The 231,261-nt window shown below is 38.6% G+C and overlaps 13 protein-coding genes across 19 annotated transcripts; 8 read left to right on the top strand and 5 right to left on the bottom strand.

Moving 5' to 3' along the window:
• Positions 1-357: 357 nt before the first annotated feature.
• On the top strand, positions 358-2,565 carry LOC111608784 (cerebellin-4-like). Its single transcript, XM_023334870.1, has 3 exons — positions 358-949; positions 1,051-1,173; positions 2,010-2,565. Exons 1-3 carry the CDS (start codon positions 706-708, stop codon positions 2,288-2,290), a joined length of 648 nt encoding a protein of 215 aa, XP_023190638.1. The 5' UTR covers positions 358-705; the 3' UTR covers positions 2,291-2,565.
• Positions 2,566-3,749: 1,184 nt separating this feature from the next.
• Positions 3,750-5,449, bottom strand: LOC102235375 (cerebellin-4-like). Its single transcript, XM_023334869.1, has 3 exons — positions 5,169-5,449; positions 4,940-5,071; positions 3,750-4,316 (listed from the first exon to the last, which is right to left on the bottom strand). The coding sequence occupies exons 1-3, from the start codon at positions 5,413-5,415 to the stop codon at positions 4,036-4,038; spliced, it is 660 nt and encodes a 219-aa protein (XP_023190637.1). The 5' UTR covers positions 5,416-5,449; the 3' UTR covers positions 3,750-4,035.
• A 7,486-nt stretch (positions 5,450-12,935) lies between these two features.
• Positions 12,936-14,525, bottom strand: LOC102235115 (complement C1q-like protein 2). The gene is made up of 3 exons (XM_005796065.2): positions 14,254-14,525; positions 14,034-14,156; positions 12,936-13,432 (listed from the first exon to the last, which is right to left on the bottom strand). Exons 1-3 carry the CDS (start codon positions 14,489-14,491, stop codon positions 13,149-13,151), a joined length of 645 nt encoding a protein of 214 aa, XP_005796122.1. The 5' UTR covers positions 14,492-14,525; the 3' UTR covers positions 12,936-13,148.
• A 1,030-nt stretch (positions 14,526-15,555) lies between these two features.
• LOC111608821 lies at positions 15,556-20,154 on the bottom strand. The gene is made up of 2 exons (XM_023335043.1): positions 16,708-20,154; positions 15,556-16,545 (listed from the first exon to the last, which is right to left on the bottom strand). The coding sequence occupies exons 1-2, from the start codon at positions 20,138-20,140 to the stop codon at positions 15,758-15,760; spliced, it is 4,221 nt and encodes a 1,406-aa protein (XP_023190811.1). The 5' UTR covers positions 20,141-20,154; the 3' UTR covers positions 15,556-15,757.
• Positions 20,155-28,076: 7,922 nt separating this feature from the next.
• LOC102231296 (voltage-gated potassium channel subunit beta-1-like) lies at positions 28,077-65,049 on the top strand. Of its 3 annotated transcripts, none has more exons than XM_023335813.1 (15): positions 28,077-28,213; positions 34,850-35,412; positions 45,770-45,813; positions 48,894-48,931; positions 49,614-49,693; positions 50,366-50,410; positions 52,149-52,193; positions 54,700-54,743; positions 57,040-57,126; positions 61,139-61,224; positions 61,651-61,771; positions 61,852-61,946; positions 63,379-63,499; positions 63,601-63,689; positions 63,790-65,049. In XM_023335813.1, the coding sequence occupies exons 2-15, from the start codon at positions 35,198-35,200 to the stop codon at positions 63,877-63,879; spliced, it is 1,200 nt and encodes a 399-aa protein (XP_023191581.1). In that variant the 5' UTR covers positions 28,077-28,213; positions 34,850-35,197; the 3' UTR covers positions 63,880-65,049. The 3 variants fall into 3 exon arrangements, with proteins under 3 accessions (XP_023191581.1, XP_023191582.1, XP_005796016.1); XM_023335814.1 differs by lacking the exon at positions 28,077-28,213 and adding an exon at positions 33,680-33,919; XM_005795959.2 differs by lacking the exon at positions 28,077-28,213 and adding an exon at positions 34,004-34,248.
• A 653-nt stretch (positions 65,050-65,702) lies between these two features.
• On the top strand, positions 65,703-76,592 carry pask (PAS domain containing serine/threonine kinase). Of its 2 annotated transcripts, none has more exons than XM_023334889.1 (20): positions 65,703-66,291; positions 66,414-66,628; positions 66,722-66,892; positions 67,295-67,429; positions 67,851-67,985; positions 68,134-68,356; positions 69,262-69,398; positions 69,474-69,603; positions 69,729-69,900; positions 71,255-71,487; positions 71,618-71,735; positions 71,846-72,387; positions 72,484-72,626; positions 73,028-73,195; positions 73,301-73,426; positions 73,536-73,670; positions 73,758-73,957; positions 75,536-75,669; positions 75,752-75,901; positions 75,982-76,592. In XM_023334889.1, the coding sequence occupies exons 1-20, from the start codon at positions 66,099-66,101 to the stop codon at positions 76,137-76,139; spliced, it is 3,618 nt and encodes a 1,205-aa protein (XP_023190657.1). In that variant the 5' UTR covers positions 65,703-66,098; the 3' UTR covers positions 76,140-76,592. The 2 variants fall into 2 exon arrangements, with proteins under 2 accessions (XP_023190657.1, XP_023190656.1); XM_023334888.1 differs by having other exon boundaries at positions 69,217-69,398.
• Positions 76,593-77,491: 899 nt separating this feature from the next.
• On the top strand, positions 77,492-81,420 carry LOC102234590 (transcription termination factor 4, mitochondrial-like). Its single transcript, XM_005796063.2, has 4 exons — positions 77,492-77,543; positions 77,730-78,150; positions 78,833-79,017; positions 80,927-81,420. The coding sequence occupies exons 1-4, from the start codon at positions 77,517-77,519 to the stop codon at positions 81,314-81,316; spliced, it is 1,023 nt and encodes a 340-aa protein (XP_005796120.1). The 5' UTR covers positions 77,492-77,516; the 3' UTR covers positions 81,317-81,420.
• A 92-nt stretch (positions 81,421-81,512) lies between these two features.
• Positions 81,513-86,230, top strand: gpr148 (G protein-coupled receptor 148). The gene is made up of 2 exons (XM_005796062.3): positions 81,513-81,936; positions 84,068-86,230. Exon 2 carries the CDS (start codon positions 84,138-84,140, stop codon positions 85,092-85,094), a length of 957 nt encoding a protein of 318 aa, XP_005796119.2. The 5' UTR covers positions 81,513-81,936; positions 84,068-84,137; the 3' UTR covers positions 85,095-86,230.
• A 2,468-nt stretch (positions 86,231-88,698) lies between these two features.
• Positions 88,699-106,672, top strand: klhl24 (kelch like family member 24). Its single transcript, XM_005796061.2, has 8 exons — positions 88,699-88,956; positions 90,260-90,378; positions 90,462-91,297; positions 92,740-92,924; positions 98,291-98,409; positions 102,183-102,371; positions 103,785-103,973; positions 104,077-106,672. Exons 2-8 carry the CDS (start codon positions 90,304-90,306, stop codon positions 104,272-104,274), a joined length of 1,791 nt encoding a protein of 596 aa, XP_005796118.1. The 5' UTR covers positions 88,699-88,956; positions 90,260-90,303; the 3' UTR covers positions 104,275-106,672.
• Positions 106,673-110,162: 3,490 nt separating this feature from the next.
• On the top strand, positions 110,163-132,734 carry yeats2 (YEATS domain containing 2). 3 transcript variants are annotated; one of them, XM_023335139.1, is made up of 30 exons: positions 110,163-110,307; positions 110,722-110,827; positions 110,921-111,018; positions 111,132-111,224; positions 111,718-111,951; positions 112,041-112,159; positions 113,418-113,579; positions 114,737-114,848; positions 115,205-115,249; positions 115,781-115,955; positions 116,188-116,430; positions 117,591-117,758; positions 118,610-118,695; positions 119,334-119,519; positions 119,682-119,862; positions 120,395-120,562; positions 120,832-120,959; positions 121,826-121,972; positions 122,322-122,507; positions 124,317-124,680; positions 124,770-124,904; positions 125,155-125,292; positions 125,912-126,062; positions 127,232-127,308; positions 127,444-127,523; positions 128,774-128,978; positions 129,441-129,676; positions 129,763-129,837; positions 130,732-130,805; positions 131,185-132,734. In XM_023335139.1, exons 2-30 carry the CDS (start codon positions 110,728-110,730, stop codon positions 131,291-131,293), a joined length of 4,275 nt encoding a protein of 1,424 aa, XP_023190907.1. In that variant the 5' UTR covers positions 110,163-110,307; positions 110,722-110,727; the 3' UTR covers positions 131,294-132,734. The 3 variants fall into 3 exon arrangements, with proteins under 3 accessions (XP_023190907.1, XP_023190906.1, XP_023190905.1); XM_023335138.1 differs by having other exon boundaries at positions 119,634-119,862; positions 120,395-120,553; XM_023335137.1 differs by having other exon boundaries at positions 119,634-119,862.
• LOC102233562 (microtubule-associated protein 6 homolog) lies at positions 117,745-141,528 on the bottom strand. 2 transcript variants are annotated; one of them, XM_023335140.1, is made up of 3 exons: positions 141,008-141,528; positions 139,870-140,197; positions 117,745-117,804 (listed from the first exon to the last, which is right to left on the bottom strand). In XM_023335140.1, the coding sequence occupies exons 1-3, from the start codon at positions 141,511-141,513 to the stop codon at positions 117,793-117,795; spliced, it is 846 nt and encodes a 281-aa protein (XP_023190908.1). In that variant the 5' UTR covers positions 141,514-141,528; the 3' UTR covers positions 117,745-117,792. The 2 variants fall into 2 exon arrangements, with proteins under 2 accessions (XP_023190908.1, XP_005796116.1); XM_005796059.2 differs by lacking the exon at positions 117,745-117,804 and adding an exon at positions 133,993-136,135.
• Positions 141,529-146,139: 4,611 nt separating this feature from the next.
• LOC102233305 (endothelin-converting enzyme 2) lies at positions 146,140-220,597 on the top strand. Its single transcript, XM_005796058.2, has 4 exons — positions 146,140-146,408; positions 146,979-147,143; positions 182,480-182,763; positions 217,352-220,597. The coding sequence occupies exons 2-4, from the start codon at positions 146,984-146,986 to the stop codon at positions 217,640-217,642; spliced, it is 735 nt and encodes a 244-aa protein (XP_005796115.1). The 5' UTR covers positions 146,140-146,408; positions 146,979-146,983; the 3' UTR covers positions 217,643-220,597.
• A 7,393-nt stretch (positions 220,598-227,990) lies between these two features.
• camk2n2 (calcium/calmodulin dependent protein kinase II inhibitor 2) lies at positions 227,991-230,932 on the bottom strand. Its single transcript, XM_005795958.2, has 2 exons — positions 230,371-230,932; positions 227,991-229,968 (listed from the first exon to the last, which is right to left on the bottom strand). The coding sequence occupies exons 1-2, from the start codon at positions 230,537-230,539 to the stop codon at positions 229,898-229,900; spliced, it is 240 nt and encodes a 79-aa protein (XP_005796015.1). The 5' UTR covers positions 230,540-230,932; the 3' UTR covers positions 227,991-229,897.
• Positions 230,933-231,261: the final 329 nt, after the last annotated feature.

Raw genomic sequence — 231,261 nt, 5'->3', positions numbered from 1 at the left:
AAATAATAGACAGCGAAAAAATATATCTCTCCTGCTTGAAATGCAACAATCTTCCTACATTTATCAAGGAACTCTGAACAACTCAAACAAAAATAGTTTCTTCTTGTAGTCATTTCATCTATCTATCTATCTATCTATCTATCTATCTATCTATCTATCTATCTATCTATCTATCTATCTATCTATCTATCTATCTATCTATCTATCTATCTATCTATCTATCTATCTATCTATCTATCTATCTATCTATCTATCTATCTATCTATCTATCTATCTATCTATCTATCTATCTATCTATCTATCTATCTATCTATCTATCTATCTATCTATCTATCTGTCTGTCTGTCTGTCTGTCCGTCCGTCCGTCCGTCCGTCCGTCCGTCCGTCCGTCCGTCTATCTATCTATGTGCAACTTTCCAGGACAGTTTGTGAAATACTGTATGTTTTCTTTGTGTGCAACTTGCTTTATTGGTTTGCAACATTTTGGCAGGAAAATAACTTAACTTGTCAAAAAACTAGGCCACTATTATATAAAACTAGTGGCCTAGTTGTAGAAACTAGGCCACTAGTATATAAAACTAGTGGCCTATTTTATATAAACTAGGAAGTGACCCAGTTTATAAAAACTAGACCACTTCCTTGTATGCATTGTATATATAGTGAGGAGAACTGGTGTGGCAGACATACATACAAGAACAGCTGAAGATGAAGATTTCTGTGGCCGCATTAACTTTCTTTTTCTTGTCTTTGCATGCGGCTGAAACCACAGCTCAGCCAGGAGAGGTCAGTGACAGAGATGATGGCATTGTTCAGTCACCTGGAGGCCAAGACTGTTGCGTAGCCGAAAGCCAGAAAAACTGCTGTCAACTTTTTGTCAGCTTAAGAGAACTAGAAACCAAACTTAGAGACACGCAGCGAGAGATGGAGGTCCTGAAGTCACAAGTTCAAGGTAAGAACTGCAAATTTGGAGTTTCAACTTTTGTAAATTTTATCACAATGGAGATTAAATAAACTTTATAATGAACACTTATTTTCATATTTCTTCTTAAGGCAACAAGGTAGCATTTGGCGCATCCATAAGTACAGGTGGCAATATAGGACCTTTTAATACCGGCACCATACTGGTCTACAAAAAGGTCTACTTCAACACAGGATCATTCAACCGGGGAACAGGTAAACTTATCATAGCAATATGTTTTACTGTGCTTATGAATTAAATTAATGTGTACAAATACTGTTGAGTGTTGACATAAAGTTTTGAACTTGAAGAGGTTAACATATTATTGTGTGTCACGTAGAATAGTATGATTATGTTAAGGAGGACCTAAATGTAGATCAGGCTTAAGATACAACGTTTACAGAAGGCAAAATACATTTGAGTAGAAGAAAACCTTGTAAGAAAAAAGAAATCTTTAAAAACTGGAAAAAGAGCAAAAAAAGTGTACCAGAAAAAAGATCAACGATTACTATGCTACTTTAAAAGAGGAAACAAAGAAATCTGAAAATTCTATAGAGAAAAACAATTTCTGACAGAGACCTCTGTTATTTCTTCAATCTTTTTAAAAACTGCAAAGAGATAAAAAAAAAAGTGTACCAGACAAAAGATCAACAATTTCTATGCTACATTAAAGCTGATCACAATTACAACACAAGGGTTGTTTTTTAATCAAATTAAAAGTAATCATTTTGAGGCATTTTTTACTTCAAACTTTTAGAATAATATATGATATTATGTCATCATTAAGTCACAAAATGTAAATGTGTCTTTCACTGCATATATGTTGACATAAATGACATACACCTCCAATTGAAAAATGCATTAACGAGGTCTCTCTAGATGGGTAACGGTTTGATAAAAGAGTAAAAAAAGAAAGCTTTTCAGTTTCAATTAGATCATTTCATGATTTCCACTTAAATACTTACAGTTTTTTTTTTTTTTATGGGGTTCAAAGTTTTTAAGTCCAAAGATCACAAAAGATCACCATAAACATCACCTTGATCATCCACAGGCATTTTTACAGCTCCTGTCAGAGGAGTCTATTACTTCAGCTTCTCTGGACATAATTTATCATCTAAAGCAATGGGCCTACAACTGATGAAGAATGGAGAGCAGATGGTCACTGTCTACAACCATGTTGCTGGAAACCGTTATGAGACAGCAACCAATGGGATGACTCTGCAGCTTGAAGTTGGAGACCACGTTTACATGAGACTGCGTGAAAACACCTGGATTTTTGACAATTCAAATGATCATAGTACCTTTATTGGTCATTTATTATTTCCTCTGTAAGGGTTGTGAACAATTAACATCTTTTATTAAAAGTAAAAGGACAAAAGTGAATTAGAGTTTGTTTTCAGTAATGCTTAGTAAAAATACTTCTTGTTAGAGGCATATTTTTGAGCAAAATTAGAATCGGTTTATGTTGTGTCTTAAATGTGAGACACTATGATTTATGCATTTTCAGCAAATTCAAAATCATATTTGACCTATTAAATTATTGGTAATATTTTTTTCATTTAAAAAAAATCTGATTTAAAGAATGTTTTTTAAAAAAATCCTTTTGTTGTAAGCTCCTCTTGTGCTTTTATTCCATTTTTTATTATGAGCAGGTGAAAATCGTGTTTTCTGTTTTCAAGAAATAAAAAAAAAATCAATAAAGCCTTAACCTGCAAAATGATTCAACAGGTTGTCAAAATATGTCAATCATATTTCTATACACTTCCACTTGACTTTTTTTCTATATCTCTCCTGTACTGATAAATTTCTCCCATGTGAATCCTAAGTTTCTCCAGTGTAAGTTAATGCGTGAGACATTAGCTCGACCAACAATCAACAAGTAGCTCAAAGGTACATCTCATGAACCATCATCTGGCAATTATATAGTGTATGTATCCAGAGCACAACACAATGTTGCATTTTGGACAATGGAAGGACAAGGATGTGGATGTGGACTTATGACAAAATGATTATTTTTACTCCAAATGATCAAAGAAATCAATAGCAGTATCGTATGATGGTAGTTCAAATGACTTGTGCAGCTAAGAGTCAACAAGGGCTTGTAGAGATGAGACAAATTTTGATTCTAAATTTTTTTAATTCTTTCTTTATTCTTAATTCTTTTTTTTCTTGATAAACTGTAGTACATGACCCTAAAATTGACAACTGAAGCAATTTCAATTTCTTACTCGTGTCCAGCTTAAACAAGCTGAATATTATTTTTCTTTTTCGTCCAGTGTTTGTTAACATTATCATTCAAAAAATGTAATATATATCAAGCAATTTGTAATACATTCTGTGAAATAAGTTAAGACCTATAAACTCTGAAATTACAAAGTGATAAAACTGATTCCTTTTATGATAAAGGGGGGAAAAACAGATACTGAAGTACAGATTAAAACGAGTATTATTGGGGTTTTCCAAACGGAAGACAAACCAATTCTGTCATCTTATGGTTGTGAGAAATTACCAGGAGTAAAATCAGGTGTGTTATTTATTCTCCTTATTATTTCCCTTTTTTTCTTTAATTGTGTTATTCACTTAATAAATTAATCAAATTTTATTTGTATAGCCTAATATACTAATAATAATTCAAATAAAACATTCATATTGGTAAAACTGACAGAGGCATTTTGTGTTTCAGAATCATTTGTCACCCATGCTGTGCAAATATTTTTTATTGAGTTTTTCATGTTTTGAAGACTTTTTTAACATCTTTTGAGGCAATTGAGAAAATGATGTTTTCACATCCTTGTTTAAAACTGAATAAAAGTTTAGAGGAGCGTCACCACAAATTGATTTTCAAAGAATGAAACAGGTTTTTGCAATGAAAACAATTTGTGTTTTATTAGATTTTTATTGGTCAAATATAAATATGATTGTAAAAAAAAAGTATTACATACATCAGATCACCTCACATTTAAGACATAGCACACACAGCATCTATTTTTATCCTGATGTAAGTGTTACCACTAAATATTATCAGTGAAATAAAATTTATGTCATGTGTATGTTAGCTTTATTCTTTTGCAGGAACTTTACAGAGGGAATAATAAATAACCAATAAAGGTACTATGATCATTTGAATTGTCAAAAATCCAGGTGTTTTCATACAGTCTCATGTAAACGTGGTCTCCAACTTCAAGCTGCAGAGTCATCCCATTGGTTGCTGTCTCATGACGGTTTCCAGCAACATGGTTGACGACAGTGACCATCTGCTGTCCATTCTTCATCAGTTGTAGGCCCATTGCTTTAGATGATAAATTATGTCCAGAGAAGCTGAAGTAATAGGCTCCTTTGACAGGAGCTGTAAAAATACCTGTGGACGATAAAAGTGATGTTTATGGTGATCTTTTGTGATCTCTTGAACACATATGCAGTAAGACGTTTGAGCAACCTAAAAAAAACTACTTTTTAGTTAACTTCATAATTTAATGATGATGTAATATTGGATACTATTTTAAAAGATTTAGCTAAAAATGCCTTTAAATGACTTGCTGGAATTCGTTCTTTGTTCATTTGTTTTATAATCTTTTTGTATTGTAAATGCAATCATAATCCTTAAGGATTATGAAAGTACATGTAATTTACCACATACCACACACAGATTCTATTTTGTCAGTGTGTTATACTAACATTTTAGTATGCATTGCTAAAATTGTTAATAATTTTAGTATAGCATACTTTCTTAACCTCTTCATACTAGTTTTTCCCTGACCTTTTGTTTTCTAATTTCTTTTTTTCCCTACTACTTTTTTCCCCCCTAAATCTCAAATGTATTTTATAGTTTTTATTTTAGGTCCTCCCTAACATGATCACACTAATTTACATGAAAAGCAATAATTTATTTTACCTCTGTAAGTACAGCAAAATACTCTCAGTATTTGTAAACACTAATTTAAACAATAAGCGTAATCAAATATATCACTGTGATAGGATTACCTGTTCCCCGGTTGAATGATCCTGTGTTGAAGTAGACCTTTTTGTAGATCACAGTGGTGTGGGTATTAAAAGGTCCAATATTTTCCCTATTTTCACCTGCACTTATGGATGCACCAAATGCTACCTTGTTGCCTTAGGAAACATGAAAATAAGTGTTCATTATAATGTTTATTTAATGTCTATCTAGTAAAAATTCTGAAAGAGGAAACTCCAAATCTGCTGCTCTTACCTTGAACTTGTGACTTCAGGACCTCCATCTCAGTCTGAGTGTCTCTAAGTTTGGTTTCTAGCTCTCTTAAAATGACATAAAGTTGCTCATTGGTTTTCTGGCCTTCGGCTGCGCCACAGTCTTGGCCACCAGGTTTCTGAATGATGCCGTCATCTGTGTCACCGACCTCTCCTGTTGGCTGAGCTGTGGTCTCAGACACACATGCATAGAAGAAAAAGCAAGTTAATACAACCACAGAAATCTTCATCTTGAACTGTTCCTGCTTGTAGTTGTCTCTGCTGTATATTCTCCTGACTATATATACAGTTCAAACAAGGATCTTAGTTAAACTTTTCTAACTCTTGAGAACTTCACAGAATTTCTGTTTTTATTGATTTACTGTGGTGTAAAAAAATTGCTTGACCCCTTCCTGATTTTTTCTTCTTTTTTTTGCCATGCTTGCCACACTTCAGTGTTTCAGCTGTCCAAAAGCACTTTAAATATTAGTCAAAGACAACACAAGCAATATGGAGATAATTTTCTACGGAAAAATTGCATTTTGGATTATTTTATAGTAAAGAACAGTTTGAGAGGTATATTTTGTGTGTACAAAACACACACAAAACATATGGAAAATTTGTGAAATACGTTTTACTTTATGCTTTACCTTTATTGGATTTGCAATGTTCTTGCAGGAAATTAACTCCATCTTACTTGTGCTGTCTTTGGCTAATATTAAATTGGTTTGGTTTTCTGAAACACTGAAGTGTAACAAACATACAAACATACAAAAACAAAATCAGGAAGGGAGCTAACAATTTTTAACACCACTGCAAATCATTAAATACAAAACTTTTCTGAAGTTTCCAAGAAGAGTTGCACAGTTTAACTAACAAACCTTTGATCTGGTAATTATAAAAACCTGGTAACTAATTTGTTCTGTACATGAGACAAACTATGCAGGAGAGACGGGCATGACAGTCTACCGGTGAATTTCTCCGTTAGTGGGCTGGTGGCCTGTGGAGAAGCTGTCGTTTGCTGCAAAATAAAGACTCCTTTGTTTTGCAGCACCATGGTACCTCACACTACTACACCATATCAAATATACAGAAACCCATTTTGAGCACTCTGATGAATAAAAAACCCATGAGACTTACCTTATGAGATAGTATCTCTTAAGTCTCTTAAGTATCTCTTAAGTCATAACAGATACAAGTTTTTTAGTTTGTTTTTTTTATCAGTGGCAGAAACAAAACAAGTGCATTTTTATTCGCATTAAGGAACAGTGTTGTAATGAACGTTTTTATAATCACTTCTTAAAAAGTCAAAGACACCTTCCCTTTTTCTTTAACGTACATTATATTACATCACAACTCATCTTGGACATAAGTTGTTCTTACCACCAAGCATTCAATCACATCATTTTAACAATCAAATAATCATAAACCCTACATACCTTTTAAGGCAATACTACTACTCCTTATACTATACTACAAAGGTGCTGCACTAGTTATGGTTGCTGACTCATTATGACTTCCAATAAAAACAGTTGTAAACACTTATTATTTTCACTCCACTTATTAGTTGTAGGGACAATTATTTCCACTATCTAAGCTGCAAATGAGTTTGCTGTTCAGTAATCCACACAGAAACCTTCTTGTGGATTACAAAGGTTTCTGACCCCTTTGACTTGGGAACTGCTTAGACAGCAACTTCAACTAAATTTTTTTTGCTGAAACAGTCAAACTCATGAATGTTCTGATGGGAAAAGATAGACTATGAAAATTTGGAGACGTGTCAGAGGGAAAAAGAAACATAGCCTTCAATATTTCATGCTTTTGATTTGTGGATGCTCTGAAGCAAAAAGTTGACAGCCATGTAAGATAATGTGTGTAATACAATATAATAGATATTTCCATTTTGTGAGAAACTCAGACTGACAGTCTACACTGAAGGGTTTTTTTTTCCTTGCATTTCTGCCTGCAGACAAGTGTGGATGAATCACTCTGGTCTTGGAGGGAGCAGTGAAGAAAAGACCTCACATTTCAGGGACCAGAATAGAACGAACGCTCTGCCTCCGCACTGATCGCTGAGTAGGAGGACACAGACAGACACTGAGGTGTTCTCAGCTCCCCCTACATTCATCAACACCTCGTCTACATTTTCAGTCTCTGGACTTGTACACCTAGACCTGTCAATGACTGATGGCTACAGCTGAAAAGGTTTTCATCTCAGAGCTTATATGAATAAACCAACAGTTATCATTTGTGGAGAAGGTATAAGAGCCTTGAAGACTTTAGCCTTTTCTTTTCATTTTGGACTTTAGCTCTCTTCTTTGTCCACAAGAGGGCAGACTTGTGCAGCTAAGAGTCAACAAAGGTTTGTAGAGATGAGAAAAATTTTGATTCTTGACCTATTTTGTTCATAAACTGTAATACATGACCCTAAAATTGACAACTGAAGCAATTTCAATTTCTTACTCGTGTCCAGTTTAAACAAACTGAATATTATTTTTTATTTTTCGTCCTGTGTTTGTTAACATTATCATTCAAAAAATTCAATATATATCAAGCAATTTGTAATACATTCTGTGAAATATGTCAAGACCTATAAACTCTGAACTTACAAAGTGATAAAACTGATTCCTTTTATGATAAAGGGAAAAAAACCCTGTAGATAAATGAGTATTATTGGGGTTTCCCAATCGGAAGACAAACCAATTCTGTCATCTTATGGATGTGAGAAATTACCCAGAGTAAAACCAGTTGAGTTGCACACCTTAATTAATCGAACACACAAAGTTTTTTAACTTGACAATTACAAAACACACCACTAGCTACACCTTAAAACTAACACAGTCAATCCTACATCAGCATTACCAGGAATAAGATGGATAGAGTTTCTGGTTTAGCTACACATTTTTGGTAAACTGCATGATTGCTGACACTTTCATGTGCAGGACTCATAAAGAAATGATTGTTTGCTCTGTAAGTTTAAAAACCAATGTATCCACAACTACTTGAACGGGTGGTTCATTTATTTATTTATTTTTCACTTTTGCCAGAAGAGGCTGTCTTTTATCCATGATGGTAAGAATAAACAGACATTAGACTCTCCAGAACGGAGACGCTTAATAATAACGCCAAATAAGCAGCAAAAAAAAAATAATAATAATGCCACATAATGTAATCCTACAATAAACGCTAAAAGAACTAGCTGTGTACATAGTTGAGAAGATTCAACAGTGACCCATGTAAAGATGGTGTTAACATCTGCAAGCCAAAGCCTTGTTGCAGTAGTAGAGTGTGAAGAGGAAATAAAGTCTCAAACTATGGGAACAACATACTGACCTGGATTCTATCGTTGCTTCTTGAGCTGAAAACAAAACACCACCTAATATCACGGGAAGAAACCTGTGATAAAAATGGGTTATGTAGAGATGAAGTTGAAAAGTTGGCCTGTCCTGTTATTCCTGTCTGTGATCACAACAGATAAATGGAAAAAGTGTTAAAATGTTGTCACCTTGTGACATTAATTCTGTGAAGTGCAGAGGGTATAACCCATAACCCTAATCCTACCCCTAAAAGATTTTATCATGGAGAGCACCGATCAGAGACGCAGCCAAGAGGCCCATGGTGACTCTGGAGAGACTCTGCAGAGATCCACAGCTCAGGTGGGGGAGTCTGTCCACAGGAAAACTATTGGTTGTGCACTGCACAAATGTAGTCTTCATAGAAACTTGGCAAGAGGAAAGCTTTTCCACCAAAATGCAAAGTGCTATGTATGGTGGAGAACTAACACTGCACACCACCATTCCCTGTCCCAAATATGGTGGTGGCAGCATCATGCTCTGAGGGTGCTTCTCTTCAGAACGGACAGGGAAGATGGTCAGAGTTGATGGGAAGGGGAATGGGCCAAATACAGGAAAATCTTGGAAGAAAACCTGCTGGACTCTGAAAGAGACTTGAGACTGTGGCAGAGGTTCACCTTCCAGCAGGACAATGACCCAAAACATAAAGCCAGGGCTACACTGCAATGGTTTAAAACAAAACATATTCATGGGTTTGAAAGTTCAGACCTGAACTCAATCAAAAATCTGTGGAAAGATCTGAAATCTGCTCTTCACAAATACTCTCCATTTAATCTGACTGAGCTTGAGCTGGTTGGCAAAGAGGAATGTTGTGAGGATTTGATTTTTCTGTGTGTTTATTTAGGTTTCTGTGTTCAGTTCAGTGTCTTTGTCATCCCTTTCTACCTCATGATTTCCCCCAGCTGTGTCTCGTTTCCCCTGATTATCCTCTGTGTATTTGAGTCCACCTGTGTCTCTTGTCGGGTTCTCATTGTTACTGTTGTGAAACATCGTTGTTTCTATTTCTATATGTTTCTGTTTCTATTTTCCAGTTGCTACCAGTTCTGAGCTTGTAGCCTTCTGCTCACCTGTGCTGTCTGGATTTTGTGCATTATTTGTCATTAAACCATCATTTCCTGTATTGGCTGGGTCCACTGCGTCCACAGTCCACATTCCACAACTGCAAATCATGACAAATGGACAAAAGATTCAGTAGATGAGCAAAGATGGTAGAGATGCACTCTAAAAGACATACAGCTGGAATTGCAGCAAACCGTTGGTTTCACAAAGTATTCACTCCAGGGGTCTAAATAGTTTGCACACTGCACTTTTCAGTGTTTTATTTGTAAAAAAAAAAACAGTCATGTATAATATTTTTTCCACTTCGTTAGTGTTTACCATTTTGTCCTGGTGTTTCACATTAAATTCCAGCTTATGTGTGTGGTTGTAATGTGACAAAATATGGAAAAGTTCAAGAGGAAGACATATTTTTGTATCTAATTTAAGAAGATATTTGAATTAAAACAATATTTTGTGTAAATCTAAGAGAAGAACTAGTGTACAGAGATAAGTTGAGAAGGTTCAAAAATAACAGGATGGTGTTACGGAACAGATGGAAGCCAGAGTCTTGTTGCATTAGAAGAATGTGAAGATGAAATAAAGTCTCAAGTTATGGAAATAACCCGCCTAACTGATTGCCATAACTGACATTTGAGCACCATGTAGACATATCCCTACCTGAACTTTAAGAGATGAAATATGCTGCAGCAGGTTTGCTAGACCAAGATTATTGACAGGACAGCAGGTCTTGTCCAAAGCAGCTGAAGAAATAGACATACTGTATGTGTTTTTGTGTTTTCTTTTAGATTTTAATTGGTCAAATATGAATATTATTGTAAAAAAAAATGTTTTATTACATACATCAGATCACCTCACATTTAAGACATAGCACACACAGCGTCTATTTTTATCCTGATATCTGTCCCCATCAATAAGGGCTACCACTAAATATTATCACTGAAATAAAATCTATTTCATGTGTATGTTAGCTTTATTCTTTTGCAGGAACTTTACAGAGGGAATAATAAATGGCCAATAAAGGTACTATGATCATTTGAATTGTCAATAATCCAGGTGTTTTCAAGCAGTCTCATGTAAACCTGGTTTCCAACTTCTAACTGCAGAGTCATCCCATTGGTTGCTGTCTCATTATGATTTCCAGCAGCATGGTTGTAAACAGAGACTATCTGCTCTCCATTCTTCATTACCATGCCCTGTCCCAAATATGGTGGTGGCAGCATCATGCTCTGAGGGTGCTTCTCTTCAGAAGGGATAGGGAAGATGGTCAGAGTTGATGGGAAGCGGAATGGGCCAAATAAAGAAAAATCTTGGAAGAAAACCTGCTGGACTCTGAAAGAGACTTGAGACTGTGGCAGAGGTTCACCTTCCAGCAGGACAATGACCCAAAACATAAAGCCAGGGCTACACTGCAATGGTTTAAAACAAAACATATTCATGGGTTTGAAAGTTCAGACCTCAACCCAATCAAAAATCTGTGGAAAGATCTTAAATCTACTCTTCACAAATACTCTCCATTTAATCTGACTGAGCTTCAGCTGTTTGGCAAAGAAGAATGTTGTGAGGATTTGGTTTTTCTGTGTGTTCATTTTAGGTTTCTGTGTTCAGTTCAGTGTCTGTCATCCCTTTCTACCCCCTAATATCCCCAAGCTGTGTCTCATTTCCCCTGATTATCCTCTGTTTATTTGAATCCACCTGTGTCTCTTGTCGGGTTCTCGTCATTACTGTTGTGAAACATCATTGTTTCTAGCTCTATATGTTTCTGTTTCTATTTTCCAGTTGCTACCAGTTCTGAGCTCGTAGGCTTCTGCTCACCTGTGCTGTCTGGATTTTGTGCATTATTTGTCATTAAATTATCATTTCCTGTATTGGCTGGGTCCACTGCGTCCACAGTCCACATTCCACAACTGCAAATCATGACAAATGGACAAAAGATTCAGTAGATATGCAAAGATGGTAGAGATGCACTCTAAAAGACACACAGCTGGAATTGCAGCAAACCGTTGGTTTCACAAAGTATTCACTCCAGGGGTCTAAATAGTTTTGCACACTGCACTTTTCAGTGTTTTATTTGTAAAATAATAATAATAAAAAAAATTTCCAGTCCTGTATAATATTCTTTCCACTTCGTTAGTGTTTACCATTTTATGTTGGTCTTTCACATTAAATTCCAATTACCTATGTTTATGTGTGTGGTTGTAATGTGACACAATATGGAAAAGTTCAAGAGGAAGACATATTTTTGTAATCCACTGTATCTAATTTAAAAGGAGAGATATTTGAATTAAAACAATATTTTGTGTAAATCTAAGAGAAGAACTAGTGTACAGAGATAAGTTGAGAAGGTTCAAAAATAACAGGATGGTGTTACGGAACAGATGGAAGCCAGAGTCTTGTTGCATTAGAAGAATGTGAAGATGAAATAAAGTCTCAAGTTATGGAAATAACCCACTGAACTGGTTGCCATAACTGATATTTGAGCACCATGTAGACATATCCCTACCTGAACTTGAAGAGATGAAATATGCTGCAGCAGGTTTGCTAGACCAAGATTATTGACAGGACAGCAGGTCTTGTCCAAAGCAGCTGAAGTAATAGACATACTGTATGTGTTTTTGTGTTTTCTTTTAGATTTGCATTTGCTTTATGATTATGTCTTTCTTTCATGATTTATTCTGCATGTTGGCTGTTTTCTGAACCTACTTTCAAAAAGTTAAACGTTTTCTAACAACTGACCTGGTAATGAATCTATTCCTGACTGTAATGATTAGTATTTAGCAACAAAAATGCTTTAACAAATCATCAAACATGAACCTGCAGATGATCCATTCTTCCCTGTCTTTCAAAGCTTCTGGTGATTGAATCTTTAAATTAATACATCAATTTGTCCGTTACTCTGTTACACTGTCAGAACTATCAGCTTCAGTATTGCTTAGCTAAAGTAACATTATGAGAATGGCTGGCCTCAGTAAGAGTGAGCATTTCTGATTAATTTACATTTCTTTATATTCTTATTTATCAGTTCATATTATTTATGTGCTTCCTTATTTTATTCCTTTTTTCTTTAATTATGTTAATAAATCAATCAATCAATTAATTTTTTTTTTTATAATTCAAATAAAACATTCATATTGGTAAAACTGACAGAGGTGTTTTGTGTTTCAGAATCATTTGTCACCCATGCTGTGCAAATATTTTTTATTGAGTTTTTCATGTTTTGAAGACTTTTTTAACATCTTTTGTGGCAATTGAGAAAATGATGTTTTCACATCCTTGTTTAAAACTGAATAAAAGTTTAGAGGAGCGTCACCACAAATGGATTTTCAAAGAATGAAACAGGTTTTTGCAATGAAAACAATTTGTGTTTTATTAGATTTTTATTGGTCAAATATGAATATGATTGTAAAAAAATGTTTTATTACACACATCAGATCACCTCACATTTAAGACATAGCACACACAACATCTATTTTTATCCTGATATCTGTCCCCATCAGTAAGTGTTACCACTAAATATTATCAGTGAAATAAAATGTATGTCATGTGTATGTTAGCTTTATCCTTTTGCGGGAACTTTACAGAGGGAATAATAAATGACCAATAAAGGTACTTTGACTATTGTCATTGTCATGAATCCATGTGCCTGCCATCAGTATCACGTAAACCTGGTCTCCAACTTCAAGCTGCAGAGTCATCCCATTGGTTGCTGTCTCATACCGATCTATAGCATCAACATGGTTGAAGCCAGTGATCATCCGCTCTCCATTCTTCATCAGTTGCAGGCCCATTTGTTTAGTTGATTGATTATGTCCAGAGAAGCTGAAGTAATAGGCTCCTTTGACAGGAGTCGTAAAAATACCTGTGGACAATAAACGTAATGTTTATGGTGATCTTTGGTGATCTTTTGAACACACATGCAGTAAGACATTTGAGCAACCTCAAAAACAAAAACAAAAAATTTAATTTAACTTCATAATGTAATGATGATGTAATATTGGATACTATTTTAAAAGATTTAGCTAAAATGCCTTAAAATGACTTGCTGGAATTTGTTCTTTGTTCATTTGTACATTTGTTTTATTATCTTTTTGTATTGTAAATACAATCGTAATCCTTAATCTGTTTAAGGATTATGAAAGTACATGTTATTTACCACATACCACACACAGATTCTATTTTGTCAGTGTGCTATACTAACATTTTAGTATGCATTGCTAAAATTGTTAATAATTTTAGTATAGCATACTTTCTTAACCTCTTCATAGTGTTCCCTGACCTTTTGTCCCCCCCCCTACTCAAATGTATTTTATAGTTTTTATTTTAGGTCCTCCCTAACATGATCACACTAATTTACATGAAAAGCAATAATTTATTTTACCTCTGTAAGTACAGCAAAATACTCTCAGTATTTGTAAACACTAATTTAAACAATAAGCGTAATCAAATATATATAGGTTTACCTGTTGTTGGGTTGTATGACCCTGTGTTGAAGAAGGCCTTTTTGTAGATCAGTATGGTGTGGGTATTAAAAGGTCCAATATTTCCACCTGTACTTATAGATGCTCCAAATGCTACCTTGTTGACTTAGGAAATATGAAAATAAGTGTTCATTATAATGTTTATTTAATGTCTATCTAATAAAATTTCTGAAAGAGGAAACTCCAAATCTGCTGCTCTTACCTTGAACTTGTGACTTCAGGACCTCGATCTCTGTCTGAGTGTCGCTAAGTTTGGCTTCTACCGCTCTTAAAATGATATAAAGTTGCTCAGTGGTTTTCTGGGCTTCAGCTGCGCCACAGTCTGCGTCACCAGATGACTGAATGGTGCCACCATCTTTATCTCCTGTCGGCTGAGCTGAGATTTCAGCCACACATGCATAGAAGAAAAAGAAAGTTAAGGCAGCCACAGAAATCTTCATCTTGAACTGTTCCTGCTTGCAGGTGTCTCTGCTGCATGTATTTATACAATTCAAACAAGGGAGTGACCCATGTCTTTTTTTATTTTTTTTTTTTACATTCTTAACAAAATCTTTATTCACAACAAGAAACAATCTAAAAAACAAAAAAACCCACCAATATGTAGACCAACACAGAGAAACAGCCATGTCTCCTAATGACTACAATAACTTCTACATAAAATATCAAATAAAAAAAATTGTGCAAGGAAGGTTTAAGCAGATGGAGTTCCTGTTTAAAAATAAACTATAATGGCTTAGATTTGCCATTGCCTTAGAAAATGTAAAAATAATATTAATATTATACTCAACTGTTTTACTCTCAGATACATACCCATTGTCGCAGCCTTCGGTTCCAAAAAAGCAAAAATAAACTCCAATAAAGGCTGTGGGTGGTAACGGGTGGTTTGGGCTTTGTACGCACTTTTACTCATTCATTTATTGTTAAAGTTGAAATAAAAAGTCTTGTAACTTAGTTGAAATAAAAAAATAGTCTCGATTTAATGTTCAACTGTTCCAGTGTTCAAGTGTTCAAGTGTTCAAGTGGTCAAAAAATCATTCTACCAAAGCCTCCCGTCCACACCAGACATTCACCAAACAATCCACCAAACAATCCACCAAACAATCCACCCCGCACCCGGTGTGTTCTTAATCGCTCAAATTGGTGGGCGGGTCTAACAATTAACAATGTAATCTAAATAATTCCAAATATAAAAATGAATTGCAAATTTTGAATCTAAATTAACTTAAATATATTTCCACTACACAAAGAACAAAACAAAATTGGTAAAAATTATAATCTACAAAACTTTTACATAAATGGCCACGACATCCCGGCCCCTAATTCATGTACAAGAATTACATCTAACATCTGCATAAGTGGCCATTAATAAATGCAAAATTAATATCATTAGCAGACTTAGCTCTTCAACAATATTTTCTATTAACAAATACTTCATTTTAAACATTAACTTATGCAGTATACAATTTTTTTTTTTTTTTTTTTTAAGTTCATATGTCTTCTTAGTGAAAAAATTAAAAAAGGTAAAAACAGTCAATGTTCCATGACTTCCACGTTCTTCTATTGTCCATGTGCATGGTCTGTGTGTGTATAAAAGTGTAGGTAGTAGAATGAGATGTTCAGCATGTCAGTAAATGAGTATCAGTGTAAATGTAGAGCCAGAGGTTCCAGAACTTAGCTCAGTTGGAGACAAACATTTGCTGTCGTCTCTACACAGCCTCCAGCAGGAGACATATCTTGTTGATCGGCTTCTCCAGCTCATTTGTTCTCGTCTTGACTCGCACATGTCGAACCAATCCACTTGCATCTGCCATGGTTTCTGTGATGCGTCCAATAGGCCAAGAATTTCTTGGTGCAGCCTCGTCAACAACAAGCACCACATCATCAATGGCAAAGTTCCTGCGAGTCTTGTTCCATTTCCGTCGCTCTTGCAACATAGGGAGATATTCTTTCACCCACCGTTTCCAGAACAGGTCCACAATGTATTGGGCTTGCCTCCAACGTCTCCGCGTGTACAGGTCCTCCTTTTTGAACAAACCTGGTGGTAGCACAGGCTTACCTTTTAACTGGAGCAAATGATTTGGAGTAAGAGCCTCTAAATCATTGGGATCTTCAGAAGAAGGTGTAATCGGGCGATCATTTAATATAGCCTCCACTTCACATAAAACTGTGTGCAAGCCTTCATCATCTAGTACTTGCTGGTTTGTGATGGAGCACAGTATTTTCTTTATTTCCTGCACCAGGCGCTCCCATACACCACCATGATGGGCTCCATAAGGAGGGTTAAAAGTCCACTTTATGCCATCTTGTGCTAAGCATTTTTGGATTTTACTTTGCTTTAGCTCTAACATGGCTTGCTTCAACTCACGATTTGAGCTGACAAAGTTGGTTCCGTTGTCCGACCGGATTTCCTTGACTTGTCCTCTGCGGCAGATTAATCTCCTGATGGCGTTTATGCAGGAATCTGTATCAAGAGAATGTGCCACCTCAAGGTGAACTGCACGACAGGTTAGGCATGTGAAGAGAACTCCATATCTTTTTACAATAGTTCTCCCTCTCTTCACTTCTATTGGTCCAAAGTAATCAGTACCAACATAAGTAAATGGTGGAAGATCAGTTGAGATTCTGTCAATAGGAAGATCTGACATTTTTTGCTCACCTGGCTTTTGTCGTTGCCTTTGACACACCATACAGTCTCTGATGATCTTTCTGGCTGCTGAATTAGCATGAGGGATCCAGTACTGTCGTCGAAGGGTAGAAAGCATGTGATTTCTTCCTCTGTGTCCAACCTTTTCATGGATATGTTGAAGAATGAGCTTTGAAACATGACTTCCTTTAGGCAATATTGCAGGATGTTTTGTTTCTTCAGGTAAGGCTGCTTTGCTCAGTCTGCCTCCCACTCTCAACACACCATCATTAACAACAGGATCAAGCTTGTACAGATGACTTGACTTTTTCACTGCACCAGAGCTCAGAGCAGCCATTTCATTGCCATAATGTTTTCTCTGCACAACTCTCACTATGGCTTCCTCTGCCTTGGACAGATCATCAGTAGTGAGCTGAACATCTGTTTTATTGTCCTGTTTATCACACATTTGATTTCCACAGTGTGCAGTTAGCAACTTCTTTGTTTGTAGCATTTCTTTTAGTTTCAGGAGCCATGCTACACATCTTTTTAGCTTTGTCCAACTGGAAAAGTACATTAGCAGCTTGGTGGTGGGACACACTTCTTCCAGCACAGCTGCACATGTCAGGACTTGATCTTTAACCTCTGGATCAGCTTCCAAATGGACAGGTAATTCTTTAATCACTGCTGGCCATTGGATCTCAGGTTTTGTGAGGAATTCTGGCCCACTGATCCAGGTGGAAGACTTTAAAAAAGAGCCAACCTTCATGCCTCGAGAGGCTGCATCAGCTGGATTCAACTTTGAGCTGATGTATCTCCACTGAGTAACCTTTGTAAGATCACGAATGGTGGAAACTCTATTAGCTACATAAGTTTTGAACCGTGTTGTTGTGTTTGCAATGTACTGCAGGACGGTTGTGCTATCAGACCAAAAGACTGATTCACTCAGATTGAGTCCAAGTTGAACTAACAGCATTTTGTCCAGACATACAGCTAAAACTGCAGCAGCAAGTTCAAGTCGTGGTATAGTGATTTGTTTTAATGGTACTACCCTTGCTTTACCAATAACAAAGGTAACGCACACTTCCTGTTTGCTATTAGTTAGCCTAAGATAAGACACGGCACCAAACCCAGTTTCACTGGCATCACAAAAGTGATGCAGTTGTGCACTTCTTATTTCCCCAAATCTTTTGGGTGTGATGCATCGTCTGACACTAAAGTTGTCAAGAAGAACTAAATCTTTGATCCATTTTTTCCAAACTTGTGCCATTTCTGGTGGAATTGTCTCATCCCAGCCAAACTTCAGTTTACATAAATGTTGAAGAATCTGTTTAGCAGGGAGAATAACTGGAGCTAAGAAACCCAAAGGGTCATAAATAGAGCTGACAATGGACAAAATACCACGTCTTGTTAGTGGTTTGTGCTTGTTTACAATGCTAAAGGTGAAAACATCTTGGTCAACATCCCATTGTACCCCCAGGGCTCTTTCAGTGGGAAGCTGGTCCCGGCTAAGATCTAGCATCCTTACACCTGTTGCTCTGTTTTCCTCAGGGATCTGCGAGAGGACAGAGCGCTCACTACACACCCATTTATTGAGCCTAAATCCCCCCTTGGCACACACCTCAGTGAGCTGTTGATAAAGAGAAATGGCCTGCTCAACTGTCTGTACAGACCTGAGACAGTCATCTACATAGAAGCTGTGTCTGATTGTATTAATAACCTCTTCTGGGTACAGATGTTGGTTGTCATCAGCAGTCTTTAAAAGTGCATATGTGGCACAACTAGGGGAAGAGACTGCACCAAAAATATGGACCAACATTCTATGTTCAACAAGCTCTTTTGTGATGTCACCGTGGGGCCACCAGAGAAAACGTAAGTAATTTACATGTTCCTGAGCAACTTTGACTTGGTGGAACATCCCTTTAATGTCCGTCATGAGGGCTATTGGACCTTGCCGAAAACGAATGAGTACACCTAATAAGGTGCTAGTCAAATCTGGTCCCTGTAACAGCTCTTTGTTCAGTGATGTTCCAGCAAACATTGCAGCACAATCATAAACAACCCGCAGTGTTTTCTTACGGGGGTGGTAGACCCCATGATGAGGTACGTACCACACCTTTCCTTCCTCATGTTCCATTTGATCTTGTGGTACGATTTCTGAATGTCCTTCCACACTAACATTATGCATAAATTCTTTGTACTCTTCAAAGAATAACTTATCCTTCTGAAATCGTTTTAACAGACATTGCGCCCTCTGCTGGGCCACCTGTTTGTTGTTGGGCATTTTTACTTCAGCATTACGAAAGGGTAACTTCAGGTGATAATGACCATCTTTAAGCACCGCTGACTCTGACATGATATCCATGAACTGTTTGTCTTCTACAGACATTTCAGTTCGCTCATTGCACTTGTGCTCTATAAAATCCTGATTATACTGACTGACCAGCATTTCTTCCAAACTGCTTATTGAGATACGGTTCACCTGAATAGAATTAGCAACATGTCGATTTCCTTCACTACCCTGATTGAGTGGACCATTAACAACCCAACCAAGGCGTGTTAGCACAGCATAAGGCCCACTACCTTCACTGTTAACTACTTTCCAAGGTTCCAATGCTTTGGGAGAATTTACACCAATGAGCAGCCCAATGCCAGCATCTATTGGTGTCAACTCAACAACTTTCAAATAAGACCATTTTCTTAAGTCTTCTTCTTTAGGGATGTTTTCTTTAGTGACAGGAATGGACTGTTGAGTATAAACATCAGGCAACTTCAAGTACTCATTTTCTTTTAAAGCAGCTACTTCCAAACCAGATAATCTATAGCTACTTGCAGGTTTTTCCTGACCCATGGTTTTTAGCATGATTTCCACTTTCTTTCCAGATGCATTTAACTGCATCATCAAAGCCTCTGTACAAAATGTTGCAGAGCTGCCTGGATCTAGAAAGGCATAAGTCTCCACAATCTTTGTCCCCTTTTCCAACTTTACTTTTACTGGGACGACTGACAGAACACACTCATTAGACCCGGCCCCAGTGTAGCTACCAACATTCAAAGATACAAGAGCATTTGAGATTGGTGACTCTTTACTCTCAGCCTTAAATGCTTGGTACTGCTGCTCTGTTGGTTTAATATGCAGAACAGTAGGGTGACTTTTATTACAGGTGAGGCATGTTAGACGTTGTGGACAGGTCTTACTCATATGTCCCTTCTGTAAGCAACCAAAGCATAAACCTTTACTTTTAAGGAATGTCACCTTTTCTTTGTTGGCTTTCTGCTTAAATGAGTCGCATTTTTCCATGCAATGGTTTCCATCACAAAATAAGCATCGAGCTCGAACCAGCTTTGTAACCTCATGGTTAAACTGGACCTGTTTGTCACTGGTCTGTTTAGAAACCACAGCAACAGAAGTGGCAAAACTGCTGCTTTTAGTTTTAAAAGGAACCTTTGATGGTTTTAAAGCCATCTTTTCTTTTGCAGTTTGACCTTCTCCATAAACAGGATCCAATGCAGCTTTTGTTTGTTTTTCCAGAAAATCAAGAAGATCTTTAAACTTTGCTCTACGATCATACTTTTCTGCTATGTCAACCACAATTAATCGCCATGTATCACGAAGTCTAAAAGGCAACTTTGAAACAAGAATTCTCATATTGGTTGAGTTTTCAAGCTCTTCAATAAACCCAGCTTCATCCATTGTGTTGAAACAACTTCTTAAAAAGAATGTATAAGCTCTTAAAGCTGCAGCATCATCAGACTTTAAGACTGACCAATTCAGAGCTTTGTCTATAAATGCAGATGTTATTTTTGATCTGTTACCAAAGTTCCACTCAAGCTGTCTTTTTGCTTCCAAGTAAGCAGTTTGTGGACTCATGTGCATACAACTTCTCACTAAAGCTCTAGGCTGACCTGTGGTAAACTGTTCTAAGTAATAAAGCTTGTCCTGCATGTTATCTGTCTTAGTTTCTATTCCTTGCTCAAATGCCTTAAGAAAGGACCTAAAATGCAAAGGATCTCCACTAAAAACAGGGATTTCTACAGATGGCAGGAGTGACAGTCTTTGTTGTTTTACAAGCATCTCAGTGATTTCATTCTGCTTCATCATAATCTCTGTTAATGCACTACTATGAACATCAACCTGAGAAGATATTCGTCTTGGGCTTTCCCCTTCTGGTTTCACTTTTAATGTTTCATTAATAGGTGTATCTTGGGGCATTGGCAAAGGTACAAGAGTAGACAATTGTTTCTGTGTTCTTGGAGCCTTTTGAGCTGTAGCAGCGGGTATGAACTCAGTAGATATCGCAGAAACTGATGTATCCTGATTTATGACACCAGAGCTGGAAACATGACTTTTCTGATCTTGCGTAGAGTTGTAGATTTTCATCTTTGCATCCGCCTTCACCAGCTTGGTTCTCAAAACCAATGCTTCTTTTCTTGTTTTTAACTGAAGTTCTTCCAGCTCAAGCGCATGCTTTTCTTGCAGCGCATCCACCTCCGCCTTCAGAGCGGCTCTTTCCACCTCGGCTTCCATCAGCGCCATTGAAGCCGCACGGGAACTTTTACTCCGCGAACTAGAAGCCTTACTCACTATACTGGGCGCTGTGCTGACTGGTTTAGCTGCGGACCCAGATAGCCTTTCAGAGTCTTTGCCGACCGTTTGTTGCGCAGTCTGTGAGACGCTGTCATCCGGCTCAACGTTACGGTGATGAGATGCCGCCTTTGATTCAACGTTCAATGCTGAACATACTTCGCTCTTCTGTGCATCTCGATCGCCATCCATCCAATTTTCGATGTCATCCAAGAACTCTTTAAAACTTATCAGCTTTGGTTCGTACCAATCGCCGTGATCAGTTTCTTTTTCTTCATCGCTAAGCAGTCTTTGAACTGAAGATTGCAAGTCCATAAACTCCGTTAAATAATTATTAAAAGTTTTCATATGCTCCTCTATGGAGGTTTTTGATTCTCCCGCATCAATTAAAGCATGAATGTCATTTCTTTTTCTTGTCAGCACGCTGAGTTTGGCTCTGCGCCTTTTAATTAAATTAAAGAGTTCTTTTTCTTTTTGAAATCCTTCATCTTGTTCATCCATTTTCAACACAAATTTCGTTTCTCCAAATCCAAAGGAAAATTGTCCAAAACAAACTTTTCACTTTGCAGTTCAGGCTCTGCTCTTTCCAACAAAGCACCGCATTTACTCACGAACTTTGCGTCTTCTCCAAGTCCATTACGTGAAGATTCAGTCCTCCAAGTTCGATCATCCAAACGTTCCAAGCCAGTCCAAGAAAAATAAAAATATAATGATTTTTTGACTTAAATGTCGCAGCCTTCGGTTCCAAAAAAGCAAAAATAAACTCCAATAAAGGCTGTGGGTGGTAACGGGTGGTTTGGGCTTTGTACGCACTTTTACTCATTCATTTATTGTTAAAGTTGAAATAAAAAGTCTTGTAACTTAGTTGAAATAAAAAAATAGTCTCGATTTAATGTTCAACTGTTCCAGTGTTCAAGTGTTCAAGTGTTCAAGTGGTCAAAAAATCATTCTACCAAAGCCTCCCGTCCACACCAGACATTCACCAAACAATCCACCAAACAATCCACCAAACAATCCACCCCGCACCCGGTGTGTTCTTAATCGCTCAAATTGGTGGGCGGGTCTAACAATTAACAATGTAATCTAAATAATTCCAAATATAAAAATGAATTGCAAATTTTGAATCTAAATTAACTTAAATATATTTCCACTACACAAAGAACAAAACAAAATTGGTAAAAATTATAATCTACAAAACTTTTACATAAATGGCCACGACACCCATATTAAACAATTTGAAGAGAGAGTTTTTGTTCATGGACTTTATGGTTAGGAATGTATGAAGAGATTCCCATAAGATGTTTACAGATTGACAAAAATAGATGTTTGTTGTTGTAGGTTCATATAGCAATCAACACAATCAGTTTTAAATCTGTGTCTTATAAACTCATTTGAATAAAAGATATAATGTAGTGGTGTGAAATTCATTTCTTTATATTTTGGAGGGAGAGAAAATCCCAGATATTTTTTCATTTTATTTGATTTTTCTTTTCATAAATCTCCATAAATTTCCTTCCTGACCAAACCAGATTGTTTTAGCTAAATCTTTAAAAAGTTATTGCTACAATTTTTGTGTAGTAAATCTAATCCATTAGTAGTCTGTAATTTAGCTCTTGATTTAGTTTTATAAATGTTATTTTCAAGATGAACAAATGCACTTGCTGTCCTTTTTTGTTATCTTGTTACTGTCACGTTTTGCACAATTTAGATTATATTTCTTAACAAAAATGTATTCATATTCATACAAATTGCCATTATCATCCAGTAAATGCGTGACAGTCAGGAAGGTGAGAGCAAACCAAACCTCATGATTACTTTCAAGAATAGATTGGAGACATATAATTTTAAAAACCTCATTATTTTATAATCTATTGCTTTTATTAACAGTTTTTTTTTCTGTTTTGATATAGAGATGTTAATTTCTAGAGATAAAGTTAAACTTTATTGAGTTCCTCAAAAACTGTTGGAGGTATTGATAAGAATGCGGTAAACAAGCTTTGACAAGTTCCCCACAGAGGAGAGAGTGGAGTAAAACCACTGGATTTAAAAACATGGACTGCATTCATTCTGTATAGACAAAAGGTTATAATAATAAATATTTCTCACAGACTACTACATAATCCACGGCATTGAAAAGTGTTGCTATTTTCGTCTGTAGTCCATCCATCCATTAATTTTCTAACACCCTTGTCCCTAATGGGGTCAGGAGGGCTGCTGCTGCCAATCTCCAGCGAACGTTTCGGGCGAAAGGCAGGGAACACCCTGGACAGGTTGCCGGTCTGTCGTCTGTAGTAATTGGGTCAAGCGCCAGCGCAGTCTTGTGATGTCATGAGGGTAAGTCAAAATGTAAATGCAGTGTTGGAGGAAGAAGCTATGGAGTGATGAAGAAGAAGACGGTGGTTCTGATGAAGGACTGCAACCCCATTTTTTGAGCCATGCAGTTCAGAAAGCAATAATGAATTCAACTTCTCTGGGGAGGAAGGGTCGGACAATGAAGTGTTGGAGCTGGATAATCATCACCTCCAAATGAATGAATGGAGGTGTGGTTGTTATAGCATAAACAGATCTATGTTCAAATAAGCACAGGTCTGAGCCTAAAACTGTTTTTATCTATGAGATGTTTTACAGAACTTAAATAAACAAGATATTGTTTAAGTCAAAGGGTTACACTTCCAAAGTCAAAAAAATCTTAGAGATGTTTCTGTTTCAGAGAAAGTCAGCTATCAAGTGTAATTATACTCAACATTGAAGGATATATTTTTTTTTTTTCTTGCATTTCTGCCTGCAGACAAGTGTGGATGAATCACTCTGGTCTTGGAGGGAGCAGTGAAGAAAAGACCTCCCATTTCAGGGAGCAGAATAGAATAAACGCTCTGCCTCCGCACTGATCGCTGAGTAGGAGGACACAGACAGTATCTGAGGTTCTCTCAAATTCCCCTAAATTCATCAATGCTTCATCTCCATTTCCACAGCCTGAACTTCAATATGTAGACCTGTGAATGACTGACAGTTGCAGCAAGGCTTTATCACTGAACTTTAATATTTATAATTGTTTGTGAGGATGTATTTGTATTTGAGCGTTTCATTTATGATTGTTTGGTTTAGAATAATTCAGATTGCCCACACGAGGGCAGGCATGTGCATCCGAGGCTCAGTAAAGATTAAAGTTCTCGTCTGCATATCTGTTCCAGGAGCTTTTTCCTGGAGCCAGCATCACCCCGCTGCCTTTCCACTGCATTTACAGGAGCAAAACAAAATAACCGGGGTACAATGGCCCAATTTGGGAAGTAGTGCGATTCCATTATCAGGAACTTTTGGATGGAGATTTAATGAGGGAGAGGTATAATTTCAACATTTGAATTCAGTCATTCACAAGAAGAAACGGTAGGATAAATGAAGGTTTAAGAGGGGGGGCGGGGGGAGATTTCTGGTATCAGAAATGCCCCTTTTGCTTGTTAACTGTCTCAGACTTTGGCTTTATCTGTTTATGTATTTCCTCATGTTTTCTCACTAATGAAAAACATCATTTAAATGCATTTCATTTAAACTGAGCATTTACTAAAATTGAGGAAAAACTCACCAGGCAACAATAGAGGGTAAAAAAATATTTTGGGCAATGTTTTTTTGGTGTTTTTTTTCTTCAAAGCAGAAATGGAGGTACTCTGAATAGCCTGTTGTGCTGTTATTTTTGAAAATCTGGTTTTAAGGTGTACCACAACACATTTAAAATGTTTTTTAAGAATTCATGCAGAAAATGAGAGGAGAGGCTCACACACAGGTCCTGTAAGTGTAAATTATACAATGACCGTTAAAAAGCAGCATTTTTTTTTTTTATTGAAATATTGTAATTCTCATACCGTTACCATCATAGTTTAAGAAATGATTCCTTTGATGGTTTTTCTGACTACATTTGAGAATAAAAGAATCAGACAAATCTGTACATTACCAGAAAACACAAAATGTTAATCCATTTGTTCTGTTATTATGTTTTTGCTAGAAAGTGAAGCTCTTTGCATCCATTATTGTGTGCGTTTGATTTTCAGCCAGCTTGACTTTCTTCCTGCAGAAGTCACCCTGTGTGGGTGAATCCCTCTAGTCTTAGAGGGAAGGGGGAGAGAAAAGACCTCTCATATCCAGGCACTGAAATAGACCAGAAGCTCTGATTCAGTCTCTCACACAGCACAATGAGTGGGAGGGAACAGTGGATACAGCGGTGCTCGATGCTCCCACAGATTTTCCAGCATCTTATTTTCCTTAGCACGTGTGTTCAAATGCTCAGACCTGAACGACATGTACCAGTTTGACTGGCTTGTGTATATGTGTGCAATTCTGGAAAGCTTGAGATTTATTTCTTTGATTATAATTTGTAATATAATGCTTATAACATTTTGTGTCTTTTATATGTAGCTGTGGAACCGATTGTTTTCCAATAAATGGCATATTCTCTGTCTGCCCACAAGAGGGCAGCCAGATACAACAAATAAATAGTTGGTATCCTGTTCTACAGTGTTGGGGAAAAAAAGATAATTCACCTTTTTTAACTGGAGTATTAATGTGAAATAACATGTTATTTTCCTTACCAAGTTCTAAAGGTATGTCTCACCTTTTTTTTTTTTTTTTTTTGCTTTTGTCTGCTTTTTCGGTAAATAACGACTCTGGAATCTACTGTGATTTTTTTGTACACGAAATAATAGAAAAAAATTGAATCTATAAAATATTTTGCTATGTCCAAATTACATAAGACATGTAATCTTTTCTCATGACTGGAGTTTTACTGGAGAGTATGCATGAATTGTTTAATCTTTTATATTATTTAAATTTATCATTTCTGCACCTATGAATGCATTGCATTGAATAATGGATCATAAAGGATGTGGACAAAGGTAGAGTAGAAATGACAAGACAGAAGGTCAGGCAAAGGAACCCCACTGGGCCCTGAGTTGGAAACACAAAGACCCAGACACTGACTTTCTGTGCTGGCTGGCAGTGACTAGAGAGGCCTGGCTGCTATGAGGAGGCAAACCTGGGTAGCAGAACAGATTTTAGGTCGTGGAAGAGAAACTGAATGGCAGATTCTGCATGTGGGAGTCAATAAAGACTGGCGGAGAGATTACTTTGGAGCTACCAGCCCAGGACTGAACACTGAGGCTGGAAGAATGTCAGCAGACTAGACTTGGCTAAGCACAAGGACAGAAAACTGTTACAAAATCACCCACTGTATCAGAGAAGACCTTTAAAATATCTGATGAAATCCAACTGAACTATTGCGTTTGGCCATTTAAATATGCTACAGTGACATTTGCCTGCCCATTTTGATACAAAATACAAGCACCCTAACTATGCAGTCTCAGTCAATGAAGTGGATATTGTTGAAAAGTTCGTTCACTAAGTGAAATATATTTTATAGACAAATTACACACAGACTGATGTTTTCAAGTCTATATTTTTGTTATTTATGATTATATTTTTTCACTTGTAGCTGGTGAAAACGCAGCATTTAGAGCAGATGAGTGGAGTCAGCGCCTCTAAGTTTGAAGCCATGATACTCAGCTAGAATAAGGTTGGGGGTAAGTCATTGTCTCAAGCAGATCAGTTCAAGAATCTCTGTGCCTTGATTCATCAGTGAAAGCAGGATAAAACAAAAGAAATAGATTCTTGACACAAATGGCTAAAATGAGTTTTCTATGTAATGTTGCTAAATTCAGCTTTAGATTTAGGGTTAGGAGCTCCATCACCACATATGAGTTCATATCTCGTCTCATCTTAAAGTCGGGGAGGTTTGGATATTGGTGCAGGTTCATTGCTGCTTCACTTTCTCTGCAGGTCCGGTTGGGAGGAGCCCCCAGCACAAGAACAAACAAGAAGAACTATAAATCTCTTCTGCCCTGGGAACTCCTTGGGAAAGGCTGTCGCTTGGGAGAGGGATATCTATATTTCCCTCATGGACCTGTTGCCCTCACATCCTGATCTTGGATAAGCAGACAAAAGCAGACACATAAAAGTTTAAATCGATCAATCACTCTTCTTGAATGGTCTTAAATCCTCTAAAAAAAAAGTTCTTAAATGTGTGTATTTACAGCCGACCTGAATACCTTTAACTGAGTTTCTGTCATCACTTAATGAATCACTCAGGGGAGAGCGTGTGGTTGTATCAAGTTTTGACCTATTATAACACCTGTATTATAAAGATATATCTAACAAGTAAACATAAATCTCCGTTTTGCTTTGATCACCTTCCATTGCAAATGTGCAACGTTGTCAAGCTGGACCTGGAATAAGATCAAACAAAAGTCTTTGTCTTATAAATGGTCATCTAAAAATAAAGTCGGCGTTACAGGTATGGCATGCAGAGCCGTCCCTGGCCTCCTCTCTGTTATATCCTTTCATAATGTTTGTGGGTCAAGTTTATTTGTGTGCTTATGGTGTGTGTGTGTGCGTGTTTGGCTTGCTTTGCTCGGAGAACATGTGAATGATGTGGTGATGCGTGCAAAATGTGTCAGGATAATACTCTAAATCGCTTCATTAGTCCTTGTGTATTATAGGAACACTGCAACATAACAAAGCCTGTGCTGTCTTACATGGCCGGCACTGGTTTGTACTCGCACACAGACGTATGAAGGGCAACATATATAGAAAGGGATTTGTTATCTAAAGGTATGGCCCCATCAGTCTATCCGAAAAATGTATCTCAAGGCAGCGTGTGGTGAGACCTCAATGCAGAGGCTGAGAGAGAGGGGCCAGGACAGGATCGCTGCCCTAGTTCCATCCTGGAGAGGCAGGGGGCGGGAGCCAGGTCGCACACCTCAAACCCCACCAGCTGGTTTTCAGAAAGTGTTGGAGCGCACACACACCTCAGGGGCAGCTGAAGCAGGAGCAGAGTGTTGACGACCATCCTCGGGACCAAACCAGTTTGCTTCCAGGAGCTACTCTTCCTCATGACTGCACGGTCTACAGGTAGGGTTCCCTGTTGGAGAACTATGAACAGATGCTTCATGCCCCTTGTGAACAGTGTGATTTTACACTAACTCCCCAAATTATCATAATATGAATGAGGAGTTTCAAGGTGTACTGAACAAGATTCGATTAAATCCCATCAACATGAGTTTTCTTCCTGTGATTAGAATAACTCAAAGCCTGTTTGAATATTCTCTCTGTTTGTTTGTGTTATTTATGAGTCACTGGTTGTTGAAATTAAACTTTGATTCTGCTCAGCATCCTGTTAAATGCCTAATGCTTTCATCGCTTCTTGACAAGATTCTGTCTAGCTCAGTGAAATCCCCTAGTTCTCCTGGATAATAAACCTGCTGTTTAATGCATGCATTTAACGCTTTCCCCTAACTTCAGCAGGTTTCCATAGCATTAAAGAAATGAAAGTGAGTATAAGCCCTTTAGAACATCGTTTTAAAAGAGCTGATTATTAAAGCAAATAGGAAATTTTCATAATCCGCTACACTATTTGGTAAAATATGCTGATTCCAAACAGTTGCATTGCTTTGAAAAAGCTTAGATTTTGGATTTTTAGTGTAAAATCTTCATGCTGAATAAAAGGGTAAGCCATAAATCTTGATCTTAACCTCAAAAAGGCTGAAACATCACCCAATATAAGATATTTAATCCTTTTTCTACAAAGAAATACAAACCAATCAGATGCAACATAATGACCACCCATCTCATAACGTGTTGGTTGAACTGTGCTGTGGTGTCTGGGACCCAATATGTTAGCAGCAGGTGCTCCAGGTTATAAAGGTGAGGCCTTATGTCTGTCATTTGTTTGTCCGATGCCCCTCAAAGATTCTTTACTATCTAGGTTGGAAGTCAAGTCAAGACCTCAAACCCATTGTTCTCCAAAAATCCCTGAACTATTTCTGCTTATAGCAACGTTATCCGACTAAAAGTGGTCAGATAACTGTGCACTTAACAGCACACACCTTACTGACAAAATTAAAAACCAAGATCGTTGGGATTGGAAACTTTGAGATTCTAAACATTTTTCAGATATAGCAGCCTTTTATTGTTGTCACTGGGCAGGTTAGGTCAGACCAAGCCAGGGAATCGCTGTGTCCTGAGTATTATACCTTGCCATGACTATCATCACTTCAAACGTCAGGTTGGGCACTGAGCAGGTAAGACATGGGAAAATACAGATACATCTGTCCAACAATCCTGCACAGGCACAGAAAACCTGTAAGGATTGGTTAACCAAACATGCTTGTTTTGATCACTGGGAGAAAATCAAAAATGAACACAGACTTACTGTGTTTTTCATTAGTTATCAAGTTACAATGAGTGAGTGCAACAAGTGGTTTAAACCTACACTGCTACAATGTCATAAAAATATTTGACATTTTCAACTTTTTTGTATAGGAAAGGCCAAAGGAACTGTGTTTCACTCACAACAACATATTGTCCTGTTATTCCTGAATCACAACCAAACCAAAATGCAGAACAAATGTGGAAAAATAAATAGATTTAGAGGCAGAAATTACATTAAGTGAAAAAGCCTGATTTAAGCATTTTGACGTGCAGAGAGCTAATCTCGAGAATTCAGTTATTTTAGCATATTGTTAAGGCTTAAGGACAAAAACGATCATCTTAGAGATGCAGTTGGTACTTAAAAGAAATGTGAGTTTGACAGAATCTCATGTTGACATTTTTTATAGTGGAATAAATTAGAAATCCTGCTGCATGTCTCCAGAAATTCTCCACTTGTGCAGAGTATTTTCAAAGCTTTAAGAAACTATTCATCTCCCTGCTGTTACTTAATGTCCCACCAAGAAGCCGCTTGCAAGCAGGAGATGCACGTGACTTACACATGGCAGGATACATCTGTAGGGATCGACACTGAGAAGATGTCGACTTTTGTCAGTGTCATCACAGTGGAATCCGAGAGACAGACGCCGTTGACAGAAGCGACGGTTGTGACGCTGCGGTTGACAGATGGTTGCCCTTGCCTCTTCTGTCAAACGCTCATAAAGCATTCTGCCAGCATATCTGACTCTGAGTCAACATTCTGCACCAGCGCTTCACGGAGCGAGATCCATAGAGCTCCATAAATCTGGTAATTATGCCTTCACGCAGTTACTTTTGGGACAGATGAAACCACCGAGGCTCCCTCCTTTGTGCTCTGTATGCAAAATGCATCCCAATGATTCGCATTCATGGCTTGATGTGAAGTTTTAATAAAAGAGATGATGGACTTGTGCTGTGGGGATGAGTAGATGGGGAAAAAAGAATGCAATGTGAAAAAAAAAAATATGAGAAAAAGTTGAACAGACAAAAGAATATTGAAAATGATCTTGTGTAGATGTGACGCAGGGATGACTTTGTGGAGTTCTTGGAAGGATTTTTCCTTTTTATACGATTCCGGCGTGACTAGAAATCTCTAATTCTGCTCTGGGAAGCATTTATGTGGCATTGACCAAAGAAAATCACTGCAATCATAAACAAAATCATTACCAGGACGAACCACAGGCGGTGCGACGCGGACAGATGCTGTACCTGTTGGAAATCCTCAGTTAATTTCCGCACAGAAATCCATCAGTCTCTTTTTGTGCAGCATCATGACAGCTCATTTCAACTTCTGCACACTCACCTCATGGCTGTTTCTAGCAGAGCTCCAGGAGGTTCTCTGAGAAACCGTTAAGGCAAAGCGCATCGCCTTGAGGTAGCAGTGTTTACTGAGGCTTCAGGATTCAAGCCAGAATGTACGAGCTTTCGACTGGCACACTTTCAAACTGGATCAGCAGAAGAAAATAGAAACCCTGGAGGTGCTCGTGACATTAGAAGTACGTTTGCAGCTTTGTCTATGCCACAGTTACGCCTCCAGAGCGCTGAGGAATTACACCATCAGGCCAAAGCAGGCATTGCTGAAGGCAAAAATAGCTATTTGAAGATGAAGCAGCAGCAAGGTAAAGCTGATGCAACTTCTCTCCATTTATTCTCAGAGGGTTGTAGGATTTTAAAGGAGGCATACGCATTGCAATTTTACACATCACATTGAGTTTACACATCCCTGGGATGCAAACAGTTGTGAGAGCAGTTTGCTCAGAGCCCTGGAGGGAGTTCTCCACAGTCTGCAAACTTCCCCTTGATGCCTTTGGAGTTATTTGTGCTCTGGCTTTGAGACCTAATATCTTCATGATGATTTTGACTACATGAAATGGCCGTGCAAATAACCTACAGCAAACTGGAAGAAACAGAACCATCAAGTTTGATTTGGGTTCGAACTGTCAGAGTCAGTGTGACGGAGTTCTCCTCGAAGAGAACTAAGACCATGACATTTCTGACACTTTTGTTTTGGCTCTTTCTGAGGTAAGGATGTAATACAGAATCACTACCAGGAATGATTATGTGTGTTCAATCTGTGTTACTTTGAACAGTCACAGCAGCAAAAGTGAAATCTAGAGCATTCACATGAACAGAACATTATGAAGAACGTTCACTAGAGACACTTTAGGGTTTATTTCAGGACATCCAGTAGTTCATAAACATGTATTCATCTGATTATTTGTTTCAAAGGGGCGTGAACATTATAATTTCATTTCTGAGGCGCAAACGTGACTATTACCTCACACATACGGAGACAAGAGTCAAACTAGGATAGAGCAGTGGTTCACAACCCTGGTCCTCTAGAACAGTGGTTCTCAAACTTTTTTCAGTGATGTACCCCCTTAAAAATATAATTTTAGTCAAGTACCCCCTGACACGGGCAAAACATTTTTGGAATAAAAAAGAGGTACAGTGCTGTAAATACCCTGTAAATACTGAATATAAAATTCAGTGTATGAACACACATTTATATTTTATCGAACTTTTTACAAAATAATTTTTCCCAAGACTTATTATGAGGAGCCTACTGATTTTTTAAAGATATTTTGAAAAGCTTCACGTACCCCCTGCAGTACCTCCACGTACCCCCAGGGGTACGCGTACCCCCATTTGAGAACCACTGCTCTAGAACATGAGACAGAGAGAAACAGTGGCATGGAGCAAACATAATGAATGAGCAGTGAGTAATGAGTCTGTAAGGTAGATATAAAGAGGAAAGAGTGAAGGAACTAAGCAGGGAAACTGACTGCAGCTGGGAACGGAGCGAGGGAGGCTTGATGCGGTAAATGACTGGCAGCAGAAATAAATGGCAAAGTGACTTACGGCAAAAACAAGGATGAAACTAGAAGGGAGAGAACATAAACAACAACAGAGATAAATCCAACACTTAAAAAAGAGAAACTAAACTAGAAGAAGGAATAAATCATACTGGAGGAAATAATGAAAATAAGAAAATAAACAACTTAATATGGACTATATGACTATATGCTTAAATATTATGTTATCAATCAAATCAATTCCGTTTTTATCTGTTTACTGGCAAATTATATCAATCAGCCCGTAAAGTTTCTTGAGAGATATTGTGGAAATTCACGCAAAATCAACAAATCCCCTCACTTTTTTATACTAATGGGATTTTATTGCAGATATTTATAAAAAATTATCAGAAACTTTCTTACTTGCACTAAACAGCTGCCTCAGCCTTAACTGATGTCAGATTATAGTCCATGATCTATACAGCGAGTAATAAAAAGTCACACTTACCGACACTTAATATACCGTAAATAAATTACCGTATATTTACGGTAATTTGGCAATACCATAAATATTGCCAAATTAGTACCACAAACATTAGGTTTTTATTGCAAAAAAATCACAGGAAGTATCACAAAATCCTGGAGGGACTGAAAAGATGTTCAATTCATTGAGATTATAACAGTTCGTGAGCAAGTTTTATCAATACATGCTGGCACAACGGGCCCTTTAAGAGCATTCATGATCTTGGCCCAAAACAAAAATGTGTTTGACACCCCTGATCTATAACTAAAACATGTTGCTGCGACAACGACATAACTGACACAGCACAAATCCACAGTGTTCATTTTACATTTATCTCAGATTATGAGACTTTGGTTTACTTTAGAAAGCGGGGAATGTCTTGGATCCAATAAAGCATGGAATTTATTTTTAAAAACCTGCAAATGTAATTCAGCACAACGTATAGTTTTTACAAGTGTTGACTCCATCTGACAGTGATCTAAATAAAGCTGCGTCAGCCTCGAGGTGTGTGGATGTTCAATGAACCAGGAAATCTGGCATTGTCACATTATTGCTACATGGGGGAAAGTAAGGCGCCGCTCTGCTCGGTGGTTTTTGTACTTTACTGCACTATACCACTCTAACTTTAATGAGTTTTTAAGAAGGTTGCATTTTGAAGGTCAAAGACTGGACCTGCATATTTGTTTTATGATTGAAGCTGCATTGTGTTGGTTGGGGGGCGTTAAATGTGCAGCATACAGAATCATGCAAGAGGTAATTAAGCAGTTTAATCTACCTTGACACTATGTCTAAGGTGGATATCTTAAAGCAACAGAGTGCCCGCACACACACGCATACACACATCTTTCCCATTCACATGTAGCTCTCTCTCTCTCTTTCTCTCTATGTGTGGCGCCATAGTGTAAAACGCTGCAGCTCTTCCAGGCGAACAGTCAGAGGCAGTTGCCTATAACACACACTCACACAGACCCGTCCTCATTCAGCGACCGGCTCACTTTCTCACCACACGCTGCTCCTCGCCTCCTCACAGCATCTGCCTCCTTCTGGAGCGAGGTACCATGCATCCTCCTCTCCGTGCCTCCTCCGTTGCGCTTGTCCTTTGCATTTCCAGAGTCCCTCCACCACGCAGGGCTCTCATGCTGCAAAACCAGGGAGCATGAAAAACGCAGCTCTGTGACTTCCTGCAGGAATTTGGAGGCAGATCAACGCTTCTTTTCGTTGTTGTTGCTTGTGAGGGAAATGCTGCATGTGTTTGGATACATGTCTGCACTGGACTCCTGCACACTGTGAACACAGACTGATCCCTCTCAAAAGTTGTGAGCGAGTCGGAAGACATCCAGACATCCGTGCATCTTTCTATTTGACCGCCGGCAACTCGCTGTGTAAGAACACCAGCATCAGTTAAGATTTGTTTTCGCGCCTGCCGCTGTTTACCAGGAGACATTTTTGCATGCACGGTTTTAAATCGGCAAACCTCCGCCGCTCTCTGAAAGCATGGGTTTATTCTTAAGATGTGTGTCGGGGTGTGAGTATCCATAATTACCTCGCATGCTCGTCAACAGTGTCAGTACGTCCTGTCTGGTGGTGCAGTGTTACTCTCTTCACTTCAAGAGCTGGACTAAAGGTTTAGCTGCAGCTTAAGGGTAAAAAGAGACTGACACATTTCTGCATCTCAGACGAGCACAAAGGAAGTAGTTGAAGAAGAAACTAAATTTGGTTTGAAAAGTTGTGAAAATGGTAAAAAAAAATAATAATAAAATAAAATAAAAGATGTGCGGAATGTGGCAGCACAAAGACAAAAAACTGGTCAATTTCAACTTCTTTTACATTTGAAAAAAAAACATTATGGCAGAAGAAGGCAAATAGACGAAACATTTTTTTTTTTAAAAGTTCCTCCTATAACTATAAGTTCATGTTCTAAATGACCGCCTTGTAATCACCCCGTCCTTCTCTTTTCATCTTCACCCTTTCTTCAATTTCCAGGTGCAGAGAGACTGGCCCCGGGAATCCCCGTTGCAGCTTCTCCACACTCTGACGCTGACGTTTAGCGTCCTTGTCAAGACTGCATCCCTGACATGTCCAGCTGTGAGAATCTGCACGAGACGGCGATTCTTCCCTTAAAACAAACTGAACAACCTCATCGTTGCCTCTTGCCATTTCCATATGAGATTCGGCAGAATTAGGCAGGACTGGCCCGGACCACTCACTTTCAACTTCACATAGTCTGAATTCCGGGCTTCCGCAGACAGACTAGAAGACTCTCAAGGACGTTAAGGACACGAACAGGGTCTCATTCGTCTTGGAGCAGCTTGTGGCTTTTTGCCAGCAGCCATGCAGGTGTCCTTTGCGTGTACGGACCACGGGCTGAAGGCCCCTCGCAACGGCGAGCACAGCAAGCAGAACGCCACCAGCCCCAACACGACCAGCCATGCCCGAGCCCGCTTCCGCACCGTGGCCCTGATCGCCCGGAGCCTGGGCTCCTTCACCCACCGCTACCACCACAACCTGAAGGAGTCCACTGCCAAGTTGACCGGCATGAAATACCGGTATGTAAAATGGTGACGGCGGAGACGTTGTTGTTTGCGTGAAAAAAAAAAAAAAAAAACTTACACAGAAGCAGCAGGTGGTGAAAAGAAAAGCGCACAATGAGGAGGTAATGGTAAGAAGGGAAGGAAGACGAAGATGAGTTGAGCGACAGGTGATGAGTGGGATGATTGATTGTGACATTTTTCCAAGCTGCGTATTTATCTTTTCAGACTGAAGCGTGTACATTAAAAAGGTTTGGTCTTTGAGGAGAAACTCGAGAGCGTTCCAGTACAGCCACAAAGTTTAGTACATTAATTTTTGGTATTTTATGAGCGTTACCGGGAAGCGGAAGACAAATGTCACATTATTTTTCTGAATGTGTTAGAACAAATCAGAAAGATTTCCCTTGCATCTCTTGGGATTATTCAGATGGGATGGTGACTGAACAGCAATTTTCAAGTCTTGTCACAGATCCTTGGTTGGATTTAAACTGCTGACTGGAGCATTTTAACACATAAATAAGCTGTCATTTCTTCTACTGTAGCTCTGGCTGCACGTTTAGCATCCTTGTCATGCAAAAGCAGCCTGTAACAAATTTTCTCTCCGGATTGCCATGTTTTTATCTCCTGTCCCTGCTTATGAAAAGCATTCCCGCAGCATGATCTCACCACCACCATGCTTTCTGTGGAAGTAGTGTTGTTTGATGTCTATGTCTTAAGAGCTAAATTAGGTGAACTCTTGATTTTATTTTACAGATGTAAGAGTCGGAGTACAAATGCATGACATTATGTGAATATTTTAAGAAATAGTAGGAAGACATCTTTTCCTCCCACTCCATGGAGAATTTACTGACAAACATTGACCCAAATACAGAAGTTACAATAAAAAAGCAAAAAAAAACAACCCCAAAACAAATCATTCGCTTAAAATTGAAAAGCACACAGACTTTTAAAACAACAACACAGTATGCCAGAGAGGAACATAGTTTGGAAGCACAAACTATGTGCTTCCAAACTATGGAAGCACATAGTTTGTGCTTCCATGTCGACGTTGGGTTTGCTCTTTCAGGTCTTAGTTTAATACTCTGACTGTGCTTCATGCAGCTCCATTAATGACTTGCCACCATCGCACAGCACATTCTGGAAAGTGTGACAGTAAAGCTGCGTGGTGCGGGTGGTGGAGCTCGCCGTGTGTGCGTTTGTGTGGGAGTTGCAACAAAGCTGGGCCAAGTAAACAATGCTCTCTTATCTCCACAAGTGGGCTCTTAACCCAGACCGTGGGAGCAAAGCGGGAGTTTTCACCTCACCAGGGAGAGTGACATCACCGTTTACTGAGGCCAGATCGAGAGAGAGGAGAAAGGATGAAGGTAGAAACTAGGAATGGAACAGAATGAAAGAGTTCACACAAAAGATGCAGATTTGATGCACAGTGGCTAAACTGTGATAAGTGCCTGTCACACGTTCTTATCTCATCTCCATGACAACCATAAAATGGCCAATTTCTTGGGTTCTCGACAAAAGTCTGTTGATTTTTGTTGTTCTAAGCAGTTCAGCATCTGTTTTTGAATAGTTTTTGTCCAAGAAGTTAACTCTGGACTTGGATCATTGCCGTAGCTTCCTACAAAACAGACAGCAGCTTTACCTACTTTCACCTCAAAGAATCAAACAGTGTACTGTACGTCCCCCTCCTCCTTTCTCTCCAAACACATGAATCAAAGCGCTTACAGCAGATATTTTTGTTCTTTTGGATCTTACCTGACAGGGAATCTCGTTCTTTTTTTCTCCCCTAGAAGTGAAGCCAAGTTCAGTACCGAACCTGTGTTGTACAAATTCTTTGAAGTTCTCTCGTGGTTTTAACAAATCTCACAGAAATTTCTTTCTCCCGAAGACGAGAGTTGTGGGCGTATACCCTTCCTGGCACATTAGGTTCAAGCACATCAGTGCATGGATGTGCGTTTGATGCGTGTGGCATTGAGCTTTCACACTGGGAACATCTGAAGGCGTAGCAAGTCGAAGCAGAAAAGTGGAGTGCACAGCAAGCAGGCCTAAACTAATAATACCACCACCCCCGGCATTCTCGCTGTCATGGTGATCCAAATATAGGATCCTTCTAATTGCAGTGTTCCCTCGTTGCAACTTTTCAAGATTTTTTATGTTTTTAACTTTGTCTCCAATAAAGAAAACATAAAAGCATGTTTACAGCCTAACATATATAATTAGCACAGGTACAGTACCCTGTCATGCTGCTGCCATAAACCTAAATTCTGGCTGCATCTAGGTCTTGGTTTATGGGGTGCATGCTCTACCAATGCAACATTTTTGTATCATTATGTTATTAAACGGTAGACTCATTGCTAGCCTGCCAGTTGGTGTCTTCACCACAACACAATCTGACACCCATTCCCAGTACAAGTTTTTTGTGATCTCTAACATTTTCTCTTCTCCATCCACCTTCCCATAAGCTCTGACCAGCTTCTCTGACTTGCTCAGCAAAAACTTCCTCACAGCTTGATGCTGCCATCACCATGTTTTCCCGTCCCTCTTCCATAGGTAGCAGACTGATTGAGTGCGTGACAAATAGTCACCTGAGCTCCTCCAGAATTACCTTGAGCCTCTTTGTAGCTTTTCTGAGTAATGATGTCCATTAGTTTAGGAGGAACCCATGTCTTGGTAGATTTGGAGATGTTTTGTGGACTTTCCATTTTCATAAGGGGAATTCAATACTGGTATATGAAATTATAGCATCTTGGGATATTGTTTTATAACCTAGCATTAAACTTGTCCAGAACATTCTCCTGACTTAACTGCTGTATTCGCTGATCGTTTTTTAATGCTCTCTAATAAACTTCTGAGACTTTCACAGAAAGCCGCACAGAGATTAAACTACCCACAGTTCAACTCTGTTAAATAATTAGGTGACTTCTGAATTTTTCTATCAAGTTGTATGAGCACAAAGATTCTGAATTCATAGCATGCTAGTTTTCAGATTTATTTCTAAAAAGAATCAGAACCATGGCTCATTTTTTCTTTTCCTTTTAGGTATTTCTTCGTGTTAGTCAGTTGCATAAGATCATAACAAAGTGCGTTCAAATTTGTGGTTGTGATACAGAGAAATAGAAAGTTTTAAGAGCTGTTAGTACCTTTGCAAGGCACTGGGGAAAAAATGTTTTGTTAATAGTAGAGAGGTCCTGGTTGCCTCGATTAAGCCTTTTGACAGTGTTGCGAGCTTGAGGATGAAGCTGCTTGGATGGTTTAAAGTTGCACAGCAGAATGACGCAGAAATCCTTTCTGTTGAGGCTTATCGGCAACCAGCAGAGAGTGAGTTTGCACGTATACATCTGTGTAAGCAGAGTTTTTTTATTTTTCTCTGCGCTAGTCAGAAAATGGGTTTGGTGCTGTACATTCAAAGGTTTTGGCAACAAAAGCCCACAAGTAAGTCGAATGAAACTTTTAAACTGAACTCTAGTGATTGCTGTCCTGCTTGTTAGACAGAATCAGCCTGAGAGCGAAAATCACTCTTGCATTCACGGAATGCGTCTCGTGCGCTTATCGTTTTAATTAGTTTCAATATTTTCCTCCTCGGAGTCCCCTCTATTTAATAAAGCAATGAACTACCACAGGCCTCACAGGGAAATTATTAGTGAAACTGGATTCTGCTAAACAGTCTAATTTCTCCCTAGTCCCAAGTTTTTAAGTGGGATCTCATCAGAGTGGAACTGAAAATAACCAGCGATTTGCATTTTTCTGCTATTGTACAGACAGTTTTATAGGGGAGGTTTGTCAAGGACATTTCCAGCACATTCTACCATAGATTATTTTTACATTTTAAGCAGCGAGTCAGCAAGAAATCTGCTGTGTTCTTTGGATGGCAGCTCATTTATTTAAATCATGTGAACCCCTGGGATTGCACAGCATGCATATTGTACCAGCATTTCTGACCACAAAAAAAACCTCCCAGACATTCTTCTCTTCTTTGCTGGCCGCTTTTGCGTATTCTCCTTGTGTTTTCGTTATGAAGCAAAGCTGGAGAGATTATTGGTGTGTATACATGCGCGCAAATGTGCACGACTTCATGCATGTGTGCCCTCATGTAACCAATCGTGATGCTTTCAGGGCCAGATTGTTTTTAGCGGTGTTTCCCCCTTCGTCTCCGTCAACCCTTAATACAATAAATGAATTTTATTTTTCAGCACCATTAACTTCTGCGCTTCTCTCAGCTGTTATGTGAATTACTAATAATATGAGCGAGGCTGTTGCGCAACCGGAGCCCTCCAGCATGGAGTTGCCTCTCTGCCTAAAGACCAAAGAGGCCCCCAAGGATAAGCAGTGAGCAGTCCTCCTACTTAAAACTCCAGGAAGTTGCATGAGCCAACCACATTTTAATTAAAGGTCATAAGCAAAATTGCTTTCTGCAGGCATGATGTTTGTTCTAAGCTCATGCAGAAGGCTTTCTCTTTTTTCCACCTTTTTCTTCTTAATCGGGCTCCAAACAGACTGTAAACACAGAGATAATTGGGGGGCGATAAAACAGAAAGAAAGCCTTTCTGCATGCGTGTAATCCTTGCTGAATGCCGTGTCTGTAAAAAAAGGACCACAATGCACGCCGGCTGACTTGAACAGATTGACTGTTCTGATAGAGTGAGACTCTGGAATAAATCGAAGTCTTTGTCTAAGTTCTTAGCAGAAAAAAAGGAAAAAGGTCACAGAAAGACAAGGTGGGTCTGATTAAAAAAAAAAAATGCATAAATTTTTCCTAGTCTATCCTGGCTTTCAAAATTATTCTGACAAAGCTACTTCAGACAAGGTAATAAGAAAAAACAAGGTTCATTTAAGCAGGTGATTCCAATTATGTGTTTCCTCCTGGCAAAGTCACAGAAAGCTCCACAAGTCAGTTGACCTTGTTTGGTGCATTTCGTTACCATGTGGAGATTTTTCTTACCTTCTCATCATCCTCAATTTCTCCAAACTATCAAGATTAAATTTGGGACCTCATTCAGTCTTCTTCAGTCAATTTCTGTGATAAATGAGATTTTTTTTTGTTGCTCTCAATTTTAAGGAGCATGTTTTGTCAAGTAATTCATACTTAACTAGCTGGAATGGTTCTTATCTTTCCCATTTTGAAGAGTAGCTTGAAGAAATAGATGCTTTGTTGTTGTTTTATTTTCAGTATGAAACTATGCCACTGCAATAGAATTAGATTTTTTAAAGGTCCATTACATCAAATCCAGATCACTTTAAGGACAGTTCTAAACTGTGAAATAATGAACAAAGAGAAACATATAAAAATAACACACAAAATATAACATTTTATGAAAAGCATAAAAGCAACATTAAACAATGAAAATACAGTAGATAAAACAATTAAAATACTCTAATGCTGGGTCAAAGGTCAATGAAAGTCTGAGCTTCCTTCACGTGTTCAATACATCCAGGATTAGTTGGTCAGGTGGAGGGTGTAGCAGGATTATTCAAAGATTTAAAAACCAAAGAATATTTAAATCAACTCGTAAACAGGCAGCCAATGCAGCGATGCTAAAATAGAAGTGATTAGAAGTATTTTTCTTGCTTTAGTTAAAAGATGAGCAGCTGTGTTTTTTCAAGAATAATCTACCACAGACAACCACGGGGATCCTAAATCTTCGAGGATGCCCCTAAAAGACATATTTTATTTTAATCTTTGCATTTTGTGCTTGTGGTAAATTTGGGTTATACAAACATGTAGCCGTTGTGTTAGATCGACTCTTGCATGTTTATTTTTTCCCTTATAGTTTTCCCCTTTACAATTTTTGTCTGTCCGCAGACATAAGAAGTCCAGAACACTCAAAGGATAAACATTAAAGAGTTGTTTAGGGTGAGACTCGCCTCAACTTCTATCAGTTCACAATTATTTCATAGAAACTGTTGGGGTCGCCATTAAATGAATAAAGACTTTCGACCTTCATCTTTCAGTCATTTTGTGAATATAATTGATGACTGGATTGTTTCTTGTCCCTTTGTTATGCCAAATGACCAAAATCAAAGAAGTGAAATGAAAATTCAATATGCAATGTTTCTTTGGGATTAAATTACAGAAAAGACCAGAAGTCTGTTTAAAATAGCAGTGTGCAAACATAAATCTGCTTGAGTAAGACCATCCCTGCTGCATTAAATTTGAAACGACAATGTTGACTTTGACCCTGTGGAGAAACTAAACAAAAACCCATGTCCAAGCTCTTCATTACAAACACTCTCAGACTCACACACAAACCCAGTATACAGACATTTTCATTGTGCAGCGCGCTGTGGGGAACTTGCTGTCATTTCCTATCTCTTATTCTGTGTGAGAGAGAATTCTTTATCTTTAGAGGGTGTCTGCAGGGTCTTGAGTCTTGGACCTAGAATTGTGCAACCTTTTCAAATGACTTTGTTTCTGTATTCCTCCCATCATCATTCATTCTGCTTTATTTCCCTCAGCTACGTCTTTCATGCTTCTCATTAAAACCATATATGCTTAGGATTATCATAAAAATCAAGACATTTCCCTTAATGTGCTTTATTTAGAATGCACACAAACCATCCAACCACGCATCCTTTCGATTTTATTACACTCACAGCATATCTCGCCTATCTCTCTACACTGAACTCTTTTGATAACATTATGGTTGCCACCAAGAGAGCCGTGGGAACTGAGGAGGTAGGTGTTGTCTAATCCCTTCGCCTAACAAGGTTGGTTTGTGTGGGTTTGCTTAGTCTACGTTAATCCCCTGCGAGGAAGAAGTTTCATCCATTTATTCAAGACCTCGGCAGGAATGTTTGCCAACAATATTGGTTTAAAATCCAATTAGAAGAAATCATCCAGTGCAACTTGTGAGCAATAAAAGTACTTTCTAGGAAACAAAACACATTCTTCCACACCAAGAGGCCCTTCCTCTGATAGCTTAGCCTCAATATTAAGCATAATGTATCAGATCCACTAAGAATAGAAGTGCATCCAGCGCAGCAGCTCGCAGGATGCTCATAAGTGGTGACACGTTTGTGTGAGTGGGCGTCATCAAATGACTCATTTGTCATTTTACTTTAAGGCGTCTTTCTGGCCACCATCCAAGCGTGAGAGGCCAAGCAACCTTGAGTGGCTTGCAAAACTGTTGATGTGTGTGATTGTGCAAACAAAATCTCAGGTTCTTGGTGTGTTTACGTTCCAAGATCATGCCTGAGGCACAGCAGCACTTCTTTTTCTCCCATCTCCAACATGCAGAAGCTTTTCTTTATGTACTTCTCCTTCCTGTGCTGAAAATGATTTTTCGTTACTGATTTTATCTTCCAATGCCTTCAGCCATTAGCTTTTTTTAACTGTGTGCCAGTATTGTAAGAACTATTGAACTTTCTGGTTGACAAACAAATGTGGATGCTGCTGCTTCCTGTTTCCCCAGAAAACACACTGGAACACAAAAATATTAACATTTGAAACGCTTGTCTGGTTTTGAAACTGACCACAAAGATGGCTTATTTAGCTTATAGGAATAGTTTGGGATTTTCGAAGTGAGATTTATTTGAAAAGAGCACTGGTAATATCTACCATTTACCATTTAAAGTATCTACTATATCAAAACTGTCCTAGTATTTAATCTAGGTTGTGATTCAATATCTAAATTTAAAATCTGCTGACTGATATTTTTCTTACTTACTTATACACTCAACATTGCTTTAGTCTTTGTGGTATAAGATGAAAAAAAATTACCTGGCTTTGTTACAGTTGGACAACATAAGAGTGATTTTAAAAAGGCTGCTGCTGCTAACTCTTGCTTTATCAGAGTGTGGATGTTAGCTTATAAAAAAACAAACCAAGATTTTCTGATAATTAACTAGTCACTAGTGAGGGCATTACTCTCTTTGAAACAAAGACTGTGAAAATGACAACTCAATGAAATATTACTTTTAAGATTTTAGACAAATGAAGCCAAGAATTGTGACAATTTTTCAACCTTTCCTAACAACTTTCATCAACGATTATTAGATTAAATCTTGAACTATTCCTTTAACCAACAAAGTCTAAACACAAAGCTGCTATACAGCACAGCTTTCCAGACAAAGTCAGCCTTGTTAAAAAAGAAGAAAAAAAAACTACGTCTTTAATTTGTGGGAAGGAGTGCTTCCAGTAATTCTGCAAACATAAAAACGGAATCAATGCAGACCCAAGACGAATGTGTAAACAGTCTGCATCTGTCTCTACAATTAAACAGATGCGTTACCATGGGCCATTTGCATTAAATGCTGCAATGAACATTCCTCGACAAAAGTCAGCCTGATCCTTAGCGAACTCCAACCATACCCATGCAGACTGGATGAAACACATCAGTCCCACCCTTCCCCCTACTCTTTCATGGATTAGAGCTCTCATTCTATAATACATCAGAGAGGATGAGGCTACAATTTCCAGACTTCTCTGCCGATTTACAGACAAGAGCACATCCGTGCTGTGAGATCTGTCTCCTAGTGCCCTAATTACACATTTGGTGTTTGCATGTAAATCCTCTCATTTTTATAGTTTTGCCTCTCCTACCTTTCAGAGCTCATTCGAACTTAGCTTTCTGCATCTTAACTTTGAGCAGCTAATTGAACTGGCTGAGGGCAGTGTGTGTAAGACAGCAGAGGCTTTGAATCACTCCCCCTTCAATTCGACAGGCACAGTTTTCGGGCACAAGAAAATGACTGCTGTCGGTGTTTTACAGCCTTTGTTGTAATGAGTTAGTGCCTGCAAAGCAGAGCAGACGACAGAGTGCCGACGCTATAATTGGAAGCTTTATTCACTTAATTTAGTTTTTTTCAAAACCAAATGTCTTGCCGATGATAGATCTGAGTGTGGTCGTCTGCCCTTGGAATGTAATAGTTTCCACAGATGGATGACAGAGGCTGCCCCTGTAGCGTTGTGGAGCCCCCTGTTGCAGTTTCCTTCGTCTAGAGTCCCCATCCATCACACTGCGGGAAGACACCTGTGGTGGCCACAGGGAGAACAATTGGCTCCTGCAGTCGTTTTCTGTGTTTCGCAATTAAAAGCTTGCACCACATTAGCTCCTCTCTCAGTTGGACTTAATGGGCCGCAGATTTTAAAACCAGAAATTAAACGTGAAACTGAATAAAAGGCAGCACGGAAAGGAGTCTGGTGCCTCAGCTGGCAATGGGATGTAATGGGACGAGTCAGCTGGAGCTAAATTAACTGTAATCAGGCAGGCAGATGTTTGATGTTTGTTCATGGGTTTACAGATGCGAAGGAAGAACGAAGCCGGGGAAGAAAAGAAACTGACATGATGCAACATGAATGCTCAGGAATGAACGTCTGCACCTTATTGGTAAACACAATAACAGCAAAGAGCCTCAGGACCGGTGTGCTTCCTGTTGCGGGAAGATGTCAGATACTCAGAGGATAAGACGCAATCATGTGAGGAAGGTCGGAGCAGAAGAAAAGGGCAACATCTGTCAAAAAGCGGCACACCGAAAACCTTGCTGCCATAAAGCAAGTGGTATCACTGTCTCCGGCTGTGCGCGGTTCCTTCAGAAAGTATTCCTACCTCTTTTCACAACCACAAGTGGAAGCTGAAGTAAATGTTAGGTGCTTTTCCATTATTGTCAGCAAAAAACTGAAAGCTCTGCTTTTCATTTGTATTCAACCATCATGAGTGAACACTTTACAGAACCACCTTGCTGCTGCAAATACTTCTAAATTCTTTTGAGGCATAGCTGTACCTGCTTTGCATGTTTATAGAGTGACATTTCATCTAGTCCCTGTTTACAAAATAGATCAAGCTTGGTCAGATTGGGAAGAACAAATATGCGAATATCAGTTTTTAATTCCTTCCACTTAATCACAATTCTATGTAGGTCTTGACTTTGACTAGGCCAATCTCCCACAATAGGAAGCTTTGATCTGAACCGTTCCATTATTCCCGTGGCTGCATGTTTTGGGTTGCCATGCTGTTTGAAGGTGAACATTCGCTCTTGTCTAAAGACGTTTTTATGTTGTGAATGGTTCCATGTTGTAGACAGCCTATTGGGAAAGGTTGAGGTTTACCTTCATACGTGGTTGAAACAAAGAAAAGGGGGTCTTGATACATATGTCACACTTTTCCCATTTTTTTAGTAATATTTATAATGTTGCTTTGAGTTGGTCTAACACATTAAAACTTTTACTAAGGGACTACCTGAGAAAATATCAAAGTGTGAGTGTTTCTCTTTATCTCAAAGAGGCATAGCTGTATTACCAGCTGCGTCTTTCAAACAAAGTGTTAAAAAAAATCATAGTATATTAAGGGGCAGCCTAGTAATTACAGTCACAATTTAATGATGGCATATAGAGATTGTAGCTTGTAGTTTTGTCTAAATGAAGGTCTGATTTATTTCACAGGAACCTGGGGAAATCTGGTTTACGTGTCTCCTGTCTGGGTCTTGGTGAGTACATTTAATTAAAATTAGCAAATATCTAATGACTTCAAAAACAACCAGGTGTTACCCAGTTTTAATTATGTGTCTGAGTGATTGATTAGGAGGCCAGCAGGTCGGAATCAGACCACCTTTAAATCAATCATATTATCTCACCCCATTCTAAACCTCATTCATTTTTAATTTTTATGGAAAGCCATGAGAGACAAAAGAGCCATTTAGAGAACATTAACTGTTTCCTTGTTAATATTTAATCAACGGAGGGGTTTTCAGTAAACAAAGTTCTCTATCACACATATCCGATCCAGACCTTCAGGAAAAGTCTCTCTTTCGTCCTCATTCATTCAGTAGAACGCTTGTGGGATATTGTGTTTCACTGCTGTGGGCGTGTGCGTGCGTGTGTTTGTGTCACTGTTCTTCAAGGGGTTGTAGCCTTCAAGTAAAAATATTTTTACAAGGCACAGAAATGATAGAATGTTGCCCTGGCTCACCAACCAAAGAGGAAACATTTTAAATGAAACAGTTAATCATTCCTATCGACTTTTTTTTCTTAAAGATTTATCCCAGCACACTGAGCAACAGCTGAATATTGAGAAAAGACCTCCAGCAGCAAAAAGAAAACAGATTGCTTTCTATCATGCTGCAGAGCCCTTGAGCAAAACATTTTATTTTACCAGCCTTCTGAAAAAGACCATTAAGAAAAGCAGTTGAGCATAAGGTTCTAAAAATATATCTATTTAAAACATACATGTAAATTCTTTTATTTGACATTTTATCTGTTTTTAAATTGTTTTTATTGTTTTATACTTGTGCATATGTATTAATTGTTTTTATCTTGTAACCAGGTTGCTATGTATTGCAAATTTTTTGCTCAGGTCCCTCTTGAAAATGAGATCTAGATCTCAACGGGGTTTACCTGATTAAATAAAGGAATATGAATATGAAATCTGTTCAGTTCATTTTAAGCAAATCTTAGAAGCGGTAATTTTCCTGAGCATTCGCTCAGTTGGTGGTCTAAGTTGGCGCCAAATTAGATTAGTGAAAAAAAACTACAAACAGAGGAGATAATTAGAATAATATGAAGAACATTTCTTGGTGTGGGTCTCCTGCTGGCCTTTTAACTTTGCATGATTTGCAATAAGCAGAGTCAGTCGAATAAAGTGTGACTTTGCATGAGAGAAAGTTATGCGTCTGTTGGTCTATCGGTCTATCAGTCTGTCTGTCTCTACTGCATCTTTTGCAAGGATGACATCAACGTCAGACATAAAAGCAAAATGAAAAACATAAAAAAGGTCCAAATACAACTAATAAGTGTGTAAATAAATAAATCCAGCATTAAATATTAGAGTGTTTCAATTAAACAGTTTTTTGTAGTCGTTTTGGCTCATTTCTGACACCGGCACAACTCCTTGTGCATTTTTAAAAACAATTAGTGCAAACTGCAAAACCTGGTGAAAAGGCTGCAAAAGTGAGTCACTACCTCAGAATGGTTCATTTCTCAAAAGTCAGTATTTATGTCGATGAAAGTATCATTAGGGTAATCAAAATGAAAGTCCTGACTCCATGATAGTCAAAGTTCTTTGTTTTGTTTCCGTGATTACAGTTGACTCTGGAAGTGTTTTCCAATCCAATACAATCTACAGTTACATTTTTTCTCAGTTGCATTGTTCATAAGCAAAGTTCAAAGTATTTGCCATATTTATTTTAGATGTTTGTGTGCAATGAATAAATGTGAATTGATCAAGCAATAAAATCAGGACCTTCAGTATTATAGGAAATGACTACTCAGCTTTCATAAGTTTAGTTCATTTTCATTGACACAACGAGAGCAAATGATAATGTTCTAAGAGAATAGTATTGATACAAGTGATGTATCCAAAAGGAACGAGAAACTGCTACTATGATGTGTACAAATCCCCTGAGTCCCAGTCTTTACAGTAAGATGAATGTTAAATGAAATTTCCACTATTACCATTTGAAAACCCTGTTTCAGTTGGTCAGTCTTGTAAATTAAGCAGATTATGTTTTTTCCATTGCCAGCTGGGAGAACTCAGACTGCGCCTACACCAATCTGCTGCATTGCTGCACAGTTGGTTAATGATTTAACACCAAATTTTCCATTATTTTTTATTAGTGAGACATGGTTATGGGCTTTGTCTCATGTGTTCAGGCAGCAAAACATTGAAAAGAGAAGATGAATTCGCCAAAAGCCCTCATTTTGTTACATTAATGTGCAAATACCCTGAAAACAGTTTTTCATTTTGGTCATATGGCTCTCCCCACAGGGAGTCCTTTTATTGGGGACGATATGAGAAAAAGAAAAACACCAATTGCACATTGTACAAATTGTTGCTGCCTTTTTGCAAGTGACAGATTAATGACACTGATGAAGGCATCTGGTTTACAGCTACCAACTCAATGCTAATTAAATTGTTTGTTTTTTGGGGGAGGGGTTATACTGTTTTGGACTCTTGGTTACACTTAATTTTTATGTTGAATCCTTGGACTGTGTAGTTTAACGCTATGCAAAGACTTTTTAAAAAACTATTTGAGATTCATAAAACTGTTTTTTTATCCTTTATTTCTTTGCAAAAACAAAAAAGAAGCCTTTTGGAACGGTTAGACTGGGAGGGGCAAAAAAATTGTACTTATTATTATTAATTAGCTATTTTTGGATGCGGTTTGAATATATGCACATTTATTTTATTTAATCAGACTTTAATTTTTTATTGATGTTTTCTTCTGCTCCTAAAGGTATTTGTGTCTGTTGGACGCTGATGGGACTGACAAGCAAATACGTACTTATAATGTGTCAAGTCATTCTGCACATCATATTGCTGCTGCTGAATCCCTGTAATTTTTTTATGCGAGATGAAATAAATAAACAAATATTCATTTCAATGTCCAAAAACACATGTTTCTCTTTAATGAACGTTTAGCTGACATTTGGCAGTAATGGCGTTAGGACAGTAGGCATTTTGTCATGAGACTGTGCCAAAAATGTTAAAATTATAAACAACTGATCATAAATAGAGAGTCCTGCATATGTGTTTTGTTTTAGATTTGACTTTTGGTATTTCCTTCAACAGGAACATGGGTAACATTTGGAGGTCAGATCTCTGATGAGGTAAGGCTTCATGTCACTTCCATTACCGCTGCAGCTCAAGAGCAAATGCCGGTTTTCATTCTTTTAAACCCAACTGGGTCAAGTAAATGGTGTGCGGTTCACAACCTGTGGTAGCAATTTGTTGCAGCTGCATATAAAACAGTGTGGGTGTGTGTAGACCGCTGTTATTGTCTTGCTATCAGTTCAATAATATCACAGCGAACGGTGAGGTGTCCAGCAAGGCCAACTGGGCATGCTTTATTTTTCACTGTCAGAAGAAAACTTTTAATGGTCTGACCCGACCTTGCAGTAAAAGGGATAAAAAGGCTACTGAATTGAGGACAACTCATCACTGATGGATGACCATTGGGAGGAAGTAATTAATTGCAAATACAAAAATTGGGGAAAGCATATTAAAATCAGTTTTCCTGTCTGATCCTGTTCTTTCCTACTGGTAAAATGAAGGCACAAGAATTAGGTCAGAACTGTCTGAGGAAGCATCCTGTGTTGTAAACAACTTTAACCCACAAACAGCCAGTGGTGGTTTGTGTCTCAGAAGTGAACAGATTTGCACTTCCTCTGTTTCTTTTGGGAATTCCCTTCCCTTTTTGAGATGAAATGTGAGTCACTATTTTGCTTGAGTTCAGGTCACCATTGTGAGTGTCATTAAAAAAAACCCCAATGCCTGTCACCTGCCTCTCAGGTAGCAGAGCAGCTGATGACCATTGCCTATGAGAGTGGGGTCAACCTGTTCGATACGGCCGAAGTCTACTCTGGGGGAAAGTGAGTTTTGTCTCCCGTTTGCAATCGTCCCAACACTTTCCTTGTTTTTTCTGTTGTTATTCTTCACAAGGCATTGATTAAAAAAGTAATCCTAATTTATTTAATTAATTATAACAATTTTGATTAAATTTTTTTATTCATTCGGGTGCTCAGAACTCCATTTTGTTTGATTTTTGCTAAATCTAATCATTCTTATTTGCTTTTCTGCTTACGTTTTTTTCAGCTATTTTTTTCCTTAAGACAATTAGATAAATCAGATATTGGTCACATATATCTATGTTCTCTCTCTCTTTTCTCCTATGTCCATTATTTCCATGTGTGAGGATTAATCTGGGAGCAGCTATAGCTTATTCATACCCACCACCTCGATTTTATGTCCCCAGCTCAATCTTACCTCCTATCTAGACATCATCTTGTTGAATGATGAGGGACAAGTAGCCGATAAAAATTAATTTCAAGGTTGCTGCTGGAATTCATGCATATTGTCCAAGAGTCATTTATCTGTTCTCTTGTTCTACCTGTGATTTTTAATCGGGTTGTAGATGAGCAACCGATAACTTTCATGTTCATGCAGGGGCGATGTGTGCAATCTAATCTAATCTTATCAGTCCTTGGTTGTGTTGCTTTTGGTTTTGTATCTTATCATGTTTTTAATTCCATCTTTTCCCACAGAGCAGAGATTATCTTGGGAAATATCATCAAGAAGAAGTGCTGGAGGTAAAGTAGTGACACCAGGCAAACGGCAACAACTCTAACCATATGAAAATATCTCTTATTTTCTCTTCAGAATAAAATATCCCGGTTTAGTGCAATACTGTGCAAAGCTGCTGAAACAATGACATTATAAAGCATGTCCACTTTGTCAGGATGCTTAGGGAGAAAAATTAGTCTCTCGTTAAAATGCAATGATCTTAATGGCCTACATTAATAAAAGTTGTACTTACCAGTCCCTGATGAACATGCAAAAAAATCCCTCAACACCATTAAAACCGCACAGAAACAGCTTAAGAAAGAGTAAGGCCGAGGCAATGAGACGTCCTCTAGACTCCCCACATCCCAGGCACATTTACCATCACCAGGATGTGCCTGAACAAGCGCAACACGTCTGCAAACCCACACAACCCAAAGGATTTGCTGCTGACCTCACAGAGTCAGTGGGCTTTCGTGACCAAAGACGAAGGGTTAGGCATTGATCTTGCTCCCAACACAGACAGACATCTATTAAGTCACACAGGCTTTGGACATCAAGGCAATGGACACATTTCAGCCAAGTTTTACAACACACAGTGTTAATGCTACAAAGAGGCATAGTTTAAGACTAATTAAAATTTATATCTGAACAAGTTTTGGTTTAAAAAAAACTGGCCGTGTTGTTGTCCAAGCTTAACCAGTGAGTGTATGGGAGTATAAACTGATGACAACAGTGGCTGTCAGAGGACTTGATGAGACCTCACTGCTTACAAATGGAGGTCAAAGACTCTGACACCATCTGTGCTGCAATTCAGCACCGTCTCCTCTCCCTACCCGCTATTGTTGACTTTGTGGATGGTTCATCACAACCTAATTTCTCTTGGTGTAAAAATAAAACAATCTTAAATTTATTAATACTAGACTCATGATGTAGTGTAGTTAAAATGGATAACATTTATAAAAAGGAAATGTAATAATTATTTAAATTTTCTATGGCATAACTTTTTATTTTGAGGTGGGAATAATAGTTCCCCCAATCTTTGGAAGCTTGGTCGTCCCTGATTACATATCAGTCATAAAATCAGACCCCTCATCCTCACAGAACCAGATTATATTTTGAGGTAGAATATCTGGAAAAATGTGTATATGTATAAGATATATAATCTCTTAAAAAATGGTCAACATCACTTAATCTATTTCTGCTTTTGCTTTCAAGTATCTAAATGGTGTGGTGAAATAATGGAAGGTGCATATTTCATGATAATAGTATGTCACCTAATTTATTGTATGTAGGTAATAGGCACTTAATCAAGAGTCTCATTTTCACAGCATTTGCATGTTAAATTTAGCAGGCTCTGCATAGCAATGTGTTCACTAATTACTAAAAACTTGAGGTTTTGTAGCATTACACACTTGTACATGGTTTACCAATATTATAGCCTGTATTTCACCCAGACTCTGAATGTGTATAAATTATTGATCAATTCAAGCATGGAAGGTATGTGGGAGTTTGATTGTTAGCATTCAGAGACTTCCCAATGCGTCGCCTCGAAATTGATGTGAAAGAGGCGCACAGTCTGCCACTTCTCTCAGCAGGGTGTAAGATCACTGAACAACACTCCTGTCATTCATAAATTTGATTGCTTCACTTGCTTGGGTGTACACACAGTAGCATAATACCAGACTCACCTTAATGCTAAAACAAAACCGTCTCTTTAATATTTTAAACAGCCTTTTTCCCCTTTGATGTGTCTGCTTCCCTTAGGAGATCCAGCCTTGTGATCACCACAAAGCTCTACTGGGGAGGAAAGTAAGTGCATTTGTGTGGGCATGCAAATTGTTTTTACATATATCTATATGTGTATGTCAATTTTCCAGCTCAGATGCTCAGACTATATGACTAATGGCCGGCTAGACGTGAAACTTTTGCCTCCAGCTCTAGGCCTCATGGCGTTGAATCAGACATTCAGGGGAAACCCACAGGTGCACACACAGGGCATTACGCTGGAAAAAAATGACAGCAAGCCCCCATCTTGCTTCTGTTTCCATGTTGTATTTAACATCTATATCCCTCAGGGCACACGTCATATTTGCTCCTGCTGTCATGCTGAAATATTGTGAGTTCAGTCCACATTAGTCACATTCCCCCTCCCTCCAAAAAGCTTTCAGGTTTTCACCAAGGCAATCGGGTATCCACCAGTGCTTTCACATTCTTCTTTTGGTTTTCTTTAAATATAGTTTAAGTCACTACAGAGGGTAAAAAGATTGTGAAATTTTTATATAAAATCACTCTCTCAGGCAAGTGTCAATGTATTTGAAATCTCTTTCCATCCTAGATGTATTCAGAGAACAACTATTTAACTCACTAGAGTCTTGGCGAGCATCTCTGCTTCACATTATATTTGCATATGTGATGCATGCCTCCCACATGTTTGCACAAATGTAAGATTACTTGACAATATGGTGTAAAGAAAGAAATTTCAAAGTTTGCACTTTAACCAAGCTAGAAGCAAGAGGCCAATGCAGAAATGTTGAAATAATTGAAATTGAGCAAAGTGTAAGATCAGTTTAGCACCATTTTGTAACAAATGTGATCTTGAGGCACTTATTAAGACAAACATGCCAATTTCAGTTCAGTAAAAGCTCCATCAATGGCTCTATCTTGGGTAGAAACACAGCATGAGCCAGGAGTACTTTCTACTAGCAAAAAAATCATAGATAATGGGAGCAATAGCTCTTTCAGCAATGCTATCAGGGAATAGCATTGCTGTCCCCTGATAGGGAATGGCATGCCTTCTACAAGTACAGTCATGATTAACACATCAGTATAAATGAGTAAACAAAAGTTGAATGACTGACAATCTTTTGCAACAAATATTTCCATACAAACTACTCTTGCAATACTGCCTCAAGAAATACAGAGCTATATGTCAGATAAGATTTAGCAGCCACACAGTCAGGTATCCCCCGTGGGAGTGTGTGAGAAATACAGCCGAAGGTAAAGTGGAAATCAGACCTGTCACAAAGCGAGACACAAGAGGGAAGTTAGACGTGATAACTTATTTGTTCTGAGTTTCTTCACTTTCCTCAAATAACTAACTTTTCTGTATCACACAGAATGTAAAAGTTACAAGGCTGAAAGGTCACATTGAAGGGGATTATTCTGTCCAAAAGAAGTCACTGCTCCCAGATTTTCTGTTTTTCAAAATTAAACACCTTCCTATGCCTTTGGATCTGCTGAATGTAGGTAAAAGAAAAGCATCTGACATGATTTGTTTGTTGGTTGATTGGGGGTTATAATACTAAACAGCAGAGGTATGGAGTAGATGATGAAAAAAATGTATGAAATATATTTAATAAAAACAGTGAATGAAAACTTACAAAATCCACAAAGAACCTGGGCAGAACGCAAACCATAAATCCAAGGAACCACCAACCTGACAATATTAGGAAATATGAGGATCCAGCGAGGAGTGACTGAGAATTAGGTGTTTAAGTCTTGGGAGGTTGAATGCTGAACAAAAGACCTGGGCTGATGAGCTAACATGTTGTAGATGTGAGGGGAGAGCGCAGAAGGCAGGCTGAGGAAAGAGAGGAGAAGAGGAAGTGACACAAGGGGTTGAGGTGCCAGTGTGCCTACACTGAGGACTAGGAAAAGAATCTAACAAAATAATTAGACATGAGAAACATAATAAAACTAGAGCAACTAAGGACTAGTCAAAGAAACAAACATAACTGCAACCACTAAGAAGGAACTGAAGTAAAAACTAAAAACAAGGTAGAACTAACACAAATAATAAAACCCAAAACAAATTCAAACAACCCAAGATCCTGACAGCATCCTCCCTGGCTTAAGTGGATTTTATTTTTATTATTTTGTTTTCAGATATGTCTTCAGCAAGTAAAAGATTTAGCAGATGGTGGTAAAACAATTGTTTAACAGACATCAACAGAAATAACGTTAAAAATAGATAGATGCCGTAGAATTAAAAGATATCAGTATATCTACATTGCTTACAGCAAAATTTAAAAGCGACTTGCTTTCTCTCAACAATGGCAGCTCCTCCAGGATGGCTTTGAGCCTCCTAGTGGTTCCTTTAATTATTGCTCTCTTTCCAGTTTAGGTTGTTGGCCATGTCTGGGTAGGTTTCCTCTTTTAGGTGATCGGTAGTGCTTCAGATGTTGAAGATTTTAGTGGCTGGAAGGGGACATATAATGAAGAATCTTGTCTGGCATGATTAATTGTCTGCTTATGCTTTTCTAGCTGAGGTGTTCATGTCTGTTTCTCAGCTTGTAATTTTTTCATCTTGTTTCAGAGCTGAGACAGAGAGAGGCCTCAACCGAAAACACATCATTGAAGGTAATCTGCCAAAATCCTCCTCTCTGTTTTGTCCTTTACGTTGCACCATCCCTCCCACTCCTAGGTCACTCTTGCAGAACCTCCTTCTTTAATCTTGCTTTTTCCTCCCTCCTTGTTCCCGTCTGTGTCTCTTCTCATGTCTTCAGTGTTGACGCAGCAGAATTTGGAAGCAGAATTGGCCAGCGGTGCATCAGACTTTGTCGGATGTTTTGTCTCGCATTACTCTAACAGGTTTCTTTCTTATACATTCACGTTCGGAGTGCTGGAGCCAACTGCAGTGCCCGCTCTTCTATTCTCCTCTGACAGGCTCTTTTTCCAAATTGTTACTTTACTTGAGTTTATGGCGCAAAACTTCCTCAGCCCCCACTTCTGAAACAACTGGCCTCTCCAAAGCGCAATGCACCTCTTACAGTGACTCAGCCCTCTCCCACATTATTAGCATTCACTGCAGCCGCTGCAGCGATTCCCACCAAACAAAAGGCGAATGCACCCAGGAAAGGCGGAATGAGAGGGGACAAGGTTTCAGAAGCAGAAGGTTGAGGAGAGCAAGAGATTCAAGGGAAGCAAAGTGAAGGTATCATCATCAATTAGTTAAGCCCAGTTTTATTGTACGGTAAATGACAGATTTGTGAGAGTAACTGGTGTGACACGTGTCATCACAGACTAATGTACCGGCTGAGTGCAGCATCTGTTGATACTCTCTTCTGCAGAAAAAAAAAAGCCCTTCAAGGTCACTTGTTCAGGTGCTGTAGTTCACTAATCCAAAACAATAGGTTCTCCTGGTTTGACCTTGAGGTGAACAAACCTCTAACAGGCTGAAAATGTGTTGAACATTTTCATAAATTCCCTGACAGCTTGAGCAGCGACTGAACAACTTTTATTGAGCTTCCATTTTAAATGCATCATTTGCTGCAGTTGCCGGCAGAGTTGCTTTGTTGTTCACCGTGTTTTCTCTGCTTCCAAAAATAGATTCCCTTCACGGCCCTTTAAACTCCAGCTAATCCAGCTGACAGCACCGCGCGATGACGGTGCAAACCCAGATTAAAATCCATGTTAAAAAAGTGGTTCTCAGATTGTGTGGGAGCAGATGACAGGGAAAGGTATAAGGAGTTCTATCAGCACTGGGAAGTGGTGTATCTCTCAGCTGGGATTAGTGGGTGATGAAGAAGCCTAAGGCACTAATCTGCCACACACACACTCTCTTACTTTTCCATGTCTCTATTACGCTGCCGTCCTCCTTTGTTGCAGTCTCCTGTGTACGCTTTTCATTTCTCATCTGGTTTTAAGTTGAGCAGGCGCTGAGAGTGACCTTTCTTGTGTTTCCATGTCTTCTTTGAGCTTGATATGTTTGGGTCACCCCCCCTCCCCACACACACACACATCTAACATTGTTTATGTAAGAGGAGTGAGGATTTTACAGGTACAAGTTTTTTTTTTCATTTCTTCTTGTCAGAATGCGAGCTCAGTTTCAGAGGGATTATCTTTAAGACTTGTGGTGTGTTTAAAGAATGCTTACTTTCAATCAAAGATTGCTTTTGAATGCTTAAATAGGATTTTAAATTTTTTTTTTTTATGCATCAACCTGTTCTGGGTCTTTTACTGCTAGTTTAGAAAATTCACCATAATAAAGCAAAAATGTTACTGTCTTAACTTTCAATCACATATTTAACATATTTGGAAAACAATTAGCCACTAACTATTAACTTCTTAGATGATATCTTGAAATTCTGCTTTAATACTTTCACAAAATGATGTTTTCTCAGGATATCATTCATTTTGTAACATGTACCAATCCCTCTGTGAAATATATATTTTGTTTTCCTTGTTTCTCTCGCTTTGTCATCAACAATCCGGCCCCGTTTTGTTGCGTTTGGCAAGCAGAACAAACTTTTTAGGTATCCAAGAATTAAATTTGCTTGCAAATGAACTGGGATCAAAAGATATGGCAGAGCTGAAATATTTTAAATTAGCTGGCATTTTCTGACATCAAGTTTCCCGGGATAATGAGGACTCGATGTTAATGTTTTTTCACCAAGCTAGTGCTTTTTGAAATGTCTCTTTGTTGTTGTTACTTTAATGAGGACATTATCATGGATTGAGCTTGCATAAAGCTGCAGAAAGCTCACAATTTTGGTACAATTGTACAAGAAACGCTTGGAAAATTGGATTGGGTCCTGTTTCGATTGACGAACATGAATATGCAAAAAGCGAGCTGTTGCTGAATGCTTTGTACTTCACTTTGCTCTGTCCAACCCATAAATCATTCTAACATGTTTAATCATTTTTCTCACCTCAGGTTTAAAGGGTTCCCTCCAGAGGATGCAGCTCGAATATGTGGATGTGGTCTTTGCCAACCGGACGGACAGCAACACTCCTATGGAGGGTAAGTGATTTTTGATCAGACCTCTGGAGGCTGTTGGAGGGTTGGGAGCATAGCATGAGGCATTCTGTTATATGAGAAGGTGAGAAATACTATTGAGGCCACTGCCTTTGCTGAACTGATGGCTTATATCTGTTTAGTCAAGTAGAAGTGAATTCCTCTGACCCGCGCTGACATAAGTTAATATGATAATCTTGCCTCATTTCTTGTCCTCTTGTCCTCTATTTTCGTCTCTCAGTCTCCCTCTATTTCTCTTGCGTCTCTGTGGGACTGCTATCTTCCACAGGGTCCCTGAGCTACTCCCGCTCCCAGCCCTCCCTGCTCGTCAGAAGCAGGATTATCTGCCTCCTTCGGGAGCGGCTGGTATATTTTTGGGTTGGTCTCTCTTTCTACCAGCCCCGCTGTGCACTTGTACTTGATTTCTACTTTTCAAAGCTCCAGTGATGTCTTTCCTTTGCATCCACCATATGTTATTATTAATTTCTTATAGTCGTTTCCAGAGTTTTCCTCAATTACTTCTCTTCTGAAGATACTTGAGATTCTTTTTTGTCTCTTCACACAAAACCTTCTCCAGAGGTGGTATCTGCCTAAAGGCATGGTGTCTTTTTGATCTCCTAAAAATATGTTGCTCCTCATTTCCTTCCCCTTTGTCGCCTCCCTTGACAACCAGCTGACTGTGGGAGGCCAGTCTGTCATACTCATTGTTCCAGAGGCCTGGCTGTCATTATTAGCTGTGATAACTGGCAGGTAAACCCCACAGTCTCCCCCGTCAAATCAGATTTGGCCCTTCAAATAGTTTCACTCCTTTGATGTAATAAAATTTCATTGTCAATCTGACTGATTTATTGATCAATGATCATATTTTAGTGAACATAACTTGAGCTCCCTAACTCCTGACTACTGTTTCAAAAAGTTCTTAATAGTAATAAAAAGCATTTACTTTATTTCAACCAAAGTGTTTATGCTTTTACTTTTGATTTTATTAGCTTTTTTTAATATTTATTTTTAAATCAAGTAATAAAAAAAAACAAGCAGCAATGGTTAAAAATAAGGTATTGTGAAATATTCATGTTGTTTCTTATGTTCAGATGTATGCCTTTTGGGAATTAGGACACTTTTAAGTTTGTTATGGTCTTTACAAGAAATAAGATTTGTCACAGTTTCTGATTACTGTTGTATAATTACAGTAATAAAGAAATAGAACATCTAAAATAAAGTCCTGCAAACATTCACATAAATTATTGAATAGAAAATCATTTTGACTTGATTTTGGCTTGTAGCCACTGTAAGATTAATGCCATGCATCAGTTCTGTAATGTGCCCCAAATACTTTCCACTGATTGTTGTTTCCTCTTGGGACCTCTGCAGCATGGTGAACTTGTTATTCACATCTTGTTTTACACGCAGGAATCAATATAAACTAACTTAACAACATCAATTATTGAAGGAGGCATGGTAGCATTTTAAAGGGACATCCAGTGGTAACTAACAGGTGCTTATGCATGCATGCATGTGTTTGTTTGTTTTGCTTTGTTTTTTTTACCCTAACTACATACGACCTTGTGTGAGACAACTTGTGTCCCCTTGGGGACGAAAAGTGATGTCATGGCAGCAGAGTCTGTCTTTATTATCATCACTGCGTCCCTTATCCCATGGCCTTATTCTTCTTTGACTCTTACCAGTCCTCTGATATTCCTGACTGTTTTTTTCTTTCTTTACTTAACACCATTTCTCACAAGACTCTTGTTTATTTTCTTCTACTTTTTGTTGCGCCTGTCAGTTGGAAAGTTGGCACTGCAAAGATGGTTTCCCCCAATGTGAAATTTCATCTGACATGTCAAAAATTGTGTCATTTATAAGAATTGTCAAACAGCACACACACTGAGATTTCTGCCTACTGGAGCAGAACGCATGTCAATTATTGTACTATCAGGCTACACCAAGGCCTGATAACCAAACAGCTCAAGGCTCTGAATTGTATTGCAAACCAGTCATCCTGCATCTGATTTTAAATAAAGAACATCACAAAAGCTGCTGAAAGGCATACAAGTTTCATTAATGAAATCATTTTATGACGATCCCAGCATCTTGACACCCTTCTCAGTAGAATAGCTTCAACACCTGCCTTCATTGTCATCAAATCCTTCCCTCCCAGAGCCGTAAACCTTGAATGCGGTTTTCCAAGGCGTTGAAAATCTCCCCTGATGCGATATATTGATGAGCAGCACGCTCTCTGTGTGCATGCAGGAAGAATATAAATAAAGCTTCAAAAAGCAGAAACGTCTCCAGAACAAATCTGACAGAAACACACTGACATCCACGGAGACACCTGTCCAGACATGTACAGTTATTAGTGTGTGTTGAGGGTTTTCTCACACTTATTGCTTCACGGTTCAGAAGGGGCACTGTCATACCTGCTGGCTGGAGCTCACCAAATGTTCCAGACTTTGTGGCTCACTGCTGCTGGGAAAGAGCTCAAGGACATGCAGAAACGGGCTAACAGCCAAGCAACTTTCTATTACCAATGCATACCAATAAAGGAGATTTGGATGAGCAAGCAGAAGGAGTTTATTGCCTTAAAGAAGAGTTTTTTTTTCTGTCATGTTGCAAGCGTTTCTTTATTAATCCAAATAACCTTTATTTTTTCATTTTTTTACTCAGCTTAGGAAAACTCTGGCAAGATGTGCTGGAAATCTCAACTAAACTTTAAATTTTAAAAACAAACATGTTAACATTGTATGTCTTTGCTCTCTGAAGTCGGATTTTCGTGTTCCAAAAACTAAGAGCACCTAATTTTTAAGAGTAAAAACCATCACTGGTATGATGGATTTCCTTCTCGATAAATTTAACACATGGTATTGTCAGCTAACACATTAGCTGACAATACCATTACCCACATAATTTAAAGACCATATTTGTGATGTTATTCACAGCTCTACAAGAGCAAAGTTAAAAGTGGCCACATTAAGCTGTGACTTTACTCCCCTGGCTCTGATATACCTGCAAACCGTCAGTCCATTGCAGACCACACAGTAACACATTACCAACAGAATTGAGGTGCAGTTTAGTTCCAGTTTTCGGTTGATATTGGTATGTGAGGAGCAAGACAAGGATAATAAGTAACAGGTCCCCTTTCAGATAGAATCTTTATAAACCACATATGCCAGTTTCTTGCTTCACGTTCTTTTCTTTCTGTCCTCGCATCCCTCAACATCCTGTCTTCCATCCCTCCACTTTGGAGCAGATCCTCTACCCTCCCACCTGCTTCGCCCACGCACATAGACTTGCTCTCTGTCTCTCACTGAGGCACAATTTGGTTTAAAGAAAGTTCCGGTAATTAAAGAAAATCATTAGTTGTCTTTTATCACTCTTCTGTGGATTTAAATCTCTTCCTAATTCTCACCCTATCAACTTCACACTCTTGCAGCAGCATTTTCATTGTGCAAATGGAATAGAGGTTTCATTAACTGACATGCAAATGCAATATTAGGCAAACTGAATTTAGTAATAAATAATTTGTGTATAGTGAGACATTCATATGATCTACCACCAGAGGATTTCCTGATTTAAGAGCTATTTTGGAAGTTCTTTACAAATGGATTCGTGAATAAAGCTCTTTTCCTTAGCATGTAAATAACCAAACAGAGCATTTTTGCTGCTTTTCGTGTCATAATCACAGACACACACACACACCTGAAGGCTACAGCTGACTTCTCTCCCAGTTTCACCTCGCTTATATATTTGCACAGCACAAGACGCGTTTTGTCAAGGCAGCTTTTTCACTACCAGCCCCACAGCATTTGCACACATGTGTGCAAATGATCTAATGTGACCCCAGCAAGTCACATGTGTGTACAAACAAGTTTTAATTAAAGTAAACCCTGGAGCTGCCAGCTTCAGCAAAAAAAACAAACTGTGTCTTATTAAAGGTCTTCCAACTTTCAGTGGTTGCACCAACTAATATTCAAATGTCAACAATGCACTTATTTAGTGTTCCATATTTGTGTTTTTATAGAAATTGTGAGAGCTATGACTCATGTGATCAACCAAGGGATGTCCATGTACTGGGGAACATCTCGCTGGTCTGCCATGGAGATCATGGTAAGTTATTGCAAAAGATATTACACGACATGGGAGGTTAGATGAATTAATCGATATTAATTCATTTTTATCAGTCCATGTTGTTACTATTATATCGTCATCTGGGAAAATACCTCTGCCTCATTCTCTTATTCAGAACTGAAGAAATATGTTAAATAATGTAATTTGTTCAGCATAGTTTTCTATTGAATGTGATTTCCAACTCATAAAAAAACATTAAAAAATTTATATATGTTTCACATTGCTTAAAATTTGACTTTGTTTTAAAAATGTAGTAAGTAATAATGAAGCTAATAAAATCAGAAGGCTAACATGCTAAAAGATGATACTATATGCAGCTCTGGGAATAGATAAAAGTCGTGAAACATAAAGGTCAGTGTTGCATGTTTTCTTTACCTCTTCGATTTCTATTTCACCTTTAATTAGGAAGCCTATTCTGTGGCCAGACAGTTTAATCTTATTCCACCGGTGTGCGAGCAGGCTGAGTATCATTTCTTCCAGCGGGAGAAGGTGGAAACTCAGCTTCCTGAGCTCTACCATAAAATAGGTAAGTGTAGCAAGTTTCCATTTATTTTCAGCGAGTCTTGTCCTGGATAGTCAACATCATATGTTTATGTTCTTCTATAGGTGTGGGTGTGGTCTCTTGGTCTCCTCTGGCATGTGGGATTATCACTGGAAAGTATGATAATGGCATCCCAGAATCCTCAAGAGCTGCAATGAAGGTAGAAATGTTATTTTCATGTGTCAGTCCTCAAAAAATTATACTGCATTGCAGTATAAAGTACATAAAGTACAAAAGTGTTAATAATTTTTAGCCACTTCACAATTGTCCTTGTTGCACAAACTTTGAAACATTTCAGTGGGATTCTATGTGAACACATATTTTTAAATAACTGGGAAGTAAAACAATATGTGCTCATAAAATGTATTGGAAATAAAATTCTAAAGCTAATACACCATTCTCCAATCTATCATCCAAAAATGGAGAGCACTACACAAATGCAATGCTATACAGTTATGGTTGTCCGCCTACATTGACAGGGCAAGGAAAGCTTTAATCAGAGAAGTAATGAAGAGGTCAATAGCTCTCAATGAGCTGGAGAGTTTCACATTTTGAAAGGAAAAATATTTTTCTAACATAACTATGGTGTCAAAAGGTTGTTGTTCTTTCATATAAATCTAGTGTTAGATCGACAAAAAGAAATTAGTCCTTGAAAGAAATTAGGCAATGTAGGGGAGTCAGCAGACATGCAAAAGAAACTGCTTGTGTCAGACAAGACCTAAATTGAACCTGCTAAATGGTGCTGAATGATGGCTCAATTAGCTATTACATTAGCAGGCCTTGTTGTACCTATTAATACAACAAAATGACATGCATTCTCTTCCAGAAGGTCTGATACCTCATTGTGTATGCTGTTTGACAATTCTTACAAATGACACAATTTGATGGTATGTTAGATGAAATTCCACCTTGGGGGAAACCATCTATGCAGCCCCAGCTTTGTAACTGACAGCTGCAAAAATAAAAAGAAGGAATGAAACAGGAGTCACAGTCTTGCGGGACAGGGAAATTAATCACTGTTGACGGGGAGATTAATGGAGCTAAATACTAGCAATCCTAGAAGAAAAGCTGTTAGCCTTGAAAGATCTGAGACTGGGATCATTTATTTTACAGCAAATAAACAACACTGCCGGACCTACAATTTATTGGTTTAAATCAAGGAAGATTAATGGGTTAGTATGGCCCAGTTAAAGCCTGTAGAAGTCTGAGGAATGACTTGTTCACCAGTGCTCTCTGTTCAATTTGATTGAGCTTGAATTATTCTGCAAAGAACTGGCAAAAATATAGGCATCCAAATGGGCAACATTTTTAGTCAATTAGAGTTGTTATTTTAACAAACAGTGGCTCTAAAAAGAAAGGCTAAATATGAATGCATGCCTCATGTTTTAAAACCACAAATTATAGTTTTCCTCCAATTCACAATAATGCACTACTTTGTGTAGAGGCCCGTGAAATTCTAATAATACTCATTATGGTTTGGTTTGTGGTTGTAAAGTAACAAAAGAGGTTCAGTCACTTTTGCAACAATATGTAGTTTAAGTTGTTTTTTATGTTTAAGGTTTAATGCTGTGTATGCATCTTTATTTTTCTAGCCATATCAGTGGTTGAGGGAGAAGATAACGAGTGAGGATGGAAGAAAACAGCAATCCAAACTAAAAGAACTGACTCATATTGGAGAAAAACTAGGATGCACCTTGCCACAGTTAGCCATAGGTAAATATCAAAGTTATTTTTGTTGTGTCCACTGTTAAATATATTTTCATTAGAATTACCATGACCCTGTTAGACCAATATTCTGCTATCCTGATCTTAAGCCTGGTGCTTGAGGAATGAGGGAGTCAGCTCAGTGCTCCTGGGGGCCTCCAATCCCACCCAGCTAACAGAAAACCTGGGAGCCATTCAGGTACACATTCAAGCCCTTTCCAACATTTGCTTCTTTGTGCTGGTGCCCAGCATTGTCAGTGTTTGATGATGCACTGTTGTTTTTCTTCTGCACATTTTAGGTAATTCCAAAGATTACAGCAGGTATTGCTTCAGAAATGGACCATATTCTGGGCAACCGTCCACACAGTAAAAGGGACTACCACCACTAGGATGGACACTTTCTACTAAAGCGCTCATAAGGCTTTTCAAAGCTCACTTTTCACAGCCATGGCACCATAAGTGTGTGCCCACGACTGCGTGTATCTGTGGAGGACTGTGTGATTATACTTGGCTCTTTCAACTCATAACTGTGAAGTGGGCTACATGACGACAAAGCGTGCATGCAAAACCAGCCAGTTATCAGACTGAACACGATTTCTAGGATCCATCAAGACAATTCCCTGCATTGAAAAGAAAAAACCTCACCAACAGTGAACTTTGCAGAAGGTGCTGACCCATATAGTGCTGGAAAAAAAATAGAATTAATTGTTTAAATATTCTGTTAAAATGGCTGTCAGTGCATGTGGAGAAAACTTCTGAGGAACTAATTACCTCTAAGCATCCAATTAAGCATAGCAGAGCACTATGATAATAGATTATTTGCATCAAAATGGACCTAATGCTAGAGAAATCTATTTTACTGTATAATGTATGTATTGTAAAAAGAATTACAAATGGTGATTATAATGAGCCATATTTCAGCAGAATGGATGAACATTCCCCAATGCAGCTGGAGCTTGCTTGTCCATGTGATTCCTGCAGAACTGGAAGAGCTAAATGTCAGCTAAACATTGTCTTTACTATTGCCATAAAAAAAAGTTTAATTAGTTTAAATGAAATATATATGTCTCAAAACATATGTAATGACTGTTACATAAGTATGTATTTCTTTAATGAGCAGTTATGTTGTTCTGTTCTCTTTTTCACTTATGCAACAGCACCGCAGAGTGTATTTTCCTACTGTGCCCTTTCAACCTATTTTAGTTTGTACGCTGGCAGTTTCTGTCAGTGGGAATTGTTTCTGATTCATTTCATTTCAGTTGGTACTGTGGATAGAAAAGTGTCTCATTGAAGTCGGGGTGATGATCCTCCTGCAGGGGAGCTTGTGGATAACAAATAAAGCCATGTGGCTAATGGAGAAACATAGTGGTGAAAAAATTAAAAAGAACACCATATGGACCCTTGCAGTAATTGCACCTGGAACAAACAGAGTTTTTTCCCAGTTTCTCCCAGATGGTTGTTTTATGTAATGGGATCATCTTTGCTATGTTCTGTTTGTCCAGATATGTATTATGGTGTTGTTCATCAAATTTGTACATGAAAATTAAAGAAACGCTTAGAATCGTATGCCTCCTATTTTGACTCAGAAAATTAAAAATGTCAAACTAACGGTAAAATGCAGAAACAAAAGACTCTTTAAGCATCTTCATATTACGAACGTTGTCATATACAAATAGTGTAATTTATTATTGTATGTGTTTGAGTTATAAATAGTGGTAATACTTTATGGGGGAGATGGCATTCTCCCCAGGGCTGTAGAAGGAATGAACCTATATTGCAGAAAATAAGTTTGAAGTTGGAGGAAACTAAATGTTTGACCCAACTCATAGAGTATAAAAGGCAATTTTACCAAAACTTGAGATGTTGAAAAATGTGTAACTCATTCTGGAAATCGAAACAATATTGGTTTTCCTAACAATAAGAAATATTTGCAGCAGTTGTAGCAATGGTACAAGTAATAATTATTGCATAATTTAATCCAGACTGCTGGTAGATATTGTGGAATTCCTTGCTGCTTTTATTTTATTTTATTTTGCTTTATTTTATTTTTGCTTGGCTTTGTCAGAACGATTCCGTGAAGGCGGGCTTTCCGGTTAAAGTATCCAATAGAATTTCTGCAATAGCCACAACGAGCTCCGATTGGCTAGAAGAAAGGTATCCGTCTTTTCCCTGAAACCCGCGGTTTCCAAAAATAACACTCGGGGGAGTACAGACTTGTAGCAGGCCTACTATTGTCAGTAACAATAACTAGGCCTGTTTTTTTTTTTTAAACTAAGAGTAGCCGTCTGGGAGGTCGTGACGCTTTACCAGTACTCCGCTAACCTGGTCTAAGAATGCGGCTTTTCAGGTGAAGCGAGTAACCAAAGCAAAAGCCGAGCTCAGTGGGTCTGTATGTAGTAGCATTAGCATAGGAGTTAGCAGCCAGAAATCTCAGCGCAGACTCCGTTACCTTGTCAACTAACACCAACTGAAACTGCCTCCTAACAACGAGGAAACACAAGCCGCCATACTCGAGTTGCTGTGGGTGTAAAGGCCACTTCACCAGCTGCTCGGGTGTCCATTAAAACCTCCTCAGTTTGTTGACTTGAACCTCAGATGATGAAAAGCAATGTCGACTGATATTAGATCATACATAAGCTTGGGAGACAAAGGACATACCATTTGTGTGTTACCCGACATCTCCTGCGACCAGCTGAAGGATGATTTAGACCTGAATAAGTCCTTCCCAGGTACTCAGACACCGAGCAACAGCAAAGGTTTTGTTGCTTTGCGACGTCGCGATTATCCTGATTTCATTACAGGTAAGATTTATTTGTACATCTGTCAGCTTGACAAGTCTGGATGTTTGAAATCCACTTAAGCCAAAAGCGGAAGCACAGCTAATTAGCGCTCTTATTGGAAAGTGGATAATTGTGTGTTACAGGTGAGCCTTTGGATGTTTGCACTGCAATGGCAACAAAAAAACATTGTTTACTTCCTGGCCCCCAAGTTTCTGTTGACTCCTTTCCAAATTCTTCCACTGAATCTGAGGAAAGTTTCATCAATCTGGTTATTTCTGGAGACTTTGCTCTGTCAGAACATCCATCTGCCATCAACCCTAACAAAATTGTTCTTGTCGTCTCCCACAAAACAACTGAGGTACTGTACATGCATTCAAACATTTACTGAGTAGCTCTTCATATCTGGAAACTAACTACTTAATTAGGTCCTTTTTACACTTTTTCTTAACAGATTTTATCAGCGAATGACCAGGCGCCCAAACTGTTTGAATGTTCCACTGAGAATCTGGTTGGAAAGAAGTTGTCTTCTGTCTTGAAGAAAACGTCTCAAGTTTTGGAAGAATCACTGGAAGAAGATTATCAGCTTCCAGATGGAACTGTTGCTGTTGTGTCTGGAAGAGTGGTATGAAGTCCATGAAACTGAAATTGTTTTCTGAGTTTTATAGCTCATCATGTAGTTAACTGGGCTGCATAATATGACAAAAACACAATGTTAGAATAATGTTTTGTCTTTACAATGTCCCCATGAGATTTAGCATCTCCATCACTTAAACTTGAATCACACACATAAATCAACTGGCAAAATCTATTATTGGCAAGCTGAGTTTGAATGCAAGCTCCTTGAGAAACTGCCAATATTGCATCCAGGTAGTCCTTTGTCGTGGTAATATGGAACACATGAATATTGTGTGACAATTGTGATTCAATGTATTGTACCAATATAGTGCCCCACTAACTACAATTGTCTACTCTCCTGGTGAAATATGTGTGTACCTTTTTAAACGTTTGTGATTTTATTTTCAAGGTGGATGCTGTGACATTATCTGGAGAGGTACCAGTATCAGTGTGTACCCACAGGCAATCAGAAAATGAAGACCACTGGCTTATTATGATGGAATGTGTGGAGAGGATATCCTCCTTTGTGTCCTTTTCCCAAGATGTGAGTACACCAATATTTATCCTGGAAAAATTACCTTCATATGATGCATACTTCTACTGCACAGACAGATACGGAACTTTATTTTTGTATTTTTGTCTGTCATGAAATCAGACTAAGCCTGCCAGTTTTTAATTCAGTCAGATGTTGTGAATCAACATATCAGAATCTCACAAAGTCATGACATCATCATCTGGGCTTTCCCAGATTGTTTGAATGTGTATCCAAACCTCTGAATTTAAAGAAAGTAAATATTATAATTCTGGCATTTAATACATATAAATCATATTTGGTAAACATACCTGACCTCAGCATAAAAAATATCTTTGATTTAATGTCAGACAGTGCAGAAAAAGGGATTATGTGTCATTTCATGGTCTATATAAATATCTGATGTCTGCTGCATATTTGATGTAATTTTAAGGGCTCTATCCTAAGCTGTGACTTGGCGTTTGCTTGTCTCCATGAATATCATAACCCCGAGGAGCTGAAAGGAGTGTCTGTAAAGGAGTTAATCCCATCTTTACAAATCCCCGTCTACAGTCATGCGTTGCCGAAAGTAAGCGTACGATGCAATTTACCTCATGACATCTCCCTTTTTTGAAATTTTTTGAAAAATTCCAGAACTTAGTTGGTGTCCATCAGATTTTTTTAGCTCTAGCATCTCATTATTCTGATTATGACTGCATTTTCTTCCTTCCTTTCAGATGCTGAGGGTTCAGAAGGTGTGTGGGAGAAGCACAGGAGGTGCATCTGTCCCGCTCTATGTGAAACTTCAGGGGGCAGCGCTGTGTGGGAAACCCCAGTACCACCACAACGATGGCGGCACCTTGTCAAGACACGGCTCCCATCTCATTTCTCCTGTGAACAACATGAGACTTTCAGATCATAGGGACTTCGAAGAAGCTCTAACTAAAGAGGAATCTTCAGGTTGGTTATTTGTAATGTGTTTATAAATATTGCAGCATTAATCACCAGATTTTTTTCATCATGATAGAAATGAAATGGAAAAATTAAAGAAATGGATGTTAAATCACACATCAAGTCAAAAAGTTTTAATGAGCTGAAACAATTCAGTACACTCCCAGAGAAAAAAAATAGTAGTTGCAAGATGCATTTATTTTATTTTTTCATTGTAATGATAGTTGCAAATCCTCAGTGAGTGTTTAGGACCTTTGCCACTCTGTACATTTGTAGCTTTGGTTGTTTTTGGTTGATGGACCCTGCCGTGTGTAATCTTATGTGCTCGCTTTGACAACCAGCAATCTAATGTCCTATAATCTATTAGTCTGCTGAAGGGAAATGTGTTTTTATGACTACAATAGATAATTCCTACCAGCACAAGTATGCTCAGAGGTAATTTGGTTTGATTAGATGTGTTCTGTTATATTCCATAAGAGTCAAATGGCCCAAATAGGTAGGTGAATCAAAATAAATGGAAATTGGCTGTCATAAAAAGTTTCCACAAAAATTACAATTAAACTAAGTTATAAATGACAGTTTGATTATTTATATCCATTACTTATGAACACTAAAGTGTTACAAAATGTCTTAAGTCAGTGATATCCAATTTTTTATTTTCTATGCCATCCAGAAGCACCAGTTTAAAAAGATTGTGAGCTACCAATAGTTTTATATATTTATTCTTATTAAAACCACATAAACTGTCTTGTTTATTTTATTCTTATATGCACATAAATAGGTCTTTATTTTAGTGAGACAAACTATATGTGATTCTTTAAACCACCAACTTGATAAAACCTGATTTTAGTCTTTTGGATCTTTGACAGAAGACAGATTTGACCACACTGTCTCCTCTCCCACACCAACGCCAGGATACTCTGCAACTGTCTGGGCATTCGCTCCTTTGAGCGGCCTTCTGCTCCTGTGGCCAGATGGCTCAATCTTCAGCATTCACAACCATCTGGCCCTCAGATTGTTTGGGTACAGCAAGGACGAGCTTCTAGGAAAGGTTAGTCAGATTTACCAGTCCAGTCCAGCTCAGCTGCTCAGACCAGTTCTAATTTGTGTCCCTTTTTGTCAACAGAGTGCTGCTTTTCTGATGCCCGGTTTCTATGAATGGATGACTGGCCCAGACAAAAAGGCTGACACTGTTTCTGGCACTCACATAGAACTGGATAAAAGTCCAGCCATGTCCAAAATATCAGAAAATTATGGTGAGCCTTTCTGTTTTTCTGAACATTTCTGGATTGATCTCTGCCTTTTCCGCAAGGATTATTTCTACATGCAGTATATTTTGCACTGGGGATCATTATGTGATTCAGGTGTTTTTTCATCTCAGATCCTTCGTCCTTGGTGGCTGGAGACATGGGAATGGTGCAGCAGGCTATCCTGAAAAGAAGTTCAACAGGAAGAGGCAGGATCTTTACTGGAACCAGCTCCAGGCTGGAGAATCAAGGCAGTGCCATGTCGACATTCTCTCTTCCTGCAGTTACCTCCACACATTTGGTCATGTAAGTTATCATATACTATATACCTGTTTCCTCGTGAATGTTGTTTTTTGTTGGGGGTTTTTTCTCAATTGCATAACTTATTGGTTGTGGGTATTTTACAGGGTCACATGCATATTTATTATAATTGTGTAATACTGACAAGTTGTTTTAAAGAAGTTAGATTCACTACTTTTAATATTTTTGTCAGGCTTCTCCTAAACACTGGAAGGGTGAACGATGCAGAAGCAAGCATGCATTTAACAGCACTTAAATGCATGAATATTTAATGTGCTTTGCAGGGAATCTGGACACATAGCCCCTCTATTGTCGAACCTGATATCTACCATCTCTGGCCAGAAATCACATTTAAACACTGTTTACATCTCTCTCCTTAGTACATGTTTTGTCTAAACTGGAGACTGAATTATAGATGTAAGAAAATGTATAACACAATTATGCAGCGTGGTCTAAATACTGTATATACTTGTAATTCACAAAGCCATAGTTTTGTAGTATCTATTGGACAAATAACGTCACTGCTATATTTTCAACGGTAGTCTGTTTTTGAGTCTAAATGAATGTCATGTCTGTCAGTATTACTGTGAAATGATTGCAAGTTGTAAGTTCTTCATGTTACTCTGCAAGTATTACAATCACACTTTGATTTTTATCATTTAAGCTTTATTGAGGTAATCTAATAGTACCTTAAGATTGACCACATTTTTGTTTAAATATGTAAGATCTTTCACAGACATGGCAGCAAAAAATTTACCAACTGCATTTATATAGGTTCCCAAAACAATAGAGGAAGTAAATCTTTTTATAAATCATAACTTTGCAGATTGTTGTAAAATTATACTTTCAAAGGGATTTCTATCTATTTTACACAGACTGTCTACTAACATCAAGTGGTATCAACATGAATGAACAGAGTATATTGACAAACTCAGATTACAGCTACAAAATGTAATTCATTTTGTTTGGATTTTACGTAACATACAATCATAAAGAAGTTCATAAATGTAAAGTGGAAGAAAAGCTATTAATTGCTTTAAACTTTCAGTTTGTTACAAATACAATTCTGAAAAAATTGTGTTTATTTCTATTAAGACTTCCTTTGTTAAACTACAGTATATCCACATAAAGTCTCAATAACAGATCCAAGTTTTGCTTTTGAATTTTTCTCCATACTTCTAAATCTAGACTTAAATGTTTGCCTACATTGCTTAGCAGTTATATCCTGACAAATATGGAAAAGCTCAAAAATGATCAATATTTGTAAGGCACTGTATTCAAATTTTTTTGTTAGATTTGAACTTAAGTATTCTTTTTCTTTCTCAACTTAATAAACGGAGTGAATAAAATGTGTGTCCAGGGCCAATGATACCGCAGAGCTGATTGAGGAAGCAGCCCGGGCGACTCCCGGCAGTAAGCCGCTGGATAGTGCAGATACCACCCAAGCTCTCCTTAAGACATTCGCCTGGGTGGAAACTCCAGATGAAGACACCTGCTGCTTGATTTCCACTGAGTCGTCCAACCAGAACAGAGATAAGCAGCTGCTCAATGTGATTCAACAAAATATTGCACCTGCGATCAAGATTACACCAGGTGCTATTTGAGTTCACCTTTGCTTTCTTTAAATTAGCTTGTATTTTTTAACTTGACCATGTTTTGTCAGCCTTTGTCAAAGTTCAGGAAAACAAATGAAAACTTAATGACATGGTGAAATATTTTCCAGATACACCTATAGAGGATGAGAGAGCAGGCGGCAGCTGTAATGAGGCGAGAAAAGATCAACGCTCATGTGCAGCGGTCCTCCAAGAGTCGAGCTTTGAGATCATTTCATTGGACAGCAGGTCATTAGAATTTGGCAATGATGCATTTACAAAGACCTAAAGATGCGCTCTTTGCATAAGAGAACAGAAGAAAATAAAATACAACTTTGCTTTTGAATTTAATTTCTCAGATCATCATCTGGTTTCTCTGACAAGTTTGCTGGCCGTCTTAGTCATGATGCTGCCCTGGTGAATGAGTCTAATTCAGCTCATCTGTTGGACTCAGCCAGCTGCTTTGTGAACATCAACTGCAACGGAGATGCTGTGACCTGCGCTCTAGCAGAGCTGGATCTGAGCGATGACTTGGAGGTTCTCAGCATCCGAGACTACGTCGGTGATTACCTTCGCTCTGTGGCACCCTGTGATACAGCCGAGCTTCTACGGACGCCCTCTCCAGGTGTGGCAGAATCGGACCAGAAAGTGGAGACCGCTGGTGCTGCGGTGAAGGCCGAGCTTGGTTTGAGCGAAGAGCAGGATCAGTGGGGAGCGCTCTCTTTGATTCATAAAGGAAAGAGCCAAGAGTGTGCAGTACAAACAAATAGTTTGACCGACATGCCTGCCACATCAACACCAAAAAAACAGACAATGAATGGACAAGTCGTGACCTCAAATACACAGATACTAGAGGGGCAATTTGTAGGAAGTGGATACCATAGAGACGGCACAAGAGTAGGTTGGTAATGAAGTTTCACTCCATGTCAGTTTTCCTTATTATAATTGTTAACATGACAGCAGGACTAACGTTTACTGTCCCTCTCCTTTCCACTAGATGTGCAGTGTGACGTTTGCAGGACTAACCTCTCTGATGGAAGCTTCATGTTCTGCGTGTGGATAAAAAGATCAAACCAGCAGGGGGCACTGTTGCAAACTGAGGCTTCACTTCACAACCATTCAGGAGCTAGCCCAGGAAACGTGAGAGTTTTATTTTAGTTACTAAGATACTTAATTGTCTAATGTATATCTACATCAAATGGAAATTTTACCTTGCCAGAAAAAAAACAAAGTAAATCTAAAATGCATAAAACACAAAATAAACATAGAATGTATGTCCACGCACATACAGAGCAATTCAAACATCAAAGCAAGACCTAGAAATGAATAATTTTCGATAAAAGTGCTGAAACTGAACAATTAATTCAGTATTTCCTTGTTTAAAAAATATACATTCAACAGATTTCCTATAGAAACTTTTCATACTTGTGGAACTTTAAGTCTTCTGTCAGAAAACAGTGAGTAACGAGGAAAAGAGGAGTCATTGTAGATCTTGGTAGCTTTCTTATACATGGTTTATTTTATTGTGTTCTGTCCATCAGAGGTCTGGCGAGGCCAGCCAAGGAGAACCGCTGCGCTCCACTCTGGATCTGGAGCATTCTCGAGCTTGTGACGGGCAGTTTGAAGAAGAATACCAGCCAATCAAATCTGTGGGGAAGGGAGCATTTGGGTTTGTCTGGAAGGCAATAAGACGCTGCGATGGACAAGAAGTATGAAACTTTTGTTTTACGTAGAACTGTGGTAAATACGACTTAATCCTACGTAATCGTAAATCTATATGTAGATTTTTTTTTTCCAATATGAAAAATTTACAGGTAATTGTGAAGTTTATTAGCAAAGCAAGAATAATGAGCGACTGCTGGGTAGATGACCCCATGTTGGGAAGAGTGAGCCAGGAGATTGCCATATTAACTAGAGTTCAACACCATAACATTGTCAAGGTAACATTTATGTCAGAACACCTTTATACATTCCTTTATACATAAGGAAAAACCTCGCTGATCCCTCTTATGAGTGTATGTGTTTGTACTTGTGTGTGTCTGCCTACAGGTAGCAGAGGTGTTTGAGAATGGAAGCTATTTCCAGATGGTGATGGAGAAACATGGAGATGGTTTGGATCTTTTTGAATTCATAGACATGCAACCAAGACTGGATGAGCCGCTAGCCAGCTACATCTTTAGACAGGTATAAGAATGACCAGCGATGGTGATGGTTGAAAGTGAAATGAAGTGTTTTATTGATCCAAACTACTTTCTTCTTTTTTCCCCTCAGATTGTGGCAGCTGTTTTCTACTTGAGGGCAAAGAACATCATTCACAGAGACATAAAAGATGAAAACATCATAATTGATAAGTGCTTTCACATCCGATTGATAGATTTTGGCTCTGCGGCCATTCTGTCTCCTGGGAAGCTATTCTATAATTTTTGTGGAACGTTGGAGTACTGCTCCCCAGAGGTGCTTCAGGGAAATGCGTGAGTGTTTCACCCTTGTGAATAATAAATCATGTGTGCTTCTTAAATATGTTCGAGTTTTTCCAAAAGTTTAAAATATTTGAATACCTTTGCAAGGAGAAGTAGTATGAAATGAAAATTTGTAAAACTTATTCACATTTAACACATTGCAGCCACAAACATAGGTTTATTCAATGCAATGTAGCAGAAATATGAAGACAAAAGATAAGGATGTGGTGGGTGGGTGTGTGTATATATACACACACACTCTCTTTAAATATATATATATACAATATACATACATATACAGTATATACACTTTTTTATTATTATTATTTATTTTTTGAAAAGCAATTTACAACTCTTGCTACATGTTTTGTGTTAGATTTATGTCTGGATTGCGACTGGACCATTTTAACACAGTCTGGTTATTTTTGCTATTTAATCAAAAATAAATAATAGTAGATTTAACAGTAGATTTTTTTCTATTGTTAAATAAGACAATCAATGAATATAAAAAATAATTATATTACCTAATGTATCTGCTGTACAGACGGAGCTTATTTGGTCATTTTTAGATGGCATTTTTTTTTTTATAGTAGTGACAAATTTATAGACGATAGGAAGGATTGATTCAAAAAGATATTTGTCACTATTATGATTGTTGCAATAAATGCCACAACATTTCATCACATTTTCAGTCCATATTGCCCAACCCTAATTTAAACTCCAGATATTGTTTTTCTTCCACCTCACAATTATTTGCTGCATTTTACTGGTCTCTCACATAAATCTCAGTGAAATGCATTACACTCTGTGACAAAAAGTGAAAAATGCAAACTTTTGAAAGGTAAGAGTATTTTTTGAAGGCACCATAAGTATTTTTATTGTAGTTCTGCTATCAGCCTCTGTTGCATATAGTTTCTACAATATTTGTAAGTGGCAGCCCAAGAGCAAAGCAGTGATAAACAAAATAAGATCCAGAAAAGCTATTTTAATGGTATTCCACTTGGTACAAAGAACCCTTTGGAATTGCAACAGGTTTTATTTTACTCCTCACTTAACCCTCAGCACCACTGAAAAGTTTAGCTGTGTAGCACTTTGTGTAATATAAGAGCTAACATACTGTTTTATCAGGAAAATAATAATTAAATCACATTAGGACCTGTCAAGTACCACAAAAATTATATAATGTACAGCACAGTGTGTATTAAATGGTATACAAAGGTGCTTCCTGCTTAAGAAATGTTTGTTTAAATATTAAATACAACTTCTGGCTAAACTACAACTCTTAAAAACTATTTCTTTGCATAATTAAAATTGATCAGATAAGTTCATGAATTAATTACTGAACTACATTAGAGGTATTTGGTTAAAGGGTGTGTTCTCCTGATCATCTCTCTTTAAACAGTTTCTAGAGAAACATTTTGCATTTTCCACGCAAAATGTAGGTCAGCATGCGGTTAAATAAAACCCTTCATGACCCATTAAACTTTATAATGTTTATGAAAACCATGCAATGTTTAGAAAACGCCCCTTGTTCAGCTAAAAGCCCTGAAGCTAAACACTGTTAATCTGATGATTGTGCTCCTCTCCCAGGTATGAGGGACCAGAGCTGGAGATGTGGTCTCTGGGGGTTTTGCTCTACACTCTGCTGTTCAGTGAGAACCCGTTCTGTAATGTGGGTGAAATCCTCGATGCCAAACTTCAGCCTCCATTCCCCCTGTCTTCAGGTATAATGATGTTCTGTGCCACAGTTTATTAGCTCTGTCTTTTTACGATTCAGTTATGCAAATTTTCTGTTTGCTGCCCCAGAGCTGCACGGTGTTTTGCAAGGCCTGCTGCACTCTAATCCTGCAAAGAGGATGACTTTAGACCAGCTCCTGTTGCAGTCGTGGATCAGCCTGCACATTTCCCTTGCCGAATACAGCTGGACTGAGGTGGTTCCTGCATCTCAGAGCTTCTGTAAGCATTCTTCGGCATCAAGCGTAGACTTACAATGATCTGCCGTCCTTTAATGTACAGTCATTCTCTTCTTCTACCAGGTTCGCCACAGAATCAGGAGCCAAGTCCCACTGCATACACTGGACAGAGCTTGTTCCCAGATTATGGCGATGAGACTCTGTCGGAGGAAGATGAGGATGAGAATCAGTCAATGGCAGCCCTGGAAACTGAGCTCCAAAAATACCTTTTTGAAGATTGAAGACTAAATTTGAAGCAGCAGAAATCTTACCAGTCTGTCTGACATTTTGTAACATGAAGATCTTAGTTACAAAACAAGAAAAGATAAGCTTTTGGAAGTGAAATCTGGTTTGTACAGTAGACCAAATGAAAAAATTTTTTAGAGGTTTTTTTAGTAAACAAATTTTTTTAATCATTGGCTCATCGCAATTTTCCTCCAGTGATATTTTATGATCCATTATGGGGAAGAAGATATAAACAAAAAAAGTCAAACCTCATTTGACTTATCATTTGATTTCATAGTCCAAAATTGATTTAGATATATATTTTTTTGCTGTAGCATTGTGTGGATAGATTTGCAGTTCTCTATTTTTTCATTAATTTATTTTTTGAATTGCAACGTTTTAATCAGAATTTTAATCTTGATGTTTAGATATTTTAATTGCATGTAAAACATATAAACACTTTTTATATTTATTGCTGAGCATCAATAAATGTTTTTTCATAAAACACATTTCTTCTCATTTTTGAGAAATTGCCTAAGGTGTGCCTTAGACTCCTTATAATTCTTAAGAAATCCATCATGTTTATTTCAATAACTAACAGAATTTTGTAAAAATACCAAACAATATTAAATGTAATTGAAGTCGTAAAGAGAATCAGAACTGACTAAGAAGGGTAGGACACGGAACAATCATAAACAGCTGTTTCATAATCAGAAACTGAGTTTTACCTGGGTGTAGTGATGAAATATAATTTGCAAACCTGTAAATTCTACGCTATATTACCATAGGTTTTTTCTCACCCATGCAAAACGCTGCATTTACTGTAGTTATTTAATTTACTACCATGGTCATGGATATCAAACACCTAGGCATGCAGACTACTTCTACAAAGAAATTACCGTATGTCACTTTCAATAGTCATCAATTGTCTATACCCCTTTATCCTTACAGGGTTGCAAGAGTCTGGTACCTTTCTCCAGCAGTCAGTGGACAATAGACAGGGTGCACCATGGACAGGTTGACAGTCCTTCATAGATTTATACCTCCCGTTGCCTGCAAAAGACACAAAACATTCTCAATTCATCCTATTATGCCCATCATCCATTTGTCCCCTGAAAAACCCTCCATCACAACAAGCACTGCAAGATTGATGATTATTTTTTCCCCAAATCCAGTAAAAACTGAACTTTGAACTTAAAACACACACCAAACACAACACCTTTTTAAGAGGATTTGGTCTTCATTATCCACGGATTCCCTATTAATTCTGTATTGTAATTTTAGATGAACCCCGGTTCTTGAGCGCAAGTTGTGCACTAAGGAATCGAATAACTCACCGGAACGTTGCCTTGGCACTAGATTTTCAGTCGGACGACTGAGAACAACGTACCACCATGGGGACCCGTGTTGTTGTACTGCAGGTGAGTTGAAATGCCTTTTGACATTATGTACTTTATTATAATTTAATCTGAATATAGTTGGATTTTGGAGTGTGTGATTTATTGATCCAATTAGCTCAGAAGTATTGTTAAAAAGTCCTTAAAGTTCGACATGCTGCAGCTAATGAAACTGGTACAACCTTCGGACGTTTTATTTTTCCTCCACAGGTTCTTCGACAAAAACTAAACTATGTTCCCAATTTCACTTCCATCCCAGTCCAGTTTAAGACGTGTAAAGCATCTAATCTCCCTTCGAGCCTCAGCTGCAGACTACTTTGCTCCGTTTCAAATCAGACCCCTTCTCTATTACAACACAACAAGAGAAACTCTGCTGAGCTGTCTCTGAGGTCTTTGCTCGACATGGGATTCACAGAGTACCAGGCAGAACAATTGTATGACAGTGTGTCCAGGATGAAAGGAGGGAATGCTGCCAAACACGTCTTATCAACGCTGTCAGTGCTGTTTGTCCTGGGGCTTAACCCCACCACTGTGCATAAACTGCTGGACAAATGTCCAGAGCTCTACACGGTTAAAGACGTGCAGCTTCAGCAGCGGATAACCCAGCTACGGCATCTGGGTTTGGTTGAAGGTGAGATTATTTTTCAAAGCAAAGTACTTTTGCAACGCACTGTACAGTACTTTGCAAAAGTATTCATGAACTTTCCACGTTTTGTCACGTTGATTTGATAAGCCAACACATCATGGTGCATGATTGTGAAGGGCTCAAGGATATTTGGATTATTATTTTTTAAATAAAAGTCAGAAAAATCTAGTATTCATGCGATCTGCTCTTGATGAAAGAAAGCCATGGTTCTATCCGCAGTTTGCTTCATACCCTGTATGAATCACAACAAACCCGTTGAAGAATGTTCTCAGGTCAGATGAGGCTAAATTTAAGCACTTTATTCTACATGCAAAATTATATTTGTGGTGGAGGACTAAGACTAGATTTTAATGCTAACACCATGCCCAACACATGATGGTGGATGGGTTTATTCAGCAGTGCTATGAATGCTGGTAAAAAACGTTTTAGAAAATGGATACAGCTAAATATAGGTAAAAATTCAAATGTGTAACTGTAAAATAAAAAAAATAAATACATACTACTTGCACTATGTTGTGATGGTATAGCACATCAAATTTTAAAAAAATAATAATTGAAGTTTGTGATTAGAATATGGTACAAATGTGAAGAAATTCAAGAGATTTATATATATTTACAAGGTTTGGTACTTATATCAAACCGAAATGTCTCTTCATCTCTCCTGTAGGGAGTCTTCAGAGAACCGTGTCCCACTACCCAAAGATCCTAACCGTGCCGATGAAGTCTGTCAAATCTGTGGTGCAGTTCCTCAGAGAGAAGTGTCTGTTTACCACCCAGCAAGTGGCAGAAATCCTCAGAGATAGTCCTGCAGTGGTGTTGGAGGACCTGGACCAGCTAGAGTACAAGTTTCAGGTCAGTACGTAAAGAAGTGAAACAAATGGGGTTAATATTGTAAAGATCTCTAAGAAGAACTTACTTAAGCAGCCCACTTCATTTTAAGACCACACCCACCTACTACCAACCCTAACCCCAATTCCTTTTACAGATTGTCCAAGTTTGATTATTAGTGTATTTATCAGCCCGCTTTCATACACAATAGACAAAATTGTTGGTAACTCGTTAATGGTCTCTATTATTGAACACAAAGGCCATGGTCGCTGAAAAAAATTGAAACTAACAAAAATAATACATGAAAATGTTCATTTTAGGTGTGGTAAACACCATGTCACCAAACGGCACAGATGCTACTTGTCATCCTTTAAATAGGCAGACTGACCGATTAGAGGACATAGCTTAGTTTAACATGTAATAAGAAATAATTTTCAATTTCTTATTACAAGTACAATCATTTTTGTCTAGGCCTGTTTTATTTGTTTATTTTTTCCATTATTCTGTTAAACTACAATTCAAAAATAACATCTGATTTTCGTTGGTTAATACCATACCATAGTACCATGTCTGTGCATAACAATAAAGAGGTTCTCTTTATTGTACATAATAAAGAGATGGTACTGTGTGTTTTCCAGACACATGGTGCCATTTTGTAGCATAATCAAGTAAATATGTTACCTTTAGTTGTTAAAAAATATTGTATATATCAACCATAACCATAAGAATTTGATATCACAATTTGAGCCCTTGAAATTGGCCTCTGTGTCTTTAAGAAGCTCCTGCTCTTTCTGTTATGCCATTTAAAATAGGAGTCCTGAACTGAGACGTGGCTTGTGTGATAAGATCAGCAGATGCACAGTTTCACCAGGTGTTTGCTAATTGCTACAGCTGCTTGTCTGGAGGAGCTTAGTGGGAACCGCAGGGAGTGGAGGCAACAGGAGGAGCTTTGTGGAAATAGGCAGCGCTTTGTGAAGGCAAACATTTAGGCACGAGTGAATGGATGCCACAAGAGATTAAAGGTTTTCGTAAACATGCAAGAAAGAATCAAAGCAACACTCAAGCTCAAAAGACGATCTTACAACCTGTCCCCCCCCTGTTAACTTTCAGTAAAATGCTTTTGTTAGTTTCAGATAATTTCAGTGGTCATTGAGGGTTTTTTGGCCAATAACAGAGGGGTACCAAACATTTTGACCAGGTCTGTATGTTGCACTTTGTCTTAACCCACATCTTTGATGTCACTGTTTGTGTGACACTGACATACAGCAGTGTAGCTCCCCCTGGTGGCTGAAATGTTGTTTTTGGATTGCTGTGAAGTGACTTCTCTACATGGCAATATTGCATGGTTAATAACAGCCTTTTACTATATAATGAAATAAGCAAGCTACTAATAAGAGTTGTACCACACTCATCGAATTACTTTATATTACTACTATATGCAATACAGACCAAAAGTTTGGACACACCTTCTAATTCAATGGGTTTTCTTTATTTTCATGACTTTTTATAAGGCAAGAAATCCCACTTATTAACCTGACAGGGCACACCTATGAAGTGAAAACCATTTCAGGTGACTACCTCTTGAAGCTCATCAAGAAAATGCAGAGTGTGTGCAAAGCAGTAATCACAGCAAAAGGTTGCTACTTTGAAGAAACTAGAATATAAGGGGTATTTTCAGTTGTTTTACACTTTTTTGTTTAGTGCATATTTCCACATGTGTTATTATAGTTTTGATGCCTTCAGTGTGAATCTACAATGTCAATAGTCATGAAAATAAAGGAAACTTGTTGAATTAAAAGGTGTGTCCAAACTTTTGGTCTGCACTGTATATATATATATATTCTGTTTATATATTTTATGCATTCTCTGATTATTATTGTTTTATTTGTTTCTTGTTCTTCCTAACTGCATACATCAAATACTCTCTCCACAGTACGTTTACTTCAGAATGGGTGTCAAACAGGCCGAGATGGTGAAGTGCAGGCTGTTTCGTTTCAGTCTAGACAACGTGCGCTGTCGGCACACTTTCCTGGAGCGGCGAGGCTTGTATCAAACCCCAGACAAGAAAGGACAGACTACTATAATTAACCCCAAACTGGACGGAATCCTTAATGTGGACGAGGCGACGTTCATCGCAGATGTTGCCCAGGCATCACCTGAGGAGTATGATGTGTTTCAGAAACTCTTGGCAAGAGAGTGGAAGGAGGAAGAGTTCGAGCATGGCAGCATTGAATCTTATAGTGAGGAGGATGAGGAGGAGGATGATGAAGAGGAGGAGGAAACCAGAGGAAAAAGTGGATACAATAAGAAGAAGAAAAAATAATGAATAAAAGGCAAGCGTGAGAAGAAAGCATATCACAAAGAATAAATGGCAGTAATCACTAAATTTATGCATCTAATTTAATAAATGAAATCCTTTTATTTTTATTGCTTCTTCTGTCTCTTCATACCTGTTCACTAGCATCAAAGAGTATTATAACCAAACATGGCCCTGTTGTGTCTGTTGTTTCTCAGTCTGCTGATGAGGAATTAATTTTTGTATTTGTTTAGGTGGCGTCATTAGGCTGAAGTGTGATGACGTTAGGGTGACCTTAACTCACACAGCATCAGATGTGGATGGTGCAATTTGGTTTTTTGATTTTTAATTCAACTAAATTTGATCTTTGCTATTCTGCAATGAAATATTGTAATAAAAAAAAAGATCCAAATCAGATTAATAGCTTAAAGATGAGAAGAAGAAAAAAACAACAGTATAAGCAATGCTAAAAGCCTAAAAAGCTCCACCCTGTTACTATGTCACCAACAAGTGGCCGCAGCTTTTTGCTTCTCTTATCACTGAGTCAACAAAGAATCTATAGAGATAGAAGCAGCGTGTGAGAGACGTTGTACAATGGACTATCATTGATTTGTGCAGCACAAGCAGCATTTTCTCTTAGAAATAAGGTAAGATACCTTCATTCAATCAATAAAATATCATGGTTTGTTTTTGCCAAGACTGAATTTTATCCAGTTCAGTTTGTGTCAGATCTATCTGTACTGTGGTGGTATTTATACTGTTTGAACCTTTAAAATGTATTTATCATAAGCATTGCCCTATTAAATCGATTACTTAAGCAGGTTGAAATCAACTTAATCATGTCATTCTTTAATATGTAAGAACCATTTTTTTTTATTTGTTTTTTTTATATTTTTAAAAGTAGAGTCTCTAATAATCAACCTTTATTTGTATGCTGGCGAGAAGTATGGATTGCTCATTTCCATATTCATCTGTGCTAACATGGTGAAGTATTTAAAGTTATGTGACCTATTTCCACCATTAAGCTTCCACTGCTGCAAAATTGAATTAACATCATTCAATGAACAGATTATGAGTGAGCTACAAGAATTTTATGGATCCCACCTGGTGAGATTCAACTGCAACATCACAAGATAGTTACATTTTCTGAAGTATGGGTGTAAACAACACACATTTTAACCTAAAATAGAGTAAGTGTTCAGGTTTTATCAGCTGTGTATTGTTTCCATTTTATATGTTAGTTTTTATAAAAGAAAATTTACCAGATCAGTATGCATCAGTCAGAACTTCATGCTCATATAGCAGCTGCACAATTGTGAGTTGCTTGTATTACAGAGATGATGCAGAATATCTCAGTTGATATACTAGTGATTGCAGAAATATGTCTGATACTAAAATGTAAAATAAAATGTCCCAAGCTTGTACATTAGTTGGGTTTCCAAATATATAGCTAGACAGATCGTAACTATCCCTTTGCTCCCATACAACACTCTTAGATATACATCCAATACTCAAAAAACATAAAATTAAAAAAAATAAAACAAGACTAACATTAACTCCCCAATCATATAATATGATATAGCTAAATTTGTGATGTTAGTCATTTATAGAATTTTAGTTTGAAATCCGATGCTCGTCTTTTTTGCTGGTTTACGTAGACCAGGAGTGTCAAACTCATTTTGATTTTTTGCCATATTCATATCATGAGTGTTCTCAAAGGCCGTGTTATGGCAGAATGCATTGATAAAACAACCCATTAACAAATTGTTAAAACGTGAATAAATATCTTTCTCTGCATTCAATGAGTTAAAGTTAAATAATATTGAACATCTTTTCACATTGATGTAATTTGGCAGAATGCAGATAAAAACTGCACACTGCAAAAATACAGTTGTAGATATGACAAGATAGTTGAATGAAGTATGGGTGTAAACAACATTATCTTGAATTTTCTATTTATATTTTCCTCTAGTGGGCAACATAAAAGGTTATGGTAGCCCAGACTTTGCTCCCAACCTGGGCCTTGAGTGTATATGTGACATAGACCTTGCCTGAATGTCTACAAACCATTTAGGCCGATTTTCATCTTTAAAACATACCTGTTGAAACTGGAATTCACCACTGTATCAGAATATATGCCAACAAATCCATAGGTTTGTTGTCTGGATGGAAGGAAGGACTTTAGTAACTCTCAGCTCCTAATCTGCCCAGGTAAATTTAGATATGTTGCTAAGGAGATTAAAAAAAAAAAAAATCAGAAGCTATAAATAGTGCAACCAGTTATCCAGGTAACATCAGTTGGTAAAAAGCAGTGATAAAATTAGCAAGTTCAACCACTGTAAACATGCATGCAGCAATTCTCCATTTAGGAATAATGGACAGGATCTACTGCCTAAAATGTAAAAGTATTACAAACTCATAAAAGTGATGTAACAACATTTTTTTGAATTTATTTTGTAGAATTATTTTTCAGAGAGATTTATTTTGCAAACCAGCTTGTTTTACAAATCACACAAAAACAGTAATTGCTCAAATGAAAAAATTAAACATTCATTTGCCAACATGGGTCGTTCTAACTGGCATGCTACATAAAGATTTACATATATTCATTTGTAAATCATGTTGATTTTCTTTTTTCTAATAGTTTAATTTAACCACTATATATTTTATGATTAAAAATGTTGCTTGTGCAATGGACCTGGTTTGTTACATGCTCATATTTTAAAGAGGGTGCTCTCTGTTTACAGTAGTTTATGGTATTTTTTTTTTCTTTTGCAGGACATTGCCGGACAAAGTACAGAGCCACATAAATCATTCATCAGTGCTTCCTCTTCGACGCAAAATCACAATGACATCATCTCGTCCGCTCATTTCTAACCTCACAATGGACTGGATTGAAAGCATGGAGCGCTGGCATCTTCATCTGTTTTGCATCCCCACTGCCGTCATCTCTTTCGCCACATTTATAGCCAGCCCAGTTCTGCTGGTCTGCATTTTCCTGTCCCGTGCTTTGCGTAGGGAGACCCGCTACCTGCTGGTGGCCAACACCCTGATCGCAGACATGCTCTTCCTCATCCTCAACCTGGTCACATTGATTGGTAATGCTGTGAGAGCAGAGATACCCTGGTTTGTTTGTGAACTATTCACAACTCTCCTTGTCACGGCCTACAGCTGTGCCATCATCACCGTGACACTCATGGTGGTCGACACCTTTGCCGCCGTCCGCTGGCCTCTCCAGTACCATAACCTTCTCTCGCCTGCCCAGACCAACTGCATACTAGGGGTGGTTTGGTTGCTGTGCGCCATTTATCCGTTCACCTTAATGATGATGATGAAGGCAGAGCTTTCTAACGACAATGTAACCGTGTGTTTGGCTCTCATCTCCCTTGGTTTCTTTAAGGTCAAGAACATAGGGGGGATCGACATGTACTTTCTTGTAGCAGCACTGACCTGCACTTTTTTAATTTTTTACTGCTACATCCGGCTTTATATGGTAACAAGGATGCAGGGAATTTGGCACAGCCGCTTCTCTAGGGCTCGGGTCACAGTGCTGGTCCATGGGGTTCTGCTGCTGCTCTACTTTGCCCCTGGCTTTGTTTTTGCCCTAGAGATCTACATCTTTCAGAAGAAAAATGTAAGTCAGGATCTTCGCGTGTGGATCAGCACGGTCAATGCTAATTTTCTCATGCTGCTTCCCAGAGCATTTGCTCCTTACCTGTATGGGCTGAGGTACCGAGAGATTTCTGAAAGTCTCACACTTCTGCTACACCGTCACAGAAGAAACAGAGAAAACACATTATCATAAAGACTCTTAGGATCTGCCCACAATTAAGACCTATTACCACTAGGTTTGTATTGGGGGCTATCTATTTTGTTTGATATATTCATTGACTGTACATACATAATGCCATCAGGGCTAGATTTTTGTAATTGGTTGCATAAAGGTCTGTATTTTACTAAAAAAAATAAGTCTAACTTTTGTTTGTAAATATCAAAAGACACTTTTTGCAACATTAAAGGTGCAGTATGTAACTTTTATATATAAAGTGTTTTTCACATATCTTTTCAACCTCACTGTGTCCTGCCAGGATAACATGAGACAGATAATCTGTGAAAAAAATAAAAAAAATAATATTTTGCCTCCTCCCTGTGGTCCTACTGCCATATGAAGAAATACACTGCTCCCATTCAGAAACAACCAATCAGAGCAATGAGGAGAGTAGATGGCAGAAGTATGGTAATATGACGTTGACTGTACCAGGGGTCAGAGGAGCTTGATTTTTTCACAGAGAGTCTCCCTCTTATTATACTGTCAGAACATTGTAATAATTGTAAAAACTTTTTATATATATTTATATGTAAAAACTTATTTCTCAAATATAGAGTCACGAGTTGCAGTGCACCTACTGCAGCTTTGAATGCTAACAGGATCAGATAAACTAAATCTGAAAAATTTTACTTGTGTTCTGAAAATCAGGGTTGGGATCTTGATTGCTGCCCTGATTTCCTTATCGGTAAAAGTCCTGCACTGTACACACTTTTGTTTGAAATTGTTTTTCTTTAGGATTAATATGTTTTCAGTCCGTGCTGAAATTTTAAATCCAAATGGAAATTTTGTCAATCTCAGGAAATGTGTGGATGTGAAATGATCAAATGTTTTCACTGTCGAAAAAGCAGCTGACTTCTTATTTCTCAATTTTTTAGATTACGGTTCATGAATCAATAATATAGTTAAACACACAAAAACCAACTAGATATTTTTTAAACACATAATGCCATGACTAATGTACCCTTTCTTTTTAGTTATAAGAAAAAACATTCAAAATAGTTGTCAGTTTGACATTTTCCTTAGTTACTGACTTCCAGAAACAGCAAGCAGTGAAAAGCTGTTATCTTGCTAGTTTTTAACTGGTCAAATTCAATTCAAAGATACTTTCTAAATCCCAGCAGAAATTAAATACAATAATAATAATAATAATAATAATAATAATAATAATAATAATAATAATAATAATAATAATAATAATTATTATTATTATTATTATTATTATTATTATTATTATTATTATTATTATTATTATTATGTTGCATTCTTACTGCTATTAGAACACTTACTCCATCTTACTTTGGATTAACTTGAAGTCCTATTTACTAAATGTGCCATTTTCTTACAATCTCACCACTTAGAAGTACATCATTTTGTTATGAGGTTTTTCCTGGTTAAGTCTTCAAACTATGGCTGGTGAATTCTCTTTTATGGTGACCATGTTGCAAGTGTTGCACATCTGGATAGCTTGCAGTTTATTTTGTGTGACGAGAGTATTTTTAATCACATCGTGCATAGTTAATTTGCCTTATTTTGTATAATTTCAAATGAAAGTGTTCTTCTCGGGACTGCACTGTGAAACAGTTGTTAGCACTGTTGCTTTGCAGCAAGAACATCCTGGGTTTGATTACTAGTTGCGATATTTCTCCCTGAACATGCATGGTTTCTCTCAAGGTCTTTCAGCTTTCTCCCGCAGATCAAAGGCATACATGTAATTTTAGCTGACCACTCCAAAACTGAGGCCTGAGTGTGTGAGTATATGGAAGTTTGATATGTATTTCCGTTGACCTGTGATGCAAATGTCAAGGCTATATGCTGCCCCTTGTCCACTCACCATTTATTTGGAGACCTAACTAACCCTGCAAAGATAAAGACAGGACAGAGAACAAACAGAAAGGTGTTTAATTTTCAATGCTCTTTTCAGCGGCACTACATTTAAATGTCTTGTGATCTGTAACCTTTTATCGACAGTTAATTCTTTATTTTGTCATACTGTTGAAAACGTTATAAATGATTATGACTCTTCTGTCAAATTTTTCTGACACTCCTAAAGTAAAGGACAATCCATTTAATTTAAGAAACCTCTTAATTAACAATTGAAAAGTCAATGTGTTATATGCTGGCTGATATATAATTTCCAACGAGGATGCAACATCGCTGCAGCCTGTAGTTATTTGTTATATGGTGTATTTTGTTATTTAAAGAACTCAGTTTGATTAATAAGTATTTCCTATTTTGTGCCTGAGAGGTCTGAAATTGCTATAAATGTTACACAAGCACTGCTAAGCTTGTTAAATTTGTATGTTTATGTTTGGAGATTTAACAATTTTGCTATGTAAAATGTACTGCCTGATGTTGTATAAAAAGTCTTGTGGAACATGTTGATGGACTACAGTTTATGACCATACTAAAAAAAAAGCACTTCGCTATGTTTGCTTTCAAAGCCTTGTTTGTCTAAAACTGGGTGTGTAAATAGATCACTGACATAATTTATGGACCATGAAGGGAAATGAATGGCGGTAATGAGTCAGACACCGTTTGATGGAGGACCTATAGTCTATTTGTGTGCTACAGCAGCTCAACAGCAGAGGGACACATTTGTCTGTCTAACAAGTACAGCAGAAGCGCCTGAGTACCTAAACTTCATAGCACATTTGGCATGTCGTGAAATTTGCCGGTATTTACAGTTCTGTAATAACAACTTTCTATTTATTGAACAGTAAAGTTTCATTTGTATTTGCCTCATTTGCAAAACAGTTGTGTCCACGGAAAAAAAACAACTTAGGTCTTCTCCTATTAAGTGGCTTGGTTTTGGTCAACTTGACCACCAGGTGTTTTAGTACACCGCATAAACCACAATGCTTTGTCCTCCACTAATTTCCCCCGTGTCTTGATTTTGGTAACTAATCTGGTAATACTGGCTTTAAGCATATTTTCAAAAAGTAGCAATATTGTGGAATTTGACCATCACCTGTGGTTTATGTTAAGCTTAAAGATTAGGTTTTTCCATATGCATTGTTGTTTACTTCGTTGGAAGTGTAAGGTGATCCAGTTTAAACCTCTTGAAAAGTATTTTGCAACATTGGCAGGAAGTTATGACGTCCTTTGTTCCAGCTAAGTTCCTCCTTCCTTCTCACCTGCAGGGGAAATGTGGGGGAAGGGTAGTGACCATCATTTTGTTTTGATCGGTCGATAGATATAAAATTAGACGACGATAACCATTTTTATGCACTATTTGTCCATATGTAAACATTAAAATCTTTTTGTAAGCAATTTAACTCTGCAAAACACTAAACATCACACACAGGTTTTTATAACAATGGTTTAAAAGGCAACGCTATCGGTTATTTTCGTATTTTTTGATCCTGCAGCCACTTCTTGTTATGGATTTTTCTTCTGATGAAACTTGCGTTTGTTTGCAAACAAAGGGAAGCCACGTGGAGAACTGGAGCCTCTTGGGGAGTGTAGTTTTCTTGCCGGACAAGTCTACATCCCTGGAAGGAAAAGAGACTCGGTTTCCCAGGATGCATCAGTAAAATCTGCGTAGGCCCAGTGGAACGTATTTTTTTCCCCCTGACAAGTAGATGTATATAAAGGGTTCTGTTTACAACAGGGTCAGGTAGTTTAGAGTCTTTGTTTTTGCCTTCGGAGCACGTCAAAATGTCCTGACTGTGTTGCAGCCAAGTTATTTTTTCACAACAGTTCGATGGAAGATATGATAAGTTAGTGGCGAGCGTTTTTAAGATAGAGTTTTATTTTTTTTTTCCTAATACTTTCCCCCCCCCTTTGTTTTTCCTTTACTTGTGACAGAAGACAGAGGCCGCATCTGGACATTTTCACGGTAACGCTTTTGTCTTGTAAAACTGTTATTATTCGCGGACATTTGTTGGGCTTGTTTCTCGCTCTGTTGTAATTATTTATTTGTTTTTTCTAGAATCTAACCAACTTTATCAGTTTGCCAAACCAGTAACGGTCGGGCGCGAGCCAGCTCTGCTTTGTTTAACCGATCTCGCCACGCAGCTGCACGCTCTTTAATTAATTAACAGTAATAACATATTACAACATTTTAATTAAAAAAAAGGGGGCTATATCCAGCTTAATATGAAAATAAAAACACAAATAGATACATAAGTTCAGATGGTTTTATTATTAGATCTCTGTTTGCTTTAGCCCAGTGTTTCTATATATATACCATGTTTTCTTTGTTTCCTAAGCAGTATAGCTCATTCACACAGGAAATGTCAGACGCCTCCTGGCTAAACTTGTATTGTAATCTGCCTGGCTGCAGTGACCCGCTGCAGCGCTGCTGGCAAATAAGACACGTGAATGGGTTGAGTCCAAGTTAAAAATAACAAGGGATAAATGACCTCAGTAGGCCTGTGTTGTTGTTAGGTTTTGAAGCAGGCAGTATAGCCCAAGGCATAATTTTTTTTCTCTAAAGCTAAAGAAGGTTTTTTTTCCAGAGGAGAAGAAAACACTTTGTCTTGGTTAAGAAATTTGGTTGGTCTATGCATTTGTACTTTTTTGTATTATAAAAAGTGACAATAGCAAAAGATAAAAGTTTTTTTTTTTTTTTAAATGATGCAAAAAAGTTACTCAAGGTTATCTGTTGGCAGTCCGGACTCACTTACTCAAGCGCTCATGACATTTTCTCTTATAGCATCCCTCATTACCAGTTTCTTTCAAAACAAACCTGAATGGCATGTAGGTTGGCCTCTCCAACCGTTTCTTTCCCGCCTCTTCCTCTTTGTCATCCTCAGTCTCATGCAAGCAATTGTGCTCCAGGGCACAACTGTTTGCAGAGGTGATGAGCACGCTAGAGGAAGTAGGGTGTATTTATTTGTCACCTGTATTTACCCAATTGAAAACATCTATCTTTTTCCACAAGATTGATTATTTTCTTTTCGCTTATGCACAGTTAACTTAGATTTTAATTAAATTCAACTTATTTATATAGTGCCACTTTACTTTGAATGTCATTTCATGGCACTTTATAAGACAAGCTTTAGTTTTATGTTGTACCTACTGATCCAATTAGGGTAATATTTCTGCTTCTCTTGCCCCTTCCTTGTTCTCCACTCTTTGTCCAAATGGACAACCACATGATGAATAATGCTGTGGTATCTTTCATTTCATCTTTTTAGATTACCCAAAAGTTTAAGGAGCATTTCTGTTAACGGTAGCAGCCATGGTGTTGGTTCTGGGCAGGAGAATAAACAGCAGTATCTCAGACACCAAAGAATCACCACTTGTCAAACGCAAGGTACTGAGTCTTCTGATTTTAAGCATATTTTATGTTAGCCACAATTTTTTAAACATATTTATGAATGTAATTTTTTCCTTAAGGTTTTGCCAGTTGAATGCAAAGTAGGCGATGTCTTTGACTTCTGCTCTGGTGCGTCACATTCAGAGGGAATCCTTCAGGTGTTCAATGAGTTCCGCGACTGCCGCCTTTTCACTGATGTGGTTATCAGCGTGGAGGGCCGCGAGTTTCCCTGCCACCGCGCTGTTCTCTGTGCCTGCTCTTCCTACTTCAAAGCCATGTTCTGCAATGATCACCGTGAGAGCAGGGAGATGCTGGTTGAAATCAACGGCATTGTGGCCGAGGCGATGGAGACCTTCCTCAACTATGTTTACACTGGCCGTGCCAAGATCACCACCGAGAATGTCCAGTTTCTCTTTGAAACCGCCAACCTCTTCCAGATCACCACACTGCGGGATGCTTGTGCAAAGTTCCTAGAGGACCAGCTTGACCCATGCAACTGTATTGGCATTCAGCGCTTTGCAGATACTCACTCTCTCAAGCAGCTTGCTAGTCGCTGCAAAAGTTACGCCCTGGCAAACTTCTCAGAGGTGTCACACCACGAAGAGTTCCTTGACCTACGGGTTGAAGAGCTGAAAGACTATATTGGCAAAGAAGATTTGTCCGTCAGTAAGGAGGAGATAGTGTTTGAGGCAGTGATGAAATGGGTGTACCACAACGTGGACCAAAGGCGAAGCATGCTAAAGAGTTTGCTGCAGCACGTTCGGTTGCCCCTGCTTCATCCCAATTACTTCGTCCAGACAGTGGAGGGAGACGAGCTCATCCAGAACGCTCCAGAGTGCTACCAGCTCCTCCATGAGGCCAGGCGCTACCACGTGCTAGGAAACGAAATGATGTCACCCAGAACTCGTCCACGCAGGTAAAGAAAATGTTAGCATTCTTTGGTATGAGGAAGGTTTCAGGCAACTTAAATATGAAAGTCTGTGGAAGTAGTGTGACTTCAAATGACTAATTTCCTCAGAAAGATATCTTTTTTTATATACGTCTGCCATTCCTGTTTTTGTTTTCTTTTGATGGCAAGTTGCTAATGCACTCTGTGCTCCTGGCTGCTGTGGTTGTGGTGTTGTTGTTGTACATGCTTGTGAGCGAGACACAGACAGGGAGTGTTATTGTGCTGAAGAGACAAGTTTGGCGCTCACTGGGCTTTGTTTTGTAGCACTGTCTTGAAATGTAAATGATAGAGGGGAGCCAGGCATGTTCAAACATAGACAGCTTTTAAAAAAAGAAAAAAGATATGATGCAAGAAATAGCAGTCAATTGAAAATGTCGAGTTTTGTGATCATACCACAGGTGAAGCTCACATCACATGTTTTTTCTTTCCTGTGTTCCTGTTTGTTTACAGAAATTTACTGGATTTTCATTTATTTTTGGTGGTTTGTTCTTTTGTTGCTGTAGGGGTGTCCAGTTGAACTCATTAACAAAGGACAAAGGCTTGAGCTGACTGATACTTTCTAAACATGATACTAAAAATGAGCATATGGTGGGCTGTCCCCTAGCAAACGGCAAGGCAGCTGTGTTTGAAATTTGAAACGCTGCAATGGTTAAAATGGGGCCAGTTCCAGTTGTCAGTTATTAAGGCTGTGCAACATGTATTTCAGGTGCATTGTCATCATACAGGCGGAGCTGTTCAAATCAGCAAACCAGTTGAGCAGTTCATCCCTTCCTTTATTGTGTTCTCCATTTGCCTAGAGGGCCAAAATGGTGGTCAAAACAGATCCTCTATTTTCTGGCTTGGTTTGTACACCAGTGCCTCTGCTTTCTTCAGAGGTGCCAGGAATATAATTGATCTGTTGTACACACACTCCAACAGATGTAGCTTAACCGCTTGTGTGCAACAATGTCTTTTAGTGGGGTGCGTGTGTGTGTGTGTGTGTGTCTGTCTGTATGTAGACAGCTAAGCACACAGCTGAAGCCCCTCAACACCTGCCAGTGTTGGGTCTGCTTTCTCCCACATGCTAAGGAAAAGCTGTAGCTTTGTGTATTCATCAGTCTAAGAACAAACCTTTGTGATCATGGAGATTCTGCTCAAGTCTTCTTTCTAACCAAGTCTTATGCTGCTGTATGTCTTAAATGATCTGAACTTTGTCTTGGAGTTAATTATAAATCGTGCCTTTGACAAATGTGGGTTTGTATGCAAAGTTCCTTCATAAGGTGACAGACGAGACCATATTTAGACTACCGTAGTTTGTCTGTTGTTTTTTTAAACTGATTGGAAAATGTTAATTTTGGGTTTTTTTATTTGTTGTTGCTATGATATCTCACATTTTTATTTCTGACATCTACTCACTCTTCTCCGCACAGGTCGACTGGTTACTCAGAGGTGATTGTAGTGGTTGGAGGTTGTGAGCGAGTGGGGGGCTTCAACCTGCCCTACAATGATTGCTATGATCCAGTCACAGGGGAATGGAAATCCCTGGCAAAGCTGCCTGAGTTCACCAAGTCAGAGTATGCTGTCTGCACCTTGCGTAATGACATCTTGGTGTCTGGTAAGATCATGTTGTATTTGTTACATTCTGTGTATTAGTAACAATTTTTGGAGTCTTAAAATCAAGCAAACTAAATTAGTCAAACCAAAATGGAAGGTCAACAGTTCTGATGTCAGTCTGGTGGGTTGGTCAATAGGATCTCTGTATTTACTTACCTAACCTTAACCTTTTACCTATGCCATTGATCTGGAAGTGTCATAATGTGCGGGTGGTGAGAGTGGTGAGGCAGACGCTGTAGACCCAGGTGGGATGAAAATGATGATTTTAATGGTGAATAAGTCCAGGAACAAGCAGCAGGCACAAGGAAACACTGACAACGAATAGACTAGACGTAGACGAGGACCCGACGAGGAACAAAGAACACAGGTGGAGTTAAATACACGGGAGGGTAATCACAGAGACGAGACACACCTGGGAACAATCAAGGGGAGGACAGGACAACGAAGAGACTAAAGGACACAGAAAACTCTAAATAAACACAGAAAAACACAGATCCTGACAGTACCCCCCCCTCAAGGGCGGCTACCAGACGCCCACAAAACAAAAACACAACAAGGGTGGGCGGAGGGGCGCTGGACGGGGGGCCAGAGTCCAGAAAAACAAAAAACAACCCACCATCGTGGGCGGAAACACAGGGAGGGCCAAGAGTCCAAAAACAACAAAAAACTACCCACAGGGTGGGCGGAGGCAAAGGAGGCGGGAACCACAGAGGCGGTCCGGCGGCCGTCCGCGGCGCTGGAGGCGGGAACCACGGAGGCGGTCCGGCGGTCGACCGCGGCGGCGGGAACCACGGAGGCGGTCCGGCGGCCGTCCGCGGCGCTGGAGGCGGGAACCACGGAGGCGGTCCGGAGGCCGTCCGCGGCGCTGGAGGCGGGAACCACAGAGGCGGTCCGGCGGCCGTCCGCGGCGCTGGAGGCGGGAACCACGGAGGCGGTCCGGCGGTCGACCGCGGCGCTGGAGGCGGGAACCACAGAGGCGGTCCGGCGGCCGACCGCGACGCTGGAGGCGGGAACCACGGAGGCGGTCCGGCGGCCGTCCGTGGCGCTGGAGGCGGGAACCATGGAGGCGGGAACCACGGAGGCGGTCCGGCGGCCGTCCGCGGCGCTGGAGGCGGGAACCACGGAGGCGGTCCGGCGGCCGTCCGCGGCGCTGGAGGTGGCGATGAGTCCCGGGGACCGCCCACAGACGGCGACGACGAGCCCCCCGAGGCAGGGTCTCTGGTGGAGCACAGGGGGTCTCGGTCGGAACGCTGGGGGTCTCGGGTGGAACACTGGGAGTCTCGGTCTCGGGTGGAACGCAGGGAGTCTCGGTCTCGGGTGGAACGCAGGGAGTCTCGGGTGGAACGCAGGGAGTCTCGGGTGGAACGCAGGGAGTCTCGGGTGGAACGCAGGGAGTCTCGGGTGGAACGCAGGGAGTCTCGGGTGGAACGCAGGGAGTCTCGGGTGGAACGCAGGGAGTCTCGGGTGGAACGCAGGGAGTCTCGGTCTCGGGTGGAACGCTGGAGGTCAGGGTCTCAGGAGGAACGCTGGAGGTCAGGGTCTCAGGAGGAACGCTGGAGGTCAGGGTCTCTGGAGGAACGCTGGAGGTCAGGGTCTCTGGAGGAACGCTGGAGGTCAGGATCTCTGGAGGAACGCAGGGAGTCAGAGTCGGAACGCAGGGAGTCTCGGAAGGAACGCTGGGAGTCTGGGTCTCGGAAGGAACACTGGGAGTCTCGGAAGGAACACTGGGAGTCTCGGAAGGAACACTGGGAGTCTCGGAAGGTGCGCCGGCTGGAACGCCGGCTGATTCGGCCTCGGGTGCGCCGGCTGGAGGTGAGCCGGAGCGGAGCCTCGGGGCCGGCTGCGGGGGCGAGCCGCAGCGAAGCCTGGGAACCGGCTGCGGGGGCGAGCCGCAGCGAAGCCTGGGAACCGGCTGCGGGGGCGAGCCGCAGCGGAGCCTGGGAACCGGCAGCGGAGGTGACAGCTCCGGAAGGCGACGAGGGGCCGGGTCCACCGGCGGCTCACGTCGCTGTCTCCGGGCGGCCTGGGGTGCGCCGGCTGGAACACCGGCTGATTCGGCCTGGGGTGCGCCGGCTGGAACACCGGCTGATTCGGCCTGCGGTGCGCCGGCTGGAACGCCGGCTGATTCGGCCTGCGGTGCGCCGGCTGGAACGCCGGCTGAGGCCTCGGGTGCGCCGGCTGGAACGCCGGCTGAAACGGCCTCGGGTGCGCCGGCTGGAACGCCGGCTGAAACGGCCCCGGGTGCGCCGGCTGGAATGCCGGCTGAAACGGCCCCGGGTGCGCCGGCCGCACCGGTTGGGGGTGCTGGTCCCGGAGCTGGAGCTGGATCCGGGCTGGCGGAGAGACTGTGCGGCTTGGGAGGCAGAGGTTCGCCAGCCATGACGGCTAGAGCCGCCATACGCTCCCACTCTGCCTCCCTCTGCAACTCCACCAACCCCGGGTGCGGAAAGCGAGGAACCCAGTAGTCCAACAGGAGCCCCAAGCGGATGGCGAAACCGAGCCGTCGGATGGCAGCGTACGGCTTGGCCATCGCCTCCTTATACTCGCTGATCGTTTCCGTCAGCTCCTTTATATCTTCTGGGTCCATGATGTAAAACTAAAAAATTAGCGTGCCTCACCGTTCGTCCTGGTCGGGTCCTTCTGTCATAATGTGCGGGTGGTGAGAGTGGTGAGGCAGACGCTGTAGACCCAGGTGGGATGAAAATGATGATTTTAATGGTGAATAAGTCCAGGAACAAGCAGCAGGCACAAGGAAACACTGACAACGAATAGACTAGACGTAGACGAGGACCCGACGAGGAACAAAGAACACAGGTGGAGTTAAATACACGGGAGGGTAATCACAGAGACGAGACACACCTGGGAACAATCAAGGGGAGGACAGGACAACGAAGAGACTAAAGGACACAGAAAACTCTAAATAAACACAGAAAAACACAGATCCTGACAGGAAGCACATGTTGCAGAAGGAAACTCCTTAATGAAAGCAGCTATTGAAAATAATTTTTATTTAAGCAGTTGTGACAGTGACATGCCCGACTTCGCTGTATAAATAGATGCCTTGTAGGAGACATTAGCGTACCATTGTATCTTTTTTTTTCTTTTGTGCTTTGTTGAGGATGATTAACTACCAATAAATATTTGCAATGTAGAAAATACTTTTCCATATTTATGTGCTAGGGAAGTTAATACTCCTTCTTTCAAGTATCTTCCTGAAAAACTAGTCAAAGTCAAGTTCATCTTAATTATCTAGAAGGACAATGTTATTAAAAAAAATAAAAATAAATCATTAGAACACCTTTAAAGTTAGTACTCATCTTTCTTACCGTCCAGTATTTATAATATTGGCAAGAAAGCCTATGATCAATTTTCCCCTCTGTCATTTTTTTAAAGCCTTGGCATCTTTTATTGAAAACATCTGGCTGAACTCTCAGAGTTCAGTACTAGGAGACGCCTTTATTTGTCAGCTAACTCTTATTATTTAGTTAATCTCTATTGTAACAGCTTTCATAGAGCTGCATGTATAACACATTCTAGAAACACTTATTGGTTTCTAAAGATTTTACAGTGAAGAGCTTTGGAAAAAATCAGAACCTTATATATTGCATCTGTCATGGCCTCCTGGAAACTGCTTCATTTTTTAAATGAACTGTGGCCAAAAGAGCACAAAGTCTCCTCTAAGAGAAAAAAAAAATAAGACCTAGATTATGCAAGACATTTCTATGACCTAATTTATTTTAGCAAATGAATACAGATTGTTGTTAAGCTTAAGGGACTTAAGGTCTGCTTCCAGGTTGCAGCACGTAGAGTAGCTGCATATTGTTTAAGGATTGATTCACATTTTTCCTTTGGTAAAATTATTTTAAAGAAAATTCTATTACGGAAAGTGTGGAGAGCCCATAGGTACTGGTTGTGTTTAGACATGCTTTAAAGAAACTATTAACATTAATGCAGATAAACAGCTGAGTAGCGTAAGAAAAAAGAGGAAAAACAAGTCAAAAGAGAGGGAAAAAAAAAGAAGTGTCTCCTTCAGCAAAGAGTCTGCTTTGTTCTGTTCATGTGCCAAGTCCTCACATGAGTTATAAATCTGCTCTTGTGCGCTGCTTAAAAACATATATTACTCCTCCCCCACAGTTTTATGCCTAACATATACAATACATATGCGTTACTTGTTTATAGTCTTATGGTCTTCACTGCCCTATTTTTTTTCCCCATTGTTAAGCATTTGATCTTTTTTATGACTGATTGTCCTCTATACTTTTAACAGCACTGGTGTGCTTTCCTCCTGTCTGTGTCTGTCCCTTTTCACACAGGAAACTGGTACAAACACAGGCCTTCCAGCCTGTACCCAAGCACAGCTGTAGCCTGTAAACTGCTTGGCTCAGCTGCACATACAAAAAGTATTGTTTCACTGTCCACTGACAGGAAGCGTGCCAATGTATGGATAAAATTTCATTAAACTGTTTTCTGTCATATAGATGAGCATTATATGCTGGACCAAAGCTAAATGAACCTCATACATTGTGGCAGCCGAAACAAAGCTGGAATAAAAGCAAATTATGACATTTATTTCACACATACTTTATTGGAACATTCAGGTTTTGACTCGTTATTTAAAACATTATCTTTCTAAATCCCTTTTTCTCTTTTAAGAAACTCTTCTTCCATTGACATGTTCTGTTTTACAAATTTTTAATTGAGGCCTCAAGGGCAACAGACTGTCTGGCTCTTTAAGTATCTGGCGGATTATTAAGTAGGCACCTGCTGGGTCTAACTTGCTTTGCAGATCTTTATCTGTCTTTTTGCTTAATTTGAAATGACTGATTATTGTTTCTTCATTATCAAAGAAACAGTATAGGGTGTAGATATGCAGTCAGAAATTTTGACAGTTGGATAGGCCTGAAGATAATGGAATACATTGAGAATATCTAATGTATAATATCTAATAGTGCATCTCTGTGATGAGTGGTGAGAGGTTTATTGTGAGATTTCAGGCACATGTTGTCACTTGTTGAATGCGTGCCTGTGACACAATAACATACTTATCATTGTTCTTTTTTTTATCTCAAACAAAACCAACTTTTTTTCCTGTACAAGCCTATGAAATAACTCCAATTCTAAATTTACCATTTGTGATCTCACTCAATAGATTTGAAATGTGTTTTGCTGCTCTAGCAGTCAGTTAACAAAATTAGGTGAAGATATGCATGTATCTTGCTTTTGTGCTGGAGGCATATATTTAAAATAACACATGGCAGTTGGTAAACTTTGTACATGTGTCTGGCTAACAGATTCTCTTTGTTTCTGCCCTTTTTTTCCACATAAATTTGTCAAGATTGTACTAATAATGTTGTATTGCATTTGCAGGAGGACGCATTAACAGCAGGGATGTGTGGCTGTACAACTCGCAGCTCAACCTTTGGATCAAAGTGGCTTCTCTTGTCAAGGGCCGCTGGAGACATAAGATGGGTGTCCTACTGGGCAAGGTATTAAAAAAAAAAGTAAATCCTCATGTTTCAAATGGGGTTTTTAACTTTTTTATACATCCCAGCTTCATATTTTAACTGCTGCTTGAGCCACAGCAATGCCAGGCTTGTCACCGGCTGAAGTTGCATAGTTGCGTAATTCTCACTGCCGGGGATGTTTTGCACGAGATCCAACAAACTTAAATACTTCAGTATGGCTTTTGGGTAAAAGAGTTTCTAAATAGATCATGATGCAAAGCATCTGCTGTGGGTGTCTGGGGTTTGTTTTCACCATATAGAAGAAGGCGTTTTTTGCATGCAAACTATCTGGATGGCACCAGGATTTGGTACATGACCCTTAATAGTAGAGTAAATACTGTAGGTGTTACGGCGAAACTATAATCCTTGTTTATGAAAACGCTGTTGAAGATTCTTCAACAGAGTTGAAGAATCTTCAACAGGGGAGGGCAAAGTACTCATCATTGCTTACTCACAAAATGAATGATTCGGTCTGGTGTAGGTGTTATTGAGAAATTCGGAAGAACTTGGTAAGGTAAAGAGTATGAGGATGTTCAGGCACATAATTGAACTGCTTTCGTTTCTTCTTCTTATAATAGTAAACTAATTACTTAGTGGTTGACATGCTGGTCCTTTTCAGACCTTGCATACAAAGTGATGACTCACTAATGTTAGATGTTCATAGTATTTTTTTTTTTATCACACTTACACTAAATATTTTTGATTAGAATCTCGTTATCTCGTTTATGCCAGTTGGCAGATTTGAAAACATGGATTGGAGTAAATAAGGTGCGGTTTCATTCTGGACAGGTGGACATTCTTCTCTGAGGGCAATGTGAGTTCAGCGGATGAGTGCCAGCACTTCATGCTTCCAAGTTAAGAACAAGTTGAATCCACTAATATGTATCAGGCTTCATCCATCTCAGCACTAGCCATAGATAGCGAGCAAAGCAGCTGACAAATACCTCAATACACATAAAATCAAAACGTTAGACTACATTTCAGACCATATAAGATATGTGATACAATGTTTATGTAGGAAAATAAATTCATCCTACAGGAGCGGAATCTGTACAGACTAGACGGTGGTATCCAAAAATAGCACAAATGACTTATGGCTTAAATATCTCATGAAATGTAATGCATTTTTTTATTAATATGTAAAAGGAAGTACTAAATAATTGTAATCATCATGTAATAAGTAAATTAGCATAGCTTAACATGCACATAATGTACAGTCTTAATTTAAAACTACATATCTTTTACTGACAAACATGTACATGTTTAAGCACAAACATGCTGAGCATGGATAATAGCAGGTATTCCTGGAAAGTTTCAGCCTCAAACTGAACTCTGATTGATTTAAAGAATCATGGCTCAAGGAGATTTGACCTATGACCTCAAAACTGCACCCAAAATTCCTAATTGTTTTATCACAGCAAACACATTTGATTTGTGCTCCCACAACAATGTGCTAATTAGCTCGGTGGTTATAATGTGGCTATAGAAAGGTGGTACTCAACACTTGAAAAGGTTTTTGAGGTGTAAATTTGAATCTCTATTTGTTTAAATACTATTTAGCTACACAGTAAGATTGCAAAAATACTGTTTAAAACAGTTGTAGGACTATTATGTATACATATAAATGTATATATATATGAAAATATTGTATAAGAAGATCATTGATTACATGGATTTACGGTATGATAGAAAAAAACACTCATTGGTCTTTAATCCAAGTAGGTTTATATCTATATTTCTTTTATATTTCTCAATTTGCGTATATCTTTTTATTGCTCAATCTGTTAAAACTTGATAATTAAGGTGACTACATCCATTTCAGAGTTTTCTTTCCCCTTTGTCATAACTGTGGCATTTAATGCTTGATGGTTCCTCATTTTTTTTCTCGTGAATGTTTTTTGTCATGATCTTACTAAAGATTCTTTAAGGTTATTTCTATCTTTCAGTATCTCTTTCGATTGTTTCTCCCTGACATACTTCAGAAGAGTTACTCCCTTCCCCCCTCAGCTTGTCCCTAATTATTTCCTCATTCAGTCTGTAATTTCCTCTTTTGATGGACAACTCTGTTGCAAGCCCACATGCTGTAAACAACCCACTATAATCATCACATACACATGTTCATCCTTTATTATGTTAAAACATTCCACTAGCAGTTCCCGTCCTGCCACTTTGCATCGTAGAAAATCAGATATGCTTTTGCATGACTGAAAATGCTTGCTGTATGCACGCAGACCTCACAGTCATTCTTATCTACTCTTGGTTTAAACTTCTAGTGATGATTCTCCTGTTAGACTGGTCCTGCATGAACAATGCATTTTCAGAAATGGGTCATAATTGTTTTTTTCCTCTCCAGTAATAGATAGATCGTGGATTTTCTTTTGGTCTATAATTATCAGCTCACTCTCACCTACTTCCCTACCATTATTGTTATCTTTTTTTTAGGAAGTGGTTGATTGTTCAGCTGTCATTAAGCAGTTGGTTTAGTGTTTTTTTGTTGTTTTAGTATCTATACATGTTTCGTGGCGTTAAAATCACGTATGTTATAACCATAGTTGTTATGGTTTTTTAAATATACTGCCACTGTTGTCATTTAGCAGGACAATTTCTGGATATATTTACTGAACTATTAAGGGGTCAGTGTATTAAAATAGTAAATCTGGTAAAGCTAAATGTACATGTTTCATTTCTTATAAGACCACACACAAAAGTCCTATATCACTCTGAAGCTTTCAGTTTAAATATATGCTCATTAGATGTGAGTGGGTAAAAATTGTTTGACTTCAGCAAAAATTTGGGTGAAAAAAGAAGTGTCTAATTATAGTGGATTTATCTCTAGGTGCCATAAGTTCCTGTCTTAATGTGTGTTTTTTTTATTTATAGTAACAATCAACTAGTGTTTTGTTACAAAATATCAAGAGTGTTATACAATCTGAACTTGGCCTAAGTGATTATGGTCTTATTTTGGACTTCAAAGTGCTGAAGCGACTTCACAATAAAGATGTACACGTTACTGTGTTGTGCATTCTTGATTGTTACAGAAAACCAAAAGAATCGTTTGAAAGCAACACACGTTGAAACCGAAAACCAATGAATGACAGTTTTTCAGTTGGAAAAAGCAGTAGTTACATGTCCCACCTCTACCCAGCAGACAAACACACACACATCTGTGGGCCCCAATATGTTCCGTCTTTTGAATTAGCTTTCTTCTCTTTAACTTTATGCATTTGGGTTCCCTTTTATTTTTATTTCCGGGAGTCAGCAACTGCCTGGAGGGTTCCTGTTGAGAAATTCTACTCTGATGATGCATAGTTTAACCTCCTCTGCACTGGTTGACAAGGTGTAATCTTTTTCAAGAATGTTTTTCTTTCAAATGTGAAAAACACAAAATCCTTCAATCATTTGATATGTAAAAAAAAAAAAAAAGGCAATTTGGTTAACTGCTAGGTGGCATGTATCTGCTAATTTGACAAAAATAGTCAGGATATTGTGGTACAGACATAAAAACAAGGAGGAGCATACCTCTTTGTCTACCGGCAGAACGTTGTTCGTCTTCCGGACCTGACTAACTGGTTTCTTAAGTGTTCAGGTGAGCAGCTATTATTTATGCTCACAAACGTTAAATAAAAACATTTTTATAATATTGTGGAGCAATTTAGTTGGATAACTCTGTTTCAAAATGCTGCCATGAAGGAAACCTTTGTTGCACGTGAGAGATATTCCTGTGTTTCACTGATTTCCTACGTTTCTATCCTCAGGTCTACGCTGTGGGTGGCTATGACGGGCAGAGCCGCCTGAGCAGTGTGGAGTGCTACGACTCCTTCTCCAACCGCTGGACAGAAGTGGCTCCAATGAAAGAGGCAGTCAGTTCTCCAGCTGTGGCCAGCTGCAGCGGCAAGCTCTATGTTATTGGAGGAGGCCCGGATGATGAAACTTGTTCAGACAAGGTGAGAAACAGATGCGTGTTCTCCCTCCCACACAGTAAACACATGTTGTATCGGAGGTGTGTTTTAACTACAGTGGGATTCTCTCAGTTATAAAGTTTTCTTTGTTAATGCATGGAAGCAGTAATTTAGTGCTAAAGATTAAGTTCTGTTTGAAAAAAGTAAGAAAAAATGGCAGTTTGTCTACTTTTTCGTTTGTTAGTTCTGTAAAAGGATGAAAGACAAGCTGTATTTTTTTTCTTTTTAGTAATTTATGCAAGTCAAACGGTCTCTGCAGGTCTGATCTGGTTCAGAGTCCTGATTGCATCAAGATCTACATCGCCCATTAAAATGTAACAATAGATCATTTCCCAACAGCTTTTATAGGCTGCAGAACTAAACTAATGCCATTATTTCTTGGTGGATGAAAAACCTCTGTTTGAATTAATACATTGGATGTTCACTGGTCAGTTATGTCAAGGGTTGTGCTTGTAATTGAACAACAAATCCATATCGTCAATAACATGACAGGGTTGCACTTCTACACAGCACTGAAAATGAAAGAAACTGAATGTCAATTAAAAGCTATGATGACAATAATTAAATGGATTTTCTAGGTACACGTTGAGCCACAATAACTGTAAGAAATTTAAAGAAGATTTAGCTCTCCTATTGAATGCTAAACCAGAAACACACCATAAATCCAGGCATGACAGTTTGCTGGAAAAGTGTGATTATGTCTTCTGATGATTGGCATCGTAGTAAAAACCCGAGTGCCTTTCTTGAGAATCCTGAATTCCACAGAGGTAGTCATTTTACTCAAAGGAGTTGCAGGATGTTTGCTCACATTAGAAGCACACACAGTATGGCAAGGTGGTAATCTGGTTGTCTGATAAGTGATTAGATAAAGATGGGTGCCTGTCTGTCTGCATGGCTCACTGTCTTCTACCTTACTACAGAGGAATCTGAAATGTAAGCAGACTTTACTTCAATGAACCAACTCAAAAGAATCTCAGAGTGACAAGAGTCCTCATTTGCCACAGTGATAAGGATTTTATATCAGAAATAGACAGAGACCAAAGATGGTGTGGAGTCTATGTTAAATATATAGTTCCTTGCGAAAGCATTTATCTCTATGACCACAACCCTCTAGAGTTTTAGAAAAATATGCCAAGCTTTTGTCTTGCCTAAATTAAGATGAATTTTTGTGACTGGGCAAAAATCGGAAAACATATCTGTAAAGTTCTTTAAACTTTGTACTCTTCTCCCCTGTGTTCTAACTAAATACATTGATGTTTGAAGCTTATCTCAGTTCACAAGACTCCTCAAATCCATGTCACATACTCCGTTGTACCTTATTTCGGTTTCCAATTTATTTACATTTTATACTTGAATTTTGTATCTTTTTCTTACTAATCATGCAACTCTACCTTACAGGTTCAGTGCTTTGATCCAAATACAAATACATGGTTACTACGGGCCAGCATCCCCATCGCTAAGCGCTGCATCACAGCTGTGTCCCTCAACAACCTGATCTATGTCTGCGGTGGCCTTACCAAGAACCTTTATTGCTACGACCCAACACAAGACTACTGGATGCTTGTGTGCCACACCTTTACCAAACAGGTGACTGATTTAGATTCAGATCGTTTTAAAGTCTGAGCAAGTGAGATATAAAGTACATAGTCTTAAGCAGCATTTTGAAACCTTTGTTTTGGTCTCTTTACAGGAAAGTTGTGGCATGTCAGTGGTTAACGGGAAGATCTACATCCTTGGTGGCCAAGGGGAAAATGGTGAAGCTACAGATACAATCGTATGCTATGACCCAGCGACAGGCCTCATGTCAGGAGATCATGGCATGCCACGACCCATCTGCTACCACGGATGTGTAACCATCCACCGCTATTGTGACAAAACCAAGCCATGACTCTAAACACAGAAACACAGACAAGCGACATGTGAGGACACACCACTATAGCCAAACTTTTTATGTACTTCACATAGACACATATTACATTTAAACAAAAGACATCTGAATTAGTTCAAATTAAAGGAGCAGGGAGCTAATTTATTCTTTCCCATCATTTTGTCTTTTTTGGGGCAATCTGCACATATTTTAGATTAGGCAATCTAAAATGTACCCCACTGACCTGGTTCCTAATATTTCCATACAGCAGAGCATATGGAAATACTAATTAGAAGTATAAGTATTTTTTTAAAAAAAATGTATATACAGTACAGACCAAAAGTTTGGACACACTTTCTCATTGAATTCAATGAGAAGGTGTGTCTAAACGTTTGGTCTGTACTGTATATATATATTTAAACTGTACTTTTTTATTCGCTGATTTGTAATTGAGCTGAAATGTGGGCAACAGTCAGCCAGCTGACTATAGTGCCACATTATCAGTTCTTTTATCCATTTACAGCCCTAACCCGTTAAAAAGAGGCTGAAGTAACACATTCATCAGTTGTCAGTGATAGCTCTGCTCTGTTGTTTCAGTTTTTTCCTCGCAAGTTCCCACTTCACAAGCTTGTTTCCCCTCACCTGTTCCACATTGTTTCATCACCTCAGTTTGTTTTCTACATTACTATTTGTGTTCTCCATTGCAATTAACTGATTTCTCATGTTTATATATATATATATATATATATATTTCTTTAATTTATATGTCTTTTTATTTTTTTTTATAAAAGCATGTCATATTATTTACATCATTGGTGTGTCAGATAAGTATTACTGTCAGCTTTTTGGTGTTTGGGACATGTGGGTGGTTTTGTTAGTTAGAAACCTTTGTAGATCAAACTCAAGGATCGCTCTGAATAACTGATGTGTGTGCATGACAAGTATGGATGTGTGACTTTTATGACTCAGCCTGGATGTGTTGGAATCCAGCAGGTTTGACATCAAGTTGTAGCATAAGCACGGCACAACTGCTAACTCTTAATTGAGGCTGGCGCCTCTCACTTAAACATTAACATACAAAGATGTAACTTTGAGTAACCAAGGGTGCGTTTGTCTGTATGTGTGTTTGCTGGTCGGTGAAGGTGTGCAGCAATGGTATACCTCACATATGGGGTTAAGAGTACATGCTAAAGATTTACGACTTTGTGGCTCACAATCTGTAAAGTTTATTTTGTTTTTTGTTTTACAAGTTGGTATTGATAGACCAGAGAATTGCTGTGAATATAACTTTAAAGGTTTCTCTTTGTATGGAAAACATTGTTGTTGTTGTTGTTTTTTGTGTTTTTCTGTAACTAAGATCCCCAGCTGTGCACTTTGACAAAACCTTTTTCAATGTAGGCAGATTTAGAAACGAAATTACCTTTACTTTCATGTAAAGTGCACAAAACAGTAAATCATCTTTAATGGCTTTGAGTTCTTCTAAAACTGACAAACTGAACACATTTGGAGAGTTTCTTGCCATTTTTAGGACAACAGGAACAATCTATGCGTGTATTACCACTTAGAAATGCGCAACTTACTCTGTGGACAGTGAGCGTTACATATATTTTTATCTCTGAAAATCAACAAAGCTGTTGGGGTTATTTCCTTTTATTCATCATGCATGCTATGAGACAGCTTAATTTGGTGTTAGGCCTTGAAATTAAGAACCTCTTGATTCTCTTCTCCACACATAATTTTTTTTTGTTTGTTTGTTTTCATAATGTGCTAACTCAGAAGGCCAGCTGGACGGGTTAAAGGATGGGTTAATGTAAGAAAAAGGCTTAAAATAGTGAGAATGAGAAACAAATGTGCTTTCTGCTGAGATTTTTAAAATACCTTTAAATTGAGACACAAACATTGTCCTGATATTTTGATTTATTGGTTTTGCAATGAACTTTCATTTATTGCCTGCTTGTGATGAGCCTATATACTGTTATTTTGTTTAATCTGATTTCTTTTTTTTTTCTTCTTCTTCTTTTTGCGGTGAGATGTGTATTTGTGTGTTGATCAGATAACATCATTCCAACAGGTTAAATGGTATATTGCAAATGCTGACTGGAATAGTTGAGCACAAACATATATATAGTTTACCCTTCATTATAAATACAGATATCAACCAAAGTTAATCTGATTTTTGTCCCAGTTTATATGTGTTGAAAAATAATTGATTGTACCTGCATGTAAGATGGACGATTGAACATGTTAAATGCTGTGCCGTATGCCTTAAAACAAATCATGACAGGGCTATTTAATCTGGCCTTTTTGATATTGTTTATTGTATGTATGATGTAAGAAAGAGAACATTTTGGATATTGGTAACCTGCAACATGTTGCACTGGTTGAAAGAGGAACATCAATAAACTCTTTATAAATGCTTTGCAATGGTTTATGAATGTCCACATTAAGAGTAAAAATATACATCTGCATATTGATCTGTCTGTCCCAATAAGAATAAATTAAACACACAGAGCCTGACATAAATTTACCTACACTCATCACTGACATAAATGATGTAATAATGATACAACGTAGAATCTTGGAAACAAGAATTTGTTGTACAAGTTTAAATGCATTGCAAATTTTCATAACTTAAAAGTTATACATACGGTTCTAAATATTTACAAACATTACTACTACTGTTTAAAACTTGCTTGATGACATCCAGAGAAACATCTCTGATATAATTCCGTGTTTTCATTTCCCCTCTCTTTCTATCAGAAATAGTAGAACTCATTTGATTTGATTTGCTACCATGCAATCCATTTTTAAGCTTAGTGCCAAAATGTTTGTTGGGTTTGAGGTCAGGGCCTTTCCTGAAGCTTCATGCTTGGTCCATTCAAAAACCAATGCTTGTTGGAATAACATTTTGTGCCCAGGTCTGAACCATCATTCAGTTTTAGGTAATCCGTCTACTACTAGTAGTAGAAAAACAGACCCTCATGATGCTGCTGTGCTAACTCCTTTAAACATATTTCTTATCAGAGCTCATTCTTTGTTTCATAAAACATCATAAACATTAATCCAGAAGAAATTTGGCTCGTTCACGAAGGCAGTTTGAGTTTTCGGTTATAATTTAGCACGTCAATTTTGAAGCAGGGTTTTTTTTCTCAATGCTTGTTTCCCACTTATTCCTGAAAAATTTCAACAATTGTTTTCCACCTGAGGATGATTTGGTTCAGATGATTGAAACATGGACTCAGTTGGGTGTTGTAGTGGGACGATGATCCCAAACACACATCTAGGCTTACATTAGCCTTCCAGTATGCCCTTCCAAAAACAATGATATTGACCCTGTTGGAAATTTCTGGGCTATGTATGATTAGAAGCAGATCTTTGCCAGGAGAGCAAACACTTTTCATTGGCTCTGTTATTTCTAATAATGGTCTTATATCAAGGGAGGATTGTGCCAGGACATTGCTCAAGAAGAGTGTGGTTTCTCTGGCAATTTATTAAAAGGAAATACGCAGTCTACAGTACTATCACATAAGGGACACTAGAGCCCACAGAAAGACCCCCTGGAGGGGTAAAAAAAAAAAAAACGGAAATACGATCAAATTCTGTGTGTCTGTGTTCATATTCAAGCCTGTTTTTATAACTTTGAATCACTGTAGAGTAGACAAAATTCATATTATATTTAAACTTGCAATGTAAGTTACAATATGGATCCAGAAATATGCCACAGATTTTTTTTTTTTAATCAACCAGTAAGACTCAACATAGCTGCTGGTGGTTTGAGTCCATTGAGGGATGAATCAATCATGCTGGTGATGTTTTAATGAGCCATTGTGTGGAACAAGAGGATATGGCCCAGCATCAGCTGCACAGTTTAAAGTAAAATTGAGCAACACAGGCTCCAGTAGACATTCATTGGGCTTTTTTATGTGCTATATGATTTATAGCATTCATTCCACATCATGATTTGACACCACCACTGCAACATTTTTCTCACAGAGTTTTGTAGACATGGATAATTAATGCTAATTAATTTGTAAAAAAAAAAAAAAAAAAAAAAAACCCCAACAACTTCTTCCTTAATTTGTTTGTTTTAACAGATACACACTTACAGACTTGTAAAGACAGCACTGATGTTAATTTTAGAGGTTAAAAAGAGATTTGGAACAATCCCGTCCTGGCAGACAAAGGAAAGCCTGTGTCTCTGTGAGAACCTGAACAGCTTAATTAGAATGATCACATTGACTTGAAAAAGTTGTAAACATTTTCCAGTTTTTGCAACACAGGAAAGGTCACTTTATACAAAACAGGCAATCCTGTTTTGTGTAAAGTGGCACATGTGATGGAAAAAAAGTCTTTATTTGGCAGTTGCCGTTTCAAAAACATAAAACTACAATGTAGCAGGAAAAAAAATCACATTATGACAGAAGAGGTCAAAATGAAATGTAGCTTAAAATGCAGAAATGTAACTTTTCTTCCACGTAAACAGAAAACCTTTCCGCATTTCTCCTGGGGAATCATATTTCTGAGTGACCTGCAATGTTTTTGAATACCAGTGTGTGATCAAGAAGATCGCATCACTGCAAAGCTAAAAAAGAAGGAAAAAAGATAACAATAAGGCTCGTGGAACTGATGTGATCTTCAGAAATATGCCATTCTAGTGTGGGCTCTGCAACATTGTTAACATCTGACGGGTCATTAACCAGCTTAAAAGATTACTGAGTAGCATTGCTCAAGATAAGTAGTGTTTGTTTTGCTACTTTAGCAGGAAATTAGCTTTTAAGTTCCTATGAAAATGCCTTTCATTTTACAAAAAGCATTTTGCATGAAGTCATCTCTACTAGATGACATCATGCATCTAGTCATCTAGATGACTTGTGACACACTGTAAAAAGGACTTACTATGGCTTTTGAAAAAAAAAAAACAACTAATTGGAATATTGTTTTTAAAAACTTTACTATGGTTTAAACTTTTCAACAGCTTTATCCCTTTTTTGTCTGCTCTGTTCCTTGATCTGTATGATGCTAATGGTCTCTAGTTTTAGAATATCTGCTTTATATTGAGATTAAATTACAGAAGGGTGTACTCTGTTTTTTAATTACGTGACTTGACTTGACTAGAAAGCTATAGGTTGAACTGGATTTTATTTTATTCAGAGTACAAGGGACTGAAAACAATTGCACACCCTTCAAATCTAAGGGGAAAAAGTGTAATTTTCCTCCAACTTCACAGTTATGAGCTAGTCTGTGTCTGTCTATCACATAAAATCCATAAAATGTTACTCTGTTTGTGTTTGTAATATGGCAAATATAAAATGTTGAAGCATCATGAATACTCTTGCAAACTTTTATTGGTCAAGTAGTGCTTTGAATTATGTTTTTTGTGCTACCAATTCAGTCAGAAACCAAAATATTCGAAGTAGCTAAAGGGGCTTGACTTTTAGGTAGAAGATGTATAAAATATGTGATTTGTCATGCTGTTTTGCATATTCTAAGCTCAGGAAAATCTCTTGGAATTTATTTTTGGCAATTATGTCATACTCGTATGATTTCTAAAGAATAGATAAGCCACTGAAATATTTTCAGAGAGATTCAGTGACAAAGGAAAAAAAACACTTTATTGTTGCACTGCTTATCTGAAAACAGTTCTGGTTTCAGTAACAGCATCTAATTATCATTCCCGTTGAAACAGAATGACGTCCTACTTCCACTTTTATTTCTGATTACCTGTTTTGCTGGTTGGAAGTTGTAATGCAAGTAACATTTTTGATGAGGAGATACTCCCTTTTTCCAATGAATCACATTACAGTATGTACGAGTTTTTTTGTTTTGTTTTTTTTTATTCAGTTCTTCAGGAGTAGAGAAAACTCAACTGTAGAACAGCGACCCCCAGTGGCTTATTTGGTGAATGGCGAGGCTAACTCTACACTACTCAGTTAGCACACACATGCAGCTCGAGATTTAGCAAATAGCAAGACACGAGTACTGGACGATTACAGCAAGGATGTGCTCGCTTTGAGTTAAAACAAGCATTGTTGCTGCACTGCACATACATCTCCAGTAAGTCTGCTTTTCATGTAGTCGGACTCGGTGGCTACAAACATGTGCCAATGTTAGCTAAATTAGCAAACAAGGTTAGCGCTCCTTAACCTGACAGTCAAGTCGGCTGCAAGAATAGCAGGCACAATTGTGTTTATTTTTATTGGGTACAATACAATAGCATTTTATGTACGTGCTTATTACACCCACACTCACAATGTTAGCTAATTCACTGAGAGTTTAAAACCTTTAGCCTTGTGTAGCAAACACCTCCCAAGGTAGTTCGTGCTACAGAGTTAGCTTCAATCATTTGCTGTAACTGATTGAACTTTCTCTAAGCGATGCTAACAACAATCATAACTACCCAAACAGCACAGAAACGACTAGCCACCGTTAGCCTAATGCGCTTTTCATCTTGTTTTGTCTTCTTCGTAGGTAAACATGTCAGGAATTAAAAGGAAAATAGAAGACAACGACCCAGACTATGATGACATTTCACTGGTTCAAAGTAATAAGAGAAACAAAACGGCTGAACATAATGGTAAGTTAATAATATGAAGTACTACGTCTAATTACATATTTCTGGTTTAAAATATAAAAAAAAAATAATATATATATATATTTTTTTTCTCAGCTCGAGAAGCGACTGTACAGAGAATTGAAAACATCATTAGGGAGCAGTTTTCTTTGGAAATGAAGAACAAAGAGCATGAAATAGATGTTATAAGTCAGGTATGTGTTTCTGAATTATATATAAAAAAATACTTCTTCTATCTGTAGTCCATTTATTTTTTTTATTTTTTAAATTTGCAGCATACTTTTGCTAATGCAACTTTTATTTGCAGCGCCTAAATGAAGCCAGGAGGATGATGGACAAGCTACGGGCATGCATAGTGGCAAATTACTTTGCCAGTTCTGGAATAACAAAGCCCCCAGAGGTATTTTCTAATAGTTTTAGAGCAAATAGCTTTTATAGGTCAAAGAGTAAAAAAAAAGTTCTGGGTCAGTTACAGACATTTAGTCCCGTTCTTGATTCGATTTTGTACCCATGTACTACTTAAACTTATGCGTATTTCAGAAGATTTGGTTACTGTTCTGATCTCTCTTTTTGGGAAGTTCAATCTTATTTATTATCTGAGATAATAATGTCTGATCAAATCAAATTAACTATAGGATATGTATTGTTGATAGATTATATACATACATATAGTGCTGTAACCACCTTTATGTGTAGTAAACCTTGATGATGGGAAAATTACCGTCATAGAATTTACAAAACATTTACTGGTGGATATAATTGGCACAGGATCAGTAATAAATGTTTAAAAAGTTAACTATGAAACAACCAGAACTACACAGATGTTAAACAGCGAAGTGGGAAAATAATGTAGTATTGCAAAAGTTGATCATATTTTCTCTGCACTTTTCTAGCACACCTTGAAAAGTGACCCTGCAGTGTTGAACCATCCGGCCATCCGTCGGTTCCTGGAGTCTCCGTCCCGTTCCTCTTCCCCTCTCAATCAGGGCTCGGAAACACAATCCCTGGCCCATTCAGAGTGTGAATCTCTCTCACAGCAAGGAGACGGCACTGAGAGGAACGGAGAGGGAACGTGGAGAGAGGACAGCAGCAAGCAGGAGCGCAGACCTGGACGAAACACAGGCAAAGTCAGTTTGACTTAATGAAATGTTATGGTCTGTGATCTTTCCATAGCTGCTCCATCTCATAATTGTTTTAAATGCTTTTTTTTTCTTAGGACACATTTGGTGTGCCTTCACCCATGGATGTAGAGCAGAGGGTGACCTACCACTCTACTGGAGATGAAGCCTCCAGACTCTATGTTAAGAAGACCATTGTTGTCGGAAACGTATCCAAGTATGCAACAAAACTGAACTCAAGCTTGCTTTTAAATCATCATCTGTCTTAGTATGTTGAAAATTAGGTCCATGCAGTCTTTTACTAACCATGTTTTTTTGGTTGTTTTATTTACTTTATAGTCACAGAAACACAAAAATCCATCAACTCTTACTTGAAAGCAGATCATTCGTTGAACCTGGCTAAAGCAAGAGATGATCCATGTTCTGTTCTTCTGCTGAGAATTGACTGAAAAAATATTTCCAGTTCAACAAAATACTATCCAGAAAAACATAATGAAATTGTATGCTTTTTTTGTTCATGTGGCAGACATGTTTAGCTCAAATGTTTCACATCAACAATAATTTACAGATTCCTTTTCTTCAAATATTAGTTTAATTTGTTCCCTTAAAATATCCCTTGTTTAGTTCATGTTTGTGGTAAACAAATAATATAATCAGAGCTAAATTTAGTATTTTTAAAGAAAAAATAACATCTTTGGTTGTGGGTAGTTTAAACTGGATAGTTTTATGACAAAATGTGAACACTACTGGCATAAGTAACATATATGCTTCAGCTATATCTACTTTATACTACTGTTTTAAAATGAACATGTCAAACCTTTTCACATGTTTATCGGGGGTGCTAATGGGTATGGAGAGTGTCTCGTGTGTAACTTCTAAATCCAAAACAAACAAGAACAAGATGAACTTATCAAGCAGCTGGTGGTTGTGATCTGAACCACACAGATGAACTGATCTTGTGCAACACTTTATTCCCAAGAGTGGAGCCACCATTTGATTTTATGACAAGCCCAGTCTTGATAAAGGTTGAAAACATGTTTTATCTTATTTATGTTCCCCTAGGGCTTGATGTGACCCACAAAATTTAAAATTTCTGGCGGATTCTTTATGCGCCATGACATGAAAGTTGTCATAATCCCACAAAGCTCAATCTGTTACTTTTATGGAGCTTAAGCTAACCGTGTTGGGGGCTATATTTCTTCTCTGTTTTGTGTGTGTTGGGCTCACGTGTATTATGTCGAAAGTGTTGAACATTTTGTTGCCTGCAGAGCTGTATCTCCATCAGTCCTTAAGTTAAAGCTAAACATTTATTTCCCATTTTCATTTTTTGTAGAGATTGTAGTTAAAGAAAGGAAAACAGTCTTTTGCAGCTATCCCTTCTGTCTTCCTTACACGTTTCAGTTTTTTCAGGGAATATATTAAACAACCAAACAATTACTGATCTCTCTGTTTTGTACTATTGCTATTGCTTTTAGGTATATCCCTCCCGATAAGCGGGAAGAAAACGATCAGTCGACCCATAAGTGGATGGTGTACGTCAGAGGCTCGAGGAGAGAGCCGAGCATCGACCACTTTGTGAAGAAAGTCTGGTTCTTTCTGCATCCCAGCTACAAACCCAACGACCTGGTGGAAGTCAGGTTTGTTCCTGTGTGAATCTTTTTCAGTATTTAGAAATCAACAGTGCATGTAAACACTCCTCAGTTCTGAACATGTTATGAGAGACAGGCAGAGCTCCTCCTCTTCTCACAGAAATCAGCTCTTGATTGCTGTTTCATGTGGTTACCTGAGGCATCAATAGAAGCCAGACAGACGGGGACAAACTTGTTTCAGGGAGTGTGCTCCCTTCACACCGCCATGTTGCCCATGGACACAATATTTGATTTGAACGATTTTTGTTGTTGCTCTGAGGAAAAAAAAGGGGGTTTGCTCCTCCTCTTTATCAGCAGGAAAACAATTCTGAAAAACACTTGCGTAATAAGAGGCAGTATTCATTAGTCGACACGTGATTCAGGGTTTTTAGGTTAACCTCTTAGTGGGGCAACAGTTTGGTGACTCTGCAGTAAACAGAAATCTTAAGAAAATACTTTAACAAATAGTGCCCCCTTGTGCATCTGTAATAAAGCATCACCTTATGTACTCTTGTCTCTGCAAAATACTGTTTGTGTTTTGAGATGATAACTAGTCCCTGGTGAGCATAAAATTGAGAAGCAGCATATTTAACATGTAGAGTCCATCCAAGTCCTTCACAGTTAAATTTGGATTTATCTTGAAAATAATGCAGTTTTCTGGCTTTTGCAGCTTGGATTTAAGATGTTAAATAGTGGTCTTCCACAGATACTATCATCATTCATCACTCCACCTACTGAGCCGTGGCCTCCAGGCTGTTTGAGCTGACAAAGCTCTTCTGGTGCTGCAGCAGCAACTTCAAAGCTCCCCTTGACTGACTCGAGTGTTCATGCTCCGTGAACCTTAAGCATGCATGATGCCCTCTGCTGACTCTCAAACAGCCTCAGTCTTGTTAAGGTTGAAGCATAAAAGTAAAGTTTAAACTAGTGGGCTATACTTGAGCATAAATCTAAAATAAACTAACATTTGCATGCCTTTTTGTTTTCACACCTCAAAGAAGAAGAGTTTAAGATCTTCAGGTCATTGATTGTTAAAGAGATTAATAACTGGAGCTGAGCCAGAAAACTGTGAGAATGTTTTGTCTTAAAAGGCATTGTTGGGGGGAACCTGCTGCAGATTTGTATTCGGGTGATGTTTATTTGGGGCTTTTCGATGTGCCTTTTCTCAGCGAGCCTCCCTTTCATTTAACGCGACGCGGATGGGGAGAGTTTCCTGTGAGGATCCAGATTCACTTCAAAGACTCTCGCAACAAACGCATTGACATCATCCACCAGTTAAAGGTCAGACCATAGACCACATCTCCTTTATGGTTGCTTATTTCTTCTGACAGCGTCACAGTATTCTTTAATGCCCTTTTTTTAACATTTATTTAGTTTTCTCCTTAGGCGATTTTAAGCCCTCATTTACTTGCTTTCACTTCAGTTAACACCACTTATTTATATGGTATTCAGAAAAAGACACAAATAAAAGTATACAATTGTATTTGCTCACATCTTTTCTATTCTACATGAGCCAGTTTTTATACTGTTTACTGACATTAATTGGATTTATTGTGTTTATCTGAGTGTGTTTGTTCCGCTCTGTCATAGTTACAGATTTCCTGTTTAATTGTGTAACCTCTCTTGTGTTTCTGCAGCTGGACAGAACATACACAGGCCTGCAGACACTGGGAGCAGAAACTGTAAGTTATAGATGTGCATATTGTTTCCTTTTTTCTATTTTCCTTTCTGTGACAACAAGGAGAGGCAGGAAATTTAACCATTTTCGATTTTAAACCTATTGACGATATGGAAAGTTTGAGTAATCACAGTATTGTCTAGAATACCCACCGATGCATCATTTTATGTTTTCTCAGCCAAATCCCTCTCATTTTTTAGTTTGGTTTAAGACATATTGACGAGTTGATTGCTTTTGTTTTGCTTCATTGTGCAGATTCAGACGTAATCATGCTTTACCTGTAAGCTAGTATTGTATTTGTCAATTTTTCTCTTTTTTTTAATTCTTTATTTTATAGTGTGTTTTGTGAACATGTACAGAACCACAATAACAAATGCCAGGTTATATGAAAAACAAAAACAAAAAAACCAAATGTTTTGCCCAAATGCAAATGCTGTAGAGTTTTACGATCAAAATCAAAATGTTACCATTATAATTCTGTAGGTTCTGCATAACCTTGTTGTCCACTTCTAAAAAGCATCTCTATTTGTTTCAGGTGGTTGATGTGGAACTTCATAGAGATTCTCTTGGGGAAGACTATATTCCTAAGCGCTCCTCATCGTCCAACAAAGCGTCTCTAAAAGCAGCCAGCCCCATGTCGACGGCCACTCTGACCCAGACGTACGGACACCCCAGCTCTCCTGTCTCACATGATTTTGGTGCAGAAAAAGGTACTACCGAGAAAACTACCAGCTACAAAACAGAGGAATTTTAGCAGAAACGCAGAATAACTGGTTTCACTACTCACTGATTTATATATCTTTTTAGATATAATTTCGTTGGCATAATCTTTAATTTACGTTGCGTCTTTAGTCACAGTTTGGATGAAGTCATTGCAGAGAGTTTCGTCCATGTCGTTTCTTTGACAACAAGTTATGCATCAAGGGATTCTTCTTTCTGCAGGTTTATTAAAAGCGGAGATGGCGAAGTCTGCAAGTGGACATAATGCAGGCCTTGCTGCTGGTGAACGCACTCCAACAAGACCCAGACCTGGTGACAGGGTCACTCTCGGTTCCCCTGGTAACTCTGCCTTCCAGCCAATCACAGCAAGCTGTAAAATAGTTCCCCAGGGACAGGCGCCCAGTCCTGCAGAGTCTCCGGGGAAATCGTTCCAACCAATCACCATGAGCTGCAAAATAGTCTCAGGTAAGTGCTTCCTCTCAGTTAGGATGATGAATCAAATTCTTTCAAAACAGCTCCATGCCTTACTGAGGCATTTTGTGAAATGTCATTGTAACACACTGAAGTACACAACTTCTCTCTTCTTAATATCAGTATTATTGTCTTTTCCTATTATTTGCTTGAACTGTTGAAGAGGACTGTTGACTAAGAAAAAGATAGATAAGGCTTTTCTTTTACATTGTGTTAGAAATTGTGCAAATTAAAGTTTGTGACCTATTTGTAATAGAAAACAACAGTTTTCTGTGAGATTTCTGCGGCCAGTTTCCAATTTTGAGAAGTTTTATGCTGAGACTGATCTTGGATGATTTTGACTTCTCTTTAAGAGCAATAAATTTCATTAAAAACTTTTCATTATAACTTTGAATCAAATGAAAGTTTAAAATAAGAAAATATTTTTTTTGTGACGTAATTTATTTGTACAGGGATGTACAAATTAAACAAAAAAACATCTTGATGCCTTTGTACGATGAACTTTAAATTCCTGTTTTGTTTTGTTTTTTTTCAAAATAAAGAAGTACAGCACATGACAGACATGTTCAGTTTTTTCTTGTTTAATCCACACAGAATAACTTAAAATCTGAGAGCTGAGACAACTTGTTAAATTCTTCTTTCAGTCATTACAAAAAGCATTTTTGTGACTGATGTTATTCACATTTGGAGAAGATGTGATGTCACACTATGCATATGACTTCACGTATGGTGTGCAACGAGTCTGTTGCACATAAATGTAATTAAAAGGATTTTATTATTGCAAAACACCTGATCACAGAGTTGATGTCTTAAACTGTTTTTTAGCACAGTTAGCAAAACAGCAGACTTGGTGTCAAAGGTTAATTACCGGGAGCTGAAATTTCAGAGACTTCATGTGCGAAGCCTAACTCTTCCAAACTGAGAAACTTTGCTTTCTTACATTTCGCTTCCTGTTATGTGCTATTGTGAATTAACAGCCAAGAAATAGAACATATTTTTTGTCTCTGGATTCAAAAAATGTGTGATGAAAGTTTTCAGCCTGGGCTTACTAAAATATTACAAAAAGAAGTACATGAAAATGATATAGAATCATATTCTTTCTGCTTTCTTTTGTCTCTGCCTTCCTCTGTGCTGGTTTGCTTCAACACCTTCAGGTTCACCCATCTCTACTCCCAGCCATTCGCCGTTGCCCCGGACACCCACAACCTCCACCCCTGTCCACAGCAAGCAGAACGCCTCCTCTGTCCTCAACAACCCGTACATTATCGTCGATAAGCCCGGCCAGGTGATCAGCATGGCATCCTCATCTGCTGCCTCTGCAGGTACATCTCCAGCTTCACTGTGTCCTGCTCAGAATCAGAAGCAAACCTGGAATGAAATTGAAAAGCAGCGTTTTAGCCACCCACATGGATGTAGAAAATACAACAACTGCAGTTGGAAGCAGGAAATGAACAATACTTTATTTCCCTTTCTCTAAGCTTTTCATAGCCCTAATGTTACATGTTCTAATCCAGCAGGATAATTTGTGGATAAGTGGTTACCATAGTGACTGATGTGTTTCATGGCTTGATTAGATTGGATGACGCATGGTGTTCACATCAGGTTTTCCACATAAATGTTGATTGCTCTTGACTGAAGGATCAAATCTCGGTACCAGGGGAAACGAGTGCGTACTCGCTAAGCACCCAGAGGCACATGGTCACGGCAACTGAAACCGCTTACGCATCAAAAATCCTCAGCTTACATCACAACGTAGAGCTCTTTCACCTTCATTGTTTTTCCACACACACACACACACGCACACACACACGCACACACACACACACACACACACACACATGCAGTCAGCCACTCCTACACTTAATTTATAAGTGCACAGCTCAGGCAGATTTGGTAAATGGATTGGAATCCTGTTGAGCAGTCTCTCATCCCAGTGGATGAGTCAGATGTGGGCTGATTCACCAAACCTGCAATCACTTTTTTTATTTAGTTATTTTTGTTACATGCACTAGGTTTTTGATATGATATGATATGATATGGTGTTATATCATATCAAATCATATCATATATCATATTATATATTATCACTAGCTAATAAGAACTACAGTAGTCCTCTCCTCTCTAATCATTCTATGCCATGACGCTCTGTGTTCATATGTACGTTTCTACACAGGAAGCCCCTCGGCCAAACAGGCTCAAGGCGCCCGCTCTCCAGCACCTAAAGTTCACACTGGCACTTTCCTCTCATCGGGGGTCAAGGTGAGTTTGTGTCCGTAAATCATTTTGAGCTAAAACGCCACACAGTTTGTCACTTTTTATCATCGGTGTTGTTAACAAAGCAGTGTGGTATTAATAGAAGCCCAGGGTGTTCAGCAGATGCGAGCGTCTTGGCACCTATTTAAATAGGACATATTTCTGGGGGTGGAGGAGGGGCTGCACATTTCAGTGGTACAAGAAAGATCTCTATTGGATGCTATGAAAATACCTCGCTACTCACATTCTCATTACCCCGACCTTCCTTCATAGAGGTTATTTTTATTGGTTTTAATGTGTTTTCTCTCATTTCAAAGTTCCAGCACCTACTGTTTATTAAACACAACAGCTAATGGCAACATATGGAAATTGTAAAAACATCCATGTCATGAATAAATGATGAGGCCCCCTCACAAAAACATTACTTTAGGCATAAAAGCACTTCCTAATTCTCAGCAGTCTACTAAAACCATGAGAGCATCGTCGTTCCCAGTCAGAAGGCATCTTATTTATCATTTATATGATATTTCTCCAGCTCCAGATATTGTTTACAGTGGATTTCCTAATGGCTTTAATATCTTTGCCTCCTGTGGTTTATGGGCAGCATGTCCTCTTACAGTCCCTTTCAATGTGTCTCCTTGCAGGTTATAATCAAGCAGGAGCCTGGGGAGGTTTCAACACAGCAACAGCAGATGGTTTCCACAGTAACCAGCCAGCAGCAACCTGCTGCTGCTGCAGCCCACCAGTTTGTCGCAGTGAAAGGAGGTCACATGATCTCAATGTCGAGTCAGAAACGGACCGGAGAGGCCACAGGGTCCACAACTAGCAAGGTCACAATTACTTCAACTCTGAGTCTCACCAATAATTTATGAGAATAATGATCCACTTGTTAATTTACCAGTGAATGATTCATAAAGCTAATCTGATACTTCTTGTTGTTGAAGATGTTGGGTATTCCTGTGAGCTCAACGCTTCAGTCTTCGGTGAAACAGGTCGCCATCAGCAGCGGACAGATTCTGGTTGCAAAGGGCAGCCCTTCCGTCTCCAAGGTGATGGCCGGGAAGCAGGTTTTGGCTCAGGGCGTTGCAAAAGCCATTGTCAGTGGAACGGGGAGCATCACTGCCCAGCAAGGTGGCGCCAAGGCTGCCGGTGGTTCAGGCGGCAAAAGCGGAGGTCAGAGTTCACAAATATACAAGCTCCATGTTTTGACAGGCATAATTTTGAATATCTAATCATTGCTGCCATCTTCAAGCGAAGAAAGAAACTTTTACAAAGTTGATATTTTTAGTTTTTATTAGACTTTTATTGTAGAGATTAGCTTGATTAGCATTGGCAAATGGAATCAGACTTTTTAAAGGCCTGATTGAGACAGAAAACAGCTAACTTTGAGTCTCCTTCACCATTTACAAATCAAGAGTGTGTATATGGTGTGTTAACTGGACAGGAGTTTTGAGGTTTTGATCAACCTGTCACTGATTAGAGCCAATCAAGCTGAAAATCTGCTGATTCCAGTCTTCCACGGATTTCTCTGTGCATTTCTAATTATAATCACTACCAAATAACATTGCATAATGAGGCTATTGTCCATTAAAATAATGTGTAAAATTGCCTCTTTATATATGAAGACATTGTGATGATATTTTAATAAATACAATGTATGACCTGGACAAGTAAGAAATGTCTTCTTTCTGTACTTTTTTTGTAGTTATGGCCACTCTGCAGCTGCCAGCAAACAATTTAGCCAACCTGGCTAATTTGCCTCCAGGTACCAAACTCTACCTAACCACCAACAGTAAGAACCCGTCAGGGAAGGGGAAGCTGCTTCTCATTCCACAAGGAGCCATCCTCAGAGCCTCTGGTGCAAGTAAGACGAGTTACGTCACTGGTTTGTATCCTTAAAGTAAAGATATCCTCAAAACAAAGTGTGTTAAAAGTTCATCCTTTGCTTTCAAAAACTGCAAGGCAAACCTGAGTTGTTTCTTAATGAGTATCGTTGAAAGGAAGTTGGAGTAATTTATTGCTGCCTGTCCTCCGCATTTCTTCTCATCTTAATAAAGCACTATATTTAATACTGCACATGTGTAAGAAAAAGACTGTTTATCTGATTCAAAGTTGATGTGAATGTGCCTCTCTGCTATGTAGGTCACCAGTCCCAGAGCGGCCCGTCAGCAGGTACAAGCAGCTCTCAGAACTCCTCATCCTCCTCATCTTCAGGCAGTCTGCCTTCAAACCTCTCCTACACATCTTACATTTTGAAACAAACCCCACAGGTGGGTAAACAGTTCTTTTTTCTCTACGAAGCAATCGATGCAAACTCTTTACCTCTAGTCTATATTTGTGTTTTTCTGGTGAATGTCAAACAGGGTCAACATTGTTGTTGTTTTATTTTGCTGTGAGAACCAAACAGCATTGAGGTTTCCTGTTTAATTATTCTGGAGAAAACATCTTCCTCATGCATCTGTGATTTAAGTGGATCTATTAAACAAATGGTTCTTCATCATTGCCTGTTTTGCTTATTAGATCATTTTCATCTGTATGAAACTGGAGAAAGTTGCAGTAATATTTTGTTATCTACTTCATTACACTATAGTTGCATTTCTTAGTTTAGTAGTCTTAGTTTCTCTCTGATTGTAATATTCGGGACAAAACTTGCTCTTAATTAGAAGCTGTATCTGGTTGTCAACTTTATAAGATTATATAACGACCATCTGCTGAGATTTCACTGAGGACTTCACAGACAACATTCGCTTTGCACATGAAGTCATAACTTAAACTTATTCACAGAATTGTGAATAATTAATGACTTAGTGCCTAATTTAGCAAAGACTTAAATTATGGTTTGATGCTAAGGTCAATGGATTTTTGTGTTATGCTAAAACCATACATAAAAATGTAGTAGTTCATATAATGAAACCCTGTTTTATTGAAACGGTTTAACAGATGTTTTGACAACAGATCATTTTTTTTTATATTTTAAAGGCTGTATGAGCTGAAGTTTATGTTTATTACATTTGTTGCATTGACCCAGAGGACTGCAGCTGTTAAATGCTAAAATTTATCCTCTAAACTGCAACTTACCAAATACTCATTTGCACAGTGTGACTGGCTCTCTGTTGCATCACTTTGCTGTTGTTAGGGTACATTCCTGGTTGGTCAGCCATCACAGGGATCAGGGAAGCAGGGCAGTTCCAGTTCAGCAGGTCATTCAGGATCATCTACAGCCACTTCCACCCAGCAGGCTATCCGGGTGACGGCTGGACAGAAGGCGGCCATCTTGGCTCAGGTTGGGGAGAAAAACTGCCTAGAGGTCTAGGCAGTACTTGAACTAATAGTGTGTGATTCTGATTTGTCTTGTTTGTTGTTGTTTGGTGTTTACTAGCACCAAACACCATTAAGTTGCTTCATGTAAAAAGTCTTATACTTTGTGTTTTATGATGAATTTCAAAATGCTTTTTGCAATTGATTCTCACCTAGATTTGAGTATTGAAGTTTGTACTTTGTATTTTGAATTTCAGGAATGTGGTTGATTTATTTTGCTCCTTAGCCTTGGTGACACCTCACCTCCTTTGTTTACAGTTTAATCTCGATTGCAATAATAAACTTGTCTGATATTTTTTTGCCATGACGGACAGGTTGTTGGCAGCTCACAGGGAGCGCAGCTTAAGCTGTCCGACGGCTCTGTGAAGACTGTAACAGCAGCGGGAGCGGGTCACATGTCCAAGCCTGGTACCACCACACTGAGGATGACGGGGGGAGTCATCACAGCTGCTTCCTCCACTCCTGTTAGTGCAGCAGGGGCAGCAGCAACTCAACAACAGGCATGTTTTACACTCATTTGGGAGCATCACAGCAGTGTTTTAAGCCATTTTTAAACCAAACTGCACGAACTGTTTAAAGTTGAGTTTAGATATTTCTCATCTCCTATTTATTTTTACTAGTTTAACCAGATTTAAAGAGGAATTTAATTAGTGGAAATTCAACAATGTTTTATGTGAGCATGTACACAAAACATGCTTACAAAGCAGTTTTATCTTTTAAAATAGGTGATGACATGCATGGTAAAAATGCAAATAATGTTTTTTGATCAGTTCAAAAAGAATATATGAGAAACAGAATGATTACTTGTTGCAAACACTTGATGTGTTTATCAGAAAAGAGCAGACATGATTGAAGGGGAAACTGAAGAGGATTTAACCTTGCTCATGGTTTGGATTGGAGCTAGACCTCAGTAACTCAAATAATGAAAATTTGGTTTGCACAATATTAGAATAACCTTGTTTAATATTACAATGTCAATATCAGTTGCTACATATGCCTATTTTTTTCCTTTCCTCACCTTCTCTTCTGTGCCTCCAGTACTCTGTGACCTTTGGCATTTTGGGCAATGTCATTTGTGTTCAGTGTGACAATCTGCTGCTGTGAAACTGTCCAACTGGCTAAATATTGCATTAGCATGTAAAACTCAAGTTCATAACACTTGAAATATATTAGCCAACAGTAATTGCACTCTGAACAGTGCTTTCCGATATGCATATTGCACACAGTTGTGATGGCAACATAATGCTCAGCCATAAAAAACACACACAAGCAATTCAAACATAGCATAACCCTCTTTGTGAGACCAAATGTCTCTTTTTTTTTCTTCATTGAGAAGTCAATAATCAGCGTAATCATCAGTTGAATAAAATAAAAATGTCTAGCCATAGAGACTGTCCGTCACACTTTTAAATACTGTTGTGTTTATATTCCTCTTTACTACCTACCTGATTCCATCAAAATTTCAGCCCGCGCCCCCATTTCAGATGACTCACACCAGCAGATTGTTATAGAAAATATACTCAAAGCGAGACTCTTGGTACCTTCTACCTGCCTGACACATACAGACACAATAGAGCATCTGCAGGGGTGGAAATACTAAACATACTGAAAAGGGTGCAGTGACTGGTTTTAATTATTTTGGCAAAAATATTTCAAGATTGAGAGTAAATGTCTTAATGCTGCTTTATAGGCTTCCATGGTGAATAATTGGTCTAATTAGATTTTAGCCTAAATGTTGTAGCTTTGCATAAAGGATAATTTCGACAGATCTACACTGTTTATCACTGAACATACAGCAGAACAAGTTTATGCTGGCACATCTTTTCCATACACAACCTGCCATCTTGGTGACAGAATGTTGCTGTGAAATCTCACATGGTTGAGTCTGAATAATTATAACTTCCTCCATTCAGTTTAGCTCCACTTCATTGTATGTTCTCTGTGGAGACAGCCATCTTTTTGCCATTTATGATGATTTATATTCAGCCTTTACAAGGTAGGTATGGTAGCTGTATTGTTTTGTTTTTGCACTGCATTTGGTGTTCAAATTGAGATTTATTGTACGTCCTCCCTTCTGTTATTTTGCTTTTTGTTCTGAGGTATACAAATTTTAGTTCTTGTTCAGTTTATATATGAAGTACAATTACACGGCTCATGTATGAAGGAAGTCCATTAACTATCCTGACCTATTCAGCTTTATCAATGAAAGAGAGAAGAAAATCTTTTGCACATTTAGTTAAAAAAGAAAGCTTTAATTACCTAAAATAAATTTTTGGTCAGCAGCTGATGATTTGTGTGTTTTCACGCAGACTGTTGATGGCGGGAAGCCTGCTTCTCAGCCCCACTCACTTCTGGTGTCAGCCAACCAAGCAGCGGTCATCAGTGCAGCCAAGAGCTCCAGCGCAGCTGGGGGCGGCGGCCTGTCCAAGGCAGCGGTTGCCTCTTTGGTCAAAGGAGCTGCCACTGTGACGAAGAGCGCCACGAGTTCCAGCGGGGCGGTCGTAACGCTTGCTAAAGGGGTCACAAATATGCCCGTCATCAGCATGTCCAAAGGAGCAGGAGTGGGCGCCGTGGTGGGTGTGCCCAAAAGCAGCGGCACGCCGTTAGTTTCTGCATCGTCATTAGTCAGCGGGGTGGCAACTGGAGGAGGAAAGACGAGTACTGCACTGTCAGGTTGTTTGAAAAATACATTGATGTGTTGGCCTGAAGATGGTCAGAGCTGTAAAACTGACTTTACATATAAAACGCATTATTTTTGGCAGGTATGCTGAAGATTCACTCTGGAGGCTCCAACTCCCAGCAGACAGTCTTAACAATCCCTGCTAACCAGCTCAAGCAGCTGGGAGTTGGCTCTGGGTCTGCTGGGCTGCAGACCATATTCATGCCTGTTGGTAAAGGTAAGGTGAAAAAAAATAGATGTTAAATGAGAAACATATAAGATTCTTATGGTTTTTTTGTGTTATATCTTTTACAAGTGAACAAACTGAGCAGTTTTTAATATATAGTTTTATTTAAATCACAAACTCAGTTTTATCATATTGTTTTTTTTCATTGCAAGATCTATATGATCATTTTTCATCTAATTTTTACGCATACTATATTTACCAAATGAGCCACTGATACAAAGTGTGTTTTCTCTGTGTGTAGTGGTGTCTAAAGGCCCAGTCTCCAACACTCCCTCCTCCTCTTCCTCTTCGTTGACACCCCATGGGGCTGCTGGAGCAGGAGCCGCCCCAAACGCCGCCAGCCAGATCCCCTCCTCCCTTGTCCCACCTCTGGCACAAGGTGAGACGGGTCCATCCTCAGTCCACCCACAATCTTGTCTCAGATTCATCACTTTCTACCCATCTCCATTTTATGTATCATTAATCAGGATGATAAAAATAATGATAAACAAGACATTGTTTCTACAGAATCTTAAAATCTCATCAAGTTAATTTTCAATTTTAATCCCCAAGAAGTCTGGAATAATTCCAGATTTCCCACATAGGATCCTAATTTACCTTTAGTTTGGTCTGATTTATAATTTGTATGTTTATTCAGTCATTGCATCAATGACTTTTTTTAAATTTCATACAAATACTTTGATGGTATTCATTTGTTATTGCACTGGCTTAGAAGTGGAGGCGTAATTATGCTTTAACAATCTACAAAGCCTTTAATGCACAGCAGTAAACAGCACTGACAAATATAAAATAAAGCTGGACATTCAGCCTTCCTTCAACCCCCAATTACAGTTTATTTAGAGAAAGCTTAATGTTCTTGGTTATTTACAAGCAGAAATTGTATTTAACAATCTCTTTATTTTTGAACCCAAATTATTTTTTTTTAGCTACTTTTAACTTCATAGAATGTGTGACCTTTGACTCATGTGTCTCTCTGCTCTCGCTCTTTGTTGCCACAGTGAAAACGGAACCAAGTGCTGGTCCCGCCATCACAGCCGGTCCGTCGACGCCGGTCTCTACGCCGGCTCCACCCTCAGCCCATGTCCCTTGTGCAGCTACTGCTGTAAAGCAGGAACAAGGCGCAGACACTTCTGCACACGATCTGATCAAGTAAGGACAAACAGATTCACTGGAACATCTCCATTAAAAAAACAAATAAAGAAAAAAATTTCCTTTGTGGACACTAGAAGCAGGGCTTTAGGATGCCTTCATTCCTCAGTCTCTTCCACTCACTTTGCCTGCAGCTAATTCTGAGTTAGTTACCATCCAGCTGGATGTATGCAGGCTTCAGAACGGCCTGGTTTGTCTGTCAGATTTATTTGACCATTTTGGTCGAGTGTCTGCTTATTCTCTGCATATTATGGCGTGGCTTTTTGCCTAAAGTTCTCTGACATTCATTTGTGTTTTTTTTTTTTGTTTTTTTTTTTTTTAAAGAGCAGATGAAAAATCAAATCTTCACAATAGGAAGCCAAAACATGGACTATGAAATTCAAGCCAAGTTTTATAGCTAATTATAATAACTTGCAAGACCTTCTCTGCTCGTAAAAACACAACAGTCTTGGAGCAGGAGGGGTTCTATGTTTGTGCTGCAGGCTGCAATAAAGTCTTGACAAACAGACATTCATTTAGTAAATTCAAATATGTGAATTTTGCAAATTATAGCTTGGGAAAAAATGCACAAATCAAAATGTGCTTGGAGCATCGTTAACACTGATTTGTTCATTTGTTATAAAGGAAGATTTTATTTCGCTCTGTCTTGAGCAGTGGCTTCTCTGATAATTTTCTATTGAGACACAATATCTCATCTTCTATAGATATGTTTCAAATGCTCATAATAATTTAATAAAATAAAATGCATTCTCTGATTGTGAGAGTTGTGTAGAAATTACTACTAGAGGAAAAAAAAAATTGAATGATAACTAGTAATACTAACTACTATAATAATATCATTCTCTGCAAATTAACTTGAGTACTGTTTGGAAGTTCTCAACAGATTTTTACAAAATTGTTGTTTACTGTGACAAATGTGTCCAAAATGTTAAGCTGAATCTCCACTAGAAATTGCATAACTGACTTTTAAAGATATAGGAGCATAAGCTGGTGATAAAGGAGCTCTAAAATATGGGTGCACTAAAAGTTGCACCTAAGTGAAAAAGTTAGGTGAGCCACTGCAACCACAGCAAAAAGGAGTTGTGGAGCCATGGCCAGAAGTCATACATTTATTAAAATAATCAAGACTGAATGCATTAAGTAACCAGAGCAACGGCTTTTTCCCTCAGCACCGAGCATATAGAAACAATGATGCAGCTGCTGACTGCTGTAGTGAAGAAGTTCCCTCTAATTGTACCAGATAAAAGTAAGTAGTTTGACTTTTCATGTGACATTTCCATGACACCGTTTATATAAAAACTGTCTGAAAAGTTTGAATTTCTTTTCACCTGTGCTTTTACTAAACACTAAACACAAGTTGAAATTATGTTTCTCCGTTTAGCCGAAGACTCCCATCCATTTTGTGCCTCTTCGGTAGAACAGTATTACTCCTGGAATATTGGCAAACGCAGAGCATCAGAGGTAAATAATATTCAGATTTATTCATGCCTTTAACTAATTATGAAGTCATTTCATAGTCAGTTTTCTTGTAAACACTAAGAGGCCTATTTTAATGAATGCATTCAGCTACTTTAATTGTCTAATTTTTTTTTTCTTTTTTTACATAATCAGACTTTTACTCATAAAACATTCAAGTGGAGCTCACTTAGACATAAAGTCTCTGTCAACTTTCATTTTCCAGTTTTTAAGTTAAAATGAGCCGCGTCTGCAGCGTTGTCTGTGTAATCTGTCTCCAGGCTGCTTCATGTCTGGGTGAGCTCTCTGCTTGCCTCATGTTGTTCTGTCAGGTCAGATATGCTTCTTTGCCTGGTCATCTTGTCCCTTTGTAACGGCTTCATCAAAAACTTACACAGGCTATCTTGTCTTTGCAACAAGCTCTACTTTACATCTATCGGGCAAACCCAGACATGGATATTCAGAACTTGTTCCTGTTGTTTCATCGACTTTAAGCTTTAGGGAGCTTAAAGTCGATGGATCAGTGTTAACAGACTGCACTTGCTCTTTTATGATTTCGGGTTTATCTTTTATAGTAATACATTTTATACTCACGATGAACATACAATTACAATTAAAAGCACGGCAGAAAATTGCTAATAAAAGCACCAGACATTTAACAGGCAACACAACATAAAGTATATAATGCACTGAACATTACAAGCACATTTAAAAAAAAGTATTTTCAAAATGACTGACTCAACTAATAGCTCCACAGCTCTTAGTAAGCGGGTCAGCAGATGAAACGGTGAGAGAACAAAAGGAGCGATGGCGCGCAGAAGATCAAGGAGATTCAGAGTAGAAGAGAGATTTGAAAGTGAGCAGAAGAATCATGGCATCGATATTGGAAGGGAAGTAGTCGGGGATGACTGCAGTATTACACTTAATGAAAGGAGTTCTGACGCTACCCCGATTTTTGAAGTTTTTATAGAGTTCTTGGAGTTTTCTGATGGACCTTGTGATCTGACGTATTTCACTTGTTACAATTTTAAACCAAGCATTTGGAGAGCAAATGACACCAACAGATTTTTAGGGGAAAACAATTTGATTGAGAAGCACAAGTAGGGTTAACAGCCCAGAAACGACAGCAGTCAGTAGTCTGTGGACCAAGACGGCTTGATTTGCTAAGAGCTTCATAAGTAAAAGGTCAAAGCCAGAAGTCGGTCTTTTCAACACAGTTTATTTTTAATGAATATAATTTGTATGCGTCTCTGCAGCTTCAACGAGCCGTCGCAGTGAAGCGGGTTGTCCAGGACGTGCTGGACCACTCGCCCCGCCTACAGGCCCTCACGCCGCCAAAGACCAAAGAGGTTGTACAGTGGTGCCGGCAGAGGGGTTACACTCCACCTGACCCAGAACCCCAACACAGGAATGACGACGAGTCCATCGAGGACATTCTCACGCAAATCGATAACGAACCTGGTAGGTTTCTGCCTCTGCTTGTGGACATTTTGCAGGACATTTTTTAAAGATAGATCTTCTGGTTCTGGTTTAGTGATTTCATTCCACTGCTTTCAGTGGGTGACTGTTTCCTGTGCAGTGTTGACTGTGTGGGTGTATTTCTTCTGCAGTTAGCACTAGATACAGTGATATGTTTGCTGGTTTGGTGTGTGTGAAGGCGGTCAGTGTGAGTGGTCTTCTTTTTTGTTTATCTGTAATTCTATTGATGAGGAGATCTCACTTATTCCATCTTTTGTCTCTAAAGGGTGAGAGACGAAGCTGCTTAGCTCAGTGAGTCACATGCCTGGCCAGACAGCATGATAATCAGCCTTTTGTTATTTTTGTCTCACTTTGTGCTGTGAATGAGTGGGATATTTCAATTATCTCAATGCTGAACTTATCGAAAAAACAATCCATTTCCTAAACATTCATATATTTCCACAGAGTGCCCTTCGACCCTCAGCACTTATGACGAGCTGCTGCTGCGGCTAGAGCAGATGCAAGCCTTGCTGAAGACCGAACCCGAAGAGGAAGATGATGAAATAGTCGACATTGTCACGGTGACTCCTCCCTGCCAGAAGCTGAAGGTCAAAGAGGAGGAGCAGGAAACTGATGTGGAGCCTAAGTTTTTCCTCGGCCCCTGCATATCCTCCCAGTTCGTCAGCGAAACGGCCCAGCAGGTTTGGAGCGGCACTCATAGTTTACGAAGCTCACCTGTTATGTTTACTTTTTGGGAAACCTCGCAGTGTCTAATTGTCTCCTTCAGATCGGGGTACTGTTTCAACCAGTGGAAGTGGAGAAGAGTGTGTTTGCTCCAGTAATCGAAGCAATGATTTTGAAGGTCAGTAAGGCTCTGAAGGAAAGCAGTCATTCTACAGTCATTGATATCATCTAAGCAGTTTTAACCGTACAGTGTGTGTGAATGAAAACAGTCTGACTGCTGTCAGAGCTTTATGAATAAATGCAAAAACTGAAGGTACACCGCTAAATATGATGTGATGAGCTTCAGATATTGTTTTGCTGCATGAACCACTTTAGGTCCCAACATGAAGCCAGTTTTCTTCTTTGTGGTTTTCTGCTAATGAACATAATTTAAGGTTCTTTTAATTAGGACAGGTTGTTCAGGTCCTTAAGAAGCAAAACGACTCAAGAACATCACACTATACCACCAGCATGTTTTGTCAGTGTGATGGTCTTTTCTGCAGCACGGCGTTAACTTTACATAACGGTCCATCATTTTCTTGTCTTGTGGGATCATCGAGATTATTTTTTTTACAATTGTGAGCCCCATAGCTTAAAGAATGACTTTGCAACTTTTTTCAGATAGGAAATGACTTTTTGTCATCTATTTCTACCTTTCTCTAGATTAGACGCAATGTGTTGCTTTTTGAGATCTTTTGGCCTACTTCATGTTGTCGGACAGGTTCAATTTGAGTGGTTTCTCGACTCAAATTAATCAGGCTGTGCGAAAGGAACTCCCACCACCGCCGCCACCTTCATCCCTATAATGTTGGAAATCACTATTTAAAAGTTCTTTTTTGTATTAACTCTGATTATTTTGGATATAAGATTTAGCTAAAGGATTTGAAACATTTAAGTGCAAGAGTGAAATATTTTTTCACACTGCTAAATATATACTTTGAGTTTTTTTCTTTATACTTTGATGGTCCGTTGGAATCTTTGTATCTAATTATGGCTCTCTGTGTGTGGGGGTGGACATGTGTGTGTGTGTCAGGCTACAGAGCAGTTTGCCAACGACATCCTGAGAGAAGCTCTGGCAGGGGCCCACGCTAAATCTCCTCCAAACAGGTCAGCTTTTTTCTGTGACTGCTTCGTAACGCTCCACTTCTAACTGCATTTGTTACATCTAGAGCTTATCTGGGTCGTCAGTTTGCTCCAATCATATGCTTATTTCAATATAGCAAGATGACTAAGTCATAGGAAGGAATTCATTGTATTTAATTTACAAAGTTGGCGCAGACAAACAACAAGTCGTTATAAACACTGCATTTGTCAGATTTTGTTTATGCTATAGTTGAATTAAATAATCCGTACTAGTTTGGAATGTTGGGTTCGTTTTGCTCTACACACTAAAAATGAGATATTAATCAGAGGTCAATAGGTCAACTAGTTTTTCATAGTTTTGAGTTTTACATAAAATCCTCACAAGAAGCTGTTTGGGTTTCAGGGCGCCGAGGGAGATCACCGCCATGAACATCCACCAAGCAGTCACTAGCATCCCCACCTGTGACTTCCTCACTAACACACACATGGGTTACCTGACAAAGGACAACTGAGGACAGACAAGATTGAACTTTGACTTTTAAGCAGACGTGCTTGGATGGGACTGGGGATGGGGCAGTCTGAACCATGAGCCATGATGAAGAGGCGCCTCTCTTGTTGTGAATATCGGCGTCCAAATGCAGTCGCGTTGCCTGAGGAGGCATAGCAACAGCTGAAGCCCTGAGTTTCTGGACTAAATGACAGAAGGGCTCAGCTTGCTCCTCGGTGCTGATGCTCAGCTGCAGAGTAACTAATGTCTTTAATACTTTGTATTGTCACCTTTTATTTCTGTTTGGAAAGAAGCCACATCATGCTGCTTGTGTTATTTAATTTAGCCTCGCTGATGCGCTCTCTCATACCTCCTAACATTATTTCAGTGATGAAGTGTTCGCGCCGAGGAGGGGTTGTCATGAGGGAAATAAACCTTGTGTGAATTGTCATTGGTGTCAAACTGCTGTCCTCTCTGGCTTCCTGTTGGCTCTCTTTGGGTTTGATGCGCTTTTTCAGCTGCGGCTCACTGCGGTTTAGGAGCTCTGATGATGGTCTGCGTGTTCTGTTTGCACGTACTTTCAATCCGAGAGGTTCTCCCAAAGGTGTTGCAGCTATGGCAACCAGCGATCATCATAATCATCAGAAATTCGCAGTATCTTTTTAATGCATTTCAGTGTTACCCAACCAGCACAAGTAATTATGAATATTGCAGCAGTGAAATACAGGAATTTCACTGTTTGCTAAGGATTTTAACATATGTTCTTGGAGCCTGTCACGTCTGACCTTTGACACTAAATGAATGATTGTCGTCGTGACTTAATGGTAATTCACACACAAGGTTTTTCAACCTGTTTTTAAGTGTTCTGTTTAAGAACTGTTGTCATATCCATCATGGTGTGTATGATGACACCAGTCAGCCTCAAAAGTAAAACTACTAACAGGTGGCAATTATTATGGGTCATAAAGTTAATCTACAATTCTTCCTTTCTTTTTTACTTTTGGTTGCCAAGCAGAGGTGACGATAAAGGAATGTGGAATTAGGCATACCTCGTCAATAAGGACCTAAAATAATTAGTCTAATGGTTTCCATGTCCTTGCTGACTGGTGTTCATAACCAGTCAGTCAATTATAAGTTTCTAAAGTGTTTTTTTTTCTTCTCTAACATCAACATTTTAATATTTAAATCCCAACAGTGGTGTGTGTGTGTTGTCCTGGTGTAAATGAAATTAATGGTGAGTACTGTTATGTGATTGTCATTTTATACAAATAGGAGTGTTTTACTGAGCTTTGTATGACTGGATAAGCAAACGTTGTTATGACTTGATTGGTTATAATGCCTGTTTAACCAAATGAAATTAGTGTGCAAGATACCTAAACACTGTAATGTATTTTTTTCCCCTTTGCAAACCAAAAATATGATCAATATTCTTATAATAAACTAAGTAAAGTATTTCTTGAAACCTAGATTTGTGTGGGGAGTTTTGGTTTGTGTGTCTTGTGATGAGCTGTAAGCATCTTGCTGAAGGGTGACTTCCAGCTCAAGTAAGAAGTTAATATGCAGTCCTTATCAAAACTATTTTGAGAAGATTATTCTGAAAGTAATTTGGGGGACTTTTAGAAACGTTCTTTCTCCAGTGTGGGATGATGACATAACAATCAGCTCAAATGAACAAGAATTAAAGCTCAGAATGCTCTACGATGAGATTTTGACCCGAGGTGTCTTCACATACAGTGAGAGCTGCTCTGCAGTGTGTAGACCACATAAATCAAATCACTGTCACGGTACTCCTTACAAAGAAGTGGCTCTGATATAACGGTTGCCTAGGCAACCAGTGGAATACCTAATCTCTCATACTTTATTTTTTTATTTGGCTGTTTTTCAGGTGAAATCTTTAAATGTGATCACAAGACTAACCAACTACTGCTGGCTGAGGAGAAGGAATGCTACAAATACATTCACAAACAGCCTCCACACTTGTCATGCTGTTTTTATTCAGTTCTGACAAGAGTTTATTTTACTGTTTGTGAAGAGCTATTACTAAGGTTGCTATTGTAAGTCTTTAAGTTCATTTTCCTTTTCAGCAGATCATCAGAATATCACTCTAATTATGTTTTAACTAACCATTTAAGTCCGTTTGATCTCTGTGCAGGATGGAAACGTATTGGGACTCATTAGTAGGAAAACAATATAGTCACAAAATTGTTTCATCTTGGATAAACTTGTCAATTTATCTGTCATTTTAGTTGAGCTTGGATTTAGTCGCTGTGCTTTTTTTAACAGTTGTTTTCTTTTGCTTAAAAATATCTTCCCAGTCCCAATATATTTTTCTATTGTTTAAGCTTTGTATTTTTGCTAAGTATTTAGTAGCAATGACAAAAAAGAAAAAAACATTTAAACTTTTTTGCCAAATTAACCAAATGCACAATTTTTGTTAATTATTAAGTAGTATAAGATGAGAAGAAATTCACAAGATCAGAAGAAATCTTTTGTTTTTTGAACAATAACAAAATTTGTTATTAATCTGTTGCTAAGAGATGAGAGCGTTTTCTGGTAACCAAGTGGTACGAAATATACATCTGATTTTCACTTTGTGTTGAATGTCTACTTTATAATATATCTACCGCCAATGAAAAAAAAAACACTTTCACTTTTCTGCAAAACTCACCAAATGCACAATTCTTGTTAAGTAGCATATAAGTTGTATTTCAAAAGAGCAGAAGAAATCTTATGTTTTTTGAGCAATAACAATATTTGTTGTTAATCTGTTGCTAAGAGATGAGAGTGTTTCTGGTAACTAAGTGCCATGTAGTAAACATCTGATTTTTACTTTTGCAAACTTTACCAACTGTTAATTTCTTGTGTCTAAGCAGTATTTCAAAAGAGCTTATGTTTTATTAGCAATAGTTTTGCTTGTTATAAATTTGGTGTTAAGAGATGAGCGTTTTTTTTTTCTGGCAACGAACTGCCACGAAGTATAAATCAGATTTTTACTTTTGTGTTGAATGTCTGTTTGACAATGTATTTACCACCAATGACAAAAAACAGTAACTTTTTTGCAAATTCTTTATTAAGTAGTGTAAAATAAGTATTATTTCAAAAGAGCAGAAGAAATATTATGGGGTTTTTTTTTTAACAATAACAATATTTGTTGTTAATCTGTTGCTAAGAGATGAGAGTGTTTTCTGGTAACGAAGTGTCATGAAGTAAACATCTAATTTTCACTTTTGCAAAATTTACGAACTGTAAATTTCTTGTGTTTAAGCAGACAGACAGTATTTCAATTGAGCTTATGTTTTATTAACAATAATATTATTAATTTGGTGTTAAGAGATTAGTGTTTTTTTCTGGCAATGAACTGCCATGAAGTATAAATCAGATTTTTACTTTTGTGTTGAATGTCTGTTTTATAATATATTTACCACCAATGACAAAAAAAATCACTTTTTTGCAAATTTTTTATTAAGTAGTGTACAGTAAGATAAGTAGAATTTCAAAAGAGCAGAAGAAATCTTATGTTGTCTTTTTTTTTTTACAATAACAATATTTGTTGTTAATCTGTTGCTAAGAGATCAGCGTGTTTTCTGGTGAAGAATTGTCAAGAAGTATACATCTGATTTTCACGTTTGCAAAATTTACCAACTGTACATTTCTAGTGTATAAGCAGTATTTCAAAAGAGCGTATGTTTTATTAACAATAATATTACTTGTTAATAATTTGGTGTTAAGGGTTTTTTTTCTGGTAACAAATTGCCACGAAGTATAATTCGAAGTAAATCTGGAAAGATTTTTACTTTTATCTTGAATGCCTGTTTTATAATATATTTACCACCAATGACAACAAAAAATTACTTATTTGTAAAAAATTTTAATTAGTATAAGATAAGTAGAATTTCAAAACAGAAGAAATCTTATGTTTTTCTTTTTTACAATAACAATATTTATTGTCTCTGGTAACGAAGTGCCACGAACTACACGTCTGATTTTCACTTTTGCAAAATTTACCAACTGTAAATTGGTCAAAAAATCTTCATTGAATGAAAATATTGCAGCGTTTGTAAGCCTATTCCTAACCCTGGTCCAGGTAATGTGCAGATTAACTTAATCTGGAACAAGTATTTACTACTTTCCTACTATTAAATAAATAAAGCCAATGACGTCACACAGAGGTGAACAAAACCCGACTGAGAAGTGAAACAAGCCTAATTAACAATATTTTATTGTAATTCAGCTTTTTAGATCCTTTAATTGCTGTTTCTCTTTAATGAGATCTTTACCAAAAAAAAAAAAAAAAAAAAGACTAAACAATAATTTCTTCAAACGTGAACTGAATGTAAAGGTAATAAATTATTTTCAGGCAGATTTCTAGAGACATCAAAGGGCAGCATAGCACACTCTAAGCAAACACACCTTATGATAAATCATATCCTGAACTACTGGTGCAGAGTTAAACTGCATCAAAGACAAAAGAGCAGGCACACAAACATACAGAGCAGCCAGTTTCTTGTGCATCTATAGCCAAAAAAAAAAAAGAAAGAGTTTGTTTCTAGACTATTCTGTCACATGCATCTTCATTTGTAGGAGCAAGGAGCCTGGAGGAGTATAAAAAGGAGTAGTTTCTCTCTCTTTACCTGGGATAATAAGCAGCTGCTTAACAGTGTTCACAACAACAACATTCCTTTGCATAGATTCTTGCGTTGTGGAATGGACTGGAAACACTCCCACCGCTGATTCCTTTACACCAAAAGCGAGCCGGGGGGGGGGGGGGGGTGAAGAGTCGCAGCAGCTGTCAGATGTTGAAAACCCTCGATCCGCTTTGAAAGACAGCGGAAGGGTTCGGCGGCAGTTTGGTCCTCACAAGATGCTCCTGAGTGAGAGACGGAGGAGATGGAGAGATGAACCGCAGCAGCTTGTTTCAGGAGGTCAAAGTGATGGAGAGAAGAAGCAGCAGCTGTGGCGCTGATCCCATGAAATGAAAGGAGACTGGCTGGACAGTGCCGTCACAGAGCATCAGCTCTGCTGTCAGCGTAGAGCAGGAGTGATTGTGTTACTTTTTCCAACTTAGTGCTGCTCTCCTCATCTTATCGAAGGTTTAAGAAAACCTGTGTCTGGAGACAATCGGTCCTGTGCAGCACATGCAAACACCTCAAATCTGACCTTCCACACAAATTTAGTCATTACAAGAACAGCTCTCCAGAACACCTCCACATGCCTCGAAATCTGGTCAAAACAACTTCTTAACCCAGTGTTTCTCAATTACTTTCTGCCCCCTCCCTCACTCCCGTGTGACCGTCCGTTCTCTGTACAAACCATTGGCTCCAGCATTGTATGACATTAACTCAAAATAATTTCCAAAATCAGTTTATTAAGTGAATCAGTAACATTTAATCAAACTAAACTAGTGAGACCTTAACTTCCACACTTACTTTATGTTTCTGTTCTAATTATTCTAATTTCCATGTTTTGCCTTTGTGGCTAAATCTGGCACATTTACATGATGGAATAAAATGCTAGTGTTAATTAATAGGCATGATCCTTTATTAAATACATGAAGAAATTTTAAAGCAAGCAACATCCTTAGGTACTTATCATCTCATAACCTCTTTGGATGTGACTCCCCAGCACCGTAGGACGCAGGGAAAGCTGTTCGCGTTGTTCAGTAAGTCGGATTGTTGAGTCTGTATTCACCCCCCCGCCCAACACACACAGACACACACCCACACACGCTGTTTTCTGCTCTGCCTCTCTCCTAAATTAGATTGGTGCTGAACAAGACTGCAACCCGATGCACTTTAACAGATAATCCATCAAACGATGCACTGTTTCCCAGCCCCCCTTCCACTCCTTTTATATTTCCCTGTCACTTATCAATCACATGATGCATCTCTGTCCTCTTCTTATATTTTTTATCGTCTCCTCGCCTTCCTTCTTCACCCGTTTTACTCCCTCACCCCTGCTCTTATAACACAGTGCTGCTTCCCCAGCCTTGGAGAAACCTGCCAACTTGGCACCAAGCCCTCCCTCTTGTCCCTCTGTGGAGCCGGTAGCGTGGGAATGGGGATGAGGTCCAAGTGAAAGAACAGGACGAGATGGAGACAAACGGGGAGGAAAGAAAATTTGGCAGTGGGACGGAGTGGAAAGCACGAGAATGAGGACAATAACTGGAGCACAGCATGAAAGGACTGTGTTTTGCATTCCCTCCCTCTGCTGTGTCATTTTGTGGATGTTTATTTTGCCAGCAAAAAGCCTTCACTTCACACAGAGTATCTCATCTGTGACTCTTTTTTTTTTTTTTTTTAGCAAAATGCCCTTTTTTTTTACATTCTGACAGTAGATCCACCAGGCAATTTATAGAAATGTTCTTAGAATCATGTATTGGTATTTCTCGGCAACCCTTGTAAAGATTTGCAAGCAGCCTTAAAGTAAATTAATGTCATTGCAGTAGCATAATGCTACCTTTTAATTTGGACACTTTAATTTGGTGCTTTTAAACTGATTAGAAGTGACTTTGTAAAGCAGATGCGCCTGCTGTAGTGGATCGATCCCAGCTCAGGCGCTGTGCCGCCCCCGTGCCGTCCTCACCCCGGCTAACTGGAGCGAAACAGAGGAGTGGGTGAAAGGAGGTGGATTTCAGAATGCATTGTTCCGGCAGGCCATCTAATCCTCTTTGTGCGGTTTAAAACCAATTGTGAGCAACATTTCCATCATCAATCTTGTTGTGCATCAGAGATCACTGCACAGTCACATGAGCTCAGCCTTAACTCTTCAGGGGTTGGTTGAGGGTGGGGGGGGTCTGTACTGCCTCTCGGCAGACTGGGAAGCAGGCAGGAATTGGTCTCTGCTGAGACGTTTGTCTTTAATTTTAGATGCATTTCCAAAATTCCCCTGAGTCAGATGTTTTGTCGTGCAGATTACACAACTTTTGCTCAGAATCCTATCACCAAATGTGCACCGTGCACGCCTTAATCTTGGAGTTATGTTGTTACTTATCTGAATAAAAAAAACAAACTCTTCCATCATTTACATAGTTTTAATGATGAAAAGAGCCTATTAAAGTTTTTAAATGAGCATTCGCAGTCGGTCGGTTCGACCACATTGAAAGAAGGAGCGCTGAAACAGCTTAACGAATGCCTGCATTTCACAGGACGCCATAAAGATTGGAGAATCCCCTCACGGACCAGTGCAGCCAGCATGTTGGAGTGGGATGTGTAATGCTCGGTCAGACACCTCTGCAGGGGGCTGGTGAGTCAGTAATGAGTTGGCACTGAGTGGGCTGCTGTGGATTATCTGAGATCAACTTGATTTGCCACCAGGCCAGTTTTTTTGTTGTTGTTGTTTTTGTCGCTGTCAGATGGACAAATACACAATGTGCGTTATGTGTGGAAAAATCTCCACTGCGGCGCTCCTACACACCGCCAGAAGCACAAACGTCCTTTACTGTATGGGCTGTGATCTCACTGGAACTGGGTCAGAATTATTTTTAGAGTCTCTGTCCTGTCATTGACATCTCTAACTTTGACCTCCAAGCTCATCGCACTCAGGACGCTGAGTGGCAAAACGGTTTAACAGAGCAGACATGGCTTGAAAAAATCATGCAAATAAGCAGAAGGTGGTCTTAATACACTCCCGTGGATTAAGTCTGTTTTTTATTTTCTTTTTTCTACAGCATGGAACATGAGGACAAACCCAGAGGACATTTCCAAGCTTTGCATTTCCTAATACCCTTTAGCTTAATGGAGCAGATGTTGCCACGCTTACAGGCAGACTACCTGACCCGGTCCAGGTCAGAGCGACTACAGTCTCCATGTTGGCAGATGGAATGCATCTGTGCGTAGGGAAGAGGGATGGCACGAAACCTCTGGAGATTCCCATAAACCGCCTCATGAAACGTCCAGAAACAGGCTGAACTGAGACGACATGCAGGCAGCAGCAGATATAGAGCCAGGGAGGCGTCTCCTCTCCTTGGTGGGGCTAAACTGAACTAAACTAGTGAGTCCTTAACTTCCACACTTACTTTATGTTTCTATTCTAATTATTCTAATTTCCATGCCACTAATAGCATGTTAGCTAGTGAAAGGCGGGTCGCCATTGCAACCAGTGACAGTTTAACTATGCATAGAGTTGAAATGATTACATAAAATATACTAAGTACATACATTTTCGTCCCAATTTTTGATGCACTCCCCAAAACTGAGAGTCTTAAAAATGTCCAGTTTGAAGTGCTTATGTCAACTGAAGCCAAAGATGAAGGTATTAAGTTGGTTGTTGCAGCTGTGATTATAAATAATTATTAGTTGTAGGTGATTTTGCTGCTAATCCGGACCACATTGGGAAGTTACACTCATTTCCTTCGCCATCATCCCCGTTCTATTCAGGTCACAGTGATGAGCAAAGCACCAGTAGTGTTACCTAACACGACGCATGGCCTGTTTTAAACAGCTGGGTCACTTTGAGCCGTTCTGGGACAGAATGCAGTATCACTTTTCTGAGATGCCCCAGCAGCGAGAGGCCGCCTGGGAGATGTGTGAGGATGACTTTCTGGAGGGGCGTGCTGCGGTTTTCCACCTGTGTAAATGAAGCTCTGTGAAAATGCATGCCTACCTCTCTCTTGGTTGTTCCACTGTGCTCGGTGGTCTCAGGCAGGATGCTTTGCTGGAGGCTGGAGGGGCTGAGGGAGCTGCCGGCTCGCGTGGCAGCCAGGTTGTGCTGAGTGACGGGCGGAGGCTGGATGTTGGAGGCAGCAGATGGGGGGATGAGCTCAGCCTTTTGCCCGCTCATGGCCCTGCTGACCTCCCCGCTGTAGGCGGCCTGATAGCTGGTCTCACGTGGGATGTGGGTGGCCTCCGTCCCTGGGCTGGAATATTGAGCTGTGGGATTTCTCCTCGCACTCCTGGCTGGCTTCACCCCAGTCCATGGCCTGTACTCTTGCCTGGAGAAAGAGAAACGGATCAATACGCAGGAGCTTTCATAGGAGGGTTGATGTTGAAATTGCAAATTTTCTGCTTCAAAACTCAGCCACAAGAATGTTATCAAAAACCAGCAAGAGCAACTACATCACACCAATTCTAAAGTGTACCATCTTAAGATCATTTTAATTGATCTACAAGGCCTTTGAAACCCGCAGCTTTTCTGTTGGAACATTTCCAAAACTTGAACTGAGACATCTAACAAGGCCTGACCTGAGATAATGCACTGGGGTGCATAATATATATATATATATATATATATATATATATATATATATATATATATATATATATATATATATATATACTTGCCAAGTGTTTTTAACTGTTTTGTTGGTTGCTGTGTAGTAGGATGTGTTGGTGAGCTTCTGTTTAAAATCTTTAGTATCACTTTGTGCTGCACAGAGCTGTAGGAAATATACTATTAGATAACATTATAGTGATTGGTATTGGCATATAACATGTTGTGTTTTGAGTAACCTTTTGTTCTGGAAGTTCATTCTTGAAATAAAAATGCAAATATAAATTAAGGACTCATTTCTAAGTCATTTTAGGTCATTCATCTGGAACGCTTATAGGAGCATTATTGATTATCAGCTCTTCTTCTCCCTCTCTGTGCAGCCTGCTCTCTGAGTTCCAGCATGGATTTCGCTCCACTATAAATAAACTGAACCTCGTTAGGCATGAAAGCAGACATCAGCACACAGCTTTCCTCGCTGGGACGGTGACGGACTGGACAGCGCCTGGTGCTGAAACAAGTAAAAAGCACGTACCTGTAGGAGCTGGTCTTGTTCTCCTCCGTCACCTGCTGCTCCAACCTGTCCCCCCGCCTCTCCCCAACCTGCGCCTGGAGGTGGTAACTGTTCACCGGGCTGCTGTCCGAAGCGCCGTCCCCCCTGCTGCCCCCGTTACTGATCCAGGGGAAGTTATCCTTTCTAGGAATGGGCCAGGGTTTGAAATCCTGCTTGTACTGAGTGACACTAGGGAACGGCACGCCGGGCGGGTGGTAATCCTCCCGGGGCTTGTAGCTGGGCTCCCTCCGTGCCCTGGAGGGTCCCCGGGGTCCATCTGCGGGCGCATGAAGGGAGCCTCGGACGCGCGGCTCCGGGGTGGTGTAGTTGTTCTCCGAGTCGGAGAGTTGCTTGGTGACGGAGCGCACCTCCTGCTCCGCGATGTCCGAGTAGTTCTGAATGGTCAGCGGGACCGAGAGGTCCGATTTGTCGAATTGATTCCAGAAACGAGCCAGGCAGCACACTCTGCTGATGCACGGCCAAGCCATAGCATTTACTCTACTCCTCCCGCCACCCACCCCCACCCCCCCCCCAAAAAACCAAACAGTTAAAAGAAAAGGAAAAGAACAGAAAAGAAAAGAGTGATGAAAGATCAGAAGTTACATTCAGACAGAGAGTCGCTCTCCTCCCTCCACGCCTGTCTCCGGGAAGCTGAGCCCATGTCAGCAGGCAGCAGAAGAGATGAGCCGGTGTCGGTCTGTCGGGGACCGTCTGAATATCCCTCTCACGTGGTCTGTGATAGGGCTCCCACTATGCAGAGGAATGGGAGACCAGTTCCTCCCCGCATCTCCAGCAGGATCCCATCGGTGTGACTGGACTCGCAGTCGGTGCCGCACATCCTTGTTGTCCGTCTCTACTTCCGGAGATTCTCACACGCTTGACCACATGATCTTTTAAACAACTACTTCTTCGATTAGCAGATCGAACAATTACAGTTTAGCTGAACCGTGAGGTTACATAACTTCGATGCGGCGCTTAAAGTAGGCTACAGTGGGATGTATGAAGGTGTGAGGGCTGATCTGTCTTACTGTCAGCTGGAATGCCTCGTGGGATAATCTGGAGAACACCAGACTCACATTTCCTTCCGTCTAAGTGTCTCAAGAAAACTCGGATCATTTTATCCTTGAGATCAGTTTCAGTCTCCCAATCATTTATCATTTTATTCATAAGTTTACTTTGTTCTCCCTATTAAATTTTTACTTTTCAGGCCACTTTTAGAGACCAATAAGGATAATATGAACATTTTCTTTTAACCATTGGTGGAGTTATATACACTGCTCAAAAAAATAAAGGGAACACTTAAACAGGTGTTTAACACTTAAAGTGTTCCCTTTATTTTTTTGAACAGTATATATATATATATATATCATTTTTTTATTTTAAGTAAACTATCAAATTTACTTAAAATAGATTAAGTAAACTTTTCACGAGTTTAATATGATGTAATATATATATATATATATATATATATATATATATATATATATATATATATATATATATATATATATATATATACTTTAGTTTATACAAGACAGCATATATATATATGTACAGTATATATACATGTATAAGTTTTCTTAATCTATTTTTCTCACTCCATTTTATATGAGTGACAGCTTGAAGTCCTTTTGTTGTAACTTAAGTTCAGTTTACATTTAGCTCTAGCAGTAAGGAATGAAGTTACTGAGACCTTAAAAACAGGGTTATGTTCAAAACAAAATCCCAAGCTCTTCATTCTCACAAATGTTGAATATTTTTCCTCTGTGATAGCAATACGCTTCCATAAACACGCTGCGGACTTCCTTTGTTTCTGCGTGTATTACAAAGCTACCCCCCCCCCCATTTCTGTCTGAAGAAAAAATTTGTTGGTCTGCACATTTGCTCACAGAATTAGGAAAATATCAGAAAAATCCTTGTTTGGCATTTTGTACAGACTTAAAATATCTGCAAAATCAAGTCTTTAAATAGTGTGCATACTATTAATGGTTTCAACCACAATGCACAGCAGCATCAGTATCTCTAAATGTTTTAGACCAAACATAAAGAAAAACTTGACGAACTCCTGTTAGCCACTGTACTCGCCTTCTTTATGCCTGCACGAAAAGCATACTATCGCCACTCCCTGGTCGTGAAATTATCACGTTTATACAAGATAAATATCATGTTTATACAACATATTATCACATTTAAACAAGATAAGTATCTTAAACAAGATAAGTATCACATTTAAACAAGATAAGTATCACATTTAAACAAGATAACTATCACATTTAAACAAGATAACTATCACATTTAAACAAGATAACTATCACATTTAAACAAGATAACTATCACATTTAAACAAGATAAGTATAACGTTTATACAAGATAACTATCACATTTAAACAAGATAACTATCACATTTAAACAAGATAACTATCACATTTAAACAAGATAAGTATCACATTTATACAAGATAAGTATAACGTTTATACAAGATAACTATCACATTTAAACAAGATAACTATCACATTTAAACAAGATAAGTATCACATTTATACAAGATAAGTATCACGTTTTAACAAGATAACTATCACATTTAAACAAGATAAGTATCACGTTTTAACAAGATAACTATCACGTTTATACAAGATAACTATCACATTTAAACAAGATAACTATCACATTTAAACAAGATAACTATCACGTTTATACAAGATAACTATCACATTTATACAAGATAAGTATCACGTTTTAACAAGATAACTATCACGTTTATACAAGATAACTATCACATTTATACAAGATAAGTATCACATTTATACAAGATAAGTATCACGTTTTAACAAGATAACTATCACATTTATACAAGATAACTATCACATTTAAACAAGATAACTATCACATTTAAACAAGATAACTATCACATTTAAACAAGATAACTATCACGTTTATACAAGATAACTATCACATTTAAACAAGATAAGTATCACGTTTTAACAAGATAACTATCACGTTTATACAAGATAAGTATCACGTTTATACAAGATAACTATCACATTTAAACAAGATAAGTATCACGTTTTAACAAGATAACTATCACGTTTATACAAGATAACTATCACATTTAAACAAGATAAGTATCACGTTTTAACAAGATAACTATCACGTTTATACAAGATAACTATCACATTTAAACAAGATAACTATCACATTTAAACAAGATAAGTATCACGTTTTAACAAGATAAGTATCACGTTTTAACAAGATAACTATCACATTTAAACAAGATAACTATCACATTTAAACAAGATAACTATCACATTTAAACAAGATAACTATCATGTTTATACAAGATAACTATCACATTTAAACAAGTTGACTATCACATTTAAACAAGTTGACTATTACGTTTAAGCAAGAAAACTATCACGTGTATACAAGGTGATTCTGACAGAAAAAGCAACTCTTATGATTAAACCTAGCGCATAATCATCTGAGGGATTGCCTCCTGTTGTCAAATATATTCATTATGGGATACATCTCACTGTGTGAACAAGAAAGCTTCAAACCACTTTACAGCATCAGATAATAAAATAAGATACCTGCCTTTCCAAGTTGCAGGTTGCTTTACTTATATCAGTCAACCTTTCTCAAGCAAAAAAGGAAACCTAGAAATTGTAATGTGATATTGCCACCTGCAGGAAAGATATGGCATTACTCTTGCACTTTGAGGCATTTTCCCGAATTTTCCCATATAAATACATCAATTTCCGAATACCAAAGAAGTATGCATGACATTCTGGTTGAGTTAAGTTTGTACATGTAATAGTAAAGATAACCTATAGAATAGGATTAGGATCACTAAAATAAAAGTGAAAAGAATTCGGACTTTTCACAGAATTGTGAGGAAAAAAGTCAGATTTTTTACCCAGCAGCTTTAATCCTTTTCCGTGAGAATCTCATACAAATAATATTCGAAGGTTTTTTTTTTCAAAACAGCCTAAAATCAACCAGTCCCACACATATTGCATATAACTCCCTGATCCAGTTCTCCAGATAGAAAATTGTAGCTTTACTTATATCAAAAACTGGAAAATGTTTATACAATTTTTGATACAAGATTTTTTTGATATGAGACAGAGAGCTCATATGGCAATTTAGAAATAAATAAAATTCTAAAACCTATCCACAAATTACAAATGTTTAAAATTTTTTATAAAAGATCAAAATTCTATAAAATCTAAAACAATAGCAAGTTTCAATAAGCATAAAAATTGTCCTAATAAAACAAAATAGAATAAATTTTACCTATTCAATAGTGAATAACCAATGAAACGCAATTAAAAACCAGACTGACAAGTTGTCAATTTGCTTTTAAAACCATGGACATTAGCAGCTGCTCTCAGCTCTTCAAGGAGGATGTTCAGACAGTTCTTAATGTTTCCCAGTGTCAAAGCATAACAGACCAGCAAGCATTTGTTTTTGGCAGCTAATGTGACCCAGAACATTTTAGGATATCAGTCTATGTAGATCCAGCAGCTGGTATTGGTTTGCAGCCTGCTTGTGATGTTCCTTTTATTTTATGCTTGAAGTAAAGATGAAATGCTGAGATATTTCCCATGCAAATTATAGGACGATAGGTCTGCCACCTATATAAAATGGTAATTTATTTAGTGAAAAACTGCTGAATTTGAGCTCTATGCAACGTTATAGACACACAGGTTTTGAGTACAGCTACTTTGTTTAGGCCATTATTGCTTAATATAGCTTTCCCCTAATAAATGCATTTCAAACCTACCTTTTTTATTAACTTTTATACTTGTGATGCTAAAATAACGGAGTATGACGATCTGAAACATTTAAGTGTGACAGCAAAAAAAGAAAACTCACGAATCTGTACAGAGGCATACTTTTTAAAATAGCACTGTAGGTTTAACAATCATGTTTAAAAACATACAACCATAAAAATATTAATCAAATTTAAAAGGAATCTAAATTCCCTTTAAATTTGATCATCCTCTCAGCTTATTTTAATGAAGCGCTTAGATTTGACAACTTTTCGAACCGCATTTGAAAGCCTCATCACTGCGGGACACCCACGTGTTACACGTTGCTCCGCCTCCAAAACACTCACTTTACAGAGACTTTGGGAAAATGACCTGCATTAAAAAAAAGAAAAAGCAACAGCTTAGATTAATGTAATTTAAGTTAATTTTCAGACTTTTATGGTGCTACAGGTATGTCCTTGCTCTAAATTAGCCCACGGTGTCCGGAGGATATTTGCTCAAACTACAACACGTGGATTCATCGCTGTTTGGACATTTTCCGGATTCGACGGAGGAACTGAGGCAGCCGAGTGGTTTAAAACACTTCACGTCCAGCTCAAAGTCAACTGCTTGTAAGTAATGTATTGTAGACTTTAAATAAATAGTTATGATTCGCATGCAGGAAACGCTGCAGGCTTTCTGCTTCTCTGCCTCTGCCACGCATGCGCCGTGTGACTAGGAAAGCTACTAGTAAAGTTCCCACAGCCTGCTGTTTGATATTGGAGTTACAAATGTCATATTTTGTTAAACTACCGCCACCTATTTTGAAACTATAACAAGGGAAAATGTTGGTGTTAGCAAAATTCAAATCGCTTTTATTAAATCGCTCTGGTATCTGCAGTTTGCAATTAAATTAATAATATAATTATTAGAAAAATACTTACCCCGTGGAAGTGAAATTGACCCTTATAGACTTGGGTGTTTATGTGAATTTGACACATTAATAGAAACCACTGATGTTTCAGTCCAATAATTCATTGGTGTTTGTTTCACTCTTATCAGTTTTTATCATAAAACTGTTGTCTTTAAATAGTTTGTCTTCTAAGCACGTTGCAAAACCATTTAGATTTAGTACTGGTGTGGTTTAAAAATGTTCTTGGTATAATATGGAGTGAGAAGTTGTTTCTCTTGTCTTATTACAGACAACATGGAGTATCTGCCGGATAAAAACTCCAGCTACAAAGACGTTGCCTACTGGGATGACAGGTACAGGACGGAGCAGCACTATGATTGGTTGGGCAATTTCTCCAGTTTTAAGCACCTTCTGGAAAAAATCATCAAAAAAGAAGATTCCATCCTCATACTGGGTTGGTGTTTTTTTTGTTCTGTCCAGACCTGATAGCAATTCACCATAAAAATAGAATATAAGCACAAACCTGATGTTTTGTATGTTGCCACAGAGTCTGATGTGTGCACTCACTTTACAGTCAGTGACATTTTGTACAAACATGTGGAATGGCAGAAAAGTTTTAGTGACAGAATTTGGAGCACCTTGTTCATTTTTGAGGTGGACCCTGGATAATTGATGGCCTCAGACTGTTTGTGCCCCTGCTTTGAGTTTGGGTGGCCGTGTCAGACGTCAAGGCTGCTTTCTCGCTCAGTCATTCCTGTCACCTATCCTCTGTTCGCTGTCAAATTAAAGATGAAATCCATGACACTCCGTGTCGTTATGTCTGTCCCTTATCATTTATATGGTTTCACTTCCTGTCATTATGAACAAATATGGTCATAAAACCTTCCCAGCCATTGGTGTTGAATGTTTGCTGGTGTACTTTGATATTTAACATCCATAGGTTTCTAATACAACTGCATACCAAGTATTTCTGATAAAGTTAAATAGGGTAAAAAAAAATCCAAACCATAATAAACAAGTTATTGTAAATCAATTATTTGAAAACTATTGTTGCTTTACTTGCTTTATCAATAAGCTAACAAGTAAAGATCAGAAATAGAGTAGGGGTAAACATGCATGGAAGTGTATCTTTTCAAATGAAAGCAATAAGATTGTTGACAGAAAGCCACAAGAACCTTTGTTTGCTACAATCCGTGTAGGGCACACACTCTGGAAGGAGGAGCTCTGCTGAAATCAAGCTTTTAGTCTTGCATGCCGACGATGATCGATGAGGTGGAAAACTAACACTGCACATTTCCCTGAACACACCATCCCAGTGCCATAATAGCTGACTGCTCGGCGCAACCCCTTTTACCAATCTGTTTGTATGTGAGACCATTTTGATGCAAACTGACGATAGTTGTGCACTTGTCTTTGGAGGTAACTAATGCTAACAAAAGAAGACAACTATTCGTAGAACAACTTAGTTTGGGGATTGTTTTTGTGAATGGGTAAAAGCAGTGAAAATGATGCAAATAGAAAGCTCCTAGCAATGCATTATTATATAGGTTTGATCACAGTACGTAAAAATTTTAAAACAATGTTAACTGTCACCTCAGAAGAGGATTTTTGCAAAGTTCAACACATTTTAGTGTCACTGCAAAGTTTCAACAACCCTGGCTTTACTTTACTACTATTGACATTACAGCAAGTTTCCACAAGGTATCACTGTTGCATTAACATAAATTTGATTCCGTTGCACAATTTCATACATGCCTGTTCTGCATGGTACTGCTTTTCTGTAAAGAGAAACTACATTTTATTATGGCATTATGCTTGGCTTATACTTAAGTCACTTATTCCTGGATTGATATGTTTTAATATGTGATCACAACAAAGTGCAGAGATGTGCTGTTGATAAAGATGTTGCTTAAGTTGTTTTTTCCCCTTTTTCCCCATACCCCTTTTTCTGAGTACTTATACTCAGACATTGAAAATGGTAAAATGGCATTAGGATAACTTCTTTTATAACCGAACTTAGCTATTTCTCCAATGTAGGCCTTGTTTCTGTATGGTTTGGACCATTTCATTGGGGAGAGATGGGGGGGAGGTTGAGGTGTGTGTGTGTGTTGAATCTGTGTCAGGAAATCACAGGAGGTCTCTGTTAGGTGTTTGAGAGCTGGAGGGGATGATGAGGTCAGTCAAAAGCTCTATGCCTGTTTTGCACTGGTTTTCTTTACGATCACCTACATTGTTTTCTAGATTTGGTCTTAACTAGTTTTATTTGTGTGTTTAATCAGCAAGGTATAATACAGATAAACGTTTAGGAATATACAGTTTCTTTCTTTAGTTTTTTAGTACCCTGGCATGCCAACGACAGAGCGAGCTAAGACTATAGAGGCTTGTATGCTAGATTGCTTTTCTTGCTTTCCTACTGCAGTCAGGGTTCCTAAGGAGTCTGAAAAATGCTGGAATTTATTTACAATATCTTCCAGGTTATGGCAAAATATAGGTATTTCCCCGTTCTATTTGGGGAAATATTTCCTTCCTGTAGGGAGGAAATATTTCCTTATTTCCTCCCTACAGTACTTTCTTCCCTTTGTACTCCTTCCTCATTTTTCATGTATCTTCTTACGTCCTGTCCTACATCTTTCTTCTTACCTTGTGCTCCCGTTGCTTCTTTACCTCCTTCTTGTTCTCTCCCTTCAGAATTTCTTCCCTTATGTTCCTTTGATTTTTCAGAGACACTAAAAGGACTGAGAAGTCCTGTATACTACACTGCACCAGACAGTTAGGTTGACTATTTTCTAAATGCTGTATTAAATTGAAGAGCCTCCCAAACAAAAAATCTTGCTTTCTTGTGAGCAGTTTGTGCTTTTTAACAACCGACAGCTCAGATGGCATACCATAAAGGTTTTATGTAATTGGTCCTCTTGGCTGGAGGATGCCTGAGGGAGGGGGTGAAAGGTCATGCCCTTGTCAAACAGTAAGCGGAAACCCCGCCAGGTTCTGGTAGACAGAACTACCGTTGAGTTCAGCATCTGCATCAGCATGAAGATTTCAGAGAGATTGCATATTTTATAGAAACCAAGCACTTTTCAGAGGTTGGCAGCCACAAATCTCACCAGCTACATTCATTTGTCATATTTGGGTTGTCCTACGCAGAGAGGAAGCAGGTACAGTTTCCAGATGTTTTACTGTACTGAGATGACGTAGAGGAAGGAAAAACAAGGGAAAATACTTGATGAAGTTTTGCTGAGTCAATGAGGAAATCATGCAACTAATCCGGTGCAGATTTGGGATTCTCAGCTCTGAGACGGAAGTCATTCCTGTTAAGAAAATCTGACAGAGAGGGGGAGAGCTACAAGGGAGCAATGTAAAGATAAGGAGAGTTCTGGAAGGTTTTGCTGCTGCCAGTGTCAAAACATGAGGATTTTAAATCCCTTTCTCAGTGTAGTTTTTTTTGTTGCTAGATTGCTTTTACTCCATCATAATAGTTTTGTGTGTAAGCTCCACATGTTACATGTCTTTCACCATCATTTTTAAATTAAGATTGCTTTACCCACAGTTTTCACTGTCCACCTTTTTAGTTACCCGCTTCAGCAACTTGTCATGATCTCACATTCAATTGTAACCCAGCAATGCCCTGTCTTAGAATCAACTAGAACAATACGGGTTTTTGAATTTGCAAGAGTTTATACAGTTTAGAGAATAATAAGGGCCCCACAACTGAACTGTGTTGTTAAGAATGAACAATTCTCAACATTTTATTAAATATTAAGGAAATGACTTTAGAGTTTAAAGTCAGAAGTATTATTAAAGTTGACTCTCTTTGACAGGGTAGGTCCAAAGATCCACTTCCTCTCAAATACAACCTACTGCTCATCTCTTTTGCACCAACTTATTCAATTTAGACAAAAAATGGTGCAAGAAATGAACCCATGTCTTCTTCTATGGAAGTGTGCAAAATGAGAAAAGACTAATGACACCCTAGAGTAGAAATTTTCTGTCCGGGCAAACTTGGTAAACTAGCTTTTTATTCATTATTGCTATCCAGTGGACAAAAGACCCCACATAATAGTTCAAAGGACTTGAATGAAAATTGGAAAAGCGGACGGGTATTTCTGGCACTGTGATAAACTGGGTCTGATTCTATTTGGCAAACAGTATTACTATGTGCTATTTAGCATTTGGAACAGTGAGCTAACAAAAAATATTTGTGCTCCCACAAGCACAAATATCAGGCCACTTTCATTCAATGTCTATATGCCTCAGTATCTATACACCTCTCCAGGACCATCAGGAGTATATGTAAATATAATCTATATTCAATCTGTTTGGCTTCTTATTAACATAACTTTAAAATGTAGGGCTGGTATGATGAAACATTTGTGTGTGTACGGTCAAGAAAATGTCAAGAGACACCAGATCCAATAATGTAGATGCGTTAAAGGTTTGGTTCAATGCTACATGTGCTAGCTTAGCACATTAAATAAAGCTTCTGAGAACAGTTATATAAAAGAAACATTTTCAATTATATTCTAGTTAGCTGTGATGAATATGTATGTTTACAAGATTACATAGTGGTGGGATCTGGATTTTAATTAAAATACATTAAAGGTTCTTCTTTGTATTTTTTTTCTTGGGTAAAAAGAAAAAAACCCTAAAGCCAATTTTATTTTTTCCATCTTAAAAAGGCTTATCTTGATGATTTACCTGTTCTCACTTTGTATGCTGTCCTTTTCTCATCGTAGGCGGTCCTCAGCATTACCAGCATTTACAATTAGAGCGAACAAACAGGCCCCTTTGTTTCATTTACATAAGGGTGCGTTCTTTAAATGCAGTATTGATTTTGTAATCCTTCATCTTTCAACTGGGTGGTAAACTCATTCATAATAGCATATCTTGCACAGAAGGTCCGCTGCCTACTCAAGACACCCACTTCATTCTCTGACATTTAGTCAGCGCTGTTTATGCTTCAGAAAGATTTAGTTAAATTTTTGGTCTGAAGACGTAATAAAAATCCTCTAATTATGAAACAGAGCTGCAGGGTTTTTGTTCTGTGCAGATTTTTCTTTCTTTCTTTCTGTCCTGGGTGCATGCACAGCCGAAGGTCTGGAGAGGTGTGTGTCACACCATCGCATCAAGAAGTCCCTGGCCGTCCATCTGACTAGTGTCTACGCTTCTATTATTACAAAGAATTAACAGCGATCGCCTCATAGATGGCCCACTTCCTTCTTGCTGTGTTTATGGCCTGCCCTGAGCTACTGCTGCTGATGTAATGACCCCATGTTTCCCAGTGGTCAGCGCTCATGTTTGTTCCCCATGACGATGGACGATGATGTAATGGCACTTTGATCCTGATGCATGTGTGGTTGTATTCTACGAGCATCTGAGGTCAGCACACCTGGTACAAGGCGTGCATGACGTACAGTCTCCGCAGTTATGTCCAGAACTGCATTAGAAGGTTAAATAGGCAAATAAAATATGTGTGGTAGCTTTATAGCTTCAGGTTTAGCGCTGTGCAATAGGTTGGCAGACCTTCAGGATGACCTCTGAGGCCTACAGCGGTCCGTCGGTCGGATGCTGCTGCTGAGGAACTGAGGGGAATCTTGGTTTTGTTTTTTATTTTTATCCAGAATTTAGTTTCTGCCAATATAGAATAGAATAGATTTCAACTTTATTGTCATTGCACTGTCACAAGTACAAGCAACGAGATCTATCCAGAAGTTCTCTACAAGATATAAATATTTATTTACAGGTGTACAAGACTATGTATGTATGGACTATAAGGGGTTATAACAAAGAGATATAGATATTGTCAGTGTTCTTGTAATGGTTTGAATAAAAGACAGAAACATTGAACCACTTTTTAAAAGTGTTCATATTAATTATTAAAGTTTCTTTGTGCTAGGTTGTTTTGCCAACTCCAACTACCCCTTGCTGAACGAATAAACAAATCCATTACTGCATTAATGAATAAAGGTTTTTTGTTGATCTTTCAACTGCATCCCATCACAATCTTCAGCATATAATGACTGCTTAATGTGAGACGTTCCATTAAAAGCAGGTAGGTGGGCTGTGACTTCTTCTGTTAGACACATTAGTTTAGACATTTTGAGACACAAGCATTTGTACATAAATGTGTGGTTTTAATCCAATCTAGAAAGTAAACTGCAAATTCACTCAATTTTACATGAAAACTGAAAGTTGTTGGTTTAGTTCCAGCCTCTACTGCTGTTACATGCTGCAGTGGAAGGATTAAGTGCCCTTTGAGCAAGGCACTTAATCCTAAATGGCAGACTTTAATATATTTTAATGGGATTTAAACGATAAGAAAAAATAGGGATAACCAGCACTCCAAAATATTCTTAGGGTTAATTAGGAAAGTCTTATTATCTGATAATAATTTTGTAAAATGTAACAAACATTCTAACTTATTCAAGGAAACTTTTTTAATTGCTGTGGCATAATCATAAACATGTCATTCATAATTGAAAACTATGAATTGTGCCTGTATTAATAATTTTGCAAAGAGGAGGTAGGGTGAAGTACCTCAGCTGCTATTTTTGTTTTGCAAAATAAGATTCATAAATGTTATTTACATATCTGGCAGCAGGATTTTTGTTATACGATAAGTCAATGAGAAAGAAATTAATGTAGGACATCTTTATGCAAGCTGAAGAGCTGTAAAATAATGCTTTTAAAAAAGTGTGATCAACAGATTAATTTGAGACCTTGCTGTAAAAACTATAATATTTCTATTTTTTAATTAATTAAAAGCTCTTTGCTTGATAGGATGCATCTTTTTTGCCTCAAAAAGACTTAATGGCCTACATATAAATTAATTTTAGCCTGCGGCATTATAAATGTACCCACACACACTCACACACAACACAAAGGAACAAAATGCTGATGGCATGGAAAATCACTGGGGTTTGAAGTTGTGGCAGACGTCATAGATATCAGATCTGTTTGTGGTGGATTCTTGCATTTAAATCTTCAGAACGTCCGTGAAACATTTGGTTTTTTGTGATTAGCATAATGCTTTCACCATTCCTATGTATGTACAACACACACACACACACACACACACACACACACACACACACACACACACACACACACACACACACACACACATATATATATATTGCAAGTTGAATGATATAACAGACATACAGTTTGGCTCGTTCACATTTGCCCTTCCTTTTATTGATTGCAGCTCTTCCTTTCCTGTGGTGACAGGAGTCAGAGCATGTTGGCATGAATCTGATCCACTACTTCTGGACTGTACCAGCTCTTTCTGCTCATTTTTTTTCATGGTAAAATTTAGGGCATATTTTATTTAAGTGTAAGTAATAGTTACCTGATTCTGTGGTGAAAGTGCTTCTTAGATGCCCTTTCCGTCTGTAATTAACTTAATAGTTTGTTTTCATTATTCTGTCACTCTTTATACACTGTGGAAAAGTAAACATAAATGTATTCAAGTATTCTTGTCTGTCCTATGGAACACAAAAATCCCTGTTTGGTAAATGCCTGTCTTTTAAAGTCAGAGTTTGTGGCGTTAAAAGTTTCTGACAATAATATTTTTGCTGTATATTGGTAGTATTTCAAAAAGTGATGAATATAGAACCAACTAGTTTTCTTGGGTTTGTCAATTTATAAAACATAAGCAGGAATAGAAAGTTATATTTTGCAATAAAATCACTTATAAACAGACCATGTTTAGGGCATTTTGAAGAAGACTGTGTTGTACCCGTTGTGGAATCTGCTCTTGTCTGACGGTCATGTCTCCAGTGGGGTTTGGAGGAGCTTGAATGCCCCGGTAGCCGGATTTGGACATTAGTCTGTCGATTGTTTTTCTCCATATCAGTGATGTTTGCTTTTTGCTTGATGTCATCTCAGGAGAGTAATTAATTATTTATCCCTCCACCTCTTTCTCCTTCCTTTGAAGCCTGCCTGCCAAATAAATATCTGCGTCAAATTACACAGATTCTTGTGTAGCTTTTACATCTGCCCTCTGTACTTAAAAAAGGGCTAAAATAACTGAGAACTCAGAGAAATTTAAGTTTGGAGAAGTGTGGAGTTGTGACAGGAATAGGTGTAGGAACCATGTGACTTGCTTGTTGACAAAGACCAGCATTGATGAACTAACATGTTTTTTCTTAGGGCACAGGGAATACAGTTAACAATGTAGCTACATTGTGAATGAAGACAGTAAGTGTAGTTTTGCCTGCAGTATCCTGCGGCCTCTTCCTGGGGAAAATCACACAATCAAGAACACCTTCATGCGTATATGTTTACTGTCTGTGCACAGAAAGGTCTGCACACCACTGCAGTGCCTTGTAGGTATAACGGCTGAAACATCCGCAGCAGGTACTGTACAAAACTGGCAAGAGATGTGTGAATGAGCGACGGTTTAAGTAGATGAATGGCTGCAGGCTGGAGTGAATGAATGAATGAACGAGGAAGGGCGGTTTGATGGAATCAAATTCACTCATCCTTTTCCTCCTCTCTCATCTCCTTTTTGGGTCCTCATTGGTTGCCTGCAGCGTTCAGGGAGCCCTCTCTATGCAGCAGTCAGTAAGTCAGTAGGGGCAACCCTCCCTCCAATCAGCCCTTCCCGTCGTTTTGCTGCTGTAAGGAGTGGTGCTGTTTATGAATGAGTGTTGCAGCCGCAGAATGTGAATTAACAAAGGGAGGGAGTGAGCAGCAGATAGTGTTGCATGCTGAATGAAATGCAGCATAAAAAGAGAAAGACGGCAAAAAAAAAATGTCAGAAAGATTCTGAATGAAAATATAGCAGGCGGGGAGCAGGGATGTGGTGTGTTGCTGCTGGTAGAAATTAGTACATTTTGGAGCGATGGATTCTCTTTAGTTGCGGCACACTAAGATGTCACTCCGCTGTGCAGGCGTGTGCATGCATGTGGGGTGTGTGTGTGTGTGTGTGTGTGGGGAATAATGCCTTCTCTCATAGGTATGCAGATCAGGTAGAGTACTGGGAAAGTGGATGCACAGAAAGGGGCCTGTGAGCCAATGGGAACCTCCACCACCTAATCAGCACATACACAGTACCCTCAGCCCTCTCTGCAAGCTGCTGCTCCGTGCTTTGAATAATAACGGGGTTACCCGGGCAACCAGGCAAGTGTGATCGATGGTCCTGGCTCTGATAAACAGAGCACAGAGGGGTTGTGCTATTGTGTGTGTGTGTTATTTTTGTGTCACAAGGATTCTGTTGTTGCAGAGGGATTTTCTTTGTTTCTAGTAAAAGTAGAAGACGTAAAACCTCTTCCAACTTGTGGTTGTATGTGTGTATTAAATTTTTAATGATGGTGAATGTCCTTGATGAGGTGTGTAGACTAGAGCATGTGTGCGGTCACCCCCACACCTCCCATGAGTGGGGTGAACACACTATTCTGACTCATTCACTACGCCACTTGTAGCTAAAAGACTCCACGGCTGTTACTCACACTCGAGAGCGCAAATCATGCAGGAAATCACTGGGTATGACGGATAATCTGAGTAGATTAAATGACCGTAAAATAGTTTTGTTATGGGCTAATGCAGCATATTAAAGAAAATGCTGGGAAACTGGTGGAGGATTGAAGATAGGATGGTTGATATTGAGGGTTATACGAGAAAAAGAAAGTTCTTTATTTAATGTCACATATAACTGTCCACATTTATGGGCAGCCATGGTAGGGATGAGTAAAAACCTTAGAGTCAGTAAAATAATCTTATACTAAAGTTCCGACTTTAGTATAAGATTATAAGATGCTCGTCCTATTTCTCCTCTCTCACCACTAACGTTAATAAAAGAATACCTTTCATATAAGGCAGGTGACTCTTATTTACAGCTAGACTAACCCAAGGTTAGAAGAAAACTGAAGTAATCTTGAACCATAGACTTAGGTTTGATTTGGAGTATTATTGTATCTTTGCCTTAAATCTGTGGTTTTACTCAACTTTGCAAAAACAAAGTTCTTTCTGGCTATTTCAAATTTAAAAAGAACTCATGGGATGTCTCTCATGCATCTCTGTGTTGTAACAACAAACTCTCCAAATCTCTGGCCAATCACACTATAATTATTAGGCAATACACAGGAAGAAAGTTCTTCCAAGAAAGTTCTTCCAAGAAAATGTATCAAGAATAGACTGCAAGAACTCCCAAGCCTGGGCCTTCAAGAAGAGATTGTTGTGGTTTTGTTCCAGCAACCCTGGGATAAACAACAAAGTATTCAAAGTAATTATCAGGTTTTAGTTTTTGTGTTTTGCAATTTTGATGTTCTTCTTTTTCTCAGTAGATGCTTGCGTTCATATTCAGCAACAGATTTTTAAATCTGTTCCCTTTTTGTTTAGACAACTGTTTGATTTTTATAGTTTCTGCACATTTTATTTTCCTCTGTTTCTGAGTTTGTCCACCAGGTGGGTGTGGTTTGTACACCGTTCACATCATCTGGGCCATACACTGGACTCTTCAATCCAATCTGCTGGCTAGAACAGCTAAGTCATGTGACTGAAGTAAACACAAGAGTTTTTTGGGGGAAGAAATATAAAAATTAATGGCAAAATAATGAACAAATGAAGTGATAGAATACAATGAACATTTTGGGTTGTGAGGGTGAGCCCCTTACTTTAATAATGACTGATGATGCAGTAAGACCAAATTAATTTAGGTAGCAATCATGTTCATGTTGATTATTGTTAAACTGCTAAAATATTGTCAAACTTTCTCACTTAAATATCTTGGCTGTCTTAATCTCCCCATTTGCTGCATTCAGGGCCCAAAGTCATCTACACATCAGTCCACTATTGACACAATGTTTTATTTTCAATGGGCTGTTTTTTTGCCTTATATGAGCATTTTGTTAGCTGTAAACAGACTGACGGACTGTATTCCAGTCATTATGGATTCCTACATCCACTTAAGATTTTCCTGGGAAGACTGGGGCATGTTTATCAGAGTTTTTGCAAACATTTACTCCTGCCTTTTTGTGCCCTTCCATCAAGCAGCTTATACTACAGGATGAAGCAAAATAACTACTCTTTCAGTTATTTCTTACCACCATATTTTTGAAGCATTAGAAATCTTTTGAAATGTGAAATCTTATTTGTTGAAAATATACAAGATAATGACTCCAATACCTTGCCTTTCATTTTTTGTTATTGTTACATTTTGTGTTAGGATTAGCATGGTCATAGCCTTTCTACATAATTCGGCTCGATTCTCATCTCCCTTCAGTGATCTGTCTGGGATTTCTCCCATTGAATTAAATTTCTTAGGATGAATTTCAACTGGGCCGCTCAATGCTGGTATTCGGAGATCAAGCTTTTCTTTTCCATGTTTAATGTAAAGCGTGTTACTTTAACTGACTCCTTACAAGAGTTACCAGGGTGAACTTGTTTGGCTTGACAGCTTACCTCTTTGAGAAAATATTAAAATGGCTTAGTTTGAAAGTAAGGACTGAACTTTAATTTTTAATTTTAAAATAGATCCTTCTGCAGGTTTGTTAGCAGCACCAGCCAGTTTTAAAGACATTTGTTAAATTTTAAAGTTGCAGCTGACAGAGAGCTCTTGATGTTTAATGCTGTGGTTGAGTTGGTTAGTTCTGGTTGGTTTAGTCTCATTTTTTTATTATAGCCATTATTGAACGGAATTGAACAAACTTTTTATTGCCATAAAAAATGTAATTTATGATTTAATTTTTTTATTTTATTTTTAAACTTAATTTCTGGTGGCAAGTGGGCAAAAGGTGACTACATCCTAGATGGGTTGGCAATTCTTTAGAGTCTAAAAATTATACCGTTCTTCTAAAGATTATGTGTGTCACTCAGTTAGAAAAAAGTTTGTCTTAACCAATATATGAATCTATTTTGAAGTGATGTGATGTAGTTATTGAAAAATGCTGAATTTAAATGACAAGATGACAATCATTAGACATTGTACAAAGCACTGTTCACACTGATGATCATTAAGGACAATCAGAATTCGAAAGTTTTCTAAATTAATCAATCAAATTTTATTTGTATAGCACCTTTTAGCAACAAGACATTTGAAAGTGCTTTGACAATAAAGATTTATCTTATCTTATCTCTTTACATCATAAAAACACAAAATTACAAAATCATAGAACACACAGTCAACAACTACATTTTAAACATCATATTATGGATTAATGTTTCAGGATTAGGTTTCAAAAGCAGCTCTAAACAGCTGAGATTTTAGTCTAGATTTAATGGAGCTCAGTGTTTCAGCTGTTTTGCCGTTTTCTGGAAGTTTGTTTCAGAGTTGTGGTGCATTGAAGCTGAATGCTGCTTCTCCATGTTTGGTTCTGGTTCTGGGAATGCAGAGCAGACCAGAACCTGAGAGGTCTGGAGGATTAATACAACGGCAGCAGGTCTTTAATGTATTGTGGTGCTAAGCCGTTCAGTGATTTATAAACTAACAACAGTATTTTAATGTCTATTCTTTGAGCTACAAGGAGCCAGTGTAATGACTTTAAAACTGGTGTGATGTGCTCTAACTTCCTGGTTTTAGTGAGAACGTGAGCAGCAGCATTCTGGATCAGCTGCCTGATTTTTTTTTAGGCACACCTGTGAAGACACTGTTGCAGTAATCGATACAACTAAAGATAAACGCATGGATGAATTTCTCTAGATCTTGCTGAGACATTAGTCCTCTAATCTTAGAAATATTCTTCAGGTGATAGAAGGCCGACTTTGTTACTGTCTTTATGTGACTCTGAAGGTTCAGGTCAGAGTCCATCACTACTCCCAGGTTTCGGACCTGATCGCTAGGTTTTAGTTGTAATAACTGAAGCTGTGCATTGACTCTAGATCGTTCCTCTTTAGGTCCAAAAATAATAACTTCAGTTTTGTTTCTGTTCCACTGGAGAAAGTTTTGGCACATCCACACATTTATCTGTTCTAAGCATCTGTTAAATTAAATGGATACGTCAACAAAAACATGCTAAGTTTAATTTAATGGAGGGAATAAATGTTTGAAACCATCATGACAGCAGTCAGCACTGTATTGTTGATGATAGCAAGCAAGTAAGAATTTAATTGCAGACGGTCTCTAAGCTCCAACTAGCAGCAAGCAAACCTAACAATCTAATTTCAGTCCCAGCTCAGCTCAAGTGCCTGCAGATGTTTGCTGAAGTGTTACTGGATGTCGGTGTGTAGGGGTGTGCGTGTGTGTGTGTGTTGATGTGAATTCAAACGGAGTCCTTTCTGGCACGTGATTTACTAATGTTGCTGGCACAATATTCTACAACCGACAGCTTAGGCATGGTTTCTGTGAGTAAGTCCACTAACCGATTATGTGCTGATATTATGGTTTCGGCACCAAGGTGGAGCTAATCTGGACAAGTATTTCTGATCTTATTCATTTGATCCTTTCTCATCCGGACTCACATTACCTTTTCTCTTTCCTCCATCTCCTTTCTCTTTTCCATCTCCTCCCTTCCTCTGTGGCCCCTCTCTCTGCTCAGCCCTCTCCAGCAGAGAGCGGTAGTAGGAAGGAAGGAAGTGTGGCTGCTACAGAATCACTTCTCACAAGCTGATCTTCCAACCTGGAGCATCGTGTTGACCTCAGAGAAGGGTCATCTGACTGAATTCAGACTCAAATTGAAAACTAAAAGCCATTTTCCTTGTGAAAACCGCTGTATGTTGTTTCACAAAATCTAATTGGCCTGACTATGGACACAGAAATCATGTAAAATCTACAGTGAGAATAACAATAAATGATATTTGATGTAAATATGGACATAGAAGAGGAAGATGTATTTCAAGGGATGACTGACTGAACGCGTCTTAAATAACCAGTAGAAAAATTATATCCACTTCAGTCGACATCAGCTCCAGCTTCTCATTTTATCCTGAGCAAGCAAGAAAAGGCATGTCTTTGTGCTGATGGAAGGCAGGCGTCTGTTTGTGAGACATCAGCTGCGTCATCCCTCTATTATCCCTGAGCTATGGGCAGGGAAAGCCCTATCAGCTAGGTAATAGCAGTGTGAGTGCGTCATCGATGTCCCAATCCATCTAGTTATCTCCGGTGATGCGCTCTTGCCTCAAGCCTTGTCTGATAAAGGTGATTTATACGCTTCCATAACCTGTGACAGAATTTAGTCTTAAGAACCTCTGCATGACTTCTGATCATGTGCAGTAGCAGCTGTTGTGTCATGACGTGTTAAATTGTTTGTCATGTGGTATAAATTTTCTCAATTCAAGTGTGTGCTCTCTCTTTTTTAAGCAAACATAAGGCAACAATGCATGCCTCATCTGCGTGTTGCATTTGTTGTCCCTTAATCAAGAAATACTTTTTTTCCTAGCATATTTCTTTTGTTTTTAAGTATAACTTGTAATTAGGATTGTCTGTATTAAAACAGCTAAAACGATTTTAGGTTTTTGCAGTTTTTTAAGAAGGTTCCCAAGCCACAACATTGACCATTCTGACTGGTTTTAGTTGTATACAGATTATCACCTCTTTATCTTCCAAAATATTTTCATTGTGCATTGACCCTCTACTGTTTCACATTTTATATCCACTTATAAATGTGGATACAAACACATTTATATCCCTGTATTTTATCTATGTGAAAATACAAAGATTTTCACATAGATATAAAATTATTTGGGGTGTGGGGAGTCAGGGGCATTTACCTCATTAAACTGTGTTAAAATACCAGCTTATTTGCATTTATTTTTTACATTTTTTGGGCCCACATGTTTTGCCTTCAGTTATTTCCACTCTTTGAGATCTAATTTCCAAGGACAAAGGACAAAAGTCTCTAAGATAAATGCAGTCAAAATTTATTAGAAGGGCCGGTCAAAGCTAAATAGATTATGATGAATAGACTCTCAGTATCAAATTTGTACCTTTTTGTCATTGGAGGAGTCAGTAGCATCCTTTGGACCATTGCGTTACCAAGAACTTGTATCTCTAGGTTTTTCTACATAAGTGGCCTTCCATTGTTTTCATGTTATATTTATTATGCACATGTTTATGATTTTTCAGTTTGTCAGCTGCTGTTTAATATGTAGCATAAAGTCAGAGTCCTCAGGTTGACTTAGTGTCTTTTCTCTCTGAAACAGACTTTCGGTATCTTTCACTCACATTTTTTATGGTTCTATCTTCCACTTATTCCTCTAGGTGCCCTCCTCATCCTCTCTCAGCCTGTTATTGCAGCTCATCTTTAAATACTATATTTGCTTAATGGTTGGGTATATGTTGAGTATGTGTGTCTGTCTGTCCAATAGGATCTTTTTTAGAACAGAGCTGGCTGTCTGTGATGTGGCCCCTAGCACTCTTACATAATGATGCTTGTAATGCTGCAGGCACAGAATCCTGCACCTCCACTTCTGAATCTTAAACTCGTTCCTCTGTTTTTTTTTGTCTTGTCTTTTATGAGGCTTCATAAAATCTTGTCTTACTTCAGTGCATTTATGAATTTTCTAATATTTGTTAGCACTTTACATGCTAAATTTCTACTTATTTGCCAATCTTCAAGTGTCCTTCATTCTACTTTGTTCAGTCTTCAGTGCGCGCTTTCTTTGCTTAGTCACTGTATCTTTTCTCTCCATCTCGCACTGCTGATATGACATGCAGAACAGAGATAGTTTAGTTTGGTTGTGATTTTCTTATGTAACTTTCCATTTGCCTTTGCAGTTTGCTTTGTCTTCAGTGCAGACAGACATACCTTTGCACAAATGAACAAGTCTTGAAATTATGATAAAATGCTTAATCATTTTAAAACAGTAATACAATGTAGTGTTTATATTTCGGAAGTGTTGAGTTAGTAGTGTTGCTGTGACTTGCTCATGCATGTTTGAGAAATCCTTTAATCTCTATTGGCAGACAGTCAGGGGTGCTTTAATGCCCCCTCACTCATAGCACCACCTTTTTACCCAAAGCTCCGCCTTGGAGCTGCAGCCCCAGCCAAACTTCTGCCCTGCAGATTACCCCTCCCTTTCGCCTCCCCCACACATCTCCACCAGATTAGTGGCAGCAGCAATTAACAAACAGCTGGTGGAACTGAGTCTGCTGAGCTTATTATACAAACTACAGAGCTCCTAAAAATGGCTGTAAATGCCATCAATGGACAACATGGAGAAACGTTGTGATGATGTGCTTTTCCAGAGCATAAAGAAAAGATTTAAAAATTACCAATGACTCATCTGTTTCCTTGGCTGCTTACCTGTTAGAATTTTTTTTTCTTGTTTTTAAGTGATCTAACAAAAACCAAGAATATGTGACAGTGTTACAACAAATATTCACATCAAAAAGCTTTGATTGTTTACATTTAGTGAAGGAACTGATTACATGAACAATTAACTCATTGTGAGCATGTTCTCTGTGTATTAGGAAGGTAAATGTTGCCTGCTAGGGGTGGTCACAGGCAATCTCGATGTTTTTCTTAAATTCAAATTCAACAATACTTCATCGATCCCGAAGGGAAATTAAATGTTGTTGTAAGTCATACTGATTAAAAATTCTTCAGTAAGTCATAGCAGGTATTATTGCTATTTCGACATCTTTTACTTGACCAGCAAGTGAAATGCTGGCAGGGTTCAACAAGTGAGGTATTTCCTGTTTGGCAGTCGATTATAGACATCGGTGATGTCAGCGGAATCCCCGGCGCTACTATAAATTCAGTTTGATCGGTCGTTTTCAGGGAGCGAGGCCCAATGGCATCAAATTATCCTGTAGGCCAGATGCAGTTGTATTTATGGCCAAATTTGGTTGGCCTGATCAGGTTTAGGGAATTCAAACAAAAATACTCCAGTTATATTACTCCTCTTTCAGGATGAGATACTTTTAACACAGAAGGTATTTGTCTTCAATTACGATTGTGTATAGATTGCGATCTCAAAAGTGGTTTTACAAGTCTTAAATTGACCCTAACTTGCACAAAACTGTGCGTATAAACTTTTTATTTTGGAGATGAAAGGAAGAGATATGACTTCTCCAGATCATGGGAGGAATCTGATTATCTGTGGTGTTCTCATTATTCTGTACATGAAAGAGGAAAAATAGAGCAAGAAGAAAGATTTTGAGATAGAAAAGTACTGAGCTTCAGATTTTCACAAATCCCACATATGGGAGTCCTTCCAGACCTCATGTTCCTCTGCTGATTAAATCCAACACACACATACACATACACACGCAATCTCCACCAGAACACACACACTCACAATATACAGAAATTTAAACTGCACCCCCTCTTAAACTGTACTGCTAGCGCTGAATTATGACAGAAGCTGTCATGTTGTGTTTCAGGTGGTGCAAACTTGAGCTCAGTAGGCTTCCCGAAGCCCTCTAACAAGACATAGCTTTTAGTTTAGAGTGTCTGAGCCCTCCTTGCCTTCTGTGCATTATGCTTGGATGATGAATGTGTTCTCTGTCATTGTGTGCTGCCTCTGAGGCTTCATAAAAGCCAATATGTGCCAGGGCCATGACTATTTGATGATCAGAGAATCTGTAAATCTCTCTGATTTTCACACAGTGTGTATTTACAATGATCGAATACAGAGTCAGGTCTTATCTTATTTTCCTAAAACAGCTTTCTGGCTTTGGCCCCTGACTCCGTCTACCCTTTGACTGTCCTCTGCCTCCTGTTGCTCCTCATGACGCGGCACTGCTCCTCTCATGCTTTACACCTCTCTTCTTCCTCGCCTGCCCTGCATTTCTGATTTCAAGTCTGTTTCTACGCTCGTCTAAACGCATTTGCCTTTCTGCCTTTACCCTTGGCTCGCAGTCGTTTCCCTCCTCATCCCCAGCGCTTCTCCTCTCCTCGGGAGCCTGTATCCTAGGTTACATAATGTGTATTAGCGAGATGTAGGGGGGGGAGCAACGGTGAAGGCAAGGAAGTGAAATGGGTTGAAGAAGGGAAGAAGATGCGGTGTTTGTCTCTTGACAAATGAGATTTTCAGACTTCATTTTCTTGGTAAATGGTCAGGGGTTGCTGTTTGTGTGTCTGTGGATGTTAATTTACTTACTTCCTTCTTTAGGATTGGTATCCTTTTTCTTTCCTCTCTAAATCGCTTCTCTTTCTTAGCTCTGCATGTCATATTTTTAAGAGGATGAAGTCTTTTCTGCTAGACTAGCTCATTTTTTTATTTTCAGGAGTTGACATCTGGGTTGGCTGTCCACTCCTCTTTTCCTCTTCCCCCTCTTTCTCTCACTCTTTCTCATCCCCTGCTCGTCTCAATCATGATTACACTTTGCCTCGCTGACCTGCAATTATGTAACTACACTTTGGCAGCAGACTTCACCCTCGCCTAGCGCTGCATTGTCCCATCTTTCAGAGCACTCACTCCTCTCCATCTCTGCCTCCCACTCTTCTCTCTCAGGACCATTTTTTCAGGTCTTAATCTTGTCCGCAATTTATTTCCCAGCAATAGGTTGACATGAGTGGGGCGAATGAGATTGGAATGGGCGGGAGTGAAATGTAGAAAAGTTCCCACATGATTTGATGCTCCTGCTGTATTACAATAAAACACAACATTGTGTTTTTCTAATAACTGGAAAGGTTATTGCAAAACCAGTGTCTGAGCACAGGGTGCAGGCACTGAATCCTGTTTTAAACACCTTGTGATGTAATTCAGAATAGGGACTGTTGTTGTGTCATTCCTTGCTGTAGAGAAAAGTAAATTTCATGGTATGTAGTAATATCAGAAAAAGCAAGTATTATGAACAGCCATTAAAGTAAAACCAGGTTGTTTTTAAATAAAACTTTATAATTTTTTGATGGCTATATAATTCCATGTAGTCTGAATTATGTTTATTTAGATTATCAAACATTCCATATAACGACATCTCAAAGAAATTAATTAATGAATTCTAATTAATGGATCTCAAATTTTATTTCAAATAAGCAATGTTTTAAAAAAAAAACTCAAATAAGTTTTGTTTTACTAAATCAATGAACAGAAACTTACTAAATAATATCAGGTGCAGACTGATTTCTTTTGGCTCTTAGCCTGTAATCCACTGTTGAGCTTTGGACATGTTTGGTTGCAGCACTCCTCTTTTAGCTAATATTAGCACTGATGCCCATTCTCACATCAACATGTTTAACATTGAGAGGAGATAACCTGCTGTTGTGATACTCAAACTCTTTATGCATAATTAGCAACACCTTTAATCAATATACTGTTGTAATGTTCTTCGGTTTAGTTTAAACTTTCTAAACAATAAGCCAAATACTTCTGTTTTAATAAGGCAGCTGAAATAATCATTTACTGATAAATTTTAAGTGACATTTGAGTATTTGAAGCCTGTTGCTATGGGATAAATATCTTTGTATTTATGATAATGAAAAGAATAGTACAAAATCGTAGCATTGTTACTTGACAAAATTACAATTTCGTCTTATTTTTTTTTTTTTGCTATGCCCTTACTTGTCATTTTCATACATATAAATTCCCATAATCTCTATCTGTAATAGGTTAATTAGTGTTCTGTCTTCATGTTTCTTTGCACATTTTGACATTTTTGTGCAATTCTTTTAGTGCGGCATTATTTTTGCCTAAAAGTGTCTTGCTACAGGCTTCTTTGGTCAAATGGTTCTTAGGTAGTTGAATTTTTCCTGTTGGTTGCATCGGTAGGGTTTGGTACAACTTGGTTACTTTTGGTATAAAAACGCTCCCTCCCTTCTCCCCCAGCTCCCTCTCGCCTGGTGGCCAGTCAGGATTTTGGAGTAGCAAGTATTGCCATGGCAACTGGCAAACATTGATTGATAGCATTGCTCAGCTTTACTAATGTGTGATGTATTTGTGATGTGAACACAGAGTGGAATCGGTCTTCTTTCTGCTGCTCTGACTATTGGTGAAGGTATAGCGTTGAATGCAGTGAGGTGCTGAAGAAGCGGAAGAAGCTAATAGCGGCTAATTGCTGGCCGCTCTTTCTTCTTGCTAGGTACTGTACATACAGGCTGCCTGCAGCCGAGCTGCAGAGCGTTGTCGCCACGAAAGTCTCCAACAACACAGAAAAAGAGTCGCCAGATTTATTACTAGTTGTTGTTTTGAAGAGAAAAAAAAGTCATGAGGTGTCTGGAAAATTGACAGATATAGCGACAAAGACGATAAGTTGACGATAAGAGCTTATTTCATCCTGATCACAGCCCTACTCGCTCCCTCTGATCATCCCCACACTCGGCTGTCTCTTGGCTCCGACCACTTTGCTGGATTTCTTTTCTTTCTAGATTTGCTACAGACGGGGTGTAGCTTTCAGAGGGGGGTTAGTTACACTTTAAGTTTAAGTATTCTGGTCGGTGAAGACTTTTAGATTCCCTTTGATTGCTTGAAGCTTTGTAATTTTACTCCCCAGGAGTCTGAGAAACTCAATCCAGAGACGGTCCTCGGTTACATTCGGAGCATCGGCCTCTCGAGTCAGGAAATTAAGCTTCGTGTTGTTGCAGGAGAGATGTGGAAACCTCCCACAGGGACTCAGTGGCATGACATCATTGTCTGATTACACACGCTAGCCTAGAGTGCAGTTTACCTTTGGCTCTCATTATTAGTACAGTGGTTGGCTAGATTGCCAGACAGCTGTTTCTCTTCAGTCTTTGTCATAATTCATGAATGGCTGTTAGAGAGCAGTGAAAAAACAAATCCACCAGTACCAATTTTAATCTACATTTCAATCCAACATTACTCTGGTTGCTCATGGGTATTAGGTTGATATGTCAGCATTTTTAGACGGCAGTGTAATTCAGTGTGTGTGGCGTGTGTGTGCGTGTGCAGAAAGAGGGAGAAGGTACACTGATTTGAAAAGGCCAGGGTATTAAAAGGTAAAGCTTTAATCCAGATAGATGCACTCTCTCTCTTTTTTTCTTTCTCTCTCTCATGTCCTTCCTTCTATAACAAGCAGAACGAGTCTTGTTTTTAAATTTTGTGTTTTTGTGAAGGTCTGAGTATGGGTAGTATTAACTACAACATCAATAGAAACTATAAAATGTAATAAAAGAGGTAAGAGCAAACATGTGTCTCAACATGTGATAAAAGCCAAAGAATAAGAATGTCTCTTAATACAAGTTTTAAAAGTGGATAATAAAGGGGCACTTCTAATATGTAATCATTCCAAAGAAACAAATAAAATATTCCTATGTTACCTGGCTCTGTGACAAAATAGACTAAACCAAAATCTGATAGTGCTGCGCTTATGTGATCCCTTGTTGGCGTTCGCTAACAGTCTAACAAGTTCATATTAGCCGTTCAATTAGTCAGGCTATCTGCTCTTGGAGCCAGCCATCAGTGAGCTGCTTAGCAGATCAGCTGCTACTAGTTGATATTTCATACCTGTATGTATTTTTTGTGATCATAAAGATTTCTGAAACGGCCAGTTTTTTTGTTTTCTTGTAACCTGGAGAAATATAAAACACAGACAGTGTTCAGTAACTGCAGGAAGGGCAGCACTGCCTTGCTCTATACTCATTGGAGAAAAATCCAGTCATTGCAGCACTATCTCTAGTTTTCCACTAGAAATAAACACACCAGTAGCAAATTGCAGAGCATAAAACTTTAGGGATTTTGGAAATCATAACTTTGGAGTACTGGTGCAGGATGACTTGTTTAAGGATTTGATTTTCTGTCTTTTTATCAGTAAACCATTGGTAACAGAAAAAAAATGTGTTGGTGTGTGAAATATTATTTATGCTGCTGATAGTAGTTCAGTATTTGTGCCAGACTCAGTGCTTAACCTGGCGCTGCCGGTGTGTGTGTGTGTTTTGTATGTGTTTTGGGACCTGTCTTGTCTCTCATCAAGCATGCTGTTGGAGTAGACGCTGCAGCAGAGAGAAGAGAGAGTTGGAGAACGACTGTGACTACGTCATACCACCCGCTCTCATCTGTGCTCCCTTCTTTATCTTTGCACTTGCCAATTATGCCTTTTCACATTTATGTATCTCAGCCTGCGCCCCTTCCGCATCTCTTCCCTTTCACTTTGTACGCCAGCCTCTAAATTCCCCCGCTCTCATCCTCATTCATTTCTCCAGCCATTCACATCCCAAGCTCTCTCATTTCCACCAAATTGAATGTCATTCATACCTCCCTTTCAGACTCCTGCAGCCTGTAAAACAGATATTCAGGATTTCAGCAGCCATCCCCACACTGCAGATAGCCACATCACAGATATCACCACTGTGACAGACACAGCCTCGCTTTGAGTTCCTGTTAGCATAGCCATATTTGGACTTCCTCTGTGCCAACTCTGCAACATCAGTGTTTGCTAAGCTGGTGGACATCGGATGGCATTTGTACTGTGTGGTGCCATTTGGGAAATACTCGCATTATAACTCTTTCACACTTATCCTCTCTGACTTGTCTTGTCCATTTTCTCACCTCCTCCACTTCATCTTTCCTGTTTTCCTCGTGGACGAGAACGGCCAGATCCTTTTGGGCAGAATATGATCATGATTCAATAGAAACTGATTGCTGAACGTGTCCAAATGTGGGTTTGTTATGGTGTGCAAATAGTGTCTTTTCCAACTCTCCAATGCACTGGTTGAGAATTATTGAAAAGCAGACGGATCTGAATCACAAGCACCAACAGAGTCACACCTTCCCAGTAGAGTATCAGACGAGCAGCTGGATGAGTGCAGCGGAGAGTAACGTTGACTCACTGGCATATTGCATGTGGCAGCAGACCAGAGGAGGGGACGGAGCTCGCTGCATTAATCACCATCTTCATCCGCCAGCCTGTCTTACAGCCTGACTCACTCTTCATTAGCAGCTTCAATGCTGGTGGCTCATTGAAGCCCTGACTACAAACCACGCTGTCATGTTGGTGCAAACTGCAGTAACTACTTTCAGTTCAATTGAGGTTATCTGCGATATATACATTTTTAAAAAGTTGATTCGGTATAATCATGTAGACAAATTCAAAGTGAACTTCATACATTTCAATTTAGTTTTCACACACTGAAGTAAAGTTCGGTTTATTTTTCAAATAAGTAAAAAAAAAGATTTCTACCTAGAAACAACCAGTCAGAGATTTTTCTCCTGGCTCTGTGTGTTGATTGTCTTTGTATCCTCACATTTACTTGCACTAATGTAAGTTGATTCAAAAAGTTTAACATAAATGGGGCTCTAGGTAAAGTCTTTCACTGCTTTTTTAATTTTTCCAAATACAAAGAGTGGCATTTATATGGGGGCATGCATTTTCTGATGCCCCTAACTTAGAGGGATTGTCTTCAGAAATCATCTATTTAGTAAATAGGGCTCATCTATTACATCTCCGTATGGATGCAGCCCTCTGTAAAAATGTTAAGGTAGGTTTTCTGCACTTTAAATCACTCTAAACACACGGTTCCTGTCGTGAAACATGGTGGAGGCAGCATCCTTAGATTAGAAAAGTATGATGGTGGATATAGAGTTTTAACGGTAAGTTGTTTTCTGCCATTACCAATTTGACTTCACCTCCCATAAAATTATGTCACACAACATCTAATTTCAGGAAGAGCAATTGACTTAGTCTTATTCACATCGCGTTAAGACACAATGACACCGCAGGAAGACATGCAATTTCCTCCTACAGGGATCAATATGCTGTGTCAGCCAGAAAGCTCCCACAGTGGACTGGCCCCCTTAGAATCTGATCCATAGTGCATAATTACGCCAAGGTCAGGAAAGTGAGCCATTTGCATATTGATGCAGGCACCTTGAACTGACAAACGTGCCTGCCAACCAGGCAGAAAATTAACCAGTCAAGTCAAATTTTTATCTTTGTGTGTATGTGTGTGTATCTTTTAAAGTTACTACCTGCATCTTTCTGCTGTTTCATTTTGGCACAGACGTAGTCTTAGTAGGTGGCTAATTGAAAATGCCTGTACTGCTGTGACTCTCTTTGTCTTTGCATGTCTGTTTTTGTGTATTTGGGTCTTTTTTCATAGTTTGAGCCAGACGATTCACCAAAATCCCCCGCTTTTGTTTTGGTTTTAGTTAAACATGACCTGTCTTACACTTATCAGAGTGGGTACCTTAGAGATTAGATGCCATTCACCTTGTGCAAATTGTAGTGAATTGTATGAGGAGCCTTAGGTTAATCTTGATTGAAATAAGTGGGAAATAACATGTTTATTACTAAACTTTTTTGACTCCTGTTAATGGTTCTCTCAAATGTGTGCATGCTATGTTTGTTTGTCTACAGTTAGGTGAAATGGAATAATCATGTCCTCCTGAGTCTGATATTTTGCCCACGCACGCACGCACGCACGCACGCACGCACGCACGCACGCACGCACGCACGCACGCACGCACGCACGCACGCACGCACACACACACACACACACACACACACTCATGTGCAGACTTTATTGCTGAATCATGACCTTCCTTGCTTCTGTTACACCGCTGAGCTGCTGACAGATTAAAACAGCTCCACTCAAACAGTACATGAGGTGGGGCGCAGAATAAAACACATTTTTTACTCCTGACATGGGCAGATGGATAAATAAATATGACTATCTGCAACAGCCGCAGTCTAGCTAAAATGAACATAAAGGTGAGTGAGAGGGCAGACATTTTCGGAGACACAGCCGTCACTAACAGGCTTGTTCATTTATTTATTTCAAGCTTTGCAAATAGGTCAGTCGTGAAATTCAGTTTAGTAAGAGCAAGAAAACTATCAGTTTAGCCGTTGCTCATTTGCAAATATTCTTCTTGGTTTTGTTTTGATCGAAAATGTTCAGTCGATGTAGATTTTTCTATTGCAGAGAATGGTAATGCAGTGATTAAAAGTAAAGGAGACAGTTAGTATGCATATGATCTGAAAGGAAAAGGCCATTGTACCTTCACTGAGGCCATTGATGTCATGTCCAGTAAACTGATCTGAAATGATCTTTTGTTCTCCAAATTGGGCACGTAGATCCAACTTGATGAAGTTTGAAAAGAACTGCAAAAAAGAATGGCCATATTTTGTCTATAAACGTTTTGAGGACATAAAAACATTTGTGTGCTGAAGACTGAGGACACCGTAGATGCAGGATAAAAGCTTTTTATAGTCAGATCTATTGACTGTCAGGGAAAAAAGTACCTCTTGTGGATGAAATACCAGAGAGGAGGTGTTATGAGCATTGCTGGTGCATATTCAAGTGTTACTTGGACAAAGTCAGCAAAAGTTGTGACAGAACAGTAGTTAGGTTGTGTTCTGTTTTTTGGCTCATACCCTGTAAAGAAAAACACTTCAGTTTTGTACAGTGTGAAATCAGTCCACAGCTAAAGGCTGCTGCAATCCTGACTGCCAGCAGATTTATGGAATGATGTTTTAAAGAGTATTTGGTTTACCTTCACAAAACTTTTATTTTTGCCATTGTGACCGTTTTCTAAGTATTTGGTACAAATATTCACAGATTGTATTCTATAATCCCTTACGACTTTTAAACCAACCATGTAACAGAATGATATTGACGCTCCTGGAAAGGCCCTGTGAGTTTATTATAAACCAGACCAGAATTAACTCCAATATACAACCCTACAAACAAAAATAAGTGAAATTTCCTTCATAGAACATTTAAAATGTAATCTGTCATTTATGTCTCGTTGACAATGGATGTGATGATGTGAAGATGGGTGCATTTACATATTCTTTGTAGGTTGTTAAATGATATTATTAACTGTGTCCTCTTCAATACAATTAAAATTTCTTGTGATTGATAGATGGAAACAATGGTTGTATAAATAGTTCATTATCTTTGTATCATCTTGGGTTTATGTAATACTGGTGAGAATTTGAAGGGGTGGATGTTGTATCTTGAAGGACAACAAGTGCTGTACATTAAAATCAAACTTAAGAGAAAAAAGGTGCACTCTTATTAGAAGAGTAAAGGTTAGCAGAGTATACAAATATAAAAACAAGCAGAAAAATGTCACATTTAACAACTTGTACTGAGCTATAAGCCAGAGTTAAAGTATGTTTTACTTACTAAATAAAAAGCAGTAAATAAAGGTGCCTGCTTGATATGCAATGGCAAGCCTTCCTTAACTTGGGACCAAAACTCAAAATGCTCTTTCACCTCTGAGTTTGCAGCATAAAGTAAAAGTCTGTAGTCTGCTGACTCTAGGGAACAAATGTGGCACATGGATGTAGGAGTTCATGTAGGTCAAATGGAGCGCAAGTGGTTAGCGGCCTTAAAACCAATACTGAAATGAATTTATTAATCAACAGGTGTCCAATTCAGCTCAGTTTATTTATATATTTTCAATTCTCAACAAATGTCATCTTGAGGCACTCTATAAAAATGTCGTTTCAGTCACAGATATATTCTAATTGACCTTAGTTATCAAACAGTACATTTAATCCAGTACATTATCCAATCTAGTTAATTAATTCATTAATCTTAAAGTAGCTAACCAGCCGTGGACCAGTCTGCTATCTACACTTTATTTGACTGTCAGTATGATGATCTTTTTCTGAAAATCTGTGTTAGTTTTACACCAAATGTAATGGGACTTAAACCTTTTAACACCATCTGTTAAAATCATTCCTCTAATAACTTGGAGAGCATTAAGATGTTTTTTGGGGAATGTTTCTAAGTCATTTTTTGGAGGGTTAGACATTTTTGCCTGTTCTCTTTTTTATTGTTAAATAATTAACACTGACATTTACTGAGGGAAATGAGGCTTGCAGTACTTTAGATGTTCTGGGTTCCTTTGTGACCTCCTTCATGAGCTGTCAGTGACATGTTAAAGTAATTTGGGTAGGTCAGGCTCTTTTACTGTGTAGATAATATCTCACTCTGGCTTAATGGAGTCCCAAAGGTTTTGAAATGACAATGCAATACTATCCAGGCTAATCCAGATCCAGCAATGTTTATCTCTCATCTATTCTTGGATTTGTAGACTTACTTTTTGAGAGATTTTAGCCTATGTCATGTCAGACAGGTTGTATTTATTTATTATTCAGTTAAGCGGATTCTTGATAGGAAATTAACTCAGGTTTTCAGAAGATGTGGTTTACCTGAGTTAATTAATGATTTAACATGTCCATTTTCCAGAGAGGGCCATCTTGGTTCAGATACACTTTACCTCATTAAATGAAAGGATATTTTGGAAAAGATATTTTGGTTTTGCTCAGAGATATTTTGTTTTTTCTTGGTCTCATAATGTACCATCTAGCACACAAAAAAAATCCTGTTTCTGTTTTATTCCAAGTTTTATTTTTTACTTGTTTTACTTGCTTATAGTCACCCTACTTAATGTCATGTCGCTTACTTCACCTGACACCTGCTCACCTTTAGCATTAGTGCCTCATTTGTTATATTGATTTCCAGTCTTTTCCCACAGCCATAAACATAAACATGCATCCCTTTTTGCTATTACTGACTTAAAAATGGGTTTTAAATGAAAAACGTAGTGCTGCAGCTTTCATATGTCTATGCATCTGTAAAGAGTGTGCTGTAATGCACTCTGGCCATTAGTTTTTAAAAAGAAAAGAAGCTCAGCAAATGCTCGACCAGCCACAAGAAATTAATGGTAATCTAAAGAGGGGCGTGGGTGGCTTTCAGTAACTGTAGGTTCTGGCACACAAAGTGAGAAACGATGACTCTCCACTCTTGCAGTTTACTTTGCTCAAACTCCTGGTGCCTGTTGGTGTTTTTTTTATCAGAAGGAGAGGCGTCAGTGTTCATACCACAGCAGAGAGGCAGATTCATACAGTAGAGTCCTTCCAAAAGTCCTCTATCTCTCACTCTGTCACACACACGCCTACAAACACACACACATATGCCATCAAACAGTTACAGCCACATCCTTAATTATTCAGTCACTAATTACCTCTGCAACCACTTACATAACTGATGTCGATTTTGTAAAGGGAGGGAAGAAAATGCTTGTGAGGAGAGGATGCCGGAAAAAACGAGCTTTGGAGAGTTTCAGCTGGCCGATGTGCTGATGCAAGTTTTCTGCAGCTTCTGAAACTACTTGACAGAACATTTCATTTGAAGAATATATAAATTTGGAAAAGAGGAAAAAAGAGGAAACACACGTGCATACAGTGGTTGTAAAAATGTCTCCTTCTGATTATGTGACTCAAATCTGGAGAGTTACTGACATTCGAAAATTAGGATCCCACTTCAAATATCCAGGTCTTTATTAACAAATGATCACATACTGATGTTTATTCTTCTACTTTTTAAGAATGGAAAATTATGTAATCCTACTTTGACAAAAGAATAACCTTGTTTTACCCATTAAATAAAAGAAATAAACCAAAAATTTGCTTTCTCAATGAGGAAAACGTTAATGCCCCATGCCTTCTAATAGCTAGTGTGCCCCATTTTGCACTTTCAACTTGCAGATGTTTGAGGGGTTTTCTGCATCTCCAGCCCATTCCCAATGAAGACATGGGTTTAACTCTGCCACTCCGGGACTATCCTTCTCTTATTTCTCAGCCAGCCTTTGTTGGACCTACTGATATGTTTTGGGTCATTGTCTTGTTTCAGGATCCCGTTTCATCTTTAGCTTAAATTTTTCTTACAGCCCCCATCACAGGTAGATCTCATGGTAGATTCCTCTACCGAATGTCACTAAGCTATAATACTTCCACCTCCATGCTTCACATTTGGCATGTAGGTCTTTCCTAAGAATGCTGTGTGAGATTCTCTGATGTTTCAACAGTGTAAGCCTCCTACACAATGCTGAGTAATGATTTGTCAGATTTTACGAAAACCTTCCTGAAGTACTCAGCCTTAGCTGAATACTTAGTTAAATTACTTGAAATTCTGAAATATTATTCAAGTTGAAATACATTTTTGTTCTAATATGTAGGAAAATCACAAGTTTTTATATGACATCCTGAGTCCAGAGCTCAGAATGTCAGGAATACATCAAGTGGAGGATTCTCTCTGCTTCAAACACAATTATTTACAGTATTTCTTTTTCTGTTTTTATCCTCTCACATTTTCTGGTAATTTTTTCCTTGCTTTGTCATTTTAAACTGTAAGCTTCATCGTCATCCATTGTTCATACCTTTTTTATAACAGAAAAGAGCCTGGCTGACTACCTATTAGAAATCATGCTGCGGAAAAATAGAAAGCTGCCCAATTTGAAGATGCCCTTTACTTGACATCTTAGCTGACTCACAATTTGCAGACTTTTCTTATGCTGCATTTCAACTCCATGAAAACTTTTTTCTTTACATCTTACATTTTCTTAAGATAACAATAAAAATTGGCAGATATTTTTACATCTTTAACTACCGTGATAGGAAATCTATAGTTTTCAGAAACTGGGCCATTTCTCTTTGAAACAGGCCTCTGAGTATTTTTACTCCCTCTGTTCTCCCGTCAGATGTTTAATCTGCACCATCTCTCAAAATATCTAAGCTTGTTGTTTTACTACAGTATTAGTTGTTACAACTTGTAAACACAAAAATTAAACTCAACTTTCAATCAGCTTAGACTACAGCATGGGTAAGCTGGAGGGGTAAAATCAGCCCCTCCATGAAAACAGTTTGGATTTTGCAGCATCTGTATTTCAGTCCAGTCGCAAGCAAAAACATAAGCATCCTTGTAAGCTTGGGTATTCGTAACAGACTGGCTTATTAGCTGCTTCAGATTGCCCATGGCTATCTTACTGGAGCGTAATGCTTAACTGGTCCCAGCATTACAGGAGGAAACTAGAAGGAACCAGGATTTTCCGGCGCTGTTGCAAATCTGGCAATGTTTCTAAAATAAAATTAGCTAATTTGTTTTTAAGTTTGTTTTAAGAATGTAAAACTGTTCTTTTTTCTTAGTTCCTCTTGGACTCTAGTTTCAGCCTTTAGGCGACCAAGAAGCACCAGACAAATGTGTGTGGATGTTGCTAATAGATTTTAACCTTGACATCATTTATTATTTATCTTGATTTCCAAACATTCTCACCTTAGCTCACACTTGCCTTTTTCCTACAGAAAAGTTGAATGTTTAACTAGCAGCAGGCGAAAGCTTCGGATTGTGGATGACATTTTCCTTCTTTCACACATGACTGCAGCCTAATTTACTCCACCGACACCACTGACACATTTGTTGGTACGACTTCCATTTTTTGGTCTCTTGTTTCTAGTGACACAGACAACTGCTGGGAGGAGGTGTAAGATCTGTCTAAGGGGTGTCTGGGAAACAAACTGGTTCCTAACACCTTGTCGACGATAGACTTTCCACTTCCACATCCATTGCACATTTGATTACTGAAATAGTATGCTTATTTATTTATTTTTTAAGATTATAATGAGGAAACATCTTAAATGAAGATAAAGCTGTCTTAGTGTCTTTACTGTGATGACAGAGTTTACCTGCTAAAACAAACCGATTACATCTTGAACGGCTTTTACAGTATTATGTTGGCGTAGGATGGTTAGTGTTACTAAAACTGCAGTTTAGCCTTCATGGTGCGCCCTGAAAGTCTACCTTTCTCACTCTTTCTCAGCCTGATCAAGCCAAAAAAACCTATCTTGACATGTTATAGATGATGCAGTTTCCTTTTAGATTGCCTCTTACTGTATATCTCCATACTTACTTCAGTTTGAACACCTTCCTGAAAGCAGTTAGTTTGGGAGACCGGTGACTGAAGAGTCTTACTACTTTCATCTAATAGTATGGTGCATTTACTAATAAGAAAATATTAGTACATTTTCAGTATATTTCCATAAACTAAATTTATACACATCACAAATAAGTGTGTGCAGCAAAGACTGCTTTAAAGAGCTGCTGCAATTTGTCTGAGTCATAAATAGTTAGATTTAACTAAATAAGAATGGATGTTGATAGTGACCCAATAGAAAGATAAGAGGTAATTGGTTAGAAACCAATGTTACTATCTTGGTGCATGCTCTCTGATATGTGCATGCTTTTCATCACCTTGCTTAAGAAACTGCTGGAAAATATCTGTACTTCCACATCTTTATTTGATCTGGCTTAATATGATTCATATAAACTGACTCCAAAATGCACTCATATGAAGACTCAGATTTATTTGTTTATCCACTCACAGCGTGACACAAAAACAAATACACTCCACATGGGAGCTTTCTACAGTATTTGTTAACATTTGCAACAGTCGCAGCTAAATTTAGCAGCATGTCATCATGGCATCAGTTTTCTTCGGGCTTGCCCAGAGCCTTGGTGGACTGGGGTTGGTTGAGCTGGGTGTTGCTATGTGTTCACTTGAACATCACCTTTCATCAGCATGGGCCTTGGTCGCCATCCTTAATGTGTCAAAACCAATCTGGGATGTGAACAAATACTACAAATGCCTCTGACATCATGGAGTTTCCACTGCTGCGCTCAGTTCAGCTCAGCTCATGGCTCACGGCTTGAATGTTTCACATCGCTGGCTGACGCACAGGGGTTCCCCACCCACTGCCCCTCTTTGACCATACATGTCATCCAGATCTGCTGTTTATGTGGAAGGACATCATCTTACATCTGAAAGGTGCAGTCACATCACATAGGAGCCATAGAAGTAAGCAAGAGGGTGTTTTTTAGTACTTGAGTTAGAGAAGTGCAAGTACTAAAAAATATTTAATCCACTGGACAAACTCTTGATGAATATAGATTGATTTAGGACAGAAAATTCTTTCTGGATGGAGTGTGTTAAACCTGTTATGTATTATTTTTGGTAAACAGTGCTGCTCACTATGTTGGTGGGTTCCAGTGATGTGTTTCTTGGAACCACGCCATTCCCATCAGAGTTCCAATTTATTTGAAAATTAAAGTAAAAAATTGTCGAAGCTGAAGCAACACAAACAGTCAAACCACTGTAAAATGTCACAAGGTTTCTAAATAAACATTAGCAAGAAAAGAAAATATCCACTTTGTATTTGGTGAAATAAGACGAGTGCAGAGAAATAGTTTTTTTAAACATACTTATTATTTTCTATAAATTATACAAACACATTATTTTATAGCTATTTTAGTTATTAAAAATCATAGGAATGCTGTTGTATGTTATTTTAGCAAAGAATGTTGTTCTTTGCTTTACTAACTTTTATAATTTATTTATATTGTTGTTTGACTCATTGAATTTATCTTTGAATTCACAGCTTCAAATTGAATTTAAAGCTGCATATGTGATTATGTGTGAGGCCCTTTTCTATGTGTTTCCCGTCAGCAGAATAATCCTAAAGTATTCCTGGGGATTGCCTCAGAGGTTTCCTTTCCTGTGTCATATCTCTACAGCTGTCACTCACATGTTCAGCTGGTCCTTAAATATCAAAGGATTTCTCGGGTCACACACCAGATGTCCTTTAACCCGTCTTTGATAGACTGCAAGGTACCATGTCCATCTTTGGCCATCATATGTGTGCTAGCAGCTGTCGATGCAACTTATAAAATAATTATTTTGGATATTAATTTTAACAGAAAAGCAAACACAATAACAATCTGTTTACTCAGGCAACTGCTGCATAGCAGAGTGTTCAGTTGTTTATTATATGAGTGTTATGAAACATTTTGAGAGCAGGATTAGGTTTTCCATCACATGCTCACACGGGCATCCGGAGCGAGGTTATACGACACTTCTAACTTTAGTCTTGTCTTCTCTTCTGCTTTTAATAATCCAGTTGGTCTGTTTAGTAGGAATGTAAAGCCTCCTATTTATTACCTGCAGACATGTAAGGCCCCAGACTCACCTGGATAATCTGTGCCAGACAAACTCATGTAACACCAAGACGAACTTAACCACCTCAGACACCGATGGAACTTTCCTTACTTCACTGGAGAGCTGCAAAATTGAATACACCCCCGTCAAAATGACAGGTTTTAATGATTTAAGAACACGAGGCCACAATAAATCACTTCAGAGCTTTATTTATCCATACAATTAAGCTGGAAAACACAATTGTTAGGGAAGAAATGACAAAAAGCTAAAACTTGCAAACCCCACTTGGATAATTCTTTGCTGAAGCACGCATCTTGTTTATTGGACATTTATTTATTTAGAATTTATTTTGGTCTATTTAGTTTAATCACACAAACTTGGCCTTTTTTATGCCTTTGAGAGGTTTTGAGCCTCAGTGGGAAATATGTATAAAAAAGTACAGCTCTGATTTCTTCGAAGTACTAAAGGCATCTGCCTTACGACTGTGTCCTGTGGGAAAATGCTGACATTGGAGTGAGATCCGGTTATCAGAAGATATTCTGTCCTAAATAGGAACCAGAGACTGTAATTGAGACAACCTTGCCTTTTAAGTGAAAAAAAAAACAAACATTCTCACAAAATATATATTTTTTAAATTTAAAGACTTATGTTTGCAGGTAACTCATTAGAGTGTTTATGAGTGCATGGAACCATCAGCAGGTCTCACTGACCCAGTGTAGGACTCTTGACCTTGAGGAGAGTGTGGCAAGTAAACTTATCCCGACGACCGCCAGGAATGAGACATCATGTCCGGCCTTTCCTCAGAGCAACATGCCTGGAAAAAGATAACACACACACATACGCATATGTGTGTTTATGGGGGAAAACCCTTTGAAGGGAACGTCTGACATGCTGTGGGGTCCAGCAGGGGATGGAAACCAAAACCTCATGTTTGCCAAGAGGGATTGAGATAAAGTAGGAAGAACTGGTTGTGTATTATTCTTACTTTTACAGATTTGAAAGTGTGATGGGAAAATTTGCCATTTTGTTTGTTTCCACAAAATTCCTATGCACTATTAGTTGTCTAATAATTATTCACACACAGATACTCTCATAAAAAAGCCAATATCTCACTTTTATTTTCTAAAGTAATTGGTTTCTGGGTTCATTAACATTTGGGATAGACTGAGAGCACTGTAGCTGTTCAAGAATAAATCTAAACCTCAAAAATACAACCTTCATCATAAATCTGCACACATTTCATGTCCTTTTATTAAACTCCAAACAAAGTGCATAAAAAGATTGTTGCAGGAAGGAAAGAAAAATTATTTATTTTGCTCAATTATTTGAAATGCAGATTACCTGTTAGGACTGATCAATGCAATGTTGGGTTGTTGTTGCATGGCTGCATCTGTGGCTTCAATTTCTCTGTTTTTGTCTTGTTAAATCATCCTTTATTAGTTTTGCTCAATTTTCTTGATGTATAAATATCTGTGTTCAGAAGTCCTTGCCACCTGTGGTCGTGCAGCATAAGGTTTGAGCATGTACAGCACACAGGCAGGCAAACACACATCTAAATAGGTTACTAACGTGTTGTTTGGTGTGAGACTGCAAACTGAATCATCCTGGGTTCTCTGGCACATGCTTATGTGAAGCTGTTGCATAGTGGTAATTAGTGGAAGCAGGAAGGTGATAACAAGAAGGAGCCACACGTTTGCAGCTGAGGTGTCACTGCCAGCATGTCGCTCAAAGTCCCAGCCACACCTTTCGTACCCTCTCACACGTCCCCAGGCAGATCCTTTTAAATACATGCACATGTACCCGAGCTGCAAAAAGTTAAACAAAATACTTCCCAATGACACTATTTACATATTGTGTATAGACTATATGCCCAACATAACTTTTCTTGTTACTCCTGTTTCATGTTCTTCCTTTGCCTCCTTCTTTTCCTCTTCCTCCTCTTCCTCCTCCTCCTCCTCCTCCTCCATTTACAGTCTGACTCATCGTATCCAAAAGGTGAGATGCTGCATTCAGTTGGTTATTTTTGTCTTGCTACATTTTAGAAAATTGAAACTTTCTTCAATTTTCTTTTATCATGTCACTTCCAATTTTGCCTGTCAATTCTTCTAGCCCTAAACAATGAGCCTAGATCATGATGTTCTTTTTTAAAGTCTCACAATGTTTTAGTCATTTAAAGAATTTAAATTAGTTTTGTGTTGAGTCAAAACGATAAGTGAAGACTTGTAAAAAGTACTCAAGAAATGTTGCAAGGTAGTTTAACCTCAAATGTGCTTCCTGATATGTGAAATATCACACTCATCACCTAAGCTGTGGTGGTCTGTTGTGTGTGGTATATCAACCTTTATTTTTTAGCCAGCCTGTGTTTTGACAATTGTAAAATCTACCACAGCTAACACATGCCATGTACACCAAGCGTGTAAATCAACGCAACTTCCTCTCAAATATCTTAGTAAAGATCCAGTATTAACATCAAACAATCTTGGTGCTTGGTGGATCTTTTATTTAGAAAAAGTACATTCAATGGTGAGGTCAAGGAGAGATAATGTTCCCAGCTACATTGCAGCACAACACTGAATTTCTCCCTGACACACAAAGCTCAGACTTGACATGACTTGATTTGATACTAAATTCTCCTGGTTTGTTTTGACCAATGTAACAACACCATACCTGGAAAGCTAGGAAACAGCTTCATCAATAAAATCCCAAAAATCCAACCTAGTGTTTTGCAATTATGAAGGGTTCAAGGGACTTACTGGCCTTCAAACACTGCTGACTGACCGTTGGCAGGACCGGTTAACCTGACTGATTCCGTCACTGTCTTTGACAACTCATTAAAATAACTTTTAAACTTCAGGAATGATGTGATGGGGAATGTAATGATTTTGAAGCTGTGACCCTGACTATGCCCTACCTTAAATGGGGGAACCGACCTGTTTCCACTTGTGATTGAAAATCAATTAATCTAAATGTTGAGTCTTTTTCATCAGACACAAGAGGGAGTCCTGCAGAATACTGCACTTAGCTCCAGCCAATCATAAGAGTAACTCTAATCATCGCATTTATTCAATTAAGACACCAAACACTCTGGTCCCTTAATAGTTATGTTAATTTTCCCACCATATTCACATATCTTTCCCCTTCTCAGTTAATAACCTGCTCTTCTCTGCATGCTTGGTGTTTTTCTTTGTCCCCCATTGACGGCTTATGTTTCTTTTTCTCCATTGCTCTCAGGTTGTGGAAACAGCAGTTTGGGTGGAGACATGTACGGTGCCGGCTACCATGCGATTACCAACATAGACTACTCCTCGGTTTGCATCAGCGCTATGAGTGCCAGGTACAGCAGTTGTCCTGGTATGACCTGGCATCAGATGGACGTTCGTCAACTCTCCTTTGCTGATGCATCCTTTGATGTTATCCTTGAGAAGGCCACTCTGGATGCCATCATGGTTGAGGAGAAGTCACCATGGGAGGTCTCTCCTGAAACGTCATCCTTCATTCATCAAGCTCTCATTGAGGTAGCCGTAAAAACTTTTGTACTTTATACTAGGATTTCAGGTTTGAGGGGTTTCTCTCTGAAACAGGTTTATTTACTCAGTGGGTTTTTGGATTTTCAGAAAATTGTAGTGAATATCAACAAAGCAGAATGTGCTTATTCAAACTGTTCAGAAAAAGCAGGTGTCACACCCAAGTGGTGTGTCATTAGTGATTTTCCCTTGTGAAAAATTTACTGGGATCAGGATTTGAAGCTGTACAAAGCTTCAGAAACATTCTAATAGAAATGGAGAGCACTTTGAAAACAAACAAAAAAAAATCCTAACTTTGTCTTTTTAACATTTCTTTTAGGCCAGAAATGCTTTACATGGTTATTTATTAGTGTTTCACCCAGGAAGATCACTAGTGGTTAACATTGGTAATCTTCTTTTATGGAAATAATCATTGGTTTCTGTATAAATAACTGAGTAGATAAAGCTATTTTTCCAGAGCCTTTTCCAAAAGTAAACAGAAAAAAATAGATAATATGCAATTAATACACACAGAAATTAAGCAGCATGAAACATAATCAAAAACAAAAACACCTGTAAATGAGCCAAGATATCAGGCGTGATAGTAATTTAAGAGGTTCACATTCTTTAAACCACTGTGATGTTTTGTGTTTGGAGTTCTTTTGAGATTGTAGAAGTCCACTTTAATTTTTCCCCATCTCAGACAAGCCATTAATTCGTCTTTGGGATCAACTAATCTGAATATTTAGTACATGAAGACGACAATTATCACTTGCAAGTAAGAGGTTTTAAAAGAACCTCACTAGAGAAATCCTTAACTGTGCCTTTAACTCAGTATCTTTCACATATCTGTTTACTTGTTAAGAAGGCATTTATTTACCTTCATTGCAGTAAGGCATAAAACAGAAGCGCAAATGTCTGCACTGCAGATTGACTCAAGTTTCCTCGTCTTTTACTTCTAAATGTTGTTCAGACGGTGAATGTCACTACTGTGATGATTTGAATGCCCCACTATAACAATAGTATATCTGCAAATTACTCTCTGACAGGGAAATCAGTAATGGTGGCACTTAACATTTCCACTCCACTGCCCGTAAAGAGGACTGACAAGATGCTGAGTGCTCTCAGCTGTTGGCTGCTGCAGTAACCACCACATCAATTTGACAATGACAATGTTTTGGCCATTAGCCATGCTAGACCTTGACACACTAAGACAAGAGAACACCACCATTAGCTGAAGTAGGTAGCTCAAGGTTTGTAAATGGAGAAGAACAGCTCAAGGTACACTCACTGGAATGTTTGAAGTGCAGCTTAATAAGTCACAATTCGAATTTAAGTTCACGACGGTCTTCAAAGTCATCTGTTTATAGGGCTAACTATAAATCCTACAGAGTTCTGTGAAAAACTCAGTTTTTTGCGTTTTTGTCACACTAATATGCTTGAAGTCATGAAACAAATTTTAATATCCGACCAATAACCTGAGCAAATTCAAATAATTATTTCATTTATCAAAAGAAAAAAAGTTCCACTTTTGTTTTGTTTGTGCACTCAGTATTTTTCCTAAGGTCTTTAAAATCATTAAGAGTGTTTTTTCTTTTTTTTTTGCAAATGTGAGCCAGGCCTTTGTGCTCCTTTCAACCATCAGAGATTTTTACCTTGAAATTTTGCCATTGATGACATTTTTGCCCCATTTTTGTCTTTTGGTTCACACGAGAAGACTTACCGAGACAAATGAGACCTGCAGTGCCTTAGGTGTTGTTTTCAGTTCTTTTGTGACTACTGTTTGAGTCTTTGATGCACTCTTGGAGTAATTTTACATTAGTCGGCCTTCAACTTCTTGAAAGGTTCACCACTATTCCATGTATTTCTACTTCATGGATAATTGTTCCTATTGGGATTTTTTGGAGTCCCAAATACTTAGAAATTACATTTTAAACTTCTAGATTGATCCATGTCAGAAACTTTTTTTTTTATTTACTGTAGGTATGGGGTATGTTGTGCCTTTTTGAGATCTTTTAGCCTACATAATGTTAGATATTTTTTATTGAAAGTATTTTTTATTCTGGAAATAATCAGGCCTGGGTGAGGCTAGTGGAATTTAATTATTTACTCAAGCTATCTTTTTGTGATTTTGAAATTTGGTTTATGCTCTTAAATCTTGAAAGGTGACAAGAAAACAAGAGGAGTGAGGGGGACACATTGTGCTGTCGTATGATGAATTGGATTGCTAGTCAGTCATACTTAAAAGTCCCAAATTGTTGTCTCAATCTAGTATTTTCTGAAACATTTCCCACTACCAAATTAGCTGGAGTTTTAAGATTATAGAAGCTTCATCAGACAGGAGCCTAACTCCAGTAAACAAAAGCAAATGGGCAGCAGACACGCATGCAGGAAAAAAGGGGCTGTTCTCTTGGTCTTTTCCTCCAACAGAAGGAGGTTTTAAAGAAGGATCAGCGAGTTTGGTTGCTGCACAGATGGATGGATTTGACTTTGCTTCAATAGGAATGAAGCCGAACTCATAAAACAGCCTCCAACCTGTTCAGAAGTCATTATAGTGACATTCCAGGTTCCTTCTCACGTTTTTCACTTTCACATTTCCTCACCTCCTAATTTCCACCCCGTTTTTTCCTCACTTTTATAGATTTCCCCCAGCTGCTCTGTTCTCAGGGCTGTGTGGTCACAGAAAAGTGTAAAATTGATCATGCGATCTTTGTAGTGCACTATTAATGTTGTTTCTTAGTGCGTTTGTGTTTGTTACAGTTCAAAGGCTTGTAATCTTTGGCTTATGTGGCTCCAGCAGTCACGATTTTTGCTCTAGTTTGAGTGTGTGTGTTATGCAGGAATGTGGGAGGTCTGTTGTGAACCTACTTTCTCACAGAAAATATGAAAAAGAAGACAGAGAGAGGCAATGAAAGGGAAGGGAGAAAACCTCAGATAAACCAGGGGGGTAGGGATCCCTTAGAGGTCTTCTGCTACCAGTGAACTGGGGTGGATAAATTGATTAAATGAGAGGAAAACAGAAATGAAGAAACTGCATGACAGCAAATGAGAAAGTTAGTGAGGAGAGGGGACGAAAGAACGAAAGCCCTACAGAAAGCTAATGAGCAGTGTGCCGGTATGAGGCTGATTAGACGGAACACAGTTGAAAATAAAATCTGACTTAAGGCTTTTTCTCACCAATTACTTGAGCTGTAGAAACACACTGATAAATGACAAATGGTGCGTATTTACACTTGGGAGTACTTGGGGAAACAAACAAACAAAAAAAAAAAAAAATCAAATCAATGCTTCAGATATTGCAGCCAAAAAAAGAAGCAAAACAACAATAAATCATTCTCACCTGTCATGTGTAATTTTAACAACTGACAATCTCGACAAAGAGTCGCGGAGCAATAGATTTTATTGTGTTTATTTTTGTTTCTAACATGCACGCTTCGCTCGTACATTCAAACAAAATCTCGCTGCAGAGGCCGCGGTTCACTGAAGTGTGAAATTTATTTCACAGACTGACACGCTCTATGAATCACTCTAGCTGTTGCTATGGAGACTTTCATTGGATATCATTTTAGACTAACATTTTTAATTGGTAACCTTTAGTCTTGTTTAAAAGGTAAAGAGTAGTCCTTGGACTTTTTTCTAAGAGACAGGTTACCTGAAGATGTTTGATTCTAATTTGTCCTGATTTATTAAGGAATATAGAAATTGTAATCACCTAAAATACTGGACTTTTCACCATATTGCTAAAAGTATTGGGTCCCCCATCCAAATCACTGAATTCAGTTGTTAAATCACTTCTATTACCACCTTAGTGCTTTCATAGACTTTGTGAAGGAAGAGGTCTCTCTCAGGAGCTCAGGGAATTCCAGCATGAAACCTTGATAGGATGCCACTAGTGCAGTAAGGAAAGTTCCTCATTGCTAAATATTCTGCAGTCAATTGTTTGTTGTCTTATAAAAACAGTGGAAGTAAATAGGAATGACAGCAACTCAACCAAGAAGGGTTAGGCCACCTGAAACCAAAGTGTGGTCAGTAAATGCTGATCACACTCTGATTTGTGGTAATGCGAGCAACATGTGCTGTGCAGAGGTGACTAACTTTCTTCAAAGTCAATAGCTACAGACCTCCCAGCTTTATATGCGGCTTTCAGATTAGCTCAAAAATAGGAAGCTTCAAGGAACACACTTTCATCGTCATGCAACTTCTTTTTACTAAGAGCAATACAAAGCCTCAAGCAATGGTTTAAAACATCACACCAGTGGACTGAAAGGAATTGGAAACATGTTCTCTGAAATGGCGATTCCAGACTCATGCAGTCTAAAGCATGAGTCTGGGTCTGGCAGTGTGGCAGTGTGGAGTTGCCCCCTTCAGTTACAACACAATTGCTCACCAATTCACAAAGCATACTCCATAAAGAAGAAGCCAGACTTATTTTTCCAATCTTAGTCTCTTACCTGAAAGTGCTTTCCTTGACAAATATTTAGATATTTCTATAAGGTCACTTTAAAACCTGGTGGACCGTCCTCTGTGAAGAGTTGAATGTTTTGGTAATACATTCCTGTTCCCTGTAGGGGATTTTGCAAAGAAGTACTTTCCTTGGAGGTGGCTGAAAGAGAGATTATGCAAGGTCAAGAGGTTTATTCCAGTGCAAATCAAAATCTGTCCTAGTTTGCTGGTTATAAACACAGTAACATGATTTCTGTGTTCATATATGCAGATGATAATCTAAATTAGAGCAGTCGTGTGCAGCAGCTGTTCAGAATGTTTTGCCCGATGACTCCAGGCTGAGATTTTATCCATGCTTGCAGCTTGGCTAAAGGTCCTCTGAGTCTTTAATGCATCCTGGAAGAGCTAGACAGCTGTTGGGCTGGCGTTAGTGATATTCATATTGTATCTCATTGCACTGGGGTTGAAGTTTTTATAAATCTTGATGTTACTAGTTATAAGTGTGTTGTTTTTGTTGGATAACAGACTGCAGTCATTAGTTGTTGTTTTCAACAGGCCTTTGACATGTTTCCTGAGGATTTTCAATCCATTGCTCTTGACAAATCTCTTACGCATCACACAATTGGACTGTGATTTGAGCTGCTTCTCATAAAAAAGCTCCTAAGAGTGCTTATAGCTTTTCATTTACTGTAAATGAAAATAAATTAATTGTATTTGGAAAGTAGGGAGTGTGAGTCCATCCTGTGTCTATACCAATTGGCATATCCTGAGTAGGAGAGAGTCCGGTGCATCTTTAGGAGTTGGGAGGAGAGCCCAGCTATCCGTAGCTGTTTTTGCACAAGTTTCCTCACCAGCTTTTGCTTTTTTACTGCCAGTAAGGTGACATTCCACTGACCCAGAGCCAGATTTCGATGCCAATAGTTGGCACACATTTAGGCCACTGCCCTTGCCTGCTGTGCAGCTTACACTGCGTTTTGGTGACTCTGTTGCTTTTTGGATTGGACTCAGCTGAGCTCTAGGAACCAAAACCTGGCAACCAGACTCTATCAAGTTATTTCACAAGAAGATTGTGCATTATAATTTTTGGACAAGGAGATTGTTTGTTTGGTTTATTGCAGAGGCTTTCTAACTTTTCCAGGCGTGCCTATGTTGAGTGCAAAAATGGCTGGGGATGTTTTGATGATCTCATAAAAGAGAATAAATATAGTTATATTACTTTTTGTTTCCTATATTTAATTTTCTCAGTTTGCTTATTGTCAGAATGTATTAGCTGGTTTTGAAATCCTTTGGTCTATGAATTGTTTTAATAATAATATAAAAAGAATGTAATGCCTTCATTTTTATTGATGAGTGAATAACATTATAACATGATATATAGCTCAGAAAATTGCTTCCCCTTTAAACAAAGGAATCCAAGCAATATATAGATTCTGAGTTTTGCTGTTGGCTACAAGTAAACGGATTTCACAATTTATTTATTCAAAAATATACATTTTCAAAGTTTAGAGCAATTCTTTGTAAGAAAAAAATCCTTTTGGTGACATGGTGATGTCACTATGTTATGATTTAGTAACTCGGTCCTTTGTTCTTATTCCAAAAAACCTTTCTCTGGGTTGACCTCTGCTTTTATTCCTAAACAGTGAGCTAAGAGCTTTCATGAGCTGTTTTATCATTTTATTTTAGCTTCATGCTTTCGGCTGTCGGACACAACAGACCGACAGATCTTTTATTTTTCTCAATTCAGTGACACTTCATCAGTCTCATTCCATATGTCTCTACTTCTCATTTCATCTTTCAGTTCTTGTCTCTCACAAGATTCATAATGTTAATATATCATCAACCATTAATACACTGTTATTATTATTTAGACAGGTGCTTTGCCTTATACAAGCACAACGCCCTAACCAGAAAACACTTTTCATGTGAGGGAACATAGTTCCATGCGATTCCTTATTTAGAAGTTACTCCAATAATGTGGAGCTGTCATGATCTTTTGGTGTCTGGGTTTTTGTTTTTATTTGTGTCTGTATTTTGAATATGTCCTTGAAGTTATCTAATTTCATTAGGTCTTGCTATATTTCTCTATTCTCATTATTGTTTAAATGATGTTGCCATGTTGGTTAATTCCTTTGTGTTTAGTGTTTTTTTTGTTTTGATTTTTTGTAGCTTCTTTGTATTTGGTTCGGCTTCCTTTGTGCTAATTCTTCTTCTGTGTTAATTATTCACTTTCACTCAGCTTGCCTGCTTGCTACCTGCCACAGTTGTTATCAATCCCTGATTTCTTCATTTGGTGTGATCTGGTTTGTGAGTATGGCACAGAGATAAAGAACACTTGAGAGAACTGAGGAACATGCACTGCTGCATTAATTCCCTCCTGAGTGTGTTTCTGTGTTTTGTGTATTTCTGTTTCTGCATGTTGGCTGTCTGAACCTTTTGTCCCAAAATAAAGTGGATTATGCTAATCTGTTTTATTCCTCCTCACCGTTCACACTTTTCCTTCTCCATATGGCTTCCTTCCATGTTTGTGCAAAAGGTGAGGCTTAAAAAGGGATTAGAGAAATGCTGCCTGGTCTGAATGTACAATTTATTTTGATTTATTAATTTGGAAGCATGATCATATTTCACATTTCACCTAAAATATTAAAAGTTATGCTTATAGTAGATTTTGTATTTGTTGTGCTGCACAAAGTTTAAATGTCAGATAAAAAGGACTAAAGTTTTATACAGTGTGATTCTGAGATTTGTGTGGAATGTATTTCCCTTCCCTACATGGATGCAGCCTGGCGATGAAGACCATTTAACCCTTTATTAGTGGAGTGTGTATGGCCTTTGGCTCACTTCTGTTTCTTCCCTTAGAGATGTAGCTGTAAGTGGAGTTGGAAGCTGTAATGCATGCCTGCTACCTGAAACAGTCTGCTGAGAGTTGAGTCAGGCACTGGATTTTGATGTGTGCAATTAAATCAGGTTGCCAGAAGAAGACAAGTGTAGCATCCATCATGCATTAAAGAAACACAGAGAAACTTATCTTGTGCAGCACACATTGCCCTGAGCCTCCAAGGCAAGTCACATTTTGACCCAATGATCTACTGTAGAACTTCACACACTGATATTTTAAGTGCTTCGGCAACTGCTCTGCATTTATTCATCTTATATTAATTAGTAAGAGATACAAGTTGCACAATTTTGGGATTCTTCATCTCCAGTTTCATGAGGATTTGAGTTTAGTTTCTCTTTTAGACCATTAATTTCAGAAGATAAATGAATCACACTGAATTAAACAATTCTACTTGACAATTACACATTAATTTTCATGGAAAAATGTCTAACAGTGTTATAGCTGAGCAAGTCAACAGGGTGACAAATTACTCACAAGCAATTAAGATTCTTCAGTTTAGCTGATTTGAATGTTTCTGCTCTCTGGGAATAAACTAGACAACATGAAAAATCCACACAGAAAGGAAGACATGGGAATCTAGAACCGTATTGCTTTATGTATTAAGAACTCCTGACAAATGGCTTGTCAGGAGTGGGTGAAGGGGTGACTCAAAAGGGATCACAGAGTCTTGTTCCTACCAATATATTTTGTAATTGTTTTGTCATACTTCCTATTTTAGTTTAAGACTAAGTGGACATTTCACACAGAACAGTAACAGATCAGAATATTATTCCGTGGTCTAAAGAAACCTTGATTTTAGTTGCAACCTTTAAAATGGTGGAGTCAGAACTTCGTATATCAAAGCGAGGATCCATTTTGCCTTGTATCCACGGTTCTGGCTGGTGATCGTGTTGCAATGGCATTTTTCTGGCAATCTTGGTGATTTTGATGAAGAACCAAAAAGTCTTTTGCACTTGAAATAGAAATCTAATTTACAGTGATCTTTACATTTTACAAGAACTTCAGATTATTTAATATACCCTCATTATCAAAGCATTTCTTATGGTGTAAATTTGTCCTCAGTTACTTTCCTTTGTTTTGCCATTCTTCCACCTCTTTATCATACATGAACAGCTCTTTGTATGCACGTGTGAGCAATTACGGTTGTGCTTTGCAGGCAACTTGAAAATGCATGCATGTGCATTCCATAATGTAAAACTGGGTATGTATGCTTTTTGGTTTCAGCCCTCGAATTTGCATGCCTCCAGTTTTGTATGTACACCTGTGTTTCTTTGCATGAATCCTTTTTGCATATCTCTACATTTCACACTAGTCCATGTGTGTGGGGGAGAGCGTGTGAGGAGCCCCTCCCTTCCACTTCCAGCAGAAGGAAAGTAGAGCACTGGAGCACACGTGAGGTGGAGAGAGTGTGTGTGATTGCAAAAGTAGCTGCGCATGTGTAGAGATGCGAGCTCGGGATCAGAAAGCCGTGTTTGTGTGTGACTGCCAGTGTAGCTTTATTCCTTTTTTTTTTTGCATGCGTTTGCCTCTTGTTTTGCTTGTGCGATTATATTTGTATTAACATTGAGGCAGCACGATGTTTTTAATACATTTTCACAGTTGTATCATCATGAGTGGTTGAAATGGCTTTGCATGAATGGAAGACTGTTGATGTGTGTGTGGATGAGGCAACTGACTGCTGAGCTGAAGCCCTCTGCTCTCTAGAGATGTTCGCCTGGCTTCGGGATGGATCATCGCACGTGTTTGTTCTTATACAGGCCTGCTGCTCATATGGGCAGATGGTCTTCCCCGGACAATGCCAACACCAAAATGACACACAATGTACATTATTGTTTATTCATTTTAGGCTGTATTTAGTGTGTCAAAAATATCGACACAAAAACAAAACGATCAACAGCAGCGTTGCAGAATTCTGTGAGAAAACAGATTTCAGATACAACCAAGGAAGTCTTTTTGTCTCGGATTGTGAATACATCAGTAGATTGGCTGCATTTGTTTCTCTAAACTTGTTTCTGCTGTACGGTCACATCTGTGAAAGCACTTTACTTCCTCCGCATATTCCTCGTTGTCCTCTGTTTAAGCTCAGTGGAAATCTTGATGGCAACACTGCTCAGTCTGAATGACTCCATATTTCTCTGTGTTGTTGTGCAGTGAGTCTTTTCACTTTTTTTCATTAAAACTCAGTTTTTAAATTACAACACCAAAGTTCGGGTTTGGTTTTATCAGTCTACAATGTATTCTCTGTAAAGGTTTGCAAAGGTTTAGCTAGCCATGGATGGTTTTTTTTCTGGAAACAAAAAAAGGCTTCTGCCCTGTAATCCTTTGTACAAGTACATGAAGAAAGTATGAGAATACTGTCAGGACTAGTGTTTGTTAGGAGTTCTAGCTTTACAGGTACCACTAGTACAAAAATTTCACTAATCTCAATCATAAATAAAAATTAAGCAATTACTTTAGACCTAAGGGGCATGAATAATTTTGGGTTTAACCTTATAATGTTTTTTTAATAAAAGAAAGGCCACAACATCATTCTTTGTAGCATAGTTAAATTTGTGATTTGCAGCATTTATAAATATAATAATTTTGATCCACTTCAAACGTAAGGTTGGGCAAGAACATCACAAAACACAATAACACATTTACTTACTTCTAAATGCTATTTCACTTTTACATTGATTGTGAACAGAAATGTACAAAGCAAACGTGAATTAATTAAAAGTGAATAAATCTTTCACTTTGCCTTAAAGATATTAAAAAACAACTGGACACCTTTTTCAGTGAAATTGAAAAGCACAATTTCTGTAAACACGCCACATGTGCACACAGTTGCCCAAATATACAACACACACGCGCATGCACTTGGCCTGCCCAGTTCACTGTTACCAAGACTACCAGCATCGACTTCAGAGCACTGTTCCTATGGAAACAACGGATGCCTCAAGGAGAAGAAGAGTTAATTGGAAAAAGAGAGTACAGGGGAACGGATGAGGGAGACTGGGGGCGAGAGAGAGGATAATAAAGAGAAAGTTCTGTTGTTGCTCAGAAAGACCAAAACGGAAAACAAACTTTTACCCAGTTTTCAAAACTGTTGTCTTTCTGCCATTCGTGGCTGTCGTCTGTTCTGTGCGATGCTTTCTTTAACCTGGCAACACAAGATAGATACAAACCCAGCAGGGGGTCGAAAATGAGGTTAATCCATATTTAAGGTGGACTTCTGGAAAACAATATAGGCCAAAGGCAAGTGGAGAAAGGACCCTGAAGGTTAGTAAATCACACAAATCTCCCTTCTGAGACGGGCTTGTATAATCCTGTCTGCTAAACCATAAATCTTTACTGCAGAGACTTTTTCTGTTGGCCACCCTCCTAAAGCGCTGTCAGAAAGGTTCAAACATGCTATCAGTTATGCTTTTTCTGCATTCTTATTTCCGATCATCTTTCACAAACACACACAGATAAATGAAGGTTTATGGCTTTACATAAGTGGGTAATCAATCACAATTTTGTTTACTTACCTTCTTCTGTTTTTACTAAAACTGAAAAATCTGCTTCACTTGCAATGTATCGACGATTCAGAGCAGGATAAACTCCCCTGCTCTCCATCTGCCTCCATCCAGATCATTCCTGCCTTTTGTGCTTCTAAATAGAACGCAGGTAAATCAATACAGACGCTTTTCTCACATAAAGGCTTCTCAGAGTCAGAGGAGAGGGAGGGAGAGAATCAAGGTTTTCAGTGAATTTGTTTTTTTGTTCTGGTTTTGTTGGAAGTTGTTGCTTTAGATTTAGTAGGTCAACTACAATTTACTGATTTGTTATCTAATAAAATATTAGACGTCTGACTGGAGCTTGTTGGTTCAATAATGTTTTACTGTATGTTTAACTTAAAATCCTTTAAGATGAACATCTTTTCTTTTAAGGACGAACACTGTGGAAGAACACACGCTATAAGCTCAAGGCATCAACAAAATAAAACTAGTTGAAAGTATTACAGGAAAAGTTGATTGTAAAAGCCTAGTCCAACCTGTCTCTTCCCCATTATATAGTCTTCCTCTTTTTCAACACTTTGTGGGAAAAAGTGGATATTTTTTACCTCCTGGGTGCATGGATTTGATAGTGATCTGTAAAACTATGCTTAGCTTTGTGTGTCTGGAGCATCTGTTCGTCTGTACATCATGTATTGGCTTTTTCGTTTGCTTGTTTGCGAGTTTGTGCATGTGAAGTGTTTCTGGATTGATCAAACCCAGCCAGCTGTGAAAACTCCCCTCCTTTCACACAGTAGATCATTCAGCTCAGTACCTGGGTCACTTTTTTTTTTCTCTGCACTCATTTTCCTCTCCCTCAGCTGGCCAGATTTTTCACAGTCCACTGGAACTAGTTTGGGTCGATGGCTGATCTTTGTGATCTCCTAACTGCACACCCTCTATTCTCTTAGTTTGCAGATAGAAGACACTTGAGCAATTGCTTTTTTTCCTGTTAGCAAAGGTCTGTTGAACATTATATTGGCTCAGTATCAAGTGACTAAAATGACCTCCTCACATCTGAGGTAATGGTCCAAAGAAATCACCTACTAGAAGTGTATAAAACAGGTAAAGAGCAATTATTGGTCACTTTGAAATTGGCTAGTAGAGATGTTAGTATATATAAAAAAGCAATATATACAAACTCTATAAACAAAATTGATCTTCAAAAATTATTAATCATCAGAATAGAAATGATCATTAATAGCTCAATTGTGTACTTCAACAGGCTTTTCTATAGCAGTTTTCCCTTCCACTCAACTTTCCAATATTATGAATAGGTCCATGAGTCACAAAAGATAACTGTGACTCCAATTATCTTTTGTTAGTCACAATAAGTAAACCAGAATATTATTGAAAAGTTCATTTTGTTTCAGCATCATAGTAATATAGTATAACACCTTATATAACTTTATTACACACAGAGTGATGAAAACAAGACATAACATTAGAATTCAGTTCAATAAAAATGTATTTCAATACAGAAAGGTTGGAGTATGTTTAATATCTACTTAAAGTTTATTTTCAAAATATACTTTTATTTTGACAAATGGCCCTTTGTCCGAACGAATATTCACATTTATTAAATATTAATGTAAACTATAAGTTGTACCTTTTAAAAAAAAGAAAAAAAAGCAACTTCTAGAGAGTGTGAATTCTGATCTGGAGCTCTTTCATAAATTTCAGTTCCATGTCTGAATAGTTTATGTTCCACTACCAGATTATTTTCCTCTCAACGTGCTCAAACAGGCATAGTTGACGTGGGAATGGAAAAGCAAGGACCCAGTTTCACATCTGAATGTGTTGTTTTCACCTTTGTTGTTTCCAGACCAGACAGGAAACTCTTTATTTGGTTTGAAGATCCTAAAGAATACATTTTTTCTGTTCCTGTAGTGTACAGACAGATCTTCCAGGGGGTGTTGCTGGTTTATGAGCTTGCAGCCACATTTATCTGTCCTTATTCAGGGCGTTTTAGATCATGCATCAGAACTATGCTGTTGCATGTTACTTAAAAGAAGAATTGGAGCATAAATTTATCCCAAGCTGTCTCCTCATCAGCCTCATGTCATGTGAATGTCTCACTATAATTTCATTTTCTTGTTTTAATAACATAAATCCATCACTTTCTTGTCATCTTCTCTCTTTAATCTCGTCTTCTGTTCTTGTTCTTTCATCATCGCTGCATGGCAAATACCCTCTCGGCTTCAGGTTGCCAGATGTGCAGGGATTCCACTACAGAACAGCTGGCCTTTGCTGCTAAAGACACGCACACATGGGGAAAAAATAAGTTTCAGTCCATACACAAAGGTATGTCAGTGATTAGACTCCAAATGCAGGGGTAGAGGCCTTTTGTTTTTGCAAAGAAACAGATTGACTAGCCTGTGTAGCAACAAACTATCTGAAGCATATAGGATCTCTTCATGGCTCAACAAAAATGAAAACTCAGAAATGTTTGCCGAGGTGTGTCACAAATAGCACCATTTTTTCAAACTAAAAGTTTGAAAAGAAGTAATCTTACCACTATGTTAAATTAGGTGACAAAACATATATTTGGTGTTTTCTCTAATTAAAAAAAAGGCTGCTATAAGTTTTTTTATAGAGACTCTCAAATATTTGCCGATTTTAGTTCATCACAACAACTGCCATCCCTAATCGTTGTGAACACTGGGGCCTAAAATACATCACTGTTCACAGAGAAGCAATTAGATGACCAGCATTTTAAACAGATAGTATGTTTCTTTGGTTAAATATTGGGTCAATAAAGCTGCATAAATCATATAACGACTGTGGGGAAGAAGTTGGACATTGCCCAAAAGACTATAGCGTAAAACTGAAGGCCAACTCTTATTCATTGGCGGTAGCAACATGCAGTCTCCTGATTGGTTAACTTTTCTTCCTCCTGATGTAGGATCATCTGTTAAACTGTAGCTTAGAGGTTCCCTGCTATGGTGTCAAAGATCTATTAGTGATGAATTCAATGGGATTAGGAAAAACTAAGCTTTTAACAAACTAGTTGTTAACCAATAAATATTGCTATGAAGGTTTATAGCTTAATTTGGGTTATTAATGGAATAAATCTCAATATACTATGTTTTTGTTTTTTGTTTTTTTTAAACATCACATTTCACTATAGCTTGCACTTAGAGCTGTTCCTAAGTTTTTCACTGCTTCTCACTGCAAGGAAAACTCTCCTAGCTGTAACTCTATAGCTTGTGTGGAATCACAACTTGGCAAAGTGGACCTTTGGTGTGACTCGGGACACATTTCCATTCACATTGCCAAAGACACACTGTCATAAATGTCCCAGATCACCTCGGGATGTAGCAAATGGAGCTGGACGTATCCTCAGTTTCCATGGAGTGAATTCAAACCTGTTTTTAGCTCTGTCTGCTGGTTAGCTGATCAGGCAGGATGCACATAATGCCAAATGTGAATAGTGTTTCTGTGAGACACATGCACAATATTCACAGGTTGACGGGGCACATTACAGTCGGCAACACATTTTGTGTGAAGAACACTTCCCCCCTCCAAAAAAAAAACAAACAGTAAGGTGTTCTGTAAAAAACAAACCTGGCAACCATCAATGGAAAAAGCCTAGCTGTGTGAAAAGAAGAGAGCTGTTAGATCAGGGGACAAAGAAGAGCTGAAAACTATACAAAAAGGATTCAAAAATAAGGAGGGGAAAGCCAAAAACATTTAATGAAGAAATGTACAAGAGAGGAACATTGAAAGAAAAAGACTAAACAGAAATGAAAACTATTTCTGGACACAAGTGGGACGTGGAAGAAACAAAACATTTGGCTCTTTTGAACAAAAGAAGTCCACTGTTGTACAACCGAATATTTTTCAAGAGTTTTCCATTACAAGTGTGACCCCAGCCTCAGTATGAAGTCAAAGCTCAACTGGGAACTCAAGGATTACTGCATCTCTTCACTTATCCCCACAGATTCAGTAACAGCATCAGCTCGTTGCCCAAACATCTCTTGTCATTTCTTGTTTAGCTGCTTTGTTGAGCACACCTTGGTTGGTTCAGTCATGGGTCATTGTACACATGCTAATTCCTTGCGGTATTTCTTTTCAGTCCTTGATGTGCTGACTGCTTAGTTTGCTTACTAGATTCTGTTTATATCGAGGTCATAAACATGAGTTAACAGTAAATAAGAGTTATTTAGTACACAATAACTCATTTAGATGCGTTTGTGTACGTTTGCAAATATGCGGTATTCCTTGAGTTACCTGTTGACAGTTACCTACGCAGATGTGCATGTATAATACTGACTTGCTCAGATGCTACTTTTTGTACAAACTAAAATCAGAGACTTGCAGCATGTATTTCTTAGCCCCTCTTTGTCGACGCTTTGTAGAACCTCTTTTTGGTGCAACTACAGCTGCATTTGGCGAAGTGTTTCTACATGTTTGGCACATACAGACTAAAATGTTTGCCCATTTTTCTTTAAAAATCAGCTCAAACTCATTGAATATAGAGTGTTTGTGAACAGTATTTTTTAAGTCTCCAGTTCCTCCAGAGTTTTCATGGACCACTTGGCTGCTTCTTGTGCCATACTCTCCATTTTCAGATGATTGATTGATTGATCCATTTTGGTGAGATGTTTAGAACTTAGTTTTTATAACACAAATCTCCTTTAAACTTTTTCACAACTTTGTCTCTGACCTTCTGTGTTCCTTAGTCTTAACCACTATTGTACTTTTCATTAATCTGATCACTTAATGCAAATGGTTGCATTGGATTTAATTTGCGGGTATCAGTGTAAAGGGGTTAGAATACAAACACAGAAACATGTCAAATTTTTTAATTGAAAACCAAACATAAATTTCCTTCCATTTTACAATTAGGCAGAACTGGTTTAGCACACAAAATTTAAATAAAATACATTGAGGTTTGAGGTCAGAAATGTGAAATAGTTCAGGGGAGTATTTTAGCAAAGCAGTTCATAACACTGAACTTCTGAGATGCTTTTTTTCTCATTGGTTTTGATTTGAAACAATGTCTACTCAGCAACTCCAGGCTTACCCATCAAAATGATTGTGACGCATGTCTGTGACTTGCCTTGTGAACATCTTTGCTGTCTGCTTTGTTTATGTTCCAGGCACTCATGTTTGGGCTACAGCCGTAATTAAGGAAGTGTGACTGAACTTTGCAGGGCGGTTTGTCACAGTGACAGAGCGTATAAACCTTGGACTGCATAAGTAAGAGGCGGTCTCAATGTGTTTGTGTGTATGCATCCATCTGTCCTGCAGAGCTGGCCGGCAGTTACTTTGCATATTGTGTATCGCCCCGACTACAGAGCACGTTCGTGTTCCCGGGCTTTTTATGTGGCAACAGGGGAAACTGCTGCAGGTTAGGTTCGGCCAGTAAAAAAAAAAAAAAACAGTGAGGTAGATGGAGATGAGGAAGGGGGGGAGGTGGTTCAGGAAATCACAACGGGTTGGTTGGTAATTTCTGGGAAGCAACCCCTCTCTGTGGAGAGCTGCAAATGACTGTGTTATAACTTGATTTACCTGCTGGCAGACTGCACTGCCTCCTTGTAATTTTCTTAGTAACAAACAAAGGAAGCTTCTTGCCTCTTTCCGCTCTTTATAATGTTGGTAACTGCGTGGATGGTGGATGATAACAGCATTGCCTCTTTAACAGGAGCTTCTCGCAAAATAAACCTGGTCTACACACCAAACGTCAAGGCATATTGGTGCAGTCACGATTTGAATGCAGCCTGAACACCGAGGTTTAAACAAAGATATTGGAAAGGAAAACATTACATCAAACCGAACCAAAGCCCATAGACTATAAGGCATGCACACTGGCTCTTTTTTCCCATTTGTCACTCTTTATTTTCCCTGTTTTTATCATTCGCACATAAACGAAAACCCTGTCGTGAATGTTCTCATTCTATCTGAAGACACTGCTTTTATTGAACAACCCCAGTGATTATGTAATAAAGAGTGAAATGAAGTTGATCTCGTCTCCCCTTCCTTGTAACATCTTATATATTAACAATAGTCAACATTAAACTGCCCAGGTCTGATTTTATGATGTAGTTAAGAATAAAGCTGATGCTCAGAGTTTAAAAATTTGAGTTAACACCTAATTTGCACCGCTCTTCACTATTTTCCTGTGATTCGGCTTCTCTTAAGTCTTTTCTCACCTCCTTTTTCTTTTTTTTCTGCTTCTTTCCCAGCCTAACTCTCGAGTATCTTGCAGGGCCTGTTTCTATAGCAACAGGTCACCATGGAAACTAGGTGACAGTGCAGAGCCTCCCATCCCATCCCATCCTGCTCTCACCATGCAAGAAGTGTTTGGAGAGAGGGAAAGTTGTCTCTTTCACTCTCTCTCTCTTCTTCTTTTTTGCTTGGTATTTCAAGCATGCAAAAAAAAATGTAGCGGGAACAGAAACACTTAACTAAAACCTAAATGTTAAATAGAGGTTCAGGTCATATGCATGTAGGCTAGACCTGGAGAAAATAATGAATTATATCACTATCGGAGTAATATTTCAATCGCAAAGAACTGTCTGGATACAATATTTATTAGGCTATAATATTTTATGCACCCTCCCTTAAAACTCTATTTGAAGACTTCGATGGACTTTCACCATTCTTACCCATAAGGTACATCATGGTGGTTCTGGATTGGACCCTCCAACAATATGTCAGATGAATTCCTCTGAGAATTTAGTTCATATTGATGCGCTGGCACTACACAGCTGCTGCTGATTTATCTTTTGCACATCTAGGATAGAAATCTCCTCCAAAAAAAGAAAAAAGGAGAATTGGCAGAAAGATGGTAGCAACATAGCAGGATCTCAGATAGCCACTTAGTGCATTCCAGATATTAGGAATAACATCTACGCAGCACAATATCATCATAGAGTTTTTGCTGATTTACAGGCTTCATGTTAATGATGGGAATCTCCTGTTTCCCCCACATCCCAAAGTTGCTCTGTAGGCTTGAGATCTGGTGACTGCAGGAGCCTCATTGTTATGTTCAAGATATGAGTTTAGAGGATTTGGGCTTTGGTGTGTTACCCCGCAGCAAGTACCCATCAGATGATTGTTAAACTGTAGTCATAAAGGGATGGGCAGGAGCCATAAGAGTGCTCCAACTTTTAAATGCAGCTTGCTGGTGCTACGGGAATCAAAAATGTCTCCCCCCCCAATATCATACCATCACCTCCTGGCTGAACCACTAATAAGAAACAAGATGGAGCCACAAGACATAAGTGAGTTTAAAACATAGTGATGAACATAAGGGGTGATAAATAAATATCGGGATGATAGAGAAGAGCGTAATGAGATTTCATTGACTATTGTTGTAGTATTTAGCAATGTAACGTTTTCGGAATATCCTCTAGCTCTAATTTAAGAAGTGTACACAACATCACTGCAATGAGCAAAATTTACACTTCTCCAATCTTAGTAGTTTGGGTTTTTTGAGTAGTCTTTGGAGGTTTTCTACTCTATATTTTATATAATTGCCAAATAGCGATATTTCTGATAAAACTGTTAAACAATGAAAAACGTGTTTGACATATCAAACATTGAAATTTCAAATGACCTTGTTTGGTTTTTTTTTGCATGCGTCTATTAATTTGGTGAAATGTTCACTTTCTTTCCTCAATATATCTTAAAGCTTGCATCTTGCCTACCCTCTGCATTCTGTATAGGAAAATATCCAGAGGCCTAAAATAACTGCACCACTTGACAAATGATGCAATATTACAGAAACAACAAAAAAAAAATGGACCGGGCTTTTATGTCAGTTCAAATTTAGAAATAGACATGAACAAAAGCCCTAACAGCAGAGATTTCAGAAGACAAAGCTTCTCACGTGTGAGGCGACCAGAGATGGAGTGGGGGGGATGCTTTGCCATCTTACATGCTCAGAACAGTTAATATTGCTCTGAAGTCTCTCCACTTGCTGAAAAAATCCTTTGGGGATAAGTCAGTTTGTTCTGCGCTGTTGTGAATGGATTTAAAATTAGCCATTTGTTGGACACAGCTCAGCAGTGTAACTGTCCCGGTCTGCTGTGGGTTTTATTTGTAGCCAGATTATTGCTCCAAGTAATTAATTATGAAAAACAACAGCCTCGGGGCGCACCAAGTTTTCACAGAACAACCACAGATTCTTCAGTCCATTCAGCCCGTCGTCAGATGGATAGAGAGAATACCAGATAAGCAGGAGCACAAACAAACAGAGGATGTGTGCTGGAGTGACAGACTGCTGCTGATTTGCCTTCACTTCCTGCAGCTACCAAGCGCTTTTTTGTATCGTGACAATATACAAACCATCCATAAACTATTCAAAACCCAATATACATTTTTTTTGGCAATGATTTGAAAACATACAAAATTTTCCTCATGTCCCAGTTTTAAGGAGTTTAGTAAAGGATGGAGGCTCTAAGAAGACCTCGGTGGGCGAGATGCAGCCCACTCTCTGCGGCTGACCTGGTTTACAGCACGTGATTGCAGGCTGCTGATGCAGTCTCCAAGCTGTGTTCCCTGCCTGTAGGATCGACGGCTGACACAAAAATAGCTCCTAGAATGGTTGAGTATTTTTTGATTTGGATTTGACATTTCTCAGGTTGGACAAGGCACAGCACAAACTATTTGTTTTTCTCCAGGAAGGGCTTAAAATAGTAAAACCTAGCAATGTTTTTATTCTTTGAAACATTTTTATTTTATTTCTTATTTTTTTCTTCTTTGATGGCTACAGTGGATAGAGCAGGATTTGCTTTAGTTTCTTGGTGTGAGAATAGCATTAGTATTAATCACTGTCCTTACAAATGAATTGAAACAGTAGTAGCAATGTAATTTGATGTCATGACAAAAGATCTCATGGTGTATTTCACAGTCTTTATCATCAATAATGGGTCACGAATTTCAAATTGTGTGTCTTATATTTGACATGTTTGAGACACTTTGACGCAAGAAAGTAAGACATTTTCTTGTTTCCTGTTGCTTTGCCATAATTGACTAAGAAGACTTCTTAGTTGTGCCAGCTGGCAACACATGCAAATGGACAAATTGGAAAAATGTTCACCACTTTTGAATTTTTGATTGCTGCTATTTTGGGTAACTGGTAGAAAAAAGAAAAAGTGAAATAATGAAAAACAGGTGAAACTGCTTTTAAAACAGAATCCTGCATCTGCAACAAATAAATAACCGTCAGCAAAATCTGCATAACATTAAATCACTCTACGTCGCTGTGCCGTATTTTAGACATGAATCGGTTTTCTTGTGGCATTGTGCTTTCCTGCTGCTGTAGTGCTGTGTACTTGGGGAACTCCTCTTGCTATAAAATGTGTGTTAAAGCCTCCTAACCAATGACTCAGTCTCACTTAAGTCACTCCAACATCAGCTCCTGCGGCTTCTGCTACTCCACTCACTGTGGGAGTCCGGTCCAGCCGCAGGGAAGTCGAAAACACCTGTGAACTGTGTCCTGGAGTCTCTCCATCAGCACGGGCCCGCTGCAGCTGCACCTCGTAAATCCAGCTCAGATTTCTTGGCAGGACTCGGCACTAAATCTTAGGCGTCTTTACTGACACCCCTAGACGTGTTTAAACAGCGGCTGGCCAGACAGCCAGGGCTTGGCACTGCCGACAAAGCCATCAAACGGGAGAATGATGCCAACTCTGTTTTAGAGGACACACCCTCCAGTAAATGTCATTTGCCTGTGCACACACTGCATCCATAGACTCCCTCATTGGCTGAACACCTGATATAATCTATTTTACCACAACAAAAATGTCTTTTAATGATGATTATGTGTCACACTGTAGATGCTATTTAGCTGCTACAGTTTAAGGATCGTAGCAGCTTTTTTTGTTACAATAATACAGTCTAAAAGGCGCCTTTCAGAGCGCACAAGGTCACCTTACAAATTTAAAGCAGTAAACATTTTAACATAGACAACAAAAGAGAGAAAAACGGTGGAACATGTTGATCAATCAGAGTGAAAATGCTTGTTTGAACAGACATGTTTTCAGCCAAAACTTAAAAAGAGACAGAATGTTGGTATTTCTGATGTCGGGGCATTCCAGAGGTGATGATCTGATCGGCTAAAGTCCCTGAATCTCATAGTGGCCGGATGAGCAGGAGGCCGACTTTAGAGATCGAGAGGGAATGTTAATGTGAAGGAGGTCGGACAAATATGAAGGAGTAAGATGATGGATATCCCTAAATAAATAAAGATGGATTTTACAGAACAAAATGAAGCACAGAAGGATAAAACAGAAAAACTTTGCAAGACTGATGGTTTTTACTTTTTCCTTGTCTGTTGGCAGAGAAAGGCGCTTTCTTTAAATTACAAATTCGTAATCAACATAGAAGAAATAGGTGTGGGTTGATGAGTGTTTTAATGGCCAAACTGCAGATTATGGCACTTTTACAGTGGTTGATTCCCTAAGGCATACCACAGTATGAACATGTTCTACCTAAAAACACTGTTACACATTAAATAGAGAGGTACATAGGCAAACGACTAAAAGAACTGTAACATTTCCATGTGGAATTGCATAATAAAGAGACAAATGCACGATTACTTCCTCCTATTCCTCTCTAAGATCTCTCCTACATTTTTGTAATCTGCAGCTCCAACCACCATTTTCTGCTTCTTGCTCTCTGTAGTCATCGGCGTTCTTAATGAGTTTTCAGCTGCTCATCTCCTCCCTCACATACAGTACAGTCACACTACACTGAGCTCCAGCCCATCACTCGTTACCCTCTGCAGCTATGACTGCCTGGCTGTGAAGGCTCCAACACTTGTCTTCTGTTCTTGCTCTATAATGAGACAGTAGAGGCGTCGCTCTGAAACAGTTTTATGATTTAACGCTTAATGAGTCTCAGCCTGGTGTGGCAGGCGGAGCTGCTGCATTTAAAAGAATAAAACGTTTTGTCTTAGGACCCAGAAGGTACTAAGAGATAATTGCAGTCATGTTCAGATCAGAGGAGATTTGAAGGCACCTTATATTTATGCAAGAATACATAAAGTTTTTGGTTGGAAATATATTTTCTCTAACATAAGTTTGAAATTATTAATTCTCATCAGAGATTTAGAAGGAGCTACAACTGCAGATTACTGTATAGCTCCTTCCAGCCATTATTTTAGATTAGAAAAGTGAAATCTAAACTATTACAACCCAAGTATATCAATCTTTTTCACCCTGAATTTATTTAAAGCCAAATGGTACAGTCAGCTGTAGAAGACAGGTATTTAAATACATATATAGGTAAGCCCTAAGGCTTAGATGGTTTAGCAGATTAAATTTTAGTAAAAAAAACAAATGCTGTGTTAAGGTCTCAGATTTTAGCTAGGGTTTCTATGACTTTTGGTAGTTATTTCCTCTTTCAAATATGCCATTAATTTCAGGTTTCCTTTTTGTCTAAGGGAAAAAACCTGCATATTTCTGTGTGTTGGTTGAACTTGCATGGAAAGTAACCCATTATTGTACATGAAGTTTGTGGGTTTGATTTTACAAAATCTGAAAAGTTGAAGGTGTGAATACTTTTTACAAGGCAGCATATATTATCAAGAAGAGCTACATAAACACACTGGCTCTCCTGCGTTTAATTCTTAAGAATAAACTAGCTGAAGTTGTTTGAATTTTTTAAGTATCTTTTTTTTCCCTGTTGGTATGGAAACTGGCCTGCCCACGCCTGCAGCACTTCTCTGCTGTATACAAGTTTTCTCCAGCTAATGCTTTCTTCAGTCACTCACTAGCAGGTAATCAATGCACCAGCTCCAGCAGAACCAGTATGCAACAAAATTTAAAAAAAAAAAGCCCACAACCACCACTAAAACCAAACTGCACTTTTGTCATGGCATCATAAAGATCTGATGTGCATTAAAATCTCTTTGAAGTACCAGTCATGTCTTTGAGTCAGTCGTTGTGTCACTGTCCTTCAACCAAACATGGCCAATTGACCTGTGACTTCAATGCTTTTTTCAACAAACAGTAAAGCTTATTAGGCTTTATCAAACCTTTGCTTTTCATACTTTAGTTTAGAACAATGCCTTGTTGTTCTTTGAGTGTATAATGTATCAGGTTTTGAAATATATTTCTTATTTTCAGAAAACTAATTTTCTGAAAGTTTATTTTCAGCTCTTCGTGGCAAGACAGATTTAAAGCTACGGAGGAGGTAATCTGTTTGGCTGCAATGGAGGCTGAAATAAAGGAGGAGGATAAACGTAATATGTTTCATAAAGAGTTGAAAATATACAGTGGATCTCAAAAGCATTAACACTTGGATTTTGAGAAGTAAAAAGTTGATGATAAATAAAACACTGACTTTTTTAAACCGTTTAACAAACAAATGTGTTAGAGGATAAATATATCTGTACAAAATAGAAGTCCTTTTGATTTAACTTCAGGAGTCAGTCTTCTAGAGTTCAAAGGTTGTCTGAATCATTATGAATCTGAAGAACATGAAATGTAGTTCACCAGTTTGAGGACTATACTGACATTTGCACATTTACATCCTTCAGCTGAGGCCGTAGTGTGTAGCGAGGTCAGAAAAACTAAAAAGGATCTCGTACAAAAGTCAGGAAACTGGTGCACACCTGAACTTTTGATCAACTGTGATCAAATCAGCAGGCTTCCCTATGATTATGTTTGTCGTAACATTTCTCTAATAAGGATCTTTTATTTTATCGGCCTTATGTGATGTTAAACTTTTTAAAAACCTGCTTTTGTTTTTTTTTGTTTCTCTCTAAGCCATAATCAATGAAATTAGCTTGAATCATCTTAGTCTTCATGTAATGAGTTTGTCTTGTGGAACTTGACTAGTCAAATCGATGGCCTTTTTGAGATTATTTTAATTTATTGAGGATTACTTGTATTATAACGTAAAGGAAGAACAAAGGTGGTGGACGGCGAGTTATTGCGTAATGTTAGCACTAGTTTTTTGGGGTTTCCCTGTGCTATTGGCCCAATAAAAACCGGACTGTGTTAGTGTGTGACTGTGGGAACCTCCACCCGGCTGTCCTGTCCCCCTTCCCCCATCCCACGGGAGAACCCTTCGGCAGCCAGACACACTGGCCCATTTTTACTTCCTGCTCTGCCGCTCCTTCCACGTCTCTCTCCTCCAGCTGCTGCCAGGCTTTTTATATCTGGCTCCCCATTAAAAAGGACAAAACACACTTTATTGATGTTTTTCCCTTTTGGCTCTTAGTCTTTCCACAGGACTTGTCAGCGTTGATTCTCTTTTGCTTTGCTGTTTGGCAGTTTATGGCAAACAAAAACTAAACAAATGGTCAATTAGATAACGTAGTAAAGTGTGTTGTGTCATGTAAGATGTAACAGCATGAGTTGCGAAAAACAGCAAGTACTTAATATCACTCAGTTATAGTGATGGAAGTGTACCCACAAGAACACAAAGAATTACTGGGTTCTTTTGAGCTTCTTACATTTCTATATCAAGCAACAAAACCTGGCCTTCACATGGTTTTTGAAAACAGATTTCAAATAAGTTAGAACTAAACAGAAGCCCCCAATTACTCAGCTTTTTGAATGGGTAAGTGAGAAAAATGATCCATTATTGCAAATCTGTCAGTGGCAAAAACTGTAAATTAAGGTTTTCTGCATTGGCGTGTTGTCCTATTGAATCACTCTATATCTCTTATTAGAAATGCAGACAGTTAGACACAAAACATGCTTTCATAACAAGGGCTTCCTGGCTACATCTTTAACATCTGTGAAATGTTTTATAACGTCACCCGGTGCTTAGCTTCTCCAGATCTTTATCCCTGACCTGTCTGCTGTGTTCCTTCACTATAATGTTCTCTAACAAAAGTCTAAGGACTTCAGAGAGATTAAAGTACGCAATAGATGACTTTTGTAGCCACAGAATTTCCCTGTGCTTTATTTAGAAATACCAGACTGAAAGGGGAGTTGTGGCTGGGACTGCCACAAACACATATGCATGCCACACTTTTCATTTTCCTTCGCCTTCATAATTATGCACTAAGTTTGTTTTGGTCTATTATATTCACCTTCTACAATACATTGAAGTTTGTGGTTGATTATTAAGATAAATATGGAAAGATTATGTAAAGGCTAACATTGGCTAATATTTAAGAAAACATTAGTTTGTGCAGACAGCACAAGTTTATTTCAATATTAGAAAACAAGTAATCCTACTATATTACAGATGTCAGTCACTTTTCTTAATGAATGAATCTCCATCTTATGTATTAACTGACCTGAAAATCACATTAAAATGCATTAATTACTAACCAAGTTGATCAATTTGGGCCACATTTAATTTATAAAGTTAGGAGCAAGGATGCAGAGGATACAAAAGAGAAGAAGCGAGAACAGAGGGGAACACCCTGTTTCATCTCTCTGCTTCCTTTTTGAGCAAAACGTGTCAGTGAACCAGCTGCTCACGTTTTGCTCCAGTTTCTTCACAGCTCCTTTTCCTTAGAGCTTAACTTTTTCCCCCCCAACTACTTTGAAAGGCAGATGAGTTTATTAATTACACATTCGCTGACTTCGTGTATTCCCACCATGACAAGGTTTTTTTTTTTCAGTCTGCAACATTCTTTTTTTCATCATACTCGTCCAAAAATAGCAAACACTGCTTAATTAATTCAGCCTATTTGACCGCAGCTGAATGTTTAAAGCAGTTCCTGAGGAAATTAATCTCACACACACACAAACACACCCCTACCAGGGAATAAATGCATGAAAAGCTGTGTTGGAAAGAATGACAGTGGGCACGTGTAGGCGTCTGAAATGCACCTTCGCCTTTCTCGGACGGTGAGAAAAGTAGTCAAGTAATTAAAGCAAACCTCTTTCTGATCCCCCTGTGCAGAAAAACGTGAGGAGAGGAATAGAAGAATGGTTAGATAAATGCAAAAGAGGTAGATATTTATGATGAAAAAGGTTTTAATTTTAGCCTCGGAGGCCAGACTGTTATGAGTGGAGTACGTGATGGCTGAATATGAAGATGCTGATTGCTTTGGCAAGGTACCCAAAACACACACGATGACTTTACATCCAACAGCATGAGTATGTTGTTCAAAATTAGCCTGAAGACAAGAGTTTCTCCCATTTTAAAGGGAGATAACCAGCTCACGTGAGCTTTCATCTGAATAGACGCTTTGTGAATGCATCAGCCATGACCCAGTTTAGAGCTGTAGAGCCGTAAAAACGGTTCTGCTCCTAACAGTTGTCTGCTTTTGTTTTTTTGGGGTTTTTTTTTGTTACACTTAAATCTTTCAGATCATCAAACTAATTTAAATGTCAGACAAAGATAGCCCATATAAATACAAAAATCTGTTTTCAGCAGGTTATTTCTCTAAATAAGGGAAGATATTGGTTGGTTTTCATGACCAACCAGACTGTATATGAAGTAATTCTCCACCTTGTTAAATTATGAATTATGCTCTCATTTTTGGTTCATTTTCATTTGCCATGCTTAGACACAAATACTGTCAGAGCAGTAGAATCAATAAATGACTTCAATAGATCCTGTCTGACAACATAAAGTAGGCTAAAAAATCTCAGCTACATATCATGTCCCAACCTAAAGAAATGTAAACAAATCAACAAGAAAAACAAAGATTGTTGTCAAATCATTATGCCTCGATCTATACAAAATCAAGATAAAAAAAACCAAAACATTTCTGAAGGTTTGGCACTCGACCAAGACATAGTGAGAGTCAATATTAACAAAATGAGAAACTAACGGGCTGTGATGATCCTCCCAGGGCTTGGACGGCCTTCTAAAATTATTGCCAAGAGTTCAATGAGAACTCATCCAGGAGATCTAAAAAGAACAACATCTGAAGCTTTGTAGGCCTCCGTTGCCTCAGTTAAGGTCAGTGTTCCTCATTCAGCAATAACAAAGAAACGGTCCAAGTGGCATCAGGTAGGGAGTTGGAGTGAGTGTGTGTGTGTGTGCGTGTGTGTGTGTGTGGGGGGGGGGGGGGTGATTGGTCAGAATTTTGTGGATGTGCTTGTTTATGTGGAAAAAACTCCAAATGCTCAATTTTCAGAAGCTGTCCTTTTAGCCCAAGCGTAGGAAGGAAAGCTTTGAGGAGCAACTGTCCGAGGCCATGAGGAAGAACGTCCTTTTAGACCAAAACACTGATTTTCCCCTGCTTGGTTCTGGTCCAATGAAGCTGAAGAATGTCCCACCAATCTCTTCTGTTTTTTTTGGCTTGCGATAACATGGAAAATTAAATGAGATTTTCAAGCTCGTCAATCATTACGTCCTCCTCCTGCAAACTTGTGAACTCGTAATAGTCATTCCTATCTGCCATGATCGCTGACATAAACCACACACGTGACTAAACACCATGACGTATGCTGCAGCAGGATGGGTTTCACAGGAGCTCGGCTCGGTGTGTCATACGGTACTCGGCGTGTCGGTGCGAAAGTGGAAACCTGTGGCCACGCTTCAACTGTTCAACATCGGCCCAAACATGCTGGGCCAAAGCGGAAGCTTTCTGACATGCTTGTCAGTCTTGGATTTTTTAGAAATAATCTTTCCACGATGCATCTCCAGATTATACTTCATGTGTGTTCTGTTGTCACGTTTCCTAGCTGCTTGTTAGCTGAACTCTTCAATAAAAGTTGCACTTTTTTGCTGCTTTCGAGCACTGTCCACTTCTGACCTACATATTTTAGTGTTACCAATGCAAAACTTTTATTTTTCTCTCTCCATGGCAACCCAAGAAGGAAAGGTATGCCTAATCGAAAGGCAGATTGATGTTGTCTTCATGCAAGCCCACACAGTTTGCTCTAAAACTCGGCTCAGGCCAGAGTTAAGGGAGGCTGTTAAGCCTAAAAATAACCTTTTGCCCTTTTAAGACGGCTTTGTGCCTGGCCACGTATTCGAGCGCAAAACAAGCAGTTTTGTCTTAGCGATGGAAGGGTGAGGAGAAAGGAAGTGAAGCTTTCTGATGTATAATTCATTTGTGCAGTCAGTGGGTAGAAGAGAAGGGATAAGAAGAGGGAAAATCACGGGAGGAAAGGTAGGTGGAGGAAAAAAAAGGGAGGAAGCTGGGAGTGGGAAGGGAAAACAGGAAACATAGCACACTCAAGTTCTGCATACTTTTCATCATCGCTCTGAGCTGTGTAAGTCCTCCAAGGGGAATATGGCTCTGTTTTGCACCTGTCATAGGTGTACTCAACTGTGTGAAGATTTGTTCTGCTCTCTTTAAAAGTGTATTTTTTATATATATTTTGTGCAGAAAATAGAAAAATAAGCAACAAATTAGAGATAATTTATATCTAATGGTGCGCACAATTCTTCTATTTGGGCAGATGGTGCCTAAGAGCATTTTCATATTTGTTTCTTGGAAGGCACAGCACTACAGGAAGAAAGACGTGAAGGAGAGGGATGAAACAAGGATGGAGGAACAGATGAAACAGAAGAGCAGATTTCCTTTGTTAGGAGACCTGCGATAAGCCCCCCTCTCAGAAATTTTCACTTCTCTTGTTTCTCCACGCTCCTCTCACCCACTGCCTCGTCGCTTCTCTGTCTCCTCCAGACATTTACACGTTTTTGCCATCCACATGCTTGGCTGCAGGCTAATGGGTGAGGTGATATGGAAAGGAAGGGAGGCATTTGATTTAAGATGTTCATTCCTACAGAGAGAGAATGGGAGGGGTTTCCGATGAGGGGGGGTCTGCAGCGCCAGATGACACCAGTAAACAAGTTCGGGAAAATGTGGGAGAGAATTTCAAAAATATATGAAAACATGACCTAAATAAAAAGTACACCTCCTCCCTTCGCTTTTCTTTCTCTCTTCACCCCACTTGAAGTATTTGTGCACTCGTGCACACTTAAAAGCAGCGTTCATGCATGAAACCAATGTATAATGTAATGTGTAATGCACGCAATACACTTTCAGTGCATTGCGTGCAGCTGAGAGTGTGTTGTTTTGCATTGTGTGTGTGTGTTTCTCTGTGGGTGTGCAGTATCTCTGAAAGAGTCGGTAGCTGTGGTTTGCACAGGTCGTCTGTCCAAATACAGCTCTCCGCTCCGCCTCACCCACTGCATTCAAACAAAGTGCCAAGCACACCTCTGCGTTCCTCACATTTTATCTTCCTACAAACTTCAGCTCTCATCATCAGGTTGGAACAAAACAGTCGGCCAACAATCACTTTTCAATCCAGTTGGTACAGCAGTTCTTTTAAATTTATGGAGCGAGAAATAAAGACTGCAGACCAGTTTCTGCTTTGGTGTTTTACTTGCCACGCTCTGTCATGCACTACAAAGTTAATTTAAGTTGAATGAAGTTAAACTCAGTATAGATCCAACTGATTTATGAAGACTTTAGACATAATATGAAAATAAAACCAGTTTGAAACGGCTTTAATTCGAGCTAAACTGCTGTCTACTTGAAATGACAGACTGGGTGAAGCGCACATCCATCAGAAATGCAGGCTAGCGGTAACTCTGGAAGAGCTGCAAAAATTCACAACTCAGGTGGGTCAACCAGGCCCACTCTTGACTCTGCAATTCGTAAATGGATCCTAAGAAACAAGTTAAAAAACAAAGCTGAAGGAAATACATGCGAAGTTCCTTTTGAAGTTTGTGTCAAACAATACAGGGAACATAGCAAACATGGAAAAATGGTCTCTGAGGTGGAAAGTCGAGTGTGTGTCGGTCTTCCACAGAAACTTTTCTTAAACTACATTGATGTTTGTGGTTGTAACATGACACACGGAAATGTTAAGATGTATTGAGTACCTTTTCAAAGAATTGTCAATTGACAGTGTTCTAAAAATCAACCACATTTACGAAATAGTTCAAAGTACAGAAACATTAGCAGCAACCAAGTTTGTCTTATTCCAGTTGTGAAATTTTAACACACTCCTGAGAAAAAAGTTTTTAAACCTCAAGTATTTGAGATGAAGACAGTGATTTCAGTTCAGCAGTCACAGATTTACCTTTGTAATCTAAGATGAACCCAGATTATGTAACTCGACCGTTAGACGGAGTCAAACGACACCATTGTAGCCACCATGTGTGTGTCCTCACATGGCCACCAGAGACAATCAGTGATCTCTCATGTCCCAAACTGTGTCTTCAGGTAAACGTTAGCTCAAAGTAGAAACTGATGAAAGATGGAAGGATAAAACTGCAATGCTGTGCTCCTCCATGAACTGAAAGTCTAAGCGATGAAATGGTGAAATAACGACGAAGATCTGGAGAAATGGTGCCTGCCTAGAAAACGAAATGTCAGTCTCCTTGGTTGCCTTATCTTGTGTCTGACTGATGCAGAAAGGTCAATCAGGGACAATAAGCTGGCATATAGAGAGTTGAGATCAAAAAAGTTGATGCGAGTTCATCTAATTTCCTCAATTTAGCTTTTAGCCTCATGTACAAACTACCTTAGATTTTAAAATATTACAACGATAATCCTTTTTGACAATTTTATTTAAAAAAAGAATGAAACATGAAGAAGTGGTAAAAAAACCCCCATTAAAAAACAATGTTAAAATATATTCATCAGCTTCTGTTACCAGTTTATATATATCATTAAAAACTGTAACTCTCCAGTTTAAAAGCCTTTCTGTACATTTTTGCTACCGATCTAATAAAGTAATAATCCTGCTAAGAGCTAGGCATGGGGCTGATGTAAGATTTTTTATGTATCATAACCTTGAGTGAAAATAGAAAACTACGAAGTACTGAAATTGTATAACAAGATCGGTTTGTTTTTATTGAAAATGTAAACATCACAATTATTCCTATTACCTTTAACTTAATCTGTCATACTGAATGTTGATTATGTTTTGTTTAACTTTTGTTTACTGGGGTTTTGATTTTGATGCAAAAATATCGAACCATTTTCTGGGTTGTTTGGTGCCCAAGCTATTGCTCTCAGTAGCTTGAAGTCCGGATACATTATGAATAAGTGATTATTGTCACATTGTCAATTATTGACCACTTTTGACAACATTTTTGGCTTCTTTGTGGTCAGGAGCTACAACTTGACATTGAAATATTATGATATGCAGTGTTCAATTATTTATCACTGAGCTGAACAGGATTTAACCTCTGAGGGTCATGGCCTAAAGAACAATGCTGTCCTTAGAGCTATAGGTTATGCAGCAGGAATTTCCTTACAGTTGGCTAGTATAATAAAGCTTCAGGAAGACTGACTTCTGCTCCTGGTCTCCTGGTTGAGGGAGACAACAAAGTTAAAACAAATGTCTCTCAAACTTCCCTTAAGAGCAGAGTGTTAATTAGATCACCAGGGATTTCTGATGTGAAACTTAACACCAGATCTCATGTTTCCTCTTTGTTGTGTTATACCCAAGACAGGTGAGGTCACTTCGACACAGGCTTCCGACACCACGCTGAATAATTCAGCAAAGGTCAGGAAGCTGCGCAGGGGTGTGCCTTTGTGTGTTTATGCTTCTGTGTGTGTTGGGATTTCATTAAGAATTCACAGCGTAGTTTCCTCTGTGGTCTGGGAAGAGCCCTGTGACTCACTTTAGATCACATTGCAGATATCTGATTAAAGCGGCTGGATTGAAAACCAGTTTTCAATCCAACACGGATGCGTTTTAGTATTTGGGTTTGACATAGCATCTGTCCCTATATTTCTAACTACAGAAATGTTTGGATCATTCATGCATGCACTGACCGTTCCAAAAAATACTTTTATTTTCCAATTTTGCCATACATTCTCAATTGGACTCAAGCTTGGACTTTGATAACACTTGAGTTGGCTGCATGTTAGAAGTTCCCCTACTGGAAAGTGATCCTCTATTTCAGTAAGAAGGATTTCTTCCAGGGTTGTCATTAAATCAGCTCAACCCATCTTCCTATCAGTCTGACTGACATCATTGCCCTATTAAGGAAAAACATGATGCTGCCACCATATAGAAATGTTTGGGTCTTGGTTATGAGCTGTCTGCTTTCAGTAGCTGAGATGCTAACAGTGCGATTACGTCGTTAACCCAGTAGTGTTAACAGTGGTTTGAGCTGATTTGTTTTCCATGGTTCAGTGTGTTGATCAGCTCCAGTGACATTAGTTCTTCACTTATCAGTGACGTAATGCAGCGATAAGGAGTCCAGACAAACAGATCAGATTTATGAATGATGACTGGAGTCAGGATTATGTGCTTCAGCTTCCTTTGAAATTTGCTGATTCAATGAAGATTTGTTTAAATGCTGCAGCCATCTTTACTTTGTATATAAATTCCTTCAAATTTGAGAAAAAGTTTGATTTTGTTTTTGATTATAAGCAGTGGACTATATGATGTTTAAAACATGTATATCTCTGCCATCACTTCAGCACTCATAAGTGTATTATGATCAACCTTGATTTTCTCATTGAAAGAAATTGATTAAGATAGATGGCTCATTGTTCCCCTGTTTCTGTGTAATTTAATTTGTCTTACATCTTATCCAAATCTTATCCAGCCTTCCTCTTGCAGTACTTCCATGTCGCAGCGGAAGGTAAATAATTTATGTTCGGCCTTCTTGCTGGTGGATATGAATCACTCAAGAAGAGCAGAATACATGTGCTCATTTCAGAGTGACTCTTCACTGCAAAGACACATTCAGCATGGTGATGTTGAAGCTGCTCTACTTCACAGCATCTCTCTGTAGAAAAACGCTCCGCCTCGTCATTCTGGCCTCGTAGCTTCGCCATGATGGCTTTGCCATGAAGATCTCACAGAAGTCGGGGGGCGGAGGGGAAACCTCGATAGTTATTTGTCATTGATGTTTGGTTGTGTGGTTTTCAATTTTCAGATGAAGCTCAAATTTAAATACCAATGTGATCGCAAATTGTAAACATAGCAAATCAAATCTTTTGCTGTCACAAAAAAAAAGACTCCAGGGTGACCAGTAAATATAATTACCATTTAAACTACTGCAGGTTGTTTGTTGTTCCAGCCTGGACCAGATGTGTACAGCCTGTTGAGTTAAATTCTTAATTTGTGCTCCTTCGCCATGTCATGTCGGCAGTAGTTTTCATTTGCACTGAAACACGCACTAATATTACAGGCTTTTATTTCCAAACTAAATTTTCTTACTGGTTTGTCAAAAGCCTTTAGCTCGTCTTTGCACCAGCGTCCAGACATAAGGCAGTCCTTTTTCAAATTTAAATGTAGTAATGGTAATAAGAAAGCTTAATTAAAAAGTGTATAAATTATTTAATTGATCCTTAATGAAAAACAGTTTGTGTATTTTCTATTCCTGCTAGGCTCGTAACAAGCTCTCCAATGCTGGCAGCTGAATCCTCAACTGTATGAACGTCAACACTGGAGTCCCACAAGGGCATGCACTTGGTCTGCTGCTGTATACCTTGTAAACTTTTGACTAACTCCTCATCAGATTTGCTGATGACACACCTGTGAAGTTTCATACCTTAAAAACAATTATGAGACTCTGAATCTGAAAAAAATGAAGGACGTATCATCATTAATTCAGAACATCTTATCGCCAAATGAACGTCGGCAAAACTCAGGAGCTGGTGGTGGACTTTAGCAGAGAGCGACAGTTTTTCTACACGCACCTCGACGTCAGCGGGGCCGTGGTAGAGAGGATGACTACCTTCAAATACCTGGCTGTTGTTATCTCTGGGGACCTTACATTAATTGAAATCATCAAAACTGAAACAAAAAAGCACCTTCACCGTCTGAGGCAGCAACAGAGGACGTTTGGTTACACAAAGTCTTTTTTATTCGAGAGCCATGGAGAGCATGGTAACCTAAGCCATCACATCCTAGATTAGGAACAGCTACAAACAGAACCTTATGGCCGATTGATCTGTGCTGCAGATCACCTCTCCCGTCTCATCCTCTCACCATCAAAGAGATCATGTCTTTGAATAAAAGAGCAAGAAATGTTCTGGGGGATGGTTGCTGCTCCTCACTGTTATATTTTAGATCACATTTTACTTTTCTTCATCTATGATCCATGAAACATTTCCACAGCTTGCTCTGCACACTGGCAGTTTCTGACACTGTTAGTTTTCTGTAATTCAATGTTTGATAGAGCAACTCCGCGTAATATTCTGATATGTTTGTATGGATATTAGCAAGAGTTAATGAGCAAAAACCGTTTATAGAATATAAAAACTTTGTTGCGTTCGGCTCAGTGTTCTTCATGTCCTGTCCCCTCACTCCTACTCACACTCTGTCTCTGGAGACACATGGTGCCAAAGTCTGACTAAATCTTTGTATCTGTCAGTGCTTAAACCCTGTGTGTGAATGTGTGAGTGTGTTTGTATACTGTAATCCTGTTTTTAGCTCTGGAGTTCCTTCAAGAAGTATAAACACAGCGGTGTTTTTGTGTTCACACAGCGAGTTTATTGTCTGCATGACTAATCAGCGGATTAGTGTCTCATCAGGATGACCTGTTTGTACCTCAAATTAAGACGGCTACATTGGACATGTACTTACTTTAAGAGGTTAGAGATTGAAATAATTTGACATTTGGTAGCTGTTGTGGATGCAGCGTGCTGATTTAATTTTAAGCAAAGGAGCAAGTAGGTAGATGAGTCAGATCTGGATGAGGCTTGTTTCTCACACAGCCTTACTGAGCAACAAACCAATGGTTTATCCTGACTGAAGGCATATTTTTAAAAGCACTGATGGTCCATAATGATATTAATAATATTTGCAGCTTTCCTCAGTGGTTTTAGAATTCTGCACCAAGTGGATGATTATGATCTCAACCTGGTGGAGCAGAATTTCCATTAACTAATCTGTCTTCTATGTTTTTTCCTTCCCTTTGTTGGTTCTTCTCTTAGATAAGTCGCTGCTTGAAACCCGGAGGCTGCTTCGTCTCCATTACGTTCGCGCAGCCCTTCTTCAGGAAACGTCTCTACGCACGGACCGTGTACAACTGGTCAGTCAGACATGACAGTTACGGTGAGGGTTTTGAGTATTTTGTGTACGTAATGACCAAAGGAGAGCAGCTCAGCCCAGAAGATGCGGCTCTGGAACAGAGACTTCTGGAGGAACCCAAATCCCAACCCGCCTGCTGTCCCACCCCTCAGGATGAAGAAAATAATGACTTCCTGTGCAATATTAACTTATGATGTTGCTGAAATGTGGACATTAATTTGAGGAATATTTTATGTCTTATCCTACAGAAGCAGAAGCAAAGTGACAGATTTATTACTTTTAGTGTTGAAAATAATTTTAAACACACTTTTATCTCAATTTTTAGTATTTTTAATATTTTAGCTTTTGTAAACTTTTATACATGCTGTTGCTACTATAGAAATATTTCTGCAAATTCATGTGAATGTGATCAGGACTGCTTTTTGTCAAATTCTAACAGGTATTTTTAGGATTGTATTTTTTAACACAACTCAACTGTATCAGTCTAGCCATAAACCAAATAGTTGCCTTTAGCATAGTTTTAGGTTAGGTTTAGTAAAAAGTGAACAAGCCAAAGCTGAATAAACAGGCAGCCTTTTGAGGATACATATTTTTCTTCCTGATGCAAACATTTCAGTGTTTTTCTATAATTTTTTTCAACTAAAAGGAGCAAGTTGGTGTGTAACATAAGATACTGGCATTAGATTAAAAAATATTTTCAGGGAAACCATGGTTTATAAAATTAATAATTTAGCATTGACATATGGTTAATGCATCTCAAAAATGTACAAAATTTGCACATAATAGCCAATATTTGTGCATAGATATACAAAAATAATGCATGTTGTTCTAACTTAAAAGAAAAAGACCAGAAAATTGTGCCATATGTGTAAATTCAAACCATTTACTATAATTCTCCAAAAGAATATTTTGACAGCACAACTATTGGCTATAAAATCCACAGATCTGGCTTCGGAAAAGGGACAAGAAGACCACAAAAAGCATAGAGGCCACAGCAAATATATAGAATAAGGCACCTGGGTTAGATCAGACCAAAATGTAACTTTGGACCAATGAAACTATGTGAAAATTATGTGAATACTTCCTCCCCACATTTATTCTCTACCTTGTGTTGGTCCATAACATAAAATAAAAACATTGAGGATTGAGATCTTAATAGAATGAGATGTAGAAAAAGTTCAAAAAGCTCTTAAATAGTAACAGTACTACAAAAAGTTACCATCCAGCAGCGGATGGTTAGTTATGATCCGTTGTGAATCCCCTCCTGTATGTGTCAGAGGTTTCGGTCTTGCTCTTGGTTCTAATTCATATCGTAATCACTAACAAAATCCCTGCAGGTTCGCATTCAGCTCCAGTGTTTGCGTTGCAGTTTGAGTTTGCCACGTTCAAGAGATTTGCAAAACAAACCATCATGTCTCAATCCAACACCTGAGAGCCGCAGCATTCTGCCTGTTGAGAAGGTGTTAAAACTCCATCAGTATGTCTGTTAGCATCCCCCTCTCGTCTGCTGCTGGTGTCGGTTTTATGTTCAACACAAAAGCTTCAAGGTGCTTCATGCCATGTCTCACACAACAGTCAAACAGCATTTATGCACATTTGCTCCCACCCTACATGCTATTTGTTCAAGACACTCGATACTGGGTGTCGGGTCATGTGCTCGCCTGCTGCTTAAAATAACGGCACACACAGCTATGCATGCAGACAGGGAGGAGGACTTCTGACTGGAGGGGAGGGGATCACATTAATAAAGTAGAAATCATTTATTTTTAATACTCTACCAAGATCTAATTAACGCCTATTTTTAAGACTTACGGAGAGAAGATGTGATTTTTCTGAAGGCTGCTCTTTCCTTACACGGTTAGCTTGTTGGAGCAACATCATGGTGTGGTCAGCTTCAACGCTGTTGTTTATCAGACTAATCTCACTGTATGGTCTGCTTGTTTTAGCTGGCATCGCAAAATAAAATTATACATATTTAATGGACTTACAATATTAATGAGCTAAATGAAGTACAATGCTTTGCTCCAGACACAGATTTCTTTGATTTTTTTTTTCAGAAAATGCAACTTTAGATGAAGCTGCTAATTATGAGATTGTCATGTTTTCAGTAACATCCAAAGCTGTTAAAAACTAAAAGGCCTTTTAAACTAACCCTGTGGCCTATTATTAATCATTATGTTGATATTATTGTTTCAGCTTCAGAAGCTGGAAACTGCGTCATATGTATGACCAACTTAAAAATCGATACTGTGTAATCTACAGACTCAGTAGCTGTTTACAGTTCTGTTGTTGTTGTATTAATGCATTATTCTCATTCTGTCTTTCCAAGTTGACTGCTAACATTATGTACAGAAACACAATCTTATTTCAAGATGTTTCTGTGAAAAAGAAAAAAAAGTCCTAACATTAACAGTACATACATACTTATTGTTCTCCATTTGTATTTGCATAAAGGTGCTTACAGTGTTTTAAAATAAATGCATGTTTTGCATGCAGCGTCCTAATATCGCTATAAAATTCTTAGCGGTTTTTCTACAGAAAAATGAAGCCAGTCTGGTCTAACGTCATTCATGGGAACGGGGAGGTTTTCCATGTAGGCTTTGGTTGTTTTGAATCTAAACCTTAACTGGAGTGTTTTTTGCAGAAAAGCTCAACATCAGTTTAATCTAACTAAAGCACACAGTTCTAGTTAAAGTCCAAGTAGATATTAGATAATTACACGTTTAGTGATGGTAAAACAAAAAAAATGTTTACCTATTTTTTTAAAATTACACTCAACCAGTCGGCTTTTAGATAGCATTTACAGGTTGATATGGAGACTTGGTGTTTGCTGCAGTTTTTGCAACATTAATCTTTAAAGTTCCCCTTTTCCCTCTAACCCTAACCAGCAAAATTATACATTTTTAATGGACTTACAATATTAATGAGCTAAATGAAGCAGCTCAATGTTGTGGATTACTAAAACTCTGCTTCAAAGGGCTAAACATACAGTAAATGTAAAATAAATGCTTTAGACGACTTTATTTTAAGAGGTATGTATTTTTCAGGCCTTTTAATAGAACAATCAGTAAACTATGTTACCTCTAGTTATTATACAAATGCTGTATGTATCAAACATAATGTAAAAGAAAGTTGGTTTCACAACTCGATGCCTTGAAATTGCCTCTGTCTCTTTAAGAAGCTACTTCAGCACGATGTCACAACAAGGCCTCTCCATTGTGTTGTTTACAGCCGTTCTTAGGAACGTTGGACTGAGAAGTAGTTGGCACCATGAGCTCAGCAGAAACGCATCTCCACCAGGTGTTTACTAATTGCTGCCGCCACTAGTCTGGAGGAGCTGCGTGGCGAAGGCGGTGGAGGGTTGCTATAAATGTGGCCGTAACACTATCTCTTATCTCATTACCTTTTCCTTTTACAACATGCAGACACACACACGCACACATACAAAACTGTGTTTACACCATGTTATATGGCTACCAACTGGCTTCCATGGTGACAAAAAGGGTGTAACCGCCTGGCTACCTAAGCAGGTGGGTTCAGAAACAGTTTGGAGAACATCTGACCTGGATGGTGCTTATGTAAGTCTAAAATGGCCCCAGCTTTTATATCGACTACAGAGGCTTCAGCAGCACTGCTGCACTGGGACGTACAAACATTTGATGGATTCATTACCCTGTGGATGGATGGAGGCTGGATATGTCTGCACACAAACGAGGAGAGGATTTCTACTCCCTCAGCGCGCCGACACTTTCCTTCAGTTTCACTTTACCATACTTTTATGTTCTGTGCTTATATGAAGGTATTAAAAATGAGAAGTGTTTTACATTAGGTTTCCAGCTGCCTCGGAGGGACTGACTGATGTGCAGTGGCAGAGACCCTACTGAGAGATTTAACTCGCCTGGACTTAGGTTATGTAACCACAGAGCAAAGAACAAGCCTCACGCATGCATGAGAGGTTTGCCATTGTTTAAATAAAAATCCTGTCTTTCTGATATCTGTTCATTTTTCTCTCACCTGATCTCGAGTCATTAACTTTTTTCCTTTATGTGCTTTTATATTGGTGAGGAAACAGAAGCCCGATTTTACTTTTTTTTTCCCTGTTTCTCCCAAAACTAATTGACCCCCTTTCTTTGTTGTCCACAGCAATAATCTATTGCATGCTTAGGGTTTCACTCTCTCTAACTTTTTCAATCAAGTCAAGTCATGTTTATTTGTGCAGCACATTTCAGCAACAAGGCAGTTCAAAGTGCTTTACACAGTAAAAACATAATACCATCACTCCGCTTCTCAAGCACTGCCACTGCCATCATGTCCTCTGGGAGCATCGTTTGGCCCTCGGTGATTTGTTTTATGGGCGTTATGTGGCAGATCATGCGACTCAAAAGGTCAGCTGTATGCTTTATAAATATGCCGAGAGCTCATTCTGCTCAATTTGTGTTTGAACCGAGTCACGACACAGCTCTTTTGCATCCCTCTGAACCGCCAGCTCCCTGCAGCAGCAATCATGAGTTGCTGTTCTTAAGAGAAGTCTTCCTAGGCATTTGTTGGCAATTTGTAGTTTTCAAAAAAAGAAATCTGACTCACTTTTCACTGCGAGATTGTTGAAGAGTTCAAAGAGAGGATGAAATCACATAGTTAATAGCAGGTTTTAAAATGCACTTTTCCCTACCTTAGACATTTTTGTTTTTCTTTTTTTGTCACTTGTAAATGCTCCTGATCATCAATAAAAGAATGATATAGATCACTTGTCACACTCAAGGCCCGGGGGCCAAATCCGCCCCGCTGTAGCTTTTTATGTGACCCTTTAGACTCCAAATTACATCTATACGTTCTTCCAGTTTTTCCACAAATCTGCAAAATTCACACAAAATCAACAAATCTCCACATTTTTTTCTGACTTTACTGCAAATTTTGTCACATTTGTTCAGAAACATTGAATTTAAATGACTGCAGCCTCAGTTGATGTCAAGTTTTAGTCCGTAATTGATATGGCAAGTAATAAAAAGTCACCTTTAACATCATACATTAGTGCAAATATTATTAAAAAAAGTTTTATATAATATTTACAAACAATTTAGAAATGTTTGTAAATCCTTACAAACATTTCTAAATTGGCGCCACAAGATCTGAAATTTTGACTGATAAAAACAACAAAACACTAAAACAGTCAAAATCCTGGAGGAGCTGCTATTTATTGATATTTTAACAATTTAAGTTTTATCAATATATTCTGGCACAGTCGGCCCTTTAAGAACATTCAGGTTTTTGATATGGCCCAAAATAAAAATGAGTTTGACACTCTTGATATAGATGAAAACTTGAAATAGAAAATGCTGTTTTCAAGCGATAAACTTTGTTAAGGAAATCTAAACAACCTGCCTCTACTGTATATAAAAAGGTAACGGCACCATTATTAAATCATGAATTATACTTTATTAGCTACATCATATGGAAAACTAAGCTCAATTTCTGCAACCTGATTACTGTCAGAATCATGTCAAAAAGATAGAACTTTTTTGACAACATGAAGTAGACCAAAATAAATCTCCAAATAACACATTATACCCTGATCTAAAATTCAACAGCATATGAGAACATCATTGATTTCTATTTGTTTGGTAAGAACTACAAAGTGCTTTCTCAGGTTTTTTCAATGAACCACATTGACTATCAACAAATGAAGAAAACAAGGAACACCAACTACTTCCCTTGGTTGGTGCACCAAAATTACTCTGAGAGAACATCGACGATTCATCCAGGACGTCCTAGAACGATATCTAAAGCTCTGTAGCTCTTCCCTGAGTTAAGGTAAAGACAGATTGATTAGACCAAAGTGGATCTATCTGGATGCTTTCTGTTACATCAGGGCATAAATGTAATTTAGCGTAAAGGAACATCGTAACTGAAAACAAGCACAGCAATGGTTGTGTGATGCTCTGGGGCAACTTTACTGCTGCTTGGTCACAGGTTTAAACTGTTCTTCTGTCTAGTACAGAGGTCACCAACCTTCACAATCCACAGAGACATTTTTGACTCTTGTTTTTGTTTATATATCTCTACAAAGATGTAATTTCTGCCCAAACTTGTTAGGTGCAATTTAGTGTGGCTAAAGATTTGCTGGTAGCTCTGGCATTGCACGCTCCAGCCCCACTGCTTCAACAAAATTAGCTTACATGCATTACTGTTACAGAAGTATTGATGCGAGCTTTGATTCCCATCCTAATAACAAAATTTATATCTTTTCAAAAGCTATTCAGTAGTTCTATTAGTCCTAGATGGGAAAAATCTTTGACAGTAATAATAAAATTTTATTCACTTTTGTAGCTTTTCAGCAGTATCGATAGGGGAGAGCAAACTGTTATTACACCAGATGCATTGTGGGAAAATACAAACGACAGTGTCTGTCCATGTCTCCTGAGGCTGCACAATGGCACAATTCTGTATATTGAATAGCGGACTTACGTAACAAGAGGAGGAGTATTAATGGATGTCCACTCAGACGGATGGAAAGTGGTGTTTTACATACTTGAATGATGATACCAGAGGTTCTAACGACTACTACAGTGGCCTGTGTGTGCCGTGGTGCAGGATTCACCTTGCTTTGTACCCTGTGTGTCCTCCATCTTCATCAGACTCATCTCCATCCAGTCCGCCTGTAGTTACAGAGCGGGCTGTTTGTTTTGGAGGCAGGCACAGCATGTTTGTATTGACCCCAACATGAGTCGCACACCAAGACAATCAGCCAGACTCCCGTCATTCACAACAGTTTGAGAGAGTCTGTATGCTTTTATTTTCTTCAGCAAATGTCCAAAGAAGGAACACAGATTTTTTTGTCTTTTCAAAAAGTATTGTTGATCCTCAAACATTCATAGACAGAAGAGGTTTGCCAAATAATAGAAAGTCTCTAATGATGCAAGGTTAATCCATTCACAAAAATAATTGCATTTTAATTTCTTAAATTCTAATTATGAAATAGGACAGAGCTGTGTTTTGATCTCCAGAGTTTGCTAATGGGTGATTTTAAAATTTCCACAATCTCTTTCATCAAAGAAGAATGCCTACAATTTCGTAAAGCCCTGAAGTATATTAATAATGGCATAAGACATCATCGGATTACTTCTGAAAATAAGGCAGAGAAATCATCTGTTTTCCCCTTTTTATCATGTTACAGCCAAAAAAACTTGAATTCATTTTATTGGGATTTTACACAATAGAGCATGACAAAACTGTAAAAGGAAAATTAAACGATACATGGTTTTCTTTCTTTCATATTAAAGCTTCGCTAAGTGTTTTAACTATTATATTTCAACCTTTTTTACCACTGTAAACAAAATCCAGCCTCTTTAAAGTCTCCTAATTAGTTAATAGAGTCACACTTTGTAGAATTTTACCTCTGTATAAATTTATTGTGTCCTAAGAAAGCCTCAAAAGTTTCTTAGAGAACATCAGTGAACAAACAGCTGCTGCCCCTGCGACCCGACCCCGGATAAGCGGAAGACAATGGATGGATGAAGTTTTAATTTTTGTATTTGTTTTTATGTGAAGCCATCTTTTCTTTGCATTTCACTGTTGTGCCCTAGTTTGTGTTGGTCTATTACATAAAATCCCAACGAAGTACAGCAAAGTTTGTGGCTTTTAACAGACAAAATATGAGAAAGTTCAAGACACTCTGAATATGTTGTTTGCCAAAGTGAATGAAACAATGTGTTTATTCCTTCTTTGAGACCTTTTGTGTAGCAAGAACCGAAACTAACTTGTTGGAAAAATATTACATTTTTGACCCACCGTGCCTCAGGCCATGACACTACCACCACCCGGTTTCAAATGTTTTTTTTTTTCCTGACCTAATGAGTTTTATTGTTTTACAACATTTCCTTAGTAAATCTGTGTGCTCCTTAGTAAAATTAAAAGACATCAGTGTTCCTTTTGAAGAGCTTTTCTCTTTGCAGCCATTCAACCCCACAGATCTTCAATGTTCTCATGACAGCAAACGTCAAAAGAGACATTTGGTGTAACAAATATCCCACATTTGCACACATTCTGTCTCAGTGAGGATATCACAAAAGACTTTAGTTAGGCATGCTGTTAGTATGCTGGTTAGTTTTGTCTTTAAATAAAACATCTATACTGTTTAAAAGCATAGTATAATTTCACATTTAAATCTTGTATTAATATTAATAATGGCATAAGACAGATTGTTGGATGAATAAATGTTGAACCCTGTTAATCCTTTTGGAAAATCAGTGTGTGGACCTATTGGCTCTTTAAGGCTGAACTGCTCTGTCCGAGAAATGTTTGTGAACTATGAATTGCAGTAAAAGTCATCGTAAACAAACGCTCACATGACAGGAAGAGCAGCTTGAGGCTGAGTTAGGACAATCCAATATCTGTTCAAATATGTCTGTCCTGTTCCGGTCTGCGGCGGCTGCCCATTGCTGCTAAAGTGTAATTGTTCACGGCACCAAGCAGACACACGCACACAAGCAGTTCATCCACAGCATCCACAACAACATGATCAATAGCACTATTTGTCCATTCAGCGCAGTGCTGGTGTTATCGGAGAAGTCGATAATCGCGGTGATGGGAATGTGGAAGGGTTGCACTGGTGATGCTTTGTTTATGTCCTTCAAAGTGCAGCTGGGAACAACATACAGATATCGGTGCATGTGTTGTTGTCAGTACATGCAGCTGTTTATAGATGTGCCCTGGTACTGTAGACGCTGTTTTAAACCAATAAAGGGTAATCTAACCAGCCTGTTTCCAGGAACATTCTGCTGCGTTTGCAGGGAAACTCGTTTCTTCTGAGTGATTATCAGTCATGTTTGTGTGCTGCAGGTGGGGGAGAGGTGTTACCAGCTGACCTAATTTTCTGCTTGATTCTGCTATCAAACACTGTAGAATAGTTTTGTTGTTGTTTTTTTTATTCCCATCAGATATCTCTGGCGATATTACCTCAGTTTGTCACATTACGCCTAGAAATGTAAATGTTTTATTTGGATTTTATGTGACAAAATAGCATAAGTTGGTGCAAAATTGTAAAGTAGAAGGAAAAGATTGCATGTTTTTAAGTAAAAAAGTCATTTGAAAAGTGCGTATGTCACACTCTTCAGGTGTGTATGCATACGCCTTTCATATCCAGACATTTGTTAGTTATTTGCAGTCACTCAAGCTCAGTGAGATTGGCTGGAAATTATTTGTGCACATCAATTTTCAAGTCTTGTCACAGATTTTGTAATTTAGGTCTAGACTTTGACTTAGCCACTGATCTAAACCATTCTTTTGAATTGAACCTCCCATTCAACTTCAAGTCCTTTCAACCTTCTTCCAGAATTGCCTTGTATTCAGATCTGCCCAGATTCTCTGACCCTGCTGAAGAAAAGCATCCCCACACCATGAGGCATAAAAATATTTCTGTTATGGGGATGGGAGTTTCAGAATGGTGCACTGTGCCACTTTTCAACTAGTCAGTTGCATATAACCCAAAGATCTTACTTTTAGTCTCATCTGCCCAGAGCACCTTCTTCCATGTGCTTCCTGGGTTCTCTGCATAGCTTGAGGCAAACCATGCAAATTGGACATCTTTTTGTTTTGTTAGACAATTACTGTCTGCTACAGCAAAAAGTGCTCTGTCAATAAATTCTCACACCAGAGCTGTGGATCTTTGCATCTACTCCAAAGTTACCAAAGTTTTGTGTTTCTCTGATTAATGATCTCCTTTCCCAACTCAATTTAGGAGAAGAATTGAATCTTGGCAGGTCTGTAGTCTCTTTTCAATTTTGGATTGTGAATAGAAAAGCTCTCTACTAGGGTGGCAGAGTTATGAGGGCTGAATGCAAAGTCTGTGTAAAATTCACAAACCTTTTGTGATGGAAAGGTAGTGAATCTCACAGAATTTCTCAAGTCACCAGAGACATGTTTGTACAGGCTCAAATATTATCCAGAAACTAAAACTCGTTGGTGAACGATTCCACTCCCGCCTCGTCAGATATGTTTGACAGACTTGATCCAAATAAATGAAAGAGAAACTTGTCAACACATTCCCTGTGTTTGGTCTTCCATTTAATTTGTACCAAATGTATCCCTGTAACAAATGACAGAATGTTTAAAACGTTAATTTAGGGATCCTGGGTATGGGAGACAGTTGTGTGAAGTGAGCATGCACATGCCTGTGGGTGATTTTGTGGCTAGTTGTGGCTCCCCAGGGATTTGTGATTTAATGGATTCACTTGTGTAGGCCAGCACAGAGCCGTTTAGCAGCTCAACACTTGGAACACAGATTCATTCCATCTCTTTCATTAAGGCTCAGTATTTGCTGTCATTAGTACCACAGCTAATCATTCCAGAATGAATGCAGAGGCCCCAAACCTGCAGTGATGTTAGCTCTGTCTGCTTGGAGGACGTTAGCTCCGCCTGCCATGGTTAATGTGGTTAAGATGATGTGACCTTTCAGTTTCACTCACAGAACAAGTCCAGCTCTCCAAAGTGCTGGCTCATTGCTCATCACAGAATGTCTCGGAACAAAAGCCACATCGAGGAATCGCATTAACATTTTCTGTCACCATTTATTAATTCACCAAATACAGTGAAAATGGCATCATAATATACAATGACTCATTCTTAGAATGTCATGACATTTTTGTTGCTTTTTTGCTTCATAAAACAATGTTGTTGTTTGTTTTTTTTTAAATATTTGAAAATATTAAGGTTTCATGCACAACCAACCATTTGTTGAAAAGTATGGTACAAAATAAAATAAATAAGTCAAACCAAACAAACAAAAATAACTTGTCATGTTCAAAATCGATCAAATAACAATGCGTTATTTGAGGATAATCGTAAACAGTGCAATATACTCTAAAACTGCCATATTTTTCTAACAAATTCATCAACGAAGCTGAACTCACAGTATACGATTTCTTAATAATAGTTTAACATTGATGTGTGCAAAAAACCCAGACACATTCAGTAAGTCTTTAAAAAAATGCCTGACCTTTGATATAGAACGAGACCGGTCCACTAAACTCTGAGATTAGCCAGTGTGAGGCCCAGTCCCATTAATCAAACCCTCTCTGAAGTACAAATATTGTTGTTGATGAACCGTAAGACGAGAGACTAGCATATAATTCAAATAACAAATATTTAGATATAAAAATACAAATATGACTTTTCTGTTGTTGTTGTTAAAAAGAAGCGTGCCAGGGTTACGAGTGGCGGTACCTGCGTTGGCACCAGAATGGGACAGTTCATGCAAAATAGATGGAGGGTGGTGGGAGGGAGAAATTTCTAACTCTACAGAGAATTGCAAATATAAATTTTCAAAACTGTATAACTCCCCATCAGTTACATAACCAATATTTAAACCATTTCCTGGAATTTCCACATTCGCGGAGGCCTCTGTGGATATCTGACGAGTTGCAAAACAAACAAAGAAGAAGATGAGAAATGGAAGAAAAACAAAATTGAGATATGTGCAGGTTTAAATCAGCTACATGGAGGTGCCATCCTGCACCATTCACCACCAAAGGGGGTAATGCAAGATGAACGGTGTGGTCTGTTTCTCTGCTGTTTATACGCTGAAACAAACAGGGAAAGAAGGGGGCCATGGGGGAGAGGGTCTACTACAGAAGATATCAACATTGCACCATCCTCGGATAATATGTCTTTATACATATAATGAGTCTCCTTTAATAAAGTTTGGTTTATCTGTTCTGTTTTTCTTCTTCTTCTCTTGTAAAAGCATTAGCAGCAACAGGGGATGCATTGGATCAGTGCTGAAAGGACAGCTCCCTTAAAACGCGCCGTGGCTGACTGGATCAACAAAGCAAAGCCTAGAGGGCTGAGGAAAGTAGGGGGCGGGGGGTGGGGGGGGGGCGTTTTAAGAGCTTATAGCTTCACCTACTGTACAACTTATTGAAATAGGGCTGGGATTTAGCTTCGCCCGCTATAGTTGCAGTTTTTTGTTGTTTACAGCGCTTTTATATATTTATATATATATATATATATTTCTAGGAAAAAAGAAACAGAAAGAGATGATCGTGAAGGAAAACGACAAGTTCATCCATTATTTTAAGTCAGCAGAGGTTGAGATGCGCAGCAGCCATCTCAACATCCTGCTGCGCATCGGTAGTTAAAATCGGGATTGTTTTTGGAGAATTGCCAGCAATCCCACAATAAATCTTGGTCTTTATTTTTTTTCCCCCCTCCTCTTAGAGTCCACCAGTCTTTCTTCACCTCTTCCCTTTTCTTTCCCCCCTCTCAAGGCTTTGTCCATTCCCCTTCTTTTTTCTCCTTCTTTCATCGTCCCCATCCTCGTTCAGAGCTGCCCGTGTTTTCTTCTTCTTCTTCTTCTTACTCTCTCTCTCCTGCAATCCTCGAACATGCACAGCCGACAAGTGCTTCAAATCGGGTGATCGGAAATTAAAAAAGTCTGCAAGGCCATCGGAGACGTTTTAAACGCCAGGTGAGGACTTGTCCGTCATCCCCTTCAGGACCTCGTCTATTCGGTCGTCCTCGATGACCACTGTGGACAAAAGGGGAGGAAAAAAATGGATGAAGATGTTTAGATCGAAGCAGCTCACATTCAATATAAAACTATGACAAAGACACAGCACGTCGTTTCGCTTTATCTATTAGTGGCGCACGAAATGCCCAAATTAAATTCTGACACGTAAAGGCGCATCTTTAATGGCAAAGAGCCAGTCTTTTATCCTTACTGTTTAATAAAGAGTGCCCACAGGGTGTGTCCCTGCCAGCACGGAGATAATCTCCTGTCTATGAATGTAAACAGAATGTCACCTGAAAGTATTTGCGCACTGATTAAGGTGGCTGGAATATTCCAGACGCCGCAACACCTTTGTCATTTTTTCTCTCTCTCTCTCTCTTGCATCTTTCCAAAACTTGTCATTTAAAAAGCATCCTTTACCGTGCTTGGCTCTGCCGATCTGTCCCAGCTTTGGGGGTCTTTTCGCCTGCGACGCAGCGAAGAAGGCGCTTGTGTCCTGCAGTCCGCAACTAAAGGACATCTGGCTGACCTCGCTGTCCGCTCCGTAGCCGCTCATTTTGCCCTCGTTGTATGGCAGCACCTCGGACATTGTGGCACGTATAGAAGAGCTAACCCGCTTAGAAAAGAGGGGGGGTGAAAAAAGAAGCAACACAAAGCAGACTTCCTTCCTCGGGGAGATTTAGATCCCTCTTCGCGCAAGTTGCAGCCGCTTGTCTCCTGCAGGAGGGTTTTTCTCTGAGAGTGGAACCCGGTGCGTTGCGGTCTCTGTATGCGGTGCAGCTGCAGCCAGAGAAGGTGTTTGTGCGTTAAGGGGAGAGAGAGAAAAAGAGAGAGAGAGAAATAGGAGGGAGAGAGAGGGAGTCAGCGAGGGAGCTGCGTTCAGTTGTGCTGCTGGCTGATGTCTGGCGAGGGATGTGGGAGATCCCGGGATCATAAAGGAAACCCAGGCAGAGCGGTGAAGTCATCCATCCGGGGTTGAAGCGCGAGAGTGTGTGCGTGCCTGTATGGAGTCTGTGTGTGTGTGTGAGGGGGAGGGGGGGAACGGGGGGAGGGGGGGGGGGGGGGGGGGCTGCTCAGAGAGACTAAGGAGCAAGAGTGACGCCAACAGGCCACAGATGAAATAGCTGAGGTTCAAATGAGGCCTGACAACTTTTTTGTGTCTTCTTCTGGATTAACTTTGTCCAGCATCATCAGTGTTTCACACTATGCATCATTATGCATTATCCTTCCTTTAGAAGCATGTACAGTACAGACCAAAAGTTTGGACACACCTTTTAATTCAATGAGTTTCCTTTATTTTCATGACTATTG

Source organism: Xiphophorus maculatus, chromosome 6, assembly GCF_002775205.1.
Source record: "Xiphophorus maculatus strain JP 163 A chromosome 6, X_maculatus-5.0-male, whole genome shotgun sequence".
Classification (NCBI taxonomy): Eukaryota; Metazoa; Chordata; class Actinopteri; order Cyprinodontiformes; family Poeciliidae; genus Xiphophorus; species Xiphophorus maculatus.
This window is presented reverse-complemented; position numbering and strand designations above follow the sequence as displayed.

Excerpts from the sequence above, each read along its gene's own strand:
- LOC102235375 (XM_023334869.1), bottom strand. The coding sequence starts at position 5,415 with ATGAAGATTTCTGTGGTTGTATTAACTTGCTTTTTCTTCTATGCATGT. Across the intron at positions 5,072-5,168 it reads CCTGAAGTCACAAGTTCAAG|GCAACAAGGTAGCATTTGGT; the intron begins GTAAGAGCAGCA and ends ATGTTTCCTAAG. Across the intron at positions 4,317-4,939 it reads ATCATTCAACCGGGGAACAG|GTATTTTTACAGCTCCTGTC; the intron begins GTAATCCTATCA and ends TATCGTCCACAG.
- LOC102233562 (XM_005796059.2), bottom strand. The coding sequence starts at position 141,513 with ATGGCTTGGCCGTGCATCAGCAGAGTGTGCTGCCTGGCTCGTTTCTGG. Across the intron at positions 140,198-141,007 it reads AACAAGACCAGCTCCTACAG|GCAAGAGTACAGGCCATGGA; the intron begins GTACGTGCTTTT and ends CTCTTTCTCCAG. Across the intron at positions 136,136-139,869 it reads GTGGAACAACCAAGAGAGAG|GAGCATCTTGTGAGGACCAA; the intron begins GTAGGCATGCAT and ends TCTCTCACTCAG.
- klhl24 (XM_005796061.2), top strand. The coding sequence starts at position 90,304 with ATGGTGTTGGTTCTGGGCAGGAGAATAAACAGCAGTATCTCAGACACC. Across the intron at positions 91,298-92,739 it reads CCCAGAACTCGTCCACGCAG|GTCGACTGGTTACTCAGAGG; the intron begins GTAAAGAAAATG and ends TTCTCCGCACAG. Across the intron at positions 102,372-103,784 it reads ATGAAACTTGTTCAGACAAG|GTTCAGTGCTTTGATCCAAA; the intron begins GTGAGAAACAGA and ends TCTACCTTACAG.
- LOC102235115 (XM_005796065.2), bottom strand. The coding sequence starts at position 14,491 with ATGAAGATTTCTGTGGCTGCCTTAACTTTCTTTTTCTTCTATGCATGT. Across the intron at positions 14,157-14,253 it reads CCTGAAGTCACAAGTTCAAG|TCAACAAGGTAGCATTTGGA; the intron begins GTAAGAGCAGCA and ends ATATTTCCTAAG. Across the intron at positions 13,433-14,033 it reads GTCATACAACCCAACAACAG|GTATTTTTACGACTCCTGTC; the intron begins GTAAACCTATAT and ends TATTGTCCACAG.
- camk2n2 (XM_005795958.2), bottom strand. The coding sequence starts at position 230,539 with ATGTCCGAGGTGCTGCCATACAACGAGGGCAAAATGAGCGGCTACGGA. Across the intron at positions 229,969-230,370 it reads GATCGGCAGAGCCAAGCACG|TGGTCATCGAGGACGACCGA; the intron begins GTAAAGGATGCT and ends TTTTGTCCACAG.
- pask (XM_023334888.1), top strand. The coding sequence starts at position 66,099 with ATGTCGACTGATATTAGATCATACATAAGCTTGGGAGACAAAGGACAT. Across the intron at positions 69,399-69,473 it reads AGGACGAGCTTCTAGGAAAG|AGTGCTGCTTTTCTGATGCC; the intron begins GTTAGTCAGATT and ends TTTTGTCAACAG. Across the intron at positions 71,736-71,845 it reads ATCATTTCATTGGACAGCAG|ATCATCATCTGGTTTCTCTG; the intron begins GTCATTAGAATT and ends TTAATTTCTCAG.
- LOC102233305 (XM_005796058.2), top strand. The coding sequence starts at position 146,984 with ATGGAGTATCTGCCGGATAAAAACTCCAGCTACAAAGACGTTGCCTAC. Across the intron at positions 147,144-182,479 it reads AGATTCCATCCTCATACTGG|GTTGTGGAAACAGCAGTTTG; the intron begins GTTGGTGTTTTT and ends CATTGCTCTCAG. Across the intron at positions 182,764-217,351 it reads TTCATCAAGCTCTCATTGAG|ATAAGTCGCTGCTTGAAACC; the intron begins GTAGCCGTAAAA and ends TTCTTCTCTTAG.
- LOC102234590 (XM_005796063.2), top strand. The coding sequence starts at position 77,517 with ATGGGGACCCGTGTTGTTGTACTGCAG. Across the intron at positions 77,544-77,729 it reads CCCGTGTTGTTGTACTGCAG|GTTCTTCGACAAAAACTAAA; the intron begins GTGAGTTGAAAT and ends TTTCCTCCACAG. Across the intron at positions 78,151-78,832 it reads GCATCTGGGTTTGGTTGAAG|GGAGTCTTCAGAGAACCGTG; the intron begins GTGAGATTATTT and ends TCTCTCCTGTAG.
- yeats2 (XM_023335137.1), top strand. The coding sequence starts at position 110,728 with ATGTCAGGAATTAAAAGGAAAATAGAAGACAACGACCCAGACTATGAT. Across the intron at positions 121,973-122,321 it reads AGGCGGCCATCTTGGCTCAG|GTTGTTGGCAGCTCACAGGG; the intron begins GTTGGGGAGAAA and ends CATGACGGACAG. Across the intron at positions 125,293-125,911 it reads TGTCCCACCTCTGGCACAAG|TGAAAACGGAACCAAGTGCT; the intron begins GTGAGACGGGTC and ends TTGTTGCCACAG.
- LOC102231296 (XM_023335813.1), top strand. The coding sequence starts at position 35,198 with ATGCAGGTGTCCTTTGCGTGTACGGACCACGGGCTGAAGGCCCCTCGC. Across the intron at positions 45,814-48,893 it reads TGTCTCCTGTCTGGGTCTTG|GAACATGGGTAACATTTGGA; the intron begins GTGAGTACATTT and ends TTCCTTCAACAG. Across the intron at positions 61,947-63,378 it reads CCTCAAGAGCTGCAATGAAG|CCATATCAGTGGTTGAGGGA; the intron begins GTAGAAATGTTA and ends TTATTTTTCTAG.
- gpr148 (XM_005796062.3), top strand. The coding sequence starts at position 84,138 with ATGACATCATCTCGTCCGCTCATTTCTAACCTCACAATGGACTGGATT.
- LOC111608784 (XM_023334870.1), top strand. The coding sequence starts at position 706 with ATGAAGATTTCTGTGGCCGCATTAACTTTCTTTTTCTTGTCTTTGCAT. Across the intron at positions 950-1,050 it reads CCTGAAGTCACAAGTTCAAG|GCAACAAGGTAGCATTTGGC; the intron begins GTAAGAACTGCA and ends TTTCTTCTTAAG. Across the intron at positions 1,174-2,009 it reads ATCATTCAACCGGGGAACAG|GCATTTTTACAGCTCCTGTC; the intron begins GTAAACTTATCA and ends GATCATCCACAG.
- LOC111608821 (XM_023335043.1), bottom strand. The coding sequence starts at position 20,140 with ATGGCTTTAAAACCATCAAAGGTTCCTTTTAAAACTAAAAGCAGCAGT. Across the intron at positions 16,546-16,707 it reads AAGGCAACGACAAAAGCCAG|TTCACCTTGAGGTGGCACAT; the intron begins GTGAGCAAAAAA and ends CCTGTCGTGCAG.